This window comes from Canis lupus, chromosome 14, assembly GCF_011100685.1.
Source record: "Canis lupus familiaris isolate Mischka breed German Shepherd chromosome 14, alternate assembly UU_Cfam_GSD_1.0, whole genome shotgun sequence".
Classification (NCBI taxonomy): domain Eukaryota; kingdom Metazoa; phylum Chordata; class Mammalia; order Carnivora; family Canidae; genus Canis; species Canis lupus.
Window position 1 is genome coordinate 38,897,654 of NC_049235.1, and position 288,358 is coordinate 39,186,011.

Genomic DNA, 288,358 nt, shown 5'->3' on the forward strand with positions numbered 1-288,358 from the left:
CTATCAGAGCTGTGTACTTATGGCAAGAGGAGATTTCTGTGTCCACTTCACCAGTGTCCCCGCGCCCTCGCCAGTTTCCCTGCAGGGCCAGGAGGTGGGCACTATCTATTTTAGCTTCTTACTGATTTTCATAGGCCACCCTCACTACTTCTCTGCCAGGAGAGGACCCTTTCAAATCCATCTTAATCCATTAGAGATGAAGGCTCCTTCCCCTAGGAGAACTTTTTAACTGTGCCTTTTACTTCCTGTTCTTGCCCTTTTTAGTAAAGCTAAGCTGGAGGGCAAAGATCTCAAGGATGGTCCTAGCTCCAGGAGATCCCTGCAGGAAGCCGCACAACAGGGAGGCTTCACTGCTATTCTGGGCTCTGGAAATGGAATAGTGGGTTGCATCGCTTCCCCTCTGCTGCTCTGCAGGGCGCATGTAAAATCTCTGCAAACAGTCCCAGTGTGCTTATAAAACCTCAGGTCACTGACAATTGTAGTGCTCATTTGCTGTGGCCAATTTAGCACTAATAAGCTGAAACTGGGCTTCAGGGATTTGTTTCCATGGCATGTAAACTCCCTTTAGAAACACATTCCCCAAAAAAGAGATTGCAACCTAATAGATTTTTTTTTTCCTTTTCCATTTTTGTAAACTGACTTGTAGCCCATTTTGGAAGCATCTCCCCATTAGCTGAATCACTGCTTCCATCTTTGTCAGTGTTTGTATTCCACAAGGGGGCAGCCTGCCTGCTGTCTGACTTGGGGATGAGGGATGGAGAAGCACCAGAGCCCCGTATTCCTCACTGTCTGGGGAGTGTGGGGAGCGACTGTGGCTTGCTGGGCAAATCCAGTTGCTTTCACATCTGCGCAGCAGACCTGGGTGCGTGCACACAGCTCAGGCGGCTGAGGGCAAGCCCCATTCCAGGGTACCCAGGTGGGCCTTCATGCTCTTGTCTCTGGGGCCCTGTGCGGGGCTGCCCCTCGGAGAAGCCCAGCTGAGGCACACCCTGCCTCACAGATGGCTGACAGCCTCCCCCCAACTCCACCCTGCTGGGAACGAGCCCTCTTGGAAGCCATGGATCATTCCCATGGCCTTAAGTCAGAAGAAACCACTCCATTTGTGACTTGATTCCCAGTGATTTGGAGGCAGGCAACAGGCCCACAAAGCATCACACTCACTTCTCCCTCATGGTAGGAGAGCTGCTCAACCATCAGGCCTCACAGCTTCTATACATTTGGAACAAACAGAAAAGGGCTTCTCTTTCTACAAGCGTGAGTGAACCTCTCTTCCAAAAGACAGCCCATGCGGGTTTATGAGACCTTCTAGACTTATCTGGCTGCCAGCTTGAAGTTCCTCTGCAAACACTGACATGTCACATTTACCCAGAATAAGCGGTCCTGGCGTTCCTTCCAACCTCCTTCAGGCCCGGGGACGCTGAAGGAAAAGCACCCTAGTTCCAACTAAAGCAACATTTTACCAGAAATCTGGCAGGCTCATGGCCTCCCCGTCCCCATGGGCTGATTATGGAGCGCAGTCGCCTAATTGTTTGTGATCTGCCGAACCCCGTTAGGAGTTTGCTCGTACTTTGGAAGTTCTGCCAAAACTTCTCTCTAGTTCTGGGCAGAGACACCCAGAGACACCTTTGGGGCCAACTTTCTTTCATTACCTTCAGCTAAAATGCAAGCTGTCCTGAGAGAGAGCGGGGAGTGACTGGGGGAGCGGGGAGGGCCAGGCTGGGGAGGCCAAGGGATAAGTTCCAGCTGAGAGCCAGCTCCACTTTCTCAGCTTCTCTGTTAGAAAATCCCCACTTTGCAGTCTGTACTTCATTATCTAGGAAAGGTGGCTGACAGGCTCAGGGTTCAGGCGAGGCACTCAGACACCAGAAGCCATGAGGACAGTGGCCACTCATCCAGGCGCCATAGTGGTGATGGTGCCGCTGCTAAGGCATCTATTCTTCCTGGGTGGTGCTGTTCCTCTGGGATGGGAGGCTGCTATGAGATTGACAACTGCAATTTTCTTCCTAGGAGGAAGGTTCATTGAGTGTAGTGTGTGTGTGTGTGTGTGTGTGTGTGTTTGTGTGTGTGTGGTGTAGAGGTGTGCGAAAAGGAGAGAGAGAGAAAAAGAAGAGAGAGAAGAGAAAGTGTGTGTGTGATGTAGGGGTGTGTGAGAGAGACAGAGAAAAAGAGAAGAGAGAGAGAGAGAGAGAGATTGGTGATAATGTTGGTGTGTGAGCTGCCATGATTCTTAACCGAACCATTTCCCAGCCCCCTAAGTTTGATGCGAACTATATAGACTACACTGGAATCAAATTATTGGCGGTGGACTAACGCTGCCAGGTGTTTGGCCTCTGTCTGGTCTGAGCTTCAGGCCCCCTCTCATTGCTCACAGTCCTTATCCTCCCTCATTGGACAAACCCCCACCATGCCCAAGGCACAAGCTGCCTCTTCCTACTCTAATGAATGATAGCATGTACCGTATCCATTTATGCCCATCAAGGGCATAGCTCACATCCTGGCTGCTGCTGAAAGGGAATTGGCAAATAAAACAAACACCTGGTGGCCAGATCTCCCTTGCTGTGGTGTTCTCTCTCTGACCCAGCTGGGAGGCGGGTACTAGGTGGTTGCTGGGTGAGTGGAGAGATCCCTGCACTGAGAGGAAGGCCAAGTCCGCCCCAGGAGGTCAGGCTCTCTCCCTCTGATTCCCAGTTGCTAGACTATCTTCACAAGCAGTGTGGTCTCCTGTAAGGGAGAAAGAAATCCTTCTGAGGAAGAAATTGGGAGGACTGTATGTCATTAATTCCTTGGCCACTGGCTAGCAGTGTCAGCCAGGTAAATTATTTTCCACATTTTTGTTTCATTTTTCTCCAGTTTCTGCTCTATTCCATCCCCGCTCATCTGTGAAAATGGCAGCAAACACTTCCTTATGAGAATGTGGTGAAAATGGATTATGTGGTTGGTGCATTTGGAATTCTGCAAAGGAAATGGGCTGCAAATCCAGATCTCATCACAGGGAGACCAGAGAGACAGGTAAATTCTGCTGCTGAGAGGTGACGAATTTGCTGGTTAGTCATGAAATGCTCATGAGATGAGGCTTGGCTTCATTAGGGGCCCTGGTTTTGGATGTTTTTGTATTTAAAGGGGGCCATTGGCCAAATGGCAAGAGCTAGCATGGCGAAGGGTTGGCAGCATGGCACATGGATATATTAAAGAATTTGGGGGATTTATTCTACAGAAGATGAGAGTGAGGCAGGGACCAGTGTTTGAGCTTTTGAAAGACTGCCACTTAGAAGACAGATTATAGTTGTTCTGAGTAATCCTCAGCAGGTAGAAGCTAAAAGGAGCCAAAATTTGAAACTACCTAAAGGAAGATATTTCTAACCATTAGAATTGCCCGATTGTCCAATACAATTCAAATGAATATGATCAACTGAACGCTGATCATACAAAAATGAATAAAACCTTGAGGACTATGCTTCCTAACTCAGTGATTTCCTGTGTTAAGTCCAAACCTCCCAATGATTATATTTAAATCACCACCTATCGAACAAGTAATCTCCATCTCTGCTCCTCGAGCAAATTTGTTGGGTTACCCTTCAGGCAATGTGACCGTTCTCAACACTGTTCCTATTCATTCCTCTATACTTCACCAGGAATGCCTTGCCCTTTTTGGGTATGACTTTTAGAATCTGTTTTAAAACCTTGCTTTAACCCCAGTGATCTTTTTACTTGCTCAATTTCAGCTACCTCCGTAGCCACTCTGTTCAGAGCTGCCACATCATTGATTTGATTGGTCGGCTCTATTTATTTGGAGTGCCACAGTGGAGAGGACATCTCCTGCCTGTCCCCACCTCTACACAGAGAGGGCCATCCATGAGCTGTGGCCTGTGGCTCATTCTGTAGAAACCCTGACATCCAGCTGATACAGAATCGTCAGCCTCCTAGCCATCAAAGCCATCACAAGATTTTTAGTGTTTCAAAGATTTCACTGAGGGAGGTTGCAACATGAATGCTGGATTTCACCAATTTTGATGAGTACCTAAGACCATAGCCCATTCAGATATTGGACTTAAGCCCACTTAGAATGTAGGCCAAATGAGCTGATAAATACGTATAATAAATTTAATGCATAAATAATAATCAATAAGCGATTGATGTTCTGCTTTGATCTGTTTTGATCACTCATTCAACAAATATGTACAGAATTCCTGTCACGTTTAAAGACCCGGGGCAGATTAAAAACATCATAAGACATGGCACATGCCCTGAAGAAGGGTTTGTGATATGGGCACTCCTGGAATTACTTTGGAGGTGCCATACCATAATGGATATGAAAGCTTTTTTTTTTTTTAAACTGTGAAGCATTTATAAGATGTGTCTCTTATTTATCAGTAGGAAACCCAAACCACAAAGTGTGGCATTTGTACCATTTCTGTGTTTCATTTTAAGGGGCCTTAAGTCTACTCACACAGAATTATTGTTAGTACTGCGACCACATTGGGCTTGTTGAGGGACTGAGGCTTCCTGGTTTCCTTTCCTAATATCTCCAGACCACAGAAGCATTGAAACGCACCTGAGTCTCTCTGAGACCATCACTTCTCTCGCATTAGTCACCCTTCGCTGCTTAAGCAGATGCAGGTGCAGCTCTCTCTCTGCCTGCTGTGATCATCGGTGTAGGCTCTTTCTTCTACGTCACTGAAAACGTGATGTCATTACCGGGTCCCTCTTCTACACACCGCATCCTTCTATTTCTCTAGCCAGAGGGTGTTCAGCTGGGCCTCTGCACATCGAATTTAAGTGAAGAAAACTCTGTAAACAGAACGTTGATCAAATTGCTGCAGTGTAGCTCTTAATGAACAATACGGAATAATGACATGAACACCACGCATTCCCATAAAATGTAAACACTATTTTAATGCTACCATTGCAGCCCTTCACTTTAAGACATCAGGCCCGGGGTCAGGGAGGATTCAGTCTGTCATTGAGTGACCTCTGCTGGTGATGTTGGGATAAAGTTGCATTTAAACCTTCGGATTTAAAAAGAATGCTAGGGAATTCTGAAATGATGGCCAAAGATGCAGTGGGAGGAACCTCCGCACACCCGTGTTCTCTTCTGGCACACTTGTTTGGCTCTTAGCATGTGTGCTATGGCACCATGAAAATCAACTACTCCTGGCACGACCCTGTGCAGGATTATTGGGACCATCTCAGAGAGGAGGAAAGTGACTGTCTGAGAGGTAAACAGAGGTAAACTCACTGGGTCACACAGCTAGGAAGTAGTAGAAGCAAGACTCCAACTCGGAGCCTCCTGGCACCAGCACAACCTTCCCCTGTGCTGAGAGTCCCCACCTGCCTCCAGGTGCCTTCTCTCCCTGCTCAGAGAGATGCTGGCAGGCTGAATAAGGACGCACCAATAGGTCCTCACACAAGGGGCTGCTTGGGGAAGGAAAGGTTCTACATAGAGAAGAGATGTTACTTTCCTCTTATTATCTCCATAATAAAACAAAACAAAAAATCTGCTCTTGTCTTCCTGGTGCTGTGGCCCAAGGAGCTAAGCCCCCATGTTTGCTAATGTGAACAGTTGTTCTTTATTCATTTTGGTCAGGGATTTTGGTTTCATCTCCATGGTCAATTTGGGTCAAAGTTTTGGCAGATCATCTTAGTTGTACAGCTGCAGGTATGAAACTGCATTTTCATCGCTGTGATGAATAATCATGAAAAGAAGCAAGCCAGCGACTTTTGGGGGGGTGCTGTGATGGTTAGCATCTTGTGCTTGCTGGTCAGGAATTTGCAGCTCTGCAAAAGCAAGTTAAAACGGGGCTGGGGGGGTGGGGAGGAAAAACCACCAGTACTAACACTTCCCTGGTGTGGGATGAATGGGTGGTGGGCAAGGGAGGGGGTGATAGAGTCACAGAAAGGGTGAAACCTAAGTCTCCAAGAAAAGTGGGCCTTCAATAAACAGAGCAAGATGGAATGAAGAGGAAACCCGACACAGGTGGGGGCAGATGGCCTGCTGGGAGGCTGGAAGGAAAGCTAGCAGCTTGAGGTGGCAGGTTAGGTGGAGGTCCGTGGTGCTGGATGGGGAGACTGAGGCCAGACTGCAGCAGGTGGAGAACCTGGCCAGGGGTTTACCTTACTAAGATCCCTATTTTCTCATGATTTTAAGGAAAAGTGGGGAAGCTTTCTTTGTGGGACAGGAGCTGGATCTGACGTTGTCTTGCAGTCTTTGCCAACACTATGCATGTGAATTCAGATGTTTTAAAAGAAGTTAAGTAGCTGTTTTTAATAATGCCTCCCGTTATTCATTGATAGTATGTGCCAGGCACTGTGCTCAGCACTTTATAGGCATTATCTCCTTTTATTCTCCAATTTTTCTGCGAAGCAGATACCCATATTACCCTCATTTTACAGATGAGGAATTTTAACGTCCTGGAATGCACACATGTGCACTAACCATATATATGCCTAAGTTGCAAGTCTACAATGTTGGAGTTCAGCTTTTCTTCATGCCATACCCCTCTGTATTTACGAGGGGTCATTCATTCTTCAGAGGTCTAGGAAAGCATCCTCTCCAATGTGGAGTGAATCTCTCTTTTCTAGGTAGAGACAATAGTACAGGAAAAGGGTTAAATGTTACACTGAGTATTTAGGACAGTATTAGGACACTTAGGTAGACCTAACAGGTTTTTTTTTTTTTTTTCTTTTTCTTTTTCCCTAAGAATGACGTTTGTGTGTAGAGCTCACATCTTTCTGAGGGAAAGGAACTTATAGCTGCCATTCTGAAAGTTTCCAGTTAGTGGCACTACTTCATCAGTGATTCCACACCCTTTCCCAGGGTTTGATGGGCTTGGGTGAAATGCAAGTTCAGAAAAGCATAATATGCACATATTTTCTGATCTATGATTTTATCAGGATCCATGATTTTTCACGACTAGATTTTATGAAGTCATACAGATCAGAATAAATCAAGAACTTAAAAAAATTAAACTGTTTTCAACAACATTCAGCTAATGTTTCAGAACTGCTCTGAAGCAATTGTTACAAATTTAAACCCCACCACAGTTTGGGGTGAATTCTCTCTTATTGGAAATGGAGTGTCATATACAACAAGATTATAATGTTGGAGCATAAGCGACAATACCAAACAAATATTTTATAGAGTAAACGGGGAAAGTTACCCCCCTCAGACCAAGTATAAAATGAACTCTAATCTTTTAAAATCAGATGAAAACTTTACTGATAAAATGAAAGCTTTCTCTTCAGATACATAGCCACAAACTTCAAGAGATTTTTCTTTTTGATTGTAGCCTTATCTTTCCCCCTGAAAGGCCTTTGAAGGGGTATCTTAGTATTCGTCATATTAGTGAAAGGACCTGATTTGGGTCCTCATACATGTTTCCAGGCCAAATGGTTAAATATTTGATGTTTTTGTACCACTGTTTCCTGAGGATCTTGCCTCTCCTTTGTTTTATTAGCAATACCCGGCATACCCATGGCCCCAGAGAAGGGGCATTGCACTGTTTATTCTCTTGGAAGCAGCACTAAAGCATTATTTCCCTCCCCAAACAATGTTTCTAAACATTCTCTCTGATTACACAAAATTTTTCGTCTGTCCAGCTAACCCATATATTTTAAGAGACATTTTCAAACAAGTATGTTCAGGAACTCAAGTGTTCAGGGACAAAATACAGCCCTCTGTGCAGCGTCTAGAAGTTAAGTTGCCTCCTAATAAATATACAGCATGTGTAACTGCGGGCTTGGGAGGTCTGTTCATATTCGTGGGAGTTAACAGCATAAATTCCAAGGGAATTCAGAGAACAGACACTTAGAATAACACAGTAAAGTCGCACTAACTGCAGTATACTCAACACAGCCTGTTTAATGTGGTGTGATTTTTATTAGGTAATGTGTTGCACATTAAGCCAGAAAACAAAAACAACTAAATAAGCAAAACTTGGGATAATCTCTTTGTAAATGTTTAATGGAAACAAAGCTGAGAAAACCACTCATCTGAATTGGATAACAAAGAGATTTTGTGTGGGGGTTTTCCCAGCCGTGCTCTGCAGTCTGATAACTGATAATCAGCAATCAGGTTTCCAGAATTCCTTGTCTACTGCTTTTAACTGACGCTCTTCACAGTCATGATGAGCACAACTCATGCCAGTGGGACACTTGCTCTCTGCCAGAGCCCCCCAGTGTCGCCCTGGGAGCAGTTTGTATTTCTTGGTGAAGGTTATCGTTATTTACCCATGTCATGGGTCAGCAGAAGAAAACCCAATGCCTTAACAGGGTATAGGGCCGTCGGCCTCTGTGACTTGCCAGTCTGGGGTTCTACAGTGGATCTTACTCTAATCAGAAGTTCGGCAGCTGCCAGGCTTTCCATGGAAATGAGGGGTGGCCTTGGTGGGCTACTTGTACTCATTGTCTCGATCAGTAAAAAAATTAAACACAGGGATATGCTTGCCTCATTTGCTTCACCGACTGAGCTGAAAAATCCAAAGTGAGTCTATGAGGAATATATACAAAAATTCTTCTCTTTTTTGTTCTCTCCATATCCCACTCCCCTTCATTAAAAGTGACTGGGTATCCTGAAAAATGCCTTTCATTTCATGGTAAGTAGATAAAACTTTTCCACTGTTAATATTCTGCATCAAAAACCATTATCCCAGTGTCTTTTCTGGAATAAACCCTTGTAAACCTACCTCCCACGGAGAACATAAGATATTGAGATTAAAAAATATAGATAGATGGTTAACTCTACTGCATTTATTAACGAGCTCTCTATTAGATAATGAAGGAGCCTTTAAGAAGTGAGGCTCATACCCACAAAGAAAGGATAATCTTTGTAGGTACTTTAGTATGGTGTATCATTTTGTGTTCTATAATTTTTTTCGTTTAGGGAAATACTTTCTAGTAGTCAGAAATGCACTATTTACTTTTCTAATGTCCAGTTAATGCACATTATCCATAAGTGGGAAAAAAGTAACTATTAATGACACCGCTGTGAGTGGTCAAGGTGGTAGACGTTTTTACTCTTAACTGCACTGAATGGCATTCACTATCAGTGAGGTCATTATTTTGCCCTTTCAAAAGTAATCATAATAACCTGGTATAATTGCTTAAGATGCAATTATACCACACACAAAAATGCTAACGATATATTAACATCTGCAGAGGTATCTCCATGGTCCCAAAGCAGAAAATTCATGAAATCTTAAAATCTCTCAACGTGTTGCCCGCCCTTAAAGAAAGTTTATATCAGATCTCTTAACTGCTGCTGTATTTTTCCCTTACAGCTTTCACTTAAATAACTAGGGGTGGTCATCAGACAATAAATTCTCTCTGATATCCCTTCCAATTTCCTTCAAGATGGAGTGCAGCTTGCCCCTGAGAAATTTAAAACGCTTTTGTTTGTTGTGGCTTAAATTGCCTCCTGCTTTTTTTTTTTTCTGGGTAGTTGCAGCTGATAATAGTAAGAAAAAATGAGACTGCTCTAGAGAATATACCATTTAAAAATATATTTTCACCACCCTTATTCCCTTTCGAAATAATGTTTCTGTTAGTGATTAAATAAGGAGTTTAAGAGTGGGTGTCACAGTGTCTATAAATAAACTTGAGAACATGCATTATAAAGAGCCATATTTTTACGATCTCATCTCCACTAAACAAAACAATATTTTCTGGCACCTGTACACTCAGTGTTTCATGTAGTTCTTATTATGGAATTTCCTTTCTCCTTTTGAGATCGAAGATAATTACTGAATGTGATAGAAACTTTATAGCTATTAAAAATAGAACAGAAAAATGTTACCAGACGGCAAGTTGTTTAAAATAAATATGAAACAGGACTTGAGTCCTATCTCCTCAAACTCTGCCTTGCTTTGCTGGATTCCAAAAAGATGTAGGTTTCTTTCCTCTTGATTCTTAAAAAAAAAAAAAAAAAAAAATTTTTTTTTTGAGAGCTTAGGAAAATGTGAGTAAATCATTGCTTACATTTGAGTTTAGTAGGAAATCTGGCTGTATGTAGTTGTTTTGTTTAAAATGGCTAAATATTAGAATTTTCAGATGGCTTAACCTGTCCTCATCCTTTTCCGACCGACTTGAGCTGTGCTATTAGTGAGATTTGGATTGGTTTAAGTAGAAGGAAGGACATCTAGAAAATAGTGGTGAAGACAATAGTCATGGGCCCCCTCTGACCTTTCTCATTTATTGCGAATTATCAATTTCTATATTACTGGATGAAAAAGATGAGATTGGAAATGAAATCAGGTGTGTGGAGCATCTGTGGGTATTTTGTTCCACTTAAGTTTGCTATGGTCTTCAAAAAATCCTGGTCCCTTATATATTTAGTACTGGGACTGTGATAACGGTAACATGAGTGGACAAATATATCCAATTACACAAAATTGTTTACATGAATTATGTGCAGTTTTCTATATACAAACCCTATCTCAATAAAGCTAAAAAAAAAAATCCTGTTATCTTTTCCCTAAAGTTACCAAAAATGCGCAGATCTTAAAAGAATAAAAAAAGAGTGATAGCATATGGTAAATCTGCAGAAATTTTTGCAGTTTAAATCTGAATCAGATCACCTTTGATCATCTCCAAATTCATCCTTTTGTAGTTCAGAGGTAAGGCCTTTCTTTAAGGTTTCATAATAACATGGCTTTTGTTTTGTTTTGTTTTGTTTTATCAGTGTAAATATAACATCTCTGCCAATGCTTTTGTGTGATCGTTAATAGTCAATTTCAGAATTGCTATAGCAAAAGAGGGTCCAGCTCTGGTCAAGTTTTAAAATGTGCAATGTGTTCCTTTTCACCAGAGTCAATGAGCCTCAGTCTATTAAGTTTCAGATTTGGAAAATACGGGCCAAGCTGTCCTTCACCAAACACAGAAATACTTTTCTGCTTTTCTTAGCTAGCAGTCCTTGAGCATTTACTTCGTGCCAAAAGTTTGCTGAGCAATTTAAATGCAATACATCATGAAATCCTTAACAACTTGGAGTTAGAAATTAATGGTATTCCTGTTTTACAAATAAGGAAGCTGGGGCTCTAGTGCCCAAGTAACGTATTCAGTGTTGCACAGCTAGTAAGGAGTCAGAATTTCAACTCAGATTAAGGGTGACACTTGTGGGGCACTTGGGTGGCTCAGTGGTTGAGCATCTGCCTTCAGCTCAGGGCATGATCTCGGGGTCCCGGGATGGAGTCCCATATTGGGCTCCCCGTAGGGAGCCAGTTTCTCCCTCTGCTTGTGTCTCTGCCTCTCTCTCTGTCTCTCATGAATAAATATATAAAATCTTCAAAAAAAAAAAAAAAAGAGTGACACTTGTGCCATACTCTGTTCAGGTGATTTACCTGCATTCATCTCATTTGATCCTCAGTTGAAATGATCTCCAGAGGTGCTCTTTTATTCCCTTTTCACAGATAAGAAAACCAAGGAGAACTACCTGTGTTGGGCACCAGTGTGTACCCAACAAGCAGGGATGCAGGAGGCAACGCTTGCTTTTCTACACTCAGCAGGCATGTTTAGGGTGGAAGCGTATCTCCATTTGACTTCGTGCTGCCTGTTGCCATGGCCTTGTCCTGAAATGTGACTCTTACCATGGAATAAAGTGATGCAAGAACACTGGAGACTTCCAGGGGCAACTCTATGGCCTCCCCATTCAGGTCTCTACTTCCTACACCTGCTTGTCAAAACCCAGCAGCCCAGCTTGGGGACAGGTTGTGAAGTTTGGAACTCATGGGCAGGGGTATTCTTGAGGACACTGGACCTGACTCTGCCTACCGGTAAAGCTTGCAGGTCACCCACTGGTGGCAGTGCTGGTGCTGCCCATAGGGTTGTGAAAGGGAAAAATGGCCCTGGGAGTTTTGCCAAATGAGGACAGCAGGAGCAGATCCTTGGCAAAAAGAAAGACCTGGGAGTGAGGGGTGGGACGGGGTGGTGGTGGTGGGGGGGGATTGGTTTTTTTGAATAATTACAGTGGCTTTCAAAAAAATGTTAGCAGTTATCTTACCACAACATTTGCTTCATTGAAACTGAGCTGTTTTTCTCTTTTCAAGGAGATATTGAGGGAGCTCTGAACTCTGTGGCTAATGTTAACTTTTTAATGAAAACCCTCGCACACTGTGTCCCAAAGGCAGAGCCCGTGCGGGGCTGTTGTGGAAAGCAAGCTAAACGAACCGCTGCTCAAAATTCCAGGAGGTTAATAGGCAAATCAGCCCAGGAATGGGGAAACCAGCTGCACCCTCCTCTTTCCCTGCACTTCTCACAACTCAAGGCATCTGGGCACCATCTTAGTGCACAAATATCCCATTTTTCAACTTCTGGGGGGTTTTTGGCTAAAGGAGCCATTTGTTTTTTATTATTATTAATGGCATCCTCTTCCTGACAGGCTCCAGACAGCCTTGCCAGTTCAGACCACTGAGGTGGGCTGGGAGGTAGAAATCGTGATCCCATCCCTTTCCTGACTGAAGCCGAAAGGTCACGTCACCCCTTCATCCTGCTTCCTACCGCCAGTCTGCCAACGGGACTGGAGCACTGAAGGGGGTGAAAATCAGAGAGCTTTACTTAACAATTCAAGACCCGAGAAACACCCCAAGGTGATCAAACCCATGGGTTCTCAGACTTTCCCATGGAGTAGCAGCACCAGGCAGTTTTCAAAACACTGATACTGGGTCTGCTGCTCGCTCCTGACCCCCCACTCCCTGAGATTCTGATCCAGTTGGTTTGGGGTGCAGCCTGGTCGTGAGATTGGAAAGAGCTCTCGGAGGGTGGGTGCGGGGGGGGGGACTCTAAGGTGCAGCCACGTCTGAGAACCACTGGTCAGGCCCAAAGTGAATTCTGCAGCTCTGTACGTTGATAGATATTTCCATCTCCTAAACATTACTGATCGCTCTCCACAACCCCGCACCCCAGCCTTCACCAACCCCTACCCCAAAATAAAAAAACCAAAGACAGAACACCATCGGGATGGACTAGGTTAAAGATGTTTTTGTTTCCTTTGACCGCGGGATTTCTCAGAGCTTTGAATATAGTAACTCCCATTCTTAATCCTCAAGAGGGAGTAGGGGAAGGAAGTACTTCCCACATCTACTGGGCTGAATCTGAGTCACATTTTTCAGTCGAAATTTATCCCTTCAAAATTTGTAACTGTTTTACAAGTAAAGAAAAATCAACTAAATAATGATTATGAAATTTATTCATAAATAAATTAGTGAATTAGTGATCCACAGATCCCTGATCCTTGGGAAATGTTGCTTCTAATCTAAGAAATCAACCCTATACTGGGGGATTCACAGGCTCCCTGTGTACGGAGCATATATGACACCCATAGCAGAGGCCACTTTTAACACCTCGTCCTCTATATAACAAAATTACTTTCTGTAATAAACAGGGATAATCAATAATCATTACTTTGTGGTTTCTTTTTTCTTTAGTTGTAAAAACAATGATAAATTTTAGAAGGATAAATTTCAGTTGAAAAAATACGATTCAAATTCAGTGAAATCTGTTACGCTTAAACCAAACTTACCGAACAAAAGTTTTACACTTCACAACGCATACTGTTTCACACATTTTAAACAAATAAAAACTCCAAGTAATCACCTAGAATGACAGAACTGAAGTAATCAAGTTCTGTTTGTTGTCTTCAAACTCACTTGCTATTGTTGTTTATTCCAAACCTCTGTTTAGGAGTTTATAGTATCGTGGAGCTAGAGATACAGACTGAGCTCAGATCATTACAAGTCTAAATCATTACAAATATTACAAATACTCTAAGTGGGGGCACTTGAGTGGCTCAGTGAAAGGTTGAGCATCTGCCTTTGGCTCAGGTCATGATCTTGGGGTCCTGAGATCGAATCCTGTATCGGGCTCCCTGCAGGGAACCTTCTCCCTCTGCTTATGTCTCTGCCTCTCTCTTCTGTGTCTCTCATGAATAAACGTAAAATCTCAAAACAGCAAAAACAAACACTGTAAGTGATGACAAATAGTACACATATTCCAGGAGCAAATGCTAGCATGTTGTTGAATCCATGTGTGTTGGACCCGACTGTATAACTGGGCGTTTTCATATTTAACTTTCATGTAGAATGCAGTGTTTATTAAGAGGTAAGTAATAAAAATGTGCTAATTTGAAGCGTGTGTGTGTGATTTATTTATTTATTTATGTATTCATTCATTAAAATCAATTGCTTAGAACTTAGACCCACAAAACATTTGAGGGGGAGGAGAAGCATTTTATTGCTGACCTTGTCCAGGGTGGATGGAACATGATAACGAAAAAGTGGGCTGACTTTAATCAGTCTTGTTATTGTTTGAAATTCTCTACAGACGATGCACCACCTTAGTCCTTACCCCCAGGGCAGACGACTCACACTGCTTCATCCTTGTACATCACTCTGTCTATTCAAAGTCTCTGAATCTGACAGTGGAAATTAGAACTGAAGCCCCGATCTCCTGATTCCCACATCAGTACCTTTCTGTGTTCAACATGTTGTGAATAATACATTTGTTTCTGAGAAGGTTTCAGGAACATTAGGTTAAACTTCCAAACCACTCCATAATGAACAATAATGGCAGCATGAACTGAAATGTAAGAGTCAGCCAAAATGCCTATTAGTCCATTTGGTCCTGTGTGTATTGAGTTTCAAATCATTTCAGCTCAGAGGTCTGGGTGACATGTGTCCCTTTAGAAAATAGAGATTGCTTTAGCTTTAATAAGAAGAAAATTGTTATTTCATTTTATTAACAAGAAGCTTGTATCATACTGAAAAATTCATTGTCTGTGTTCAGCTTGAATATTGTATTCACTATGTTTCCTAATCTGTGTGATTACTACCTGTGTAATTTGATGTCTGGCATTTGCTATCGGAATTTTTTCAGTCCATTATATTTCTCATCTTTTTTTGTAATGGGGGATAAGATTGGGACATGGAAAATTGCAGCAGACTGCCTAAGGCGAATTGCAACCAGCCGGCAGCTGGATGGAGCAGCAAAAGATGCGAAGTTACGCGGGGGAATCCGAGAAAGGTGGCCTCTAGGTCTATGGTCTGCCGTGACAGCCGTAAATAGGATAGAGAATTGGCCGGTTTTCCAATGTGGTGATTGGCCGTTCCCAAATCATCTCTAATAATCTGGATTGGCCTTAGCCATTCAGTGAAATTATTAGGATAAAATATGTCGGGTGTAAGTGGGTAAATGAGGTGGCTGCTAACAGAACGTTACTTAGACTAACAGAGGTAAAAGTAGGTATTGAGACAAAACCAATAAACTTGCAGCAAATTATTTTTAGATAAATATTAAGCGTACACAGACAAATCACAGAACAACAACAAAAAGGATGCAAACTATCCTTTTCTCTCCATTTTAACTATAAGCAGCCATCTCATTTAACATAATATGGGTCAAGTGGTATATCATAGTGGCAAGAGAATGAGCATTGAAACCAGATATAACTAGCTGTGAATCCTTGGTCTGATCCATACCACAGCAAATTAGAACTTGTGTTTCCTTTATGTAAAAGGGTGACTCTAATCTCTACCTCATAGAGCTATTATTAAATCACATTTTAGTAAGCTGTATATGGTTATGTGTGAAATATATCTGTCTCTCCAGACCATGGATCATAAATGCTCCTTAATAATGGATCGGAATTTTTATATCCTAGAGGCAAGCTGGACATCAGTTCCAGAGCATTTGCTTGGCAGTGCATTGTCTTATCGACATTCAAATAGAAATTTCCAAAAATCTCCTGATCAGTATGGCAATCTGGGCAGGAGTGCACCTCTTGAACCTTCTACACTTAGATTTAGACCTTGCTTTGTCTTTTCCCATCTATGACCTTGGAGATGTTCCTTAATCTTTTGAGCCTTAGATTTCCCCCACACTGCACAGTGAGGAGAATGATCGCACCTACCTTGCAGGTAAGGTATTGCTACAAGGATTAAATGGGTTCATATGTGTGAATTGCTCAGTGAAGTGCCTCATGCATATTTGTTCTCTATCATTTTAATATTATTATGTGACTGTAATGGCAGGATTTTTTATATTGTTTTGTTTTTGTGTATTTGTTTGTTTCTTTTGATGAACTGGTTCATCCCCTCCATCCTCTGTTTAATTTGGCTGCTGGAATCCAAATAGGCCTTGTCATTAATGGCATCGGTAAGGATGCCTGTGTCTTCTGCTCTTCATTTCTCATGTTCTGCTCTTCCCCACACCTTTACTATCCTGTGTACCTTCTTTCCCTGCACATCTAGAATGTTGTTTTTCCATGATATCCAGGATTTCACAACAGATATTGGGAGAAGCAAGGAGTATTACTTTTTCTTCTACATCAAGATCACAATTTCCCACTTGCTGACCCCATGACAACGTGGGGGGCAGAGCCAAGCCTGGTTGCACCCAGGAGACCAGTTCTGGGGCCATCAGGTGAAGAGCTGCTTCTGCTTGACCTTCATTGGGAGACCCTTCCCCATTAGCAGGGGAGCCAGCCCTCTGCATGGGCCTGTGCTCTGATCTCCCACTTCCTCTCCTCCTGAAGAAAAGGGTGGGAGGAGACATGTTCCTGTTCTCTACTTAGGTCCCAACTTCTTTTAGTGAGATTGTGAAGGGTCAGCCACGTGGCCCTTTCACTCATGTGCACTCTCTTCCCCACCAAAGCCATACTCAGTCTGAGGAAGGGACCAAAATGAAGGTTTAGGAGAAGTTGGAGAGGATTTCAAATGGTGCGCTAGCACTTAGCAGCTGCATGACTCTGAGCAGACTCTATGACTCTCTGGGTTTCAGTTTCCATGGCTGTAGAAGGGAGACAATAATGCCACACACTTTCTATAGCTATTTAGGGAATTCAGTGAATAATGTATGCCATGTTTCTTGGTACATTGTCTAGATACACAGAAGGAACTTCCTTCCCTTTCTTTCCATTCTATCTACATTCTGTTTTTCACATGTTCAAGTTTCTGAAATTGGTTTATAATCAATGATCTTATGATCATTAAGACCTTACAATGGAATACAATAAAAACTACCATTTATTGGTGGCCTAGTATTTGTAAATTATAGTTGGCCCTTAAGCAATGCAAGGATTGAGGCATTGACCCCTGGTGCAGTTGAAAATTCACATATAACTTTTGAGTCCCCATAAATCTAATTAGTAATAGCCTACTGTGGACCAGAAGCCTTATTGGAACATAAACAGTGGATTAACACATATTTTGTATGTAATATATATTATATGCTGTATTCTTCCAAAAAGTAAGCTAGAGAAAAGAAAATGTTATTAAGAAAATCATAAGGAAAGGAAAAGATGGGGGCATCTCGGTGGCTCAGTCTGTTAAACATCCGACTCTTGGATTTGACTCAGGTTATGATCTTGTGACCATGAGATGGAGCCCTGCATTGGGCTCTGCACTCAGAGCAGAGTCTGCTTCAGATTCCCTCTCCCTCTCCTTCTCTCTCCGCTCACTTTCTCTCATAAATAAATAAATAAATAAATAAATAAATAAATAAATAAATATTTTTAAAAATAAAATACATTCACAGTAATGTACTGTGTTTATTAAAAAAATTCCATGTGTAAGTGGACCTGTGGACCTGTGCAGTTCAACCATACATTCTACATTTTATCTTATTTAATTATCCCAATAACCACATGATGCAGATATTATTCTGTTTTGTTGATGGAGATGTTGAGGTTCAGAGTGGTCAGCTAGGAAAAGGTAGTGCTACAACGGACTCTAAAGCCAATACTCTTAATGGCCCCCAATCACTCATGTCAGCATCACCAAAAATTGTAAAGCAAGGGAGACTTGTCTTTGCCAAGCCCTTACCTCTTTCACTAAAGCTCACCTGTCTCCCCTAGCAATTCTTTAGTCGAGATCAGCTGAGGTCGAGGGGCATATTGCAGCTGTTCCATATGCTCCATAAACATTCTTCATTTCCTGCTACCCATTCAACTGCATTGACCACATGCCCTGGAATCAACTGAGCTGTCACATATGGTCACTACTAACTTACCTGGTCAGAACTGAAAAAATATAATAATAAGGGCAAATATTTATGTAATACTCTGTGTTTCAAGCTCTGTTGTAAGCACTTGTCATAGAACCCATTCAACCTCTTCACAGCCCGGTGAGCTAGGCACTAATGGCACAGTGTTATAGATGAGGAGGCCGAAGCACAGAAAGGTTAATGACATGTCCTAGTCATACAGCTGGGAAGTAGTGGAGCCAGGACTGGTTCCCCATGATCTGGCTTCAGAATCCGTACTCTGAAACTACTTTCCAGACTGCTTTTCTGTCCCTTCTGAAAAGAGGATTCCTGTAGGCACAATATTTTAACCAAATATATTAATCTAAAGATGTAGTTTTCAGCCATGGGACAGGATGTAGGAAGGGGGATGTTCTCCAGAGCCATCATCTTGTATTTTAAATGGCTTTCTGTAGGAAGGCTTGGCATCCTTTAGACAGTGACATGTCTGTCCTTATCTTTGAGACATCCTGCAAGACTAGGAGCATGCTCAGGGCTAAGACCATGTGTAGGTTATCTTTTTGCCTCTCTGACACCTTACCCAGGGATCCCTCTCTAGCCACGCCCTACTACTTCAGGCTTTCGTGGTTCTCTCCTGGATCACTGCAACCATGTCCTAATTCTTGGTCCTCTCCTCATATTGCATCAACCCCTGCTTGAAAACAGCCTGCATGATGCTTTTCACAAATGCTATTAAATTATGAGGCTAATCATATCACTCTCCTCAAATTCCTCATGGTCTATAAGAGTTTCTCCAGTTGTGTTCCTCTGGACGTTATTGCTATGAGAAATATTAAGGATTTCAATGGAGAAAAAATACCATGGATAGTTTTTATGATGAAATTTGCCAATATTTCTAAAACTATGCAACACATTTGTATAGTTAGTATTATGCAATTACTTACCTTTAAGGAACATACATACCCAAGAATGTGAGGAAGGTCCATGAAAAATCCCATTACAATTACATTCCAGAGATTTGATTTAAGTGTAGGTGCCTTGACAGCATTTGTCTACTCAAAGTTGTATCAGATATGATCTATGTGGTGCTGGTAGATCTTTTACACAACTTGTCTTAAAATTTCAACATATGTTTGTGATTTTATCTAGTGAATGCTATATATGAAAGAGATCTAATAGAACTTTCTGTGATGATAGAAATTTTTTATATCTGCACTGTCCAATATAGTAGCCATTAGCTACCCTTGGCTATTGAGCACCTGAAATGTTCACAATAAAACTGAGGAATTGAATTTTAATTTAATTTAATTTTAACTAATTTAAATTTAAATAACTCTGTGGCTGATGACTGGTGTATTGGACAGCACAGCTATAATATATGAATTTTGTGAATCAACATTTGATCTTTTCTTGAAGCAACTAATTTAGCGAGGTGGCCTTTGTTTGCTGTCTTCTTTAGTCCAGGCTGATGTTCCCTTGGCAAACTAGCTTCATCTCATGTTATTTTCTGCTTTGTTTTAGTCATATTGAAGTTTTTCTTGTTTTTCATACATATTCTGTTCTTTCTTTCTTTGCTACTTTGCTCACTTCCCCATCCTCCCCCCACCCCTTTTGTTCCTACTTATCCTTGAGATTCAGCTCAGGTGTCTAAGTCATCTGCCATCACAGTACTTATTATTATTTTTTTTTTTTGCATATCCCCAACTCTTAGCAGATTGTCTATTTAAACCCAAGGATAGTATTGAAATCTATCCAGGAAAAGTATTTCTCTTGTGGTCCTCTTTACAATGTAGTTTTTGTTGAGCATCTTTCTTAGACGAATAGCGATAAAGTATTAGAAATTAAAACAGTTCTTTTCCTCTGCTATTTCTCCTTAGTGCTTCAGAAGAGAAAAGCTGTGTGGAATACACAATGTGTTAGTTATCTATTGGTGTGTAACAAATTAGCAAATTAAAACAGCAAACCTTTATGATCTCAGTTTCTGTGGGTCAGGAATTTGAGAACAGCTTTGCTGGGTGGTTTTGGCTCACAGTTTCTCATGAGGCTGCAGTCAAGCTATCAGTTGGGGCTGCCATCATCTGATGGTTTGGGGAAAGATCCAGTTCTAAGCTCACTCATGTGGTTGTTGAAAGGCTTCAGCTTCTCACTGACTGTTAACTACAGAACTCAGTTCCTTGCCATGGGGACCTTTCAGTAGGCTACCTGACTGTCCTCATAATGTGCAGGCTGGCTTTACTTAGAGCAAGTGATTCAAGGAAGAGAGAGAATGAGAGAACCAGGATAGAAGCCCTAGTCTTCTGTGTTTCAGAATGACATGCCATCTCTTTGGTCTTTTGCTATTGGCCACACAGACTAACCCTAGTACAATGTGAGAGGGGCTACACAAGGCTATGGATGCCAAGAGGTGGGGATCTTGGAGACTGACTACTATCCTTCTTAGTTGCACTATTACTGTATGATTCTCATTTAAGGGTCACTGGCTATTATTTTATATTATTTATATTATTATTATTATTATTATTATTATTATTATATTATTCCAATAATAATGCTGGAATTAATGAGTGAGAATGCTCCCCAATGTTTCTTGAGGTGTCAGGCCCTCAGGAACCAAACCTGTCACAGAGGCTTCTTGAGTGTGGACACAGATGAGAAACTCTCAGGCAGAGGTAGAGCTGCCCTCAGAACCCCCATATTTGTCATGAGATGACACTTCCCAGGCAGTATAACCTCTCACTGGTTCCCGTTGGCCAAAGTCATTACTCTAGCTTTCTCATCTATTAAATGGGTATGCTAATATTTCCCTAGTTACCTAACAGGGCTAGTCTGGACCCAAGGGGAGAATTTACTGGAAGTGCCTTGTTACTTGCTCAGTGTTTGACATGTTTGGTGAAACTGTGGTGGGCCTAATGCACTAATTCTGAAGACCACCCCGTGGTCCCCCTCCTCATCACACCTGCTTTCCCACCATCATGTTCCTCTCCACAGGGCCACACGTTGCTTCTACTTTAACAAATCCAACCAGACCAGCTGTTTTCTTTTGGTATTTTTTTATTGCAGCTAAAATTCCAAGGGCTGCAGGGGGAAAGCTGCTGAAAACACCACAGGCCCCGGGCCTCACTTCAAAGCAGCTTTCATCATTCTTCACACACTGTTTTCAGGACCCTCGTCTGTTCTCTCCCAGGAACCAGATTCTCCTGGAGATTTTCCTCAGTGATATCACTATTTACAGAACTCTGGCCCTGGACATCATGTTTATATCTGATTTGTACATGTCCACATGGCCCATAAAGTTTATAAGGGGGTTAGAGAGCTTTTCCTTGTTCATAAATCTTTCTCTGTGGCCTCCCTCTAGGAGTGGGAAAGAGGAGGTAGGAATGAGAGAAGAAGGGGGCATGAGACTGAGAGAGAAAATGACTAGAAGCATTAAGCTCTCCTCTTTGGTCTTCCCATCATTTCCCTTCCTTAGAATCAGTTGGATAGTAGAACAGAGATGGTGCATGTGAGGAACTGAAAGCTGGCTGCCATGGGTAGACCAAGTACATGTTCCACATCTCCCTTTCATCATCTGTGAAGCGGAGATAATAACAGGCCTACTCATGAGGTGGTTCTGTGGATTCAACAGGGTGAGGGACATAAAGTGTTTAGCATGGGCCATAGGCAATAGCAAAAATGCAGTACATTTTAACTGAAAAAAGTGACAAGGGTCTTCAGTGCAACCCATGTACTGCTTTGTCCGTAGGCCCCAGGCATCACACACTGATAACCTAGCTGACTCTTGAGTTGTTCTCACCCTAAAAACCTGGCTGCTCAGGTATTCTTCCTGCAGTGGGCAATCTGACACCCCCAAGTCCCCAATAAATGTTGCTATGGAAACGACACTTTTCAGACACACTTTGTGCATTTTTGAGGCTAAGATTTGTTTTATTTCAAAGTAGATATATTATTGGGTACAACTCCATGGGTGGCTATGTGAACATTTATGAATTTTAGGAGAAAGCATTTCAGAAATTAGAAATGAACATTTCATACATACTTTCCCCCACTCCAACCCCGCTTGGAGCAGGAAATGTCTGCAGGCCAGTGAAGGTACACTGGAAGAATAATAGATCAATAATAATTCACCACTGGCCACACGAATTCCCTGGGCAGTTTCAACCAATTGGGGTTCAGGAAAGTCATTATAGGATGTGTCTACCCAGGCAAGGCAAAGGAAAAAAAATGTGAAATTATTTTTTGAATTGCCTCCATCAAAATAGGGGACTTGAACCAAAAGAAGTTTGATTCCTGAATTATTTACAATTGTCTTGACGATGTTCTCATCTCTGAAATCTAAATGCTACCTCCCCGACCCCCTAACTGCCGTTGGCTTTTATGATGTAGCAAGAGTGATCTTATGAAAATGTAAATCCTAGTAGCCAGTCCTATTTATAAACCTCAGTGGCCTCTCATTGCTCTTAGGTTAAAAACAGATCAGCCAAATGTAGTCTTCTTGACCTGATCTGACAGGGCCATGCCCACCTCTCCAGGCCCACTGCACAGCTCACCTGAGCTCCTTCCCAATTCCCAGCTTCACATGCTCTTCATTTCCTCTGTCTGCCTTCTCTCAGTCTGCAAAATTTTCTCCTTCCTCCCTTTCTCTACTTAACTCCTACTCACTGTTCAGAGCTTCTTCTAAAGACCACTTATTAAAAAAAATAACAAAATAAAATAAAGACCACTTATTACAAGAAGCCTCCCTGACATTCCTTAAGGCCCCCTAGACCACCTGGAGATTTTCCAAGTGGATTTTCCATGATCTGTTGTGTATTTATTTGTATGACATCTGTCCCTCCTATTGGAATGCAGTTTGCTGAGAACAGGGGCTTTATCTGCCTTTTTCACCCTCTCATCGCCTTGAACAGTGGGTGTCCTGAGCCAACTAGAGAAGCACTTGTTCCCCGTATCAGTGGATATCCACCCATTTCTCCATTTTGCAAGGCCTTGATAAGCAGAATGTGGTCTGCATCAAAACACTGTTAGATGCAGAAAGTCCCTAGATTGCCTAGAGTAATTGAATCAGAGCATTTTGGCAATTGAAAGGAAGTTGGATTTTATTAGTTCAACCTTTATATTATAGGTGAAGAAGCTAATGAGCAAGCAAGGCTAAGATCACACAACTATCTACCTGCAAAGTTGAGACTAGGATATAGTCCTAAAAATCTTTATCATGTGTAAGTTCCATTAAGCTACTGAATCCCCCCAAAAGCCAAATAAATGCATAGTTCAGACATAGCTGTAATGGTGAATTGTCTGTGTTGCCCTCTACCCACCCCCCCCATCACTTGGCCAGCTCCTGTCCCTCCCTGAGAAGACACAATGAAGGCTTGTGAAGCCTTCATTACATTATCACTCTCCCCCTGTTCTGATACCACCGAGGGCCCTTCCTTTGAACTCCGTGTTGCCATGGCAACTGCTCCTTCATGAACATCAACATCACTGCCTACAATTGCCTATGCTGAGGTGGATGGCTGCCAAGCAAATCATAGGCAATTTTTTTGAGTCAAGAGGGCCGAAAGCCTCAGATCAAGTTCAAATTATTTGGAGGATGTGTGTGTCAGGGACACTTAGCATCAGTTCTGATGGGAAGGCAGATAAAAGCTTGATTTAGTATGAGGGTAGGGGAGGCACAGGGCAGCTCAGCCTCAGAGCTTGAAGAGCTCTTCCAGAAGCTCTTTGATGTGAAGGAGATGTTGGAAGTTGCGTAATTCTTGCAGGCGGTCCAGACACAAAGGCTGTTCAAACAATGCAGAGGGGCCAACTATGCTGAGCGCGCTTGTTTTGTCCTTCCTTTCTCCCCTGCTCTCCTCCCCTTCACGCTTCCCAACAACCAGGATCCAATATGTCCCAAGGAGAGAGACATTAGTGTCACAGAAGTAAATTTACAAGGCTGTTGGACTTGGGGTGTAATAGTAGCTGTGAGGAATTCTGTATATTAAGAGAGGTGGTCACCACAGTTATAGCGACTAGTCAGGGGTAGCCTAAGGCGAGTTCTGATTGCTTGGGACGGAGATCTCCCATCTCACAAGAGAGAAACAAATGCCTTACAAATTGGTCACATCCCATTTAGCTCATATTAATTTACATCACCAACCCCCAGGGCTAGCAGGCAATATTTTTCTTCCTTTTGTTTCTCCTCCCCATCCCCCAAGTGACTTCCTCTTTTCTTTTCTCTTTCATCCAATAGTGTCGGCCTGGCTGTTTCTAGTTTGCTCCGATTTTATTTTCCTATTTAACTGTTGCGCTTGCCAACCCCCAGATCTTTCGCACTATAAAACCCGTGCTACACATGCCCCCTCGCAGCCTGCTTTCCATCAGCTTTGCCGAAATCAAGTTGCTGGATCAGTCCCGTGTGTTAGCAGGATAATAACTTTCCTTAGCAGGACAAAATGGTGCAGAGAGAATGTTGCCTTTTCTGCTTCAAAGGCTTGAGAGATTCCTTTAACCACAAAAATGAGAATAGAACGTAATGGATATACAAGAGTCCCATGATGGCAATCTCCCTGCTGGAAATGTTCATGAATTACCTGTAATTTACCTCAAAATGTACCATATGTTGGACTGCAAGATGCACTTTTCCTTTTTTTACTTAAATGGACTGCTATTTAGAACACTCTTTTTTCCCCTTGACATGGGAATAGATGTTGGGAATAGGTTGGGGGGAAGTACCCCACAGAAGTTTCACAAATTAAAGTAGGCACATGTTATCATCTGAGTGCTTTGTACAAGGGAAAGAAAATGGAATTAGGTGCATTTCCCCCTTAATACACCATCAGCCCCATAGGGCCAGGGTGAGATTAAAGACACTTTTGGAGGGGAGAAGGCAATGAAGCACCAATTCACCAGTTCCCTTCAAGCGTTTCATGCAAAGGGACAGAAATGACAGACCCGTCCATGGCTTGATTTATGTAGTCAGGAGACCTGAGGAGCAGCTCTGCCAAGATACAGGGAGGCCCCACTTTCCAATTGCATCGGATGCCCCTGCTTTTTGCTGTGTCCCGGGCAGATTTGCCATGTGCTCTCTCTTCCATGTTCACAGTGATGGCTTATTAATATATATTTCTCAGAGTGTCAGAACTTTTGCTTCTTCAAATTGTTTGAACACCCTCAGAATCTTGGTTTCTTTTCCCTGTGAAGCTAAACAGATGTAGAGGGGAAAGAGCCAACAATGGCAAACCTTATTTTCCACCCAGAGCTGTGGCCTTGTCACTAGCCCCGCCACATCTGCGTTTTTGAAGGGAAATGTCATAATATTGCTAATCAATAGGAAGAGTGACAGGCCCATTTGTCAAAAACAAGCCAGCACTGCAGCTGTTGTCCTCCTCAGTATCTTTCTCTTGGGCTTTGCAGAGGGAAGCCCAGGGACGGGCCGGCCGTATGTCTGGCACAGCCCCCTCCTTTCCTGGGGGACAATAGGGAGCCACTGGGGGAAAACAGTAGGCCATCCTGATGCTCTGTACAAGTTGGGCAGAGTACAATGGCAAGGGCTGGAGAAGAAACGTGGAGTTTCTAACAGTGACGTGCAAAAGCAACCAGACACCCTGCAAGGGGAGAGGATCTGCTGGATCAGGAAGTCTATTGACCCTTAATCCAGGGAGTGCAGCTGTTCATGTGTTTTTTTGGAGCTGCAGATGTTTCTTGCTGGTCTGCTGGTCAGAGGGAGGAGCAGGTCATCTCAAAGGAGTGAGATGGAGGCAGGGGTGGCCTTAGGACTCAAACTTCATGACAAATTTCATCTTTGCTGTGGACGGAAGTGTAACCAGAGGGTGGAAAATGGTGGCAGGGCAGGCTGTAATCTCTGCCCCACCACACACTAGCTGTCCTGAGCTAATATAAACTTGGATGGGCAGGACTTGCCACAGCAATCAGTTCGGTCATGCGTGGGGTCTGGGTGTGTGCTGAGGTGACAGGACTGAAGTGGCCTTTCCCACCCCACCAAAATAATTTTTAAATTAGGAAATTAATCTTAATCAAGTCTTGTATCACTAGCCTTAGTTGGCTCAGATTATTGTTATGGCTTTTCATGCTTGGGGAGGTCCCCAAGACCAGTAATTTAGTTCTATTGGTACAAGGGAGCAAATGCTGATGTTAACACGGGAGACCTAAGAAACGTTTATAGCATTTCTTGCCAACTTGCACCTCGCCTCCTTGCTTCTTCTTGCCCTTTAAGGAGAGGTAATACCCTAGAAAATGTGTCTTTTTCATAAAGTCATCCCAGTTTGGGGCATTAGTAAGCAAAAAACATCCAATTTATTTTTTTTAATTTTTATTTATTTATGATAGGCACACAGTGAGAGAGAGAGAGAGAGAGAGGCAGAGACACAGGCAGAGGGAGAAGCAGGCTCCATGCACCGGGAGCCGACGTGGGATTCGATCCCAGATCTCCAGGATCGCGCCCTGGGCCAAAGGCAGGTGCCAAACCGCTGCGCCACCCAGGGATCCCAACATCCAGTTTAAAGATAAAAGTAGTATTGCCCTTCTCTTCTCTGGTATATATCATTCAGAAAAAGGTGAAAGCAAAAAGAGTATCAGGGAGGAGTATCTTGCTAATTAATAGTCCAACCCTGAAATCAGTGAATGAATATCCATGTGTTTATAAGATCTCAAGCCCAAATGCTGTTGGAAAAACTTGCTTGATTAAAAAAAAAAAAAAAAAGACAGGATTTAAAATTCTGTAACACATTGTTATAGACTGAATTGTGTCCTACCCCCCAAATTCATGTGTTTGAAGTCTTAACCCCCAATGTGACTATATCTGAAGATAAGATTTTTCAGAGGTAAAGTTAAATGAGGTCATAATGGCAGGGACCCTCATCTGATAGGACGTTGGCCTTATGAAAAGAGGTAAGGATCTCTCTCCCTCTCCCTCCCAGGCCCCTTTCTGTCTCCTGAGAATATAGCAAGAAGGCAGCCATCTGCAATGCAGAGAGAGCTCTCACCAGAAACTGAATTGGCTGGCATCTTAATATGAACTTCTAGCCTCCAGAACTGTGAGAAATAAATTTCTGTTGTTTAATCCACCCAGTCTATGGTATTTTATTATGGCAGTCTGAGCTGATTAATTAACAAACATTCTCCTCCAAAGTAAAGAACCCTTATAATAACATTCCAGGCATGGAAAGCTTGCAAGTGGAGACACAAGTATAGGATAATAAGATTGATTTTTAAAAAACATATGAAAATATCCATACAATTGAATGCAATTCTCTATACAGTAGTTTACTTGGAAGACCCCGTGATGCTGCCTTTGATGGAAATACTTTTGGGGAGTTTCTTTAAGAATTCAGAATCAGCAGCACAGTCTTGAATATCTTCAGTAGCGACATGTTCTTGCTTTTAAAGGTGATGGAATTTCATTTTTAAATTTATAGGTCATTCAGAACGAGTCAGGGAATCAGGCTGACAATCAGAAGTAGGTTATCATGGTTAAGTCAACAACAGGGTGTGCATGTGCACTAATAAGGCTTACACCTGTCTTGGATGATCATTCTGAAAGGGTAGCCTGAACCATGATTGGTCAGGGGAGCACTGTAGAGCAGAAGGTTGACTTCTAGGGGAACGAATCCATGCTTGTGAGTGCCTTGCTCTGGTATCTCAGGTGCTTTCAAGTTTATTTCATTGCATTTGGTCTTTACAACATCTTTGGGGGCAGATATTTTCATCCATGGAAAGGCAGCCCTGATTTTATTGGGTAAACTCTGGTAAATTTGTTCAAACAAAACAAAACCCTTGTTGATATTGATAAAATGGCAACCACACACAGGCTCTGGAGAAAGTGAATTGTTGAGTCTCAGATCAACCATTTACAGGCTTATGGGTTGTGTGATCTTGGATCAGTCACATAAGCTCTATGGCTCCTTTCCCTCATTTGTAAAATGGTGTGTGGTGGTGGAGTGCTAAGTTAAATTTGATGAAATAATGCACATAAAACACCCAGAACACTGTTGATATATGGCAGGCATTCTGTTCATGTTAGTTCCCTACTCTGTTGCCTTCATATTTAGAGAGGAGAGCTGATGTCCAGAGGCAAGGCTTACACAGTAAATAATCACAATGTCAGCTTGACAATAACCTAGAGTAAAACAGAAGGTGCTTCTATCCTACTTGTGAGATATCAAAGGGAAGGACCCTATAGTTTGTACAAATGGCATTGAATGACTTTCCTTTCTCCATGTGATAGTTCTGTCCCCATTTATTTAAAGCCACCATTTGGAAGCTTTTCCTTTTATCCTATCACTATGTTCCCACTCCTTCCCTTGCTTCCTATTAGGGAAGACAATATCGACATGGCCTTGCTTTGGATCTCTGCACTTGGAGAAGAGTTTTCAGCCTAAAGACTTCTTTCCTACTGTGCAGAGCTGACTACATTGTTCTTCAAAGGAACATGTCCACGATTATGAGGTAAAGAGCGATAGGAAATAGAGTGCTGACCAAAGCAGAATGTATGCTAAGAGACAGTCTAATTTTTCTTTTGGCACTTGCTTTCTTCTTTGGATTTTTGTCTTCACACACTTGTCCCAAGTCTTATTTTCTTCTGGATTATCAAAAATAGTATATCAGTCTAACATAATTGAAGGCACCTTTTGGGTTGTCCATTCATATGTCTGGGCTCTGGCACCTAGAGCTTCTAGTAAGTGACGGTGGAGGACATAATGGCATATTGAGATCTTTGTGTGATAGAGAAGAGTGGACATTCTGAAAATAGTTCTCTTCTAGAACCTGAAGGAATATTCTCAAGTGATAGCCTATGCAATTCATACTCTCCCCTGTAGAATTCTTACCCACAAGCAAGCCCTACTGCTATATCAAGGCAATCACTGGGGAATCGTTTAAGAAGTTTTCTATGATGTGAAATCTTTCAGATTGGGAAATGAACTAAAGTTACCAACTTTTTTTCACTCACACCATCCTCTCCAAACAACTGGTGAATATTGTATTGTCAAGCACTAGGTCAATCGATATAAAGAAGATCTAGCTTAAGGAAAGAAAGGTGAGGATCCAATGTGCCACATACTCTCTAATGAGGAAAAAAATATCTGGGGGTTAAAGTGATGTGGAAGGTAGTGACATGGTACACTGTGCATGTATACACCACATTTAAACCTTGGAGTCACACAAAAATGTGAACCTCAGCACTACTGTAAGACACATCAAGACTGAGCCTCAGTCTCTCTGTGCAATAAAATAACACCTACCTATTGACCAGGACCCAGGCTGTCTCCATCAGGAAGCTGGGATGTATGCACTACTATTTTGTAATAATCCTCTATTTCCATGACGCCTGCATGGCTCCGTTGGTTGAGCATCTGCTTCTTGATTTTGCCTCAGGTCATGATCTCAGGGTCTTGAGATCAAGCCTGGCCTCAGGCTCCTCACTCAGCAGGGAATCTGCTTGAGATTCTCTCACTCTCTCCCTCTGTCCCACATACCTCTCCAAAATAAATCAATCCATATTTTAAAAAAATTATTAAAATAATCATCCATTTCCCCTTAGCATGACCAATAAAATGTGGGAGACTGATGAGGCTTTGTTAGAGTAGTAGATGCCAATTTGCAGAGTCCGAAAGAGAACCTGTCATATTTATAGACCTACTTTTACAAAATTCTTTAGAAAACCAAGTTTTAAAAGAAGTGTGTATAAACCTGCAGAACTAACAAGTTGTAAGATTTTATAAGGAGCTGCTATTATTTGGAAACACGTAGTTTGCTTAAGAAATTGATGGAAAGGGATCTGTACTTGTTTTATTCTTAAGTGGAAAAATTCCCTAAAGTGCGTTTACTAGCAGACTTTTAAAGAATTAAGTTGAACTGGAGAAAATGAGCTGGGAAGTGAGACGAATGTGGGGTTAGCCATAGGGTATGCTCTGGTCTTCCTCATCAGAAAGACCAGGTTTGATACTGTTCAATTGCTTACTGGGGTTCTCTATTCATATATTCACATTTGCTGCACCCAAAGGGAAGTAAACAGTGGCCCTGAGGTCAGCAAGAGGGCTAGAGAGCTTGTTAAAAGGATGTCCACTTCCCCTTAGCCCATGTTTGTTCTTGGGCTAAGTGATCTTCCAAATGTTGGATCCCACAGCTGTTCACTCTGCCCACTGCCACAGGTGGATGCCCACCACCCAGATGTCTGACAGCCTAACTGGACACCATATTCTCCCCCGGCTATGGGAGTGTAGAAATGGTTGGATGAGGAGGTGAAAAATAAATCATCCACCCTGATTCATCCAAATATGCCTGTCCTTTTTTTAGCTGTCAAAAGATTGTGCCAATGGTGTCCAAACTGTGCATTTTCATAAACTGGGGATCTTTTAAAAGTCCCAATGCCATGTTCAATGCCCAGGCCACACCACATACCAATTAAGTCAGATGTCTGGGGATGGAAGCCAGGCATCAGTGTCTTTTAAAAAGCCGTGGGTGGGGCAGCCCCGGTGGCTCAGCGGTTTAGCACCGCCTTCAGCCCAGGGTGTGATCCTGGAGACCCGGGATCAGGTCCCACGTCACGCTCCCTGCATGGAGCCTGCTTCTCCCTCTGCCTGTGTCTCTGTCTCTGTCTCTCTGTCTCTCTCTCATGAATAAATAAATAAAATCTTAAAAAAAAAAAAGCCCTGGTTGGTTCTAATGTGCAGCAAAGTTTGGGAAGCATTGCACTAGGTTTTACACCCAAGATATTATCTCAAGAGGCTCATGAATGTATTTCAAGCACCCGACACATGGTAGGTATTTAATAAAAGAGAGCTCCCTTTTCTATTAGTAAAAAAGTTTGATGATGATGATGATGATAATAATAATAATAGTAAGCCCTTATGCATGTAGGGCACCTTATGGTCTACTCTTATGTACATTGTTTGTTCTAGCTCTCACCATTCTGCCATGAGATGAACATGAGTACATGGACACTTACCTTTTCCATCTTAAAGATAAGAAAACAAAGGCTTAAAAATGGGAAGGGACCTTCCCAGGCACAGCCTGGCCTAGAGCTGGGTCTTCTGACACCTGGTCCAGTGTTCTTCCCACAATGTAACACTGCCTCTTTGCTCAATGAGCCTCCGCCAGGTAGGGGAAGACCCATCCATGCACATAAATGCATTGAGAATGCACAGTGGGTAAAGCAATCTTCTTTTCCTCCTTCCTGGACATAGCCCATGAACCAGACAAGCAGGCACAACATGAGAAGCTGGGTAGATTAGAGAATAGACCAGACCCCCCAGGGCCTACCCCTGCTCTGTCCATTTGCTACAAGTGAGTGGAAGTACAAGTTGAGTCCACTATGCCTGGCTGCTGGGGGTAGGTAGGTCTAAAGGGCAATGCTCCTGCGTTCTGCCCAGATCTACTCGGGGTGCTTCACAGTTAAGTCTGTCCCTGACCCTGAAAGACAGGTGTTTCTTCTCCTCCATTGTGGAAGGGCAACTGCAGGAGTTGAGGAAGGGACTAGAAGCACTAGTTCTCATATTATTTGCTCCCTTATAGGATGAAATGGGATCAAGTAAGCATAATGATGGGAGATAGGGTTCTCTGTGGAGAAGGTGGAATATGAATCATACCATATAAATGATATTGGAAGTTGGAGTCGTGAGGGTGAAGCTGTGAAGAGAGAGTGTTGCGCTCTGAGGGAGGTTGCATGAGGGCATAAGAGCCAACTTAGGTCTGAAGAAGAAGCAGCAGGAACCAAACAGATGAAGTCTTTGGTGGAATATCTTCTGGTTCCCTGATCCAGAGTGTGCGCAGTGGTTTTAGAATCTAGAGATTGGGTTGAATAAATATGATATGGCTAAGAGATTACTGGCTAATCAGGCTCAGTTAAAAATGCCTTCTTCGGGGGCAGTAATGGTAGTCCAGGATCGCAAGGATGTGTGACAGGTGCAAGCTGGCTGAACCAGCCCTTTTGAGATACGCTACTGTTTATTTGCTTCTGAAATGCTGGTGAGAATGAATACTAAAACTTTGAGGGAAAGCTTTCATCAAAAAACCATGGGAACAATGTCGGCTTGAGACAGCAAACCCTGGGCTTCAAGCTCAGCCTTGACACTTACTATGTGTGTGATCTCAGACATATGACATTGACATGTTCCCTATACAGCACAATTTCCCCCAGTAACATGTGGACAGTAGCACCCATTTTAAAATGTTGTTCTGAGGTTTAAGTGAGATAATGCATGCATATGAGGAGTCCAGCTCCTTATGTAGAGTGCATGCTTAATAACTGCAGTCATGTTCGTTATTGTTTTTACTATTATTACTAAGACTCTGGGATTCATCCTGATGTGGAAATGTCTCTCAGTGATTTTTCAGGGTCAGAGTACCTGGCACAGGGGGATCCCCGGGTGGCTCAGCAGTTTAGCACCTGCCTTCAGAGTACCTGGCACAGAGTTGGACTCAATAAATATTTGTTGAGTTGAAATGATTAAAAATTTTTAGAAAGCCTGCTTTATAACCATTCACCTTGCCATTTGTCCATTGATCTTTCCAGTTAGGAAGGGTAACTGGAGGGGATTATCATGGAGGAAGTTTAAGCTTCATGAAACAAAGGTCAAGAGGTTATTATTCCTGAGTCTTGATGCCATCTTTCATAGAGATGGAAATAAAATGCCGAGCTATAAAATGCTGGAAAAACTGCAGTCAATTGGCATTTATGGGCCTCAGTCCTTCTACTGTGCTACCATGTGACCTTGAACAAGCTCTGAACCTCTTTGGATCTCAGTTTTTCCATTTATAAAATGAAGATGAGGGACACCTGGGTGGCTCAGCGGTTGAGGATCTGCTTTTGGCTCAGGGCGTGATTCCGGGATCTGGGATTGAGTCCCACATCGGGATCCCTGCATGGAGCCTACTTCTCCCTCTGCCTGTGTCTCTGCCTCTCTTTCTCTCTCTTTCTGTGTCACTCATGAATAAATAAATAAATAAAATCTTAAAAAAATAAAATGAAGGTGAACTTCCCTTTTTACTTATGATTTTTTTTTTAAAGAAAGTGTAAGAGCAGCGTAGGAGGACGGGCAGAGGGAGAGGAAGAGAGAGAGAATCTTAAGCAGACTCCACACCCACGGCAGAGCGCAACTCAGGACTCCATCTTACAACCCTGAGATTATGACCTGAGCCAAAATCAAGTCAGATGCTTACCGATTGAGCCAACCAGGCATCCCTTTACTTATAAATTTATGTAATCCCTGCTTCTTTATTTAAACACAATGAGGAATTTTACCATTTTTCTTTAGATTCTATCTCCCTCAAAACAATATTGAATAGATCAGAGGGGTGTTTTTAGTACTCCTACATCCCTAGGACCTTGAATAGTATCAGGCATCCAGTAGCTGCTCAATGAATACTTACTGAATAAATGAATGAACAAATATCTGCATATAAACACAGGTTAATAATGTTGTGATATAGTTCTCAGGAATAGTTACAGACCTAGCCTTCTAAAATTTCCTATTTTTGAGAGACTCACACTAAGGTAAGATGCACAGAGAAGGCAGATATGGATAATAAAGCCTGAGCTCTGCTTCACCTTTTTTCTACATTGTGATGTGCGCTGCAACAAGGGATGTCTTCTAGATAAAGTTCATCTAAACCAGTGCAATTTATATTTTAGATGGGGCGATTTTTGCATTGTGCGCAAGTGTCCCATGTGATGTAAGATATTTACTGCCCAGTAAACGTCAGCACAAACCCCAGTCATTTGCGTCAACCAAAAATTCTCCCCCAAACACAAATATTTCTGGACACCCCCTAGGAGCAGTGCACACCCTCCCATGGAGAACCATTGATCTTTCCTCTGACTGGTTTAGTCTATGGATGGAAATTGCTGCATGTCCTCTCATCTTTACTGCAGGAATTTATAATTTAGTGATAAGTTAGCCTTAGTATTAACTCTGGTCCTTCCTTGTTGGAATGACTAGCCGCATAAAAATCATGGTCTTATGGAATGATCTGTCCTTTCTTCAATGTGAGGAGGAAAACATTACTGGAAACATCGTTGCCCTTACCCTCCCATCTCCCAGAACGGTAATGATCAAATCCAAAGTGATGAGCTTGTGCAGAAGCTACAGGAGTGTTGTAGAATTGCTGTGATTATCCATTTGATATCAACTTTGAAGCCTGAACTACCTGCGTTATGAAAACTCCATTGATGCAACATTACTGGTAAATTCTAAGCTCAGATATTCCTAATGTTGTACAGATTTTACTTCTAAGTTGAATGGACCTCCCATTGCATCTTTTGCCATCCCAGTGGGACCTGAATATTAGGCACTAATGCTTCATCCCTAGTCCTGCTGATTTTCCATGTGGATGGAGTTTCACTAGTGTAACACTTCCAGCCAGCTCTGTAGGAGAGGTCTAGAGTGGACCAGTTGTCTCTGTGAATGTGGGATAATTATACTTAATCCTGGGTAATTGTGTTTAGTTCAGCATTGGGAAGCCAAATTGCCACAGGTATGGGCTACATATTCTCCAACTTCTGCATTATCAGCAGTTACAGTGATGTTTTTGTCTCTTTGTCTTTTACTCTTTTGTCTTATTTTCACTTGGCTCAGAATTTGGAAGAAGAAGGATCTTTAGACCCCAACACCAGATACGAAATTTTGTACTTTAGAGATCGCATCCATAAACACTCTGATTTACAAAACTTTAGGATTCTAAAGAATTCTACGTAACCCTGGCATTGTATTGGTTAGAGGTTCAGCTCCATGTTAGTGGCTTAACAAGGGTAGTTGGTATGGTAGCAATGCTCAATAATGTCTGTAGAGGTTCTGGTTCCTCCATCTTCTTACTCTGTTTTTCTCAGCAGATTACTCTCAGGTACATGGTCCAGAATGGCTTGCCACCAAGTTTGCTGTCCCAGAATGCCTGAAGAAGGAAGAAGGGAAAAGGGTGAGTTTGTCTTTCCCTTTGAGAGAGCAGTGTAGAACTTGTCCACTCATATCTCATTGAACAGAACTTAGTTATCTGGCCATACTAACTGAAAGGAAGTCTAAGAAATGTATCTTTTATTCTTGGAGACTATGCACTTAAGATAAAATTGAATCACCGTGGGAAAGGAGAATGGATATTGAGAGCTAGATGGCTCTGTGGCTGCCTCTGCCACAGAATCTTTGTCTTGAACTTCCAGATCAAACCTTGAATTCCCCGTCAATCTAGAGAGCCCTCTCCTCTTCCCAGAATCAATGGGATGTTGTTGTTTACTTTCCAGGGGGTACTCAAGAGACTTTTGCTGGAAACTCCTTTGCTTATCTTTAAGTGATTGGGTTCTCCAGGGCTCTTAAAATACCTTCACTTTTTAATTATCTTTCCCTGGATGGTCTCATCCTCTTTCATGATTTTGATTTTCGTCTGTAAGTTGATGGCCCACATTTCACTCTTCTTTCTTGCTGCATCTCTCTTACTTAGGTTTCTTTTTGGTTTAGATAAAGGTTTTTCAACAGATCATGGAATAGGGTCAGGTAGATGAGGAGCCTAGGAAGCAAAATTAAGGAGACACCCACCCTCAGGTCATGCAAGTGGCTATCTCCATGGCCATAGTCTTAATACCCATTCTCATTAGCTTTCCCTCCCATTACTGAAATAGTCTCCTACTTCATCCTTGTTTTCAGATTTTTGCCTAGTACAATTTACCCCCATGCAGCTACCAGGGTGCTCTTGCTAAAACTCAGATTTGATCATGTCTCTTCCAAACTTTAAAAAAAGTCCCTCCACACTAATCCCCCCTTATGGCTATTGATGACTTATAGAATCAAGTTTAAAATCCTTGGCTTGGCATAAAAGACCCTTCTTCACACTCTCTCCCATCATAAACAGTCATACTATTCTACTTTCTCTCACCAATGTTCATTCACTTCTAGGTCATTTGCCTTGATTTTTATTGTTTCTTTTTACCAGGAAGGCACTCTTCTCTTTCTCTATCTGGAAAACACCTATACATCCTTTAATGATTCTCTTTGAATGACACTTCTCCAGTGAAGCCTTCTTTGATCTTTCCAAGCAGAATGGCTATTCCCATAGGCCCTTGTGCATATCCCTATTATGACCTTTATGACATTGTGTTCTACTTATTTCTTTTATATGTTTCTTCCAGGAGACTTTGAGTTCCCAGAAATAAAGCATGTCTTATTTAACTCTGTGTTGCCTATTCTTAGCACAGTGCTATGTAGGAGTGACCGATGAATGCTTACTGATGGAATGGATAGATAAATGAATAACTCACTGCTTATGGAATCTATAGAATGCATTCCAAGAGGACTGGTTGAATGGATTTTTGCATCTAAAGTTTACTCATGCCCATGTTACAGTTGCCCTGATATAAATGTGATCTAGTAGATTTGGCTAGTAGTGAATTTTGATTTGAATTCAGGTCCGAGGACTTCCTCTGCTCATCAGCTTCTGCATCCTGTTTTTGTTTTTGGTGGGATGACTTGTAAGTATTATGCGGATGCTAAAATCTTTCCTGAATCCCCAGTGCTTCTTACCAAGTAGTACAAACCATTTTGCAAGGCTCACACTAGAGAAGAAAAGTAAACTTTTAAGCCAGCTTCCAGCACAGAAAAACAGACAGTCCTGGTAAAGGCTTTGAAACATGAATTGCTGACCTGCCTGCACGGAGGAATCAGATATTTAGAGCTAACAGAAGAAATGATTCATGGCACGACTTCAGTGAGAACACAGTGCTTGGAACTTCCATTTGACCACATGCACATGCAGTAAGACATAGGAACCATTAATCTGTCTTCACACCTCTTTCTCACCCCGAATGAAAATTGTTTTGCCTAGCAAAAGAGGTGGCTTGGCCAAGGGGAGACACATTGGATTATGTTTCCTGAAGAATCTATGTTGTTATAGTGAAAAGACAGCAATAACTTGCCAGGGATTCCAGGGGAGATCATAAGACCCCTCGAGTCCCACCATTCTGCTACTTTTAGTCATGGGAGTAGTGTGATGAAATTTAATAGGTGGTAGAGGGGCTCAGGTTACTCATATGTGGGACTAGTAGGGTTTTCTCTCAAAATAGGGAAATCTGCAATTTTTACACTGTCACAGAACAAATGGATCCATGACTGATGTTATACAATTTATGTAGCTGATTTCACATAATTTTCCCAGTCAGTTCACATTTATGACAGTTAAAAAGCTTTTCTCCTACTCTGAGATTTATGAGGTGGGATGGAATTTGCCCACCCACAGTCCCCAATGCTATGTTTCTACTCCCAAAGACAATTTCCTCTACTTGACCCATTTTACTGAGGAGGAAACTGAGGCTGCCAATAGTTCAGTGTCTTCATCCAAGGTCACGTAGCTGGCATGTAGCACAGTAAAAACCAAAGCCAAGTTCCACAAGCATGTTTATTCCAATAGTTAGGATTCTGCATGAAAAGTGATATGATGCCCGATTCTCCTTTTTAAATTTTTTTTTCAAAAGAAATGAGAATGTCTCCATTGCATAGTAGCCATTCTGTCACTATTGTCTATTGCCCATTTTGCATGGTAGTTGCCCACCATGGAGAGAGTTAGGGAAGCTCTGTTCATTTTCTGCAGATTGGTGGTAAACCCTTATTTCCATTCTCCAACTATCAGCACACTGGATTTTACTTGGTGGGCTGGATATCGTCCTAGCTAAGGTCAGAAAGCTTTTGATTTATCATCTGAAAAATGAAACAGCTAAAAAAAACCTATAAATTGTCTCAAATTCTGACCAGTAATAACCTGAATGTCCACCCAAGCCTATTTCACACTGAACCCAATGAGTTCTTTTCTCCCGTTCTCTAACATGGCTCTCTCAAAAGATCACATGCTGAGGTGTCTTAAGTCACATTCTCAAGAGGTAAAAGCTGAGGTGCTGATTCTTGAGCAACAGTTTCATTGAGGGACTTGCTCACAGATGAAATATGTAAGAGAATGAGGGAGGTGGTGTAAGGTAGAAACAAGCATGACAAAGATTGCAAAGTGGGCTCTTCCAGTTGTCTCACCTCAGCCTGACCCCATGGGAGGCCCCAGAGTACGAATGGTCATTCCATTTTGAGGAAACCAGGCTGGGCTTCCAAATGAATGGATCAGTCAGTTTTGGGGTTGTGATTCCTCCTAGGAAGGGGTGGTGTAGAATGTCCCAGGCGTCTCTAACTATGCTGTCCAGCTGGCTGCTGGCAAATGGCTGTAGCAGGGGAGGGTGCAGCTGTGAGTTGTTAGCGACCAATTTGTACAGCAGCTGGGGGATGGGTGCATCAGGAGAGGGATGTGGGCAGGGTACCAAGAGAATATACCAAACATTGCTGTTCTTTCAAGGCCCTAAAGAAGAAAATTATAATTGCCCATCACCGTGCAAAACAAGAGGTCAGCTTCATTCAAGATAAAGCATAATTCATGGTTTTGTTTATTCTGTGATGGCATAAAAGTCACAAACCAGACACAAAAAAAACAAAGAAAACATCAAAACACCACCAATGGAGAAATATGTTGGAACCATGTCTCAATGGGAAAATAACTGTCTTATAGAACCTTGACGTTTGGGTAAAAATGGAAAATTCACTGTGAAATTCCCTCAATTCCAGAGTTCTCCTGGCTTTCTATTCCCTGTGATTCCTTTCGGCAGTGATCACAGTGACCCTGCTTTTGACTTAAATCCTGAACAAGAGCAACCTGGGACTCAGGACCTGAGCAAAGAAAGCAATCTTTGGGGAACAACTGGTTAATCTGTTCACTCTCTTGCCTCAATGGCATTATAAGGAAGGTGGCTTTGGCTCCTTGTCAAAATATGACATAAAGGAAAAACTTCTGCCCCAGAGTCCCCAAAGATGAAGAGAACCTAAGGTAGAACGTTTATGATACGTTGAGAACTGTACTAGCTGTCTTGTTCACATGGATTCATTTCATCTTCAAATAACTATTTAAAGATGAAAACCATAGAGATGAGCAGTATTTAAGAGGAGCAAGATTTATTTAAGAGCACTTCAATTTACTTATTATTTATTTAAATATTTCTTTAGGTGAGCAATAATATTGAAACAATATTTATTGACGTTCAACAATGTCAATACATACCAGTGCTCAGATCAAGCAGCAATTTTATAGTGTTTTTCTTACCTCCAATTCTTCTTTGGATATATAGTGAATGTTCTAAAAAAAAAAAAAAAGACTTGTAATGTAGGGAATAATACGATTTACTCGACAGGTTTGTCAGGACAACTATAATTGGTAATATTACAAATGTGATAAACTTTTGACTCTGTTAGATTTATCTACTCAAAGAAACCTCGACTTTATCCTGAGCCCCTACTCCTGCTGGTGTTAGGGGAGGAGATGGGGATGAGGAAGAAATACCACACCAATTCAAGGTTATTCAGTACCTTTTGGTTTAAGGCCATCATTTTCAGGTCAGTATTCAGCCAATATGAGTATCAGCTGCCCACTGGGGCCTTCTTCCCCTCTCGAGGGCCCTCTTTCTTAAGGCTTCTCATAGTCTACACATGATGCTAGGGTCTAGGTGTCAATGACTCTGTTCTGGAAAAGGGTGAGGGCTTCTTCGATAATGAGGCATCCTTAAAATTCCAAATAAAATTCAATTACATTTTTCTTGTCTATACAGTTGATGTATATAAAAAATATTCCTTAGGAGAATGGGAAAGCAAAAAAGCCCCCTAATTTAGTTAGTGTGGCTTTTCTTTGACCCAATTCTCTTACATGTTGGATGAATTTCTTTTGCAAATTGAATAATTTTCACAAGTCAATTACATACATTCCCTCAGCCCGTCTGAGTGTAATGAAATAGCTTAATAGAATAAAACAATAACCCCAAGATGATGATGTTGGCCATTATTAAGTATAACAATAGGAATTAATTATGACAGCAGAAGGGATAATTGATGATTTGGAAAATGGATTCTAAAGCTCTTTTCTACTGTGACTTCAGAGACATTTCAAGAGCTACTTGACTTTCTGAATGCTTTGAACAGGATTATTAATAACATGTTTTTTTTCCTTAATTCTTTACATTTGGTTAGTTTGTTACAAAACACTGTCATGTACAGAATCTTGTTTCTAATTTAACCAACACTTAGATAGAGCTTGCTATGTGCCAGGCCCCATTCTGAGCACGTCACACATATTAACTCACATGATCCCCCATACTGACTCTGCTCCGTGACTCTGGTTGCTCTTTGACAAGCTGAGGAAACTGAAGTTTAGAGAGAACGGGAGCTCATGCGAAGTCCTCCAGCTGTGAGGTGATGAAGTGTGGATTTGGATCCAAACTGCTTCTTGAGTCCTTGTTCTTCACCACAACAGTATCCTATCTACCTCTCAGTCTTATAACCAACCTACAAAGTTTGGTTCCATTTTCCTATAGATAAAATATTCCCTAAAATAGAAATGAAGTTATTTGCCAAGAAAGCAGAGCTAGTTAGTAAATGTGAGAGCTGGAATTCAAACCCTTGCCTCTACCCCCCAAATCAGTACACATCTTGAGGTGCCTTTTGAAGCAAATTTCTTGTACTCCAAGTGTTATGTACTATTTCTAGAACATGGGAACATTGTGTAAAAAATAATATTATGTTTCCTTTTTGGAAAAAAATTGGGCAGAAAATTTGGAGGGCCACTGAAAACATGTGTAATTCTTTTAAATTAGAAATACTGTTAATTTAGGAATATAGACTCAGAATGTTTGAGCTAGGGGACCAAATTGTCTCCTAGAAATTCTTATATTTACAGGGGATGAAATTCTCTGGGGGAATTTGTAGTAATGCAAGTTGTCAGGCTCTGACCCAGGGATTCTCAGTCAGGAAATCTGAAGTCTTAGGAATTGGAATTTTAACAGACATGACCAGGTGATTAATACAATTTTTTAAATGAGGGATGGAGATACAGAAGAGTGAACTCACCTGCTCTGATTTACTGAGATGCTAGGTAAATCAAGACTCTAAGGTCAATGTGCACTAAGTGTATTTTGGTTTGTTCTTAAGATGACATATATTATTTATGAAATTCAAAGATAATTTATTTTCATAAGATCACAAATTCACTGATGCAATTTATTCTTAAGTGAGTTAAAGTTTTCTTATAAATGAGGATAAAAGCTACTGAATTTTGCTAAATGTTATTGAGGTTTTGCAACTTAATGAAGTGCCAACCCTTACTCTCCACCCGCAAGTCTAGTTTGATTATATCAACTCTAATGCATGAAATAATGCATGAAATCAAATATAAGCAAAATTACTTTAGAAAGACAAAATGGCTACCTAGAGATATATAGAGAGATAGACAATAGCCAAATCAATGGCAGTAGCCCCATGTCATAGAGATTATATCAACAGAAGGATGGTGTCTGCATGGAATATAAGAAATGAGAATTAGAGATACAAAAAGGCTGGAAACATTCAGAACTGTATGGTTAACAGGAAGCCCTGACTCTACTCCATTTAAGGTGACCCCCTTCCTGGTATGTCTGCCCAACCAATAGCCCCATTCTCTAAGCCCTCCCCACCCACGATGGTTGGTTCTATATTTGTGGCATACCACTTTGCCCTCCTAGATCAAAATTGTTTGGTGGGGTAGGCACTTGACACAGAACTGGTGCAACCAGATTCTCCATCATAGAAACTTGTAATGGGGATTCAAAGACTCATTAGTCTCTTCTAGTTGTTTTGTAAACTCAGGAGTTTCTGGAGCCAATGTGGAGAAAAAGGTGCCTTAAAGATAAACTTAGGAGAACATGAAATACAGCCTCTGTAATCTGTGGGCCTTGGACACTGGCTTCTGAGTCACACCTGAGAAATCTAAGGCACATGAGATTAGCTGAAGAGGTATATGGTAGCAGAATTAAGGAGTGTGGTTTGGGAAATAATAGCCCTCCCAGAATTCTTGGGAGTAAAGGATGCAAGAGTGTTGCCCAGACAAGAAGTAGACCATGGACAAGTGAGAGCCAGCATGGGGTTGTCTTATGTCCAGTCCCAAAGGGCTACCTTGAGGTATGAATAGAAAATGGAACTAGATTGCTAGCAGCTATGTCAGTTTGCTAGGGCTGCTGTAACCAAGTACCACAAACTGGATGGCTTAAGACAACAGAAGATTATTCTCTCACAGTTCTGGAAGTTAGAAGTCTGAAATCCAGGTGTCAGTAGGATCATGCTTCCTCTGAAGCCTGTAGGGAAGGATCCTTGTTTGCCTTTTCCATAACTCTACTCTCTGCCTCCATTGTCACGTGGTCATTTTCCCAGTGTGCTTCTGTGTCCAAAGTTCTCTCTTCTTATAAGAACACCATTTATACTGAATTAAGGGTCCATCAAACTCCAGTATGACCTCACCGTCACTTACCTAATTACATCTGCAGTGATTTTATTTCCAAGTAGGGTCACATTCTGAGGTTAGGAATTCAGTTTATCTTTTTTGGGAAAACACAAGTCAACCCATAAGAGATACTGAGATGCTGAGTTAGGACTCTTAAGCAACAGGCATAAGAGAGACTCTTGCCTATGTATCTTTTGTTAAGGGAACAGAATGCAGACATACTACTTCTTCTCTCCCCAACTCCATTGCCCTTAATGGTGGGGTGCTGTTATCCCCATCAATAAAAACAACAAACAGGCACCAAATAATGTTGCAGTAACATTCCAGGAAGAGTATGCCTGCTTCCCTTATCTCTCCTCCCTTTCCCTACTCCAACACTGGAGGGTCAAACCTGCTGCTAGAAGGAGAGAAACTCATGGAGAGGAAATTGAGAAAATTTGACCCAATCTGCTTTGGACATCAGGCTTCAAGCCTGTGAGTGAGTGGAGGCTGGGGGAGGGGAGAAGTGTCAGAGTGTTGGTTATTATATGTCATTGGACATCTTCATTACTGAACTGAGACTGTGTTTTTCCATTTGAACTGACTGTAGGACTTTTTTTTTTTAATTTATTACTTATAAATGGCCAGAGAAGTCATTTGGCCTTTCTGAGTCTTCATCCAGGAGCAAAGGAAGAATCAGACCCATGGAATTCAGGCTTAAAGCGACAGAGAAAGACGAAAATAAAGATACTTGATGCTTACATCTCATGAGCTATGCTTGCTTAGCATAATAGTTCCACATGGTTCTCATTTCAGTAAATACCTTTACATTCTGGCATATATTTCAGCCTTCCATGAACATGGTTAATATTTATCTTTGCTTTATTAACTGATTTATATTTGATACACTGGCAAAAATCTGGTTTTATTTTGCGTTTTTGTTTTTTTTGTTGTTATGGTCTGCAAAACTAAATAACTAGTAACTCACCCAATATAACAGGATCTATATTTAGGTGGCCTGCCAATAGGTCTTGCCCTTCTGTCTTTTTGCCTCTTCAAGTTCCAACACTAAGTAGGTAAATGTTCATTCACTTGGTCATTCCTCCAGCATGTATTGAACACCTGCTTTGGTCTATGTACCATTTCAAGCTTCTGAGAGAGGGTGGAGAGCAGAACAGACATTGTCCCTGGCGTCATAAATGGAATATTCTAGTGGAGGGAGAAACTGACAGATCAAAAACTATAGCCAGAGAGAGAACATGTCAGGTGGCAATATGGGAGCATATTAAAACAAAAGAATTATGATTTTGGAGTCAATGTCCTTTATCAAGTGAAGCAGATTAGAATACTGTCTATATAGTTGAAAATACTCAAAGACAAAAAAATAAAAAACACCAGACTTATTAAGTGTAGTATCTCCCACATAGAATCAGATGTTCTCAGTTTCTGAGCTACCATTTTTAGAAATAAATGCCTGATTTTTAACATCTTCCTGGATTTCTGAAATGCAACTATAGGCCCAGATGAAGTCTGACTTTTGTATATTGGTTACTATCTATCTTATTCTTTCTCTGGTTTCTTATTTTTATTTCAAAAGTAATAGATGTACATTAAAGAGAACCCGAGGAACGCAGAAAAGTAAAAGAGGAAATAAAAATCGCCTCTAATCTCACCTTTATATCTTTCTTGATTTCTGATATTTCCAAATTCGTACTCTCCTTCAGGGGAAAAAAAAAGAAGAAATTGAAAATGGATTGGAATCAAAATTAGCAGAGGCTGTGCCTATGCAGAATTTTTATTGTTATGTAGCAGGAGATACAGGCACTAGAGCATTCTGGTTGTTTCTGGACTTTGGATGTTTTACATTAATGCTCTGTGTGAAAATACGCTGTTGTATTCTTTTGTATTTTTTTTTAAGATTTTATTTATTTATTGGAGAGAGAGAGAGAGCACAAGCATGAGCAGGGGGAGAGGGAGGGGAAGAGCCAGAGGGACTAGCAGATTCTCCTGCTGAGCAGGGAGCCTGATGGAGGGCTCTATCCCAGGACCCTGGGATCAAGACCTGAGTCAAAGCCAGACTCTCAAACCAATTGAGCTGCCCAGGTGCCCCTGTGTTCTTCGGTATTTTGAATCATCACATCCTAATAGAACTGGAAGGATCACTGAATCTAAGAGTTTTTCATCCCCAAACAACAGTGCAAATCATTAAAGATCTAAATCATCACGTGGACTTCAAGAACAAAGGGAATGGGGAGGAGAGTGTCAAATCATAATTATTACTGTTCAGAACAGAGAGGATATGAGGAAGTCAAAAATTCAAACTGGCAGTTTGGAAATAGTTTATAATCTGGGAACCTGAGGCTGAAGACTCGAGGGGCTGGCTGCGAGTTCCAGGCTGGCTACGACCAGGAAGATGGAATGCCAGCTGCTTCAGCTTCCGATGCCTAATGACGTGCTTTGTGCTGATTACTAACTTCTAACTTCAGTACTTCATTTAAATTTTTTGTTTTCCATAGAAACAGTAACCTTTTCCAGTTCATCTTAATAAGACTTTGGAGGGCCAAAGTCCAGTCAACTCAGATGTAGTGACTTATGGGAAGTTTCATGTAGATTCACTATTGTATAGTTTCAAGAAATAATTTTGGGGCAGTAGAATCGATTATCAATATGTGATAAACATTGATCTCAACATGGGAAAATGACTTCCCGTCTGCATTTCCCTTCTCAGTATTCTCATGTGCACATTTTGTGCACGCACAAACATGCACACACATTCCTTGAGCTCTCCTTTCCTTTCCTGTTTCCTAGAAAAACATTTTAAAAGCTGAAAAAATATTTTGGTGCTTTTGGAACAATTTTCCATTTGAAATAGCTCAGCAAAAGGCCTGCTACACCTGACAGACCTTTGGAACACACTTTACTTAAATTCCAGATTTTTTAAAAAAGGTCTTACTACAAAGAAAGTGGCAAAGGCCTACGTTGATGTTAGGAGCCTGAAGACAGAATTGAGAATCTGATCTGAAAATAGCCCAGAATCAAAGCAATTGAAGCTGTTAATAAGACTAAAGATAATAATGCAATGTATAGGAATCAGACAAAAATGATTTTAAAAGGAGTTTCAGTCTTATTGTATTGAATTGTCCTCCTGTGACTGCAGCTGCTCTTATTAGGTATGAAATAAAATATGTTTTTTTTAAAAAAGCTCTTGATATTCCTTATCTTCTCAGCAGTTTAATGAAAATTGAAAAGACGACACAGACTCTCAGGTGAGTTCAGCTGTATCTCTTCCCTTTCTCTTCCCCACTCCATTCTTGGCCAGTCCAGGACATTATTAGGATATTTTATTCGATTTTCTTTCTTCACAAGCAATGCATTATGTAACTATCAAGTGATGTTTAGGAATCAATTCCTGATCTCTCCTGGAGGTCAGTCAATGACACCATCTAAATTGTCATCTCATTTCTGTCTTTAAAGAGAATCCATCTATTTCCTTTGAGCACACAGAGATTTCAGACGCAGGTAAGATACTAAACCATTCATGAACAAGATGACATTTTTTCTCATCAAGACTGTCAGACTTTGCTTTTATGGGAAGATGGACTTAGTTATTAAAAGTGTCTCTTTCATTTAAAGTTCCAGTTAATATGCTATTAACTCATCTCACCTCTTCATTGCGAGTCTTCTTCATGTCTCTCAGTTACTTTTATTTTGGGAGTAGAGGGTATGAATGGAGTAGTAAGGAAGTAGGGGATGTAGATATGGAGAAACAGGCTTAAAATCAGTATTCTGATGTTCAAATCAGGGGAAGCTGTAAATTGCTGTATATTGCTACTGCATAAGATAGGAGGTAGATATGCTAGGAGTGCCCCAAGCAGATTTATAGGATAGAGGTAATATCCTAAAAGTTAATAGGATAAGAGTAAAACTGTAGTGGCAAAACTTTGAAATTGTGGCTCAATGATCGACGGAATACTTTAAAAGTAAAAAGTTTGAAATACTAACATATCTACCGTTAGTGCTCACAATCAAAGTGTCTTTTTTTCACGTGCACAGTCGGTTACATAAAGTTTTATTTCTCCTGAAGATCCCAAATCTTTCAGAGCCAGACTTAAGTGTTATTTTCAGAAGGTTTGGCAAAAACTTCAACAGCCGTTGCATCTTGCTGAATGCTTGTGTTTCCAATCAGCTGGGGGCCATTTTTAGGTTTCCAAATTAATAATTTGAAAAAGATGCAATGACTATACATAATGAATTTATCTTGTCTGCAGAAATGATTCAAAACAGCAGTTGCTACACACAAGTTGGTCTCATTAAGCGAGATTTTGATGCAAGAGCACAGGTACTGGTGTCAGCGCTGCTGTTGGGTAACTACTTAACTGTGGAAATAATGGCAGAGCAGAAGGTGTGAGAGAGCATTAACACTGATCGTTATTCTGCTGGGGGTTTAAGCGTCTCCACTAGATTTTCCCTTTCTTTTCCATTTGGAGCAATGTACTGCACTTAAGCAAAATTCCTCCGGGGTTGCAAGAAATGTAATTGCATTTTTTTTAAGGAAGGAATTTGCTTTAAAGAACATTCTAAGGTATTTATGAAGATCTCTGTAGCCACCCTTATCTTACTCTATTGTCAGTTCCATCTCTTTGTTAAAATATCCTGATGAATGGTTTTGATATGCAAATAACAAAAAGGCAAAAAAATAAAATAAAATAAAATAAAATAAAAACCAACAGAACAGCCACACTCCCACCAAATAAACAAAACCTTGTAAAATATCTGGGAAGAAATAAATTTCTTTGGTGAACCTTTTCTTGATTTTAGTTAAATGTAATATTCTCTTCACCAAGTCACTGTATTAGATACCAGGCAATAACTTGATGATATGAGAAAATATACAGCAAGGCATATCCACAGGGGTTATGGAAAGAAGATCTGAAGGTCTCACTAAGACCCACATCAAGCCAGGGAGGAATTCCTGATTCTTCATGCACATTTCAGAACAGCTAGAAGCTCTGGATTTTCAGTGCCCAGAGTTATAACTGACTCTATAGACACAACCCTTGTCCTGTTTAAGTGGACAATCCAAGGGAAAGCCATTCTTGTTTTCAGGCTGATCCCACATAGGCTGTATCCTGCCACTCTCCCTTTGACCTGGTCTTTGGACACTGAAATGCAAAGGTAGCAACACCAGGCCTTCAAATCAAAAAGGCGCGGTGGCATGTAGCGGGGAGGAGTCTCCAGAAAAATTTCCCTGCTAGAAACTGCCTCATGAAATGTTGACCAGTGCTGGATGTGGTCTTGACCCTTTTTAAAATGTTTTCCTTTTATGTGATAAAATATGCATAACATAGTATTTACCATTTTGACCGTTTTTCAGTGTTGAGTTCGGTGGCATTAAGTATATTCACATGATTGCACGACTTCCACTACCATCCATCTCCAGAACTTTTTCACCTTCCCCCAACTGAAATCCCCAAATCTATTAAACACTAACTTCCCAGTGCTCCCTGCCCCTGGCAACCACCCTCCTGTCCCTATGATACTTGACTCATCTTGCCAGTGCTGCTAACTCTTAAGTATTCCTTGACTTCAGGAACTTTTTGTTGTTTATTTTAAAAACCCATCAGAGAAAATGCACAGCAGCTGGGGAAGGCAAAACCTCCAGGGATCCATTTGAAAGAATGATTATGCCAATAATAAAGCTTGTAAAAGGAGCTATCATCCCCGAATGAGGCTCACCTAGGCTATGCCAAACTTAAAGCAACGTTTCTGCTTTGAAATGGCCGGTGATAGCACATTTAGGCTGCAAACGGGGGAGGAATTCAATCACCTGCACCCAGAAAGCCAGCACAAGGAAATAGATGTCTCTCGGATATGGCACCCGGTTGTTACCAAGAGAGGAAGCATTTGTTCTGGAGTCGTTGTGGCTCAAGTACCACGGGGCCTACTGGTTCATTTATCTTGGTTTATCTAATTACCAGACCAAGGTGAAGATTTGGAATGGTTTAAAACCTAGCAATGAATCCTTCATGGGCCTTGAACTGGATGCGGTCCCAGTTCCATGAATGAAATGTAATGTTTTTCTCCATTCCGTCCTCTCCAGTCCTCCCTAGTGCCCCCACCTCCAGTAGATAAACAAAATCAGGATTAACAGCCAACTGGGAAAAGTCTGATTCCCAGAAAAATGCTATTTTCTTTGTGGCAGAAAAGGGCCATTTTACCTGAATTATCTCAATAATTATTTCAACTCACCATTTCCCTAAGCCTATGTGGCTACAACCCAAAGTAAAATTGTACTTCTGGTCCCAGGATGTCATTCTGGAAAGTTTTGCTTATAATGTATATATTTTAAAATTTTAACAAGTGTGCAGAGTTTACACAAGGAACAGAAATAAGCACATAGGGACATAGGTTTCCTGCAAAGAAAAAAGAAAAGCCTAATTCTCAGAACAATTAATTTATCAGCCCCATTGAAACATGCAGTAAACCATTTGTAGATGCTCTTCAGGGGGACTTTTCAATGACTCAGAGGGCATGAGTTCCCAAGTACATGCCAACCAAAGACAGGACATCGGTTTCTGTTCCCATATGCAGTACTGGGAAACTTCCATTAGGGTTCTAGGGAGATTTCTTTCTTTCTTTTTTTTTTTTTTTTTTTTTGGAGATTTCTTTTAGGACACGAGAATAGCTGAAGATATGGTTTCTTTTTACATATGGATATTGCTAAGCACTCAGGAGCTATTAATGGAAAAAATACATCATAAAAATGAAAGACTTTGGTAGGTTTGATGTCATGTATTAAATCATCGTCTCAGCAGAGTACATTTCTCTAATAGATTGGCTGGGAATGAGACAATAGATTGATATGTTTTGATATGGGGAAGGAGTCATCCAGGTCACAGGAATGTCCCCCAGGAGGGCAGAGTCTTTGGGGGTCTGCAGTAGGGAGCATTGTTGAAAGTCGGGGTGGGGATTTAAAGTGATGAAGGGATATGGTGAGGTTTCAAGGGAAGCTATGCCCTTCTCCTCTCCTCCAACTCCAGGGCTGTGTGGCTTTGGCAAATCTTTACAAGATGCTGCTTGGACTAGTCCAGCAGGACTAATTCTGCAAGGCCACAGGAAATGGATATGCCCAGAGAACTGTGGGCATGCAGAAATCACCATGCAGAAAGGTGATTAGTTGGAAGAAAACCTGGGAACATGGGGTAGGCTGTCACTCTGAGGCCTGGTTGCCTTGGGCCCCAATTTCTCCAGCTCTGAGATGGGGTTCACAAGCAATGAGGAGAGTTCCTAAGTTTCCTTAGGAAGGATGTGAGAGAGGAGCGCCTCTCTCGTTTTGCTCTATATTGATGCTTTGTGAAGAGAGGGGTCAATGTGTATAAGTCGTGGTTCATTAGGTTGGTTTGATACCAGCCAATTGGAACAGTGGCTTCTATTGAGAGAGAACATGTCCAGGCCATGTGTGGCTGCCTTCTGGTTTGCCTCACAGTATCCCATCCAGTAGGCCTCTGCTAAAGGACCTGAGGTTTCACCCTCCTGACAACCCATGCTACATGAGTGATAGAGCTAATATGGGAAAAGGTTTGTTTAGACCACTGTCCTCCAAAATGTGTGCTTGGAAGCCTTGAGACTTATCAGATCCTTGCTTTAGGCCATCTACATATGATATAAAAGCTGGATTGCTAATTGACCTGTGTGTAAGGAAAAGGAGTGTGTGGGTTAAAAGCACAAACATGAATATGAGATAGACTTGGGTTCAATCTTTGCTTCTACTGCCTACTCAGTGTACGACTTTGAGCAGATTATTAAATGTCTCTGTGTCAAAAAAGAAAAAATGTCTGTGTCTCAGACTCCTTATCTCTAAAATAAGAATATTGTTATACTTGTGTCAGGAGATCGTTGTGAGAATTAAATGAGATAAATATGTAAAGCACTTGATACAATGCTTGGACTAGGACCTGGGAAGGCGGATATTCTTATTACCCTTATTTTATAAGAAGAAAATTGAAGCTCTGAGAAGACAATTTTTCCCAAAGAGCTACCAGGTTAAGTGTTATTATCCTCTTACCAACAGAAAGCTTTAGTTACTGTCTCATGATCACAATCTCTGGCCTTCAAAACTAGGTGTGTTAGAATGGAACTACTGAGGGCAACATCCTAAATCTTCTCTGACCTTTATGAAAATATCCACAAGCAGCATGATCCATAGGGTCCTTCTCCTCCTCTACTTTTCCACAAAGAGCGATTGTGGAAACTGAGTCCAGGCCTCCTTGCTCACAGGGCAGGACACAAGGAAGAGAAGAGAATATGGAAAATTTCAAGATACAGGCCTGATACTCAAGAATAACAGAGCCCATTGGAGCCTGTTTTTTTACATGGGCTTATTTATTAAACAAGAAATATTTATTCTGGAGAATAAATGATTAGACAAGCATCAATTCCATCTGATAAATAGATCATGCCTCACTCCTATTTGAAACTTCAGACAATCATCTGGTTTCTTTTTCTATTCAAACAAGGCAAGTGATTTTTGTAATTTTTTTCTATTGAATCGACCCTTTCTTTTTCTTGTATAACTGAATCAACCAATTGTTTCAACATCTTGAATAACAAGCCAATGTCTGAATCTCCACATGGCCTTTGTATTGACTGTCATGATACAAGTCCAACTAATGAAACATTTGCTTAGGTTGGACTTCTTCACTGAATTAGATCTTCCCACTCTCACCTCCCTCATCTCCTCTCACCCCTACATTGAGTTGACCATTTCTTTCACTAAACCTACTAAATCAGCAGGTTGCCATGAATACAATCTTTTCCCCCCATACTCCTCAGTAGTCACATAACCTCATCTCAATATCTCAGGTATCCTACTATCAAAATTCAAAAATTGAATTCTGTTCTTTACTTTCTATTTCAAGATAATCCTGGGAAATTAATGGGATATGTAATGCAATTGAAAAACTATAAATTCACTTCCTTAAATATGCTTCCAATATTAATTTATAATAGATATTTGTATAACAATTTAACAGTGGCACTCAATGCTTATTTGTTCTATTGATTTTCTTCTGCCACAAATGCACTGAAGTGCGAAGTATTACATACAACTTGCAGCTTGTTTTTGCAGTCTGTGCGGGAGAGAATCATAGATAGAGCTATTTAGTCTTGGGATTGGAAAAGATCTAAAAGGTGATATTGATGAGATATGAGTATTAAAATCCTGTCAATTTTCTGAAGAGGAGACCAGATAAAGGGAAAGCATTTGATTTCTAAATAAACCCATCTCCCAATACTTAGCACAGTAAAGAGAAACATATATGTTTATTAATTATAAATGCCACACAAAAGAATCTTTGGTATATGATATTAGCTGTATACACATAACATTACAATAGGGCCCCATTTGCAAAATGGTTCGGTGTACTGAACACTGTCATTTATTTCCTCACTGTGGTTAGTATGTGTACATTTTATATTTCAGAAATAGAATTCAGGGAAACTGTCCTTTCTCTATATTGTATTCACCAGTAATATTCTCATCAAAACTGCAACTTACCAAGAAGTTGTCAGAAAACATAACCAATCACCTTTCATCTTGAACACACTCCTTCAGACCTGCCCCTAAACTGCTCCTCAGAGAGCTCTGCTAGGCACAGGGTGCCTTCTTGTCTCCCACGGTGCTCACACACGAACTTTAGCACCACTGCAAAATATTTCCTGGTGTAAGTACATCATAATAAAGAGTAGTTTGAAGTGGAAATAAAACAACAACAGAGAATGGAGTCTATAGTTTAACCTTTTTCCTGTGAGATGTTTAAACATCTTTTTTCCCCCAAACATTAAAGACTTCAAAAATACAGTTTCAGGGGCGCCTGGGTGCCTCAGTGGTTGAGCTTCTGCCTTTGGCTCAGGTCGTGATCCTAGGGTCTGGGATTGAGTCCCACTTTGGGCTCCCCCATAGGGAACCTGCTTCTCCCTCTGCCTATGTCTCTGCCTCTCTCTGTGTGTCTCTCATGAATAAATAAATAAAATCTTAAAAAAAAAGTAGTTTCAAGTACTTATCCAACATGTAATGCATGGAGTCGAAGTCTGTCTTTCCTGCCCACCCTCTGCCATCCCTGCCCTGGTTCTTGCCTCAGGAGGAACCCCTTTTCTCTTTCCTATGCTCTATCCTTGTCAGGTTACTATCTTGCCAACTCTTTATTTTTGTTTTATAAGCCACTATCAGTTAAGCCTTTCTCAGAGTTCATTCAAATGCCAATATTTTAAGGAAAATCAAGAGTTTTCCTATTATTACATTAATATATTTTTTCATTATAAAAATTTCAAAGCCAGAATATAGAAAGAAAATAAAAAATAATTTATTATCCTATACCCCAGACATAACAGCTGCTCATATTTGGTGTGGATCATTCTACTTTCCAATCTATATCCTTAGCATTTTTATGCATTTTCCTGTTGTACAAAATTGGAGTTATCCTACATGTATTATATAAAGACATTTTCTCAAAACATTGCATATTTTTCCACCACAAAGACTCTAAACCTTCCCTATGCCTAAGAATCACCTGGAGAAGCTGTTTAACTGCCTCTTTTCTGCAGAGAGACCCTGACCCAATAAGTCTGGAATAGGATCCAGGAGTCTGTGATTTTAACAGGCACCCCTAGCTGATTTTGATACTGTTCTTTCTCAAACTATACTTTAAAAAAATATGGTTCCACAGCATATTTTTTTATGGCCACATGGTATTCCATTGTATAGATGTATATAAATTTCATAATTCATATTATATTAAAAATTCTCATTTCAGGTGTTGCACAGTGAAGTAGAAATAGAGTGATAGGAGGGAAAGAAGGCTCTGAGGTCCCCAAAAACTTAAACTGATTTTATATGTAGGTTTAACATACTCATGATATCACTTTATTCAAACTACTACCCTGGATAAATCCCAGAAATGAGCAGGTTCTCTCAGAAGTAATTTTTTGGGTGAATTCAGTTGGGGGAAATTACTTTTGAAAAATTTTGTGGAGATTAAAACTTTTTACAGAATCCAAGTGTAACTCAAATATATTTATACCAAAAAAAATTCAAGAAAATTCCATTGTTCTAAGTCCTTCTTACCTCTTTCCCTACCTAGTTCCTCATTTATGACTGACTCTTTGTACTTTCATCTGTAATAATTCCTCTTTGGATTTCTCCTTATGTATATGTCATTCCTAATGTCTGTCCAGAACTTCCTTATTCTTGATATCTCACTGTCTTATAAACTCCCCACCATTCCTCTCTACCATCATCTTTCTGTGGGTGGATGCCATCTATAACTTTTCAAGGGGTATTAAAAAACTTGACAACATAGTAAATGGGTGCTTTACCTAATGTCTGGTTGGGATAAGGGAGGATGAGATAACACCAGGAGGACCAGGAATCTGGTTTTCATGGTGGATTAAGCAGCTGACCTTTTGTTAACTTTGAAGGCCACCCATATTTCAAGTCAGCAGCCGCAGAACTCTTGAGAACATTGCCTTCCAAGGGGACTCAACTGACTGGCTTAACCTCTGCCCCTAGTGGAGTTCATTGTTTACCATCTGTCTGTTATCACAGGCCTTACACAGACAGACACCGTAGGCTTAAGGATGACCCATAGCAGCTGGCAAGGCTAATGGGGGCAGCAGGTATCTGTGAGCACTGTCTATAGATGACATATTGCTAGGTTTAATCTTTGTTTTAAGCCCTTCAATTTTAAACAAATGAATTTGAGGAAAACTGTTTATCTTCTTTTAATGTGTACAAAAAAATTCTTCAAACATAGGTATATTGGCCAAAGAAAAGACTAGAGAATACCCATGAGTCCAGACATGATGATGATGATGATGATGATGATGATAATGATGATGATAATGCTGATGATGATGCTGATGCTGATGACTATAGGAAGTTCCAAAGGGTTGAGATGTTTAGCCAGTTTATAGGAGAGGCTCCAACTGTCTCAAGAAGAGGCTCAGAGAATCTCAGTAAATTAGCCCTCTGAGTGGCCTGTTTCAAACATCTTTACTTTTCTGACAATGAAAGCTAATGTGCACCAGCCTTTTCTATATGACTCCACCATCTCTAGCCCATTTGTATGAGCATATTGGACCATTTGCCCTGATGCCAGACAAGGTGGCAAAGAAAGAACCAGCTATCCCAGGCATTTTGCACATGACCGCATAGCCCTGAGAGGAGGTTACATATCAGAGTGGCTTAAGGAACCTACCCAAGGTAAGACAGAGAAGGCATAACCAGAATTTGAACCCAGATCTTATCTAGCTCCCAAATCTCTCATTTTTCCATTCTCTTCTTTTGAGTCTTTCCTTTCTACACAGACAGTGTGAAATTAATAGTTTGTAACTGCTCACCACACGTTATCTTCTTTTTATAACAACAGCCTGGGTTATGTTTAGGGATTTACCTTTTCTTACTAAACACAAGCTGATGGAACTATTGATTATGATGATTTGCCCTTTCTAGGCTAATTAGATACTTCCTTCCAGAATTCAAGTTGCTTGGTGAGCAAAGCATTAAAAAGAATGGGACACAACTCATCCCCCTGCATTCCAGTTGTTGCTGTCCAGACCAATTCTCTGAATTCCCTAACATCCCTCCAATAAATACCACATTTGCTTTTGTCAGCCTGAGTCGGTTTCTGTTGCTTGCAAACTGGGAGTATAAACTGAAACTTACTTCCAACTCTGAATATGTTAAAGTAGCATGTTTTCAAAACTCATCTGATCTTGGGATTCATCTAGACAGTTATAAATAATCTAATTTGGCATTCTCAGGTTCTACCTTAGGCCCATCAAATCAGCATTTCCAAGAGTGAGGCCTAAGAAAACTGCTTTTTTACTAAGCTCCCCAAGTGATCTATTTTTTTTCTAGATAAATAAATTTAATTTTTGACACACTTCTCCCTGATTTTTGCATTCTCATCCATCCCCTGAATGGATCCCCTTCCCTATACTCTGCCTCTCCGATGGACCTGCCTCTCCATTTCTTACTTTTCCCATTCACTCTATTTTTGAGATCTATTTATATCAAGGTGCTGCATAGAATTTTATGATTTGCATATATTGCATTTTGTTTATTCATTCCTCTATTGATAGGGATCTATTTCCAATATTCCATTTTTTTCCCAGTACAAACAATATTATACTAGAGATCCTCCTTGGGTACTCCTATGACAGTATCCCAATGATACATATACCAAGGGTGGAAATGCTAGATTATAGGCGTATACACATACTTATCTAAATTACTCCAAACCATTTTTCAGTAAATTGCACAATTTACTAAACAGGCATGAAGTTTACTGTTTCTTCCACAACTCCAATGGTGCTTCATATTATCCAACATCATTTTTTATTTTCCCAATCTAGTACATATTAATGAGATCTTATTATTTTAATTTTATTTTCTCTGTTTATTGAGTATTTGTTTACATGCTTATTGGTTATCTAGGCTTACCTGCTATGCCTACTTACATTCTTTGAACATTTCTTCTCTGTTTTCTTTTGTAGCAGACAAAAGTATATTTTCCAAAAATGGTGATAGCAATAGTTTCCATTCCATATTCACTTCCAGAACTTGGCATTTTCCAACAAGGGGTCTACTTCCCCTTCCTTGAATCTAAGTGGGACTTTATATCTACCTTGATTAATAGAATTTGGTGAAAAATTACTGCATGTGTTTAGAGGTTAGGTCATACAAAGCAATCTAACCTTCTCCCCGCTTCTCTCTTATCTTTCTTTCTCTTTTCTTTTTCTCTTCTTGTCCTAGAAACCCAGCCAGCATATTGTGAGGAAGCCAGACCACATGACAACACAGTGTTAGATGTTTCTACCTACATCTCTAGCTAAGAATTCAGCTGCTAGCTCTCATCAATTGCGGCAAATATGAATGACTGGGCTTTAGGATAGGGGTTGGCAAACATTTTCTCAAAGAGCTAAATAGCACATATTTAAGCCATGCTTAGTTCATGGGATGTAGAAAAAGAGGATTTGCCCTATGAGGCTATATAGTTTGCCTCCTCTTACATGGTTCCTGTACCCTAAACTTCAAGATGTTACAGCTAAAAGTGAGTGGAGCAGAGATAAACTGTTGCCATTCAGCCCTACCCAAGGTGCAAATCTATGAACAAAATAAATGTGTTATTTGAAGCCATTGAATTTGGAGGTAACATGTTTTGCAGCCATGGTAACTAGGTAGCCTAGGGCTTTTTCTTGCTGATTTTAAGGAGTTCTTTATTGGCTATGGATATTAAGCATTTGTGAGTTTTACATATTGTTAATGTCTTCAATTTGTTAATTTTTTTTATCTGTGATGATCTTCCTTAAAGTAGAAATCTTCACTTTTAGGTTATCAAGATATCAAATACTAGCTGTATAATATTGGGAATATTGTTTTAGCTTTTTTACCTATTAAATTTACTTAATCTCTTCTTGTGCTGTTCATATCTATTTTGGTATCAGAGTTATATTAACCTTAAAAAATTCATTGAATATATAATCTTTCTTTCTCTCCTCTTCCCAGTATGTCTCTTGTTTTATCTGTTCTTTGAAAATTTGGGAAGCCTCTCCAAGAAAAAATGCTTTGGGAAGCGTTATATGGGATAGGGAGATAATTACTATTTCAGCCTTTGTAAATGATATCAGTTTGTTCAACTTTTCTGTTTCTTTAGGGTCACTTTTAGCATTTTATATTTTTCTTGAAAATTTGCATTTGCATCTGGGTTGTAAAATTTACTGGAGTGTGGTTGTTCATAATAATCTGCTTGTAAGATTTTTTAAATCTCTGCTTTACCTGAGGTTGTCTCTTTCTCATCCCATATTTTGTTACTTGGGTCTTTCCCTTTTCACATCATCAATTTTACAGTAAGTTTTGGTAGACATACTAGTGTTTTCAAAGACTGAATATTTATTTTTTAAAATTTAAATTTTGTTAGTTTGCTAATTTCATCAATTCTACCATTACCTTTATTTCCTTCTTTATGCTTATTCAGTTGCTTCTTTAGCTTTCTTTATTTGAACAATTACTGGTTTAGTTTATTTCTTTCTTTTTTTTATATTTTTAAAATTTAAATTCAATTTGCCAACATATAATATAACACCGAGGGCTTATCCATCAAGCACCTTCCTCATTGCCCATCGCCCAGTTACTCCATCCCCCATCCTCCCCTTCCACAACCCTTTGTTTATTTCCCAGAGTTAGGAGTCTCCAATGGTTTTTCTCCCTCTCTAATTTTTTCCCACTCAATTCCCATCCTTTTCCTTATAATCTCTTTCACTATTTCTTATATTCCACGTATGAGTGAAAGTCGAAGGATGTTGTGATTCCTTCCACAGAGCTGGTTTATTTTCATTTCTTTTTGTTTATGATAAGTGTATTCAGATTAATAATTTCCCTTTAAGTATCACTTTACCTGATTCCCACAAATATTAGTATATAGTGACTTCATTTATTTTAATTCTAAGTGTTTTACACTTTTTCTTGTAAATGATACTTAACTGGTTAGTGTTTACAGGCAACATCATCTGCATCTCCATAGGACAAAACTTGTATGTTTAAGGGCAAAAGCCACAGAGTCTGGTTGGCCTTATCTGGGTATGCCCTTCCTGTGTCTAGAAACTCTCTTAACTCAGTAACTTCAGGTAATTGTAGGGCTCATCTCATTTGTTTTTGTTTTTGTTTTTTTCTATCAAAAATCATTGTCCTTCATTGCCTTCTTTCCAGGATCTTAAAAACAGTTGGTTTTATATATTTTATTTTGTTGTTGTTCCTATTGGTGTGTGTATTGTTTTTTGGTTTAGGCAGGAGGGTAAATCTGGTTCCTGTATTACATTTTATTTGAAAGCGAAAGCCTATTTTTTCTTTTTTTTTTTTAAGTTTTATTTATTTAAGTAATCTCTACACCCCATGTGAGGCTTGAAATCACCACCCCAAGATCAAAAGTCACATGCTCTACCTACTGACCCAGCAAGAATGCCCCTGCTTCTTTCAATCTGAATACTGTATAGTGTTCCTTTGTGTGACTCTTCCATAGGCTGGCCATCCTCTCTCCCATTGATGGGCTTTTGGGCTTGCATCCAAGTTTCACTACCGTTAGTAGTACTGCTTTGAGGCATTCCTGTATGTCCTTCTTGGTGTGTCTGTGAACATCTCTCCTGAGTTATAGATTTCACAGAACCCATAGACATGGTGCCCTGGTTTGGGGTGTGTGAGTTTAGGACCATCAAATTGGCCAATGAGTATTCTGCAGGAAACTTCTCATTTTCTCCTCTGGGGCTGCTTCTTCAGCCAGGGCCACATCCCACAGGTAGGGATTTGATTAACCATCTTACTGAGACTAATTGTCCTGATAGTTGAGGTACCTTCCATCAGCCCAGCCTGGAGGAGTCTTGTCCCTCCTCTCTGGCCTCACAGGGCATGTAAGGAGCCTTCTCCAATGTCAGTGGGATTGCTTTTCTGTTGCTGAGACAGAATGGGGATGGCTCATAAAGCAGTTTTACCACACACAGAGCCTTCACTCTAGCCCTTGTTCTTCCTCTGGCTCTTCCAGACATGGAAGGTAGGGGTGGGCTGGGGATCTTTGGGATCAGAAATTTGGTATCAGATTTTAAGTCTGGCACCCCAAGTTGAAATCTGACACAGGGGCAATAGACTAACCTTGTATGGGTTCACTATTTCTAAATGTTAGAGAACAAATAATAACAACAACCATTTAATTTTGGCTTTCATCTTCCTGTTCATATCTTTCTTGTTTACTTAAGCACGTAGCCTGCTGACAGCTGGCAAGCTCACAGACAGAATTAGAAGACAGACTAGCTCTGATTGCCCTGGGGTTACTTCCTTAATGAAGTCCTATAAGGAATTCCTAGCTGTCCCTAGCTGGCCTTTGCTGGAAAGCAGTTATAAAGCCTTCACATTAGCTAACGTTCAGTGTCAGCTTTGCTCTCCCCCAGCAAACCCCAGTGTACCCCCTTTCCCCACAACCACTTGAAGTATAGAGATGAAAAGCCTGAGTTCCACTACTTGCCAGTGGCATGCCTCTCAGCCATCTTCAAACTTTTCCCCATCTGTAAAATGGGTATAGTGATCATTCCTATCTCACAGTAATTTTTGGAAAGATTAAATGAGAAGCTATCTCCTATTAGCACTTAGTAGAGGAGTGGAATGTTTTAAGTGCTCAGTAATGATTAGCTCAGTGATTCTCAGCCGAAGTTGATTTTGCTCACAGGGGCATATGACAATTTTTAAAGATATTTTAAGTTCTCATACTTTAGGGAAGCAGTGCTGCTAGCATCTACTGGTTAGAGTTCAGGTATGCTACTAAATGCCCTACAATGCACAGGGCAGTACTCTCAACAAACAAGCAGATTATCCTATCTAAATATCAATAGTCCTATGATTGAGAAACACTAGGCTAGCTTCAAGTATATTATTATTTCTGTGGACATATCTCTTTAGTCTGGATTACCTTTATGGAGAGTAGACCACTAGAAATGGAAGAGATGTGAGAAATTATCAAATCTTATCAGAGTATGTTATCTAAACAAGTGGATGATCATGGAAGTGGGATCAACTTGTATACCTCTTGATCAAAATTTCCTTATTTTACCCTATAATATGTATTCAGCTTACTATCTATAAGAGTCTAGAACACTATATATAGAACACTATATATATATATATATATATATATATATATATATATAAGCTTTATTCCTTTGATCTTACAAGGTAAACTACTGAGTCCTGAGGTTTCCCCTTTTTTAATGGATAGTGTTTATGTAATTTTTTCACTTATAAAAGTAGTGCTATGAAAAAAAAAGTAGTGCTATGCAAACTTGTTACTTAAAGAATTGCAATTCACCATTCTTCTTAACTCTGCTGAGCCTAATTTCATTCAAAGTTAGACCAGATTCCATAAGCTCAGCTTGGTGAGGATGCCAACCCATTGAAAGCTTTTAATCAAGTCAATTCATATTTATTGAGCACCATCTATTGACCCTAACCATGCTAAGTGTGGAGAGATAGTAATGGATATAGTGAATACATGGCCCCAGGCTGGTGGGGGAGATGGATTGTACAACTAATTGTCAGTGTGATAAGTGTTATGAGAAGGGACAGATAATGTGGAGATTAAATGGAGTCCTAGAGGTGCAGGAATACTTGCTGAGGAAATGACATTTAAACTTGTCACATGAAGGACATGCCAAGTAAGAGCCTATGGAGACTGGAGTTGAGGAAAGGCAAATTGAAAGACACATATTAAGGGTTGTACTTGTTCTAAGTGTTCTCAATTTGGAGTTGGCCCCATGGTTGTATTGTTTACACCACTTAAGAGAAAACCCACTCGTATGCACGTCCAGCTCTGCCCAAGTTTATTTATTTTTTTTTTTATGTTTTTTTTTTTTAATTGGTGTTCAATTTACTAACATACAGAATAATACCCAGTGCCCGTCACCCATTCACTCCCACCCCCCGCCCTCCTCCCCTTCTTCATGATTAGCTCTTCCTTAAAAAGCAGAATTTTACAATCTAGCAAAATAAGAAGTAATTATGCACCCTTCTCCTGCCTTTCAAAGTCCTCAAATGTTAAATGTCTTATATCTTCCTTCTAATGGGTTTCTTGTTTTGCTTATTTTGTTCAGCATAAATCAGAGCTAACACAATCCCATTTTTAATAGCTCTCTTTCAAAGTCTGTTGATATGCCAGTTGGTATGAATTGTCCTAAATGTCCTCCCTCATGGGCAAAACTCATCTGTCAAGATCTACAAAATGATATTTCTTGCTTCTGGGAGACATCTCTGTGAAGCTGCCAAGGAGAACTCTGCTAAAGCTGCATGCTAATACACCAATGCTCTGTAATCTCATATTTCAGAATTTTTGGAAAAACACAGGTACTGCAGACTCACAATTAATAATGAAAAGCAGTTCTTTCCAGTTTGACCTAGAGGTGAGCTTTGCTATGAGTGCAGGGTTATCAAATTCAACAAATAAATATATAAGGCAAATTATTTTTTAGTATAAATATAGTCTATACATGGGATATACATACATACACTAAAAAACCATTATTTATCTGTAAACCATTATGAAGTGTTAGAAAAGTGTTCATTCATATTCACCTTTGGGTCATTGGTCAAATGTCATTTTCTCTGTGATCACTCCCTGACCACCCTATTTAAAACTGAGTGACTCCCAATCTCTCTTTCTTGCCTTTGTTCCCTCCATAATACATCAGATTATATGTATTTCATTTATTGATTGTCTTATCCTCTAGAATGTAAGCTCCTTGAAGGCATGATTTTTTTTTTTAATTTTAGTTACTACAATATCTTCAGCACCTAGAACAGGCCCTGACATGGTAGGTACATAGTAAGTAGATGTTGAAATCATCCATCCATCCATCCATCCATCCATTCATTCATTCACTCATTCATTCATTTGTAAACTATTGTGGTTAGTAACATAGATTCTAGAAACCCATTGACTTGAGCTTGAATTCTGGCTCTACATTCTATCTGTTGTGATGTCAGATAAGTCATATTATTTTCTGTGCCTCAGAGGTTTCCTCCTCTGTAAAGTAGATTTTAGAATAGCACCCCTTGGATGGATATGCTTAAAAAAAAAGATGATGTCTGTAAAATCCCAGCATAGTGCCTAGAACATTGTAAGATTTAATAAATGAAATTTATTGCCATTTAACAAATATTTGTTGAGCATCCTTTTTATTTTACAGAATTATCTGTGTGTTGGGAGAACCACAGTAAGCAGTGCGTGGTCTTTGCCCTTGAAGAAGTGAGAACTTAGTGAGAAAATATAGAGACATACAGTTGTAATAGATTATAATAAATGCTGCAGGAGTGGTAGCAAAATGATCTATGAGAGAATTAGGAGGGCACCTGACCCAAGGTTGGCAGAATGGAGAGAATCAAAAAAGGTTTCATGGAAGAATTGGTATCTCTCTTAAAATAATATTTGTAGTTAACCAGAAGAAGATGAGACAAGGATGGGTAGATAGAGAAAATATTCCAAGAAGAGGGATCTGTAGGTATCAGAGTCCAAAAGCAAGAGCGAGCATATGACTTACATGTTGGGGAAGAACAAGTAGATCAATGTAGCTGGATCATGGAAAGAAGAATGAAGAAGGGGAGAGACAAGAAATTAGCTTGGGGACCAACAGACCAGATCATGAAAGGTCTTAGAAAACTTGTCAAGGAGTTTAGGCTCTAACCTGGGGAAAGGAGCACCTTTGAGGCCAAGATTTACAATTTAAGAATCCATCTATCTATAATATGACAATTCGAGGGATTAAAGATAAAAGGGAAGACAGTAAGGAGATTTTGAGTAGTCATCCAAAACAGGGTAGCCCAGGTGGCTCAGTGGTTTAGTGCCGCCTTCAGCCCAGGACGTGATCCTGGAGTCCCGGGATCGAGTCCCATGTCAGGCTCCCTGCATGGAGCCTGCTTCTCCCTCTGCCTGTGTCTCTGCCTGTCTCTGTGTGTCTCTCGTGAATAACTAAATAAAATGTTTAAAAAAAAAAACAGATGGGGGCCTGGAAGTTTCATAGGGGTGGGAAGAAGTGACTTAGATGATAATTAGAGGGGTAGAATAGAGAATTGGAGGATTGATTGTCTCACTGGATCTCGACATAACTTTGTAAAGGACCCCTGTTTTCTATGGATATTTTTTCTTATAATGCCATTGCCTTATTTTTGTATCAGTGGAATGCTGGCCTCATGGAATAAGTTGAGAAATATTCCATCATCTTGAATTTACTGGAGGAGTCTGTATGGAATTGTTATTATTTCTACCTTAAATGTTTTGTGGATTTCCAATGAAATCATCTGACCCTGGAGTTCTCTTTGTGAAGATGATTTTGACTACAAACTTAATTTCTTTAATAAATATGGATCATTCATTCAGTTTATATAGTTTTTTTTCTTGAGTGAGCTTTGATATTTTGTGTCTCTCAAAGAATTTGTCCATTTTAGCTAAGCTGTCAAGTTTATATGTGTAATGTTGTTAGTTATATTCCCTTGTTTTCTTTTTAGTATCTGTAGAGCCTGTGATATTGCCACCTTTCTCGTTCTTGATATCGGTAATTTATCAGTCTAGCTAGAATTTAAACAGCTTTATTGATCTTCTCAAAGAACCAGGTTTTTTTCATTGATTTTCTTTATTATTCTTAATTGATTTCCGCTTTGACCCTAATTATTTCCTTTGTTTTGGTTACTTTGACTTAATTTGCTCTTCTTTGTTTAGTTTCTTTCTTTCTTTCTTTCTTTTTTTTTTTTTAATTTATGATAGTCACACACAGAGAGAGAGAGAGAGGCAGAGACACAGGCAGAGGGAGAAGCAGGCTCCATGCACCGGGAGCCCGACGTGGGATTCGATCCCCCGTCTCCAGGATCGCGCCCTGGGCCAAAGGCAGGCGCTAAACCGCTGCGCCACCCAGGGATCCCCTTTATTTAGTCTCTTAAAGTAGAAACTCAGGTAATTGATTTGAAACCTCTCTTCTTTGCTACTTTGGCATGTATTATACATTTTCCTGTAAGTGCTGCTTCAACTGCTTCCCACATTCTGATATGTTGTGTTTTCATTTTCATTCAATTGAAAAAATACTTTGTAAATTCCATTTTGATTGATTTTATGACTCATGGGTTGCTTAAGAGGTGTTACTTGATTTACAAATTTTTAGAGATTTTCCAGATATCTTTGTTACAATTTCTTTTTTCTTTTTTTAATATTTACTTATTTATTTGAGAGAGAGAGAGGGAGAGAGCGTGCGTGCGCACACACATGAGTGGGGGGTGGGGCAAAGGGAGAGGGAGAGAGAATCCTGTTTTATGGCTCATATTATGGGGTATCTTGGTAAATGTTATGTGTGCACTTAAAATGAACGTATTCTGCTGTTGTTGGGTGGAGTGTTCTGTATAGGTTAGTTCATGTTGGTTGACAATGTTGTTCTAATCTTTTATTTACTTGCTAATTTTGTCTAGTTGTTTTATCTATTATTGAGAGAGGGTATTGACATCTCCTACTATTATTGTTGAATTGTTTATTTCTTCCAATGTTTACTTCCTGTATTTTCAAGTTTTGGTAATAGGTGAATATATGTATAAATTGTTTTATATTTTAAGTGAATTGACCCTTTTATCATATAAAATGTCTCTCTTTGTTTCTAGCAATTTTTTGTCTTATATTCTGTTTTTTCTGATACTAGTAAAGCCATTCTGGCCACTGCATTGAAATACCTGAAATACAGTTACTATGACTTTTAATACCCTTATCTACTATTTCTAAAATCATTGTTGGTTCTCTGTAAGTTTCTATTAATTGATTATCCTCTTCATTATGGATAGAGTTTTTCTCCTTTTTGCATACCTGTAATTTTTTATTAGATATCATATATTATAAACTTTACTTTTTTAGGTAGAGGATATTTTTGTATTCTTACAATTTCTTGAGCAGTTCTGGAATGCAGTTAAGTTACCCAAAAACAACTTGATCCTTTTGGATCTTGCTTTTATGATTTATTGAGCAAATCTAGAGCAATACTCAGTCTAGGTCTAATTATCCCCCATTACTGAGGCAAGATGATCCTGAATGCTTGACCACGTGCCCCTTGAATTGTTGGTATTTAACTCTGATTGGTGGGAGCAGGCACTACTCCCAACTTTGTGTGAGATGTGGGCACTATTTCCTCTTACCCTTTTGGATAGTTCTTCCCCCACCCTCAGATATTTTCCCCACATGAATACACTCACTTTTACTGTGTTGAATGCTCAAAGGAGACTCTGCATATGTCTAGGATTTTTTCCTATGCAGCTCTCTCATTTCCAGTATTTTGTCTCACCAGCAATTCTTGCTTAGAGTCTCAGCATTATCTCTTCAACTCAGGTAGTCCCTTGGATTCTCTTTGGGTTACATATTTCCTGTGCCATCATCTAGAGGCTTTTTCAATGGCAATGACAGGACTCACATATTTTTCCCCATCTCTCAGAGAAGACTGATATTTGTTGCCTGATGTCCACTGCCTTAAAAACCACTGTTACATGTGCTTTGTCTTTTTTTGGAAGAGAGAGGGTTTCAGGAAGGGGATAAATCTGAACCCTGTTACTCCATCTTGGCCAAAAGTAGAACTCCCTTATATCTTATTTTGAATCTCAAGAATTACTGTATTTTACTCATAAATACTTTAGTATATATCTGTAAATGAGGAGAATACTTTTAAAAATATACAACCACTATATCATTGTCACATCTTTTAAAAATTGATAATAATTTGTTAATATACATTGTTCAATTAGCTCACAAATGGCACTTTACTTTAACCATTTTTATGCTTGAATCAAGATCTAAACAAGGCCCACACCTTGTACCTCTTACCAATAGGTTACCCTTACATCTCCCACCCAAATCTCACACTCTCTCTGTGTTTATTTTTTGAAGGACCCAGTCTCTGCCTAGCAGAATTTCTAGCACTTGTGATTTTGCTCACTACACCCCCATATTTCTCTGTCCTTTGTATTTCCTACAAATTATTAATGGATCTAGAAGCTTGATCAGGTCCAAGATTCATGTCACTTTTTAATGTGCTTTATTAGCTCTTTATATTTGAACTATTTATGATTACATTCCTGAGAAGACTGCAGGTAAGGACTATTGTAAGTTCTACTACCCTTCCTGGGGCTCCTCAGTGCATACCTCTGTGAATCTACTTTTTTACTTACTACATCTAACCTCAGATCATTCAGTCATGTCTAAAAAGAACAATTGGATTTGGCATAAAGATTAATATGGGAAAAGATAACCCAGGAAATTTTAAAATATACTGAAAACAAAATTCTAAGTGGAGTTCCCTAGAAAGGACATAGCAAAGGAAAACTGGAGATGGCTGAGTTGAAGCTGGCCTGTGAATTTCATTTTAGATTTTATTGTCCTAATTTATACATCCATAAAAATGAAATAGGTCATTACCAAGTGCTTAATTTTCAATGTAAGTCATAAAAATATGTACACATATAATACAGCCTAAGGTAGAGTTGGGACTTTCATTCCAGTCTCAGGTGATCTGATACCCATAGGATAAGACTGGTGAAAAATACTGTTATGTTTTATTCCTTCCTTCCTTCCTTCCTATATTTACTTACCCATCACTTCATATAATTAGCCAATAACTTAGCCACACATCCATTCATGAGTGAAGGTGGTGGACACAGGCCACCACTGATGCATGGAAAGAGGGCCTTCTCCTTGTCTTGAGGAAGATGGGTGAAAAGCATACACTATCAAATGTTATAAAAGAGGATTATAAAAAATTAGTGTGGGAGTCCAAAGAATGAAGTGACTTATCTACCATGCAAACTCATGAAAGATTATCTTTTTCCCTGCTTTCCAAATTTTACTACTAAGAGCATGTATAACTTTTGATTATCTCATAAAAAAGAAAAAAAACTTAAATCTGTTTGCTGCAGATGCTCTTTATTTTCTAGTTCTAACATTTCTAAGATTCTGAGTTCTGAGATCTCAGAGATAGATTCTGTTGGTATGACATTGGTATGACAATGTTGTTAGCTCAGGGTTATAAATATTTACAGAAATGATTGTGATTCAGTGTAATTAAGAGGTGGGAAAACAAGGGAAAGCTCATAAAGGGCAGGGATGAAATGTGAAGACCTCATGGGCCATACTCAATACCCTATCCAGGAGACATTAAATCCAAGAACACAAATATAAGATTCATCATCTGTGTGTATCCCTGAGATCAAAGACTATAGATGACATTTACTGAGCACTTACTATGTACTGTTTTAAATATTTCATTTATTAAATCCTTACAAAACCCTTTGGGGTGGTTTTTATTATTAGCTCCATTGAGTAGGTGGGGAAACTGAGGCACATGGAAGGTAAATGAGTCAGAGCTAGTATTGACAGAGATAGGATTTGAACCAGGAACATGTGATACAGGTGTCACTCCCTTATGTATATATGGAGGATGACAAGTCCCAAGAACTTCAGGTGATGGGCTGGAAAGCTGCTAGTGTAGTTCCAGTCTGGGTCTGAAGGTCTGAGAACCAGAAGAACTGATGATGTAAGTTCCTATCTAAGAGCTGATAGGCTTGAGACCCAAGAAGAACTGATGTTTTAGTTTGAGTCTGAAGGCAGGAAAAAAAAAATGATGTCCCAGCTGCAGGCAGTCAGACATGGAGAATTCCCTCTTATTCAATCTTTTTTGTTCTCCTCGGGCTTTCGGCTGATTAGATGAGGCCCACTCATATAAGAGAGGGCAATCTGCTCTCCTCAGTCTACTAATTCAAATCTCATCCAGAAATACCCTCACAAACACACCCAGAATAATGTTTCACCAAATATAAGGGTATCTTGTGGCCATCAAGTTGACACACAAAATTAAGCATCACAGTTGGAAATAGAATCCTCCACCATCACTGATATCCAACCACGTCCCTCTGTAATCATTAACCTAAAGTCACACCTTCTACATAATTTATAACTCTGGATTTATTGTAGCAGCAAAGGGGGTATAATTTATGGACCCTAGAACCCCACCAGCCACTTCTCAGCTTTCAGTGGGCCTACATCCTCCAGGTGAGCTGATATTGGTCCTTACCAAAGAAGTCACTATAGAAATTACAACATTACATTATAGATTTTATAATTAGCCTTGATACTGTGATTTCAAAAGTCACAGGAGTCATGATTACATAATTGGTAAGGTGGTAGTAATATATTTCCTCCCAAATTTAATCACATGAAAGAGATATAAGAGTTTTAACCTGTGGAAGATATACGCATTATTTTTGTGTGTGTGTGTGTGTGACCATGATTAGGCTTTCAACTAGCATTTTAGTTTCAAAGCATAAACTGGCCTATGCTGTTCCAAAATCCAAAAGGATAAGGAGAAGGAGAAGGAAGCTCTGCATACTTGAAATAAACTCACTAAGTGACATCCGGCTGCCACTTAAATTGTCAAAGTCCAAATGATGCAACCACAATGCAAATAAATTACAAAACTATAACTCAGGCAAAGACAGAGGATTTTATAAAGTAGTGACAAAAAACTGCACCTTTGAAAGGCCCTTGGCAAAAAAGAGTCTGTAAAGGGTTTCTTTAAAGTTAACAATTTTTAAAAAGAATTTATTTATTCATTCATGAGAGACACAGAGAGAGGCAGAAACACAGGCAGAGAGAGAAGCAGGCTCCATGCAGGGAGCCCAATGCAGGATTCGATCCTGGGACTCCAGGACCACATCCCAGGCCAAAGGCAGATGCTCAACTACTGAGCCACCCAGTAGTCCCTAAAGTTAACAATTTTAGAAGAGAATGGGATAGTAGCCCCAAAAGAGAATGGTTTGACGTCAAATGATTAAGAGAGACCTTTGAGAGAATTGACATCCCCAAATATCTCTGCAAGAATGACCTGTTAATGATCACACTGAGAAAAAAGAATATAACTCAATGAGCCATATGGAAAAATTATATCTCTCCCTCAAAAAAAAAAAAAAGAGATGACAATTGACAAATTCTTCATCTGTTCTCAAAACTTATAGTTAAAATTGTAAGATTAAATTTGATGAATACAATAAACTTACATTTTGTAGTATTTAGTTTTATTTTGAAGACAGGATCACAATCAAACCTTGAAGTTTAGATCCAGTTTAACTGGGAATTCTTTTCCTTCACCATCTAATCTTTGGATAACAAAATTCTATCAGGTGGGCCAAAATGGACACGACATTTCAATGTGCATCCCTATGTTAGGGTGGCCGCAGTGGTAACTTACTGGAAGTCAAGTGTCTGCTCGCATCTTCTAGGTCTAATAGGTAGTGATGTCTTTTTTCTCTAAATTCTTGGGAATCCTGCTTTCCACTTGGTTTATCTTACCTTGTATATTCTTATCTTATATATTCCCTGATGTATTATGGACTTTCCTCAAAAGGTCATATTCTTTGGTTGTCCATTCCTAGTTAAGAATAAATCAGAAGAAAGGTGCCAAGAGTTCTGTGTGTAGGATGATGAACTGCTAGGTTTCTTGTGCTGGGACTCCTCCCTTCTAGTCTGGAGGGCCTTGGGGCTCACCTGTAACTCTAAATCTTTCCAAAGTGCATATACAAGTGGCAGTCCTTCCATTCTTCTGAGAAAACAAACCCAAATCTGCAGTAAAAACACTGTGTGGTTTTATTTGTCTTCTAACCTTGCCTTCTCAGACTATTACTTCCTTCTTACTGAGTTCTATGGCTTCCAAGCAATAAAAAAGCTGACCCAAAGAGCTCTGTTTCAGGCTCTGCTTCTAAGTGGCTGTGTGACCCCAGATGGGTAATTTAACTGGCCTGGACCTCAGGTTCCTTACCTGTAAAGTGTGTAGACTGGCCTAGATTTCTAATATCCTCTTCAACTCTAGAAGTCTATGATTCTGAATGAAATTCCTAAGGCATTGATAGGAGAGATTTTCCATTATAAGGTCCCCACTCCAGACACTTCAAAGTGTCATTTATTGCATGACCACCCCCTGGCATGCCTCTTCCACCCTCCTATGCTTCATTGTGAAACTGGAAGTTCCCCCCCACCTCGACCACTGTGTCCTCTTCTTCCTATTTTCCTACTCAGTGCTTTCCATTAGCTCATTCTCTGATTCTTGAAAATGATTCCATCATGCCAAACAAATTCCAAGTTTAAGCCCTCTCAAAGTCTTTTTTAAGCTTCTTACCAAAGATATAGATCTTTAGCTTCTCAGAATTCCCATGGAATTTTGTTCATAAACTTTCATTGAACCCAATAATACTTTATATTTCAAATATGGTTATTGTGAACAAAGTGCATTTCCACTTCTATATTCTAATGTCTTAGAAGGCAAGAATGTTGCTAATTTACTTTGGTGTGCCTTCTTTTTCTCCCAACCCCTAGTGTAGGGTCTAGTTTGAAGCTTAATCATGGTCCATTGAAAGAATAAATGAAGTAAGTGTGCAAATCAATAAAGAAAAAAGTGAGTCAATGCCTTTGGAAAATCATCTATAAGAGTTTGGTAAAAAAGAAAAACAAAATTAAGTCGTTACATACAGATAGAGCACAGGGAACAGGTTCGAAAAAAACCAAGAAGGTCAAAGGGGGTTTGGATTCCAGAATTTCTCTTCCTCTACTTCTCAGAGATACAAAAAGAAAATGTTAGGACCCACACTCGTGGCCAGATTGAGACCAGGTGCCAGGTCTAGGTCGGCTTGCAGTGGGTTAAAGCGACATTCAGTTTTGTCGGGAAGTCAACAAAACTATGGAGCAGGTCACGCTGAACTCTTAAGCCATTAATTCCCTTTGCTCTCTCCCTTTCATCTTCATGGGCTTAATTGTAAATTATTCCTCATTGCTGTGGGCTCTGTTTTCTTTTCTCGAGTTTGCTCCAGTGATTAGAGCCACAAACAAAAAGTACAAATGCTAAATATCTCCCTGTGAAGTTAAAAATAAGAAAGTCCAAGACGTCTCATTTAAAATAAACAAGCGTTCCTGAAAGCCACCTGGTTATTGCTGTGGTTACTGCTGGTTGGTAGTAATTTTATAAATTGCATCTCTGGGCAAATAGAGCAATAGGTTAAAAATGGCAGTAAATTAACTTCCAAGAGTTTTAATTAATAGGAGAAAAATAAAGAGCGAGATAAATACCTGGATCATTTCTATGACCTGGTGATTCAAAATAGGTATGACTCGTGTTTGGGATGGTTTGATTCCCCTTGGAAGTTTTGGAACATGTAAGTGGCAGCAGGGCAAACCTGAGGCTGAGGTCAAAATTATTATTATTATTTTTTTTTTAGTGCTTGGATGCATATAAGGCAGAGATAGCAAACAATTTTCAGAAGAGAAATCGCACAGCATTTGGCTTGGCGATCAGTGGTTCTATATAATAGCAACATCACTCACTCATAACTTTGTTTCAGTGGCTGATATTAAGAAAAATTGTTGCTTGCAATATGATGCACAAGGCTGTCAAGATCACACATACATGGCCTTTGGTGTGAAAATTATTTCGCTTTTATGGCATCAATTCAGTAGTGCAAAGTTCATAAGTTTGTATTAGGAATATGAGGGCCGCATTACATCACAAGAAGAAAGCAAAACCCTGTTACTGAGAAAATTTAGGTCCATCTTCTGAAATCGATGTCTAGGTCCAGCTCATGAGTCAATGGGAATTTTTTAGAAATCAGTGTCAGATATAGCTCATGTTTTGAAAAGGTGAGAACTTCAAAGAGGATTGATTCAATATTTCTGCTAAAGGTGATTGCCCAAGCCTCTAAAATGACAGGGACCCCTAATTGCATCCATGTAGAAAAGCTGAATGCTCTTTTGAGAAAATAATCTTGGACGAGACTGGGTAAACTGTGAGGTCCAAGATGGAGAGGCTTATCTCAGGGAGAGAGCTAGGTTATTGCTTAGAAGAAAAAAAAATAAAAAAGAATGATAGTAGCATCATCAACCTAATACAATAAGTACTACTTTGAGGAGAAGTTTGAAAATAAACCAATAAAGACAAAACTGAAGCCAATCATTTCCTTATGAGAGAAAAACAAGTAGCACTAAATCCCAACACCAGTATCAGGAAAGCCATTGGGGAGAAGGTTTCTGTGTGGATGTAGTTTTGGGGTTCAGCAAGAAATCAGGAGCAGCAAGCAGATAAGTGGTGACAATTTCTTGGCATTTTGCCTCTTGATCATGTGCTGGGAAATAGCTATTTCTTTAAAAGGATCCAGCTAGAGAAGAGCTACATCCAACTCTCCACGCTCCGCCTCTCAAAGCAGAGAATGGGGAATTTTTTGTTAGATGTCCTAGGTTTCTCTTCATTTTCTTCATTGTTGAGTTGAAGAAGCCAAGGGAGTGGAATAGCTAGTCTTTTCATGGTGTAGCTGCAATTAATAAGAGCTGAATTAAAAAAAAATTCTAGATAGAAAACATACCATGCAATATTGGTTTCCGTAGTAGAATTCAGTGATTAATCACAAGTGCTCATCACAAGTGCCCTCTTAATTTATTTTTTGTTAATATTTTATTTAAATTCAACTTGCCAACATATAACACCCAGTGTTCATCTCATCAAATGCCCTCCTAAGTGCCCTCTTTAATATCAATCACCTATCTACCCCATCTCCACCCATCTCCCTCCGTCAATCCTGTTGGTTTCTATTGTTTGGAGTCTATAAGAGCTGAATTTTGAAACATACAATGAGAAATGGTGGAATCTGCAAAGAAATTGCTCTGGGTGGGGAGGGAAACCTCTCCAGTGTATCAGGCATTCTGGTCCCCAAAGCAAGATGAATCCAGAGTTGGTTTGGTTTGTTATTCTCTTTCACTTCAGAGCCAAACAACCAAGAGAGAGCTAGACCTCTCACCCTCCCATCACAATCAGCTCCTTGTCTTTCTCTTCAAGGACATAAAGCACAGCATGTGCAGACTGGACTGGGTGTGCATTTTTTTTGACCTTCCCAGTTGAGTCCTCCTGGGGCACATGGCACATCTCTCCACCTCATCTCCCTTCTCCCCAAAGTGGGAAAGATGAAAGGGACAGTGAAGACAGACTTGAAGCCTTTGTCAGCTTGGGGCCTTGTCTACTGCTTGATGGGGGCCAGCCTACTTGTTACTTGGAATCTGTCTTCAAAGTGCTGCAGGACAACGTCTCATAAAGACAAGGTTCAGCTCTGGAGGCAAAAGCTGAAATTGAATAGCTGCCTTACAGTACACACACGGAGTCCAGGAGTGCCATGGTTAGCAACTGCAACAGGTAGGCATCATTTTGATAAGAGGATCCTGAAGGCAATATAGGAATCAAGAATCTTTCTAATACTCTCAAGATGATTTCTATATGTATCTGCAGCATGTCCCCACATTCTCTTTTGAGGAATCAAAGTGTTCCAAAGTTTCATTGTCAGGCTCCTTTTATATCAACTTGAAAATGATTGAAAGATACCTGTGTGCACCAGGAAACCTGAAGTCAGTGCTATTTTTATTGTGGAAACCATGAAATTTATCCCATAGGGACATTAAGTGCAGAAGGATCTGAGAAACTTCTATTAACCCACTTTCCTTCTTCCTAACAAGAGACCCCTGAGTATAAACAAAATATCATGAATGCGGTAGAAAATGCAATTGAAATAGCAAGAGACTTCGCTCTAAGAAAACAGACCTCTTTGGTTTAATGACTGGGCAAGAGTTTTCAAGGCAGCCTCTTTTGGGTAAAGACCAGACACTTGCTTCTTGCGTCTATTCTGTGGCATCCCATTTTTAAAAAACAGAAGCACTTTTGTTTCTTGGCAGGTAGGAAAACATAGTGTATAGCTGTTATTGTTTTCATTTATGCTGCATTCCATTAACCCAACTGTTTTTTTTTTTTTTGGAAATATTAGCAGCCCATACGCGAAAGGGCTATAAGGAATCTGTAACCAGAGAAAACAAGAACATTCAGAGCTAGTCTTGTAATAGTTTTATGCAGAGTAAGGAGTGGAGAAGGATAAGCAAAGATAGAACAGAGTCTTTGATTCCAAAGAGGATATTGAGTACAACAGCCTCACTCTCCATTACATGGTCACCCATTAAACAGACTGAAGCTGACTATCCCTATTTCCCTTGTAATGCCATCAAGAGAAAATTGTACGTTCACACCTCCACTTTTCCCTACATTTTCACCTTTACCTGCCCTTCACCAACACTCACATGCTTATCTCTTAGACTAAAAGAATGGTGGCTCTACCAAACTGAGAAGCATATTGGAAATAAATTCATACAGCAGAGTATGAGATTGAGAACAAGCAACTGGCTAGGGGAAATGGACAGCCTAGACCCTCCATTCATTGTCGCAGCTCTTTCTCTGTGAGTCAGAGGTACTTGGTCTTCTTGTTTGGGGTATTTCTTTAAACTGCTGCCAAATTCACCATGCCATTTCCACAGAGATTCTAACTAATTTGTATTTCAGACTCAGAAGGGAATGCTTACCTTCCTGGGCTACCAAGGGAAAGCTGAAAGAAAGGGGGTGGTGATATACGTAGGGAGGGAACCAGAGAGCTGACTGGCCTGGTCCTTTGGGTTCTCTGCCTGCTTTCCTGTGCCATGTGCAATCACTGAAACCTGATTTTCATTTGATTGAGGCCTTTGATTTGATAAAGTCATTCACCCAGAAATGAGTTTCAACTCACACTGCTGTCTGTGATGTCATCTTGTCAATGGGTATGCAAGATCCTTAGAAGGCTTTGGGATGTAGCAGTTCTTGCTGGCATCATCTGTTCTTTGCAGAGGCATTTCTGTTACACTTTCATTTCTCAGGGAGAGCATGGTGAATATTAATAAGAAGGAGAGTAATAAGAAGGTAAAAGTAATTGCCCAATAGCCCTCAGAAATGGCAGGGTTCCATGGAAATAGGCATTCTCATCTCATATCCCAGCAGCCACAGCAAGTCTGGCACATGCCTGGAGACCACATGAGCTATATTTCCTCAAAAGGTAAAGATCCTTTGGGATGCAGGAGCATGAGTCCCCAGGTAAAAATGTAATGTCAGGATTGATGGTAGCATGGCCCCTGCTGGGAATACCAGTGAGACAGGTGCAGCCTCTGTTCCCAGTCCACTGCCCATGTTCAGTTCACATTCTAGAAATTAAGACATTTCCATTTCTCTCTGTATGTGTCACTTCCTAAGCCAAGAATAAGTATCTTTTTTTGTTTGTTTGTTTGTTTGTTTGTTTTCAAGAATAAGTATCTTATCTTGATTTCCAAAGTACACGTTCACTCCATAGCAACAAGAGAGGTCTGGGCTGGAACTCACCTCCCACTCTGTCACCGGTCTAACCTTCATATCACAGGACACACCTCTCTGTTGGCACCGATTCACTAAGATGGGCTTGGCATCCCAGTCAGTTAGTCCACAAGGGTGAATGGTCCTTTCACCTCATACAAATAACAAAATAATAAATAATAAAAGAGCACCAAGATGCCACATGTGCAAATTCCTATCCAGAGACTTCTGTCAAGGTCTGAGAACAGGTGTCGGGGAATTTCCTGAGGAACTTGGAGTCCTGGAGCCAGGTTGGATCAGCCTTGCTAGAGCAGAAAGGAAAGCCTTCCTTGCAGAGTGAATGGTGTACATTAATACACGAGATTGCTGGTGAGGTTGGTGAATGCAATGAGTGGGAATCAAGATTCACTTGAAAGTTAGTATGATCTAGTGATTCAAGAGGTTAAGAACACAGGCTGTGGCATCAAAACATGTTCTGCATGCCACTATTAGGGCAGTACTTTGATCTTGGGCCAGTTACTTAACTGCTCCAAGATCTATTTTCTTCAACTGTAAAATATGGTTACTAAGCATACTACCTCATGGGGTCAGAAAGCATATTACCTATGAATGTGAAATTTTCAGGTAGTGCCTGGCACAGGGAAGTTCTAAGTGAAAGTTAGCTGTTAATATCAGGACTTAGTATTTTCCAGTGTCTGTCTGGCCTGAGGGTGTTTTCCAGTGGATGGAAGCCAGCCCACCCCACAAAGCCTGTGATCCTTTGGGATGCAGGAACTTTATGAGTTCCTGGAGGACCTGGCTAGGTAGGAGGAAACTAGAATACTGTGTGAGGGTAAATGTTGGAGGCTTCTCGATAGCAGTCCTATGTAATGTGTAAAAAGAGAGTCAATTTCTAAGCAAGGGTTCAACAACACGCTTACAGGGATCTGCTAGGTTCTCAGAAATTAAATTATTTGTAAAGTTTTAAAAGTTGGTTGATTCCATATAAGAGCTTTTTTGGAGGGAAGGAATTACACTGATAAGGCAAGATTATTCACTTTTGTTGTAGGCTTCTTGCAAAAAAAAAAAAAAAATTTTGGGACGCTTGGGTGGCTCAGCAGTTGAGCATCTGCCTTTCTGCCTTCGGCCCAGGGCATGATCTCAGAGTCTCGGGATCGAGTCCCACATCGGGATCCTTGCATGGAGCCTGCTTCTCCCTCTGCCTATGTCTCTGCCTCTCTCTTCCTCTGTATCTCATGAATAAATACATTTTAAAAATTAAAAATAAAAAAATAAAATAAATAAGCAAAAAAAAAAAATACCAAAAAGAAAGTGCATGACCATATTGCATTCATCATTTGAAAAGCTTTAATATGTAAATATCTTAGAGCTAATGAGGAATTTGGCTTATACATGGCTTCTGAATGATGCTGAATTATCTCACACTATCTGTTCTTTTGGGTTTATATTGATACAACTTTATTGTTTAATTTTGTTAAGAACTTCTAATTTATACATATATGTATTTGTTTTCTTCTATATGTCTGGAATAGTCCTGAAAGGATACACAAGAAACCATTAACAGTTGTAACTTCTGGCAAGAGACACAGGGAGCTTGGGGCAGAAGGGAGGTTTTTTTCTTCTTATACAACTTTGTACTATTTTCATTTTTTTTCTATGCGTGAGATTCAGTTTTCCAGTAAAAGAGAATTTATAGAAAGAACTGCATGAGAGACCAGATCACAGGAAAGCAGGAAGGACTGTTGGAATCATGAGGCCCAAATCCTGCTACTCCTTGTTGCTTATGGGTTACAGATGTTGGAACCTATGCTTAGAAATGGAGAGACTTCATCCCTCTTTATTTCCAGGCTCAGGTAGCCTCTGGGTCAGCAGATGTCAACTGCCTTTGGAAACATGAGCCAACAGGTGTGCAAAACACAGAAGCCATGGTGGGAAGGCCCCTGCCCCAGCACATGGGGCTTGTTCCTTTAGCATTTAAGATTCTCTCTGGTCCTACCATTTGCCAGTCAAGCTGTCGGGTCAGAGAAATGTGGATGAGAGATATGTCACTGCCCCCATGGCTGCTAAGGAAATTCCAAGTTACACAAGGTTTGTTGGGAATGTGGACTTGTTTAACCTTAGGCAAGATGGCTGGGACGGGGATTCAAGCTGAATCTGCATCCTAAGAACATAGAGTCTTCTCTCAAGCACGCTACAGAGGTAGGGCCAAGGATGTGGAAGCAGTTTGTAAGCCAAGATCACCACACAAATGCAAGGGCTTGCTCTTATTATAAAGGCTTGGGGGAAGGCAACGGGAGAGGATCTGGCCCCTATAAAAGATTTCCCCATGAACATCAAAGAATCAACAAGGGGGGTGGTGGGAGGAAGACAAAGGTAGAGCTTGGAATGTTGGCTCTTCCTCAAAGGCACTTCCTATGCATTCTCTTTGCTGAGAATCAAATCCAGAGACTCCAATGATAATGATTCTCATTTTTATTACCATTTTATTGTTTGGGGTTGGCTCAGCATTTCTTCCCCCACCCCCAAAGGCATTTGAGTGAAGATGAAAAGTGCCAAGTTAATATCTTGATAGAGCCAAGCCCTCTTTCTATAATCAGAGTCTTGGTGGACAGATGTGATGCCAGCTTGCTGTTGTAGCTCTGCCTCCATATGTCTTTGTAGCAAGGATAAAGGCATCCTGATCTTGTGGGGCCTGGCATTTCTTAGTGGAGGGACAGTGGAAAGAAATTTTTCAGTGTTTCTGTCCGCCTAATTCTGGCTGTGCTCAAAATACGTGAGGAGAAATTCCCAGAGCAGACAGGTAGTAGAGATTTTCACTAAACACACTGGAATGAACAATACTGTGCCTGATAAGGTTCATTCCTTGGATACTGGCTGAGTGTTGATGGAGAGAGTCATCTATGGCTGTGACACAAGATGTCACCACTTGATGACTGTAAACCCAAACCTGATGCTGCTTGACTAGAGGGAGGTACCATGAAAAATGGGAAAAGCAAATTAAGCAGAGAGCATTAAAAAAGAAACTTACATGTTAAAAAATATAGGCACTTAATGATCAAGGGATTCCTATTTGGTGACTACTACTACTAATAATAATGGTAAGTTACCAACAATAATAGTTGCTACAACATTTTGCAGAACAAAGGGGAGAAGCCAACATTTACTGAATGAACAGAGGCATCATTCTGTGACCTATGGGTCATATGCGGCTCAACTGCCTGAGAATTTAGCAAAAATCTTCTATGTATTTGTAAGGCCTGCAAAATATCTGAGAAATTTGACCCAATTATGGAAAAAAGTAAACTCACTTGCAGCAGATTGAGTGTTTTCTAGTACAGAGAGGAAAGAAAGTTTTCAGTAGAATTAGTGAAATTGAAGGAAAAGTTTGCATACCATCTTCCACTTCTTCATTCATTAATACAACCACTGCTGTAAAGTTTGCAAGCCAGGATAATTCTTTTTTTTTTCAATCTTTTTTTTTAAATTTTTATTTATTTATGATAGTCACAGAGAGAGAGAGGCAGAGACACAGGCAGAGGGAGAAGCAGGCTGCATGCACCGGGAGCCCGATGTGGGATTCGATCCCGGGTCTCCAGGATTGCGCCCTGGGCCAAAGGCAGGCGCCAAACCGCTGCGCCACCCAGGGATCCCCAAGCCAGGATAATTCTATGTTAAAGTAAAGAATGTGATCCAGATTACTAATCTTCTCCCATTTGACCCTTAATCATGGCTAATTTATGGGATATTTGTCAGAAGTAAAAGCCAAGACAGTACCACAAATTTTTTTTAAACCTCTGTATGGTGAGATGGTAGAAATTTGTTGAAAAGTTTTATTTATTTGATACTCCAGACCATGAAAGTTTCAAGAATTAAAGGGTTCTGAGACAATTGACTTGTTTACCTCCAAATTTATAAGATTACTTTTTCTTGCTGAGATGGCACAGCCTCCAGTGCTTTGACCTTGGAAGTGAAGGAAAATTAAAAGAAGTCTGAACACCTCACCTTCCTTTTATCTATCAGCCAAGTCAAATGAATGTTCGGAGAGAGCAGTTAACAACTGAGACCTAAATTCATTTCCTTACATCCTCAGCTAAGAATATCAAATAATTAGAAAGCTATTTTGTTGTTGCTCCTTATTTGCTTTTGTTAAACAAGTCACAGTTTCAGAAGAGATTCACAAATTTATGTGGCTTTGGGATTGTATTTAAATTTCTATGTCTCCTCTTGGAAACACCTCAGATTTGTCTGAATTATGAGAGTGGCAAAGTTTCAAGGAGTACGATTAAGCTAGAAATTCCCACAAAAAAGGACACGGTATCCTTGGAATTCCAGATATCAATCTATAAATGCCAGTACTACCACTCAGTGTTTGACCACATGTTCCATGTGTGGGCACTATTTGGGCTCTCTTAGCTCTGGGCAAGACTATTCTCTCATTGAGCTATGGATAGTTATGTAAATCTAGAATAAAAATTGAAATACTTTGTGCCTTGACATATGACCACGTTTTGGAGACTAGCTCCACCTGTTAAATACTAAATGTGGCACACGTTGTGGGTTGCCTATTACTGGGAAAGAGAGAGAGAGAGAGAGAGAGAGAGAAGAGGAAAGAGAATTGGATAAAGGAAAGAAGGAAGGAGAGGAAGGAAGGAAGGCATTTGGTTTTATGTTCTTGTCTTTATACTGTTTTAAAGTACTGTACCATAAAGTACTATAAAGTACTTTATACTGTTTCACTTAGTTCTTTATCATATTCATATGTATCACTTATTCAACCAGTATTTATTGAAAGTCTTCCAAATGAAGGCTTACATGGGTGTCATGGATGGGTAGCTGGGGAGTGGAACAGCAGAGAACAAAGATGAATCAAATATCTTGCCTTCAAAATGCTTGTTACCTAAAAAAAGGAGTTTATCAGTCAGCTTTTGATATGTTATGCTATTGTAACAAACAATTCCCCAACCAATGGCTTACAAAGGCGGTTTATTATTCATGCTCATATCACCTACAGATCAGCTGGTGTTTGCTTCATTCTGGGACAGGCTGAAGGAGCAGCCTCTATCCAGAGTATGGCATTTACATGTCAGGTGGAAAAGGAGAAAGAACAGAGAAGGAAAAAGGCACAGGATGGCCATTAAAGGCTATTTTCCCATCTCATTGGCCAGAGCAAGTCACATGGTAAAGTGTGATGCAAATGTGAATGTACTTCCACATAGAGGCATTCACTGCAAGTCATACAACCACAGGCTGGAACGTCTGCTCCTCTGGCAGGGCAGGCAGCAAATAATTGGGAACAACGATGCCATCTACCACGGGGAGATAAATACAAACACACGCAATGCACATATAGGATACATACACTATAGACAAACATCATATGGTAGAGAGTGGTAGGACTTTCAAGTGTAGGGGCATTCCTCAGCTCTGCCACAGAGAAACAAGCTACTTGACTCTGGAGAAGGCTCTTAACCTCTCTGAGCCTCGGTTTTGTCACCTAAGAAATTAGGATAATAGTACTTAACTCATAACTTTGTGGGAAGGATTAAAAAATTCTATTCAAGTTAGATAGCAGAGACCTTGTACAATAATTATCATTAAATTCTTTTCTCCTCCTGCGTCTTTGTATCCTCTTCTTTCACCTCATCGTTCTTGTTATTCCATTTCAGAACAACAGGGCATGCTTTGTGGGTAATGGCTTTGAATCTGAGGCTCAAAATATGGGTGTGTTTGAACAGGCAATAGGGGGATTTACTCTACTATTCAGTTTTCCATCTTTAACATGGGGATGATAATAGTAATTGCCTCTTATGGTTAGTAGGAGGGTTAAATGAGTTAATATAGAGAAACTGATGAGAACAGCACATGGCATATTGCACATATGGTAAGTGCTTTTTAGCTACAAATACACATATGAAGGGGCTGAGAGTGTTCAGGCTGACAAGACAAAAACAGCAAAAGCCAGGGCAGAGGAAAGCTTGAGGGACTCACAGGGAACAGGGTCTAGATATACTTGCTTGCGGCCCAGTATGGGTATGAAGTCAGGGGTGATAGAAGATGAGGCTGAGGAGGCACACGGGTGCCTGAGCATTTGGACTTCATTCCATTGGCAGTAGGGACATAGTTTGGGCTGTTTCAGGACAATCACTAGTGTCAGTGTGTAAGACAGGTAGAAGTAGCATACACAGGCACCTGGAAGGCCTGGAAGGAAAATGCTGGCAATCCTGGTGATGTTCAAAGACAGCTACCCTAAGGCAGAGATAGAAAGCGCGGAGAGGAAGGGCTTCAGCGTGAGGGAGCATGGCAGTGAGGCCAGCAGACCTGGGACCTGACTGGGTTGGTTGGGACTGGGTGGGCGAGCAGAATGGCATGGGGGTGGGGGAACGGAAGTGACAAAAATAAGGCTGATATTTCAAGTCCTGTTGAATAAAAAAGAGTTATTTTGTAGACAGGAGTTAAAGACAATGAATCTAGTTTGCAATATTATATTACTTGAAAGTAGATCCTTGAAGGATTCTTTGGGGTTAATAAACATCCCTTAACAAGCAACTTGGAAGTGAGTGTTAAGATGCGGCCTGTCATTTACTGATAATGTGAATATTGTCACTCAGATATCCTTCGAAGCTTGAAACAGGATCAGCTGTACTGAAGACTTTAGCCAGGAGGCTGAGAAAGGAGCTAGGTAGTGGGACAGGTGTGTGTGTGTGTGTGTGTGTGTGTGTGTGTGTGTGTGTGTGTGTGTGTGGAGGGGAGGGGAACTGTTTGGAAGTGGGACACTGGGGAGAACAGAGCAAGGCCAATGATAAAGACACAAAAGGGGAAGAGGGACTATGCCATCTTCCTGAAATATCAGCCTTTTATGTTTCCAAATGAGATGCAGATTTCTACAAAACAATGGATAATATGGCAAGAATTTTTGATAAAAAGAATCCATATTCCTAATCCTAGAAAAAAACATTAGGGCATATAATTTAATTTTTGCAGTGGTAAAATTATAGATTAAAATTCTGTTTCCCTTCATTTCCTGACTTTTTCTGCCTTGAGCATGTATTAGTTTTATAGTATAAACATTAAATAATAAATTCTATGAACAGGGGGAAAGAAACTATCCCTGCCATAAAGAACTTGAAATCTGCCCCCCGCCCCGCTTCCACAATTTATGCTATTGTTTTGTGACACTTGAAACATATATTCTAATAAAAACAGATGTGCAAACAATCTTTTGGCAAGCAACAGATTCAAAGATTGGGGACTGCCTGTAGCTGATTACATTGCCAGTGTGTCAGAACTAGGGTTTTAAGTTCAAAATGCTTGCTAACAGAAATCATTACAATACACAGGCTAGGTTGGAGGGAAATACCAGCCTAAAATTTGGATACATTTAAAAGAAAATGTTTCAATGTGTTTATATTCAAACTCAGCCTCAAAGAGGTAACCTTTCAACTTAAGAGTCATTTTGGACAACTGTTCTTGAAATTGTCTTGTATATAAAACCCAATTGGTCGTGACTATTGAAAAATACATTACTTTTTTCTTGTAGCCAGAATATGCAGCAAATGAGAGCTCTCTAAGTGATTTGGCAAAAAATTAATCTTCAGACTGCTTTAATATGGGAACTGAACTGTTTTGATTTTCCTCCTGTCTTTGATTCCTGAGAAAGGTAGACTGCAGATATTTCCTTCAAAGAGGGTTTGGAGATTAAGCCCTCCCTGCTTCTAGAAAATAAGGTTTTGGTGTTTGTTTGCTGAAGAGTCAAGGGAATTGGGTGTATAGGACACAGTGGAAGGCCTTGTAAATATGGTGGGTAGATAGGGGCTTCTCCTCAGTCAGAAAAATATTCCCTAGGGTCACAGAAAGATGTCAGTGGGTCTGGTGCAGTGAGGAAGAGGGCCCTTCTTTCTGGCAGTGTTGTGGGGAGGTGGCAGGTCTCCAAAAGGAATGGTTTGGGAAACAGGATCATAGGTCTAGGCGTTTCACAAGTATGGCTCTGAAGGAACCAAGCCAAAGGAGCCAGTGGTCTTCCTAGGGACAACCAGAATGGCCTTATTATAACCATCCCCTACTTTCCCCCTTGCCTCCAAGCCTTGACCCTGCTTATGACAATAGAAGCTAGAAATACCCCTGATGTGGAAAGAAAGCCCCATCTTCAATATTTCCTGGCAGGATAAAGACTGGGCATTGAAATTAGGTAACATCATAGTTAATATGATATTTCTTGCACATCTAACTTTGAGGACTGAGGGTGAGAAAAACAAGGACACTGTTGAATAAAGGAATGTCCAATGATTTCCTCTTTGGAATGTGCACAAGGGATTATAAAGCTATAAAAGAACACAAGTGTGATGTACCTGCTGAGACCCCATTCTGGACTTTCTCGGCTGCCAGGAGGGTTGGCCACTGAAGACACAACCGTGATCATTTCTGGGCATTGCCTTCTGCCAGAGGAAGCTGTGTTGCCCTCTTCACAGGGGCAGCCAGGGTCTAACAACTGACTGATGCAAGGATACAAAGACCCAGCCCTTGGCCTTGGAACTGTGACAACTCTGCAAGGCCATCTCAGTTCCAAAGATCCCAGTGGGATCAGTCAGCCAAGGCCTTCTGTTGCAAGTGCTTTCATTTCAACCTCTCCCTCAGCCCCATCCTGCTACCTGATATATGGTCTTCTTAAGTCTGCTCCCCAGTGAATTTCCTGCATGCAGATCTCTGCCTCAGAGTCTGAAGGCGTCTCTAGGAAACCTGACCTAGGACAATAAACTACCCTAAACCTTTCCCATCCAATAACCCTGACCAACGATAGACATATTTTGCATCATTTTTTGGTAATTATTTAAGGAAGTCGATTTTGGTATGACTTTCTTTTTAGTGAGAGGGATTCTTAGATTGTCTTAATAATGAAGAATGAGGACAAAAGTAAAAACATAAAAAAAAAAAAAGGTAAAAACTGTGAGGTCATCGAACTTTCTTTTCTTAGGGACACAAGCCAGAATTGCATTCTAGATGCTCATTTTTAATAAGCCAATGGCCAAACAAATGTCAAACACCAAAGAAATGTACTATACAAATGAATTAATAAAATGTTGACATAATATTTTTAAATCTCCCAGTAGATCAAAAGGGATCATGTTTTCATCAGGTGTTCTTTGAGGTCACTGTGGAATTCTCTCCCATTACTCCAGGCCTATGTGAGGCTAGTCACATAGCTTCTACTGAATCCAGTAGGGGGAAAAGCAGGAAACTACAAAAAGAGAGGAGGTAGTAAGCAATTACTTATTTGCGATTCTGTATGGTGATAATTCAGTTCTTGATTTCCCCGTTTTTAAGTGATGAGTGTGGATTGACAGATTTCTAAATTCAGGAATAAAATCTTTGAAGTGTAAGAAGTAGACATTTGATTGAAATTTCCCAAATTTTAATTCTACTTCCTGTAACCCTTCCCATTTCTCCTTGAGGAAGTAAGCCAGGAATGTATAGCCTACTTGAAATAAACATGAGAATATTCATTTTTATTATAGTCAACCTTGTTTGGACATGTGCAATTTCCAAAGGCAAATGCCAACAAAAATTCATTTTCAATGGCTTGACCTAACCACCAGTCTAAAGAAGGAAGAACAAGTTGGTCCAGTTTTCATTCTATGGTTCACCTTTTTAAAGTATTTCCTTACGTAGAGTAACTGACTCTATAGCCTGAGACCATACTTCCTATTCTATCAGCAGCTATATTCACCCCCTACAAATGATGAAGGAAATACCATTTTACCATCACTAGCTGATTTGCATCCAATATTCCCAATCACTCTTTCCTTATTCCACATTATATTGTTGCAATTATTTCTCTTTTCGCTCTATGCCTCATGGTCAGCCATTTATAGGAAAACAGTGATCTGTGAAATGGGGTGGAATGTTGTAGAACTGAAGAATCAGGAGTCCTAGGTTCTTATACCGATTTGTGTTGCATCACTTCACTTGCTCTCAGCTTTGTTTTCTTATCTGTAAAGCAAAAGTATGACATTGCTCTCTTTCCTGGCACTGACATTTATGGGTTTAATATACTTTGGAAAAGAACCATTCTATGGCTTATATGTAGCTAAATTCTCAAGAACATATAATGGGGAGAGGGTGATTTTTTTTAGAACTACATGATGATGATGATGATGATGATTATGTTGGGAGGTCCCCAGACTACCCCCCGCCCAGGTTCCATGATTCACTTGGAAGATTCACAAGACTCAGCATGTAGTTATATTCACAGATACGATTTATTACAGTTAAAAGAAAGGAAGGAAAAAGGCACATGGGTAATGTCCAGAGAAATTTGGCAGAAGCTTCCAAGGCTCTCTTGCAGGGGAGTCATGTGGGATGCACTTAATTCCCCCAGCAACGAATTATGACAACTAATGTACAATGCTGTCAATCTGGGAAGACTCTGTTAGAGACTCAATACCCAGGGTTTTTACTGGGCTTGGTCAATAGGCAGCCTCTGCCTGGCCTATACCCAAATTCTACCCTCCAAGAGGGAAAGCAGGTATTTAACATAAACTGTACGGTTTGTTCAAATAGTTTAAACGTCATAAGCCACTTATTTAATGGTGGTGGGAACTGCTATGGACTTGAATACATCCCTCCCAAATTTCTATGTTGAAATCTAACATCCAATGTGATGGCATTTGGAGGAGAGTACTTTGGGAAGTGCTTAGATGATGAGGGTGGAACCCTCATGAATGGGATTAGTGCCTTATGAATGTGACCCAAGAAAGCTCCCTTGCCCCTTTGGCCATGTGACTGTACAATGAGAAGATGGCTATGCAGGAAGCAGTTTCTCACCAGACACCCAGTGATCCTGGACTTCCAGCCTCCAGAACTGTGAGAAGTAAATATCTGTCTATAGGCCACTCAGTCTCTGGCCTTTTATTACAGTATTTAAAATACACAAGGACCCTCCTGGAATCTAAGTTCCCAAGGGCCAACCCTGCAAGCAGGTTTATCACAAGGATAGCAACGAGACCTGCTGTATTGACTCTTCTCTCTCCACAGTTACATAGTATGTTGGTTTCTGAAATCACTCTTGGATATAGACACTTGTATATCCTGAGTTAAGTAAAAACCAGTATTAAGTAAAATAATGTTTCCAAATAAGGGTTTTTTTTTTCCATTGGAATACTGACATGTTTATTTTTTTAAAAACTTGGAAAATTAAAAAAGATGAAGAAAGAAAACATTACCTATATAGTAGCAATTCCTAAACATAATTAGATAATTATCTTCCAAATATTTTGGACACGATTATCATAATGCTTATTTAAATTATGGTTTGCTCTTTTCATTAGAAAAGAGAAAAAATTTCATATTATTTCAGAGCATTTTGCAGACATCAATCTGGAATGACTGTATTCCATTGTATCATAATTTACATAATCAATACCCTTTTTGTCATTTGTCTATATCATAAGTAACTCTGTGGTGAATTTCTTTGTGTGCAAGACCATTTCTGTATTTAGAATTATTCCTTAGGATGCATTCTCAGAACTGGATTTATTAAGTCAAAGGTTATGAATTTTTAAAAGACTTGCTATCTCTGGCCAAATGGCTCTTTGGGAGTTGTAACATTTGGGCATCTGCTAATGAAGTATTTCTCTCAAATGAAATGGTGCTTTCATGTGTTTTTCTCCCAATGCATATCTGTGGTATTTTTTCCTTTTCACTTTTTCTCCCCATTGACCTCCTATATTATCTAATTATCTTACCACTGGGGAACTTCTTTGGGCAAAGGCACAGCATTCATAAATGTCCTCTTTTTAAAAAAGCATTAAAAGGGATTGCCTGGAATTCCCGTCATGCATTATCACAGACTAATTCATTTGTTTTCTGAGCAGATAGAAAACAACTTCCCCAGGTTTTCCTGGGAGGCAGAGAGGAGGTGAGAGAGGAGAAGGGGAAAGTCTGGAGTCCTGGGAGATCATCTGTAGGGTGGTTGGATGGTGTACAAGATGGTACAGTAGGCCCTGGGCAAATGAGAGAGTAAAAGTTGGATTCTGAAATACAAAATTTGAAAATCTATCCAGAGATCCAGCATAAGCTTTATGATGTCTTGCTCAAGAATGGATCTGACCAGGGAGGTGGTGCAGTTCACAGAAAGTGGGCTTGGAGTTGGACAGCTGAAACTGGAGCTCTTGCGCCATTGCCTGCCAAATGTGAGCCCTCAGCATGGTATTTCATCGTTGGCCCTCGGTGTCCTCGCTGGTACAAGAGACTGTAGAACACACCCAGCCTACCTGATAAGGCTACTGGCCTCAGGTTCAAATTTGGTAATGAATGTTGAGGAAATTACTGTGCAGAGTGCCTGGTGCATGGGGGTATATTGAATCAATGATTATTGAAACCGAGGGGGAATGATGGGTGAGAAAGTCCTTTGTGAGCTTGCAGGGTGGTGAAAAAGCATAAGACTCTTCACCCCTTCCTCAGCTTGGTTGTAAGCATAAGGCAATAGTAACCATTGAAAATGGTGGTTTTTAAGTTATAGCAAATGCCATACTGTTTTCTGTTGCTAGGAGCCAAACCAAGAATTCTTCTGCTGGCAATAATCTAGTTTCATTGTGGTCAGAATATTTTCAGTTGGGAGAAAATCCTACAGCACCTTACTATTTGCAATGTTGTTGTTTATCAAAATCACATATACTCAAATGAACAAAACTCTCCTGATAAATTAACAATAATTAAGTTCATTAAGATAGTGTGTTTGTTCCCTGGTAGTGTGCATATGTGTGTTTCAGCTTTCACACAATTGCAAAAGTTACAAAATTTAGAAAACACAGAAAAGTATAAAGCATCAAAACTCCATCTCCCAAAGGCAACCACCATGAATAATTACCATTACTCCCTTCCAGCATTTTCTAAAAAATATTTTTATTTATTAATTCATGAGACACACACACAGAGAGAGAGAGAGAGAGGCAGACACAGGCAGAGGCAGAGAGAGAAGCAGGCCCCATGCAGGGAGCCTGATGTGGGACTCGATCCCAGGACTCCAGGATCACGCCCTGAGCTGAAGGCAGATGCTCAGCCGCTGAGCTACCCAGGCATCCCCCTTCCAGCATTTTTTAAATTCAGTTTTGAAATCATCAGTTTGTTCTCTAGGCAACATAGTAAAATAGAAATAGTGTTTTATTTTGGATTCATGCAGAGCTTGTTAAAATCTGGCCTCTGCCACCTGCTACCTATGCCATCTTAGGAAAGTCACTTAGTTTCTCTGAGGCTCATTCTCCTCATCCATAAAATGGAGATAGTGATACTTGCTTTCCAAGTCAGGGTTCATCAAAAATGTGTATAAAGAATTAAAATGCACAATGTACATAGATCAATTCATAAAACCTGTAGCACACACAAAGCTATAGACCATACCCAGAAAATAAGCTATAGTTCAAATTATTTGTAAGTAATGTAGCAAATAATTTTTATATGTAATAGATACCCATGCTTATATATATCAGCTAACACATGTGCACAGAGGGATGCTTTCTAAGCAATGATAATTCTATCATAAGTATTCAATAAAACAGTAAGGTCTGGCAGAGCTATCTCCATGCTGAACTGCTGGAGGTCAGAGGCTCAGCTGTCTGCATGTAAGAAGGAGGTGGTGTGACTATGAAAGACATCACCTTGGCAGTACTCAGGGCATATTGGAAACATAAATTTTACTTGTAAATTTATTCCCTTCCTTCCAAGAGAATTAAACGATATGGACTCTTCAATACAATTTAAAACAAGATACAGAGGGATAAAATCAAATGGAAGCATTCCTCTGACTTTACAGCATTCATTGAGCACCTACTATGTGCTAGGATAACTCTCTGGGTACTAGAGGAACAGGTAAATGAGACTGCTCTCTCCTCAGGGAGCTCCCAGGTTAGGAAATGTTTTCTCAATGTGTAACCTGAACATGCCTTGTAGAGAATCAGCTAGAGTGCTTCTGAAAAATAAAAAAAGGAAGATTGTTCATCCCTTGCCTGGGAGCCCTTCCTCATCAGAATGCTGAGGGTCTCCACAATTCACCACCTCTCTGGTCAATGGACAAGCACCATGGGGAGACAGACTTAGCTACAGCTCGTTCTGAAGAGATGTTCCAGTGTAATTACGGCTTCAGCCGTACATTACGGGGGTGTTAAGAATGCAGACTTTGGAAACCAACAGACCTGGACTGTTTTGCTGACTGGCTGGGAGTTTGGTGCAGCCTTCCAATCTCTGGGAGTCCCTATTCTATCAGTGGGTCTACCTGAGTGGTGTTGCGTTATGAGACATGACATCCTATGAGAACATGCTTATGCACAACCTCATTCATAGGATGTGCTGGAAAAGTGGTGGCCGTTGTCATCATCCACCATGAAGGCAAGTGCAGTCGCACCAAAATCTGATTCCTACTTTGCCACCAGTTAGATCCTTAGATCCCAGAGCCACAACACAGACATTTCTGGGGCCAAGGTCATTTGAGGCTCTGGCCAAAACCCTGCCCCTGGAGCCTGGCCATTAACCCACAACCACTAAGAGCTGAGTTCACAGAGACCTGGCTGGGAAGAAAGAGGTCTTGCTCTCTCTCCTTCCCTCCTTTGCCTCTTCCCCTCTCAGTTCTCCCTCCCATCCTGTTCATTGGAAATGATGCTCCGCACCCCCACCCCAGGACACTGCAGGCGCAGAAACCTGTTACCAGCTTTGTTCAGATCCTGGAATGGCAGATGGATGCAGCCTGCAGCCTCTTCCTGCCTCCAAGATGTCTTCATCTGTCCTCCCAGGACCCCGGCAAAATGCTTTTGGCAAAAGCAGGCGAAAAGCATAAAAATTAAGTATAAGGTGCTGCATTCCTAGGGGCTTTTATGGGTTTGGATGTGTAATGAGGGTTTAACAGCAGTCAAGAGGCAGGTAATTAGGAACCATCGCCTCTGATCACCCCTGTACACAGCCCCAGATAGCTCCTCAACACCTCCCGAAACCTTGTTTGCTTTCTCGGAGGCAGGAATCCCACAAGGTCTGCACATTGCCAGCTGTCCCGCTAACGAACTGCCAGCGTGCTCCTGAATGGGAGCGCTCCGCCTGGCCAGGCTCCCCAGCAGCCCTCGCTGTCTTCCCCAGCCTGATTGCCTTTATCTGGCTGGTGCAGGAGCCGCTCCTAATCACGCTGCTGCTGGCCTCCGAGGGTCAGACACGGGACCATCGCTACCCAAACAAACGAGGAGGATGTCACCTTTGGGGGAGACTGATAAGCAGTTGGCAGGCTGGCCACGGGGAAGGGAAGGCGCCAGCAGCCAGCAATCTGCAAAGGCCGTAAATATGTTACGCTCTCAGCGGGGAGACGGGCGATATAGGCACCAAGAGGCCTTTGTTTAATGAGCTGTCAGAAAGCAGGCATGAAATTATGTTTGAAAACATGTGCAAGCTGCAGAGACAGAGCGGGGGCCTATAAATGGCCCTCTTCCTTCGTGCTGGATGTTTCGAGCATCTTATCAGTCTGAGAACTGTCATAGGATGAAAGCTATCATTAGCAAACTAATGGTGTTTGAAAGCTACAAATTTTTCTCTCTCTTCTCCATTTTTGACTTAAATGGATTATAGAAAAAAAAGTCTTAATGGTTTTTTTTTTCTTTCTTTCTTTCCTTGGGATTTTGGTAAACATGCAAATTGGAAGAGAACCAAAAACAAACCACACACACACACAAAATATCTCTGGAAGAATGAACGAAACGGTTTTACTTGGAGTTTCTGCTCAGAACAACCAGCTTATGTGCTTCCCAATTCTGTTGAGACTCTGTTCGGAGAACTCTAATGTACCTCCAGCCAGCATTTTATTTCAATCAGACTCGTAAAAGAAAGCATAAATATAAAATAAATGGCTCTCCTCTACTCTGAGTATTAGAATTAGTGGGTAGGTATAATATCACTTCCACCATATAAGCTATCAAATAGTAGAGGATAATTTTCCAAAGACTTGAAATTATTCTTGTGGGTCACATGGCCATGAAGTTTATTTCTATTAAGGGTGACACTTAAAGACTTTAAAAAATCTGCCAAAACTGAGAGGCATCACTGATTCAGAGCATATTTGGGGCCCAGTTCTTAAATTCTGAAATGATGTATGTGGCTTGGTTGCCATATATGGATCTTTTCCTCTCAATGCACAGCAGACCTGCATTTTCTGCCTGCAGTCAAACCAGGCAGCCAGAAATGACTTGCACAAAACCCCTTTCCCCTTAAGATGTTAACCAAGGCCCCTTCAGGAGAGGTGGCCAAATTAGCAGGGACTAGTCTCCTGGGACCATATTGTCCACAGACTGGAGAGTGGCAAACTGTTGTCCTCTAGCTTTGAGAAGAAGAGGAAAGCAAGGTCTTGAGTTGGAAATCATAAAGTTAGATTGAAAAGGTCAAAAGGGAGTAAGGTTAGAGAAACAAACTAAAAAAAATAGAAAAAGAAAGAAAGAAAGAAGAAAGAAACAGGGATCAAAGCAATACTTTTTGAGGCACATTAAACAATAACTACCATTCACATGATAATTTGTCTTCCTGTTCCTTATGCCTATCCCCAACTTGACTTGCTGATGAGAGATCAAAGAGTAATGGACCTGAAGTTTAGTGCAAGTAAAAGGTGGCAAGGGACTCAGCTCCTGACGGCCCAGAGCCTTTACTCCCACCCACTCAGAATCATCCTTGAAAGCATTCTCTAGTCCCTCTCTCTTGAGCATCCACAAAGACTCTGAGCACAGAGCCTGATGTGCACAACATACTCAATCTGAGGTCCCATGCAGGAGGGAGAGCTTCAGCCCAGAGGAGATGAGAAAATCAAGAAAAAAACAAAATGAGGAAGAGGACAGATATGCCCAGGATATGTTCTTTGTCCAGAATGGGGACTGTGAACAAAGGAAACCATCAACAAAATGAAAAGGAAGCCTATGGGATGGAAGAAGATATTTGCAAATGATATATCCAATAAGGACTTAGTATCCAACATATGTAAAGAACTTCTATAACTGAAAACCAAAACCAAAACCAAAAACAAAAACAAAATAATCTGATGAAAAATGAGCAGAGGACCTAAAGAGACATTTCTCCAAAGAAGATAACCAGATGACAAAAAGACACATTAAAGGTGCTCATCATCATTCATCATCAGGGAAATGCAAATAAAAACCAGGATATCTCCTCACCTCTGTCAGAATGGGTAGAATCAAAAAGACAAGATGAGTGAGTGTTGGTGAGGACGTGGAGAAAAAGGAACACTCGTGTGCTTTTGGTGGGAATGCAAACTGGTGTGGCCACTCTGGAAAAGAGTAAGCAGGTTCTTCAAAATTTTAAAAATAGAACTACCCTATGATCCAGCAAACCTACTTCTATTTACTCAAAGAAAATGAAAACATTAATTTGAAAAGATACATACACCCCTGTGTTTATTGCAGCATTATTAACAATAGCCAAACTGTGGAAACAACCCCAAGTATCCATCCATAGATGAATGACTAAAAAAGATGGGAGGTACACACACACACACACACACACACACACACACACACACACACTGGAATATCACTCAGCCATAAAAAGAATGAGATCTTGCCATTTGCCACAACATGGATGGATCTAGAGCTTATAATGCTAAGTGAAATAAGTCAGTCAGAGACAGATAAATACCATATGACTGCACTCATTTGTGAAATTTGAAAAACAAACAAATAAGGGAAAAAAGGACACAAACAGATTTTTAACTCTAGAGAACAAACTGGTCGTTGCCCGAATGGAGGTGGGTGGGGAAATTGGTGAAATAGGTGAAGGGTATTAAGAAGACACTTATGGCAATGAGCGCAGAGTAGTGTATAGAATTGTTGAATCACTGTATTATATACCTAAAACTAATGTATTAGTTACACTAGAATTAAAAAAATAATAATAATAAAATAGAAAATAAGATGACTAAGGAAAAAAAAATCACTTATGAAGCTCTTCCCCAAACTTGAAAATAAAGGGGACAGAGAACTAAATATACATTTTCCTTTCCTCCTCCTCCCCCTCCTCCTCGTCCTCCTCGTCGTCGTCGTCCTCCTCCTCCTCCTCCTCCTCCTCCTCCTTCTTCTTCTTCTTCTTCTTCTTCTTCTTCTTCTTCTTCTTCTTCTTCTTCTTCTTCTTTTTTGGAGGGCGGGGAGAGAGAGAGAGAAAGAGAGAGAGAATCTTAAGCAAGCTTCACATGGAGCCTAAGTGGGGCTCAAACTCACAACCTTGAGATCATGACCTGAGCTGAAATCAAGAGTTGGACCCTTCACCAACTGAGACACTCAGGTGCTCTTGAATAAACATTTTTCCCAAAAAGACATACAAATGGCTACAGGTACATTAAAAGATACTCAATGTCACTAAATAGGGAAATGTTAATCAAAAGTACAATGAGATATCACTTAACATTTGTTTGAATGGCTGTCATGAAAAAGACAAGAGATAACAGTTGGGACTGATATGGAGAAACCCTGTACACTGGGGGTGGGAATGTAAACTGGTATAGCCACTATGGAAAACAATATGAAGGCATCTTGGGAAATTAAAAATAGAACTACCATATGATCCAGCAATCCCATTTCTAAGTATATATCCAAAGGAAATAAAAACAGGGTATTGATGAGATACCTGCACTACCACATTCGTTGCAGCACTAATCACAATAGATAAAATATAGAAACAACCTAAGTGTCCCTCAGTGGGTGAATGGATACAGAAAACTTGGTACATATATATAGTAAAATTGTTTAGCCATGAGAAAGAAGGAAATCCTGCCATTTGTGGCAACATGGTTAGATTTTGAGGGTGTAATGCTAAGTGAAATAAGCCAGACAAATACTGCATGGTTATTACCTATATGTGGCATCTACTGAAAAGTCAAACTCATAGAAGCAGAGTAGAAAAGTGGTTGCCAGGGCTAGGGGATGGGGGAAAGAGCGAGAGATTGATAGAAGGGTGCAATCTTTCAGCTATAAGACAAATAACTTCTGAGAAACTTGATGTAAAGCGTGAAGACTATAGTTGATGACACTGTATTGCATAATTGAATGTTATCAGTTTCTTGAGTGTCTTTCCAAAGTTTTGTTTTGTTTTTTAGTGCATATGTAAGCAAGTGTTTAGGACTTTCATGTGTCCATCTTTTTTGACATTTAAATCTCTAATTGTCAATGGGAATTTATTCTGGTGTGAGAAACAAGATATAGATTGACCTTAATTATTTTTCTAGAATAAAATCCAGTCATTCAAACATTATTTATTATGTAATCTGTCTCCTAATGATTTCAAGTGCTACCTTAATCATAAGTACCTATAGGTGCATACGTATCCTATATGTATGTATTTTAAATTTCTATGTGTATTTTAGACCATTTTGTTACATTAATTTTCTATTTGTATGTCAATACCATGCTCTTCTTTATTATTATCTATCTAGTTATTATAGCCTTATACTATGTTTTAATGTCTGATAGTGAGGTACTGTTTTTTTTTCTCAGAAACATTTTCATAATTATTCTAGATATTATTGTTTGTTCATTTTTCACATAAACTATGGAATCAGCTTATCTTGTCAAAAACTATTCTAATACTTTTATTGTAATAGATTTATGAATCAACTTAAGAAAATTAATATATTAATGATATTGAGCCTCCTGTTGCCTTCCTACTAGTTAAAATCTTCTGTCTCACTCAGGATTATTTTAAAGTGTCATTCATGAGTATCTTCTAAAGTTTGTTTTTAAATATCTTTCTTACACTTGTTACTACTGGACATGAGATCTTTTATTACATCTTGTATCTGTTGCTTGTTTTTAAAAAGTCTTTTAAAATTTCTGTATGTTAACTCTGTACCTAGCCATTTTACTGATTTCTTTTATTGTTTATAATAGATTTTCAATGGATATATTTAATTTTTACAGATGTGTAATCCTATAATGGTAACTATAGTTTTACTTTCTTTTTTATTATATCTCTAATTTCTTTCTCTCACGTCATTGTATAGGTTAGTAGCCCTAGAATAATCTTACATAACAGTAGCAAAATTGAGATGCTTGTATTGAATTTATTAAGAATGAAATTTGAATGAATACTTAATTTTATAAAATCAGATTTTTAAAACCTCTATGAGATTAATTATATTATTTTCCTCCTGGAATCTATTAATATGGTGAATAAGGAAATAGACACCTAAAAATTGAACCCTCTTTGCATTTCTAGAATAAATCCCACTTGATCATCGTGATAGAGAATTTGCAGATAGTCTTTTCATTATCTTAATTTTCAGAATATTTAATAATTTTAATTTGGCTTTCTACCTTCACCCAGATTACTTTTTTTTCCCACCCAGATTACTTAAGAAAGAATTATTAGTATGCCAGGAGTAGGAAATTTTTTTTACTGTTAAATTCCAGTTTTATAGCATTGTGACTAGAGACTATTGTTTGCACTATTTTTTTTTAAAGATTTTATATTTAGTTTGAGAGAAAGAGCAAGTGAGAGAGAGAATGAGTTGGGAGAGAGGCAGAGGGAGAAACAGGCTCCCCGCTGAACAGGGAGCCCAATGCGGGCTCGATCCTAGGACTGTGGGATCATGACTTGAACTGAAGGCAGATGATTAACCAACTGAGCCACCTGTATGCTCCAGTTTGCACTATTTCTAATTTTTGGAACTGATCAGCATTGCCTTCCCTTATAGATAACTATCTCACAAACTCATAGCCCCTTAAATTTCTTACACCTTTTCTTCTCTCTTCACTCTTAGCTGATGACCTTGCTTCCCATGTCACTGGAGCACAAAATGGAAATATTTGAAAAATAAGTTCCACCAACTGCCACAACAATATCTTCCTACCTACCAGGGTCTGGACTGTATACACTGTTGCCCCTCCCCTTCATTTCTAACTCAAAGGCTTCATTTTAGCAACTGTCTCAGCTTTTTCCTATATCAACAGTTTCCCCCCTCTCCTCCCACCTCCCACCAGTGCACAACCATACTGTTATCTCTTTCATCTTAAAGACAAAATGCAAACTAAATTATCCTGTGTTTTTCTCCTCCAGGCACTGCCCTCTTTCTTTGCCTGCTTCCTCCCACCTTCCAGCAAAACTCCTTGAAAGGCATCCAGTGTCAGTGCTTCCTTTTCCTGTCCTCTTCTCATTTAAGCCAATTCAGTTGGATTTGACCTCTGTCACCCCACCAAACCTGTAGATATGGGAGAGCTTGGTTCTTGTCTCAAAGAGTCAAAGAATGATCTTGTGGACAAAGGAGAGTGAGTAAAAGGGATAGAAGTTTATTAAGCAAAGATACAGAGAAAGCTTTCACAAGTGAGAGAGGTCCCAAGAGGGTTGCCACTGAGGGCTTGTAGAGTTGGTCTTTTATTGAGAGCCTAATCGGGGAACCCAAATCCTTTTAACATTATCTACTAATATCACCATTGAGTAAGGACTGGTGATAGCATCTTAAATGCCTTAGTTCTTTGGGGTCTGGTTATTCTTTCTTGGTCACAGATGACTGTCATAAAAAAGACAACCTCTCCGCCCACACCTAGGGCAAGATGGTCTGGTTTGTTCCCTTATTTCTGGTTTCCTTACACCTCAGCATTTTTGGGATTTTTGTGAGCCTGCTTCCATGGCTCCCTACCTAGGCCTGCCTAGCCCCATTTGTCCCTAAAACTCACTGTCCTTGCCAATGACCTCTAGGTTGCTAAATCCAAATCTTGGTCCCCAATGAACTTGACTCTCAATAACACTAGCGTAATTACTCCAGCTTCATGCATGTGATTTCTTCACTTGTTCTCCAAGACGATACACACTTCACCTTCCTTCAACTCCACTGGCTATTCCTTCTCAGTCTCCTGTAATAGTGCTTTTACCCCTTCACCTCATAGCATTGACATGTCCCTGGCTTGGTCCATGCATCTCTTAATCTCTTCCCCTCTCTCTATACTCACTCCCTGGCTGATTCTCTTCCAGTTCCATGATTTTAGATAGCATCTATTGTCAAATGATTCTGAAATGTATGCCTTCAGCTATAACCATTCCCTTAAGTATTAATTCATATACCTAACTCTCAATTCTGTATCTCCACTTGGATGTTGAATGGTTGTCTCAAATGTATCCTGCTCCAAACTGAAATCCTGATCTTCTACATCCCCGGAACTAGCTTTACCCACAGCCTTCACCATTGAGGTTAATGGCATCTCTGCCCTGGTGTCTGACAGGCCGTCAGTAATTAGAAAACATGAATTTCTATGCCTAGATGAGTGTTTACTGGAGCTATAGCAAAGGTTGTCTTATTGTCAGGAAAGGGTGGGGACTGTATCTCCATATTATAATTCTCTAAAGCATGAGCTAACTTTCACATATAGGGTCATTAAATCACCTTTTTTCAAATTCTGCTATAATACTTTGACCTGCAAAAGACCTCATCTTTGTACATTTGGGGACTATTCTCTTTCCTAATTAAAGTCAGATGGTTGGCTTGTGGTTGTTTTTTTTTTTTTTTTTTCTTTCCTGAGCTGCCTTTTAACAGCTGTAGTGTATTGCCAATGAGTTATCAGTGGACAGATATGAGATTCCTTTATGATGTTAAATGACATATTACAGCATTTTTTCCACAAACTACAAAAGCTGAACATCATGGACACTATTAAATCTTATGCAAGAACTCTCCTTTCTAAAAAATACATGTTGATTTCTAAAATATAGCTGTACAATGTTTTTTTGGCTATTTTCCTAACATATGCTCTATTTCATGAGAAATATTTTTATAGAATTGGATGATCTTTTTTTGTCTCAAATTTTTAGACAACAAACAACAGCAGCAAAAAATCTGACCTTAAATGCTGGAATGGAGGAACCATAACTAATTAGTTTAAAACTAAGGCCTACTAATATAATTATTGATAGGCAAGAGTCATCAACAGATGCCTTGACTGCTGGATAATATGTTGCATAGTCTCAAATTATTGTCATATAGATAACTTATGAATTACAATGGAGAGAACAGAAGGATATCACCTAACTAAGAGGTCCAAATTAACATCATTGCTGACAAGAAAGACTGTCAGTGCCTCCTGATATGGTGGGGAGGTACATAACATCATTTATTTAGTATTCTTACCAAAATGTTTAACTTGAATATAATCATGAGAAACAAAAACAAAATCCAGCAACAATGATTCTGCGGTTATATAGGAAAAAGTCCTTGCTCTTAGAAGATGCATTTAGGGTTGAAGTATCATAAGTGCAACTCACTTTCTTTTTGTAAAAAAAGATTTTATTTATTTATTTGAGAGAGAGATCAGGCAGGCAGAGGGGCAGAGGGAGAGAGAAGAGGGACAGGGGCAGAGAGAAGCCGACTCTCCACTGGGCAAAGAGCCAGATGTGGGGCTCAATGTGAGGCTCAATCCCAGGACCCCAGGATCATGACCTGAGCCAAAGGCAGACACTTAACTGAATGAGCCACCCAGGCGCCCCAAGTGTAACTCATTTTCAAATGGCTCAATAATGACAGAGACAGAGAGAGCAAGAAAGAGAGAGAGAAAGACAGAGAGAGAGAGAGAGAGAGAGAGAGAAAATGTGGCAAAATGTTGAGAGTTGTAGAATCTAAATGACGGGTATACAGGTGTTCCTTGTACTGGTCTTTGAAAAGTTCTATAGTTTCGAAATTTTTCAAAATAAAAAAGTTGGGAGTAAAAGTCATAAGTTAGTGGTTCTATAAAGTGAAGATATCAGTTGTTACAGTCCTATATCTCTGTAACCTGGACTCAAGGCAGTATCCCATTGAGATTTATTTAAAGTGACAGAAGATATGTCTATGTGAAAGCTTCTGCAACTCAATTTTTTTTTTCCAAGATGGTAGACTAAACCACTATTAAGTCTGAAGATGTTATTTGCAGTAAGGTAACAATAAACATACTCACTATCTACCTAGTCACTGAAAATAGTAGGTTCTCTGCTCCTCCTTCCTCCTGTCCTCCATCCACTAGTGACCACCAGGAAGACTCCATGTCTTCTGTACAGAACACCTTCTTTCCCTTCTCTTTCACACAACTCTCTCTTCCTTGTTCAGGGATCAGTTCAGGGGTCATATCCTCTGTGAGGTCTGGCATGGTAGGTGACTCCATCTACTGGCTCCCACTGCATTTTGTTTTTCACAAAGCACGTCTTCTAAGGAGCTATGCTGGGCTCTGGCTGAATGTTTCTGTTTGTCTTTCCACTGGATTGTACCTCAAAAATCTCTGGATCTCCTGTGCCTTGCACAGCCACAGACACATAGATGGTGTTTAATAAATGCTTGTAGGAATGAATGAGGCAACAAGTGAAGACATGATTAGCTAACTGTGAACTAAAATGGAAAATCTCATTTTGACCAAGAGACAGCTCCTACAGTTAATTATACTGATTCAAATTGTCCATTTAATCTGTTATAATTTTTTTTTTAAATTTTTATTTATTTGTGATAGTCACAGAGAGAGAGAGAGAATGAGGCAGAGACACAGGCAGAGGGAGAAGCAGGCTCCATGCACCGGGAGCCCGACGTGGGATTTGATCCCGGGTCTCCAGGATCGCGCCCTGGGCCAAAGGCAGGCGCCAAACCGCTGCGCCACCCAGGGATCCCCCTGTTATAATTTTTTAAAGCCTTTTAAGGGAATCAAGACATGGCTAATTCAGTGCACTGTGAGAATGTAAAAGGAAAGCTATTTTGAATACTAGACTGTATGGAAATAAGTCTGTTACAGTGAAAAATATTCTAGTAAGTGATGGCTTGTGAGGGAATATAGGCCTTAGAGAAAGTAGGGGTGTCTGGCATGTTGGAGTTTGGAAGAAGAAAGACTGAAGAAATCTAAGAGCAGGAATGGAGGTAGTTACGGGTATCCTTTTCCAGACCAAGTCTTTGAGGTCCTTGCCCTGTGGCTGAGCAGGAGGGTGTGTGTCATAATATGTCTTGGAGTAGTCACTAGTAACAACTGGCCGTACACTATCCTTAACCACATGGGAGTGACAGGAAGCAGGATTCAAGTACTGCCACCCACGCTAGTTTAGTGTCTTAATGTATCTGGTGAAAACTCAGTTCTGTGGTGAAAAATAAAAATTCCAGAAACCTTTGTTAGCATCTTATGCAGCAGCATGTAAGGGCAGCAAAAATGGAGGGTTTTTTTTTTACAATAATATACAGGAGCAATCGGGAATGAAAACTATAACATTAAATGTCATTTACAATATGAATGGATTTTAGGATGAAGGGAGATGGGGAGTTATTATCTAATGGGTACAGAGTTTCAGTTTGGGATGATAAAAAGTTCTAGAGATGGATGGTGGTGATGGTTGCACAACAGCATGAATACACTTAATGCCACTGAACTGTACATTTAAAAATGGTTAAAATGGTAAATTTCATGTTATGTAATGTTTTACCACAATTTTTAAAAATGAAGAAGTATCTTCAGTTAATGTAAGAGGTTTGTAGCTTTGCCAAATTACAGATCTTTGAAAAGCCATTTGGGAAGCTCAGAGGGACCCTGCCACTCACCAGCCAAATTCCAATGCATTCACTTGTCCCTGGGCTTCAATGCATTTTGGGCCAGACTGGTGTATGACGTGCTGAAAGACATGGCTGTAGGCTCATATTTTAAACTTTCAGCTATGTGGAGATCTGAGGACCGCAGATACATGAGAAGATACCATGTCTCTTTGCAAGGGGTCTGATTTTACTAGCTCAAGCTGCCTGGTGTGTGACAGGCAGGATGCCTTCCACCTCCTTTTCCTCTTATCTCTCCTATCATGTTGATATAACCTCCTGTGAAGCATCCCCAGTAGATTTGAGATCCAGGAACGAGGAGTGTGCTGGGTACATGATGTCTCACACATCATGAGTGTGATTTTGTCAAATGTTGAATAAATGTGTATGTGCTTTATAGAGTTTTGCTTTAGGGCTAAAAATGTAAATCTGACTTCAGCTTCTCTTCCTGTGTGTAAGGATTTGTCAATATGTCATCTTTACTTGTAGCATAGGTATTGTGATGAAAGAAGTCTAATAAAAGTTATTGAAAAATATAGTGTGCACTTCTATCTAGCTCATTTAGAAAGAGTCTCTCCTCCTCTCCTTTGGATTTACCCAACTTTCTTCTCTGGTTCATAATGGTTTGTTTGCACTCTGAATGTTCTTGGAGAAGGGAATCCTGCCCCTTTAAGATGTGCCCCCTGGGGTTACACTCTGATCATGCACATTAAAGACCTCCAGTCATAGGCTGACATTGGGGCTTAATCACTCCTTTGCCATATTACAGAATGGATGCAAAGGGAGACATAATGATGCAGGTGTCCATTTTTGTTGGAAGAATATGTGACACGCTCTCCCATTACAGTCTAGTCTTGTAGACATAATGCAGTGGCTCCTCTCAACAAGAGCTCTCCAAGGTAGCATGACTTGCCCAGGTCTCTCTGAAGCTGTTCCGGTGCTATATGCTGCTTGAGGCTTGCTGCCTTACGTAATGGGCCCAAATTTGGTTCTGTAATTAGACAGCAGATACTCTTAGGAGTCGAGAGATCCTTCTTCCTCGGAATCCTTTCGTATTTCTCAGCCTTCTCTATGAGGATCTCATCATTCTATGACATAGAAAAGGAAGTTTAATACAAATAACATCTAAAGTACACTTTCCAGACTTCTATCAACCACAAAGAACAAAGGGGACAGAATGCTGAGAGCCATTAACATACCAAGAACACCCCCTCCACACTGTAAGAACTGGTCACACATGTCACTTAGTACTCCAAACACACTTCACAGAGTTTTTCATTTCGTTCTCCGAAGTCGCCTATTTACATGGATGGCAATAAATAACATTGTAAAGGAAATGCAATGTCAACTGGAGGGGTTAAAAATTACTTGAAAATAAAAGACAGAATGCCTGATTTATTAGGAATTAGCAGCTACTTTAATCTGAATTCCATGAATGAACTAAAATGTATCCATCTGTTTTGTCTCTCCTTTTTTTCCTTCCTTTGGCAGGAGTAAAAAGTAGGAGGAGCTTGACATTTTAAAAAAATAGAATATTTAGTTTCTACAGGACATTTGGAAAGGATATATAATGTTGTACAGTATAGTAATTCAGCTGTTGGGTGTTAATGCTATATAACATTAACATACATAATGTAGTAGGACTACATTTATAACTTCAAGAGAATTTTCTCTATACATGAACACAAATCCTATTACTAGAATCCTAATAATAGATCCTAATAGTAGGACCCCAGGTTCATATCCAATGATCATCATATTAAATAAGCTTCATATTAACTGAGTTTAGCTCAATAACCATTTGAAAATTGATAATGAAAGAAACGGAACCTAGAACCTAGAACCTTCATTCTACTCTCTTCTCTGCCTCTCCTTCTGTGATCTTAGACAAGAAGACTAAATTTCCTTTAAAATATAGTGACCAAAAATGCCAATACAGACCTTCCATCTTTAATGTTAATGCTTACACCTGCACATGGGCTGAAATTATACAGCAGCAACTCTCTTTTAGTTGACCTGAGTGTTAGAAAAAGAATAAAATAATTGATGAGTTTACTCAAAGGTTCTTTTTTAAAAAGAACTTATAGGGAAAATGTGAAAAGCTTGATTTGGCATCTTTTTGCCCAACTTTTAAAATAATAGCAGTACTAGGGGTGCCTGGGTGGCTCAATCCATTAAGCATCGGAGTCAGGATTTTGACTCCGACCACAATTTCAGAGTTGCAGGATTTATCCCTATATCAGCCTCCCTACTGGAGGTGGAGTCTGCTTGTGATTCTCTCTCCCTCTTTCTCTCTGTCCTTCCTACCCCCACCCTCACGCACTCGCTTGCTCTCAAATAAATAAATAAATAAATATTAGCAATATTTATGATACAGATTAGCATTTATTAAGTACTGGTACTCCGAATGCTAATGCTTTGCTGGTACTCCAAATGCTAATGCTTCGCATATACCATTTCATTGATCCTTACAACATATTCATGAGGGGAATATTATCCCCCTTATTATATAATATATATGTATGTAATATATCATATATCATATATATGATATAGCTATAATCTCCCTTATTAGATGAAGAAAATGTAGAGAAATATTAAAATGTGAACAGTAATCTGGAAAATATAAGTAAAAATTTAATTCTTAAACTAACAATTTATTATGCATATATTTCCATCTGTCATTCCTTCCCATTTAATATTATTTTTATAGTAATAAGAAAGGAAACTAAAGTGATATTTTGTGTGCTTCAAGTAGAAAAAAAGAGAGCAGTGGTTGAACCCATTTGGATTCCATTCTGTTACAGCCAATCCTTTACAGAAATGGTGTTATAATATAAATGAATGTACACTTGTACTAGAGGGAAACATATATAGTCTTTAAAGTTATTCAATTTATATTGCTACTCAATTGTGAAAGTGTTGGTGACTGTAGCATGTATATAAATATGACACTAGTGACAGCTATAAAGATAAACCTTTTATGTTGTAACTTCTCAATTTAAGCACACAAGACTAAATTTGGGGAATAAATCAGGATAACGGGTAGCTACATTTATATGAAAATGAATAAATGTCTTATACTATCAGTTTATTAACCTATAATGAGTAGATACTTCATCACCACTTTGTAGATTTTTTGAAATACCTTGGCACAGTTGTCTTATAGATAATGCAGACTCATCTGGTTGCTAAGAAATTAATTTTATTACCTGAGAAATTGATTGTCTCAGTACTCAATAGTAGATTGGACTGAAAGAATGCGTGGCTGACCCAACACATTAGCCAGCTATGTGACAGACTGAGTGGGAGTATGTTCAGTTATATTCTTCCTTTATCTGGGGGCGATAAGAAGGGATGAAGATAATATATAGGCAGGGAGGAAGATTAAAGGCAGTAAGAGCCCTCAGGGCACAGTGATGAGAAGCCTCCAGGAGCAAGTTCCCAGGATCCTGCCACATAATAGATTATGGGAATGCTTCTTATCTTGCAGGAAAAGGAGTTGCCCAAAGGCAGTGCCTCACATGGCATATTGTGGGCATTATACTACCATTTCTGCAGTATGATATGAGAGTTGACACAAAATCCTTTGGCCTCACATTTGCTACTGTGACATCCACTATTGCTTGATGGTCCCGTTATTTGGGGTTTGCCCAGAGATGAAGTCTTTAATGTCAGGAAGCTCTAAAGTGCAAATATGGAGATTTGGAAGCAAGAGGATTCTTCAAAGAATGACCCAAGACGTTCTCTGGCTTGTTGCCATGCAACAAGCTAGCTGAGACAGTGAAACCCCTTCCCTCCAGCTGGAGAGGCTGTTTCCCAACTATCAAACAACAAGAGGGACCAAGATCTCTAAAATCTAATATCTAAGTATAGCTGGCACCTGAGCCTAAAGCTTCCTGTGTAAAGATTCTCTCGTATTCACCCTAGTAAAAGGAAAAACAAGAATGGGTGGCCTCTCTTCTGGAGCACAGCCCCTCATGCACCCAGCCCACCTCTCTGCAGAATGCTGAGACAATAAAGACCTCCTGCATCATTGGGTCTTCTGCCCACACATTCCAGATAGGTTTTCTTCTTTCCTAGGAAGCAAGGTGCCTAAAGCCAAATTTGTGCTCCTCATTCCTGCCCCAATCAAATTTACAGGATTTCATGACATATATATGTTTCTTCCTACTTGTAGTCTCCCTTGTATCCTTTCCCTTTTTATCTAATGACCTATAATACACACACACACACACACACACACACACATTTTGGAATGTGATGGGACAAAAATTAACAAAATACAAGTTTCATTTTCATAAATATGTAAGAAAGAAGAGTCTCTCGTTATATATCCAGGGGAAGGAAAAAACCCATTTCAACCTTCAGCCTTCTAGGTACATCCAGTTAGATTAGATCCTAGTGCACACAGAGAGAGAAGGGCTGCTGTGCTGGGTTCCCAGAGAATCCGAAGGACAGAGCATTCTGAGGAAGAGCCTGGTGCTCTTGAGCAACATGTGAACAGGAGCCACATTGTGTTCCTTCTTACATTCCCATACACAGTGGTCCCAGCACATAGTAGGTACCCAATAAAAATTTGAAAAGCCTTCTTTAGAAGAAGCCTTTGCTGTGAAATGCAAAGGAATGCAGGGTGGGAAGAAGCCTGGCTTCCCCTGGAGTCTCTCCCTTACCATCCCAGTCACACTGAGCAAGTACACCTTGTCACCTGTGCACAAAAGCAGGCCGGCCTTCCAGGCAATGACTGGAAGAGTCATTGTAAGAGTGCAAGCTATTGACCAAACAATGGTCCATATCTCCTTCAGCCATCTGAAGACCCATGAGGGTGATTAACTGGAACCAACTGACTATAACTGAATTGTTTTCCCTGTTAAATTTGCAAGTAGCTCTCACCTCTTGGCATTGAACACTATAGCTAAAAGGCCTCTTTCAGAAGACATCCTGTCTGGGTTTCTGAAACTCTGAGCGAAGGCTCAGAAAATGAGCCTTGCCTTTTTGCCAGCTAACTTCCAGTACACTCAGTCTCAGCTCACTGACGTCGGCAGAATTCAGCTACAGAAGTGCAGTCAGAGGTCACTACAAATCAACCATCTCTGCACAGAGACCTTCCAAGCCGGCTGTTCCTGGCATCCATCCACATCTACCCAAAAGGATCTGTGGACAGCGTGAATGACATCTCCTGCTGCCCTTTAAAATGCTTTGGTACTGGAGCTCTCCGCATCCCCATCTTAAGCCACTCAGGTACACATGAGTCAGTCAGCAGTTCCAATTAGAGGATCAGAAAAGGAATGTGTAAGACGTCTCCCAGATGGCTTGAGCATGGGAAGTGAATGGTGTGGATCTCACTAATAGATTTTCCCTGATCTCTGGCTGAGAGGCCAGACAAGCACAAAGTGCCCATTAAAGGGCAAGTGGGCCTTACAATTCCCTGCCTTTTCATCAAGACAACTTGGCTACATATCAGCTCTGGAGCCACTCTGGTTGCTGAGCTCTCAGCTTTTATTTTTATCACCAACAAACAAGGCCCATAGTGAGCCAGTGAAATTATCTTTAGCCCTTGATCAGAATTGTGCTGTCCTCCCCCCTCCATGACACACACCCCCCCGCCCCAGCCATTCTCCACTTTGCAAGGATTTTTTTGTGAGGCGATGCCCAGAGAAGATTTGAGCATTGGTGCCAATTAGCACTGACCTTCAACCTCGGAATGCAGAGGAGCCATGCTGTGGGTAAAGGGAAAAGTGGTTTATCAGAGTGGAAAACATGTTTCGCAGCCCAAGTGGTGTCTCTTCTGGGCATTTAGTACTCACATAGTGGAAATTTTAATCCTAGGATGAAAGAGTAGAGGGAAGAAACCCCAATGGTGACTCCAGCCCTCTCCCTAATTTATTCACTAGGATCATGTTTCTTCAACCCTTTTTGGGGTAGCTGAGGCAAAAAGGAAAAGGATATTGGTAACTATATTAACTAGCTGTTCTGAGTAGCAAACCCTCTAAAACACTGTAGTTTAACCAACAACGATTAATCATCTCTTCCAAGCCTAAGGGTTGGGTAAGTGGTTCTACAGATGTTCAGGGCTTGGCCCACCTCAGCTAGAACTTGTTCATGTTTCTGCAGCTACCTGACAGGATGACTGGGGGTCACTGATCTAGAATGGTTTCCATAGGAATTACTCTGCTATCTCCCATTTGCCTCTTATATTGCAGAAGGCCAACCCATCCTCATCCTCATGGTAGAGGCAGGGTTCCAGCAGGGAACTGAGGGCTAGGCTTGGAACTGCAGGCCAGCACCTCCAACACATTCAATTGGCCAAAGCAAGCCAAGCCATGTTCAATAGGTGGGGAAATAGATTTCACCTCTTGCTGCCATAGTTCACATGGCAAAGGGCATAGGTACAGAGATGGGTGGTGAGCTGGGGCCATCAGTGGAACCCATCTGCCATGATGGGAGAAAGCAGTGAAAGAAATAATTTGGGAAAAAGAAAGAATAGGTTAAAGGTGTCTAAAAGATTAGGCAAGCACCTAACCCTGACTGTTCTTCTCTCTCTTCTGCCATGCCTTCTCTTGAGCCTTCTCCTCAAGCTTTGGAAGGCTTAATGCATGTTCATCTAGGAAAAATTTGACTAAGTCTGACAGCCTGGGTTATATCACCCACCTCCTCTCTGAGGAATGTTGTCAGCTTCCCTCAGGCACTAGACATACATCTCAGCAGGCAGCTTCGAGGCCACGAGGAATCAAGATGGTTCCCAGGGCAAGGAGAGATGTGTGAGCTCCAGAGGATACTCACCCACTTTTACAGAGAAGGAGGAGAATCTTAGTATCACCCGAGAAGATTGGGCCCCTACCTGTCCTGTAGCATGATTGCCCACCTCCTCTTATGTGGCCCCTCCACCTGGTGTGACGAATGATCTTCAGTTCCCAAAATGTGAGATGGAAACAGCTCCCCATCTTTGCATGCACACTCCTCCTTCTGTCTGGAACAGCCCTCCCCACCCATACAATTCCACTTTACCCTCCAAGTGTCAGTGTGAAGGTCACACCTTCAGGTGCCTTGAGTAGGTGCCTCTCTTCTGTGATTCCAAAACCTACCCCAACCAGAGCACTCATCACTCTATCATAATTGTTTACTTTTCTTTCTTGTGATTCTGTCATTTCCCTTAGAGCTGCCCTCAAAAAATAAAAATAGAAAATAAATTAAAAAGTCTTTCGTCTTTATATTCCCAGGGTGAACCAAGTCCTTAGTCTCCATATTTCTGGAGCTTATTTCAGAGCCCAGCACAGAGAAGTGCTTAATAAACCAAACCCAGCCTCACTTTCTCCTTGGGGAACACTATATAGCTCTTATTTATGGAGCAAGGGCGGGCTTGTTTACTTTCCCAGTACCTCTGGACCAGAGCAGTCTTTTCTTATTCCAGTTTGTTTAGTTGACTTGGGCAGGTTATAACTACTTTGCCTAAAATCAACTAGCTTGCAAGTAACAGAGCAAGACCCGAAATCCCTGTCTTCCAAGTCTTAGCCCAGTCCTCCTTCTCTTCAACCACAGGTTTAAGATGGATTTATTAAACTTTTAATGCCCTTCCTTGGTCCCAGCAAAGAATTTATTCAACAGATTAAGCACCAGCCATATGTCAGGTACTATTCAATTTAAGAATATAGTGATGCATGAGACAGATCAAGTTGAGAGTTAGATGATAAAGAGTAATTATTTATTTATTTACAAAAGAAACACTTAGCCGTTGCTATTTGCACTATTTTATATGCTCTTCATTTATAGACATAGAAACTGAGCACAGACAGGTGAAAAAATTTAGGCAAGGACACATAACTAGGAAGTGGTCAAGTTGGAATATGAATCCAGTCTGGTTCCCAAGTCTGTGTTCATAACCACTCTCCCACAGGCTGCTGGTATAAAATGTTCTATAATGTTCTATAATGATAAATGTTCTAAAATAAAGTAAATAAGTAAAGCAAGATAGGAGGCAAAGGGGATCGAGGACACTGCTTTATACATGGTAGCCGGCCAGGAGTAGCCCATCTGGACAGGTGACACTGGATTAGAGGGAAAAGAAAGGGTGAGCCTTGGAGGGGAAGAGCATAGCAGGAAGAGGGAAAAGCAAGTGCAAAAGCGCTGAGAAAAGAAAGTGCTTGGTGAGTGCAAGGAATAGCAGAAGGCCGATGTGAACTGGGAGAAGAGTGATGGCAAATGTATTTAGAGCGGCAATCAGGGGCAAAATGAGAGAGGTTGCTCTTTCTGGCTATAAGAGAGTTTGGATTTTATTTTAGTACGATTCGTGGAAGCTTATAGAATTACATATGATAACAAGAGTAAAAACAAAATCAAACGAGATTTAAAAATCGTGCAACACCAAGGGTAAAATTAGATATAAAATGCAGATCTTACCTGTTGCTAGTGAACGTAGGTAATTTATTTTACTACCAGTATCAGACTACAATTTGAGCTTGAGTTTCCTTGTGGTCATTGCAAAAAAGGGAAATATGGACAGTTGCTTCATAGTATCAAAAGATAAAAAAAAAGATAGATGTTTAGAAGTGCACTTTTTCCAAGTACGGAATTCTCTGGCTGGCTGAGCAAATGAGTTGGAATCCTGAACTGATTGATAGGAAAGGTAATGCATTTTGTAGAGGTATTTTGTAATTACAGTAAGATGTACAAAATTTTACTGGTTTTCCCATGGTGGAAACATTGAAACAAAACATGAAAATCTTCCTGTGTCTCTCTATATACAGTAATTCAGTCCACACAGTTTGCAAAGAACATATTTTGAGGCTTAGAACATGTCTATAGTGATAAAATATTTGATTCAAGAAATGGTTGATGCCACGGTTTAGGCCAATCCAAGGGTAGGAGGTGAGAGGCAGTATAGTCCGTCTTCTCACACTGTCGTTATGATAGTTGACAAAAAGAAGTAGACCACATAATGGCCCTCTAGAGGCCAGGCCAGGGCAAGGTGTTTCTCATTTCTGGCACACAAGAAGAGAAAGTAATTTGCTCTTTTATTGTATTCTCTTGACAATCATCACTGCAAACTAATTTTTTTCCTGCTTACGAAAAAATGGAGAAAACAGGCAGATTGGTTAATGGAGCCATGAGGGGGATGTTTCTCCACTAACCTGTGTGCTCATTAATACTCATAATACCTCCTGTGTTTTGAGCACTTATTCCATTCAGACTAGTTCCAGTTTTTTCCATGCATTCCTAAGTAAAGCTCTTTACCTTCTGGAGGCAGACACTCCATAGGATTTAATGTGATGAGGAACCTCATAAGCCTTTGGTTGTGTGCTTTAATTAAGTCTCAAAGTTTTGACGGCATAATAGAATATTTGAAAGCTGTGTAAGTTTTTCAGGCTATTCGGAAACTGCATGATATTGTAACACCAGAGTTCTGATGGGCCCTCGTGACTAAAGAAAGGCCAGGGCTGAAGATGGAGAACCTGGGATGGTGCACAGAAGTGACCACTGATGATCACTCCGAGGAAGAGAAAGAGAAAACGACCACAGGGCCATGAACAGACCCACACTCTTGATCCAATCCCTTCAGTTCCCTTTTGACCCTTTTCATTGCTTGAATCTCTGGTTCTCCCTTCATGCAGTCTTGCTCTTCTCATGGAGGAGGCAGACTGACCAAAACACCATTGGGTTTGTTGTTAGAAAGTCATGGAGCCTTTCCTGAGAGCAATTGCAGGAGCAGGAGGGGTGGGAACAGAACTCAAGAGGAGCAAGTGGTAAGGAGGTGGGGAGCGTGGAGAACTCCCCAAGAAAGTGGCACAAATGGGAGGAAGAGACCTTGCATGGTGGTTTAGAGATGTAGTGGGGCCAGAAGCTCATCTTTCTCCAAGATAGAGGAGACCAGCTGTGCATGGACTAAACGGAGAGCTCCAGAGGAGAAACAAAGAAGGCCTGAGTCTAGAAGAAATGGGGAGCAGTCAGCCTTGAATTAGCCTCAGAAGAGAAACAAGGTACTTCAGAGACAGATTTGACAGAAGGGGACCCAAGAGCTATTATTTTGTGGAGGAAGGGACTCCTGCAGTGCAAGTAGCCTCATTCTTCTCTCATAAAACAGGATTGTGTGTGTGAAGGGGGAGGTCACCTGCCCAGAATGAGGGAGGAAAGATAGGATGAGGGCTGGGGGGAAATGGGGCAAAGCCAAGACAACTTCTGTCACATAAACACAGAGCTCTTAGGGAGAGTTCTCAGCCCAAATGTCCGGAGGTAGCTTGGGTAGTGTTGAAAAATTGAGAATAAAACTCAACCTTGGTTCGGTATATAAGCAAGCAGGTGTCCTCTGCTCAGGGCTCAGATATGAAGGGGGTGAGGGGGAAGGGAAGTCCTTAGCAGATTTGGAAAAAAAAAATTCAACAATCATTAATTCCAGTCAAAAGCAAAACACACAAACAAAAAATACATTTCTAAACCTTCTAGCTATTCAAGTACATGATGCAATTCTCTCCAAATAATTGACTTTCTCTTCCATAAATATTTCTCACTCTATGCCTCCTTTCTATTGCCCAGTATTTATTAAGTACCATTGAACCATGGGCTGTGTGAGAGATTATATCTAATGACCTTCCTACATGTGCAGGGCACTTTCCTATTCAATTTCTTATTTGATCCTCATGAAACCCCTTAAAGGACAATAAGAAGGGCAGTTATGGCCATCTCCATTCTATGGCTGAGGAAGGAGGCTAACGATGGTCTGAAGAAAGTGACTTCTAACCACGCAGTTTGCTGTGTGCCTTCCCCAGGCCTGAACTTCCCCTTCATAACTCTATCACAGATGTAATTACTTATTTGTATAGTTATTTACCTGAAGTTTGTCTTCTCTGCTAGATTGTAGATCCTTGAGGGCAGACTGCGGGTGTCATTCACTGTCATCTTCCTGGTGAGTCCTGTTAGTCACGGAATCCTCAATGTCTAGACATGTGATTGGTAGATTTGCTGATGGAGGTGCCAATGCAATCTCTTGAACGAATCCATTTCTTTTTTTTTTTTTTTTAAGATTATTTATTTATTTATTTGTGAGAGACAGAGAGAGAGAGAGAGAGAGAGAGAGAGAGAGAGGCAGAGGCACAGGCAGAGGGAGAAGCAGGCCCCAGGCAGGAAGCCTGAGGTGAGCCATTTCTTTAACAAATTTACAACTTAAAGGCACTTGCAAAATTGTATAAATTCAGATTCTTGGATTTTTAACATTTCTCCCTAATATTTTTTAAACTTACTTTAACAAAAATCTGACATGTTCCAACATCTATGTAGTAGATAGTCAACAATTCTTGTTGTGGTGGAAGAGAAGTTCTGTATGTGAAAGAGTCAGGACCTGAGCCTAGGTGTTCTGACTTCGGGTTCACATTTGTTCTACCCTTCCCTGATTCCCCAGTATAACTAGAACAGTCTCTGGAACATAGTAGACAACCAATAGCTAGCCATTGAATGAACCAATGAACTAATTAATACCACTTGCTGTGGGATTGATGCCTGTGCCATGTAATTGTTTGCTGGTTTGTTGTGTTTGGATGTCTACCAATGACACCTGTGATATTTAAAGCTCATTATCATATAGCCAAGAATGATTTTGTTTATAATCGAAAAATAAGAACAACAAGAAATGGACAAAGATAATAATAAAAATGGAGCCAGAGAGCTGATAAATCTTTCCTCACTGGGGACATCATTAACTGAAGGAGAAGACTTTTGTTATCTTTGTTTCCCTTTTTGACATTAGAGAAATAAGAAAATAAATGTCTTTTTAACATTTACATAGCGTCCAATGGATTATTATGCAGCTGAAAAAAAATCGCTAAACTTTTGGGGCTTGCCACACTTTCTCCAGTTAGCCTAACTTTGCCCTACTCACTCCCTGGCTTCCATTTCCTAATCTGCAGCATGGGGATGCTGGTATTTGCATTACTTGCCTCTCTAGATCAAATGAAATGGATGTTTACTAGAAGCTGTGTGTTACCTGATGAGGTAGTACTAAAAAATTCTGTTGTTGTGTCAAAGAATCATAGGAAATCTATATACTATATACACTATTTTGGTCTAACACATATACCTGATATTCACTGACAAAACTCTACTCTAGGACATAGGCCTCTTTTTCAGTGTGGATTTGCTGATAGGGTTTTCCTATGGTCTTTCTTACTCAAATCCATTTCTTTTCTTTCCTTTTTTTTTTTTTTAAAGATTATTTATTCATTTGAAAGGAGAGAGAGAGACAGAGCAGAAGCGTGTGAGCATGAGCGGTGGAGGGAGGCAAAGGGGGAGGGAGAAGCAAACTCCCTACCAAGCAGGGAGCCTAACTCGGGGCTCAATCACAGGACCCTGAGATCATGACCTGAGCTGAAGGCAGATTCTTAACTGACTGAGCTGCCCAGGCGCCCCTCAAATCCATTCCTTGAAGGAAGTTATGACTTAAAGACCCTTGTAAAATTATATGAATTAATATTCCTGAATTTTTAAAATATTTTCACCGATATTTTATAGGGATCTTACCCAAACTTAATTTGATAGCACAATTATTTTTAGCAACTCACTGTATGAAATATTTCCAAATCGCTCAGCTCTATTTTTATAGAAACAACTTTCTGCCTTTTTACATTCATAGCTCATCTGCTTTAAATAAATTAAATTAGTAAAAGTACTAATATAAATTTATCAATTACAACTGCTAAAAATAAATCTAGAAATAACTGCAGCTCTGTAAGTATGCCACACAACTGGTAGGAACAGAGGCTCATGGGTATATCAGAGCAGTAGCTTTTAAACTATATGAATGTGCATCCAGAGGGAGAAAGGCATTTGCTATTGCAGCCCAGTATGTATACACAAACACACGCACGGACACACTCATAGAAATACAAACACACACATGCCCCTCAAACAAAAACTTCAGAAAACACAGCTTACCCTTACAACGTATCATCCACTTTGATGTTTTTTCCAAAAATTTTACTCCTGTTTTGTTTTTAAATTCTGGATGGAAACTACTGAATCATTTTGATGACACGCTCATGGAGCTCAGCCTGGAGTTTGCAAAGACCTGTACTAGGGAGTCAGTTTCTAGTCAGGAGCTTTGGATATGCTGTGGTTCTTAGCCAGCGTGTCTGATGGGGGGAACGGAGAGGGTCAGTGGGCCTGGCAAGTGGATCCAGTGGAGATTAGTTAGGACAGTTTCTAGTGTCCATGGAAACGCTTTGCAATTGTATAGGAGTTCTGCAGTGTAAGGGTTGAAGGCAGGCTTGGATTTCCCCTTGATTGAAGTCCCCTGGTAATTGTTCTTAATCCTTGTGCCAGATCCCGTGGTGGTCCCAGATAATGGGGTAGGAGATAGATTTCCTCTGCCCCTCTTTTTTTTTTAAGATTTTATTTATTCATGAGAGAGAGAGAGAGAATCAGAGATACAGGCAGAGGGAGAAGCAGGCTCCATACAGGGAACTGGAGGTGGGACTCGATCCCGGGTCTCCAGGATCACGCCCTGGGCTGAAGGTGGTGCTAAACCGCTGAGCCACCTGGGCTGCCCCTCTCAGGGTAGTAGAAGTCAATCCAAATAGACACGGTGGGCTGAGGGGGGCGGGGAGGAGTTGGTGGAGAGGCCCAGGACAGCACAGGAAACAGGCCGCCAGTGTTTGATCTGTGGTGACCGGGCACTCTCCTCCTCCTGCCCACAGCAGTTCAGCAGAATCAGCTGAGATGACTGTTTATCACATGCTGAGAGGACTGTCAGTTTGGCCAGGGCCACCAACAGACCATTCACCTTTAAACCTGAAAAGTCATCAACACTGCTGGAAATGATCATTTCAGGAAAGCATGAAAGGCCCCTCTGGGGTCTGAGATGAGACCTGAAATGGAAATACTAGAAAAGACAAGATGACCCCACCTAAACCAGACTAGAGTTGTCCGACTTCCAGGCTGTCAGAGGAGCTCTTAAGGGTTATCAACTTTGGGGTGCTATACAAACATAAGCATTTTTCACTCCCAGTTTCATTGTTTGTCACTCTGAAAAGGTATGTCCATCTCAACAAGGTTTTGGACACTTGACAGAATGTGGAAACCCATCAGCTGAGGCCCCCGTGCCCTTTGATATCCAGGTATGATGGGTTGGGAACTCCATTCCACACTCCATGGCCAGTCAAGGATTTCCTTTTACATTTCTATGAATTCTAAAGAGTTAGGGGACAATTATTTTGGATTTGAGGGCTTCTTCACCTAATTATTCAGTTATGTGCATCCATATATGTGACCATGTTGACCTAGATGTACAACCGAGCCATTCCTTAATCCATAACAATCTGCCCTCACAGGCTAATTTGTGAGCAGCAGACACATCAAAAGTCTTGAGGAGGCCAAAGTGGGGTTTCACTGGAGCAGGTAACTGTGTCCAACTAATTATTAGGTAGCCTTCTTCTAATCATTTTGCTCTCTTTCACAGACCCTTGTCTTCCACCCCCCCACCCCCCCACCAAGCATTTTTTCAGGACTTCTTTATTCCATATACTGCCTACAGCCTCACATTATCTTGCAAGCCTCCGTGCCTTTCCACACTCAGGAAACCTACCTATTTTTCTCTCCCTCTATTAATCAGAGCAGTTCCATTCTTTTTGACCCTTATCGCCCAACTCAGCTCTGGTTCTCACCTTGGCAAATCCAAATCACACCCAATATTCAATGGGGGAAGAAAAATAGGGTAATTGTGATAAAAATATTTCATTTAGGAAAGGAAAAAAACAACAACATACAGTGGCCACTATTTAAAACTGCTGATATTTCATGCTGGATAAGAATAGCCCATCCTGGTTGCCCTGCTGGTGGACTGAGCTGTAGAATCAGTCAGTTTGGCTGCCCCCAGTTCTGCTCTCTGGAAGGCTGTCTCCTTATACTGTACACCATGTGAGAGGATCTTAGAGAAGAGCTTTCCTTCCAGAGGCTGCAATCATTCCTGTGGCAGCCCACCTTCTGTGTGTGTGGCTTTGGGACCTCTCATCTTAGGGTCTGAGCAATTAGAAGCATTTGAATGCCAGCCTCATGTTTCTTTGGCAACTCAAGTTGCTTCAAGCCATTATCCTAGCTAATAATAATCAGAGCATCTAAAATGATTACTGATGTTCAGGTGCTCTTCTGAGCTCTTTACATATATTTCTTTTTAAAGGTTTATTTATATAAGAGAGAGAGAGAGAGTGCATGGGCAGGGGAGAGGGGCAAAGGGAGAGGGAAAGAGTCTTAAGTAGTAGCTCTACTGCTGAGCATGGAGCCCCACAAGAGGCTTGGTCTTATGACCCTGAATCACAATCAGCACCCAAACCAAGACTCCTATGCTCAACTGACGTACCACTCAAGCACCCCTTAAAGCTTGAGCTTTGATGGGAATATGGTTTAAATCCCAAGGTATAGTAGGCACATCGACCATGAACGACTAAGTTGCACTACATTAACCAACATCTCTAAAATCTCTGTGGCTGATAACTGCTAAGGCTTATTTTGTCCTCGTTTCATGCCCCTTGGTGGTCAGCAGGAGGGGTTCCACACATCATCCATGCTCAGGAATCCAGACTGATAGAGAAGCCAGCACCTTGAACATTGTTGGTTGCCATTGGTTGCCATGTGAGGGCGAGAAGTGTTCTGGAGAATCTTGCACCAGCAGTAAGTGCTCAACACTACTCAAAATTTGGTTGGAATATGTAGGTCACATGGCTCCACCCAATCACAGGGGCCATAAAATTTAATTCTAACGTGTGCCTGGAAGGCAAAGAGCTGCAAATTTTGGATGAGTTACCAATGCCTAAGAGACTAAACTTTATCACCACATTTCAGGGATTACCAATTTTCCAGCCAGGAAAATGGGAAGCCTTAGCATTCCATCTTCTATCCTGACTTAATCAGTTCCATATTTTAGGTTTAATCCCTTGTAATTCCCCGCCTCTAGGTGTCAATATCTGCAACATTCAGCATTATTTTGGTTGCAAATAACAGAAAAGTACTGTAAGTTGGCTTTTGAAAAAATATGGGATTTTTTTTGTTTACACTATTAAGAAATGTAAAGCTGTGTTACACTTTGGACATATCAGGAGCCAGCAATTCAAATGATATCTCTAGGATGCTGTCTTTCTCCATTTTTTTTCAGCTTTGCATTTCTTTATGTTGGTTTCATTCTCAAGAAGGATTTTTTTATAGGGTGGCAAAAATAGATAATCACAGCCCTAGGCTCACATCCTGTTAGTTTAGGAGATGGAGAGTGTGCATTGATTTTCCAGTAGCAATACCAGGAGTCACTGGTCCACCTTAGGCACATATACATCACCTATCTGTGGCCAAGGAAATATGGTGCTCTGATTGGCATTTTTTGGATTGGTATTTTTTAGTCTCATGCCCAATCTCAAGGCTAGAAGGAGGTGAGTTCCACCAGGACCTAACAGGCCAAGAACAGAGGAAGAACAGTTGCTGCGAAAAAAAGAGAAATGTATGATAGGTAAAAATAATAGATATTCACTATAATCATTTGCCATTTTCATCCCCATTTTCTGGTTGAAGAAACTGAGGCTTGCTACAATTAGATGTTATTTGCATCCCTATTTTATGGTTGAGGATATTGAGACTTCACAAGATTAAGTAGTAAGCCTTAGATCATGCAGTAGTAGGCTTGAAATTCAAACTTGTCTAATTACAAATGACATTTGATTATTTGCTATACTCAGTTGCCTGCTATGCATTCCTATTACTAATCTAATAACAGAAATGTATGACAAAAATATAGCATGAGCTTTTGAATGTTTAAGGAAAAAAAATTAGATCTACAGTATTTCTTAATATTATTTAGAAAATGTTGATGAAAAACAGGACTATAAAATATGTTAGGAATCCCCAAGCTATCTAAATCTTTCTACAAATAGAAAAAAAATGATTTTTTTTAAGTTCATGATCTCCTTTAGAAAAATTAAATGGTGAAAATTAGTTAATTGATAAATACAAATTCCTTTTTAGAAAGGACACAGATTTAATATAAAATAATTGCCTCTTTATGACTGATTTATCTTAAGCCTGACTGCATTTAAATTATATCTTGCCCTTATTCAGACCTTATCTAGGGAAATAAATGAACCTTTCATTCTGGAAGGAGATAGAATGGAGAATGCCCCATGAGGAGACAAAGAAGAAATAGTCTGAGTTCTTAAAAGATGGATTGAGATCCTTTTCTCTCCTCCTGGTTGGTGAGGAAGACATACATATCCCACTGCAATAAATCGTGAGTCACTTATAAAGCAGTCCCTTGTAATATAGATCTATTAGGAATGCCTCCCCCCATCCCCCAAAGCCCACCACTGCTGTCTTGTCCATTCTGAGCCTCCTCTGGAAGGCTGATGAGCAGTTATCTCCCCCAGGGCCCATGGAGACGCCATTGTGGTAGCTGTCTGTAGAGACAGGGTGCAGCTTGCTCGTCTCCTAAGACTTCATTCTCATGCTGAGTATTTTCCTTTGAAGTAAAATATGTGACATTCTAGACTTTGGACCCTTCTCCCCAGGAAAATGAAAGGAAACACTGAGACAATCACTCAAATCCTTCAAGGGCCAAATAGCTCCAACTGAGGCAGAAAGGATGGGGAAGGATGGGGGGAGGTGTAGAATATATCAGTTATTGTAGCTCTTTGCCTAAACAGTCTAGTTACAGGATAATTGCTGATGCACCACTTTGTATGTGTTGACCCAAACAAGTTTATATTTTCAATTAGATGGGCTCACTTATCCGATTACATCATACAGAATAGAGGCTAGACATGCAGCATTATCAAATTTGGGGACCACTTGGGCTAACTCTCCTTCCTTCCCTTTGTGATAATCTGAGTGTCTACAAATATGCTGTTTGGGTTAGGTCTCAGAAGGGCATTAGATCGCACACCTAAGGCTAAGCAAGTAGTTGTAACCAATATGGCATTCACTGGTGACCTTGATGAGAGCCTTTTCCACAGGGTGGTGGGGGGGAAACCCTGGTTGGAGTGGATTCAAAAGAGAATGAGAAGAGCTGAAATGAACACTTAGAATAAAGATATTTCTTTCAAGGCCTTTGCTATAACTGGGAGCAGAGAAATCTCACCACAGCTAGAGGGTAATATGACATGAAAAGAGTGTTCTTTGCTTTGTTTTATAGTAAATGGGATTATGGTAGGACTGTATGCTGATGGAAACATTCCAGTATATAAAGAGAAGCTGATCTTTGAGTAAAAAGAGGAGATTGCTGGGCTGCATCCTTAAGTAGAAAGAAGGAATAAGACCTGGTGCACAAGTGAAGAGATTGATCTTTGACAGTTTGCTCATCCTAAGCAGAGGGCACATAGACCCATATAGATGCAGGGAGAAGGAAGGACATGGCGATAGTAACTAGTGAATGTTCTCTTCATATTACTTCAATTTATTAATGAAATAGAAAATAAGGTATTTGGCTGAAGAGGGGAGTATGGGGAGAGGGACATTGGAATTTGAGGAGGAAGGAAAAAATATGAAATAGTCATCAGATTGAATGTCAGAATGAATTACCTAGATGAATAACCCAAAGAAGTCTATTTCTGGGTTGTTAAGTGATAAACTTAAACATGACCCCACAGATTCAGGCTGTCAGTGCAGACTTTGAATTCTGATTGGAATTGTCATGTGGTGATGAAATAATGCCTGATGCGCAGTGAGGGGAGGTCAACAGGTGGTAGATTTAACCTTACAGTCTTTCAAATATTAGTCTATAAAACAAAAATATTCTCAATTAAATAAAATAAAGACAGTCTCCCTAGACAAAGACCTGATATAGTACTCTTTGGGAGATGCATTAAAAAAACATTTTAAGGGCTTGAGGAAAAATCATTGCAAGTTGAGAAGCCAAAAGATAATGCAGCTTCCAAAGGAAGAAACATAATCAATTCAGAACGTTGTGTAAATGCCAGGAGACAAAGCCCATCAAGAATGTTTTTATAGTATAATTTTGGAAGTGTAGAAGGCATTAATATTTAAAGCAACATTTATAAATAAACTTTTAAACAGAGTTTTTTTGACCTGACTTGCACACTCCCCTAGGATGGCATTCAGGTGGTATATACTTCCTAAAATTGTACACCAAATGTTGTGTGTATATGAGTACATGCGTATTTCTGGAAGGGAGCACATTACTGTCACCAAATTCTCAAAATAGATTCTGATTCCAAAAGAATGACTTCCTTAAAGAAAAAAAAAAAGGAATGATCTACATCAGAAAACTTGCAATATAGGCATAATACTTTACCTCAGAAAATTTCTGAAATGAAGATTAAGAACAATTTGGAATGGTAGGAAATATGATGGGCGAGGAATCAAGAGTTTGGATTCTAGACTTGGACCTAATGAGCTATCTAATTAATAGACAAATTTCCTCATTGCTAAGAACACCAGCTTCCTCCTCCACAAGAGAATGGAGCTAGAATACAATACACTATTGCTAAGCTCTCTTCCAGCTATAACATGGTATGATTCCACAGACACATGCCACACTGCATGATTTTTGTTAACAAAAATGAAGACTGTCGTTATCTAAAATAAAGACTCTGGAAGGGCTTTGTGGCTCTTCCTGGATCCTCTTTTTCTTCTCCCACTGAGTCAAAATGACTATCTACTAACTAAAGAGAAATAACAAGGTAATATCAAGAGGATACTTTGGCTGAGATGGTAGTACTAAGTGACAGTTAAGACACACTCTCAGATGCTGACCAAGAGTGAATTTCTAGCTACTTACATCTGACATAACAAAATGACAGGGTGAGGGGGTATTTTCCCATGATTAAGGAAAGGTGAAGAGGCTGTGAATAAGAGTGTTTCCACATGAGAAACACTTGAGTTCCTCCTAATCTTAAGGCTTCTCCACAGAGTATATATTATAGCAATTCTAACAAAGCACTGGATCTGATGATGGGGTATGGGTCACTGTCAACCGTCCACTGGGTCATATGTTCCTACCATATTTTTTTTTAAGATTTATTTTTTTTATTCGAGAGAAAGAGAGAAAGAGAGAGAGAGAGGCAGAGACACAGGCAGAGAGAGAAGCAGGCTTCATGCAGGGAGCCCGATGCAGGACTTGATCCTAGGTCTCCAGGATCACACCCTGGGCTGAAGGAGGCGCTAAACCTCTGAGCCACCCGGGCTGCCCTGTTCCTACCATCTTAAAGCACACCTCAGTTGCTATGGAAGCCAGCCTCAAAGGTGGCCCCAATGATTCTTGCCTCCACATATTCATACCTTTTATGTAAGCTCCTCCCATAATGCATCAGAGTCTGATTGTGTGACCAATAGAATATAGCAGAAGTGAGGCTATATGACTTTCAAGGCTATTTCATAAAGGCATTGCAGTTTTTTGCTTTGGTCTTTTGGATGACTCCCACTGAAGGAAGCCACCTGCCAACTCAGGCAGCTCTATGGACGCACTCAGGTGGGGAAGAAGCAAGATCTCCTGCCAACAGCCAGCACCAGTTTACTAGTGATGTGAATGAGCCATTATTGAAGCAGATTCTCCAGCCCCAGTCAAGCCTTCAAATGACTGCAGCCCCAAATGACATCTTCACAATGTCATGTATCTCATCAGAAATTCTAAGCCAAACCCTCCCAGCTAAACTGCTACCAAATTCCTGATCCTGAGAAACCATGTGTGTAATAAGTGTTTATTATATGTTCAAACCAGTAATTTTAGGGGTAATTTGTTACACAGCTATAGATAACTAGTATGCTTGCTTTACTTTTCTTAGAGTCTACAGTAAATAATACATATGATGAACAGAGAAATGGAAACAAGCAAGTTTATTGCAGAGAAATTGGTTGGTATCATAAATGACAATTCCTATAGCTCAAGCTATAGTCCCGTGTTTTCCTCTGTTTCTGAATGAACAATGCTACTGCAGACCATTCAGGCACTTCCCAAAATGAGTAGTGAGGATAATATTTCTGACACATTTAACTAATTTATTAAGCTCCTGATAATCTGTAACTCTTAGTTGCCCCAACACCTACTCCCACCCCAATTAAAACAAAAGAATTAAGCACTTCATGGAAAAAGTAGAATCACTAAAGAACAGGGAGTTCATTGCTCAACTTGGAATTTTCAAAACACTTTTTTTAAGTTTATAGTCACATGATAATCTGAAGGCATGTGCTGAAATGGTATGTTGTTGCAGACAACAGAAATTGAATCTAACTAAGCAAAAAATCAATTTATAGGAGGGATATTTGGGAGCTGATAATATCCAGAGGCAGACTGAGGAACAGATTCAGAAATCAGGGCAAGAATGAGAGTTAGTCAGGAGCTTTGCATCATTCTATGACCTAGGGGCCCAGAGTCTGCAAGAAAAAATTGAGTATCTGATATCTCAGCTCTCATAAAACTCACACCATGGAAGAACCTTGAGTCTGGTTGCAGGGAGCACCTGGTCAAGAAAGGAGAAGGAGACTCTGATGTTAAGCAGCAAGGCAAAAAAAAAAATGTCAATAGATACCTATCCCTTTTATTTTTGTAGGAGCCAGACTTTGTTGTGAGAAGGAGCAAAGAATGTTCTAACTCCCAAAGCTGGTTCTTTACATATCAGGGGCCAAGCCTGGTGGTATCTGATCAAGTTTGCTTGTCTAAATCATGGACTGTGGAAGGAGGATCATACATGTCAGGTAAGGAGAAAAAAGTGGCTCATATGGATGAAGGAGTTGGAGAGGGGCAGCCTTTGAGAACAGAAGACCACCAGGAGGCCAGATTGGTGTCCTCCCTTCTCTGTTTCTGTACCTGGAGGACTTCAGCAGAGAGCACTAAGGTAGATTTAAGGTTCTTTAGAGTAGAAAGCTATATTCTTTCTTTTCCTCCAGAATAGATCCCCCGAGCTGGATCCTCAGTAGGAACCACCAGCAGGCCTCAGGGAATCAGGAGAGGTGGGAGATGAGGAAACCATCAGGCTGTGAGGAGCACGTAGTCACAGGTAGATACACCAGCCTCAGTCATCAAGTGACAGATTCATTCAGTCCAAGAGAATATCTCATTGCCAGGAGGATGCATGGGCTTTCCCTGCAACTATCCAAGATGACCCCTTATATGAGAGGAGGTAGGGAAAGCCCTTAAGAGGAGGGTATGTATTCCCAAAGAGGTTATTATTATCAGTAGAGAATGATGTAGCTTGTATTGAGAAGACTATTTCCACCATCAGCAGGATTGGAGCCTCATAAGCAAATATATCTCTCCATTGAAGGCACCCCCGTGTCACAACTCTCGGTCTTATCTCTGCGATGCTCTGAGCTTCTGCTTATTTGCCACAACCTATCCTAGCTCTCAATGCTCCAGATCTTTCCAGTGGGAGCTGGAGGAGGAAGGGACTGTAAGGGGTTCTTTGAAAGTTACTGCAGTGAGTGGCCAGGTGTGATGTGTGACTGCCCTCAATCATGACTTCATCTAAAACCATAGCCAAAGAGTAACCAAACAGCATATGTGGCTGAGTCTTCACAATTGCCACTGGGTCCTTTGCACCAACCTTCTGAGCCAAGACTCAAGCTCTGCTGTTCATAGCCTGGATAACCCTTGGCAAGGCCCCTCACAGTCTTGGCTTCAGCTTCCTCATTTTTAAAATAGGATGGAAGTGATAATGGTGGGGGATGGGTGGAGGATTTTGTTTCTTTTCATTCGTTTGTTTTGCTTGCTTCGTTTTTTGATCTGAGCATGAGGAAATAGGGGAGAGGATGGGACCAGATTCAATTTCCTCAAATGATTTTTCAGCCATGAGATTCTGAGGCTTTACGTTACAGCATTTTCACATGGGAATGCTTCCAGAGACCACTGCATAATCTATAATTCAACTAATTTGTAAACATAACCTGAAAAATGTTCTGCAAATAGACCAAAGGCAAGAAAGCAACCCCTTAAACTCTAGCAGCTGATGGTCTTCACCAGTAGACAAATGAGGACACGCTTTGTTTCTAAGCACAGTTAATAAAAACTGTTACCTATAGAAATGAGCATGGATTTCTTCCTAAAAACTGGGCCCCCAGTAGCTGGTCTAATGTAATCTCATAGACCAGAAAGGCCAACAAATTGAACCCTAATTGAGTTCTCCAGTGGGTGGCCCACCCTGTCAGCTGCACCCTACAATCTAGCAGCTGTAACAATGGCCAGCCAAGCTCAGCACTCAGGTCACAGCCCATTGCAAACAAGCTCAAAGACTGTCTAAATCTTCTAAAGAAATAAAGATGAATGAAAATCAGCTGATGTTCAAACTAAAAAAAAAAATCAAAATATGGAGGTAGGAAGGAGAAGGAGCAAAATAAAATATTTTATCATTTGTGACTAAACACAATCATGTAGGAAAATATTTTTGCTATATCAATGACTAGACTTAGTAGTATGGTGTCTGTTTTAACTTTTTTTTTTTTTTTTGCCAGTTCTCCCAAAGGTAGTTTTATTTTGCTGAAAAGGCAAAGAAAGGGGTTAGAAAAATTAGCATTAATTAAACTTTATTTCCCTTGGCCATGGGCCACACAGTTCAAATAAAGTGCAGCCTCTAGCTGAGTTCCCTCACAAGCAAAATTCAGAATGCATGGTTTAATTCGCATATATTTTTGTTTTTCTGACAAGAAAACAGAGAAGAGAGGGAATAAGGATAGAAAAACTGAGAAGATAAACAGGAAGTATGTCTTCTGTTGGCTTCCTTTAATTTTCTGCTTTTAGAGGAAATTAATGGGAGAAGTTGGGCAGAGCAAGATGCAAAATTATGTTTCAACCATATAAAAACATATGCAAGCATATAAATAATTGGTACAATACATATCATGAACAAAAGCTCCATTCTTCCAGTGTAGGTCAAAGCCTTCCTGTTATCTTTGACCCCTGCTTCACACATGCCCCTAGACTGCTCTCAAAATGGATCCAGATCCAACCACTTCTTACCACTTCACCACTACCCAACCAATCCAAGCCACTATCGTCTCTTCTTTAGGATATCTAAATAGCCTCCTAAACTGGTGTTTCTGTTGCTTTCCAAGAATTTGTTCCCTACTAATTCTGATCTAGCTCCCTGCTACCTCCATGGCTTCACCTACTATTCTCCCCTTCACTCCTGATCCAGCCATGAGCTAGTCCTGAAGCATGCTAAGCATTCTCTCGCCTCAAGCCCTTGACAGTTCATGCTCCCTGTGCCCAGAACATTCCTTCCCTGTATTTGCTTTGTGACTTATTCCCCTATTCTTTCATTGCCCTATTGAAGACCTCAAGATACCAGAGAAGACTTTCCAGCCAGAACACTCTGCATAAAATGGCAAATCTCTGCCTAGAACTCCATAGCTCCTGTGCCCAGTTTTATTTATTTTTGTCCACAGCACATACCACCACCCAGCATACCTTTATTTACTTATTTATTATAAAAAATCTCTCCCATGAGAATTTACACTGCCTCTGTATTTATTGCTGTATCCCCAATGCCTATGATGGTGCCTGGCATATAGTTGACAGTCAATAAATGTTAATTCAATAAAAGTTGAATAAACAGATGAGAGAATGGATAAATAAATAAAATAAATATATAGGAAAGAAAGTGAGGGAAGATATGGGAGAGTGCCAAGAAAAAGAGAATACATGACCTTCAAGTACATCTCTCTAATGTAATGGTATGGGTAACCATTGCATACTTTTCTCAATTTTCCTAAATGTATAAAATACAGACATATTACTTCTGTAATAAAACTGACTAATATTTATCTTAAAACAGCTTTGTCAAATTTAAAATGTAGTTAAGATTTAAGAACAGAAAACAGGTTAGAGTTCTTCTAAATTAATGTTTCACTGTTTTAGGCAAATGGACAAGTCAAAGAGTAGGAAGCGTTCTTGAGTTGAAGGCCCAATCTGTCTAAATGGCACCATCCAAGGAGCTGTCCAAGCCAGACACACGTGCTCCTTGCCACCTCACTCTGTGTCACTGTCACCAGGGCCAGCCATCCTCTAGAGCCACCTTTCCCGCTTTCCATTCCCACCACCATCATCACCACAAACATCCAGGAGTCATTTTCACTCCTCACTCACATCCATTTTCTCTCCTCACATCCCACTTTAAAGGTCAATCAGATCCTCTCAATTTCTCTTCCTGCATTTTTCCTTCCTCTATCTCTTCTTGTCCATCCACACTGTCATTGCCTTAGGGCAGTTTGGATTCAACACCCTACACCTCATTCCTCCTCCTCAGGCAGCCTCCCCAGCACACCCCTGCTGGAGGGGCTTTTCTAAAACATAAACTTAATCACCTCATTCTCCATACATCTAAAATCCCCCAGCACACAGAGCCCCTTCTGGACCTGTCTGTCCCTCTAGCCTTCCTCCTGGGGGGCCCATTGCCCTTCATTCTAGCTCAACCAACTCCAACACTAATAGCTTTCCAAACTTCTGGGCTGTCTCCTACTTCCATGCCCTAAGCATGCCCATCTGTGTTCTTGGAATGTCAATCCTTGGCCTATTTAATGGGCACCTTCTCTTCAAAACTTACCTCTCCTGCCACCTTCCCTGGAGAGTTCTTACTGGCCCTCATTGATCTAGATGCTATTCCTCTGGGTTCTCAGAGAAATGTGTGCTCTGTTGTAGTCAATGATTTACTCACTGGGATCTTACATTAGACTGTTAACCTCCTAAGGGAAGAGCCCAGGTCTTTAACTGAATATTCACTTTGACATTTGACTCAGCATTTCACATTTATTAGTAGAAATTTAATAAATAATTGCAAGTGGAAAGGGACAGGGGAAAGAGGGAAGTCAGCTAGGTAATTAGATTAAGACTATACATATGTTGGGAGAAAAGTACATAAAATCTTAAGATCATGTACACTAAGCCTCCTTCTGTGAATGTTTGCAAACCTGGGAGCTGAGATATTTGAGGCAAATAGTATATGATTATTAACAATGGACAGGCCATGTGGATTTCGGTCTCAGAGGAGCCATTTAGAAGCACATTACTTAACCAATTTGAAGCTCAGTTTCCTTATCTAGTAAATGAGAAGAATATTGTTTCCCTGATAAAACTGGTATGAGGTTAAATAGGATAATTCACGTAAAGGGCTCAGCACAGTGCCTGGAAGCAGTAAATGTTCAATAAATGTCATTAGTGATAACGATGATGATAATCATTAGGAAACAAGACACCAAAGGTTTTTAACAGAACAGTAAGAAGAGGCTCAATAATAAAACTATCCAATGTATCAAACTGGAATTGCAATCAATGGTATTTCAAAGGCCAGCCCCAAATCAAAAGCATCATATGAGGGCTTGGAGGTGCCAACCAGCTGCTCTTTACAATATACAAGCCAGCAGCACAAGAAAAGACAGCAGGCTGTTCAAATTTCTCATGATTTAACAGCAGTCTCAGTGGTTCCACAGGATGGCAATGTACATCACATGAAATAAATGGTTTGGAATCAAATAAGATCATGAGATTTTGTAAACCAAGCCCAGCAATGGCATTTTCCATAAGACTTCTCTGAGCATCTTTGAGAAGAGGATAGCAGGATTCACCCAATGTTTTTAGTCCTAATGTCCTGTTTTACAGATCACCTCCTGAGATTTTAAAAAATGCCCCCATTTAAGGAAGTCCAAGGGTCTAGCATTTACCATCCCAGTTCAACTGGGAAAAAGGAAGAGAAGGAAGGCAGAGAAAAAACAAACAAACAAAAAAGAACATATGAATATACAGCCTCCAGATAATAGTATGAGTGAATATTTTACACTTGTCTCAGTTTTCCTAAATGTATAAAATAAAAGAATGTCAATTCTGTTAAAAGAACAGATAACATTTGTCTTTAAATAATTTTGTCAAATTTAAGACTCAGAATAATATTTGAGAGCAAAAAATGAATCAAGAAGCTTTCTCTTAAGACAATGTTTACAATTTCAGGAGGAGAAATCTCCTATGTCTTGTGAACTAACAGAAAAACAGAAGGGCCTCATTAATGAATGCAGAGTCCCAGACTTCCCAACATAGTAGACTCAGAAGCTGAGAGGCGCTCACTCAGAGACCCCACAGAATCACATAAGCCCATCAGAACCCTCCCCTTGGCTGTGGGCATCTGCTTGTACCTGGGGAGGGGAAGGCTGGGTCTCAGCAGGTGCCTCCCGGGGCAGAGCCTCAGCAGAGAACTGGGTTGGTACTGACACTCCAGCACACCTTGACCCTTTCCCCACCTCAACTCACACAGCCTCCAGGAGGGCAACATTCCAAGGGCCTGGGGTCAGGCCATTCCAGGGCCTTGAGTTCACACTGGCCCAGCAAAAGCCAAGCCAGCTTCTCACTTCTATCACTGTTGTGGGGCCTAAGCTCTTTCTCTTGTGTTCATTTGCTTTCAAGTATATCTGGTAACTCTGGAAGTTTCTCCCTTTCATTCCAAATTGGTTTCCTGTCATTTTTATGAGAAGGAATTTATTGGTGCTTTAAAAAAAATATAAAAATGTCTTTGTGCCTAAATCTTTCCTTAACAGGCGTCTTTACAATGTTTGTTCTCTATCCTGGTTTTCTTTTCTTTTCTTTTCTTTTTTCTTTTCTTTCTTTTTTTTTTTTTTTTTTTTTTTTTTTTTTTTCTGAATTCAGTGCTCCTGGGCCCAACTAAATGGAAGCAGATCTGGTAAAGGCTGAGTGCAGGTGGGGTGGGGGCAGCCAGGCCTGGGGTGGCTGTGCCAAGACCTACTACCCCTTGCTAAGGTCTATTACTCATTCAGCCACTCTGCAAGACTCTTCCCCCCCGGGGCAACCCATTCCCCCTGCCCCTCTGAATAATATACACACCACGCAGGGAGCCATGACTTACACAAATTGCCTTGAGCACCTTCAGCCTGCTGTTGGGCTCCTAAGAATGCAGATGTCCTAGAGAGGCAGGGGGCTCACAAGGTCAGTGGTCGTCTGGAACCAAGGCTGCCCGCCCACCTCCTAGGTCAGGAACCTGCACTTAGTGCTAAGCAAGAGGTCTCCTCTGGGTCACGGCAAGTTGTAGCTCTAACACTTGTGCTGGGGCCAGAGGAAGGGGTGTTTTAGGGGAGTGCCTGCCAGTAAGCAATCCTGGGTCCACCCCTCACCTCCTTCAGGTAGACCTGGCAACTATTTATTTATTTATTTATTTATTTATTTATTTATTTATTTATGATGTTATAGAGACAGAGCATGAGCTGGAGGTAGAGAGAGGAAAAGCGAGAAGCAGACTCCCTGCTGAGCAGGGAGCCTGAAGCTGGGCTGGATCCTAGAGCCCCAAGATCATGACCTGAGCCGAAGGCAGACAGACACTGAACTGACTGAGCCACCCAGGGGCCCCTCATGCAACAATTTAAAAGAGGAGGACTTGGGGTATAGTCTGCTCCCTGATCCCACCCAGACATCACACACTCATATTTACTGAAGGCTCCTGGGAAGAAATGCATAAGGTAGGCTTAAAATTATCCTGACAGACATAGAGAAAATGCCTCCCATAGGACTAAGTGGAAAAGACTGGTTTGCAAGATTGTACATAGCACAATTTCGACTGTAAAAAAAAAAAAAAGATACCTCTCCAATATGCATGTGAAAGATAGGAATGGATGAAACACAATGGCTTCCTGGCTTCCTCTTTAGTGGGGTTATAGGTGGTATTTCTTTTTCCCTTCACACATCTGTGCATCTTCTAATTTTTCTGACAATGAGCATTCTCACTTTTAGCAACAGAAATGTCACTAAGCCATTTGTAAATCTGTTAAACACCTCTTAACAGAGTGATGATTATGAGTAAGACAGGTATGTGTGTGTGGTTATATACATATACACACCTTGCACATATACAAATAAATGTGAATGAATGTGTCTGCCCATGTGTGCCTGTGACTCTGTGTATGTAGATATGAGATACCATGTTATAACAGACATATAACATAGACATATCATGATTAACTTCAAAGACAATTGACCTACTAGGAAACCCACAGAAATATGTCAGACCCAGGAGGTCAATAGCAATTAAGACAAAGAGACACTCATTAGCTGTAATAGGGTTTGTCTTCCATTTTCTGTGGTCAAGCAACTGTTGCAAAATAATCCATTTATTTTTTGTGAAGATGGCCACCTGGGCAGGGTAAAATGGGGAAGGCCCTGCCTGGAGCAGACGCTGTGTGCCACTGTGGTGACAGACACCTTAAGTGATATTTCTGCTCAGGGGCAGCTTCTCTCTCTTCCTTCTCCTAAGTGAGAAACTGCACTTTACAGGAATGGAACAGGGCAGGGTAGGATGTTTTCTCTTGAGGCAGGGCAAGCCTAGGCCAGTTACAAAAGACCTTGTGTGCTCTGCTGGCCTGGCTGCCCTCCCCTGCCTATTCTGCTGTTCATCGACCACTGCTCCCTCTGACAGTAGGCCTCATGCTGTGTGGCCCCCGACGGTCCTCCATGGGGAAGAGCTTTTGGAATGCCTCAGCCGGCACTCATCCTCCACACCTGAGAGTTTTCAGGATTGGCACCTCAGTGCATGTGCTGCTCTCACATTGATGGCTTTGTGTAGAGTAGCACAGAGCCTGTAAGAGATGAAGGGCTTCAGGGTGCATGGGTGGTTCAGTCAGTTGAGCACTCAACTCTCGATTTCGGCTCAGATCATGATCTCAAGGTCATAAGATCAAGCCCTGCATCAGGCTCTGTGCTCAGAGGGGAGTCTGCTTGAGATTCTCTCTCTCCCTCTCACCCTTCCCCTACTCTCGCCCCCTCTCTCTCTCAAATAGATAAATAAATAAATAAATCTTTTAAAAAGAGAGTGAGAGGGCAGCCCCTGTGGCATGGCGGTTTAGCGCCGCCTGCAGTCCAGGGCGTGATCCTGGAGACCCAGGATCGAGTCCCATGTCAGGCTCCCTGCATGGAGCCTGCTTCTACCTCTGCCTGTGTCTCTGCCTCTCTCTCGCGCTCTGTATCTCTCATGAGTAAATAAAATCTTTAAAAAAAATAAAAATAAAAAAATAAAAAGAGAGAGAGAGAGAGATGAAGGGTTTCATTATGTATGACCTAATCCTCAAAGACAAGAGAAGTTGGGTCCCAGAGGGAAAGGGAAAATCTAGATATGTCAATTTTCTGTCTGGAGTTTCTATATCCCTTTGGAGTTCTTAAAATTTGATGCCATCTTTGGTATTATCCATTAGGGAATCATACTTTCCCTTAAATCACATGTTAAACAATCATTCTAAATATTTTATTTAGAGAGCTTTTGCTAATTTTCCAGTTAGGCTTTTTTCTTGTAGGATAATGTTGGTGTATATGTGTGTGTTTTTGTATGGTTAAGGAAAAGAATTGTTCAATCCAATAACTCATTAGCAGAATGGAAGCCTCTAGCAGGTGCTGGATGATATCAGGAAGACTTTTAGCCCATCTGTCTGTTCAATCATTTGTTTTGTTTATTCAGAACATGTGATTTAAAGGTTAGTTGTAGGGATCCCTGGGTGGCTTAGCAGTTTAGTGCCTGCTTTCGGCCCAGGGCGTGATCCTGGAGTCCTGGGATCGAGTCCCGCATCGGGCTCCCTGCATGGAGGCTGCTTCTCCCTCTGCCTGTGTCTCTGCCTCTCTCTCTCTCTCTCTCTCTCTCTCTCTCTCTCTCTCTGGGACTATCATAAATAAATAAAAATTTAAAAAAATTAAAAAAAAATAAGTACTAGACCTTCTGGCCAAAATTTAAATCAGAGCAGACCCAATGAAAAGTCTTAGTCTTTGTCAGGACTTTAGGTAATAAGAGAGAGTAACCCAATTTCATCTGGTTTACAGCAGAGTCCACCAGTTCCCATAACTGGGGAGTCCAGGGTTATGGGATTTAAAAAGTCTGGTTCTGCTAGATCCAGGGGCTTGGGTAACATATAAGGTCAGTTGTTTTCCTCTCCTTCCCTCCCTCCCTCCCTCCCTCCCTCCCTCTCTCTCTCTCTTTTTTCCTGTGGCTCTTTCTCTGCAGATGGAAACTTAAAAACCATATCCTTATAGCTATTATTCCAAATGGAAGAGGCATATATGCACTCTCTCAGCATCTATGCAGAAAATCTCAAGAAAAATGACCATCTCAAACCCAATCACTGGTTTGGGAAGAGAGGACGTGGACTGGCCCATCAGGATCAAATGTCCCCTCTGCATTTGGGGGCACATGGAGTGTCAGTTGGGTGGGGTGCTGTGCAGTGGGACACAACTCTGATACTTGTAGATCTATCAGGATTCTGTGGGATAGGGGAAGCATGGTTCCCTAAAGGAAAAAGTGAGGTGTGCTTACCTGAAAGAGGCAAAGGAATACCAGATGGACAAATGATTTCTCAAGGCATCACTGTAAAGTGTGCCTGAAAAGGAATTGATCCTATTTGAAATATTTTTAGGAAACTAAAAATGAGAACAGGGAAAAAAAACTAAGATTATTGAACAACATTAAATAGAATATTATTAAGGACATATATTGACTCAAGAGAGTTTGCTTCAAAAAATACCTTCACAGTGAAATGCTAGGGATGGTGATATCTTGATTAAAATGTTTGTTTTCATAAAACAGGATCCAAACAGCCTCAGAGTCAAAACAGCTTTTCCTGGAACTGAGGTATTTTTTCCCCCGAAGAAGTCCAAATTTAATTAAGATGGGATAAACAGCATCTGGACATTCCTGATCTTATATCTTGACATAATTTAGCCTCAGAAGCAGTCATGTTTTCTTAGAAGATGGTCCTTCCTTTCCTTCTGGTGGGCTTTGTTCTTGAGTCGGGGAGAGGGCAGGGGTTGCTAGAATTTGTCCCGCACCAGTCACCATCAGGCATCTTCTCCACTTGAGGGGGATCTGCTGGAAGCAGAGAGAAATCCAGTACTTCAGGAAGCTTTTCAAAAGGCTCTTCAAAGTCACAGGGCTCTGAAGGGGAGCGTCTGTCACCAACTGACTCTGGCTGTCCTGCTTTACACAGTTTTATGACTTCTAGTCTATTTCCATCAGTTATCCTGTTTTATGGCTGCAAATAAGATAAATTGCCTTCTTTCCCTCTCTCTTCTCTCTCTCTCTCCTGGTCTCTCCCTCCATTAGGGTCACAGATTAGAGGACTCACTGCTCATCTGTAAACCAGAATAGATCATTCCACAGGCCTCTCAGACCTCTTGTAACCTCACCCAGTAACCATTTCTGCAGGCAGAAGGTGGGACCCCAGAGCCCGTCTCAGAGGGCAGGAGACTTAGCCGGTGCCAATATCAAAATGGATTTAGCAAAGCTGGCTCCATCAGAGATCTGATCATGCCTCTGTGACAAGACCGCTCCCCCTTCCCGTCCTGTGAGGGCAATCTCCCCTCAGGCTTAAAGTCCTCAGCTGTGTGACTTGGGCAAGTCACTTCACCTGTTGGGGACCACCTATAACAGGGGCAGGCTTGACTAGGTGAATTCGGTGGCTCTGAAGGTTCTGACGCCCTGACTCTATATCCCACCACCATGATTTAGGGGACTTCTGAACCATCATAACTGTATCTGGTGTCTCCCAGATAAAGGCCAGCCCTAACCTCACCAAGCCAGAGGGGATGTCTGCAATAATAGGAACAAAAGCAAGGACAGACAGGGGGACAGGCTTCAGCTATATTCAGATTAAAATTGCTAAGGTTAAGTCGGTAGCATCTTTAATAATGTGGCCATTTCTTTCTCCTTCTCCCCTCCGGGATTAAAGCTTGTGTGCTGACTGTTGAAAAATCAGTCATTAATGGCCAGGAAATGACTTCCCCATCCATCAGAACACTGCTCAGCCATGTTTCAGCTTTTCCCCCCTTTCCCTGTGTAATTATTCTCATCCACCACTGATTACAGTTTATAATAGCCATAATTCTCTCCGAATCAATCATTACTTTACTTTACCACGGGGTTACTGGTAGAAGCATGAGGGAATGCAGTACCCCCGGCTGGATTTTATTTTTTGGAAATTGCCTGCTTTCGTCTGGATCTCATTTAATCATCTGGATGTTCAAAGAAAAGCTAAGATTTTAATTCAAAGGCATTTTTTTTTCTACTTGACCTTAACTCTTCTTCTTCTTCTTCTTCTTCTTTTTTTTTTTTTTTCTTTTTTAAGAGGAAATGATGGCTGGTTAAATAAGGCTGATTGTACAAAATCTACCAGGGTTGTTTTTTGGAGTGATTGGTAGGTGACACAGTGGGGATTCTTGTTAGGAATTCATGTGCTTCTTTGGCACTTCACCTACCTGAGTGCTATTCAGGCTATCCATCCTGCATGATTTCCCGGAAGGTTCAAGAATTGTCTTTTCTGTTCATGGACTAATTGGAGCCAACATTCCTATTGGGGGAAAACAAAGTTTTTTTCTTATACATTCTAGGAAGTATGAAAATCGGTCATTTACACCTTAGTGAGAATTTAAGACAGTTCAGCTTTATCCAGTGTCTACCAGACTTACTATGTTCAGTATACTGAGCTAGTGCTTTGGTAAGTTAAAAAAAAATGAATATGATCTAGTCCTTGCACCCTGGAGCTCACATGGTGGCTAGACGTGGTAGGAAGCTAGACATATAAATAATCATTTCAGCATTCATCGCATGTACCTTGGATTGTTGGGGTACAAAGTGCAGCAGGAGAATGAGAAAAAGAGGCTACTTCTACATTAAGGATTTTAGAATTCCTAGAGGAGTGTGATTTGAGCTGAACCTTGGCGGAGGGCAAGGACATGAACAAGTAGTCATTCCAAGAGAGGACAGCAGAAATTAATCACGAAGACCTGGTAGGGGAGGAGGAGGAGGAGATGTAGGCCTGACAGGAAAGGCCTGGAAGGGTAGTCGGACCTGGGGCCGGGGGGCGGGGGGTGGGGGGCGTTGCCCAGGGGCTGGCTGGAGCATCAGGTAACCCCCAAGAAAGCTTTGGAGAACTATCCAGGCTTCTCTCAAAGAGGTCTAGAAATATTTGCTGAGGTAGTATTAGCAAGCACAAGAAGATAGGACAAGACATCACATATTTCGAGATATATTATTAGAAATGTGACCTCATGGCTAGTGAAATTTGGGACCTGCTGGTTAAAATAATGAAAGGAGTAATTTTACAATATTGGACCCTCACAAAAAAAAAAAAAAAAACTCTCTCAAGCTAGCCAACAAAACCATGTTGAAGTTGAAGCTCTAACAGAAGACGTTTTACTTAGAAATTTTTTAAATATTAGCATAGTACTTTGGAAGTGCTGAATCAGCATCAATAGCAAATGTTCCCAAAGTTATTTGCATGAAGGAAGGGTTGTATCCATGGTAGGAATGGGGACATCACCTTTACCCTGGCAGCCCTCCTTACTAGCACACGGTTGGTATATTGGGGAGACCCATCACCTCTCAAAGAGCCCCTTTTACCTTCATTTGCCATATTTGCTATATGTAGGAGACACGACATAATTTATGCAGCAAAAGTCCAGGGGTCTACAGTCTGGGGGAAAATGTTCCAGGTAGCTGCTAATCTGGAAGTTATTTTCTTTCCCTAAACCACCAGGGTGGTCCATATCAGTGGTTTCCAGCTTTCTGATTTCATGAGCCAGTAAAATTATTTTTTAAAAATTGGGTGGTAATAGGGGGAAACATGGGTTTGCCTATTTATTCTTTTGCCAAGTCAGGGCATAAAATATAACCACTTTCAGCTCCTCTCACTATTGTTTCACACACACTAAAGCACATCTTGATACCAAAAACATAAGTAAACCATAACCTCAGCAGAGAGGACAGTCCTTTCATTTGAAAGCTTTATTGAAGACAACTTTCTCCCTTGTCCTTACTTTTCTCATTTTGCAACAGAATGCTCAAAGATGCATTTTTCGAGGACATAGAGACCCAGAGAAGTTTTCTGATCGACATGAGCCCTCTCTCCTGCCGCTAGAAGACAGCTCAGGGAGACGATTCTGGGGGGATCACTTCACCAGACACATGTGGGAAGAAAGGAAAATGAAGGCCTCATTTTCTGGCATTGTCCAAATTGATCCCGAAACAAATCGGGACTGCAGTGTCAACTCACCATGTGATGTCTGTGAGCAGCAGGAGACAGAGGCGAGGCTGAGAAGTCTGTCTTCTTAGTTAATCTATCAGGCCCGTTATGGAGGGAAGCCCATTCTGCTAGGCTTTTTGTGGACAAGGGCTTGTTGCGCATAGGAGGCCAGCCGAGTCCCCAAGATTAGGACAAGAATGTGTTCAAAGGGTGGAACAGAACCTGGCCAAAAGCATCTCCTTTTAAAGTCACTCTTGGCTAAGGTTTTCTTTAATTCCCAGCATGAAGCCAGAGGGAAAGAAAGGATTGATGGTTAGTAATAGTTATTACTGATTCCGACGATGTGCCTACTGCATACTAGGGATGTACTTATGCTGAACACCGACTCTGCTCAATGCAGAAACCTTTACTGCTACGCCACTTTATTTAATTCTTGACACATGTTTATGAAGTAGGTGTTCAACTCAACTTCTTTTTAGATGGAGAAAACAAGACTAAGAGAGGTTAGGTTCTTGATGACACAGAGGTGGGAGCAGCGCTCATGTTTGCCTGACCTGAAAGCTCACTGTGGCCGCTGTGCTGAGACCCTCCCTGCAGGATTTGTGCTTGATTTGTGCCCTACACACATGAATGGGTTGCAGTTTTACATTTAACACACTGATTAGAGTGTATTCCCTCATGTGGCTTTTCTTTTCCTTTCTTTTTTTTTTTTTTAAGATTTTATTTATTTATTTCAGAGAGAGAGAGAGAGATTGAGAGAGAGAGAGAAAGCATGAGTGGAGTAATGGGGGTAGGGGTGAGGGGCAGAGGGAGAAGCAGACTCCTGCTGAGCAGGGAGCCCAATGTGGGGCTCCATCCCAGGACCCCGGGATCTTGACTTGAGCCGAAGGCAGATGCTTAACCGACTGAGCCACCAGGTGCCCCTCATATGGCTTTTCTAAGTCTCAGTGAATCCTTTGTTATTTTTATATATGTCTCCAGACACTGTTAAGGGATAAGCCTGAGTAAATTAGATACAGATGGGGGTCTGGCATCAACAAGGCTGTCTAGGTAAGCAAGCAGGGGGCCTCCCCATACCCATCTGACTAGATGGGTGTCCTTACTCAGGACAGGACAGCTACTGATGTCAAGGGTTTGCAGAAAGCTTCACCGGTCCCATAGGCTCTAATCTCTGCCTGCCACATCTACCGGGTTGGATGCAAATTCCCAGGAACATGAATCACCTGCTCTTCTCTGGGATTTTGCTCCATCTTGGGCCCCAAATGCTTCATAGCCTCAGTGCCAGAAAGAAGCCCTGAGAGAGACGAAAGCTTGCATATTAATTCCAGTGGCGACAACATAATGAGAATTTCATTCACTTACTTTGAATTCCCTAGTGTCCCCCATCCGCCCCTTGGTTCATTAACTCTCCCTACCTTGCCCGGCTGCTGAATCTCAAGAGAACAAATGCGCTCTCCGTTCTTCCAGCAGTTTGCTTGGTCCTCTTCTCCCTGCATTTCCCCCAGGACTTCGCATACACATCTGCTGCTGCCCTTCACAGAGGTCTTTATCCAGCACAGAGTGTGCATCCTTCCTCTCCAGGAGAGGACAGCCTCCTTAGTGTGAGGGTTACTCCTAGGTTCTGCAATCCTATCAGGCTCTGCTGGGCTTCCCTTCTCTTATATCGGTTCAGCCCCTGGTTCTCAACCCCCACCCCAACATGACAAACATACTCATTTATTTCAGAGAAGGACCTCACTCAGTTGTGGTCAAAATATGATAAAATGCTTTTCCGTAATCTGAGTCTACAATTCCAGACAAAGATTTGGGAGTATGAGAATTTGTGCAGGGAAAGGGAGGGGGGTTGTGGTTTGGGGAGAAGGGGTAAGCTAGAATTTACAATCCATCCAACACAGGTTAGAGTCAAAGCTGACAGTTTCATTCTCAATTTAATGAAGAAGCAAACATGTTTTCACATTAGAAAAATCTCATTTAATCTCTGTTAACCGCTTCTGCCAGAGGGTATCTCTGAAATACCTGTCCAGGTGTGTGTGTGTGTATGTGTGTGTGCACGTGCATGTGTTAGCTGGCCCCATAAACTAGGAAATGTAGAGGAAGGCACTGTTCCTCCCCATCCTGTAGATCTGTCTGGCTGCTCTAAGGTGGCTGCAGGGCTGAGTATACTCTTCAGGCTTTTTGAGGGGCTGGGGCTGACGTCATGGGCACCACACTCGAAAGGACTTTGTACTTGGTAATGCTCTGCTGTTGCTGTCTTAAAATTCTTAGCAATTTTTAACAAGGGATCTGCATTTCTGTTTAGCACTGGGCCCTGTATATTATGCAGCTGATCTTACGGAGAAGTATATCATAGAAGAACAGCTAAAAACACCAAATATAAATTAGTTGTGTGATCTTGGGTCAGTCACTTCACCCCCTCTGAGCCTTAGCTGGGCTCAAATTTAATGGTCTTCAATGCCAGCTATAGGTCCAAATCACCAGAGGAGCTTTGGAGAAATATCAGTACACTAGAATCCATTTGGAAAGGGGACGGGCATCAGAATTGTTTAGAAGTTTCATTTGAAGTGTAGCAGGTGATTCTGATGCAAAATTATTTTACAAGCCTGGATAAATTAAGCTGTGTTTTCTTTGATCATGTATTCCTTTTCCTTGGCACCTGTTCAAATTCCCTCGACTGCTGTATTCCACCCCATAATATAATCATGCTTGTTTTAATTTAAAACTAACATTTTAAATTTGTTATTATCTAGTAAAAGGACACTCCAGGAAGATGCACTGTATTTGATTTGTGTATAACTCATGGCTTTGCTCCTCAGATGTGTGTGTAGCCCACTTTGAGAGGCCCAGGACTAGAATGACGGAGGTCTCAATGACATTTATTTCTCCAATATTCCTGGTGCCTATGACCTGGCTCCCATAGATATTTCCACAGATGGCTGTATTCATGTGAGAAATGAATTCCTTAGATGTCTGTGTTCTGCCAGGCTAACATCACCAACCCTGAGCCTTCAAGGAAGTTCAATGTCTATACTAAAGGTTAAGGTCAAAATAGGGAATGATTGGTGTAGGCTCAAGGAAGAAACCTGAATCCTCAGCTGCTCTGACAAGTTAACAAAAGAATCTCACTCTAAGTCACATTGGGAAACAGCAATACCGTTGAATAGCTGATACCAAGTTAGATCTCTCAGAGCTACCCCGGGATTACTGCAGACAAAAACATAGCAAACAGAAGTTGTTCTCTTTCATTCTCTTCAGAATCCTTCAAGGTGACCAATATACTCAAAGTGTATTCACCCAGCCAAATCAGGCCTGCCCACTAGGTGGTTAGTACATTATATGCCCCAGACCATCTTTCTTCTCTCATAGAGCTGCCCATGGAATAGGATTTGATAAACTAATTCTCGCTAAAGTGTCAATGACTGATGCCATCTCCTTAGTTCTTCCCAAGTGTAGTATATTGTAACAGGGCTGTATTTACTTAATCCAAATGAATATGGCTTTAAGGTAGAATTTTAGGCATGAATGGCAAGCAAGGAGAGGTATAGTTAGACCTAGAACAGGCTTCCTGGACTCCTCAAATAACATAGCTCCTCTGGCTGCTGGCCATATGTTTGTCATTTAAGCAACAAATAATGCTATCAGCAAGCAAGTCTTTGAACATATGAAAGCATGTATTTAAAAAATCAACCAACCAAATAAATGAAAAACTCAAGGATGTCATTTGAATTCCTACTCAAATTGCTCAAAGATGGAAAGATGAATTAAGGGTGCTTCAGTAAAACCTGGCGGATAAGCAAGGAGTTTAACTTTAAAGCTGTGAAAATGAGTGGAGAAGAAAAGGGTGAATGGCAGTTAAGAAGGATCTAAGCATAAAAGGCAAATCTCTGGTGTACCCCAAACACTTTGGATCCAAGAAACCAGCTAAGGGAGGTAAGTGAAAGATTTAGTAGAGAAACAAGCCAAGGAACCCCGAGGAAAGGGAGTAGGTGCTGACATGCAGGGCACACTCTCTCCACCAGACCCTGGGTCCTGATGCACACGGACATTCACCCAAAGGGAGCTCTTTTTTCTCATATGTCCATTTGGAGGGAATGGTGCTTTCTGATTGGTCTGTCATAAGAACACTCTCCTAATTTTCACGAAAATTTCTTATAGGCCAGCACAACCCTGGAACCAGTCCCACTTAATCTGTGGTCTGTACGCAGAAAAATTTAAAAGCAACAACAGCCAAAGGAAGCAGAATGTCACAAAAATTAAGACCTAGACCCAACAAAGTAGGCATTAAAAAAAAAAAAAAAAAAAAAGCAAGCAAGGAAAGTAATTGAAATTGGTAAAAGAAACACATTTAACGAGTCTCTGAAATGTTTCACCAGGTTAACCCCTGCCTGGAAAAGACTAAAAACAACTGACCTATCTCCCCCTTCCTGCCAGGACTGACCTATAATTTGGGAACAATGTAAAAGGAATCCCAGTGCGGGGCTCAAGGCGATGCCTCTTGAAATCTACAAGCCAAAGAAGTTGCCCTTTTTTATTTTGCTAATTTAATGTGAAAGTGAGATAGGCTCCTTTGCAATCTTGACAGCTAGCTTTCTGGGAAGGTGTCTAATATTGGACATAAAATGGAGACATGAATCGATGAGACTCATTAATATTCATAGACAGCAGATTAAGGTTGGTGGGAAAAATTATTTATGAAACTGGGGTATTGTCTTCCTCTCACCAAAAGGATTTTGTTTGGAGAGGATTGCATCGGGTGACAGGGCTATGACAGATTAGGTATGAATTTGCAGATTTCTTGGTTTATCTCCCAACGAAAAGAATCTGAAGCATTTGCAAGCAAAGAATGTGCTGGACTGAGAGCAGTAAATGCTTCAGCACCGCGCACCGGTAGGTGTAATGAGGTTCAGACACCGCGGGCGTGATGGAAAGCACTTGGAAGGGAATGAAAGAATGGATTGAGAGTGTGGTTATGTAACAAAGGAACAGGCTGAAAGCAAAACAGGGCTCAGCTGATGGCAAGAAAGGTGGGGGGGTGGGATGAAACATAGCTCGTTCCTTTTTTATTATGCATGTGGGGGAAGGGCAATAGCACAAACCTGAATAATATAATATGTAATTTACAATCTTTTCTCACATTAAATATGTATTTGTTGTGCTGCATAAGGAGCCTTTGTGTTATTTCTGACTGTAGTTAGTATGTGCTGTTTTATAATCTAATAAAGACAAGAGTGAAAGTCAATGAGTTAGGAAGGTGTCTCAGATCCTCAAAGAAACTCTGTTAACAGTACTCTATGCTTACACAGTTTGAGGATTTATTGCCAGTCCCTTATCTCTGTGAGCCCTTTCCTCCTTTATCTTTCTGATCCTTTACAGGCTTGTGGAAATAAGCTGTAGACATCTGCTGAAATTTTAAAGTGACAGGTGAAATTTCTTTTTTTCCAGAATTAAGCATCAAGAGTGGCAGAGTGAGAACCTTAGGATAAGACCTTGAATTGTTCCCTAGGGCGTACAACATGCCATGGATTTTTAAAAAGGAGTTTTCTGTTGATTATGCTTCAAAAAATTTAGTCCTCTATGCATGGGCCTAGCCCATCACAGTTTGGTGGTTGCTGTAGTGTCGTAAACATAATTGGAGAAGAACGAGTGGTAGTCCATTATAGATTGTTACCTACGAGGCTTAAATTAAGTTAGATCTCCAGATCAATTTTTAAAAAAATGTTTTTTTGGTGGATACAAAGAAATGAAATTTAAAAATGTGTTCCCAGGAATTTGATAGGCCAATCTTTGAGGACAAGAGACCTGGAGCCAATCTAAGCAGGGCTTTATGCAAAACAACACAGGAGAGGCTACAAGGAGGAAGAAAAATGGGGGGTTTGAAAGCTGGAAGAATTCTTAGCCATGGTCTGCTCTAATCTCTTCATTTTGAATGTGTAGAAACTAAGACTGATAAAGAATTCAGTCAAATGGATAAGCAATGTGTGGTACATCCATACGATGGAATATTATGCAGTCATAAAAAGGAATGAAGCCCTGGCACATGCTACACCACAGACAAATCCCCCAAAATATTACGCGGAGCAAAAGGAGCCTGACATAAAAGGTCACATACTTTATGGCTCCATTTATAGGCCACACTCAGACCAGATAAACCCATAGATACAGAAAGCAGATTGGTGGTTGCCAGCGGCTGGAGGGAGGGAAGTGGAGGGTGACTCCTAATAGGATGGGGCTCCTTTTAGGGGTGATGAAAATGTTCTGGAATTATGTGGTGGTAGTGATTGCATAACCTTGTCAATATGTTGAAAATCCATTGAGTTGTACACTTTAATATGGTGAATTTTATGTTATATGAATTTTATCTCAATTTTTTTTTCAATTGAGAAAAAAAGGCAAAAAGAGACAAAGAGGAGGAGGCTTTACAAAAATGTTTAGCAAAGATTGGAGCCCAGGCCTCCTCATCTGAAGGGAGGGTCCTTCCTATTCACAGACCCTCTTGTAGAGTCATGTTTTCAGTGTCTAAAAGGACATATAGAAAACAACAAAGAAAACAAATTGTATCAAAATGAAGTTATTAAAATATTCTTCAAAAAAACCCAAATATGTGATCTAGTACCGCATGCACTGCTAGATCGGCACATTGAAGAACACTAACCAGCACCTGGTCTGAGACCTATTGTCATTTCCAAGTCAGGATGAACGTATGTGATGTTACACAACGTCTGCAACAACTGCAATGGCATATGAAATCTGTGATTTCCATTAATGACAAAATCACAGATACTAATGCTGGTTTCTTGCTGACACAATTAAGGAAACGCTAAATTTCGGTTAGAAGGTAGTGAAAATAGAAATACATGTATTTTTTCACATCTGAGATCACAGACCCTCAAATTATATACATGGGACATGTGGGGGTTCATAGACCCGGTTAAGAATCCCTATATCGCACCACTTTGGATGGTATCCAGGAAAAAGTGCAAAGGATTCAGAATATTTAATAAGCCATTGTCGTTTAAGTATGAAATTAAGGAGGGTGGTTTCCAATCTCAGCCACTGGCGAATAGCAAAAGTAACATCTAAGGAGACTTCTTGTCATTCTTTGAAGAGCGCATAATAAACTACCCGATTTAGGAGGCAGATAAGTCCCCTAAATGCAAATAGGTTTCATTGTGTTCGTGTCAACTATCAGGTTGTAGGGAATGCTAGTGTGCTGTCTGCAGAACAATCTTGAGGTTCTGTTTCCTGTGGGGGTGTTGGTTAAGTTCTGCGACAGATTAGCGTGATTATTGATGTCTGCTCCAGAGCCCAGAAAGAGGAGTGGGTGACCCCCTGATCCTATTAACTCCCAACCCTAAATGCTGAGCACTTTGTCCTAGACCTGCAAGCCTATCTCTTAATGCAATCTGTGCCACCAGGAGCCTTGATTTAGCAATTCAGTCCTCAGCAATTCTACACCAAATGTGTGATGTTAACACAGAAGGTAAATTAGCCATGCAGACATTCGGTGTGGTTTTTCTTTTTAAAAACAAATCCCTTTGTTTATTAGCGTGACAATATGCTACTGATGAAATGAAGCTTATTAAGAAGCTATCATTTGGAGAACGATATTAACATGCAGAAGTACTTCAGAAAACAGGATACTTCTTGTTTAAAATACTGTTAAGCTCTGCTTTTTCATTTAGTCCAGCCCTGCAGGTCCTCTCAGAACTAATCAACACTCACAGTGAAGCTTCCAGGCACCACCAACAGCCAAGGTTGTGATCTACATTATAGCCAAGAGGCCAAGTAGCTTCCCCAGCTCTGTGGCTTCCTGCCCCAGGTGCCAGGGAGTCACGACTTACCATGAAGTGGGTTTCTGGGTATCTGACCAACAGGTGCCTGCCCTCTAATCTTGGGTCTTGGTCCACTGCCTTTGGTCCTGTTCCTTTAGTTAGTGAAGGCAAGAGTGACGCAACCCAGGCCTGCAAGGGAACCTGGCTCCTGCAGCTTGGTTCTCTGAGTCGTTCTCCCCGGTACACCACACAGATGAGGTGAACGTGATGTGTACCTTCTATATGCGTGTATACGTATAAACATGTGATGTGTTTGACCTGTATGTAATATTTATCGTGTGTGTGTGTGTGTGTGTGTGTGTGTGTGTGTACACATCTCCATTGTCCTTCTCCCTTTGGAATTGCTTTTCCCTCACTGTTGAGGATGAGAAGGAAAAGAGTATCCAGTGAGCTGGTGGGTAGTCATCTCAATTCCTGACCCTTAGCTTTAAGTCACTTTGACTGGACAACTGACTGTGGTCTTCTCGCTTCTACTTAACCATTCTTCAGAGACTCGATTCCCCCAAATAACGTTATTCGCACTGATTTGACTCCTGGTGCTTCCAAAGCCTGAAATGGTAGTGTGTTTTGAGATTGCCAAGAAGCTCTCATCCATCCATTTCATCTCCCTCACTTGTGAGTCTGAGGTTCCTTTGATTTTTGGCACTCTACCAGCTTCACGAAAAGTGAGAACACCTCCTAGGATGCAGTAAGAGAGAAGAGACACAGCCTCCCGTCCTTTCTTGCTCATCCAGGGCAGACTTCACGGACTGAACACAACACCCCTTCCCGCGAACCTCGATCTGGCCTCAGAATCCTTCCAAACACAATGGAACGCCATGGAAGTCAACAGTGGAAGTCAACACGTAAGGAGGAAACCTACTCACCAACCTGACACAGAGTCCACGTCAATGAATGTGAAGGCGTGAGGTTTGCATGACTGATAACTAGCTCATCATGCACTGAAAGGCGGTGCCCCCAGCAAACACTTTAAAGTCAATGTGTGTGCTCCCTAAGCAAGCAAGTCCGATACCCCCCGCTTAAGAGCTTCTGTTAAACCACAACAAAATATTCAGCTTGTCCATTACTATGTGTGGGAGGGCCTGATGGAGAGGACTGCTGGGGAGTGAGATGTGTTGGTGCCCTGTGTGTTGGGAAGTGCACTGTTCCGCTGGCATGCCAAGCAGGCCCTGGCACAGGACAGCCCCTGTGTCTCATTCAGGGCCCTGCCTCCCAGGCCCTGGGTTTGCCCACCCCAGCCCCATGAGCCTAGGAGTGCCAGCTCTTCCATTTCCCCTAGACCTCCCCTGCCTTCTCTGAGCATCAGAGAGCCTTCTGTGAACCGAAATCCCTCCCATCTCCCCGCTGTCTTGGGAGCAGTTACAGTTTTCTAGCACGCCAGGCATTGTTTTAATCATTAGCGGTGAATGATGTTTCTTTATTACAAAATCCCCCTTCCCTCCACTTTGCTTCTCCCTTCAGAACATTCCTGACCATCCTGTCGCCCATTGGAAGGGGTGTCTTTGCTCAATAAAGATAATCCCCTTGTTGAGCAGAGGTGCTCATTTATACTTTTGTACCCAATAACCCTCTGTCATAGATGACTCTCTCGGAGCCAAGCTCTTCTCTCCAGTTCAAAACCATGCCACAGGACAGTCTCCACCCCTGCACCATAAACCTCTTGATTGTCTGATACTTCAGGTAGCAAAGGATCAGCCCCTACTGCTGAGAGCAAGTCAGGCAGTGGGGTCAGTGCCATAAACTAATGGCCTAACTTAGCCTTGCAGCCTTGTCTTCTGCACAAAAATCTTCTCCCTTTAAGTGGTAGGCTTCTCGGGACAGGGATGAAAATAAGGAATTCATCCTCTTCCTATCAGCTTTCACCCAGGCAAAGAGGGACTCTAAATGGGAATCTGAGTCTTGGCTTCAATCTTCTGGAACACAGTTTAGGCTGGGGCCTCTTGAGCCTCCTAGCTGGTAAGCCTGACTTGGGAATCTGAGAATCCATCCGTGGGGTGCAAGAAGTACAATGGTGTGCAAAGGGTGGGGTGCCACCCCCCACGCCCCGTCCCTGCCAGTCCAGAGAGCTCAAAACAATTAGCCAAAGGGATCAACTGTCTGTTTCCCAGACATGGCTTCTGGTAAAAGCTGCAGCAAAGTACAAAGGTGCCAGGCAGCTAAGAAAAACATGGATAATCCCAAATATTCACATTTCCTCAATTTCAAAGTTTTCATAGTGTCTTTCCCACGGCTGTTATTTCAATAAGAGAGGACCAGGCCATGGAAAGGGCCCTGGCTTTGGAATGAGAAGACCAGGGTTGAACGCTGGCTCCTGCACTTGCTGGTGGTGTGACCTTGACCAAGTCCTGGCCAGAGCAATCCCGTGGAACCAAAGTGCCCCACTAAAAACAGGGAACCATTAGAATGTCTTGTTCTCTGCAGTGTTACGAGGTTCCAATAGCACGATGTAGACTTGAAAGCCAATTTTGTGCTGCAATTGGCATTAGAAAAACAAGGACTTTTTCCTTTTTCTCCATCATTCAACAGCCTATGATCCTCCCGGGAGCCTCTCCCTCCAGCTCTCCTGCCTTGCTGTATCGAGCATTTGTTGGGGCCACCCAAGGCCCGGTTAGTGGGGTGCTCAGTGGGGCGGATGAGGGGTGAATTCATGATGCCTCCATCTCTCCCATGCAGATGGGTAAGGCAGCTGAAATTAATGACATTCCGAGCCACTGCAGTGCTCATCTGCTTAACAATCCAATTTCTAGGACATTTTAGAAGTTGTTAGCTGACTGCCAAAAATGAGGATCATTAAAAATAGATTCACAGCTGTTCAGGAAGCCAGAGATATAATTTTACCTTCATTATGCCTTATTGCAGATGTTATTGATTTAATCTCATTGCATTTTACTGTGTAATATCAATTCACACTGTCTTTGACTTGGAAATTAGGAACTGTATTTATTCTTCTTATTCTCATAGCATAGATATGCTGAGCCTGACAGCCACAATGACACGGGGTTCCAAGGTGGTGGCACCATTTGGGCAAGGCCTAATTGTAGGGATGCAGAGCTAATTCAGTGTATTTGCCTGAGAGAAAAATAATCTAAAGATGGGGTCACTGTGACTTTTAAGTGTGGGCCTACCCACACAAATAATGTAAATAAATGAATAAGAACACTTGGTTTGGCTTGCATGTCACTGAAAAAGTTGGTTCAATTAATCTTTCACTTTTCTGGGAATTCTTTTATCCTGAAAATTTCACATTGAAAATTGCTAGAGTGGAATTTAATCTGAAATGAATTAGTTTACATTAGGATATTGTTTCCCAAGAGGTGATTCTCAGAACATTTGTCTTGAGATACTCTATGACTTTTTTAAAAAAGGTCCAGGGTCACCTGGGAGGTTCAATCGGTTAAGTTACCTTCGGCTCAGGTCATGATCCTGAGGTCCTAGGGATCAAACCCCAAGTCTGGCTCCCTGCTCAGCAGGGAGTCGGCTTCTCCCTCTCCCTCTGCCCCTCCCCTTGTTCATGCTCTCAAATAAATTAATTAATTAAAGTCTTTAAAATAAAATATAAAATAAAAATTTTAAAAAGGTCCAGTGCTCACTTCAGGAGCACATAAACTCAAAGTGCAATGATTCAGAGATTAGCATGGGCCCCTGCCCAAGGATGACATGCAAATTCATAAAGTGTTCCATATTTTTATATAAATAAACAAATAAAATGGGTCCTAAACCCAAAAAGTCTGAGAAAGCCTGCATGTAAGTTTTTCTTTTAAGGAGTTATAATATATGGTGGCATATTAAGGGCTCCAAGCACGAAAGAAATTTGCTTACTTTGTTTAATCCAGCATTTTCTAAACTAAAGTGATGCAGAATCATTTGTTCTCCCCATCCGTTAACGTCTCTGAGTGTTAGTGTGCTGAGGAATATTGTTTGGGAATCACTGCGTTAGGATAGTACTGGAAGAAGGAAGGCCAGCTCACTGCTAGGAAGTGCAACACTGTTGTTGATCGCCTGCATGGACGCCACCTTGAACCTAAATGAGCCATCCCTGATTTACAAAGGTTTGGTTCGTGAACTTTTTTACCTGAGTGTCTGCTGCTCCATCTCTCTCTCTTTCCCCATTCCACTGTCTCAGCCTCCAGCCTCAGGTTCCATCCCATTCACTCCTAATTTCCAGCCTCCCTACCACCCCAGGAGAACTTGCCAAGCTCACCACCACTCACAGGTGCAGAGGGGTTCAGGAAGACCCATCCCTACTCTATTTTTACTAGATTCATCCATTTCCCCAATTAAGTAGCTCTACACAAGTGAGAAAATTTGTTTGTAACGGTGTGCTCCAAAACCTATATGACATCAAGTATAAAATGATTCAAAGTTTGTCCTATTTTTTGTGACATTAATGTTTCGTGGCCTTTAGCAACTCATTTAGCCACTCTCTCTTGATGAGCCATTGGCACGGCAAGCCTAAGGACGCCCAAGAGTCTCTGTCTATATTTATAAGGGCTTAGAAAAGAGCCCCATCTTGCCAACAATGGCATTTGAAAGGGGTTCCATATGCACCATTTGGTTTGATGAGCTCACGCTGGAGGTTTTACCAACTGCAGTGGACATCGTCAAGGAGGGTGTGGCTCAAGGAGTTTTACTCCATTTCTACCTGCTACCTTGCAGACCTAATATGTTTACGTCTATGTCATTTTCTTTTATTTCATAGCAGATATTAATTACCCCTTTGATCATGATGTCCAGCATTTGCTACTAGGTGGCAGACGATGTTAAGCAACTTCATTACCATCTCTCTCTAGCCCTTCCCTGCCCTTCCGTATTGCAACTTCGCTGATTTCCCCCTCCCCAGCCAGTCCCCAGTGATGACTTAATATCACTTCTCAGGATGACGACCGTGGGCAAAAGTTTGGGCAGGGTTTAGGCCCAAACCAGGGTTCAGAGCGCAGACCTGATCTTATTTGATACTTATTCCCAATAATTACTGACTCTCCAATAACAGACAACCTATGCCTCATCCCTAGATAGTGAGCCACCCAGTGCCTGCCCTTTTACTTCTCCACATTATCCACCATGATGACTCGCACTGACTTCCTGATTACTGATTTAGCCTCTCTCAGCCAGGAAGATGGAGCCAGGGTTGGATTCAGTCTCTCCTAGACAGATTCATCACGCTGAACCTATTCTGTCCAGAGGCTGTGATTCTACAGAGCAGTCAGCTTACTCCTCCGTGGACCGACTCCATTCTCACAACAATTTCAGTCTAGTAACATAGATTGAAAAGCTAGCTGGGCCTCATAACTGTACACATTGTTGTGTCACAGAAAATTCTCCAGATTTGTTTTTTTAAGCAACATAGCTTATGCACACAGGTTCAAGAGCGGTGTTTGGGGCAGACAGGTGATGCAACTATGTTTACAAACTCATAAGGTCATACGCGTTCCAACTTGAAAGACATCTTGGAGGACATTTAGAGGAACATCCTTATTTTCGTAGTTAGGAATTTGAACTCCAACGACGGGTACAACTCAGATACACAACTAATTAAATTATGCCAGAGAATTCCTTTTTACTCTAAACTCAAATGGGAGAATTCATTTTCAATTCCTTTACGGATACCAATTTTTCTTTCCAGTATTTGAGTTATGTGACATTTTAGTAGTTCTGATGTGATACAGAATTACGTCCCTTTTAAAAATCAAAGTGAAATCTCCAACAAAACTCCAAAGGATCTGAGACAAGGACAGACCACAAAGGAAAACTCAATTTGGACTCGTACGTGAATGTCCTGAAAATTAATGCAAGAGCAAAATGTAACTAAGCTGTGCGCTGCATGGAAAATGCGGTGATGAATAACTAGTTTTACTTCCCCTCGCATCCTTATATATTATATAAGCATATGCTTATATATGACAGGCACAGACATATTTAGAAAGTAATAGAAAAAGTAAAATGTTTCTTTTTGTGTCTTAAGCTACTCCACTGACTACTACCAAACAAAGGAATAAAAAAAAAAAAAGAAATTAAAAACAGACATAAGGAAAACTAGCTGAGCGGCGCCACCTAGTGTCGATAATCTGAAAAAGCAGCTGCCCTTTCCTGCGCCCTCCTGTGGTAAAATTTTCCATTCCTCGGAGGCGGGAAAGCTAATTTTATAAACATTGCTTTCTTTTCTCTGCTCTGGATGAGAGATGGAAAGAGATAGCATCTCCACACATTTTTCTTAGCAAAGTATACCTTCATTCACTATATTTAAGGCAAAAAAAAAACACCCTCCAGAGATCCAATTTCCCGTTGATAATACAATAGTCTTCCTTTACAGATGATTTCAAGTGAACTGTACCCATTACAATTAACCTTTAATATCTGAATAATCTGAAAAGATGTAAGCCTTTCCGTTCCCATGACATTCTGTTCAACATGAAATTCTAGGAACGCCATCCCTGTATCAACATTTTAGTAATGCTCCAAAGCCAAAACAAACTTTAATCTAAAAATAAAACCAGTTTGGAGGTGACTGTGAGAGAATATGAGCCAGAAGTAAGATTCGTCTTCCTCTGTGCCTCAGTTTACCCATCTGCAACGTGGAAATCGTTCTGATTCCAGTCTACCTACCTTCCTTAGGGGTGGGGAGAGTTGCCCTTGATGGGATTACCTGAGATTGTCCATGGATGCTGTGGAAGGGTAGAGGTATAAGATTTAGACAAAACTGAGACACCTTGTTATTTTTATCGAGAGGTGAAAATGTTGGTGTTGATCTCTAATGGCACTGCTTGGGTGAAGGAAAGTACAGTGAACGAGAGAACTAGATGAACTGTACTGCTCGCATGATTTATCCTTGGATAAGTCATTTAAGTCTGGACTCTGTTCTCCGTCGGGCGTGTTTTGGCTCTAATATCCTACAGTTAGATAATGCGATTGCAATCTCCCTGCCGCTGTCCCAGCACACACCCACGTTACCTCTTATCTGGACTATTGCAATATCTTCCTAACACATCTCTCCCAGCTCCAACCCATCCGGCCAAGTAATCAAGGAAGACAGGTATTTCTAGCATAAATCTTCCTAAAGTGTAAGTCCAATCATCCCATTCCCCTGCCTAAAGGCCTGAAATGGCTCCCCCATGGCATTTTGCAGGGCAACCAGCCTTTATCAGCATTTACTCTGTGCCAGACAGTGTAATTGGTGCTTTCTGTGCCTTGTGTCATTACATCCGTGCAATGACACTTTAGATTGGCAGGACATATCCCGTTTTCACGGGGGAGGAAGCTGAAGCTCCTAGCTGTTTGGGGAACTGATTCAACTCCCAGTGAAAGAGTGAAAAGCCTGGGATGCAAATCCAGGTCTCTGGTTCCAAAATTCGTGACCATGGTGAGCAGTTAAGGTGTAGACTTGGGAACCAGAAATGCTTGGATTGGAATCCAGGCTCAGCCAAACATGGTTACACATTGTTTGACCTTTGGAAATTTCCTAACCTCCCCATGCCTCAGTTTCCTTACCTGTGAAATGGAGCTTCATAAGTGTTTTGTGTTATGATTACCGCATTTTCTCACTGAACCAGGTATGAAGTTCCTCTCTTACCATTCGAGGTTGTTTTAAACTTGGTTCCAACTGGCTTTCCTGTTATTTCTCCTACTACTTTCCTAAGACTCCATTGCTGAATTGTTCTGATCCCTCCCCAAACACACCCTCACCCCCCATACTTGCAAGTGTATTGCCTTTCCTGGTCTCTGCTTTTGCTGCTGCTGGTGACCCTTCTTTTCAGAAAGTCTGTTTCCTCCTCTCTACCGACCCCTAGTGGTCACCACGCAATGGGATTAAGGCAAGCATGTAATAAATGTTAGGGTATTAATATCAGTATCATGGTAATTGATGGTACTATTAATAATATCCTTCAAGCCCAATTCCAAAGCCACCTCTCTTGCATGAAACCTTTTCCAATCCTCATGTGAGATGTTATCCCCTTCTGAGCCACCTGATTGTTGCCTACCTACCATTTAGCACACTCTCAGGCTATGCTGACCAATGCAGTCGCTGGCGGCCACATGTGGCTATTGCCCTTGAGATGAGGCTGGTGCAAACTGAGATCTGCTATATGTGTAAGATATATCCATATCCAGAGACTCCATATAAATAAAAAGAAGTATTAAAAAGTTTCATCAGTATTTTCATTTGTAACATCTTAATTTTTGATTACATGTTGAAATGATAATATTGAACATAGGTTAAATAAAGTGTATTATCAGAATTAACTCACCTGATTCTTTTTATTTTTAATTAAAATTGCACGTATGATTTCCATTATATTGCTATCAAAGAGCACTAGTCTAAGGTACAGTTATTTTTAATAACTGTTCTGATTAGAAAATGTAGTTCAGGGATCCCTGGGTGGCGCAGCGGTTTGGCGCCTGCCTTTGGCCCAGGGCGCGATCCTGGAGACCCGGAATCAAATCCCACGTCGGGCTCCCGGTGCATGGAGCCTGCTTCTCCCTCTGCCTGTGTCTCTGCCTCTCTCTCTCTGTGTGTGTGTGTGACTATCATAAATAAATAAAAAATTAAAAAAAAAAAAAGAAAATGTAGTTCATGGTCATGGTATAAAGTTGAGAAAATATAGAAAAGCACAGGGTAGAAAATGTGGTGTATCCCACCACTCTGGAAGAAACACTAATGTAAAAAAACCCCACTAATGTAAATGAGCTAGGATTTTTATTTATAAATATATTTTTTTGGTAAAATATATTTTTTGACACAGCCAGGATTTTAACCGAAATGTTTTGTTGCCTGCCTTTTCCATTTGCCATACTGTAAATCTCTTCTACTTCATTAAATCTTCTTCAACAGCTTCATTTTTAATGGCTGCATAAGTATCCTGTTTATGGATATACCATACTCCATTAAGTCAATCTGTGAACATGCCAGAGATCTGCTAGATGCTCACCAATCCTGTTTCCTCTTCTTGAGCACAGTGGAAGGTTATGTTTCTCAGCATCCCTTGCAGTTCATTGTGCCATGTGACTAGGTCTGGTCAATAAAATGTGGTCAGGACGATGTAAGCCATGTCCAGCCCATAACAAATCCAGGCATGCCTCTTTGCTCTTTCTCTCTTCATTCATCTATTGGGTGAATGCAGGGGTCTAGAGGAGGACTTTGAGGTTCTGAAAGATAGTAGAACTACAAGGTGGAAGGAGCCAAGATCCCTAAATCACTACATGAAAAGCTACCAAACAACCATCTCCAACTGTATCATGAGTGAAAAGTAAACTTGACTGTGTTAAGCCCCTCAGATTTGATATTGTTTGTTAGAACAAGCTGGTGTTAATTTCCTTAACACCTAATATTGGGCAATTGGATTACTTCTCATTTTTGCTATTATAATCTGCAGCGTTAGGATAAATTCCTAGAAATAGAATTGCAGAGTCAAAAGATATGTACATTTGTACAGCTCTTGGAAACTATTGGCAAAATGAATAAATAAATAAAACCTTTAAAAAAATTATCTTCAGACTTCTTGTATTCCTTACCAGACAGAAGCCATTTGATACATTTCATTTTGATTGCTTCTAAGTATCTAGTAGTTAATGTCTATGTGTTAAATATTAAGCAAATGTGCATATGCTCAAAGTATATATGAAAAACAAGTACTTTCAAATAATAACTCCAAAGTATAGTTTTCAGAAATTGCATGAATTGTATAGATGCCTTTAAGAAATACAAATTATAGGGTACCTGAGTGGCTCAGTGGTTGAGCTCCCCACAGGGAGCCTGCTTCTCCCTCTGCCTATGTCTCTGCCTCTCTCTGTGTGTCCCTCATAAATAATTAAATAAATAAAATCTTAAAAAAAAAAAGAAAAGGAACAATACAAATTATAGAAAAATGGCAGCAAGTAACATCAATATGCTTGGCTGGGAACTTCTTTTAAAAAGAAGGTGTGGTCATTTGTAATTGTCATGGTGGAGCTATGAATAGAGTCAGCCAGTTTTGGTGTATACCTTTTTTCACCATGGGTTGCTGATATGCAGTTGGCCACTTGCAATTTGTTTTGCATGCATCTTTTTGTTGTATGAATTTTACAGATGAATCTCATTGCATATATCTGTGCTAGGCATTTTTCATGTATCACAAATGGCGATTTATTTGTAACTACATTTAGTCTTCTGAAAGACATAAATATAAGATTCGAGAGTGGTGAATTGAGACTAAATAGTTTTTAAGATTCTTTCCAAATCTAAAATTCCACGAGAGGTTCTGCAAAGAGGTGAATATAATTATCTGGTGCATGGACTCTGAAATAAATCAGAGACCAGTCTGGAGGCCAAAATTTAGTCTATCAGAAGTTTAGTTTTCTAGAAGCCCAAGCAGTGACAATAGCCTATCTTTCTTCCAACCACAAACCAATATTGTTTCTTCATGTTAAAATCATTGAAATAACTCCAACCACTCATTACCCAACAATGCAATTTTATGTCCAAAGTTCTTTCAGAGGAATACTGTTTCACTTTGAGTGGAGTTGAAGTTTTCAAGTCCTCAGGATGCTGAGAACAGCAAAAACCCAGATTTTAGTCTTCCTGTAATGAAGTAATTTGCATGCTATTCTAGTAAACACTTCTGAGTATAATGAAAAAGCATGGTACTTTCTAAATAAATGGGGCCTCATGGCCCTTGATCTTATTTCTGTAAATTTTTTTAATGGTTGAAACACAATGACCACAGAGGAATGAGAAAAAAATCCTATCACATTCTTTCTTGAAGGAAATTGGAGTTATAGACAAACTGATTCCAGAACACCCCAAGATAACAAACCAGCTGCAAGGTTAAAAATATTATCTTTCTATTTGATGCTAACAAAATTGTTGGGTTTGTTTTCTGTAGCTGAATTGACCTGACTGCCTAGCTATTTAGTGTCACAAAACCACTCCTCCTTGTGGAGGATGAGGAAGGAAATAGTATCTTGTAACACAGTGTTACGTCTCTTGCACGGGTCAGAAAGAGATGGGCTGTGGGGGAAAAAGCTGCTGGCATAAGCATTTTTTTGTGTCATTTGGACTTTTTCTGTTCGTCTGTGGTTATACGGTGTCCCTTAAACTATAAAACCATTCTCTTCTCAGACTGGCCCAATGACAGGGTTCTAGGTGATATGTGACATCGACCAACTTTCTTTGCAAACTTCCTCTTTCATACTCAGTTAAGACCAAAGTTTAAAAGGGTCCCTCCGAAGGACAAGACCCCATTGGGCCAAAGATCACTGGAGCTGAAGTGTGACACATGAGTAAAATGATGTACAAAGAACAGTTATCTTATCCTCTGCTTCGACTACCTTCCACTTCTCTGTCTCTCCTCCCAGAGTAGAAGTTCTATGAACATAGGGATCTCATTCTCTGGTGCAACGTGCCCAGCATATAGAGGATGCCCACAAATATATTTTCGAAAGGTAGAGAGGTAATAGAAGAGAGCCATGAAACTCTTACTGGGGAAAATTTTTAAGAAAGAACAAAATTGCCAGATGTCCTAACACCTGGGTGGTCAGTATTCACTGACTACTTACAATATGCTAGATGCAGCACCCAAAATAAAAACAATAGTAGAAGCAGTAAGATTCCAATAATTTTCTTGTCCGAAAACAAGTTCCTAGCTTACATCAACTTATACCTGAGAAACTGATCTCAACAAAGGGCATGAAAATACTCACTGGCATTAAAGTAAAGCATGTGCCTTTCATTACGAGCATGCTCTCTGCTGTTTTGCATGAGTTACTTCCCCCATCTCTAAGTCAATTTATGGCATGAGAACAGTTACCCAAAATCCTAGCAAAAGACACACTCCAAATTTTCTTTGCCATTTAGTATTCATTTTAAATAATATAGGAGCATTGAAACTTTTTAAATAAGGAAAGCATTTAAGGGATCCATTTGACATCATGTTAATCATCAAGAGGATGGCTAAGCCTGGCTCGACTGGATGACTGCGGGGACAAAGAGTCTAAGGAAAGTAGAATTCTCTTTTTATTTCAAAGAGTTTTATCCATGAAAAATCACTTGGCCTTTTTTATGGCTCATGTCGCGGGTGATTCCTCCTCATTCACGGATGGGCAAGTGCCCAGCACCAGGCCCTTTGTAGGTCTTCAGTAGATTCAGCATTTATTAAGTTTAACAATATCCTCCACCTCTAGGTTGACCAGCTATCCCCCATGTGCTCTCCCTACCCTTGAAACTGAGGTTTATTGCCCTTCTAGGCTCCTTTCTTTGTCCTGGTCACCTTCACTTTGGCTTTAGCTATATGCGGTACTCAGGAAAATGACTGCCCTAATCATAATCTTTAAGATCTCTACAGAAAGTGTCTATAACTGGAATTTCCTCATTACTTTAATGTCCTTCTAGTCATAGCTTCATGGGCCTATTATGTGTAAATTAGAAACACATTATTCCACCAGCAAAGCTTTTCTTTCAAATGCATAGAATTTTATAACCTGTCACAATCTATTAAATTCTGAATTGTTTGTACTGAAACTGACTTTTTTCTGTAAGAAGATGTCAAAGGATCTTAATTTCAGCTAATTCTGGCAACCAAAACGAGTCTCCTCTACTTAATAGCTGGCAGTGGTCTCTGCAGTAAAATGCTTCCAGGAACAATTGGAAATTACTAAGATAATAGTGTGTTTCTTTAGATTAGTATCACCTCTGAAATGTGAAGCTTTTGCCAATTCAAAGCTCCTTTGCTGTCTTTCTAAAACTGAATTTCCTGAAAAGTTCTTAAATATTAAGAAGAGTTGATATAAGTAGACAGGAAGACAGCAAACAGGAAAGCTAATGGACAGACTGTGAGTGACCTGTAGAGAGTTCTAGAATTTCATATGGGCTACTTCCAAATAAGGGAAAACTTGGCAGGCATGAGTTTGGAATTCTCTTTAGTTTGTCGCTCTTTTCAGAGCCTGATACTACTTTTATTACTATTGCTTTATGGCTTCATGGCCATTGACTGGAGTATTTCCAGAGATGATATGTTTTTGGGTGGGAAAAGCATCATTTCCTTCACAACCAGCTCATTAACAGCGATGTAAACTCAGCACTGGAGTGAAGACTGTGCCTGTAGTCATCTGATCTCTGACTTTGGTTGTAAACTCAAATAGCTAATACCAAGGAGCTACTGTGGAGCGAACCAAAGAGAACTCTGTGCTTCATACGTGATGAGGAGTAACTATTAATAATAGCGAACATTAATTAAATGCCAGGCATGACAATAAGTGTTTCATGGACGTTGCTTATGTGATCTGCAAAACATAAAAAAATACAAAGCCTCTGAGGCAGATTGTACTTATTCCCATTTCACAGAGGGCAACCTTAAGGCTAAAGAAGGAGAGTTAAGTTTTGAAGTCAGGTCACCCTTTAAAGTTTTGTTTTTAGAAAAGGTCATCAATTTCTCCAGTATGAAATGACCTGGATCACAAAAATGTTCCGGATACTGAAGCTTTCTTGTTGGGACTGATAGGTCTTCTTGCATTTATGTGGCCACAGAGCATTTATTTTCCATTAAGTAGAGCTGGTGTGTGTCTGAAGATATTCCTAAAGCAGGACTGGAATTGTATTCAAAACAGACATGCTAGAGACAGATTCTCAAGGCATCCCAAATGACTGGTCAATTCAGTCAATTTAGGACTGAACAGTTCAAACTGATGAGTTGTCTTAGCATTGTGCCAACAAAGTTTCAGCAAAGAATCAGTCAATTTTTGTGAACCCATCATTCCGGCTGCTTGGGCCTGTGTATACAAACTAATTGTTGGGTGTTTTTCACTTTTATCTCCTTTGTTTGTTGCATTATATGATTTCCTTGTTTAATTTTCCTATTTCTGTTTGATAAATCCTATCTGAACAACTCTGAGCTTCTCATTAGAACCATTTTAGCAATTACGCTCATGGCAATGCCAAATATGGGTGTACTTAATTTAAGTATTAATAGTGAAAATAATGACATTTCACCCAAAATAATAGCATGTGTTTGCCATGTTTCATGGGTTATAATCCTTTTATCTGGTTTTCTCTGAATGTGGCTTGCAGTAAAATTCATTCTCAGTAATAAAATCCCCCAAATGAAATTCTCTATTTTATACTACTATTTATAGACATTTGGGCAACACATCCTTTAGAAGAGATGTAATTTGAATGCATTGCACTTGAACAGAGCTGTCTTTTAGTCAGGTAACCTTTGGGTTGCAATGAACAAAAATTCACTCAATCTAGAAGAAAAACAAAACTCACTTTTGCGAGAAAGTGAAAGATTTGCCAATTGGTCAGAAAGTCAACTAATAAGAACATCCTTTCATAAAGTTCTAGCTCATCAAATTTCATTTTTTCATTTGCCCATTCATCTACTCATTCATTCCCTTAAGATCCACTGAGCATCAACAATGAACCAGGTACAGTGGACACACGGACCGGGGCTCCATGATCCTGGCTCTTGGGGAGTCTTGTCATCCTTCCTTCTGAGCATTTATGTGCATGTGCTATTGGATAGTTGCTGGAAACTGGTGCAAAAGATAGGAATGGGGTGAGGAGAAGCTGTAAAATTGAAAAGCTCACTCACTCTTGCATCTATTAAGGATTAATGATGGAAATCTAAATTGTGTGTTTGGTTAAGATGAGAATATATTTCTGTGAAGGCACTACTCATTGACTTTAGGGCAAATACATTTCAAAGCTTAAAAAAACTGAGCTCAGGGGGATCTCTGGGTGGCTCAGTGGTTTGGCACCTGCCTTTGGCCCAGGGCTCGATCCTGGAGTCCCGCGATCGAGTCCCACGTCGGTCTCCCAGCATAGAGCCTGCTTCTCCCTCCTCCTGTGTCTCTGTGCCTCTCTCTCTCTCTGTCTGTCTATCATAAATAAATAAATAAATAAATAAATAAATAAATAAATAAATCTTTAAAAAAAAACTGAGCTCAGTAGTCATTGAAACGAACCTACCCATTTTCTTGGAATGATACATAAGGCTCTAATGGAGGAAATCTCCTAACCCAGCTGCTATTGTTAGCTCTTTCCCCTGTCCAACTGTGTGGCATCCTCACAACCACCCCAAGGGCTGGTAAAAGTCCAGATTTGTGGGCTCCATCTCCAGAATTTCTGATTCCTGAGGTGTGGGAGGGAGCTTGAGAATTTGCATTTGTAGCAACTTCCCAGGTGATGCTGGTGCTGCTGGTCCAGGGACCACATTTTGAGAAGCATTGTTGTAAATAAATGTTACTCAAAATGCCAACTGCAGAGGTGAGCGTGAACTATTCATTGCCAGTCTATGACAACATGAGTACAGAAACTGAAAGGAAGCAGTGGGAATCTTTCATAATTTGACATTGCAGTGACATCCAAGTGCATGATCAGTGGGCATATCTCATTGAATAGGGTATAGAGGAGCTCAGGGCTGTCAAATTTACATTGTGAGTCACATGTGTACAAGCTACATGCGAGATATGCACACGGAGCCCACATTTTATTCTGCAATAGACTGAAAATAAAAACACAGGCTGCTCACCATACGTGGTTTGAGAAGCCCCACTCTCTAAACCATCATGCCATACTGACTCATTTTTTAAAAAGTGGTTAACACATAAATAAGTCCGGGTCATTCCTTCTCACATAGTGTAGGGCAGGTGGGAGGAGGCCTGGTGCCCTCTGTCTGTGGAGGCCCAAAGGAAACAAACAAGGCTGTACAGATGGGCCCTGGGTGTGACACCACACATCAGTGGAGGGGGTCAACCCAGCAGCCAAGCAGATCAAGCTTTTTTGAGGCTGAAGACCTGGAAAAAGAAACTAACCAGTCAGAATTTAGGATGTCCAACCCTCTACAAGGCTCAAACCATGTAAGCAGGAAGGATGGATGCTTCCAGGTGAGATGGAATGGGTCCTTCAATTGCAGGCAGCCTAGAGGACTTGAGACCCAGCACAGGCAATTCTTTATTGTCACAGAGTCCCCTGATACCAGGTCTGGGAAATTGACTTCATGCCTGGGCTTAGAAGCTTGGGCATGACTAAGTCTGCAGGTGGAGACCAAGAGCAATCCCCATCATGGGTCCACCCTAAAGAAAAGGAAAAAGCAAAAAATCATTGCTTTATCTCAACTACTTGGGCTGACATTTTCTTTTACCTCTTCAAACATTTTTATTAATATTTCCAACGATCTGATTTTTGTCAGGATTCAGCTGTTCTTGGCCTTAAATTCTAGGATCCTCTTGGGCTGGCTAGGAGGAAACCTATGTAATGGGGCCTCCATGATTTCAAAACTTGATGAATGTGTCTCAAATTGACTTTGCTAACTGTCTTTTCAAATAGATCTCCTGATAGCTCTACGATGTTACTAGCGATGATTTATTTTTTAATATTTTGCACTTCAAGGTCTGATAAATTCGATGTTCTTTCTAAGCCCTTGTACAAATTAGATTGCAGTTAGATGAAGTTTGCATTTTTCCATGTTAAATACATCAGGGCCTGAGAAGCAGGCACTGCAGCTGGCTATTTGCTTTCGTAGTCCTCACTGGAGTCTGCCCTTCTCTACAACCCTTCTTGGAGTCACCCCAAGAAGAGGTTTTCATTACCTTGTATCTAGAAATAGCCATCAGCTTTGTTTGAGTGGCTTCCAGTCACTCATTTGAAAGAGTGACCTTACCGCACCAGCTACCTCCCAGGGCCTTGGCCCTGGGGCAGGAAAGCTAACTACCCCAGAAATCCTGCAGACTGGCTGAGACACAGTGAGATTACCAGGCTGCTGATAAAGATGTGAGTTTCAAGATGCAGAAAGGAATTTAACACACAGAGTATACACCGGTCATGGGTCAGACCTGGGTTTGATTCTTGCCGTATCATTTAGAATGCTTTTGACTGCAAGTAACAGAAAAACCAAGTCAAACTGGTGTAAGAGCAAAAGAACTTTAGTGGCTCATATTGGTCCAGAGACAGAGCAGGCTTCCCAGTTGATTGTTCCTGGGGCTCAAGGACATCAGCGGCTCTTCTATCCTAGTGTTTCAGCTTCATTCTCAGACTGATTCCCTAATTCCCCTCAAGGCTGCAAAATTGGCTGCAGGTTGCGATCAGGCTTCCTCGCTGGGGGCCAGCAGGAGAAAAGGGAGACCTGTTCTCACAACCAGAGAAGGAAAAAGTCAGTCGCTTCAATGTGATTGGCTAGGGGACATGCCCTGAGCCCATTAGCTAAGGCCCGGTTTACCTGAGCCAATCACTGTGCAAAAATGATAGGACTGCAAAAGTTGGCTTAAACCAATCAGAGTCACTCATTGGAGTTAGGGGTGGAGCTGATGGCTCAAAAACCAAAAGTATGTTACACCTCAGAGGAGGAAGGAATGGCCGGAAGGGGGCAACTGCCATGTTTGAGATGCTGGCCCTGCTGCTATCATCCACTTGATCTCCTCATTAACCTCTCTGAGCCTCTGTTTCCTCATCTATAGATTGAAGATAACTTTGATAGCCACCTCCTTGGTTGAGGTGGAGATTAGGAAGGAGATAAGAATAAAAAGGAGCTTTGCACTGTGCCCTGGACATGGTGAGTGCCCAGTGAAAATTATGAGGGAGAAGGTCAGAGGACCTAGGTACTCATTGTATGTGCACATTGCATGCTTTCTGGAGCTGGCTTCCAACAGCTCTCCCCCCTTAGTGGATGAGAGTGAAATGCTGTAAATGAGCGACAAACGCTGTTCATTGAGAACACTTATGCTGATTTATCTGGATATTATTTAGGTGAAAAAAAAAGCCCTCAAACTAGGCAGTTCTAATACATGCAGAGAGTATCGCTTAGTGAGTTTAAGCATAATAGTAAAAATAATATTAAGACAAAGATGAAATGAAGAAAAAGGAGAAAATGAAGACAGAAGGGAAGTAGCTAGTTTATCAAGCACTGTTGGATGTTGTCCTAGGCACTCTACACGAGTCCTGAGCCCTTGACGTTGGTTTTATTATGTCTATCTATACAGGAAAAATGGAAATTTCCCTAAGCTAAGGAGTTTGCCTGAAGAGAGTAGCCATTAAGCGACAAAACCTGGATGTGCACCCAAATTACTATGACTCCAAAGTTCATTTCATGTCTGTATTTCAAAACTTTGCAAAGGAGGGTGCCCTCATTCATTCATTCCCTCACTCGGGCTCCCAGCAGCTGGCCCCAGAGCCCCTGACATGACTGGTGTTGGGGAAAAGACAGATGGATAGGACCCAGCGGTGCCTCCAAGAACCAGACAGTGTCCACGTCCTGGGACTCCTGGCTTATTCGAGGAATTCCCAGGGCAAGATTGTCTGGAGCAGGGTTTTGCTCTTTCTCAGTCAAATGAGAACTGCTGAATCACTAATGATGATGGAGGCACAGCGTGCTCCAAGGCTTACAAGACACAGGGGGCTGCCCTCTCCCCCCAGCTCCCTCTGCCATCTGCTCTCCTCAGTGAGAGTTGAATCTTGAGCTATCCCAGGGCGAAGGAGGTCTGACCATCAGAGGTCACCTTTACTCTCCATAAGGCTGCACCAAAGGAAGAATTGTTTCAGAGGAAAATGGCTGTGACCAGTCAAATTCCTCTTTATTCAGAATCTGGACTAGATGAAGAGAATGGGTCTTGGGAGTTGATATTGTTGATTCTGTTCAATTCACCCAACTGAGTTGGGATGGCCTGTGTGCTAGGGATGCAAATGAGCATCACAGTGCCTCTGGCCTATTAGACTAGAACAGTCTGGTATGGCTCAGCCTGGCTGAGCAAGTTGTTAAAGTTTCAGCAAGTGAGTCCCAACGGATCAACACGTGCTGTCCTGACTGCCCATCCACCTGCCCTGCAGTATCTGTCTTCTACCTTTTCCCCGACTCCTCCTTAAGGACCTCCTTCCCGCTCAGCAACCCCAACTTCCCCATGATCCCCAAACTTCCCCTGCCCCAGTCCCACAGGGGCCCTATGTTTTGATTTGTCTGCATCTGAGCATATCAGTTGTTGAATATTTTGAGGGTCATCTCTGAACAAAGGCACATACCATGTGCTTCCTGCGAGTCGAGGGGTGGGGAAGAAAAGTTGAACCAACCGAAGGGAGAATGCTCCTGGGGAGAACATGCGTGGGCCTTTGATCTCTGGCCACACTTCAGTCACGCTCCCCAGAACTTTCCCCATGTCTCTGCGCTTTACCCCCACCCTGCAGTCATCCTGTTTTGAGTTCCCAGGCAGCCACTTATTGCTGAGTCCGCCCAAAGGAGCAGATATGAGTCAGAAATACAGGGCTCCCACGAACGGAGGTCGGCCTCCTGGGAATCAGCTTCAGGGTCCTCTGAACTTTTATTTTGGTTTTTGTAAGAACACAGAACTCAACAACCAGATGGCTGGATCCTTTGATCTGATGATTGGAAGTCTATCCATTAGGATGCTTCTGGATAATAGTAAAAAGAAGAAAGAAAGAAAAGAAAAGAAAGAAAGAAAGAAAGAAAGAAAGAAAGAAAGAAAGAAAGAAAGAAAGAAGGGAGGGAGGGAGGGAGGGAGGGAGGGAGGAAGGAAGGAAGGAAGGAAGGAAGGAAGGAAGGAAGGAAAGAAAGAAAGAAAGAAAGAAAGAAAGAAAGAAAGAAAGAAAGAAAGAAAGAAAGAAAGAAAGAAAATCAAACTGGCTCAAACAAAAGGAAAAATTCACTATGGATCCCAGGCATGGTTCTATCTCAGTGTCTGAGTCGTCACAGTGACCTTGGGGTCTGGTTCTGCTGTCTTCAGTTGGCTTCAGCCTCAGTGGGCCCTTTTCATGGTTGCAAGATGGTGGGCAGCAAACCACATCAGGAAACGGTGGTATGTTCTGGTGTTTCTGCCTTTAGAAGAAAGGGTATCTTTCTCACAGGCCTTCAATTGGCCCATCCTTCTGTCTCATCGTCAGAAATGGGTCACGTGATCACTCCTGTTCAATGGCCCACGAAGCGATGCAGCCACCGTTGCTGGCCTTTTCAACCAAGATCCCCAAGTCCTTTGCCAGCAATCAGAAATATTTGCTACTAGAACCTACTGGAAAGAGAAAGGTGGAATTGGAGAAGATGATGTTGGTCAGTGAGGTTGGGAACACGGGAGTATGTCACTAGAAATCAGTTAAAAGGCAAAGGGTTTTGGAGTAAAGAAACCTGGTTTGGGATGCTAGTATTACTTAGGCCATTGTTTCAGTTGTTAATTACTATGTAGCAACCGCCCCCAAACCTGGTGGCTTAAAACAACAATCATTTATTACTTCTCACTGGTCAGTGGATCAGCTTGGTGGTTCTGCTAATCTGGACCAGGCTTATCTGGGCTCATCTGGATTCTTTCAAGCATCTTCAGGCAGCTGGCTGGTGTAGATCAGTCTCAGCTGGGATGGCTCACCTCTGTTCCACGTGGCCCCTCATCCTCTCGCAGGCTTGTCTGGGCTGGTTCGCTGGGCTGCTCACCTGAGTTCCAAGAGAAAGAGTGGAAATGTTGGAGATCCAGGCTCAGCACTGGGACACTATCAGCAAAGCCTCGTTCTGATGCCCAAAGGCAAGCCATGAAACCAGTCAAAAGCTGCAAAGCCACATTGCAGAATGTGTGCTGAGCGTGGAGCGTGGGAAAAGTGAAGGATGGTGATCGCCCTGGCGATCAATCCACCACCGTGACCTTTGCAAGACATTTCTTTTCCCTGTACCACCATTTCATCGCCTCTAAAAATGACACTAATAATAGTATCATCCTCAATGTCTTATTTAAGGATTAAGTGAGAAAATGCATGTCAAGTGCTTAACACAGTGGTGAGCACATAGTAAGCATTAAATGAGTACTAGCTTTTATTACACTTGTAGTGAGGATTGGAACTAGTCTTATTATCATTATTATTATCGTGGTTTTAATGATTATTATGATTTTGAGTATCTGACTGCTGGGTTATGTCTCCCCCTAGGGCACCAGCCTAGTGAACTGATTTCCAAAAAGCCCAGACTTTATGGAAATCCTCGCCGACTCCCGAGAAGCCTGCTAATCAAGGGAGGGTGATTTCCGAGAGCTCCCCATCTGCCTTCCTCCCTCTGTTTGGTGAGTGCTGTTCTGTCTGGGTTTTTGCTGTGCTGGCTGCTTGGAGCTCCCTGAGCTCTATGGCTCAGTTGGACCCCCCCAAGGAATGGTGGTGAGCTGCTATTTCAACAGAAACCACTAGTTTGTGGAGGAAGGGAGCAGGCCTCCCTCCCGGGAAGGCTGATTTTCTCTCCTTTCTGTTCCATCTGTGCCTAGTGCCGAACCCTCTAGAGGTGATGATGTAGTTCATGGTGCGCAGCGTGGGCTGGGAGGGAAGGAGAAATCCACCAGCCTCGTCTCACACTTACTCCAACCCAAGCCTCCAAGAATTAAAACCAGTTGGCAACATCCTGGAAAGGAAGATTTGTCTCTTAAATCTAGAGAAGGGAGAAGTTTTTTGTTTCATGTCTCTGAGGAGTTTTTGTGTGTGTGTGGTTTTTTTTATGGTGGTTTTGTTCACAATGGAAAAAAACCCAAACCAAAAACTTCCCCACGATGGTCCTGGTGTTTATACCCCATGCAGACTCTGAAAGCACCAAGGAGGAAAGGCACACAAGCTCGTTTCGCGAGGCAGCCTGCTAATTTCATTTGCCACCACGGTGTTCCCATCTGCTAAGGGACCGGCCCAGACAATTTTCCATGGATAATTCACAGTCCTTTGTAATTTCAGCTCAAGCAGAATCAACAGCTTGACCGAAATGCCATGGCGAGGATTCAAAGGGTGGCTACTCCCACGTTCTGTCCTTGCTTCACACCAGCGTTGGCCTGTCCCCGTGCACACCTCTCGGTCCCACTCCCGGGGTCTCTCCTTCTCTCTCCCTACCTTGTTTCACAGCCTGCCCAGTGTTTCCTGGTCTTTCTCCTGGAGCAAGTGCTGTATTTATGCCCCACAAATGCCCTGCTGATGAGGCCATCGTCGGATCATCGGGGCTCTGCTAGCTAATTGGGGCCCCCACACCCACTTCATCAGGCTGTGGCTAAGAGGGATGCTCAGTTTGCATTATTTATGTCTTTCCTCCATGTTCCAGTGATGTGCTTTTGCACAACATATGTAAAATTTAAAATTCTGCTGACATTGGGAATTCATTTGGTTTGAGATGCTCAAAAGGAGGGGCAGGAGGAGACCTGGTTTGTGTAAATTCACAAGCTATCAGACAGCTTCAGTTCCCCCCGCCCCTCCGAGAATCAGAAGATGGCTTCTCACGAGAATTCTTTGGATTACACTTGACTGTCAGGTGAGCTCTTTTGCTTAGAGACCTTTAGTTCCATTTAGGCTGTCGGTCTTCTGCCTTCAAATGGGCAGAGTGAGGGATTGAGGCCCATTTCGAAGCTCAGATGCAAACCTGTCCCTGTGTTACAACTACACCCAGAGAATATCAGAGCCAGGAGGCCTGAGAGCATCTCATTTAATCTCTTCATTTTGTAGAGGAAGCAGTTGAGGAGGAGAAATGGGGAGAGGCTCACCAAGCAGGGAACCATGGTATATCATGTGATTCGGTCCTTAAATTCCTTCCAGTAACATCGTTATAATGGAACAGGCACTCCTCTAGGCACTTGTCTCATTTAATCCCCCTTAAGACTCAGACACTAGGACTTGTTGCTATCCTTCTCATTTCATAGAGGAGGACACTGAGAGGTTAAGTAGTTTGTTCAAGATCACACAGTACTAAGCAGCAGAGCTAGGACTCAAAGCCAGGGAGCCTAGCTCAAGAGTCCCTCATCTAACCACAGTGCTCCTCGGTCCTAAGGCCTCTCTGAGCTGCCCTGTTGATTATAGAAGGCTGCCCAAACCCCTCACTTTGCAACATAAGGCCTGCTAGGATCCTTCCCCTTCTGACTTTCTCAGCTTCATTTCTGATGAGAAAGTAGCCCAGTGTTGGGAAAGGCAGTCTTGTGCATGCTGTCTTTCAACCCCTGCTCGGCCACGGAGGAATGGGCCTTGGCCTGGAACATTTCCTCACCAAGACATGGGGAGCCCACACAGCCTCTAGGGGATAGCTTTCCCTGTTACAGACTCATTGCGTACTCCTTTGTACTGCTTAAGCACACACGTCAACCCCTCAGACACACCCCCCAGCGATCTGCATTTCAGATCCCAGGGGAAGGTCATTTTGTGGCAGCAGGAAATGAGGAGTGCAGTCACATTGCCCCTGTGGGCTGCAGGGTGGCTTCGTGGGCCATGGAGGACCGGACACATTGCAAGGGGCTGGATCTTCTGCACACTCAACAGAATACTCTTCATTACACCAACTTGGGCTTTCTGACGTCTCGGCTGAGCACTGTCCTAGCCCATTTTCTGATGTCATAATCACCTCTTAGGGCTCTGGTGATGGATGACAGAGCAACTGACTCCCCAGTGGCCCAGGGATCCCCAGGATGCAGGAGGAAGGACCCAAAGAAAGGGCCAGCTACTCCACCCGGGGTCAGATGGTTCTCAGGCTAAGGGCACCTGACTCAGCTTCACCTTAACCTGACTTTCCTACAATATTGGAACAAGGGCTCCATCAGATAGCCACACTAGTTGAGTATCAGGAGCCAGATATCATGGGTATTTTGAGTTTATTACTGAATAGCAAACCACTTTTTATGACTTATATTAACACACATTGCAGCATTAGTAAGAGGCAATAGTGATTTTACTAAGGAAACTCTTATAAGGAACTTAAGGGATAGTCCTTAAGTTCTATTATACAACATATATTTCATTTGTAGGATTCTGACACACTTATACATCATGTTATGAGGATGTATTTAGAAACTATAAGTGATAACTATGTTCTCTAAGCCAGTTGTTTCTAAATGTCACTTCATAACGAAGCTTTCATGGACCCACAAAAATAAGGGCAAGAATATAATGTGTGTGTATAGTGTGTGTGTGTGTGTGCTTATAAATTTGTGAATGCCCTTTCTTGGGAAGCAACGTCACTTACTCAAGATTTTAGGCTCTTGTTCTTTTAAAATTATCAAGGGCAAGAGGAAAGGGAAAGAAATGTTCTTTCTTCTGTGAAATTGCAGTGTTTGTTATATTGGGAAAGTCTTGAGATACTATATTTCAATTTGTTCATTTTTTAATATTTTATTAGTTTCTTGGTTTATTTACCTTATTGAATTAATCCAAAAGCTAAGCAACATCTGTGTCACCTCACCGAGAAGATGATCCATGCCCTAAACTCTCCAGTCCAGAGTATCTGCTCGCAGCTAGTGGGGCTCAACCCTGTTAGAAGTACAGAAGGGTCCTCTCTGTCTCTGGCAACCTCCTCTTCAGAGCCCTGCCTCCACCCAGGCTCTCATGATGGGCCCATCCTGCTGTCGTCTCATGACAAGTGTCTTGTAGCCCAAATTACCCTCCACTTTTCTACTCTTCTGGCCCTGGGTCTCACCTCCTAGCTGGAGGGAAGGTATGCATAGCTCTGAGACTTCACTGCATTATTTTTCTTAGGGCTTTGGCATTATCACACACGGCACTTATTGCTCCAAAGGGTAATTTCCTATTGTGGAATTTCAGGCAATGTGGCCAAGTGTGGTGAAGAGCTCCAAGCAGCACTGGAGAGCTAGTCTTGAGCATTTCAAAAAAAATTTTTTTGAGCATTTCAAATTAGACCCCTTGGGGCCCCTCCTGAATGTCTGCCCTTGACTAAACCCGGCTGCTAGAAACACTAGAGCTCCAGGAGACTCAGCCCTTCTCATGAAGTCAGACATTGAAATCTTTTCAAATGCCTGTGGAAGAGATGTGTTGAAGGAATAATGATCATCTACTGCATTGAACCACCAATTCCCTGTCTCCTTTTATCTCTCTCGCTCCTTGTAGACCCCCATCTCCCTTTCCACGTTTCCTTCTTTATCTTCTCTTGCTACAGAATATTTTATCCAAATAGTTGAAAAATGTGTGTAGTTTGTATATCCATACACTGATATTCTCTGTAGGTTCTATGATCTCTTGTGCAATTTGGGGATGGTTTTTGGAATTCTTATAAGGAAGAACTAGCAGGAGATCAAAGACTCTCAGCTAAGAACACAAAAAAGCCTTATTAAAATAGAACTCTTTAAATTTTTCTCTTGAAAGGGCCCAAAGAAGAGGAAGTATGTGTGGTGGAAGGGATATGAAGGAAAGAACCAAGCAATATGGTTTACAGAACCCACAGAGTATCTATCAAGTTATGGTCCAGGAAATGTTTTTGTTCTGTTTAAAGTGTTCAGTTATATAATCTGAGAGAATGAATGCTTGTCTTGGGAGATGTGTGCATTTAGGACAACAGACATGTCAAGCTGTTAAGGAGATTCTAGTAGATGAGCCCATGCCCACCCCAGATATGTTTTACATGTCACCCCATCCCACAGTATGACCTTTCTATGGATTTGGGATGGCAATGCCACCATTCACTGTATACAAAAGGTCTCCTTCTACTTCATTACTTCTCAGACTTGGGGAAATCTACAGCTGGAAATAGACTAGTGTTCCTATCTCCATCCCTGCTTCTGTAGTTGGTCAGGAAGCCCTGCTTGGCAATCACAGCTGCTTTCTTCCATCACCCTGCCCATGGTCCCCCTACTCTCTGCCAGAAGCTCAACTGGATAGTTTCTTCATCCATGGGATGACCAAACCTTCCACATATGATCTGTGTGCTTCACAGCCTTACCCTCAATGGGTTGCCTCCATTTTCCGTTGCCAGGGATCATTGGTTTGAATCGTACTTGACATTATTATCTTCCATCTTTCTGATATTAAGATGTGTGCTTACCCGCCTTTGTAGCTTGGATAGAAAGGCAGATACAGACGGAAATTTAAAACCTTCAGAAAAAAAAATAAAACCTTAAGAAAGGCACACAAATGAAATATCATTGTCTAAAATAAAACATTGTTTTTATCCTATTGCCACATATGGACCTTATTTGAATTCTGATTAAACCAAAAACCTCTTCCGTCTCATTAAGAGATGAATATTCAGTAACTTTTACTTTTTGTATTTAATAATTTAAAGGAAAGTTTATAAGAATAGACTGTTATTTGTTAAACAGCAGTGGTAGAATCTTTTTTTAAATATAGCATTATAGACAGAATGAATAAAAATATCCACTTCAAATCACATACATATTTTTGTTACAAGAAAGTAAAACAGTGTTCGATAACAAGACTTTTAAGCATAAAAATACATTCTATTAGGATGAAATCATGGAGGGTGAGTAGAAAATAAATGAACAATGAAAACTGAGGAAAATAAAGAAATAAAAAATTTCAGGAATTTCTTTCCATATTTTTTTAAAAAAATAATGAGCTGGGTATCATCTGCTCTGGTTCTTAGATTTTGTGGATACATTTAAAAGAATAATTACGCCTGAGTGGTACAGTCAGTTAAGCATCTGACTCTTATTTCAACTCAGATCATAATCTCAGGGTCCCAGGATCAAGTCTCATGTCGGGCTCTGAGCTCAGCGGGAGTCTGCTTGGGACTCTCTCTCTCCCTCTGCCCCTCCCCTCCACACGCTTCCTCTCTCTAAATAAATAAATAAAGACTTTTTTTTTTTAAGGATAATGTAACAGTTTTGTTTTTTAATGTCAATACTTAAAACATGCCAGAAGTTATGTCCCCTGTAACTGTTCCAATTTGGGACAAAACCATTCAGATGCCAACCTAACAGTGTGACAAAGGTACACAAGTTTCAAAAATCTTTCAGAGGAGACACAAGCACAAGAGTTTGAGAAGCCCTGTTAAATCCACCGCCCTGCATGCTTTTTAAACAGGAGCTCCTTTTCCTACACAGCCCTTATCTATAATCTTCAGAAGGTACTGCAGGAAGCCACCCTTAACATAGTGGCCCAGGCCTCTGCCTCCTGCCCTGCGGTGGCAGGTATGCGCTTCTCAAGAACATCTGTTCATTCTTTCACTTAATCAATGTTACTTGAGTGGGTACTTGGTTCAAAAACCTGTGCCGGGCCCTCGGGAAATAACCTCTGGAATGACATTCAATGTTAAATATTTGGGAAGGCAGGTCATTTTTCCAAAAATTGAATTCTACTCTTAATTAAAATGGCTTCTTGGTTCTCTTGCCGGGACCCTGAAAAGGGGAACAAAAAGCCAATTTATAAGGAGGTCCATGTCAGAAAATACCTCCTTATTACTTAACTGGTGAGGAAAAAAACCATATGCACAAACTCAAGTAAGACAAGCTACGGGTAATATCAATATTCCAGATCTGTCGCTCAGTGCCCCCGGACTTTGCAAATGCCCTGAAGATTATGTGTATATGGAGTTCTGATCCGGAGATGATTTACCTGCCGCAGTCTGACCAGCTCTGTTGAACAGAGTCGGCTGTATTTTTGGGGGCTTAGAAGATGACATGAATATTGCCCATATTTATCACGGAGAGGAGACACAGAGTTGCAAGCTGCGTTTCTGAGATGGGAGGGCTCAGTCTTGTTTGTGTGCTGTTCTCCGACATACATGTTAAAGCTTCTTGCAAAGAGATATTTTTACTCTCTGTCATGTACTTAAATCCACCTGCCTTCCTTAACCTACACACACTAATTTGCACACTAGTGCACACTTCAGTGTGCTTCTTGCATGCGACTCTTTCTTTTTTGATTGTTTCAAGAAAAAAAAAAATCCCTGGGGATGAAAACTCATCATTCCTTCTTGAACAACATGCGAAGCCTAACTCCTCTGGGGGGTAGATTTGTGGGATGCAGTCTGCAATCTAGTTTTTTGCCTCTTTGTGTTTTATTTTGTTTTGTTTTCAGCAGTCAAAGAGCCTGTCCTTTCACAGTGACTACTTAAAGTATCAAAAAGAGATCGGGTCCAGTGGTCTTAGAAGCTGACTCTAGGCATCAGACAACCTGAGGATTTCTGTTTGTTCCCTTTATTTACTCACTCGTGCAACAAATATTTATTGACTATCTATAATATTCAGAGCCCTGGGCAAGCAGTAGGCAGAAGTATCTGTATTCCATAGATTCAAAGCCATGCATTTTTCAACATCTTATTGTCTCTGAATTTGGGCTGTTGCCATGGCAATGCTTTTTTCTCAGTGTCACCCAAAGCAACTCCATGTGCTATGACCAGTGGCCTCTTAGATTTCCTTTTCTTTTTTTTTTATTTAAATTCAATTAGCCAATATACAGTACATTATTAGTTTCAGATAGAGTTTTCAATAATTCATCAGTTGTGGGACACCTAGGTGGCTCAGTGGATAAGCATTTGTCTTCGGCTCCTAGAGTCCCAGGATCGAGTCCCATATCGGGCTCCCTGCATGAAGCCTGCTTCTCCCTCTGCCTATGTCTCTGCCTCTGTCTCTCTGTGTCTCTCATGAATAAATAAATAAAATCTTTTAAAAAATAATTCATCAGTTGCATATAATACCCAGTGCTTACCACATCACACAGTTACCCCATCCCCCTACCCACCTCCCCTTCAGCAACCCTCAGTTTGTTTCCCAGAGTTAAGAGTCTCTTATGGTTTGTCTCCCTGTCTAATTTCTTCCCATTTGACTTTCCCTCCCTTTCCCTATGATCCTCTACACTGTTATATTCCATGTATAAGTGAAACCATACAGTAATTGTCTTTCTCCAATTGACTTATTTCACTCAACATAACACTCTACAGTTCCATCCACGTTGATGTAAATGGTAGGTGTTCATCTTTTATGATGACTAACATTCCATTATATATGTATGTATACATGGTACATCTTCTTTATCCATTCATCTGTTGAAGGACATCATGGCTCCTTCCATAGTTTGGCTACTATGGACACTGCTGCTATGAACATTGGGGTGCAGGTGCCCCTTTGGATCACTACATCTGTGTCTTTGGGGTAAACACCAAGTAGTGCAATTGCTGGGTCATAGGGTAGCTCTGTTTTCAACTTCTTGAGGAACCTCCATACTATTTAGGCCTCTTAAATTTGGTAGGTACTACTTGTCCATGTCTTCGCTTTCAGAGAAAGGGGGATATTCAAAATAAGATAAAACTCCAAAATTGTGAGAGTTTCCACCTACCAACCGAAGAAGAAGAAGAAGAAGGAGAAGAAGGAGAACGAGGAGGAGGAGGAGGAGGAGGAGGAGGAGGAGAACAAAAAGTAGTACTAGTAGTAGTCTTGGAGCTTGTGTGATTTGAAGATGATCTGTGTGTTTCATTTACTCACACTCTCCCTGGCCTTAGAAATAGATCATAACTGAGCGTGGATTATCTGTTGTTATCCTGTGGTTCTTAAATTCACAAATGACTTTTTTATTGCCGTAGAGTGAGCATGCGTGTCTCTGTTAGTGCTCTCCACCAGGAAACTTATTTGGAACTTGACTTTTGATCCATTGTTGAAGCCATAATTTGAGGAGATTGTTTCTATAATATTTGGCAGAAATTAGTTAGAAGTATTATTATTTTTTTTAGTTAGAATTATTTTTAATGAAGCAAAAAAATGATTTTTGTTACTTTTTTAAGGTTTTATTTATTTATTCATGAGAGACACAGAGAGAGAGGCAGAGACATAGGCAGAGGAGGAAGCAGGCTCCCTGCAGGGAGCCTGATGCAGAACTTGATCCCAGGACCCTGGGATCACACCCTGAGCCCAAGGCAGATGCTCAACTACTGAGCCACCCAGGCATCCCTTTTTCATTTAAGCATTTACGGAGTCTTTGGCAAGGGCCTGACACCACAAAGCACTGTTAGGGGACAGAAACAAACGGGGTATCACTTTTGCCTTCCCAGGACTTAGTCTAAAGGAAAAGGCAAATTGGTAAACTATGAATGGTCACATAAGATAGGATGAAATGAGTCCTGTAACCAAGCCCCACGGATGCCTACATGAGACCTGTATCATTCCACAGCATTACATTGACATTTAAACATAACAAAACAGAGGTTGTTCCATTTTCTCTGAAATGCGGCTCCATCAGAAAAGAAGACCCCAGGGGGAGCTCAGGACAATGTCCCAAGGCAACCCTTCCTCGGTTGATACAGAGACAATTCCCTTCCATGGGAGAGGCGAGGTGGGGGGGGTGGTATGAGGGGGTGTGGAGAATGGCAAGGACTGCTTATTTTAGAAACTTCATAGTCAGCCAAATTTTCTGTGCCTCCTAGAACTGCTGTCACTGCTTTCTATCCCATGATAGGTCATCTCAGTGATGAGTTGATGTCCTTCCTCTCATCCCAAGAACCATGTCCCCTTCCTTTTCAGCTCAGGCTCAGCTTCATCCCTTGTTGGGAGTCTCCCTCCCAACACTCTTGATTGCTTTCAGAATCATTCACTTTTGATCTCCTCATACAACACCATCTTCCCCTTCCTTGAACTACAAGCTCCTCCAGGCAGGAACCGAGACGGTGTGGCACAAAGCAGACCCTACAAATAAATGTGTCTGTATCCAGGTGGAAAGAAAGGAAGTGAAAGAAGGGTAGACAACCTTTCTTCTTGCATATGTGGGTTTATTAACGTGAGGAAAGTTTGGGATGGCCACAAGCAGGAAATGGTACCTTAGACAGAGGAGAAAGTTCCCCTCTGGGCTTCCCGTCCTAAGAGTATCTGGAAGCAGTGCATCTCAACCTAATCTTTTGCCCCAGCACATGTGACCATTGATTTTCACACAAATGACAAATGGTTGGGGACCTGGTCAACTTACCTGGAATCCCCAGAGGGTTGACTTTCGAGTCACTTTTCTCTCTGTCCCAGTGTGCAAGTCATTAAAGGTGAAGTTATGGAAAAGATAATATTGAATCCACTCTCACTGATGGGGGGAAAGGCCAGTCACTTGCGAATTTTGCTGTTTTTTTGTTAGTAACGAATTTCTTGAGACAACTGGTTTGTAGACTCCCAGCACCACTGGCAGCCCCCTACACAGCACACTTTCTACTGCTCTTACCTTCCACTCCCTGTCCCCCACCCCAAGCCAGACACAGAAATTAGAACCCAAAGCAGCAGGAGCATCCAAAATGGTATCCAGCTTTCTTCTTTTAACTCATAAAATACCGATAAACCTGTCAACAAAAGGTTCAGATTTATTGATATTACCTGTTTAAAAAGGAGATCACCCATTCTAAATATGTTCATCTTATTGAAAAACAAGACACACAAAACCCTTTATTTCTAATATGCTCAGGTTTAGGCTGCCTGATTTGTACACCATCTGATCCTTTAATAATTCTGGGGAAATGAACTGGCTCATAGCCCTTCACCAGTGATGTGGAGATGCTCACGTTACAGTCTCATTTTCCCACCCTTTCCAGCCACAGGCTCCCTTACCCACATACCACAGAGTGGTGGTCACTAGATACATCAGATTGCCAGAGTTAGCGAGTGAAAGTATACAAGACCTGGCTAACTTCAAGTTTCTTTTTTTTTTATTTTTTATTTTTCTTAACTTCAAGTTTCAATTAAACAACAAATACCTTGTTAGGATGTGTATGCCTTATGCAATTTTGGGACTCACGCATACAAAAAATTATTTGTTGCTTATCTGAAATCTGAATTGACTTGAGCATTTGTATTTTATCTGGCAATCTTATCACCAGACACCATTGCTTGGGATTCACCATGCACCTTTATAGCCACCATTTCTTCTGAGTAAAGGGATTTGAAGTAGTTAAGTACCTGTAATGGTAGCACCTCAAGCATTGGGCAGTTTATCAAAGGAGAAAGATGTGGGGACTTCCTAGCATCTCAGAAATCCCATATGAGCACAGATCCAACTTGCCTGTGACAAAGAAGCCAGCCATAGTAATAAAGGAGAAGAGAGGTGGTGGGCAAGGATCAAAGGAGGGGAAGAGCATCATTCGGTGAGCACAGCAGACACAATGAACCGGGATACCCTGGTATCATACCAGAAGACTCAACTCTTCCTTCCTGAGTCTCCAGGGAAGTAGAGAACATGACCCAGTTCAGTGCTTTGGAAACCATAATATTCAGACAGAAGAACCCAACTGATTTTCAGCTTTCTTCCTTTTGCATCTTGGCTCAGGACTTCGATACAAGTTCTCATAAAGGCTTGGCACGTATCTATAGGTAGGAAATGGTTAGAGATACCTTGATAAGCTCAAAGAAACAGTTAAATCTGAGTGTGGATCATTTAATCATAGTATCTGGAATATATAAACATGGCACATATTATCTCCACCCCCCCCTCCCTTTTTGTGGCCTCAAAATTTGATCCAAGTCTGGGAGTTAAAAAGTCCCATTTTGTGTAATCAGGTTCTGGTTGAACATGATTGCTGAATTATTTTAAATTGAAGACACATGTCTGGAGGCTGAGCTGTATGTATTATTTCAGGATGGTGTCCATTAGGTCTTATCCACAGGGGCTATCTTCAACTTTTGCCACATTCAATGCATTCTTTATACATCAGTATTTGCAAAATGGTGAATCATATACAAGGGAAAATTGGAGGGAATATGGTACTCGTTAAAGGGTGATTTTTTGAAATTATCTTGAATGCATTATTCAGACCCGTTTCCAGTCTCCCCCGCTAAGGGTCCCAGTGCTGGTTGGAAATTTTCTGCGGGAGGAAAAAAAAGAATATTTTAAAGACAATAACAACGCATAAATAAACAAAACCATGCAGTTGTGCAAGACCCTTTTGCAAGGCTACATCTTTGGAAACTTTACAACTGAATCAACATTTACTTTAACTCCTTGTCAGCCCCAAACACTTGAAGTATCTTAATTGCAGACCTAAATCGTTGCCGCTGCCATGGGCTTCTCCCTTTGAATATATGTGTCCCTGAACCGAGGGTTTTCAGACTTGACTTCACAAGGGCAGACAGTTGATTTTGTAAATTGTTGCATCATGTCAAGAGCTCCTGAAGGACTGGAGGGTCTCTGGTTCACCGTGAGTTGTTGAGGGGCCAAGGGAAACCCTAAGGCTAAACAGTCCCGTGGCCGATTGCACCAAACATCATTCCCCCCCAGAGATGTCCTCCATGCCAGCAGCTGGGCCATCTGCTGGGTGGTGGTTGGTTTTAGCTGATTTAGTGAGGTATTTCCGCAGCAGAGGACTCACTCATTCAAAGTGTACAGTCAATGATGAGTACATTTACAGAGTTGCGCAACCATCACCACAACCTAATTTTAGAACAATTCCATCATCCCAGAAGAAACCTTGTGTCCATTTGCAGTAGATCCTCATTCCCACGGCCAGTCTTTAGCAATCAGTAAGCTCCTTTCTGTTTCTACAGATTTGCCTTTTCTGGATATTTCGTAAAAAAAGGAACCATCTAAATATGTGTGGGTTTTTGTTTTTTTTTGCTCTGGCTTCTCTCACTCGGCATAACTTTTTGAGGCTCATCCATGTTGTAGTATGTATCAGTACTTCATTTTTATTGCCAAAAAAATATTCCATCATATAGATATACCAGATCTTTGTTCACCCAGTCATCAGTTGGCAGACATTTCTTTGGGTTGCTTCTACTTTCAGGTCACTATGAAAAATGCAACTGTGAATGTCTATGTAAAAAAGGGTATTTTAAAATGAATTTGAGGGATGCCTGAGTGGCTCAGCGGTTGAGCATCTGCCTTCGGCTCAGGTCATGATCCTGGTGTCCGGGATCAAGTCTCACATTGAGCTCCCTGCGGGGAGCCTGCTTCTCCCTCTGCCTAGGTCTCTGCCTCTCTCTCTGTGTGTCTCTCATGAATAATACATAAAATCTTAAAAAAAAAAACATAAAATGCATTTGAAACAAATAAAATAAAATGGATTTGAATGATTGTTAGTGTCATCCACAGTAAACTATAAATTGGATTTACTCTATGCTTTTGTTCAAGTGGCCTGTCAGAACATTCCAGAATCAAGTAGGCTCCTGAGTACTTTAAGACATTTTTTTATCAGAGTGAAAACCTTAGTGATTTCAGGACATGAAGTAGTTAAGAAAAAGGGAGGATGTTTAGAAATTTTGGGACTAAAAGCCACCTTTAGGATGGCCTCAGCTCCTTCTGTGCCAGGCATGACCAGGCTTTTGAAGAGCTCAGATCCACAAATACCAGTCGCACAGCCCTTCCTTCTGGCAGCTTCAGCACATGCTGCCTGATTCTGAACGTCCTGCTGCCTTAAATAATGTGGAGGCTACTCAGGGAGAAGTGAAGTTGGAAGTGGCAGGGAGGTGAACAGGTCATAACACGGGAACAGAGTTGTCAGGCTTTGTTTATTTTCATGCCTTCTAAGACTTCAGCAACTGATAGGAGACGCTGGCAATCCTGTCATCGAGGAATGAGCATTGTACACAATGGGGAAGCAGCTATATCGAAAAGTGCCCTTGCACGTTGCTCCCAAATCACCCATGTAGAGCCGTGAAAGACCCATGTCATGCGAAATCCCTTCCCAAGAGTCATCATGAGAGCAAGCATATAAAAAGCCAAATGGTTTCTAGAATGTGGTACTGATCAAAGTCAAGCCCAGCATTCTTGTCCTGGCAAGTCACTAACCTTCTCTGTGGCCTTGGCCAGGTCACTAACCTCTCCTGGCCCTGGTTTTCTCATTGCAAAGTGAACAAGTTGACATCCTGATTCTTGCCCATGGTTTTTTTTCTATTCAATATACTGTTTCTCTGGCGACTTTGAAAATTTAGACTTTTGGAACCCACATTTAAAAAGCGAAACCAGTATTATCATCCTGTTAGCAATCAACTTACTGATGTCAAGAGACACGATCTGGAACACCAACTGGTGAATAATTAGCATTTGGAACACAATTTTTTTGAATGCCACACAGCGTCCCAGTGGCACTCCAATACTATTTGCAGATAGGAAAATTGTTGTTGATTTTTCAACATATTCTCTTGCAAGTCGTTTAGCTTCTTTTGTGTCAGAGTTGGGAATTAAACCAACATTTTAGGGCTTCCAGACCTTTATTGTATCAATTAATCCGGATTGCCTGGAAGCAAAGAAAATAATCATTCAAAGGCCTGTGTAAAATAATCCACCATTAGAAAAAAAACTCTGACTCACTGGCCCCCAAAAATGCACTTTTCCCTCTTGTTTTTGTTTTTCAGTTTAGGTTCTTATTGGGGTGGTGAGATCCTGCTGGAGAAAGGGGTTGGAGGGGGTTACATTTGACAATAGGTGGTAAGACTCTATTCTCCCAAGAAGAAAGAATGCTCCCCGCTGAGAAGAATGCCAGCCAATCTTTTACCCCTTCTTCCTTGGTTGTCTATGTCCCTCTCTCACCCAGGAAGCAATGTGACATCTGCCCAGCCCCTCAGACACACAGCCAGCTGTAGAAGGTTGACACTGCTTTCATTAGGACTTTCAAGTACATCTCTTAATGGGAGGCAGCAGGCTCTGTCCACCCCTTCATGGCAAGGATCGGCAATGGGGCCTGGAGGGTCTCCCGTCCTTTCAACTCCTCCATACACAGCATTCCAGAGCCCTGGCATTCTGATTATTCTTCAAAGCCAGTGACCAGCCCAGTAGTGAAAGAAATCTGGGGACAGATGGTATGAAATTGAAATCACATCATCACTAGCCTCTCCCAAATGCTGGCCTGTTACTTTGGCGAAGCTCCACAAAGCTCTGTGGCACTCATGCTGATCTGATGGAGGCCTGTGTCTTGAATGTGGATGCCTGAACATCAGGGCTGATAGAGAGGGGGCACATTAAAGAGGAAATTGCATTAATGTCGTGTGGTCCCTCCATGGAAATCAGAACCACATGTGCATTTGAAGAAGTCCACATGCCACCAGACAAATGAAGAGGTCTCTTTCCACTTACAGACCCATCTGTTGTAGAAGAACAATCCCATATCACTGAGAAAGCCATTCTGTGTTGGAAAGGGAGCCCAGTCCTTGAGATAAAGATGACTATAAAGGTTTGTTTTGTTTTTGTTTCCTGACTTTCATCTTTGAATTTAGCTGAAAGGTAAACTCATAAGGCCATCTAAGGCCACATGCACCGCTCCTTGAGGAGATCCCAACCTTCTCGTTTGATTGCTGTGGTTGGAATAGCAAATCATCAGGGGAGTGGAACAAAGTGAGAGGAAGAGGAAGGGCCCCTGGGGACGCTGGAGATTCACAGAGAAGCCTTCCTGGTGCTGGTCCCACTCCTTGCAATCGCTAAACTTTCATAAATGCCCCCAACAGTGTATGGAAGCTATCAGGATGCTTTGGTTGGTAGCGGCTCCTAGCCTGATGGTATTAGTTTATTTTTATGGTGAAGAAATACACTTCCTCCTCTCTTAAATATTGCAAAAACAGTATGAATATTGTATAAGACTATAAACGTAAAAGATTTTAAACGGCATATTACATTTCTTCGAGTTCTTACTCAAAAAAGCAAATGTAATTATTAAAGAGATTAATATCTTTTTCTACCCTGTTGTCATCCCAAAAGGAGGGAGAAAAGCAGGGAATTTGAGGTTTGATGGTTTGTATTTAAAAATCCCTGCCTCTCCACCTATTTCTTAGATGATTAAAAAGAGTCTGAATTTTAGCATCCTTATTTATAAAAATCAGCATAGTGACAATAATAATAATTATTATTATGGCAACTTTAATGATTATTATGAAAATGAAATGCTTTCTAAATGGTAAAGTCCTAATTGAAAGTTACTTACTATTATCCCTAAAAGGATAAAAACTCAGTAAATTCACCGAAGCATCTGGAAAAGTTTTGTCTTTCGTACAGGCTTGTCATTAGTGTGAGATGCAGAGAAAAACTCTGAAAATACCAAGATGAGAAGTGAGCTAGTTTGAACAACTTCCTTGTCTGCAGCTCTCCTTCCGATCATGTCTCCAGGACTTCCTCGCTCCTTGAGCATACTTCTGTATGCTTCATAAACGGGACAATATTGCTGTCAAAGCACTCAAAGTCATGTCAGAGAAAATCCTCCCACCATCTTGCATCTCTTCCAACACCCTTTCCTTGGAGATCAGACGCATTTTCCTGGCAAGATGTTCATTATTCAGATGTTGCTTTGCAATTTCCTTCAACTTCTGCTCTCCTGCAGGTTAGTTCGGGATACAGGGAAAACTTTGAAGAATGAGAAATCAGAGTCAATTGTGGACAAACTTCTGGAATAGTACCCGCAAAAATAGGCTTTGACAATATCATCTTCGTCATGGTTGATTGTAAGTGATTCATCACTTTATCACTCCTTTGTTATTGTAAAAAAAAAAAAAATACTGGAGTCCTGAGTTTCTAAATTAATAAAACCCCTCATCGACGACACACTCTTCCTTTAATAACTTATTCCAGACACAGACCCATTGAATGAACATGCACTGATCATATGCTTAAATGGATCACAGTACAGCATGGAATTATCCATGCCTCTGTAAGTCGGGAGTACGTTGAGGTTTTCTTTGGTTAATTCATGGGGAGAAAGTAGGAAGGATGGGACAGGGGACAAGCAGTTATGATGCTAAACAGAAAAGGGATCTGAGTTTGGACAAAAGGAGCCTGAGATGGCATGCTATTTAAAGGACTCTAGCTTTCTAAGGTTACATGCTGCCAAAAATCCGTATGAAAATTACAGTCTTTGGATCGAATTGGGCATCATATGGATAAAATAATGAGATACTCTTAAAATCTTTCATTTTCATCTGGATATTATAGAGACAAGCAGTTGTTTCTGCAACCCTGCAAGCTAAGCATTTTGAAGCTTTTCTGAAGGGGGCTGGTCAGGGAAACTTTTGAAATTTTGATAAAGATCCCTCTTCTAAGACAAAAACAAATACCAAACTTCGCTCGACAGAGGCCACAGGCATTTCATGAATTGCCTGGATTTCGTATTGCAGTTACCCGAGGCACCTCTGTACCTCCTGAATTTACTCCCTTCTTAGCTACTTTTCACATAAATTATGGACATGATAACAATGGAGGCTCTCCTGACGAAAAAAGCCACGTGTCATAAAGAAGCCTGTGATATTATTTATGTAAGCAACAGTATTGATGATTACTAAGGTCATATGCGATAAATAGTAACTTTTTGTTTCCAAAGCTTTTTCAGCCCCGAATACACAGCAGATGACAAACACATCACCCTTTCGTTACCTTCTAAATATTATCAGTTTAATACAAAATAAATCTATTTTCTGGAAATGATTCCCCAATTCTTTGCTGTCCAGAAATTCTTTACGTCTATCCATCTGTTTATTTAACTGCCAGTCACCACTGTAACAAACTCCTTCAGAGAGAAGAAACAGGTAAAATCAGCTTGGGAGAAAAATCCTAGTTAGAGAAATCCCAGATAAAGAAAAGAGCTAACACATATAGTAACTCCTTTCTGTAACAAATGATTCTGGACTAAATCTCTTCCATAACAAACAAATTGTCCATCCAAATGAAACCTGAGTTTTATTTTTAAAGTATAGTGTTCTATTATTTTTGAATAATGATAGGAGGTGCAATGTGCCAGCATTTCTTCCCCATTTTATTGAGAATTAAGATATATCAAAACTCTTTTATAACATACATCAAAAGCACATAAAGATCTTTTAAATTTGATGAAAGGTTCTCAAATAAATCAACTTTTTGAAAGACATTATCTTATTCTGAAGCAAATAGTTGCATAAATTCATACTCTTTCTTATTAACAATTTTTAAAAGTATTTCTTAGAATAAAAAATTGAAAGCCTCTCCCAGCCAATTTAAATGTCGAAAATTAATTTCAAACAACCAAAAATTATATATATAAAAAAAGGCATTCTTTGGTTTTCATTTTCACCAAGCAAATTATGGTGTTGAAAATACCCGGGTCAAGGAATTTCCTCATGCCACAAAGCCTCTTGTGTTATTTACCAAAGAACCAAAAAAGAAAATAATTACATATGGGCAGGTTATATAGGTGAGAATATTGTTTAATTGTTTAAATGGAGTCTCCAAGGTGGCTGCTTTATATAAGAAAAGAGCCCACAAACATAAATTTTATAAGTGGACTGCTCTGCGTTTGTAGAGGGAATGTTTCCCTTTCAGAATTACAGATACATAAAAATCATGCGTCTCCGCTGGTGAAACCAGTAAACGTTCATGTGTTCTGTAAAAACTTAAATGCTAGAGGCCAATACTCACAAAATTTAATGATCTTTCTGCTAATAAAAGCCAACTTCTTAAAAAAAAATAAAGGTAAGGAGAAGAAACAAAACATATACATTCCAAGTGCAGTATTTCCAAATTTCGTAGAAAGGGGTGTGTGAAATCACCTATTTTATGTTTTTAGTTTGTTTATGTTTATTAAAATCAATTCTATTCATAGAAATCAATGGATGTGTGAAATAAATACTGATGTGTCTGGGTCATCTTGTCAGGCCTTGCTTTGAAGGTAACCAGCTCTTGTTGAAAAAAAAAATGACAATCAGGTAAAATAAGAATGAGGCTGGTTTTATAAAGCAAAACAAATAAAGAAAAGAGGTGGGGAGGACAAAACCTCATAACAACCCACTTTCTTTTATATATGTTTTGCCATTAAATTCAGGGATTTTATGCCCTGGGTGCATGATGTTTATCATGGACCCCTTACCGATGTGTTGTATGTTAAGTTTCTCTTTCATTATTTGGAACTCAGCATGTCTCTCTTAAAATCAAATATTCCACTGGGTGGGAGGATTCCCTGGCTGGCCCACGTAATTCAGAATAACCCACATTGTAGCTTGCTCTATGTCGAGTAGTGTTCACATGGCTATCAGGTGAAACACTTCCTATAGAAAAACTCATTCTCCATCTCATCACCGGGTATCAGTCCTACTACCATGGGGACCACAGGAGTGGCTGGGAATGAGAGGGGAAAGAGAGACACGGTGGTTAATCCTGATGACCATGGATGCCTCAGTTCTCTAGGATTATTTAAAAAGATAAAATCGTGACTCTTCTAAGAATATAAAAAGAACTTGTGTCAAAGTTTTTTTTTTTAACTCATTAGTTAATGAGGGGACATAAGATGTTTTGCCATGGGGTCAAAATTCAAGGAATCTCACATATATGGGCAATAAGGCATACTGAGATAAGTGTACATAGAATGGCAAAAGGGTCTATCCATACAGACAGCAATGATCAACTATTCCACTAGACACGAGTAATTTGCACATCTATAGATAAGAGTCATTTTCATTATTGTTAGTTTTCTACAACTTGCAGAATTATAAAAAAGCTGGAAAACAAGGAAAAACAGAGATAAATGCATGGATGCATCAGAAAGGACAGTCAGTAACTTCTCTTTCATCTGCCACAAAGTGTTTCATGATTTTTCCTGACGCTGTGTGTAACAACGGAGTCCTTCCAGGTCAGTCATATCCCTGATACTGTGAATTGGGGGGAAAAAATGCTGAATTCCAGAGAGCAATTCCCCCTCACCGTCTACTAATAAAGTCCATAGCAGGGCTGCCCAATAGAAATATAGTGCAAGCCACAAATGCAGCCGCATATGTCATTTTAAATTTGCTGGTAGCCACTAAAGGGAAGGGCCACCCAACGTCACATTTAAAAAAGAAAAAGAACCAGTTACAATTAACTTTAGTTAAAATATTTACTAAATGTATGCAATCATATCATTTCAACATGTAACATATAAAAGAATTAATAAGGTAATCTGTATTCTTTTTTTTTCCTTGCGATTACAAACTTTCAAAAGCCAGTGTATATTTTACACTTACAGCCCATCTTAATTCCAAGTAGCCACATTTCAAATGCTTTACTAGCCACATGTGGCCAGTGGCGACCAGAGAGGGCGGGTCTGTATAAATAAAAAATTCATGAGCTAGCTAGTTTTGCATTTTTCAAAATAGTAATTAAAACATTTAGGTCTATGTCGGCCCTTTCTGTCTCCATACCATTATTTTTAAGATAGTCAGGTTCTCTGATTGCCTCATTTTGGAATGAGGCATGATCGATGCCCAGGGAAACTCTAATTTGAAGCGGTTGCCTAGTGTGGCCCTGCGAATTTTCTCATTAGCAGCCTGCACTGTTGTCTTTTCCCGGGGAGACCATACTCACCCCTGTGATGTGAGAGCGAGAGAGCGATGAGCACATGGGGACACAGCGATAACTGTAATAATAAACATAATATTGCTTTGCCTGTCACCTGAGTATGACAGCGCCTGTCAAAAAAATTAACTTTTTTATTTTCATCTCCCCCTTGTGAGGTGAAGAGAGGAGGGACATTTCTCATAATCCCTCTTTCACTGAAGAAAGACAAGACACACTTTGCTCCTGTGCAAGAGTGTAGCTAAGGTGTATCCCCACATCACATCTTGTATATTGTAGAGAGACCTCCACTGGGCACAGACAGATCCCATTCAGAGTTCTCCCTCTCGAAGGCACCTCAGCACCTCATGGGCACCACAGCATCCTTGAGGCGGCTGCAGGACGGTGTCAGGGCCAGGTGGCTGGGAGCAAGAGGGAAATGGAAGGGGGGGGGCCTGCTTCTCTGTGGAGCCAGAGCAGGGATGGTGTGGGGAACCTCCCTCTTTAAACCGACATGTTCCAAATCTCTATATTTACTGACTGCTTTTTACTGGGGCTCCCCCCCCCCCATGGATTTCTGAGAAAAGAATGAAAGTCCCAGGGTCAGACAACCCACTGGGATCCCTCATAAAAAACTTTATTTCAGATCGTTCTGGAGTAACATTGGAATTCTTCCTTTCCTAGCATAGTCTAGTGTTTTATAGAATCTGAGCCAGGAGACTAAGCCACGGGGCTGTGTGTGTGTGTGTGAGAGAGAGAGAGAGAGAGAGAGAAAGGCAGAGACAGAGTCAGAGACAGAGATAGACCAAAGGAGAGACTGAGAGAGAGAGAAAAGCCAAAGGCGACTGTCCTGAAACCCCAGACTTTTTCCCCTTCCCCATTTTCTTAGGATCCAAGGAACTAAAATCAGTGCCCAGTGGCCTATGGATTGCCTTTCAATCCCTCCCCCTCGGCCCATACCCTTTCTTGAACTTTCAGAAGAGCATGCAAGTCCTTCTGCCCCCCAACCGTCCAGTGAAGCATTTGGACTCTGGTGGCTGCCATTTGCAATCGTCACCTCCCACCCACGAGAGTGGCACCTTTGCCACCCGGGTGACAGTCATCCCATTCAACCACCAGTGTCCGTCTGTATTTAACATTAGCTGCTTAATAGTAACCTATTGAAGCTCTAGCCCTATAATGTTGGAGTAAGGAGGGGCATCGTTCAGAAGGGACGACATGTGCTGAATTCAAGAAGGGGGCTATTGCCTTCCTACTATAAACAGAAATGATTATAAAACCAGAACCCAGAAAGGTCTCCTCACCCTTCATTCTGGCGTGAGGGGGTTTCGTTTCTCTGCAAGGCCTTCTTTGAGTGCTGGCTTCTCCAGGTTTTCGCCGCATTCCAGGGAGGGAGATAGAAACCAAAGCAAACAAAGTGCCCCCAAAGGACCCTCTCCTCCCTCCAGAAAGCTTCTATTTTTAATTCTCTGCAGCTTTTAAAACAGTTGAATGGGGAGGTTTCAACAGTCTGTGGTGGAAGAGAATTCCTGCTTTCTCTAAGGACGCCCACTTTAGATAATCCCAGCTGGCCATGGGACCCAAGGGCCCGGGCTGGGCCAACGGGTTTTCTTGGCAGTTCCTTTTCAGCACACTCTGTCATCACAAAGTAACTTGTAACAACTGTGTTTTCGTCTCCACAAAGAAGTAGAAAGCGTGTTTGGAGCTGCTTGCTAACTGCATGCAAAGCCTATCTACTTTCCCCTGAGCTCTGATGCTACAAACACCTTTCACCAGTCTAGTGCCTGGTACTTCATGTGGGCACTTGACTTTCAACTGAGGATCCATAGGCTCTTTGTGGGATTTCTCATCTGCCCCACATCTAGGCCGCAAGGTGTGTGGCAAAAGGCAAGCCCATCTTTGCCATGTGGGGAAACATGGCAGACACATGGGACATGGCAAGTGGTTTCCCCCAAGCATGGACAGAGGGATGTTAGCAGCAAAAGTTAACATTCCTTGCAAGGCTCTGTCTGGTTCAGGGCCTCAGGGCCACGCATTACAGGGTGCCATCCACTAGGATCCGATGAGCACTGTTGTCCAGCCGCTGGGATACCCAGTCAGCAGACGTTTCTTGCACCCCGATTCCCAACAGTCTGTGCTATGGCCACACTGGTCCAAGGTGGGAGCAGCACTGGGCAGCCCTGAGCATGGGGACCAGGGGAAGAGCAGAATTTCTTGGGCTGTCCTTCTGTTAGCCCAGGCTGCCTCGCTTCAGCTGTCTCTATCTGCAGGGCGCCCTTTCAAAAAGACATATTTAAGGCAATTGGCCATAGAAAGTACTAGACCCAAATAACCTCTCAGGGTTCCTAAGGACAGGCCTTGCAGGGTGGAAGGAAGCGCCAAATTAGCTGCGGGTGTGAAGGTGATGAGAAGGGCTTCAGCCGAGTGGAGAGTTAGACAGCCCGGATTTCAAAGTTCTCTCTGCCTCCTAATGTTACAGCCATTAAACCAAGAATTTAAATCCTCTGCCAAAATGCTCTTTCCTAATACAGATTTCTTACTTGGCAAAATACTGCTTATAAATGTCTCCTCCTCTTCACTCCAGCTTTCAGAGCTCAACTAAAGCCCATTTTATATTAAATAAGGAACAAAGCAGTAGAGACCGAGAGAACTAATGTGCCTGGCCCATCCCCTGCCCGTTGTTTCATCTCAGCTCTGAATCCAGTGAAGCCCTATTAGTAATTCAGCCATGAACTTGCTGCATAAACTGGGGGAGATCTGGAGCATATGTTTTCAATTCATTTACACTTGACTCCTCAAAACAGGCTGCCTTTTTTAAAAGAGCTATTTGATGTTTAAGGAATTATTTCCACCTTTTAAAATAAACCTTCCAGAGTCTTTCTCCGTCCACAACGGGAAGCTGAAAGGATGCTAAAAGAATAGGGACTCAAGCACAGTAAGGTTCAGGGACGGTTCAAGACTCAGAGCCATGAATTTAGAGAGGGTTCAAAAGTTGGCAAAGTGAACCCTCTCATCCCTGCCCACAAATAATAAATAACAATCACAACAAGGAAGAGGAGAAAGGGGAAAGCCACTGGAAAGCCATAAGTTATCCTGTCTTCAGCCTTACAGCTCTCTCCAATAAAGCAGGAGTTCTTCAGAGGACTTCAGTTGTGCTGCCTGCAGGGAGCTGCGCCTGTGTCTTCTGTCGTAAATTACCTTGCCCGGGATAAGCTTTCCTCCAGGTCCAACAGACAAGCAGCTCTGCAAGACCCATCACCCAGCTCGGGGCTTCTTAAATTATCCTTCATCTGGTTGTGACATCTGAAAAGCTAGAGGGAGAACGATCACCCCCAATCTGACCTTCCCATACCGCTAGGGCTTTCTTTCTTATAAAGGACTCCACCACAAGAAATAGACACAGCAGCATCCTATTTGCAAACAGAAATAGAGCTTTCCATCCACACGATGTTTTCAAACTTGTCCACGCTAAACTAAGGATTTTTTTTTTTTTCTTTTTCATTGAGCTGTGACCCTCGGTCCTTTTCCCAACTGACATAGCCATCCCGACGCTTCAAATCATGAAGCAAGGAAGTGAGGCAGGGCTGGAGGGAGATTTCAGTTTCCCTTCATTTGCACTTTGCAGTCAACAACCTGGCTGCAGCTTCCCAGCTGTATTCAGATGACTGTGCGCAGACAGCCATGTGCCCACAAACATGTGAGGACCTAGACTTTTTGAGTAAATGGCAGCAGCGCCTTGAAATGTGATCAAGCCTTGGGAACAGGTACCAGGCCAAGAGAAATAACTCTTATCCATAAACAGTTCCATAGTAAATCAAAAAGCCTTTTCTTCCATATGTCACCTGACATGTTTAATTTGTCTGCTTTGACAGGACTGTGGCAAGCAGAGCTGACCGTTGGTGAAATTAGAACGGGCCTTTGTGAAGAAGGGCAGGCCATCAGGCGTGGAAGGGCACGGTGAAGGGTGGGCATCTTAGAAAAGCTAGTGGGCTCGCCCCGTGTGATGGAGCCTGAAAGAAGGGAACAAAGATTTCAGGCATTACAGGTTTGAAACACATTCAGCCAATGGGCAGACACAGTAACGGTCCTATCATTCAAGAAATTACTTTTTTCTCTCCCGTGCTTCTGCCTAAAATTCTACCTTTATCATAAAAGCTAGGAGATAACATAGATCCATTCATTTTCATTTCAGCTTTTTACCTCTGGAACACAAGATTTACACCAGAGACGCAAAAATGTACTCTTCCCAATGTCTGCACCTCTTGAACAAGGGGGAGCCAGTGGATTTGTTAGTATCAGGTTAGCTAACATTGGATCTGGTCATACAATTTGTTGTGAAAGGACAACAAAAGGAAGAGCTCTTTATCTGGAGAAGGAACACACCTTGAACTGGCCAACAAAATGGCCTGTGAATACCTACACTTTATTTATTTAGGAAGAAGGGATCCTGGGGACCAGCTATGAAGCCAGACGCTCCCTTCCCTAAACTAGCCAGGACACCCTCATCGCCATGGTATCAAAGAAGACATTATCTTCATTTCTGAATCTCTGTGGAAAGCAGACCATTTAATCCTTCCCTGCGAAGTAGGAATCATCTATGCTCAGCTTTGCAGATGAGTAAATAGAGACCTGGACAGAGATCAAGTCATTACCCCAAAGCAACCTAGTGCCAAGAACTGCATTCAACTTGCCATCGGTGATATACATATACCTTAACTCTTTATTTTTGCCCATTTCCTCCTTTCTATTTTAATATCAGGGAAGTATGATCCACATCCATAAAAGTGCATAAATAGTCAGTTCCACAATCCAGCATCTGGATCAAGAAACAGATCATTTCTGACTCCCAAGCCTCCCTGGTGCCCTCCTTCATTACTTGCCCCCGTCAACAATTATACTCCATTTCCCGGTTCGTACCAGGGGTGCAGGGTGGGGGATACCATATTTGGTTATGAGCACGTGCTTTGGAAGCAGCCCGCCTGGGCTGGAATCCTGCCATAGCTTTGACAAGTTGCTTCACTTCTCTGTCTCAGTTTTCTCAACTTTAAAATGGGGTTGTTCACAGAACCGCCTCACAAGGTCATGGTGAAGATTAAATGCTAGTACCTCCAAAGAGCTGAGATCAAGGTAAATAGAAAAGCTCGGGGCAAACTTTGAGGACGTACCAGCTACTATTATTGCTGCAACATTTGCTCCCTCCTCTCAGAGACTGTCCATGGGAGACTGAGAATATCCGATATCAGGACAAGGGAGAGGAAGACAGATTCCAAGCAAGCATGTGCTGAATGTCAACAGAAGAAATAAACCCATCTCTAGGTTGGGGAGAGGATTAGAGCCGAACAGGGTGAGGACGAGCTAAACTAGACAGCTTTCCAGTTGCCCAGATTCAAGTTGTCTGAGTAAAACTATTATTTGAAACAATATGCTGTGTATCTGTGCAAATGCACACACCAAAGAGAAACAGGTACACATGTTGTTTTAGATCATCCATGAGCTTTCTGTGACTCTCACAGTCTAGATTTCAATGGATACTTTTAAATTTCCCGCAGCAGAAAGAAATGGGCATGGCATTTCAACCCAATTCACAGTGTAATTCCTGACATAACTTTTTAAGTGAAATAGATTCAGGCATTTTTCCATGGCACATTTTTTCTTTTTCTTTTTCTTTTTTTTTTTTTTTCGCCACTTGCAATTATTTTTACCCATTAAAGTTAGAACTTCTCAAACTTCTCTGCAGTGTAAATCAAAAGTAAATAGATTGTTTGAAGCATAGGTTCTGAGAAACCAGAAGCCTCAGGAAAACAAAAACACAAGATTGAGAACTTGCCATGCAAATTTCCTTTCTTTTTTTTTTTTTTTCCCAGCCCAAAGGGAGGCATTTACTGCAACATCTACAGATTTAATGAAATACTTAACCAAGTTATCAAAGTTAAAAAAGAAAAGATAGAGAATGGTACAAACATATGTCAAGTAATACTAAAAATGACAAGCATATAATAGCAATTTGAATGAGTTGACTACAATAAAGCATTAGCACAGTTTAGGTTTCCAACAAATGTGACAAAGATTGAGGCCTGATACATTGATTTGTGCAGTGAAGACCAAGTTCAGGAAAACTCAAAATAAATTAGGAAAGAATCATGCCTGATTCCTCTCCATCCCTGATCCACCCCTGCATCCTCACCCTCCCTCTCTTGCCTCTGGTTTTCCTTTTCATATTTGATTGTGAGATAAGCAGACCAGAGATAACTACTAAACTCTAACACTGTGCACTTTCCAGTTCTGATAGATCTTTTCAAGATCTTACAGACAATGTTACTTACAGAGCTTTTCAACAGCGTGGCCATGTGGCCGGCCAGGCCCTCTGTCGAAAAGGAACAGAACGCTTCCTTGTGGGTGGCTGACTGGAGCTGGAACAGTACATGATGTTCAAGATAAGAAAACGGAAGTTCCGAGCACTGAGCTTGTGTGGTTTAACCAAATGAGGTAAAAGAAGAAATGGAAGGACAGTGAGAAGCTGCCTTATATGCAGCTTCATGTCAGAGCCGGTGCGGGGATTTGGAGTCGGGCAGCAGCTCTCCCAGTCAGGGTGGGATGGCCTCATCCCTGCTCCTTTGCGCTGCAAAGATAAAAATATGAGATGAAGCAGCTTTGTTACCTTTTAGGGATATTGTAAATACCAAAGAGATCATTGTAAAGTGAGTTTTAATGCCCTTGAACTTGCTTGGGAAGATAAAGTAAATTGAATTTATAAATTCTAGTCCAGCTGCTGAAGACTGTGTCCACCCATTTCCAAAACCGGGGATTACTGGTTGATCCCTTAGATTCCTCCAAAGCTTTCAGCAATTGCACTCACTCTGAGCAGGATGCTGGCCACCATCACGGCCACTGCAATTGGCCTCCAGACTCTGACCCGAGCTGACCCAAAGGTGGACCGCATGACCAACTTGCCATCCAGAAGAAGCCCATATTACCACCACCTTCTTCTGAACCTTGGGTTCCTCATCTGTAAAATGAGGATGATAAATAAGATTATTGGTTCCTGCTGCATGGGGGTATTTCTGCTCCACCTGCTGTAACCTACAGGCAAGCAGGGTAATAGACCTGGCCATAGCTAGCTCTGTGACCCTTAGCAGGTCGCTTCACTCTCTGGCTGTCCATGTCCTCATCTGTAAAACAGGAAGAAGGTGAATTCAATGGCATATGAGTCTTGTTTTAACTTGGCTTCTCTCATTTTGACACATTTTTTGGTCTCTCTCTTGTTCGTGGACTTCTGACAGGAGCTAGTGATGTCCCTGGCTTCATCCTCAGCTCTTCTCCATGGATACAACTTAGATTCTCCCCTTATAGGTCAAGAGGCTCACATCAACTCAGGTCCCACCAGTCTGGCTAGAGCTCACCTCGGCCTGATCATCCCTCATCAGGGGAAGGGGAGGTGGGGGTATGAACTGACCCCCATCAGGAAGCCATTGCTAAATAAACAAAATTGGCTTCTTTCTCCTCAGCCCCTAGACTCTCCTCCTTGACTCACCCCTTATGCTATCTTCTGGGATGGTGCTTTTTGTTTTTTTCAGGTATTCTTCTCAGTAAAACATTTTTTAGCACAAACACCAATACAGATTAGATTTATACAGTATATATATCTAATGCCCTGCTGCTACGTTTTGTGCATTCTGAAAACACAAAAGCAGTTCCCAAGAGTCCAAGAGCAGGTCCCCCGGCCTGAATGAGCCCCTGTTCTCAGCACAAGAGCATCACCCAAAGTCAGGTCAGCTCTGGGCAAGTGATCTGTGTCATCAAGCAGGGCCCATGCTCAGTAGGGTCCCTTGCTTGGTTAAATCAGGTATGTCACCAACTTGAAATTCTTAAAATTTTCATCCTTAAACTCATGAGGTCCAATGGGGCAAAGGGGCATGCATGTGAACAGAGGAGATATGCACAACATAGGTGTCCCTCATCCCTTGCTCCCCTATTCACATATAGCTTTGGCAATGCCTCTCGGGCACAGCATTCTGGCGGCCCCAGCATGTGTTGGAGTTTAACGAGACTCAAACTGAGTACAAGGTAAGCGTGTTATGGAAGCCATCTGCTTCCAGAGTGTGATAGAATGTGCACGTTTCAAGACGTGAAATAAAAACAATTGAGTTAGTTTTGTGAAGTGTTTCCACTGTTCTGGTAAGAATTAAATTCATATGCATGTACGCAGTACGAAAAACAAATTGCATAATTTCAGTGATTTTGCAGACAAGTTAAGTGCTCTTCCATCCCCATTTAAAATTGGCACTCCACGATATAAAGATGAATGGTATAATTCATGCTAATAATTTAAAATTTTAATTTTTGTTTACTTAAAATGACCATCCGACAGCAAATAAAAAAGACCATGGCAAGTTAAGAAAAGACCGTGACAAGTTAAGAAAAGAAACTTTTTTCTATTTTGTGCCTCTAATGCCCTTTCTTTTGTGCTCTTTGAACAAGAAGACTCACCATCTTAAGCTGCAACCAACTTTGCCTCCAGTCCCCTGCCCCATGTCCAAATGTCCAACCTATCTTCATCTAGGGTGAGTTCACCCTACTTCCCTCTCTCACTGGAAGAAGGAGAAGATTCCGCTTCTGTTTTACCCCAGGAAGAGATCTGTCTTTCCAAGACCATGGTTAATACATTCAGTTGTTTCATGCTTCATATTTCATTCATTCAACAAATATTTGTGTGTTTATACAGTTAAAATAATGACCTGTCAAGTATCTTCCCAAGAGAGTAAGTACTTCATCCACCCTGTTTCTGACACAGCAGAGAATTCCTGCTGAAATGGAAAGATCTCAGTTCAGAAGAATACTGCTAGGAAACTTGGGGACTGAGCCTAGGTGAGCCACCCCTCAACGTTCTTCACCCACATTCAGGAGCTAATGATTTCCAGAGGTGGCCACTGCAAGGAATTCACAGGAACACGGGTCACTGTGTCAAGGATCATGTCAAGAAGAGAAGGTCACCAGTTCCAAATATTTCAGAGGTGAAAAGGTCATTCTTATAAATACCGTATCCTTCACATTCAGCACACCACGGTACATGCTTTGTCACAGTTTGGTGGGCCACCAGGTGTCACCGACAGAGCCTCCACCCAAAAGAAATCTTAGTCTTCACCAACCAGATGTCACTCTTATATCTTGGTCAAAGGCTTCTTCCAGGAGCAGGCATGGGTCAGGCTTTTGTGTTGGAATTGACTAAGTAAGTGGTTCATAAGGGGTAGCTCGGAGATCTCTGGAGATTCTGGAGACCTTTCAGTGGTTCATCCAGTTAAAACTATTTTCATAATAATACTGGAATGTTATTTGCCTTTTTTCACTCCCATTCTCTCATGAATTTATAGTGTCTTTTTCTGGAAGCCATATAAGATGAAGATTCCATTGCTCTGATAGCTAATGAATGGAATGGATATTCTTGTATTTCAAAGATGTCTCCATTCTAATTTCCAATACAGTTAATGTTTGTAAGTGTCAGCTCCCTTCGATCAACAATAATTTGGAGTCCCGAGACCAGAATGTTTGAGAAGTGCTGGACCAAGTGAAGTAGGTATTCCATTTCTCCAAAGTTGGATCTATTCTCTCCTTCCTAAGATAATTCTTTCTCACAGATCCAGCAGTTCCAGTGATCCTTATGACTCACTAAGGAGATTGCCATGTCAATGATCAATGGGCAGGTGAGTATAATTCAGCCTCAGTCAGTTTGACAAGCAGAATACTAAAGGTGGACACCTACGGGACTCTGCAAACTGACTCTTCATATGACATAAGCCACACACTATGTTTTTTGTAAGCAGGGGGATTTAAAATGTTCTTGCACAAAGAACAGTCCAGTATATATTGATTTTTAAAGTATGTTTAAAGGATATAACTACGTTTCCCCAAACCAGTTAGTTAATTAATTAATTAATTAATTAATTAATTGACAAGTTAGATAAATTGCATCCCACAAAGCATATCCCTGGAAAAGGAAATTTCTACTACTCCTAAAATGTCTTCAGTACACACACACACACACACACACACACACACACACACACACGAAACCTGTCATGGACACATATGGTATTTAATGTATACCTGTTACAGAGCAACCAATGCTTTTACCTTTTCATGAACTGTGAGTCATTCTGCCCCAGAGAGGGCTTTCTGAGCGTCATAAATATTGATCATACTCCCTAAATTCTAACAGGCAGTTTCCTCAAATATGACTGATACTTCTCAACTTCACTCTTTATTCTCCGTATTCAGTCACAGTGTTGACCACCATGGAGGAAAAAGACATTCCACGTAGACAGAGACTCCGGACAACTGGAGCTTAGTCACTTCAAATTCCAAGTCTGTCTGTGTGTCTTTCTTTCTTTCTTCATCCCTCCTCCCTCACTCTCTCTGGTCCATTCATTCATTCATTCATTCATTACCATTTCTGACCATGAGCCAGGAATTGTGCTGGGCCCTGAGCGCATAATAACAAATAAAGCAAAATGTGTGCCCCAAAAAGCTCACAGTCTTCTGGATGTTGAATAGAATTTGTCCCAAAATTTATCTCAATGGTCTTTAAAGTGATGTATGTGAAGAAAATATTAGAACTTCTCATTTGTTATTGTGTCTGTTTTGAGGTATAAATAATATATTAGGTTAGCATCACATGCATAAACTATAAAATATATGACTACTGAAAGTGAGTACCCCCCAAATTTTTACTGACAGGGTGTTGCAGTTAAGAAAGTTTAGAGACACAGATTGAACATGCTTTGCTAGGCCTCCTTTTTTAAAAGAAGGAGTCAGCTTATTGTCATCATGGACACTTTCTTGGCTGTTGAGTTAATCATAAAATTAGTATATGCTCTTAGCTGGTTGGTCTGTGAGGGCATTAAGAGACGATATACTAGATCGTCTCTTTTGCAGAGGCAGCGAGACCCAAAGCAGCGATTGACTTGTCTGAACCATAACCCAATTTGGTGAAGGAGTTAGCAGTGTTTTTGAAAGTGTGATTCTGAGTCACCATCACAGTGGGAGAGGCCTCGTGGAAATGCAAAATTCTGGCCTGAGGATCTGGACTTTTTTAATCCAAACCCTCCAGGGCCAGGGCCCTGGCTCTGGGCTCTGTGTTTACAACAAGCTCCCCAGGAGATCCCCGAGCACTCTGGGGGCTTCGGTGGGGGGAATGTGGAGACCAGGCCACGGTTCCTGTGCTCCCGGCACCAGGCTCTCTCTCTCAGGCAGGTTGTCATGGCTTTTAGAGCAGAAACTGTGGTGTTCAGTAACAGATGTGCTGTGCTGTTTGACCTGATATAAATGGCTGTGGAGTGCTGATTTTGCTAATTCTGGGACTGTTTCTCAGGGGCTTGTTTTTATCTCTTCCTTTGATGTCAGGCTGTTTGCCATCATTTCTTACTGCCTTTAGTGTGATCACTGCTAATCTCTCTTCCCTTCTTCCTCGTCCCCCTTCTACTTTTCTGCTTTTAATTTGTGGTGGGCTGGGAGTCTACATAAATGGGCTTGTTAGGAGTGTGTGTTAATTAAGAGTCAATTAGACATAGTTAAAGTGCATTGCTTTGTGACTGGTGTTTCCGGGGCTTCAAGCCTGCTTTGCTTCCTTCCTGCTTCTCAACAGAGTTCCAGAAGGCAGAGGTTGAGAGACGCCTGACCTCTGGGTAAGTAGGGCACTAGGATATTTACTTTCTTGTCACATTTCACTGCTGTCAAAGCTCAGAGAGTCTGGCCAGCCCCCAGAGGAGCCAGTGTGCTTAATGATTCAGGACACCTGGGTCTGACCCACTCCTCCTACGTTTCTCTGGGCTCGGGGTGATTTACAGGAAGAAGGGATGGGATCCAGGACGGAGGAGGAAGGGTGTACCCTCCGGAGTGGACCAGGAAGTAGGTATCAGCTCCTCTGAGAAACACACTAATTTCCAGTTCAAGAAGGGTCTAGGTCTGTCCCCCCTTAACAGCTGCTGGGGAATGTCAGCCGTGATACCCACAAGGGTAAATCTCTCTGGGGGTGATGGGGGGTAGAGGGCCATCTCTAGCTTAGAAGGCATAATAAATATATTCAACACTAAAGTTCTTCCCATGTGAAAATCCCACTATATTTCTTAAGACTGTCAATGGATAAAAGTATCTTTCAGGCCTAAAATTTGTCAGTGATGCTGTTGTTGAATGATGTAAAGACAAGAAGGTGGTAAAATTCTCATCTTCATCTTGTATCAGGAGATGAAAATCAGTTGTCCTCACGATGCCCCAGGATCCTTCACTCTTCCTTCATTATACATAAATATACAATATTTTGAGCAGAGACAACTCTTCTGGCTTTCCAAAGTTAAAAAAAAAATGAGAAAAATAAAAACAAAATGGGAAACCAAAGTCAATGTTATTTCACTTCATGGGGTTCTGTGCTTCTGATGAGCTAATTTCTTGTTTTTCCCAGAAAAAGTAATATCTTTAGCTAATATCCCAGGTTGAGACATGCATGACTGAAGCTTAAATGTGTGTTTATTTAAAAAAAAAAAAAGGATTTGAAAAGAGGCAAAAAGCAAAAGGTACTTGTATGCAGGGAAGGATCATCCCGATCCATTTTCAGTGCTTAATTACAAATCTGCTCTGACTAATTTCCTTATTGTGCCCACAGCTGCTGTTCTTTTGTCACCAGTTTATTTTTCTTTGAAAATCTGAAAGGCATCAAGGCTCGCCCGAAAGTCATCAGGAGCAGAACTGGTGTCCCAGATGCCTCATTACTGGTCTCGTTTACAAGCCTGTTTGGTTGTTTATGTCTTGCATTCAAATCATTTATTTTGTTCAAACCCTCTTTTGCTTTGGAAATGATTTTAGAACACCGGACTGCTTTATCACTCAACCGTTTGCCTTGCTGGGTAACAGGAACATCATGGTTTAATCAACATCGCAATTTCCCAGTAATCTCTGGGCAGGCCTTATTTGGTAAATATCAAAAAGTGTAGAGCTCCAAGGGCTCTTTCACAATGACCCCGGGGTCTGAGTGCCTTTGTTGGAAAGCAAAAACTGTTGTTCATATGAAATCATTGTGATTTTGGAAGATGTTCATCTGTAAACCTAAATGTCACGTGGGGTGGTTTAGAACTTGCAAGGGCTTTCCTCTCACAGCCAAGAAGATTGGCTGCTAAAACTAGCCAAGGCACTTGTGGAGCTGGGGTACCGTGGATATTAGGGGAATGCATTATATTGCGAGCAGCATGGCTGAGAGCTTACGTGCTGGTTCTGGAAGAGTCAGAGAGACCTAAGTTCAAATCCTAGCTTGGGCAAGTTTTCTTAACCTCTGATGCCTTAGTGATCCCAAATGTAAAAGGAAAATGAGCAGCATCTAACTGCTAGAGTTGTAATGAGAATTACATCAGTTAATGCTTGGAAAACCCTAGGCAAGAAGGTCAGTCGTGCAGTCAATTCAATAAATGCGAATTATTACTATTACTATTATTTGTTTCTTGGGAAAGCAAACAAATTGTTTGGCCAAATATTTGTCTCATTTTTTATTCATATCATATTGTGAGACACAATCTAAGCTGATGTGAAGTGAAAAATTTTATTAACTGCTTTAGATGGGTGATTATATAATTTATGATCCAAGCCGGGACACTTGAGAGTGAAAATGTGCACTCTTAGTAATTATACCAGGACGATAGGCATAAATTAGGACCATCACAGGCAAACCACAACACATGGACTCCTTGCCATAGAAACCTCAAGCCAAACATTATTAGAACTGGAAATAACCTTTTATACTTTCTGGTTCAACGCTCCAGTTTTACAGATGAGGAAAATGAAGTCCAGAGCAGTGATGTAACTTACCCAAGGTCACACAGCTAATGATGGAAACCTGAGTCTGAAATGTTAGTCCTCTCATTTTAAGTTCAGTGCCTGCCCCACAATACAGTCCTGTTTGCAAATATCTTTAGCAAGACTGGCCACTATTTTTTTCCTGATTTCTTCTACTGAAAGGGTCCCAAGCCAACCTGCTCTCTTTTCCTCCATTTTACACGGAACAGATCACAACCTGGACAGAACAATCCTCTTGTCATTCTTTTAACTGACATCCCCCGTGCTGTTGTTCAAAGTCATTTTCCCATTCTATTTATTTAGTCATGGGTTGGATGAGAAAGAGCACAACTGTTCCCTCCCTTCTTTCTATTAAGAAGTTCTTTTAGGTCGCTCCTGATTACTCTTTGTTCCCTTTTCCTTTGGGATCAGTGAGTTAACAATTAGATCTTTACCAGGATACCAGGATTTTTCTAACACATATCGCCAGGACACATTTGTCTCTAAGCGCCCCGGAAATCATGCATGTGAACATACATCTTTAATCCCTATTAATTATACCATATGTATAATGTTTACATGTCATAGATCTCGGTGGCTTTCACATGAGGTGATTTTGTTAGGTTATAGAGACGAGGCAAATACTCCATATGCAGGATTTGACTTTAAAGACACAAGGGAGCCAGCTGATCAGAAATCACACGTGTCAGGCCCTGCTAAAGGTGCCTCACCAGCCCCTCTCTTTAATGAAGACCACATTTTATAACCATGCCCCCATGCAAATGCAAATTTATGTAGATTGTTTATTTAGACCCGTGCTTTTGTACATCAATCTCCATGTACACCCGCCTCTCTTTTTTGCTTTGAAAGAGATAATGTGGTTATTCCAGTCATATCTCTCTTGGTTTTATGGGCTGGCGTGCCCATAAAGATGACAAGAGGAGCATTTCACGGGGAGCAGAAGTCTGTTCTGTGTCCAGCCAGGGAAGCACAAGGCTCAGGCAATGAGGCGGGTCAGGTGCCTCCTGGATGTGTGGTTCGCTGAGGACAAGGGCACCCCCTGGACTGTCACACGGCTGCTGGGGTCCGCTGTGGTCTCTGGGGGAGTTTCCACCAAGTAGCCTTCCCCAGCCTTCTGAGGCAGCGGGCCTCTCCCTGCTTGCGGTGTTTCACACCTGGATTTACCCCTACAGGTACCATCCGCAGGGATCTTTTCATATCTCTGATTAAAAGCCCATTTTTGGAAGAAAGAACTAGGACATGCAGATGGTGGATTGTATTTATTCAGAACCTGGTCAAAATTGAGTGAGCTCTCCAAACTATCAGGGCCAAGAGGACAGTGTAATGATTTCATTTTAGGACGAACATGAGTCACGGTTAAGGTCACTAGACCGCCATCAAATACATTTGAGGTCGAGCCCTCTCTGCATCACAGTGTGACCTTGGGCAAGTTACTTAAACGCTCTCTGCCTCAGTTTCCCCATCTGTAAGCTGGGAATGGTTAGAGGCTCGGCTTCGTGCAGTGCTATGAAGATTAAATGCTGCGAGGCACACAAGTCCCTTGGCGTAATGATTGGCACGTTGGAAGAACAAAAGAAACGGAGGCAACAAATTTATTTCTCATACAGTGCAGTGACTCAAAGGTGGCTGAAGTGTTTTGTTTTAAAAAATAGACCCCAAAGCTCAGGCAACAGAGAAGTTCAGAGTGTGCGGTCTCTCCCCTGCATGGAGACCTCAGACCCGTTCCCCGGCCCCGATCATCCACATCCACCCACAGAGGGATGGAAGGCCACATTTGGAGCCATGGCTCATGGTGGGCTTGGGAGACACAGAAAGTACAGGTGGCAACCCCTCTGCGTAGCCCCGGAGGCCCGACCAAGCCCCAAGCACATGTTCAGGCTCATTGTCCATTTCTCCCATATGTGGTTCCCATGACATTCTGTTCTCTCTGTTCTCTTTATCTGGACCTTTCCTTCCTATCTTTGTTTAAAACCCAGGCCATTGAAATGGCTTCTCCATGAAGGCCTTGCTTAGCACCTTTTTTTGGAGGTTAGTATTGCAAATAGGTAATAATAAAAAGCATCTCCTTTGAACTCCCCAGCTAGAAGGGGCCCATCCTCCTTCCATCCCTTCTGCAGAGCACCGACTATGACAGGTGCCCGAAGACAGGGACGGGGTGCCTTGTAGGGTAGCTACCTGTCTTCTTGTCCTGTTCTCCTCAGAAGACCAGAAACCCTACGGAGGCACGGAAGCTTGTAGATGATGTGCGAGGGATGAGGACAATGGTTTGGGGAACTGGACCACGGGCATAAGAGGAGGCAGAGACAAATGATGCTGCACATGTGTGACTCCACATAGCCAGTCAAAGGGCACAAAGGAGGATAGAACATCCTCAAAAATCCCCGGATGATCAGGATCACGCTGACTCGACCTACCGGCCAGGCTTGCCTCCAGTTTGTTATACTGACCCTTTCTGTACTTAAGGTGTTGTAACGTATCTTGTAACACATCTTGTAAAGGGTTGCCTGAGGGTTCATCAGAGACCACAGCCTCAGAACAAAGGGGAAAAGGGTCCCCTCCCAGGGCCACCAGGTATCTCTCCCTAGTGAGGCCACCAGACAGGGTGCCTGAGCCCATGCATCGAACATTCACTTTGATTCTCAGCCATAGAGAAATCGCAGCCCTGGGTCCCCAATACCTCTGGTTTTCAAGCACCCAGCCCAAAGCAGAGACAGGGCCTCCATGCCTCCAGGCTCTGCCCTCCATCCCACAGCCAGAGGGGTCGGGGCGGGCTCAGGTTTCACGGCCAGCACGGAGGCCCTGCAGGTAAATTCCAGCCTGTCCATTTGATGTGAAATCTTCCAGCTTGACCAAGAGTCACTGACCTCGAGAGCGGCAGTTTAACCTCCATTATTTGGTTTATATTGGTAATATTTACATTGGGAACTTGATTAAAGCTGACCTCTTGGTGAAAACGGAATCCAATACGTATTTGAAACCCTCCTGCTTTCTCCACCCAGTGTCAGGTGCCATCTGTTTCACTTCTCCCCTAATTGGTAGACTGGCCTCTACTCTGCCGGCATCCCCCTCCCTTGCTAACTTGTGCAATGCCTTCCGTTCATTTCTGTGTCTTCACCCCCCACCCGGGTGTCCACCAGGCGAGGGGCCGCTGCTTGGCTGAGTTTGAGGACAGCTAGTCTGTCATAAATATAAGGTCTTATTTATCACAAGGTACAGAAAAGACATTGAATACCACCCCCACCCCCGGTCTTTCTGTGCTAAGGAAACGTTCACCCCATGCAGCAATTCAGATATCCCCGCTCCCACCTTGACAAGGACAACTGAGCTCCCAGGGGAAGGAATGCAGTAATCATAGGTTTGGGGTAAGGCTCCTCTTCCTACATGAAAATTTTATCGGTATTGCTTTTCAGATCAATATGTCTGTAAAATTGAAAGGGAGGCTACTGATAAAATGTTTGTTCGCTGACACGTCCAGGAATTCCACCGTCGCTCAACTGGCTCAGTTCAGCAAGTATTCATCGATTGCCCCCCTTTGAACGCAAGACCACCTGCAAGCAGATATGCCTGCAAGGGATGTTAAATCTAAGGGACAGCTGTGCGTCAGGGGTGGAGACAGGGGTAGGAATCAGACATGAAAACACAGAAGTTAAATAATGTAAGACTGGGAAGTGAACACTCCGATGGCCTATGCGTCAAGAACCCAGTTTTGCCACAAGCTAGCTCAGGTGTCTTTTTGTAAGTCATACAACCTCCTGGACCTCAAGGACTTTCTCCGTAAGGAGAAGCATTGACCTAGAAGGTAAATTTCAGCTTGATAAATTCATGACTCCAACAATGTAAGACAGCAACATAAGAGTATCAGAAGATTGAATGTGAGGAAATTGCACAGGCGAAGTCTATTAGAAGGAAAGTGCTGGTGCTGGAAGTGGGTCATAGAATAGAGCCTGAGTTGCCTGGGAACACTGGTCCTACAGCCCTGGGCCTATGGTTCCTGCTGTAACTTTGCGGTATGAGGCACAGATGGTGCATAGATCCTGATGGTTTGGAGATCAGAGGTCCAACTTTCAACAGGGAGTGTTTTCCTGTATCTCAGGCATATGATATCATGTCATTCTTACCATAGCCCTGTGAAACTGGCCTTATTGTTCCCATTTCACAGATGAAGATGGATGCTCAGAGGGTTAATCTCTGGTCATACGGAGAGTAGAAGCAGGATGTGAACCTAGCTTTATCCATCTCAAAGCCCACACCCTTCACCTGAGCCACAGTACCAGCTGTCAGCGCTCCCCACTGAGTCAGCTCAACATTATGCCGGCGTGTGCTGAGTAAAGGAGATGACCATGGCCTCACTCACCCTGAACACCACCCCCCAAGGAAAACAACAGGCACACACGGCTCACTGAGGGGCATCTGGTCTATTCTCCTGTAAAATGAAAGAGCCCAAGCTTCTCCAGAAGGTAGGAACAAAGCCAAATGCTCGGAAAGAAATAAAAACAATGCACATAACAATGAGTTAAAAGACTAGATCAAAAGAAAGGCAGGCCAGCAGCTGAAAAATGTTTGGGGAGCTGAAGCTTTTTCTTTGAATCCAGGAGAGTGTTGGGGGCACCTTACAGGATACAAAGAGGCAAGGCGATCTGGCATTAGTAGTCATTCTCAGTTTGGGCTAAACAGGCCAAAGCCTTTTGGAGGCAGAGACTCCTCTGTAAGTCAGCCTGACCACACATTCTCTGGCAAACTCCTCCCTTGGTAGGGCACCCCCGGTAGAGTTCCCAGAGCCCTGCTGTGCTGAACCTTTGGAAACTAGACTGTAAGTGTGGAACCAAGATGGCACGCACTTAGAGGTGGGCTTCGGGCACTAGAAAGCCAGTTCCACATGTCACAGAAGAGCATATCAAATTATTGGAAATAATGTGATAAATTGAAAAAAATTTTTTCAAGATAGGGCTTTTTGTATCTAGCCAAAGAATTTCCTTCCCTTTATCTAAACAATCAGAGGATTTGGTTCTCTCAAACCCCAACCTTCTCTGTCTGTGAAGGTTATTATTGGCTTGGTTAAACAAAGTACTTGTTTATAATAGATATAATAGATGACAGAGTCATTTTGAAATTACACAGTTGGTGTAATAAAACCAGTTAAAACCTTATTTAAAAAATGTCACAGTTGGTCAAATGTATTAATGGCATATGGTTTAGTTTTCTTTCTTTTTTTTCCCCCAGAACAATATGTGCATTCTCATTTCACAGAGTAGAGGATTAATGGAGCAAGATAAACTTTCTCCTGGCTTTTCTTCTAGACAATCTACACTTTCATTAACTGACTCTAGCTTTATTTATCCCCTTTCTATGTCTTGTCTTCCCCATCTTGTCTCTCTCTTCCCACAGTACCCAACTATGGAATTCCTAAAATTCTGGGTAATGTAAGAGATAAATATTATATCATGTAGAGCATGTTTTAGACGGAAAAGTTAATGCAGAAATTACACACTACATAAACAGAATGCCCACCACTGGCAGGCACGATTATTTTCTCCTGTTGGTATTACCAACTGTAATAATAAAGTTAAAAATGTGCCTCAAAACATAATATTTCAGCTGCATGTAATTGTCATACCAGCAAAGAACATAATTGCATTATTTGTCTCCTCTCAAATCTCTCACTCATCGCTATACCTTTCCTAAGATTTCCATTTTGAGGTTCACTTGGTTATTTCTAGAGAGAATGCACTGACTGAAGTTTTGGGGTCAGGATTCACCAGCCAAGTTGTACCTGGTCGAGTGGGTCATCACCAGAGCTATGCCTGAGCTTTGCCTGGAGCTGGGAGATGCCATCTCTAATCTACAACCCTGCCATGAATTTGTTTTTTGTCATAAATGAAGCATGGGGCTGTGCTTTAATTTTCCTCACTGCCCTCTGTCAAGTAATAACCATAAATATTGTCCCGAATCATTAAGTCACAACCTGAAACGTGATCTTGCCCAGCTCCCGATCAGACGGCCATCTGGAAGATGAAAGAAGTCTATTTGGGTTTCGGAATGATCCAGACTCTAATTTGTAGTAACAGTCTTAACAGGCTGTTTCAGAGACATTAACCAGCAACTTGTCTCAGGTTCTCAAGGAAGGTCCATTATCCACAGTTGGAGGTATGTGCTTCCAGCAGAACCGTGAACTGTAACTGTTGGAAAACTACCCAGGCTTGCTGGCTTTCAATCAAATGCCACACTCTTCCACGGACACTAGATTTCTACCCAAGGGCAAGAATATATGTATAGAACAAATGCATACTAATATATCTTCAAATATTCTCTATGTCACAAAGAAAGCAAACATTACAAGAGAGGAAAACAAATTGCAGTTTCTACAAGCAAACAAAAATGCACCATGATAGATATATAATTTTTCCTATTACCCTGAGGTTACTTTTGCAGGGAAAAATAAATCCTTCTCTTATTTTGCTGTAGAAATAATCATGTAAACACAAAGAGAAAGTCATTCTCTAAAATCTGTGAAACATGCTTAAACATGAGTACACCACTGGTCAAAGGACCTATTAGCCAAGCAATTACTTTAAATATCTGCTTTTCTTGACAATTAAAGAAGGAAGCAAATCAACAGGAGATGCCTTTCCATTTCCACTTGACTTTGGATTGGAAGACCGTGTTTCTTCTCCAAGCTATACATAACATCATCTTCATGAAGGGAGTGTGTTGAATTTAAATTTTGAGCATTACAAATACACTTAGAATTAAAATGAAGATATTTATTTATAAATGCATGAAATGAGTGGTATTTTAGGCAATGAGCATGTCAGTGGTGACTCTCAGCAGAACCAAACCAATGCTAATGGCCACAAGAGCATTACGTGTTCAGGAAAGAAAATTTTGCACCAGTTTTCAACAACCTTGTCCCTTTGCCTCAAAATCTGCTTCAGTACCTCTCACTTTCAGTAATTAAATATATGTATTACTGTATGCTAGCTACACTGGAATTAAATTAAAAACTTAATAAAAATAAAAATATATATTAACTATAAAAACAACTACCATATGGTCTCACTCATATGTGGAATATAAGAAATAGTGAAAGGGACCATAAGGGAAGTGGAGGAAACTGAGTCTGGAAAAATTAGAGAGGAAGACAAACCATGAGAGACTCCTGACTCTGGGAAACAAAGGGTTGGGGAAGGGGAGGAGGGTGGGGGGATGGGGTAACTGGGTGACAGGCACTAAGGAGTGCACGTGATGGGATGAGCACTGGGTGTTATACTATGTAAGGCAAATGAATTTAAATTAAAAAATGAATGAATAAATAAATGGCATGAAAAAGATGGAGGAAAAGAAATTTAAGTGCATCTCATGGCCTTATTTAATCTTGGTTTGAAGAAACCAATTGTAAAAAAAAGAAAAAGTCCATAATTTGAGGCCATCAAGGAATCTGAACACTGGCTGAGTATTAGATAAGATTTAAAATAATTACTAATCTTGTTAGATGTAATGGTATTGTGATAATGTTTTTCCTAAGTCCTTATCTTTTAGAGATACATACTTAAGTATGAAATGACATCTCTAAGTTTGGCTTTAAAATACTCTAGAAAAAGATTAATAGTTATTGAAGAGGGGTGGTAGATAGGAATGGCTCATTACCCCTTCTTTCTTTCTACTTATATGTGTGCCCGCAATTTTTTATAATAAAATATTTTTAAGAAAAAAAAATTAAAAAAATATTTTTAAGTGTATTGGTTAGCAGTCTAGAGCAGTGGTTCCCACCCAAGGATGATTTTGCTCCCCTGCTCCTCCTTGGATTCATTTGGTAAAGTCTGGAGGTATTTTTGGTTGTCACAGCTGGGAGGTAAAGTAGTACTGACATCTAATGGGTAGAGGCCAAGGTTACTGCTAGACACCCTACAATGAAGAGGACAGTAAACAACCTCCACAATAAAGAATTACCCAGCCCCAAATGTCAGTAGTGCCAAGACTGAGAAACTCTGGCCTAGGTTATGTCCTATCAATACGCAGTTGATAAATATATAAAATATATCCTCTGTTTTTATAGAGTTTATAGTCTTCCAAGGAGAACAGAACAAAAAGACAGGTAGCTATCTTACAAGGCACCCCATCCCTGTCTTCAGGCACCTGTCATAGTCGGTGCTCTGCAGAAGGGTTGGAAGGAGGATGGGCCCCTTCTAGCTGGGGAGTTCAAAGGAGATGCTTTTTATTATTACCTATTTGCAACACTAACCTCCAAAAAAAGGTGCTAAGCAAGGCCTTCATGGAGAAGCCATTTCAATGGGCTGGGTTTTAGACAAAGATAGGAAGCAAAGGTGTTCCAGATAAAGAGAACAGAGTGTAGTGGGAACCACAAATGGACAAATGGGAGAAATGGACGATGAGCCTGAACATGTGGTTGGGGCTTGGTCGGGCCTCCGGGGCTACGCAGAGGGGTTGGCACCTGTACTTTCTGTGTCTCCCAAGCCCACCCTGAGCCATGGCTCCAAATGTGGCCTTCATCCCTCTGCACATGGACGTGGATGATGGGGGCCGGGGGAACGGGCCTGAGGTCTCCGTGCGGGGGAGAGACCAGAAGCAGCAGAATGATTTGAGTGTACACAAGTGGAGACACAGATTCCCGTCCATGGAGGGCCTACTAAGTGTCAAGCCCTGCTCTAGACACACTGCGTGCAGCATCTCTTTAACTTATATAACACGAGAGAGAGAGAGAGAAAGAGAGAGAGAGAGAGAGAGAGGTGGTATTAGCCCCATCATATGGATGAAGGGGCACCAACGTGGTGAGATGTGTGGCTTTCCCTAAGGTCCCAAGGCTCCTAAGTGGCTTAGGTGAGATTCAGAGCCAGAATTTCTGATTCTCAAACCACACAGTGAGTCTCACCTTCTCCACACTCTCTGCACCCGACAGTAGCACCCACCGTGGCAGTGAGCAGGGTGCTCCCGGCTGGAAGCAGGCTGCTGGTGGGCTGTGGAGGTGGGCGGTCCTGGGGAGAGCCTACACAGGCCGGCCGAGGCAGGTGGGCCTGGAGGGCAGTCACCACTGTTTGAAGTCAGACTCCCTGAACAAGTGGGCAGCTGGTTCTTAACTGAAGGGGGAGGGGGAGTGCACATAGCTGGGAGGGGGTGGGGGCCTGCATCCTCAGCAGCCCTGATGCTGCATCTTCAGCATCTCTGGCCCAGCAGCGCCTTGGCCGTGGGGCTTTGAGAAGCTTATGGTACTTGAGCATTTGGCCCAGGGGAGTTATCAGAAGGTAGAGAAGGAGCAGGAAGGCTGCCAACTGCATGTCAGGGTTCCCAAGTGGAGCCCAGGCTAAGGAGCCGTTTGGGTGGTCCCGAATTGGTACCTTCCCAAAACAAGCAGGGGCCGCCTACATCCCGGCTGCCTCCCGCTGCGGCCCTAATCCCCACCCCCGGCTGCTGCCTGGGCTTCCAGAGCTCGTTAGTGCAAGGAGAGGAAGCTGTCCCGTCTGGGCAGAGTGGGTCAGGAGAGCAGGTGGGTGGGACGAGAGAAGCTGGAAGCCACCCACTCTGAGGGACTCAACAGAGCTGGCTGCGGGCAGGGGAGGGACCCTGGAGCGGGCTGAGGGGCTCAAGGGTGCTGGCTCACCCACCATGTACATGCAGCAAATCACAAAATGCCTCACAGACAGAACAGATGTCAGTGCTATGACGTGGACTTAGGGTCAGCTAGACCTGGGTTCAAACCCCAAGGCAATTACTGGGGTGAAGAGTTCTAATTTCAGAGACATTATGTGTCATGGGCAGCTGGCCTGCTATGCAGAGCCGACAACAGAGAACCCCTACTCACGTAAGGGGTTGGTGTTCAGACCCTCAGACCCCTCAGGATAGGGCAACAGCGTCGTCGTTCTTATATTCCTTAGCTACCAGCCTTCCCCCCATCCCGGCTGCCCATCTTGAATGGAACCTTTCTCGATGCATAGTTGTCGGACATTGCTTGGGCAGCCCAGTGAACCAGACTCGGCGTTGTGTGTCTAACCCTTCCCTGACCTCAGCACCGGGAGGCTCTGGGGGACACTGAGCAAGCCCACAATGCCCAGATTTTTGCCTCTTCAGACTTTTGCAGTCTTAGAAAGCACAGCGAGACTCTCCAGGGGGAATTGACCTCGTGGATTGTTTGTTATCCCTGCTTCCTGGGGGGCCAGCTCCAGCAGGCTCGCAGATGGCACCTCTTAGGATTACTCTCAGGCAATTGAACCCTGGATAAGGTGTAGAAGTCTGGAAAGAAAGGCCATAATGATCTGAAAATGCCTTCTTTTCATCCTGCTGAAGGTTTGGCTTAGGTTTGGGTCAAAGGTCAGGCCAATGTTGAAGTCCCTCCACTCCTGGGTCGCCCCAAGCTGAGAAGGCGGCCCTGCGCGTCTGCTTTGATGCAGCCATTGCTGGTCTCCTTGTCATCACCCCATCCTGCCCCTTTGGAGGCTGTGCTGTGCTGTTTTGCTTCTCCTGATGTTAACTGAGGCCTACGGTCACTGGCCCATTGTGGACCACCGCCCACCACATCTGTCTTTCTGTCCAGTACCCTTGTGTCCACCTTCCCAGCTCTCGGCTTGTCTGTGCCCTCAGCAGGTTTAGCTGAGCCTTGGTTCTGAGAACAATGCCTAGCACGGCCTTTCTGGGCTTTCTTTCCTCCCTCCCTCAACAGAGGTAATAATGGAGAAAGTGTTGAGGAGCTGGCTGGCACAACTGTAACATGGGGCAGCCTTCATCTGGACCAGAAGGATGGAATTAGAACCACAGCCTGCTCTGCCTACAGGAGCTCCCCATAAACATGATTCAATTCTCCAAGGTGGTTGGGAGCCGTAAGGCCCTGGAGTGAGAAGAACCACTGGGAAGGGATTTAAGTGCCTCGTGATGAATTCTAATGCTCCTGTGTGGAGTCTTTTGTCCACACGCTATACATAACAATTTATTCCAAAGACACAGCTACCAACCGCCTTCTTGGCTTGCTCATGGCTCCTGGATATTCCTTCAAACCCAACACTCAACTGACCTCAGGCTAAGCATAGTGTAGTAGGTAAGAGCAGGACTCTGGAACCAGACAGGGTGGATCTGAACCCTGCCTCTGCTGCCCAGTAGCTGTGTGGCCTCAGGCAAGTTACTCAACCTCTCTGTGCCCCCATTTCCACATCCGTATTATGAAGATGATTGTAGAACATGAGCCATTAGGTTATTATAAGAATAAAATGAGTTAACCTCTGAAGAATGCTTGTATCAGCACCTGGCATACAGTAAGTGTTAGTAAAATAAAATAAATAGGGCAGCCCTAGTGGCGTAGCAGTTTAGCGCCTCCTGCAGCCTGGGGTATGATCCTGGATAACCGGGATCGAGTCCTGCATTGGGATCCCTGCATGGAGCCTGCTTCTCCCTCTGCCTGTCTCTCTCTCTCTCTCTCTCTCTCTCTCTCTCTCTCAATCTGTGTCTCTATGAATAAATAAATGAAATCTTTAAAAAAAATAAAATAAATATTCAAGGATCCAATGTCAAGTTTTCCACAGAATATATGGGTAGGTCCTAGGCAGATGCTGTCAACACTCTAGATGGTGGGGTTGAAATTCACCTCGAATATAGTGGCAAAAACAAACAAACAAAAGCCACGTGATAGCCCCAGCACCTGGAGACACCTGTGTGACACCTGTGTGCTTTGGTTACTGTAAAATAGAACAAATAGAAACCTCTACATAGAATTTCGGGTGCAGAAGGGGACGGGGAATTAAATAAAATATTTCAAATACCATAATAACATTTTCAGGAGAGTACATGGAAAAACATTCAATACATGTTTATTTGTAATTATTAATATTATTTTTACTATAGCTGAGACGGGCCAAGGAAGGAAAGGAATTGTTCTCAGTTACCTGCCCTCCAGGAGAGATTGGCTTTATCTGGTGTCATTTTTGGTTGTCGTAGTTGGGGGTTTGCTACTGGTATCTAGTGGGTAAAGTCCAGGGAAGCTGCTCAACAATGTACACTTCAGCAGCACTGACAACAAAGGATTATGCCCCCCAAACGTCCAACAGCGTCGATATTGACTATTGCCATCTAGCTAGTGCTGCGGGGCACCGCAGCCTGGACTGCTGGGGGTCCCCTTTAGAAGCAGAAATACCTCCCGCCAGACTTTCCACCAGTTGCACAGGGAAAAGGAGGATAATAACTAGGTTCACTGAATTAACTTTAGGCTTTGCAAATGGCAGAACCGGGAAGCCCAGGAAAGCAATACCGACCCCACAACCAAGCTCCTGGAACAGCTGCTTTGCTGAATCCTCTCTGATGTTTGTAGGCTTGTAAGATGTGGGTTCCAGCTCCCGTGGCCCTCTCTCTTTGGCAGGCCAAACTCTCTCCCGGCTGCTGTCTTCATCACTGTGAAGGACGACACCCCCCTCCTACAGTGGCCCAAGCCTGAAACCTGGACATCATCCTCAAGGCCTTCCTCTCCTTTCTTCCCTGGATCCAGTCTGTCCTGTCGATTCGGCGTCCCGGATGTCATTCATCCCAGCCACCTCTTTCCCTTCTCACCATCAGTGCCTCAGGCTCGCTTCCACTGTCTCTCACCCACATGACGCTAAGACTACCAGTCTTCCTACCAGTCCCCCTGCCCCCAGCCCCTTCCAACTCCAATCCACCCCCACCTTACTCCAGGGAACATCTTTCCAGAACATAAATCATGTCACTCTACCTAAAATCCTCTCCACAAGTCATTGCCTCTATCACAGAGCACACGATGCAAAGCCCCTTCATGATCTAGCCCCGGCCTGCTTCTCCAAACTGAGCTGGTACCCCCCACGCGGCCACTTTTTGCATTTCCCTAAACATACCACAACCGGTCAAGCCTCTCAGCCTTCCCACATGCTGTTCTTGTCATTGCCTACAACACTATTTCCAGCCTCTTCTGTGGCAGGACTCCAAGAGTCCTTGGAAGACTCGGTTCAAGCCTCACTTCCTCTAGGAAAGACTTCCTCAGATTCTCCCCAAAGGGCTGCGTTTGGGGCTTTCCTGTCCACTTTCACAATATGCACACTCTTCTCATCCCATCTTATGGTCCTGGGTTTTCCTGGTTTTCTTCCACTAGACCATCAGCTCCTTGAGATCAGCTGCTGTAACCACTTCTATTTACCAGCACCTAGGACACTGCCTTGCTCATAGTAAATGTTAATGGGATAAATAACTACTGGGACTACGATCAAAATATGATTGATGAATCAATGTGGATATCCTCAGTATACAAAGTATCTGCTTTCTTCCTTCCTTAGTTCACTTTTCAACCAACTATTATGTACCAATCACTATACAAGTCTCCGGGAATCTAGAGATAAATAAGACTTAGTCTCCTCTTTGCAAAGCTTGTAGTCTGGCTGAGGACAGAGATCCACTAATTAATCCCCTCCTGCCTCCCACCCTTAATAAGTAGCACCACCTTTCACTTTGTTGCTCAAATAAAAAAAATAGAATTCTTTATTCTTTCATTTCTTTACTCGCTCACCTCCCTCAACCCAACGGAAAGTTCCTTTACGTTTACCTCTAAATCGTAATATCCTTCATCTTGATCTTCATTTCTACCAGTATAATCCAAGCCAGCATCTTTCTCTCTGACTTACTGGTCTCCTTGCTTCCACTCTTGCTTGCCCTTTACAATCCATTCTTCCTGTTAAATGAAAACTTGTCCTTCATATTCTTAAACCCAGTTGATCTCCATCACACTCACCATGACTACCAGGATCATTGCTCTCAATACTTACTCTTTCCCTTCATAGAATTTTACATCCAAATCCTTACTGTGGCATCGTGTTGGGAAGGATATATTTCCCTGCCCCTTAACCTTGAAACTGGTCGTGTAACTCCTTTGGCCAATGGGATGTTAGCAGACACTTTGCAAACAGAGGCTAGAAATACGTTTGGGAAGTTTGGCATGCCCCTGTCTTCCTACAGCCCACCGGAGATACTATGCCCTGGGAACTCCCAGTCTAAGGAAAATGTGTGTGGAGACATGAGAGCAAATATGAACCCAACCTGAAGCCACCTACCCACACACCTGCAAACAGAGTTGGTTCCATGGTGCTACATGACTACAGTAGCCAACTCGCAATTTCAATATTTTTGTCTTAATACTGAATCCTTTCCTACTGTAAAAATATTTCTTCCAAGTTTGATTTCTATTATCAGGATCACCCTGAAAATACACATTTTTCTGTTGGAAGATTTAGGACTTCCTACAGAAATTCAAGCATTTACAAATGAAATTTAAAGTACTCTTACAGGGGCAACTGGGTGGCTCAGTGGTTGAGCGTCTGCTTGCCTTCGGCTCAGGTCATGATCCCAGAGTCCTGGGATCGAGTCCTGCATCAAGCTCCCCACAGGGTGCCTGCCTCTTTCTCTGCCTGTGTCTCTGCCTCTCCTGTGTCTCTCATGAACAAATAAAATCTTTAAAAAATAATAATAAAATACTCTTACAGATTTGACTTAAATATGTGGAGTAGGAAAACTTCTGCTTGCATACTGATTTACTTAATAATAGCATGGTGATGGTTATGAACTTGAATATTATCAAAACTTGGCAGAATTCAATTCTATTAATAAATTGCTACAATAGCTTGTCTAGCCGTACAGGGCCCCTTGCTTAAAAGGGCCCCATGCTGGCACTAATTGCTCTCCTATTACTGTTTTGAAATTATTGATTTTTTCAATAGGACTTTACATTTTCATTTTGTTCTAGGACCCCAAATTATATAGCTGGTATCCCCAAAAATGAATACTTATTATAAATTACTGAGTTTTGCGTGGTTTTATCTATATGTTCTTCCTAGTATCTATCAACTTCTAAAATGATGCTCACTTATTTTCTTGTTACTGCTGTCTCCTTCACACAGAGTAGAAACTCCACAGCAGCAAGCACTTTGTTTGTCTTGTGTGTCTTTATAGGTTCAGGGCCTGGTGCATCATGGTCTCTCAATAAACACTTGTCAAATAAATAAGTGAACAATTTTACTAGCTTCTAAAATCAGGCAAAGAGCTGTGAGAGCTTCATGGACAAAACCATTGGTTCTCCCATAGGAAGAAGGTTTACAGAAGAAGTAAGGCTCAAGCTGTTCATTTCCCTCCCTCACCCTTTGGTATCTTTTGCCTATTCAGAATGCCCAGTACCTTAGTGAAATCCTCCAGAAATCATCTTCTAGAAATCCAGTTGAAGGAAAAGGTAAGAAAGGCTTCTTTTCTTGGGGCACCCAAGGGTAAGTTCATTAGCTCAAGGTGTGGGGGAGCACAGACTGTTCACTGTCCCCCTGATTCATTTCTTTTCTTTGAATAATGCCCAGAATTTTATCTGGGCACTGGCCACTCAGCTTGTGTCTCCCTTGCAGCTATCTGTGCCATGTGACTCGTTCCAGTCAGTAAGATAGAAGCAGAAATAAATTGTACAACAACATCCACTTTACAGAGTTGCTTTAAGAATCCAATGAGCTGACTTTGCATGTGGAGGATGTAAAACAATATCTGACTCAGAGTGAGCACTCAATGAATGTTGGTCACAGTCATCATTACTGTTCGAATTTTTAGTTTTGTCCTCGTGCCAGGGTTAATTATGAATCTTCCACTGTTCTTACAACCATGTTGTATCATGAGTTTCTCATGATTGATTCAAGGTTGTTTCTTATTGTCATTCAGCAGAGTTCATTACCTTGGAAGAGATACTGCAATGGACTAACTAACCAGGGGCCTCCCCGTCGCATTCCAGTTCCCATGGGCAAATGTATTCCTGAGTCTTGGGAAAATGCATCCAGCTCAGATCTGATGTTAATGCTCTATGCTCTGTATGAGGCTTTACCGAGCACGGGCATTTCCCAGAGCATTTAGAGTCTTATTAGAAATGGCCAGAAGCATGCACTACTTTTTAGCGATAACTAGTTCCCTATTTGCAATATTTGCAAATCACTCCGTTGTAAAGCTGGGATCAGTTGTCAGAGAAGACAGAAAGAGACTGAACAAAAAATATTTCTCCTGGAGAGAAACTGATTTTAAGGTTGTATTGTGTATCCGCTACCCTTTCTTGCATCTTTCATGCATGGCCAAATGGTACAGGATTAGGACTTTGAGCATATGACGTTGAAGATAGATAAGCTGGATTTAAGCCCCAGCTCCATCTCTCCAAGTGGGTGACCTTGGGCAAGTCACAGGTCATCAAGTGTTTAAGTATGGAGTAATAACGCCCACCTCACGCGATTGTGGTTGACTTAAGAAATAAATGAGATGATAAATGCGAAGTATTTACCACAGCATCTGGAGCACAGTGGGCTATCTTGGTTGTTGCTGTGGCATAGTCCAGAACTAATTGGGCCCAAGTCATCTCTGCCACATAACTTTCAACAGAGCTTCCCGATGACAGATCTGGTTTCGCAAGTCACCCACAATCAACAGACCCAGTGGGCAAATCATTCCCGTTCTCCCAGAGGGATTTCAATTTCCTATTGTCCTGCTCAATTAAAGAATTCATAACTGCCTCCTGCCCGTAGTGTTCAGCATTTTAAACCATGCTCCGTAAATAGAACACATTCCATCTTCTTTTAGCCGCACCCCTCCCAGCCAGGGCCATCTTTTCCTAGAACATTCCCATCCATTTCATTGCATTTTCCCATTTAGAGGCTGGTTCATGGCCTTGGGAATCACATCCCCCAACGGTTTCTCACCGTAGGTGACTCTCTGGGAACAGGCCGCACGGAGGGCCTGACATATCTCCTGAGCTGAGATGTACGCTCAACACACTTGAAGTGGGGAGGAGTTCCCTTTGAGCCGCACAGGCGATAGCCAGGGTTCATGAGAAAGTGCTTGAATACGGGCACACTCGGGGGATTGCTCAACTTAGGAAGGGCAGGAGCAGAGCTCGTGAGAACAGGGGATGAGTTCAAGCCCCAGGCCCCACCACACGTTCAGATATTCACACCCTTCCTTGCATTTTTCTCCCAGAGAGCAGCAAAGAGCAGCATGAACTACAGCAGTGCATTGAGCCCAGGCTGGACTGAAAAAGCAAACAAAACAACTCTCTCATGGCCCCATGCTAGAGAGCTCACCTCTTGGCCAGTATAAAATATCTGTGATAATATAATTCGGGAATAAGTCATCTCATTCTCTACTAGTCTTTGCTATTGAATCAATAAAAGTTTCCCATTTTAGATATATACACCACTTTCCTGAAAATAATGCTCAGAGTATTTTAAAAATAAGAATATTCGTCAATCGCATATAACCCACCATGCAAAGAAAGCAGGAGGGATCAGGCTATCACTTGGACAGAATATAGTTGCTAGGACGTGGGTCTCAGTGGGTCTCTCAGTGTTCTTCGAGTGCAATAATGAAGGCATTAAATTACCAGGTCAGAGGCCCCAATTCACAAAGAAATAATATCAGTTTATTATTTCTAATCTTATTAAGTTAGAAAATAGTCTTGAGATGTAATGTCATCCCAGAATGGCTAAAGTATTGATTATGTGAAGCTGCATTCATGGATAATTCAAGGAGCCTGATTTCATTTAATTTCAGTAATTTTTAAAGCATTCCAACAAATTTTCTATAAAGCAAATAATCCTAAATTATTCCCATAAATAATGTAGATATATGGTCAGATTTGCTTAGTATTTACCAGTTACACACTTTGCATTGTGAGTTAGAGAAAAAGGATTATTTTTAATCCTATTTTCCCAATCCCCAGTGTCTTCCTCAAGGCAAATGGGCCTTTAAAAAAATGTATTGCAATTTTAAAAGATAAATATGGACATTATCAATATAGGACTTATGACAATCCACTGATGCTTGTCATTTTCTTGTAATTCTATTATGTCTAAAGCTGAAACCTCAATACTCTCTGATTTGAGATTATGACAGCAAGGAGAAGCATATAGCCAGGTATCACAGTGTTGCCCTACAGCAGCCGGACTTGCAGAGAACCCTTGACCTTGTCAGAGCCTCATTTTTCTCTGCCCACTGGCAAAGCTCTACCTGGAGGTAGAACCAAAAAGAAGCCTATCTCCCCAGCAGCAAACCACATTCTCCCTACACATTCCAGGAAAGCGGTCCCATGGCCCCAGAATCTGGTGGGTAGGAAAGCCCAGCTACTAGTGCCAGCAGCTTGATCCAGCATTTAATGAACACCTACTATGTTCCAAGACCCAGGCTAGGCCCTGAAGGATAAAGATTAGCCAAGCTCATATTTTCTATTTCAAGAAGTCCCCAACTTGATGTATGTTTGGATAGGAGAGGCTCAGGAAAATGATGTCTGGGAGGGGCTAAGGGCCTTTTCTCCCTGAGTGGAGATTACCAGGGGTAGCAAACTACCACCTTCTTTTGTCATCGCCACACACAGTGTCCTTTTTCTCCTGAGCATGAGCAGCTAGTTACCACCCACTAGGTACCAGTTACTGCTCTAGGTATTAGAAATATGGCCATTAGGGAGATCCAGATTGTGCTCTCCAGGGGCTTACCATTTGGTGGGGAGTCAATGAAAATGAAAATAATACTACATGATATACTCTGTAAGAGTCAATACTTGTGGAAGACCATCTGGGGAAGATGACACTGAAGCAGTCTCTAAACACAATAATCCCATGTAAAAGGGGAGGCGGAAGTGGGGTAGGGAATTTTGGACAGAGAGGAAAAGCACATGCAAAGGCCCAGAGGTGAGAGAGAGCAACATGATGGAACTTCCCAGTGGTATGTCAGGAATACATGGTGCAAGGAGGAGAGCGAACACGAGTCCAGCTCCTAAAGGCCTAACATCTTGGATGCTGTGCTATGAGACTGGTATCATGGTTGAGTTGCTCAGCATCAACTTCAGCTCTGACCCTTCCACCAGTGTACCCTCCTTGGCCTGTGTCCCACATAGAATCTAGTGGACAGTTTCTCCTCTGTTTCTCATTCACATCCCTCCAGGTTGTTAATTAGACTTTTCCTATCTCTCTCCCCAAGATGTTGTGAGCAAGAAAGCAAAGTGCCTTCACACACAATTAATGAGCCCGGAGTCACTGATCCAAACCTGAGACTCACGTCCTCAAGAATGTTTCCTCTCAGGATATTTATTAGCCCAGAAGACATGTGTGGGCAGAGCATGTTATTTAGTGACCTGTAATGCCTGAATAATGATCACAATAAATCAGACCTCATTATTATGTGCGGGAGAGCCGGACGGCCCAACTGGCTAGGTAATGAGGTCTAATTTAATGCCCTTGTATTATTCTCCACATGTTTGCTGGGAAATCAGGGGTGGGGGCTCATTCCCATAGGTCCAGATGCCCTGGATGTGCAGCAGTTGCACAGGGAGGCTTGTGGCCCAAGCATATGTTAGGAGTCAGGAAAAGAGTGATCAACGATGCTCTGTCCCTCTGAGTGGGTTACGGCGAAGGTCTGGTCCCCTCACACACGCTGAAACAGGAAGAGCCAATAGCCAGAACTAATTATAACAAAGAGCAGCACCCAGGATCTATTTCTTAGGAGTAAAAGGCAGGCTACCAGGGCAGGAAACACCAGCACAGACCGAGAAATCCAAATCTCCCTGAAAAGAAATATAACTGTCAGAGGGCTACCTTCATAAGCCAGGCCTCTTAGACCAGTCTATAATAGAGTCTGCTCAGAGCATCCGAGCCAGGGGAGGTGATTCTTGATCCAGCCTCCTTTGAACGTGACCAGCCCTCACTTCTTTCTTGCTGTGAGGGGCCTTTTGCAACAGTAATCCATTATTGCGCTTTTTAATTCTTCATGCGCAGCCTTTTCTCATTGATTACCTAACATCATTAGTTTGGGCTCAGCCCATCTGAAAGTCAATGGAATGATCAATTTTAACCATATGATGAACAAAAATTTGCTCTTAAAGCATCCAGAGACTGAAATCATTTATCTTTTGCCCACCAAACTGTAAATCTTTTCCTGCTATTGGTTTCTTGTTGGGTAGCAGACATAAAGAAGGAGCCAGCCAGAGACCTTTGCGAAGGTGGCCTTCTCGAGATCCCCGTGGGGCTATCATCTGCGAGACCTCCGACATCCAATGGCAGTTACAAAGTGTCATATCCGTGTGCAGCCTCAGGTGCCAGACGGGCAGCCAGCTCAGTGCTCTGTTCGCTGGAGCTCTGGCTGCTCTCTTCGCCCGCTCCCAGTCCTCTCGTTGGTGGAACCTAGTTACACCCAGAAAACAGCCTGCAACCCACAAGTCTGGGGATCGTGGTGGGCAGCTCAGTCCCCACATAAAAAGCAATGTTTAGGGGTGCCCTTGTGGCACAGTTGATAGGGTGTCAGACTCTTGGTGTCAGCTCAGGTCATGACCTCAGGGTGGTGAGATTGAGCCCCAAGTGGGGCTCCAAGCTTAGCAGGAAGTCTCCTGGAGATTCTCTCTCTCTCTCTCCCTCTCCCCCTCCTCTCTCTCTTTCTCTCTCTCTCTCTCTCAAATAAATAAATCTTTTTTAAAGCAACGTTTAGTCAAGTCCTCCTTGTCCTCCATGACAGCAAAATAACTGAGTTCTCTTGCATTCTTTCTGAACAACTCAATATTTCTATGGGAAATAACACCAGAGGAAAGGTGTTCTCCATGTTAACTTTGAACTTGAATAGGATTCTTAAATCTGCCTCTATTCTGGGATCTCTGAGCTCATAATGCATCAGGAAGTCTTTTTAATAATATAAATCTGATGCAGAATGAATCATCTGAATATAGGAGGGCAACTGCTGAGAGAGACTCATTGTGTTTAAAGCTCCCAGAATAATTTTAAAAGATTATTTTTATCCCCTTCAAAAATCTGCTCTGTTGCAGGTCATCTAGCTGAATATGAAACATTTGTGGAACATTAAATGAATCTCCGGAAAGGGGCTGAGTGTGTGCTTGGCGACTGACACAGAGACTTGCTTGATTAGAAGCCAAAACAGTGAGATGGAGGGTGGGGCCTAGTGGAATAGAATCTATCTGGGCTTCAGTGTCACAATGAGAAGAAAACTGAACCATAATCGAATTATCCTCAAAAATCACTCAGCGTGGTGTTCTCAGAAAGTGGACATACCCACGGCTCAGTAAGGCTGACCCGGCTAGATTTTCTCTGGCCCTGAAATAGATGACTGTGTCTTTACTTGAGCTGGATTTGGGATTAGTTGGCATAAAAAATTCATGCCCATAAACACTAGAATGACACAGAGTATCAAAAGAGGCCGATGCCCAGAGGAGACAGGAAGGCCAAAGTCACCTTCGAGGACCAGCAAAGTTACGCCTCCTGCCCCGCGTACACGGTAGCATGGTTGTTCTTGAAACTTAGCCATCATCAGAATGGCCAGAAGCTGGCTGAAGGACCAATGGACTGATGGACCCGCTTCCAGGGTTTCTGATTCAGTAGGTCTGAGGTGGGCCTGAGAGCTGGTGTTCCTAGCGATGCTGGGGCTGAGTCAGCAAACACACTTTGAGGACCATCACTTTAGGGCAGACCTTGTCTTGTGGACTGGTGGGGAGAACCCTCTGTACCAACCCCTTCCCTGGGCAGCTGTTCACGGTGCTTTCCTGGTACATTTGCAACTACACGTCTGTTTTCTCCAGTTCCCAAGCAGTCAACCATCTCTGGCCAGACTTACTGCCAGCTCCGCTTCCTCTTATCATTGGTCTATTTTCACAGGCTGAGGACGAACGTGGGATGGCCTTCATAAACATCAAAAGACCTCAGTCTTTAATTCCTTGCTGATACTAGCCTGTAGGTTCCTCCATCGATTTACGAACAGTGTCTACATTTGCTGGATCACACAATATTTTCATAAAGGCAACAGTCTTCCTTTGTCCCTCTGGGCTGAGTCAGATCTTCTCACATGCACACTTTTTGTTGGCTTTTATCTATTAAAACGTACCCCCAGGAAAAGAAGCCACACCAGAGCAAATGACACATGTAGCGCAATGCACTCAACGCAGAGCCTTTTTTTAATATGGCACGCCAGTGATTTACTGGCTTACGGCAGGATTCAGGATGTGCAAGAGATGTACATATTAATCAAGTATATATATGTATATATATACATAAATGTTACATATATAACACATATATTTTATATATATGTATGTGTAATATTTCAGAGACAAATAGTGTTAAAACTCATCAGACATTCACAGATTAGACTTCAATTCACTCTAAGAGTGCATAGGTAAAATCACATAAATTTTGTCTGATGTGTTCCATAGAATGTGTTTTTACTGTGTTTTACTCTAAGGAAAATAGAGACCACATGGTTTAGAGAAAGAAGAAAGGCAGCCACCTCCCATCTCGTTCTCTCCTTGGCTCCAGAAGGGTGACATAGATAAAGTTCTGTCCCAGGCAGTGCGAGCCAATTTACACAGTGGAAAGAAAAAGAGACAGAACGAGCTTACCTAACCTATGGCCTCATCAGCACCGGAAGATCCTCTTTCCCAGAGTCCAGAACTCTCAAACTAGGAAAAAATTCAGAGTTGATTTTTGTCTTTTGCCCAGAATCATTTAAGAAATTTTGGTTTAAAAAAGGAGGGGGGGCAGCCCGGGTGGCTCAGTGGTTTAGCGCCTGTCTTCAGCCCAGGGCGTGATCCTGGGGATCCCGGATTGAGACCCATGTCGGGCTCCCTGCATAGAGCCTGCATCTCCCTCTGCCTGTGTCTGATTCTCATGAGTAAATAAATAAAATCTTTAAAAAAAAAAAAAAAGAAGAAAGAGATTCTGGTTAAGAATAGTTTTGTGCCTAGCTGTTTGATTTTTGTTTTTAAATAGCATGTATATATTCACTTCTTATATATCTCTAATCTTATGAGATTTAACGAACAGTTATAGTGTCTTTAAAATAAAGGCTTGTTTTCTTGATACTTTAAAGTGGAAATTTTGTGGGGCATCTGGGTGGCTCAGTCAGTTAAGTGTCCGTTTTTGGCTCAGGTCGTGATCCCAGGGTCCTGGGATCGAGCCCTGAATGGCGCTCCCTATTCAGTGGAGAGTCTGCTTCTCCCTCTTCCCTGTGCCCCTGCTCATGCTCTCTCTCTCTCTCTCATTCACTTTCTCTCAAATAAATAAATAAATAAATAAATAAATAAATAAATAAAATCTTAAAAAAAAGAAGAAAATGGAGATTGTGTGTGTGTGTGTCTGTCTGTCTGTCTTTGAGTGTTTCAGATCTGAGGCTGGGAATAGGGAGGGCTTCATGCCATCCAAAACAGATGCCACCACATACTCAGTGACTACTTCTACAGATACTGTCTCCCAGGAGCACAAATCCTCTGGAAAAGCATTCTTGCAAATCCAAGCCCAACTTTGAGTGGCAAAGTGATACACCTAATAGAGGATCCAATTACCCAGGAAAGACTTGAGGAGGGTTCTACACTCCTAACATTGGGGTGACTCGAGTTGTTCCTTCTCCCATACCCATAATCTCCTCCCTTCAAATTCAGGAAACTGGTGAGAGTTTTTGTGAAAGCAGAACTTTCTCCCTACTTTTCTAGGAATACTGTAGCCTGGGTACTGCAACATCCCTTTTCTCTGTATATTTTTCTTCCTCCGATTCTGTAATTAAAATGTCCAGCATATAAATACTTTCCATTGTTTCCAGCTTTGCATGGGTAAAGGTTGTAATTCTGGGATATAGACTTAATTACTTACTCTATGTAGGACTCTGTGTTGGTTATAAGCTTTTCCAAGAATTTCAACGGTCTTAAGTTCTGACATTTCCCGAGTGACCATCCACAAGCATGCTTGGCTCCGGACTGCCGGGACAGATGTCAATATCTCCAAGAAGCAGGGATTTAGTGTTTGGGCTCTGACTGAGCCACACTAACTATTATTCTGCTCCTCTAGACATTGATCTATACTAAATCTTGTGGAGGACCCGTGGTGTTTCTTCTCCCTTCTCCGTCCTTTAGAAGCACCATCCTGCCTCTCCTACAGGTTATCCCTAGACCTTATTTCTTTATCGGCTTCTTCAGAAAGCTCCAACTAATGTCTGTGTTTTGTTTTGTTTTTCCCAAAGTAATGCTAACTGCTATGTTAGAAGAACCCAGAAATCTCAACGGTTTAACAAACTGATTTCTCACTCATGTCACAGCTCATGTCATGTGAGACTGCTCCTCACTGGTCCCGTCCATCAGACTATTTAGGGGGGCTTTCCATGTTGGGGGGCTCAGCATCTTCATTAGGCAACTCCCAACGTTGTCCCAGAACTCACTTCCACCCTAACCAGCTGAATGGGGCAACAAGCATGGGTAACCTCCCATGGGAGGTTAAACAGGCTCAGCCTGGAGGTGGGGCAAATCACTGTGGCTCACATTGCTCTGGCCTGAGCCCCAGTATGCAGCTACCCAATTGCAAAGGAGGCTAGAAATGCAGTTATCAGCATGAGTCTGGGAGGAAGAGGAAGCAGGTTTGGGAGATTCCTCGGCAGCCTCTGCTACCATGGCTTTTAGAGTCTTTGGACAGTCTCTCCCTGATGGAAGACAGAGATAGGAAAGAGCCATGGCTGACCTGCTGTCTGCAGCCTCTCTCATTCCTGGCTTTCAGATTTTTTAGTAAGGGGAGTCCCAGGCCTACCCATGGGGAGAGTCTTCTAAGAGAAGAAAGGAAAGATGAAAGTATGACAAAATAACTACCAAGAAATCACAGCTCCTTTTGGAATAGGAAGCACAAGGTTCCTATTAACCTGTGTGCATACATTTGAAACAATTAAGCAGATACGATAGGAAGTTAGGTGTTGGCTGTGAGAAGCTCAGAGAAGTAACTGGTAGCCTGCAATGTTCTAGCACCTCGTTGGTACACAACTGGGGTGGGCCTTTTGCTAGGAAACTGTTAAGTCACCCGCTTATTATGCTTTCTTTCCCTGGTCTACAGTGCCCAAGGGAGGTTCATGTGAGGAGCTTGATTTTGCTGTGCTAGATAAAGCAATTTTTTGTGTCATCCCATTTGTTAGTGACTGTGAGACATCAGCACCATGCCTAGGATGGGCCCAGGTGGCACCTGCCCACTTGCACAGGGAGTGCAAACAACAAAACTTGTAAAGAACTGTAAGAAAGACTCTTTAGTAGTAATGGCTCTGGCTCTGGGTGATGCAAGGATCCTAGTGGGTTAATAGTCACCGAGGTCCTGGGAGTCATTTGATCTTTACCGTAAACCCTAGAAAGAGCTCTTTCCCTGCTGTTCCTATTTTTAGCATAACTTTCTCTTGTTTGGTTTTATGGACACTAAAGGCTAGAACCCCTTAACACTGAGAAAGATTTTTCAGATTTGATTTGGTCATCATTCAGCCAGATTTGTCAATCCAAACCAGATTTGAGAATCCCACCCAGGGAAAGATTCTGGAAGCTGGGAGAATGCACAAATGCAATCACCTCTTCCTCCCAAGTCACCACACAAAGGCCAAGGGAATGGAGATGTGTCCAGGAAAAGACTGTGTTTTCTCTTTTGGATCCAGTTTCCTTTCTTAAGAGGCCCCTGCGAAAGACCATCATATGTGGGTTCACTCCTTATCTCTAAACATAGAATTAACTGGATCCCAGAAGAGACTGGAGATCTGAAGGAGTGCCTCTCTCCTGGGACTGTGGGTCCACAGCCTTCAGTCTACCTCAGATATGGTCCGCTGCTCAGGTGAGAGACCTCACTAGAGGCCAACAGTCCCCCCAGGAACAAAGCATTCGCACCATTTCATGTGGTTCTTTGGATTAGAATGCCTGGTGCCATTCAAACCCTTGCAAAGATTCTCTATGACATTATTACAGCACTTGGTACAATTCAGCTGCTCCAGACCCATTTGCAGATTCGTGAGTCTTCTTGATTTGCTCTTTTCTTTTGTTCCCTGGCCTCCCATCTCATGTTCCTTTCAGGAATTATTATCTTCACAGTCAATGGGCAGCTACAGGAAATAAAAGAAGCTGTCTCCTTCTTTCAGTGACTAGAGAGGGGCCTCCTCCAGATCTTCCTTAATTTTTTCCCCAGACAGATATTTTATTCCAAGTTGATCACAAAGGTTTTAGTTTGTATGAACACCCAAATGCCAATAAAGCAGCATTAAGAAGAGTGTTGTCATCAGTGATGAGTAAGAGGGCAATTAGGGAATTTCGAGAAGCTCTACAATATGGTAGAGCTCAAGGGTGGGGGATGGGCAGGGTTTCAACAAAGTGATGAAGAGTGGAGTTGAGTGAGTAGAACTGGGGCCACCTGAAGGGCACCTGCCCTCTCTGAAGGGGCCACCCCTCTGCGGCTTCTGTTGATGGCTGCCAGCCCCAGTGTGGGCCCAGGATGCCAGATCTACCAAGTTGCAAGACAAAGTGGAAATAAATATTTCCATATGAATTATCTTAATCCTGCAATGATGAAAACCAATTTATACTTCTAAAAATCCTTAGCTGGCTCAATCAAACACATCTGATGGTGGATGCTCATGGGACCTCTGGTGTGCAACCTCTACAAGTCTACCCTTCCATAAACAATGGAGAACCAGCTATTGTTGATATGTCTCTTTTGTACATTGGTACAGTTCCAGGTCATGGGATGTCCATGTGCAAAATAAAACAACTCACATTCAGAACTTACCATTAGGTAGTGGAGAGCATTTGACTGTAGAACTTATCACACAAAAACATATGATTTAACAAAATAGACTCAATCTTCTCACAGTGAAAAGTGAGAGTACAGGCTTTTGTGTGCTTCACCTCCTCTAAAAACAAAATATGATCTTTTCTCAGCATTTTAAATCACTCACTACTACTCGATATAATTTTCACTGAAAAAAGATCTTCATTGCCATGAAGCAGTATGAATGTACTTCATGCCACTAAACCGTACACCTAAAAATGTTTAAAATGGTAATTTTACATTATGTGCATTTTACCACAATTTAAAATAGTGGGGGTAGGGGGAGTGGATTATATCCAAGATTTTGGTCTTGGGATGCCAGGCCACAAACATGACTAATCAGCAGCCTTGGGCAGGGGTGGAGTATTCCACTCAATTAGACCTCAAAAAAGATCTGTTGATTGATTGGAAAAGGGCAAATTGCTTAAATACTACCTCAGGAGGGAAGGGAGAGAGGATTTGAATAAAGGTGCTGAAAACCTGAAAGCAAGCCAAAGTCCTATAAACAGTCTAGAGAATTGAGCAGAGCAGACAGGCCTGTCTGGTTTATGAAGGCACAGCACCTATCCGTGACCAGTTCCCATGAAAGAGGAATAAGACTTTCAACTGGAAAAATCAGTAGACATGCGAGAGCTATATGCCCATTTGGCTAAAGCTGGTTTGGCTGGGCCAGACCAGCATATAAAGGTTGGACTTTGGGGATGGATTATTTCAAACATCAAAGCCTAAACTACTGCTCACATCTTCTCATTGGAAAAAGACTTAACCTCCATCGTACCACTACCCTCCTAGGTCAATAACCATTAATACAAGTAATTGGCCCAAATTCATAGTCAGCGGACATGGTCATTGGATATCAGCTGATTTCATTGCCACATATTTTTTATATCTACTTCATTAAAGATTTTAATGAATCCAGTTCTTAATAGGCCACATCTCTTCCTAAAGCAATGGAACTGAAAAAAAAAAATGTTAAATACTACCAGAGAAGTCAATGATTTTTAATCATCTAAAATTCATCATAAAATTGTTTTATATCTCAGGGAAATGTAAAATCAGGTAAACACAGAACAATCCAATTCTCCTTGCCCTCATGAAATCTGCCTCTGTATTCATTTTTACTTAATTCTCAATGGAAAAAATGTTCTCCCATGGGAGAAGGCTTGTTTGCTGTCCCTCATAACCACTGCAGTAGAGCTTGAGAGTCTGGGAAAGTCGGCGTTCCTGGTTCTGTGCATTGAGATCTTGAATCTTCTTAAGGTCAAAGAGAATTCTACTACTCCTTCTATTGTTCTTCTTGCTTGAGGTCATTACCTAAGTGCTTCTCTTTAGTTACAAAGCCTAGCGTGGGGGCACCTGGGTGGCTCGGTGGTTGAACATCTGCCTTTGGCTCAGATTGTGATCCTGGGGTCCTAGGATGGAGTCCCACCCAAGCCTGTTTCTCCCTCTGCCTACGTCTCTGCCTTTCTCTGTGTATCTCTCATGAATAAATACATAAAATCTTTTAAAAAAATAAAATTTCCAAGTGGGCTTTCCAGATATGTAATTAGTAATAGTGATAACATTTTTTTTAAGTTTGCAATGGGGTAGAAAATACAGAATAATTACAACCATGTAAAAAACCAACATCCCCTTTTTAAAAATAAGTGCATAGAAAAAAGTATGAGAAATACACTAAAATATTTATAGCAATCTTCCTTAGTCATGGAAGATTTGCGATCTTTTTGCTATAGCAAATCAAAATAAAATGCTATTTAACTTCATAGAGAGCTTTTTCCCCTATTATTATGAAACCAAAAAATGAAAATTAATTAAGAGCAGTTACGGTTTTATTGGGTTCTACTTCCCTATCCTGAGCATCAATTTTTTTATAATAAGATGTATTTTATAATTGACATATTTTAAATTCATGAAGTAGGGCACGTTTGTCACCTGGTGTCAATCATCTATAGGGGAGAAGGCAGACAGGATATTACCAAGTGACTGTCCCCCTGGTCCCTGGTGCTCCAAGTCAAGGGGGACACGGATGCCAGCCACCAGAGTCTCTGAAGGGAATGAATGTGTTAAGAATAGTCCCCTCCACCAATTTTAGGAGCCGAGTCCCTGACTTACACAGGGGATGGGGAGTTGTGGTAGGTAGGGGTGGTGGGCAGTTTACCACATCACATTTTCACATTTTCATCTATCATAATTTTAGATCTTTATATTTCTGGAGTTGGTGATTGATAGCCTCCAAACACATAAACACTCTCCACCTGTACAAAATGCACCAGGGACTTTGCTCTCATAAAGACAGGATCAAGGAGGGAGTGAATCAAATTCTAAAACCCTCTCCTTAGCAGAAGTAAGTCCCAGGATCGGCTGTGGCTACAGAGGGTGACAGTTTCTAGATGCTGTTACTTTGCAGCAAATTGAAGTTTTGTAGTCTTATCTATTACCAGAAAAGCCCTCTAAAACACACACACACACACACACACACACACACACACAAACAAAAAAAAACATAGCCAGTGGGGGAGAAAGCAGGAGCCCCATCGTCTCATTTTTAACTAGGACCAGCTGAAAAACGAAGGCAAGCACCACACAAACCATCTTATGTCTGCCAATTCATTTCCTGGCCCCAAAAGAAAAAAAAAAAAAAAAAAAAAAACCAAACCCTCGTGTTTCCTCTCAAGCAGGCCAAACATGGCAAAGCACCAGGGGAATTCTGAATGGAATCAATTGCACTTGTTACTAACTGAGTTTTCTTTTATTCTTATATTACCAAGGGCTGGATACTCAGCTGCAAGCAATTATAATGAAGAGTTACTGAGTAATGGTTTCCAGATTGCTCCATGATGGGGCATTAATTGAAAGGGACAATTTAAGAGCTTAGGCCATGTAAATGCATTTCTTATTCTGTCAGATTGAGAAATTTCTGGATGGAAAGGGCTGAAATGCTCAGAACTGATAAAGACTTAATAATGCCCATTTAAACCAGCATTTTCAAAATGAGTTTCATGTTTTTAAGAGAATAGAAAATGGTGAACTGTGGGCTTGTTCATTCAATCAGGAAAATATTCTAAATAGCACATTTGCATGCCACACTCATAGGCATATACATTATATAAGATGTTACATGATTAATCTGTCGTTGCGGTGCAAAGCCAGTTCAGCTTTCAAGTAAACTTTTCTACTTTGAGTTGCATGCGATTATAATTCATGTTAAGCTCTGTGCATGTGTGTACACTTTAAAATTTTAAACAGTATTTAAAGACACATAAGTGGGTTTTATATATGTGCACATGATCTGAACATTTAAAACAGCATTTAAACAGATTTGCATGCATATGAAAATAGACCTCCACCCAAAAGTTAATCACCAAGTCCATATCAGAGAGTTTCTTTTAAGGTGAACTTTTATTAACCTGAACCGCATTAAACAGAAACATTTTCAAAGAGGTTCTTGGACATGTCACAGCAAGGACGGGAGAGAAGAGAATAAGCGAGTTAAAGCCAGACGAGGAAAAAACAAAAAACAAAAAACAAAAAACAAAATGCTCCACTGCTCTAAAATAATAGTACTGGCTTGTGAGGTCTAATCTCAGACTTCTGCATTAGTACTGGTTTTATTTTTGAAAAGGAAGGAAGGAAAAAAGGAGGAAAGAAGGGAGAGAAAGGAAGGAATAGATAAAAAATAGGTGATAGGTAGCTAATGGACAGATAGATGATAGATTAGATTGATCAATAGATAAATCAATAGATAGGTAGATGGATGGATGGATGGGTAATAAGTGATCTAGAGGTAGATAGATTGATAGAAACAGAAGCAGATACATTTCAGGACCTAAATTCAAAGTTGGGGTTAGAAAGAAGGGCCATGTCTGCTACCTCGTTCTCATTCTGTTTTCTACATCTGAACTGCCATCTGAGAATTGACCTTTCACCCTTCCCTCTACCTTAAGCCTCTCTCTTTCCCCTGTCTGGCTTTGTGCAGGGGAGTAGCAGTGCTTATGGTGAGCTTTCCCTGGAGCCTTGACACAAACCATGACTTGGAAGCCAAAATAGGCAGGAGAGAGAAGTCATCACCATGGGTAAATTGAGAGCATCCAATCAAAAAGAATGAGAAGGTCAAGCCTCATTATTATTGTTATTATTGTTGCATTGCCCATTTTCATTCATCCATTCAACAGGCTATGATGTATGTGCCCCCCCCCTTCGCCCCCATCTATCACTTCAAACGCTGGCGATGCAAAAAAACCCAGATGAAGACGTCTTACCCGTTCACAGGCTTACCATGGCTGATGGGTCCATTGATAGACTACTGCCTGGCTCAAAATCTTCTTTCTTACTGGATTAGTCAGTCATTTATAGAATAAAAGCCCTGGATTCATATGAGACTCTTCACTTTGGACTGTTGTTTATTTGATGACAGTCAACAATGAAAAAGTCTCGTGGTCTCTTTTGCTCCTTCTAAAGTCAAGGCCAAGCCTCAACAGAATGCCTCAGATGGCAGTCCTTGCACTAACACACCCGAAGTGAAAAACCACTTGAACAGTGGATCTTCAGTTTGGTTCAGGAGTCGAGAACTTTTGGAAGCAATAATCTAAATAATTTTTCAAATGGAACTGTCAAGGATACAAGGTGAGATAGAGGAAAGCATATCTTTTTTTTTTTTTGCCATGAAATAAAACAGGGTACCATGCATTTGCATGGCAATCGTTAGCAAACAGCATTGTCTAGAACAGTTTCCTTTTGTCCAAAAAACACCTCCACTCTGTATCTGTCCTTTATTTTGCTCTCCTTTCTTCCTCCTAAGTTTTTCAGTCATGGAGAAATCTGAAATTTTCATTGTGAGTTTCAAAATCCCATTTACTAATTTCTAAGCTCTGAAGAGAAAAGGTCTCTTTGTAGACATTGTGAATTTAAAAATAAAGAAACTGAAGAGGAAGATGTGGACAGTCTACCTCAATAACTCTTGTGAGTTCTCATGTTGAGGTCTGCACTGATAAATTATCCTAAATCACATCGTAATTTTGCCTAAGAAAGGCAAGCATCATGGGACCTGTTTAAAATATAAAAGTGATCTAGATAGATAGATAGATAGATAGATAGATAGATAGATAGATAGATAGACATGGGAGCATCTTCATGCAGCCAGTCAGGGGGGTGCTGCAACTCCTGGTAGCAGCCAAGCACCCCAAAAGACCCAGGAGATTCCAGGTCAGGTGGCTCCCTTAGTGGCATATGTGGAAGAGACTGATGTGGGGAAATCATTCATTTAAAGTGCAGTTTAATAAGTCCTTATTCTCAGTACTCCACATAACTGGGGGAAAAAAAGAGTCAGGACACACTCTCTTTAGATAACATCGTTCATGCTAAAAAAAAAAAAATCAATCAATTAATTAATTTTACAAAAGGTCTAGCCAGCACATGCTGGTCTTGCCTGCTTTTTGAAAGCTTGTAAGTTTGCACTATACCACTTTGCTTTTACCCAAGACCTCCATTAGTACCTGTTTTTGCTAACCAAAAGAAATCCGAAGAGGATTTTCACTTTTATACTTAAAAAAATGTGAAAAGCAAAAATAGCACTCGGTGTTGGTTTGCAGGGGGCCATTACCCTGCAGCGTGCACCCCCAGCGAGCGGCGAGAGCGGCCGGCCAGGTTCCTTCCCCGACTCCGCTCAACATCTCAGCATCTCAGCATCTCAGCATCTCAGCATCAGGCTGCCGCAGCTCTGAACTGTCTATGAGCATCTCTGCTTTATCTCCATTTATTGTGTGTATCCATTGGCAAGATGTGTCCTAAGGTGTCAGAGAAGCCTCTCTACGAGAGGTTATATTTGGGTCTGGGAATGCTCAAAGACTTTTCCACATAAATTACTGGCACTTGCTTCTTTGCAAGAAGCCCCTGTTGCCCCTGCAACAGAGAGGGGTGATATCACCACCACCAAGGTGAAACGTTGAAGAAAATGCCCCTGAAATGCAGGGTTGGGGAGGGAGTAGAGGCAGAAACTCTTTAAGGAAAATCTCGGAGAAAAAAAAAATAAGCTTCTGTTTTAAGGAGAAACTTTAAACTGTCCGAATTTCGGCTTAGGAAAGGTTTCATAGGAACGCTCTGCTGTCAGGTAGTGAGGGGAAGCTGCACTTGCATAACAACCACACAGGTGCCCATGGCCAGTCCCCAAAAGAGCCATCATCCATAACCTTGGATCCTGAGCGTATACTTAGTTTCAACAGCTTACAAAAAAAATTTAATAGTGAATTTGTAGGTGTGCGGTGAAAGGTTTGGAAGTTGATTCGGAGGGGTTGATTTTTTTTTTTCTAAACTGCTTCAAAGTTGCTAAAACGTGGATAGTATGCTCCACAGTCTTGATTTCCTGCATGACCAGAAAGCCAGAGTCGGCACGTTCATCCTTACACTAAGCAGCTTTGCTTGAATTGGTACCTGGGAACACTAGGATAATTCCTGTGTTTACATACTCCTTTCAAGCGGGGCAGGAGCAACATTTGAGAGGGATTAGCAATCAAAAATTGAGAATCTACCATCACCACACAAACTTGCCTTTTCATTTTGGACAGATCATAAAACACGTAACACGGGCCAGACCCTCGTCCAGCAAACGTTCGAATCCTAATTTTTAAAAATAGCTTTTATATGCGATCGCTCTCTTTTCAATAAAACAAAGATTTGTTTATAGCTGCAATTTAATTAAGAACCTTTACGAAGAGGAAGATCTGGAAACCAGGGATCTTATTTTTTTTCCTCTCTCTTTTTTTTTTTTTTTCCACCAGAGTTGTTTGTTTATTGGTTTAATTTTCCCTGAAGTAAAAATACACTTTGAAATGTAACATGTCATTATGTAATTTGTAGTAACAAAGTGCAGGCCCTTGCACACGACAGCAAACAGGACTGCTCCGGCTCACAGACGGCCCCCACATCCATCCCCCACCCTCATCTGATTAACAGCCTGTGTAAACATTCAGCCAACCAGAACACTGGCCAGTGCAAAATTTGGTCAGCCATAAAACTGCCAGCCAAACACAGACATGGGGGGTTTGTGCAGAAATCTTAATTTGGGGGAAATGATCAAAACTAAGACGACATGGCCCCAAAGGAGATAGGGAAGGGCTGACCTTTATTTTCATTAATCCTTCCCTCTCCCTGCAACAGAGAGGGGTGATATCACCACCACCAAGGTGAAACGTTGAAGAAAATGCCCCTGAAATGTAGGGTTGGGGAGGGAATAGAGGCAGAAACTCAACCTCTTTAAGGAAAATCTCAGAGAAAAAAAATAAGCTTCTGTTTTAAGGAGAAACTTTAAACTGTCTGAATTGTTTGAAAAGGTCCTATTTTGACATATCCTGGATGGATTCCCTCCATCAGCATGCTTTCTATTGGTGCAGGGAGAACTAATATGTGTTCTGATTGTGTAGAAATTAATGGAATTGATACACAAAGGGGTGTTTGTGAGCTTTTTTTTTTCTTTCCCACAAATCTCACTGCTCTTGGCAAAAGACCCCTCACATAATGGAAAATTCAAAATGTTCATAGTAAAAAAAAATAAGAAACTTATTTAGATTTTTGTTTTAAAGACTACTCTTTAGCAAGATGGCTAACATTTTTTCTGGCTTAGGGCAGTATTTCATAGCTCATTTTGGAGGCCACCTGACACCTAATTTTTAACAAAATTGAGTCTTTTTTTTTTAAATTCACGTTTAAAAAAAATACACTGGTGGTAATGGCAGTGACAAAGGCAGATTGCATTAGTCTGGTTCCTTCTCCTGAATGGCTCCGGGGTTACTGATTATTATAGGGAACCGACCCTCATTGAAATTCCCTACAATTCTCACCTTTGCTCTAGTCATGCTCTTTCATTTTAAATTTCTATTTTGCTTAAAAAACAAGTATGATCAGCCATTTTATGATGCTCTCTAGGATTGTCTGCATTTTCTTTGATTTATCTGATCATGCTCATAAGTGTTTACATTTGCCTTTCACAAGAGTCTCCAAGTTTCATTCTGGGTGGTTTTATGATAAAGAAATTGATATAACTAAACATAATGTAAGCTCCAAATAGAAAAAGAAAATATATTAACATGGTGAGCCTTTTTTTTTTTTTTTCCCAGACACTGGGTGAAGCACTTCCCAAATCATTTAATTACTCACAAAACCCTCAGTTGGGCAGGAGTATTATCACCTCTTTACAGATTTGGAAACTGAGATACAAAGGGTCTGAGTCATTTGCCCCCAGCCAGAGAGCCACAGAGCTGGAGTAGTGGCCCTGGCAGCCTAATGCAAGAGCCGGTCTAGTTCCCCTCCTCGATGTGACACCATTGCCTTGGTGGGGCAGCAGCTCTGTCTCAGAGCCTGGGACTCGCTGCAAAGAGGCAGATGGGTGGGGAGCCCTTCACAGCGCTTTCCTGGGCTAAGTAAATGAGGTGGCCTGGGGGAACTGAAGGGCCACAAGATTCAGAGTTTAAAAAACCATGATTCCTTTACAAGCTCAGCCACAGATGAATTGTACCTTGGAAATGTTTCCTCACCTCTCTAAGTCTCTGTTTCCTCATCTGTGGAGAGGAGAAAATTTTGTGCAATTTACACGAAGTAGCATTTTGTGATGCTTCACAGAAGGCTGTTGGCTCTTGATGTCTCCCTTCCACCCTCATCAGCTTACATCACCTTGCAAGAGGCTTTCATCTCTAACTCCACTAAAACAACTTCCAAAATTCCACTCCTGGCGTATAGCTTGCTGGCAAGAGTTTTTCATCCTAAGGAAAAAAGTTTCAACAGAAAATGTTTTGTTACCTTTTTGTTAAACTCATTGCCTCATACTGAGTTGCTTGCGCTCAGGGGAACAAGTTGGGTCTTCTACTCCAAGTGAGTTAAGAGGAGGCAGTTCTGCCTTCAACTCCCTAAACCAGCAAGATAATTTCTAACATTCAAGATTCAGGGATGTTCAGTTCAAATGAATGTGGTCACGGTGTGTGGGCAACAGTTTTGTCAACAGGTGAAAGAAGAGCAGAGATGTTAAAGAAACCTCCTCTTTGATGGTGCATTCACCAACTTGTGGTTGTTGGACCTTCTCTGTCCCAGCCTGCCTTCCATGAGTTCCTTCGTTGTTGGAGTCAGGGGCAAGTTCAGACAAACTACGATGCAAAAGACTTCTGATGGTTCCATGAAACATGCTTCCAATTCTGTGAGCTATTTAACTTTAATCTGTCTTGAAGACCACTAGAGATTTCCACCTTCTTGGGATGGCAGAAAGCTTGAGGCTCTTCTAAATGACCTTTACAATCTTACACATCTCTCTGAAAACATTTCAGTTTTCCCCACTTCATCTCCCGCCCTCACCTCCAGCCACCGCATGAGCGCTTGCGCAGAGTAGAACCTTAAATGCTTCCGATGATAAATTAGTTGTCAATACACAGACAAGTCACTTTTTCCGAAGCCTCCTGGACTAGAAGCACATTCTACTTCCTCTCAAAGACCCCAGAGCTACCTGCACATTACCATGCACTGAAGAAAAATGTTATTCACATATTCAAGCTGCATTAATCTGTTGAAAGGAGGATAGATTCTTAAATGGAGTTTTAAACAATCCTCCCCTCCGAGATCATCTGTGCTCACAGCCCAGTATTTGTACAAGATGAAATGATTTACAAAATCGGGCCTGGAAAAATTAGAGGGCAACTCCAAAAGGCAAGAGCGTGTTGCAGTAGATCATTCATCCTGCCAAGGAAACTTTTGTAGTCTTCAAAAGGCTATGAGACACTGCTCTCTATCCAGGGCAAAGGACTCATCAAAAAGGCGGGAGGTATTTTGGCTACGCAGCCAGCATGGAGAGCCGGAGGTTTTGGCAGGGCACTTCCACCCTAAAAGCAGACAGAGTCCTGGAAGGATGCTCACATAAACAAAGCAGGGAGACAGCTTCAGCTCTGCAGTGAGGCTCACCCTTTCCCAGATCAAAGCCTGTGCCAGAGAGACAGCTCTGTGGAACACAGTGTCCTTTCTGGAACATCCAACTCCGGGGGAGAGACTTGAACCCGAGCCACCATCTTGCCACCTGTAGCCAATGACTTAGTGTGCAAAGGCTCTCCCAGGGTGGGGGGACTGCAGCTGCTCAAACAGCAGAAAATCAATGGAAAGATAAGACAACACAAGGGAGGGAAGTTTCCACCTCAAACTATCACAAGCTCAGATCAGCTAGTTTGTGGAAAAAATTGTATCCAGCCAACCCTGTCTATGGAGTATAGAAAGGGGATGAAAATTGGTACAGGGTCGTGGTTAAGAACACAAGTTCCAGGAGTGCCTAGGTGGCTCAGTCGGCTGAGCGTCCAACTCTTGGTTTCAGCTCAGGTCATGGTCTCAGGGTCCTGGGATGAGCCCTGGGTTGGGCTCCATGCTCAGCAGAGAGTCTGCTTATCCCTCTCCCTCTGCTCCTCCACCTGTGCTCTCTCTCTCTCTCTCTCTCATAAATAAATAAAATCTACAAAAAAGAAGAAGAACAACAACAACAACGACAACAACAACAACACGAGTTCCAAAACCAAGTTGCTTGCCTTTGGCACTCTGTTCTGGCACTTGCTAGGTGTGTAAACTCCAGCCGATGACTGGACTTCCCTATGCCTTAGTTTTCTCACCTGCAAAATGGACCTGATAGCACCTGCTCCACAGGGTGGTTGACCCATAAGAAAGCTCTAAAAAGGTTGCAATTATTATTCGAAGTAACACAGTCCTGATTCTATACAGGTTCTGCTACTTAGTAGTTTTGTGAACTTGGAGGAACAACACAATTTGGGGGCAACTTACTCATCTGTAAAATAGATTTTAATACAACGCTGGCGGTGTTGCCACAGGATTTGATTTTTATATGGCATACAGTAGATATTCAGTAAATGGAACTTCTGATTATTATTATTTTTCCTGTTTTTCAAAGGAGGGAGCTCACAGGATTCGTTAGACTGGAAGACATACGCCAGTAAAACTTAGAACCCTCTTATGCTCCTAAAGCTTTATCCATATGCAAATGAGATACGTCCCTGGGGATGCCTGGGTCCTAGGTGTTTTAATACACAACTAATTTTATTTTAAGAGAGAAAAAAGAACCTGGAAGTGTTCCCGAATTTAACATCTGCACGCGGAGGGGATGACGAAATGCATTAGTCCTGAAGAATAACGTTCTCCCATCTTCTCGGAAAACATCTGGGGTATTAGCCTCCCCTGCGCTCATCCCCCTCCCCACCTCCCACCACAAAGCTGGCTCTCTGCTGACAGTTTATCAGAGATAAATGGAAACACCTGGGAGCCAGATAAGGCCAACTGAGTGTGATCAGCTGAGGAGCCCTTGGGGACGCATGCCACTCAGTATTTCTTTCTCCACACCAGGCAGGGTGGGAGCACGATCTGGCCTGTGACGGATGGCGAGGCTCACTTTCACATCCATCCTTTCCTTCATTCGTTCCAACCTCAAGAGGCCAGCCTGCCCGGCTTCCCGCCTGACCTAGGTCAACATTGAAACCACCAGGTAAGTCAGATGTTCATTGATCCTGCTCTTCATCATTTCCGCAAGAAGACTTTCAGGAACTAACTCTGTGTTTTGTTCAGATCTTTGATCACCTTTGCCTTTGTCAAACCAAGCCCTCTCTGGTTAAAACCCTCTTATCCCTACAGAGATGTGCAGCTTCCAATAGGCTCTTGTGCCCTGTGGTCATTCAAACAAATATTTTTGTGGCCATTTCCACCTTCCCAAACTGGAACAATTCTTAAATTTCTTTTCTTCCCATGTCTCTACATTATGCTAGACTAAACAGTCCCTGTCTCCTTTAACCTTTCTTCAGAGGTCCTACTTGCTCCCTTTCAATTAGCTGATTCCTTTTCTCTCAACTCATTCCAGCTTCTGCACATCATTTAGAGGCTGAAACTTGACACAGAACTCTAATACTTGACAACAGATCCAGCTGCTATTCAAATGAGATTATTCCAGTGTGTTTTAGCACAGCTACTACCTGGATATATGATCCCTAAGCAAGTTACATAACATTTCTGGGCCTTGATTTCTTTAGTTGTGAAATTGTTTCAGTCATAAAGAGCAAGGACTGTGAACATGGCATTAGGAAGACAAACCAGCAGCCAACAGAGACTTTCTAAAAGAACTGAATAAAGAAAGACACATAGGGGTTAACTAGATAAAAAAAGGAAAAGAGAAGAAAGCAATCCTAGAGGCAACTATATGTGCAAAGGTCCTGGGGCCTGAACTCCTTTGAACCACGATGATCAGATCCCAGAACACAGGGAAACAGGTCACAGAATGAGGAAATGAAAGTAAAGGAGATAAATGCCAGATGACATAGGGCCTTGTTAGCTAAGATAAGGATTTTAGTCTCTCTCCTCAAGGCACAAAGATGAGACACTTATAAAGAGCACATTTTGTACAATTTCCAAGGAAAGTAGCTACAGAAGGGATTGGACACAGGGAAGACATGGTGCGTGTCTCCAGAGAAGACTCTGGAGGCAATCTAGGAGTGAAAGTGTGAGAAATTGTACTGTGGTGGCAGCATGAAGACAAAGAGGCATGGACAGATTTGGAAATGAGGATCAACAACCCTTACTGATGCAGTGAATATGGCAAAGAGGGAGAAGGAGGTGTGAAGGATGGCTGCCAAGTGTTTGTGTGCTCATCTTCGGATGGCGGTGCTGTGTATTGAGAGCAGGAATGTGGGAGGAGAGATACAGGTTGCAGGGAGAAGGTTTGAGTTCAATTTTTGGCCATGTGGAGTTTGAAGTGCTGTGAGATGGCCAAGTCAAGATGTTGAATAGGCAAATGGATTTATGGCTGGGGGCTCTGGGGAGAGGCTAGGCTGGAGATATAGATTTAAGAGTCATCAGCATATAGATAATAATTAAAACCATAAGCATGGACAAGCTCACAGACAGAGGGTGTAGGATGGGAAGAACAGGGCAGTGGATCAAGCTTTGAAATTTTCCAATATTTAACAGTCAGTAAAATGGACGATGAGCCAGGAAAAAGACCAAGGAGAATCCCAGAGGTCGGAGAAAATTAGGAGGGTGTTAGGTCATGGAACCCAAAAAAGAGGGTGTTTTGAGAAGAAGGGAATGTCAACAGCAAGGCTGTTACATCTCCTTGTCTTTAATGACCTAATCCAGGTGACATTCCCATCAAACTTTCATGTGTGTGCACAGTGCTGAGTTTTTCCAACTTGAAATTTTGCCATTTTCCCTATGCATACTGTGGCTTATTGTTGGGTGTTGTGACCAAACTTTCTATCCAACGGAATTAGTATAGAACACAGGTTACATCTCATTTATCCAGAAGCTTCTGCTATCCAGAGTGTGGTCAAGAATTAGGGAGGGAAAAAACCCCGAAAAACTTAACGATCATTATGAAATTCTCACCACGAATATTTGTGCATTTACGAAGAGGAGCTCTTGTTTAGCTTTCACTTAGAACCTTTATCTTGTAAGTTCTGAAAAAGTTGATATTTGGTTTCTCAGTGCACAGTGAAATGGAAAGAACTTTGCAGCGAGGGGCTGGGGGGAGGCATGGCTCACAGAGGCATGCAAAAATTGTGATAGTACAGTCCAGTCAGCGGTCCTTAGGAAGTAGGTTAAAGTGTACAAAAGGCAAGCAAGAGAACAAGACATTATAGCACTCCGAGTTCATGTAGTGAGGCATGGATACATCCTACTCCTCAGTAATCCTAGGGAAAACATCACACTATAATGTCTCATAATAACAGAGTAATCTGATACATTTTAAATACATGTTTGTGACATCAAAATATAATTTTTTTTTCAAAATGGAAATTTAAAAAGCCTATCATGTGGTTTTCCATATTCCTTCGTCCCTTGTATTTGCTATAAACTGATCATTAGAGCGGGTGGCTCAATGGGATTCCAGTTAAATTTTTTGGTAAGCATTCATCATAGGAGGTGATGTGAATCTCAGGTTATTCTGAGATGTTAGGATTGGTCCAGGGGGTCAGGTCAACTGTAACATCCATTTTGAAGTTCTTGTTGACCTCTCACCTAACGGTTTTACAATTATCATTGCCTGGATTTATTATTTCAGTTGGAGTCAAAAGGCCTGGAGTGTGGCAAGCTCTACAACACCAATCACCTTATTTCTTCAACAAACAAATTGCAAAGAGAAAAGGAGCGAGGGGAAGCCACAGATTAAAAGAGTCACAACCACCAAATGCGGTATGAAGGCATTGTTCTGCTTATTAGTAAATAAACATTTATGAGTTTATGGGGACATTTGGACACTGATTGGAAATGTGATCCTATTAAGGAACTGCTATTTTTAGATGTGATGACAACGCTGTAATGATGTATTTTTAAAAGCTGCTGTTTATCGGGATAGTACTGAAGTACCTATTGATGCCATGATATGATGTCTGGTATTAGCTTCAGAATAATCCAGGGAGTGAGGCGACGGGCCCTGGAGGTGCCGGGCAGGGGGCCTGTAGAGGAATAAATGAGCAGCCCTGAGAGTGGTTGAAACTGGATGTTGGGAACCTGAGTGTTCACGTGCCCTGTTCTCTGCCTTCTATATATGCTTGAAATGTTCCTTTTAAAAAGCTGAAAAATAGGGGGAAAAAAGTCATTTCTTTTTCACGCTGTTATTCTGGAAGAAAAGATTTCTACAATGTTTCCTTCAGCAGGGCAGACGGATAATTTGGAGCATCTGAAGAGACGTGCCTGGGGCCACGGGGGCGCCACTGTGGGTACCTCATTACTGAAACACCAAAGCGAAGCCAGCGGCGGGGAAGAAAGCACTGCACATCCCACACGGTGACGGGCTAGAAAGCTTCACTGTCTCACTCAGAAACTATTCCTAATCGAAGACACTCCCAGACTTCAGTTCTGACAGCAAAACCCCGTGGCCCTTGGCGGTCTGACTCAGCAGGCTGGCTGATGGGAGGGCTCTGGGCCTCAGTGGCCCAAGTTTGAAGTCCGATTCTCTTCCCTTTCTCCCTCCTCTGCTCCAGAGAAGTCACCATTTGTTGGCTGACTCAGTGGTAGCTTCAGGGGAAGCTGGTGGCTGGGGGGGACCAGTTCAGGGACTAGTCAGGATCCATCTGAGGCTTGTATACCCCCCTTACCTGTATTTACACTTTTACAGTTGCCTGAGTTCAAGAAGACCATCACCTACTGAAATCCTACTCATCTTTTAAGAACTATTTTAAATGCCATCAAACTCCCAGATCTTTTCCCAGCCTGCTCATCAAAGCTGAGCTCTTTCCCAGCCCACCCTTCCTCTAAAACCCCCAACTTCTTTTTTTTTAAGATTTTATTTATTTATTCACAAGAAAGAGAGAGAGAGAGAGAGGCAGAGACACAGGCAGAGGGAGAAGCAGGCTCCATGCAGGGAGCCCGACGTGGGACTCGATCCCGGGTCTCCAGGATCAGGCCCTGGGCTGAAGGTGGCGCTAAACCGCTGAGCCACCCGGGCTGCCCTGATCCCTCCAGCTTCTTGCTTGTAGGCCTTATATAGTATGTTTGAGTATCCAGAGCCCTGGCTAGGTGGTCAAACTCTCGATGGCTGGACTGTGTCTCCTCCACCTGTGTACCCACTGTCCCCGAGTCACCCCCTGTCCCCAGCCACTCTCTGCTGGTTTAGAGTGGCTGTGGAATAGATGAGCTCACCCAAGGCCTTGCAACCGCCTTCCACCACCCAGCCTCCTTCCTGCTACCTCTCCTTTTCCTTCCGCCCCCCTCCCCACAGCACCTCTCTCTATTTCCCTCAGTTGAGAAGTGAGAGCATGGAGCATCGGAAAAGAGGAGGATCGATTTCACACCCGGGCCTCAGGCCATCTGGGCCCATTGCCGGTGCCAGGCCATTTGTCTGGTGGGTGCAGAAGTGGGGGAGAAATCTCGGCCCTACCGCCTCACGCGCCCATCACCGCTTTCTGGATCAGCAAACCCCTCTCTCAGTCAATAGGACCTTTGTGAGCCAAACAACAGATGCCACAGGGCCTCGAAGGCAAATAAATATGGTTATTCAACGTTCTATCGCACTGTGTATAATTCAGGAAATTCAATTATGGTTTCCCCGGCAACAGTAACACAACTCAGGCCGGGCGCACAGGCCTTGTGTTCTGGTGCACAAGGGGTTGACCCCGACCCCTTCACACATCGGAGACAACGCAATCTGGGCAGACTTACAATTATTATTGGAAACCTCCGTGGGTCCTCCCGAAGCCTGCTCTTCCTAATTTAAAGCTGTTTTTCAGCATTGGTTATAAAGACTTAAAAAGAAAAAAAAAAAAAAGCACTCACACAATCTCAGATATATTTAAGTGTGGGATGATTAAGCGACACGGGTACAAGTTCAGAATCTGGAGACGGTTGAGGCATGGAAAAGCAGAGCAGGACCTCTTTGGGCTGAGGATTGTCAGGATCAGACCTGCCTACTTCCCAGAGCTGGGGTTTCGGCCTGCGGTCTATGATGTCCCTAGACACCAATGCCATCGTGGCTGGGAGAGTCTGGCACCAGCCCGGCTGCAGTAGACAGCTGGTCTACTGTCTTAAGTGGCTACAGAAGCTTAGGCAAGGTACTTGCCTTTTCTGTGCCACAGCCTCCCCACCCACGAAATGGGATGATGGTGTTAGTAGACTACAGGGTTATTCAGTTGGTGTGGCTTTGGAGCAGAGAGTATTATTGGACCACTTGGTAGGATTTACTCATGACAACACTTAGCCATTTTTCATGACCCCACTTGTAATTCTGTGCCTGAGCCAAGATCAGAATTGGGACATGTTACATATGCACTACCTTGAGTTGGTTCTTTTTTTATTTTCTTAGCAAACCATATTTCTTTTTCCACTCCTCACTCCTCCATGAACTTTAATTAAGCGTTCTCCCATCTAGAGAGCAAGGCGAGGGTTAGGTTTTGTTTTTGAAAAGACTCGCAAGCTTGTATGGCAGCAGGTTTTTCCACAGTTTGACAGCTGCAGTTCAGCTCGATGCCGCTGATTTATAAGACACTGAGCTCATTGGCTTGATCCTCTGTTCTCCCCCAGCCGTTTCTCAATCGAGTTGCACTGGCTGGAAACATCTGAGAAAGAAATTTACTGAGAGATGCACAAACAGCCTATTCACATTTCATAATTTTCAGGAGCTTTCCCCAGAGGACTCAGTGGTAGCCTGTTAACGCAGGCACGACCCCTGGCCAGTGTCCCTACATCCCGTCACCCCACTCACTGGTGCAGACAATACCCGGGTCCCCTCCAAACTCGACTTCTTTGACTCTAATGCTAAGTGATGGAGCTAACACAGCACATGCTGTTCTCAAATCTTGCCCGGCCTCGCCTGTGACAGCAGGATTAGACAGGGAAATATGGACGGAAGGCACCCAATGGATTTAGTGATTTAATTGTCTGAGCACTTAAAAATTCAGGATTAATGCCACTTTAAGTGTGGCTGCTCCTTTCTCATTAACAGGAATCTGTTTAAAATAATTCACTTGAATAAAGACTTAATGGAGGCTCAGAAGAATGTCTTTGTATGACTCATCTACCTCCTCTTTCCCCTCTAGCCAGCCCCTCTCCCCAGATCAATTTGGTCTTAACATACAGAACCTCTAATCTGAAATCAGCATTTCCCACGAAGCTCTCCATTTGTGCTTGAAGTAATTTGCAATGGCCACTTTCTGCATCTTGTTCTCAGACGTGTCTTGGTCAATTAGTGCAATGTCACAGCCATGTGTAGTTATTCTAACTCCAGCTGTGAGCTGTTAATAATAAACTTACCCACAGGACAATCATGCCATATGGTTGATGGTCAATCAAGACTAAAATATGCATTAGGAAAAAAAAAATGCTCCTGTCAACAGTGAGGGGGTGTAGGTCATCGGTTAAGGATGTTGGCTCGTCAGAACCGAGTTTGGGTTAATGGTGTATGCCCGACATCCTTACCTTGCTCCTACCCTATGATATTTGTCCTGAGACACAAAGGCATGATAGCTGAAATGACACAGCTGGAATCAGAAGACAAGTAGACAAAACATGGTGAGATGTATAATATAGGTTTGGGAATAGGGATTTGTTGAGGAGAAACATAGCTCAGATTCTCTACTAGGAAAAGGAGACAGAGCTGCATTTTGATCGTGGGAAATGATTTGTATGCTACAAGACAAATTCTATTTAATGGGGGTTGTGAGGCAAATAAAAACAAACTGATTTGTGGCAAACGAGTGAAAGAGGAGCAATAACCCACTTGGGTGATTCCAATTAACCTCCTCCACAGGACTGAAAGGCTTAAGGGTATGTGGCTTTGGTTTTGAATTGTGGGTTTGGGGCAGGGTGTGAGGAGGGGGGATGTGTGGCAAATAGTTTAACCTTGACTTGTGCTCCTAGCCATAGCTACCCCAGTAGAAAAGCAAATGGCAAGGCCAATAGAGCATATACTTGTTTCAATGGCAGAACTAATACTTATACAGGTCTACATCTGTTTCACCAGAAATGGCCAAGAACCAGGGTAGAATGGTGTTCCCTAAGTAAATAGCCACTCCAAATGCTTCATTCAGTTGTGCTTTTTAGACTGTGTGCTTGTATGTTCACGTGACAAGTTCTTAATATAAGATCTATCATGAATATCTCTTGATAATGCATGAGGGGCCAGACCCTGAACAGCATCCAATCTCTGCACTACAGCAGTTTCTAGTCAATATTTCTTTTTTAAAAAAATTTTTTTCTAGTCAATATTTCTAAACTGGATACCCAGGTTCAATCAGGTCATCGACTCCTTGGAATTTAAACAATTCCCCGCCAACTCTTAGCAAAGAACCTCCTTTTCCCTCTCCTACTTTCTTTTATCTTTTTTTTTTCTCCTCTGGTCTAAGAGTGAAACGATTGCATTCCCACAGAGGCTTCTTTTCTATAAAAAGGAGGAAGTATTTTTCCCCACTAAAAAGACATTTTCATTGCCATTCGAAGGGTAATCTTGAAATAAAAATCTTATTAAAAGCCAGGAGTCCTATTTTCTTGCTGTGGAGCCTGACTTGATTGCTTGATAATTAGAAGCGCCCTGCTAATGATTGAGCTAGGGGGTCGTCTTCAGTGAGGGAGGGCCTCCTAAAGGGCCCCCTCACTTGTGATTACACTTTTGTCTTTGAGAAGGCAAACTATTCACTTCTCCTCCCTGGAGGGGAGTCTAGGGAAGACGCCCCGTCAGGGGACAAGCACACATACACGTGCACACACGCACACGCATGCACACACTTGTTTAGACCAATTAGTTGATCGCTAAGGGGTCACTGACTTTTCTATCATTCCGAAGCTATTTCACTAACTCAGCATTTCTCAACTAGGATCGCTTTCGCCCTCAGCAGAAGTTCAGGAACATCCGAAGATGTTTTTGGTTGTTAGGACTTAGAGAGAAGGATGCCTCTAGCATCCAGTGGATGCTGCTGAAGATCCCACAGAGCACATGGCATGCCCCTCCCCCCAGTCATCTAGCCCAAAATGTCAATAATGCCAACGTTGAGAAATACTGCACTATCTTGATTAACTCAATTTGAGCCGATAGGTAGATCTATGGATTTAGATTCAGAATGAAAGCAATGAGGCAAAGGGCTGCTGAGTTCCTCATTCATCATCCTCACTTCACCCACCAAAGGACTGTGGCTGATTCACCCCAACTCCACCTACGCGAGTTTTCTCTGTGATGTTGGAAACCAGGGCTCAGCCAACTATAGCCTAATGGGCTGCTACCTGTTACCATATACCCAATGATCTTCAACTGTTTTTTACATTTTTAAGTGGTTGATAAAAAATAAAAAGAACATTTTGTCACATGTGAAAATTATATGAAATCTACATTTCAATCCAGCACAGTTATCTTCATTTTTTTACATATTGTCCATGGCTCCTTTTACAACCAGGAGACAGAGTAGTTGCCACAGATTGTATGGCCCCCAAAGCCTAAAATATTTCCTATCTGGCCCTTCCCAGAAAAGGTTTGCTGACCCATACTATAAAACCTAAGACCAGTTATGTGATCTGCACAGCAGACTCGATGATTCCTTGGAGGTAACAGATCCCATGAGTGACTGGGTTATGTGCATAATAACATTGCATTATTTCTGCAGATAATACTCTCAGATCTCATCAGATCGGTAGGAGGCACCTCAATATGAGTTGTTTTCCTAATCTTCCCACTCCATTATAATTTTCATCATTGTGGTTTTCATCTCCTTCTGCTTCCCCAGCTTTAGCCTGGATCTGGGGCAGGAAAGTAGCAGTAGAAGGGAGGAAGGCCTGGATTATCCTCCTTTTGAAAGGGATCCCTAGCCTTGAGTAATAGAGAAAATTGCATTGAACACTAACCATGAACTTTCAAATATCCCCCCAAGATGATTGTACCCTTATTCTTTCAGAATTTCTCTTTGGGGCCCAAGAAAAATGTCTTTCTGCAGCCCCAGCAAAAATGGAGTTTAGGGACATTGGCACATACGACATAGACAAAAAGAGATTAGCTGGAACAGGATTCTACGAACGCAGGGGCTGTTGCTGTTTCACCTCACCAATTTAATACCAAAAGGAATGCAATTCAAAAATCCTGCCCCTAGTCCTGTGTGTGCCACAGGGGTTAAGCACCATGGCCCACCACCCATCCACCCACCTACACACACATTCTAGTTCAGAGACATGACATGGACACACATGGGAGAGAATCCAGAGGAGCAGAAATCAGTTCTAGATTTGGAGGTGATGATGACAGTGACGAGAAGGAAGGCTAGGAGGGGGCATCACATTTACTGAGGTGTCAGGAAGTATTCTGGCCCCTTTCCATAGATCCACACAGCAATTTGCAGTGTTGATAGACCCATTTTATAGATGGGAAAACTGAACTGCAAGAAGTGACTTATCTAAGGACAGAGAGCTAATAAAGCCGTGGAACGAGGATTCAAACCACATCCATCTGACTGTTCCTTTCTGTGGTGAGGGAATGCTTCACTGAAGAGGCAGGATGTGAAGGAGACTGGAAGGGTGAGGAAGATTCAGATTGTCAAACCTGAGGGGAAAAGATTCTAAATAGGATAAAGAGGTGGAAATAAAGAAACAGATGCCGGGATAGGTTATAGTAGGGATGTTCCGAGCTGGAATAGAGGGATCTTGGAGGTTTACAGAGTTTATATAGGGCAGATACTGCTGGAAAGTGACTGGACCCCAACGCTGCCAGATGCAATCACTTTGAGGAATACATCTTGCAAAGACTTGACTTTTGATATTGAATCCATGTGAAAGGAACGTACCATAATAAAAAGGTTACTGTTAGAATAGCTTTATTCATAACAGCCAAAACTTGCAAGCAAGCGACCGAGATGTCCCTCAATAGGTAAGTGGGTACACTGGTACATCCAGACAATGGAATATCATTCAACACTAAAGAGAAATGAGCTATCAAGACACCAAAGGACATGGAGGATCCTTAAATGCATATTGCTAAGTAAAAGAAGCCAATCTGAAAGGCTACATGCGTATGCTTCCAACTACGTGGCAGTTTGGAAAAGGCAAAACTACAGCAACAGAAAAAGTTTAGTGGTTGCAGGGGTTTGGGGAAGAGGGAGGGAGAGATGAATAGGTGGAGCTCAAGGGAGCTTTAAGGCAGTGAAACAACTCTGTATGATATTATAATAGTGGAGACATGTCAGTACACATCTGTCAAAATCCGCAGAATATATGACACAAAGAGTGATCCCTGATACGAACTATGGACTTTAGTTAACATTAACAGATCAACACTGACTCATCACTTGTAATGAATGCTCCACACTAATGCAAAATGGTATTTTAAAAATAGGGGACATTGGGGGTGGGTGGAAGAGGGAGCCTATGGGAACTCTCTGTACCTTTTCCTCAACCTCTTTCTGTAAACCGTAAAACTACTCAAAAAATAAATAAATAAAAGATTATTGGACTGGACCTGGATTCTAAACCTTGTTCTGCTAACCAGCTCTTAGAGCAAATCGTAGCCTCTCTGGGTCTTCCAGGTCAACAGCTCACTACATGGCATCATCATGACATTCCACGACTCTGACATAACATACATGGACCCATTCTCCTTTGTTGAAGAGTAGACGACAGACCCAGTGTATTTGGGCCTCGGGGCCAGAAATGTCAGCCCTGAGAGGGTTTGGACGTTTGCAGCAGGGGATGGAGACCCATGCCATCACTTCCCTCTTTCTTGTGCATGAGGTCATTCGCATTCGAGGGCTCCAAGTACCAATGTGCTTGCGGTGGTGGCTGTTATTTATTTAGAACAGTTACTGATTCTCAACTTCTTCAAACATTAACACAGCGTGTTTTTCAGCACAGAGCATTTTGCAGCGTGATAGAAACTGGCACCCACAAAATGTGTTGACTTTAGAGGAGTAGATGTGAGAATTAAAACGTCTTCCTTCTACACTCAGTTTCTGAGCTTATGTGCTGAGCTGCCTGACAGAAAGTTGGCCTCAACCTGCCCCCCAGCTGCCATGTAAATGACAGGGTGACTGGCTGGACAGATGTGCTAATATTTACAGGCAGAACCAGCTTCCATGTCACTGAATCTCCATTCACCTCGTTTTATGGTTTCTTCCCTGCCCGCCTCATAGAGTTGCCTAGAGGAAGGGGGGTGTCTGAGCTCGTATCCCAACCCCTCAAAAGTCACAATTACACTGAGCAGGTTTCAGCAGGTCAGGTACACACAATCCCGTCAGAATATTGCTCGCGAAGAAGGGAAATGTAAATGCCACGTAAGACAGTGAATTTCACTCATATAAAAACATGTGTTGGAAATACACATCATTTTTAGATGGCACTCAGTTTTTTTTCTACCCGCAAATGCACTCTTAACAGTTTGGGAAGGGGAAAAAATAGCATCACCAACTTTTACTTGTATGTAAACTCTGTACATACAAGGTTTAAACAGATGTGTGTGTTTATAACTCCAAAGATGCACATATGTAAAACATTCCGCAGGATATTTATTTGCACAGTTGATTTGACTGAAAGACCCCGTATTTACATCTTTTAATTGTGTTATGTGGGACAGTGCTACATACATTGTTTATGTATGTGACATTTATGATCGAAAACCAAGTGGCTCGTGGAAGTTACTTCTTCATGGGTTTGCAAAATATTCCAGACCTAAAAATTAATTGCTCCCAAAAAAGGTGTGCGTGGGGGTAGGGTACCGAATGTCAGTTGGTTCCAAAATACTTAATGACTGTAAAAAGTAAAGATTAAGAAATTAAAAAAAAAAAAAAAAAAAAACCCTACTCCAGACAAATCACAAAACTTGAGACTACTTTTCCCATTCAGGCAAAGAAAGAAGCTCTCTGTTTCTCTTGATGTTAATGTGTGATATTTGAAAGAGGGAGCAGCACGGGGTAGGGATGGGGAGGTGGGCAGACCTCTCTGGAGCCCACGTCCAACACTTCTCAACGAGGATTCCAGAAGGCCCAGCCTGTAAATGCCTATATTGTCTTCCTTCTCTGCAGCCGCAGCCAGCTGAACATTTTGCTTGGTCTCTCCACAAAGGTTTTCTTCTTGCATCCAAGCTCCCAGGTTTTAAAACCCACTCCATTTGGAAAAATCCTAAAATCTGAAAGGATGTGGGCTGAAGTGTTGAAGTGCTTAGCCACACATGGAATACACAACTCAGAGAAATGAAGTGGCACATTTATCAAGTCTCAACGTGAGATTCTCAAGTTTGGCGGCCAGTAGAGATTTATTCGAGTGGCACCGGCCAGAGGTTTACTGAACATCTTCACCCTCCTGACATGTGTGCGTTGTTTTATCTCCCTGCTCAAGTATGTAGGTTTCTCTACTCTTTGGCACGGATTATTAACGCCACTGACAATTCTGCTATTGCCCCCGTCTCTTTATCAATAACTCAGGCTTATGAATCCAATAAATATCCGCCTAGACTTAAATTGTACATTGGTGGATTCTCTCATCTTTCCCTCTTAGTTTTCCACAGCATTGGGGCACATTATCACACCGCGTGAGATGTGCTCGTACGTAGAATAGTACCCCTAGGGGAGTGCTGGTAGCATTTCTTAGGTCACACCAAGTCACTCTGAAAATACACACTGTGGTACTCGTCTTCACATATGGAAAGTAGAGGTTCTCATAGAACTTGCAGTCTCTCTCTATTTTAAATTCCAATGGACATGGAAACAACCAAGCTAAGGAATTTTTGCTTCCACTCTGTGCAGCTGTACACAGAGTGGCTGGTTAGTTTGCAGGGCAGAGGGAAGGGGGAGTTAGTGTTATTTTGTCTCTACCCCAACTTGATCTTAGGCATACTGGTTCCAGTAAAATCAGGTTAAAATCATCACTGAAGGCAGCTTGAAGGAGGTTTAAGATAACTGGGAAGGTGTGCATGCACAGGAACTTCAGGCCTCTGCTAGCACCCACTGGTGGACCCACCACCTGCTCCTCAGTCACAGCCCGGAACATGCACCCCAGCTCCAGCCTGGACCATGACAGAGACATCCATTATCACAAAGGCATGGTGGGGTGCTCTCAACCTCTAGAAAAACCAGTGGCCAAGCCCTGATTTCTCTGGTAGGGTCAAAGTACACAATGGGAACCCCAAATGGTGAGGGAGAAGGGGCGTCTGGAAGATTGTATCAAATGAGCGAATTTCAGTAATGGTGGAAAGGAGGAATCAGAAGTAAGAGAGCGTTGGTGAAAGGGTAGGGGTACACACTGCAAGATAAAAATGGTATCTTCTTGCCCTCCTTCTTGTCCCCCCTCCTCCGTCCCTCCGCCTGGTGAAGGTGGGATTTGCAAAGAAATAGACTTATCTCCATATGACAGGTAATGTGCAAGAGCCCACGTAGAGGAAAGAGGAAATGGGGGAGGCCAACCCCACTCGCCTGTCACATACAAACATCACCACCACCATCATCAGCCATTACTCTGGAAGTTTGTTTTCCCTACACCTTTTAGGGAAAAGGGGAAAGTTTTAAATCTGGGGGAAAGATAGTTCTCCATATTTCTGGAGGACTAAATCTCAGCTTGCAAGCAGTGTTTGTGACGAGCCCTTTGTCTAGAACAGCTAAGGCTTACGGAAGGACACGTCTGATGTACTCGGGCTATCTCAAGCTGCCATTCTCTACGGTCGGCCTCGGGGTTCCACAGGGAGTGCTCCCACTCCTACAGGGTGGAACGCACAGCACATCTTTGTTTCAGTCGTAATAGGTCTTCTCTCTCTCTCTCTCTTTCTCTCTCTCTCTGCCATCCTGGAAGGAGGATCAGTCAGTTCTTTCCACACCTGTCCTACTTGAGAGTTTCCACTTTCATACTCAGGCCCTTGTTGTCTCATGCAGGTTGCGAATAACTTCCCTCTTTTTTCACTTGAGCTTGAGCATCTTCTGCCCTCGTTGATGCGCTACCCAATCTACCCCTGTAGCATCATCACCAGAGACAGCACCAGGAGATTCTCCTGCAGAGTCTCTTGTCCTGCCTGACTCTGTCCACAGGCCAGTACCTCAGGACCTGGAGATGCACAGTGTGTGGCAGTGTGTGGGGGGGATGTCACATGCCCTATTTTACCTGCAAAGTTTCACAATACTCTATCTCCATGCTGAAGTTCCTGAGACTTCTCACCCAAAGAGGCCTGCTTCATGTCTGTAAGTATAAATTTATTTCATAATATTTTTTAAAGATTTTCATTTATTTATTTGAGAGAGAGAGAGAGCACAAGCAGGGTGGCAGGAGGCAGAAGGAGAGGGAGAAGCAGGCACCCCGTTGAGCAGGGAGCCCAATCTGGGGCTCCATCCCAGGACCTCAGGAACATGACCTACACTGAAGGCAGACACTTAACAGACTGAGCCACCCAAGCGCCCCATAAGTATTAACTTATTTTAGAACCCCGTCTTTTGAGTCATGCCTTCTACCATTTTGCAGAAGCGTTGTTCTGAGGAGCATGTGCCAGGAAATGTCGCCAGTCCACATGGTGGTACCCGCATTGTGGGGTCAACCAGGGTCCAAGTGCTTGTATGTTCTGTGCCTTGGGAAACGAGCTTCCTTTCCAACCTATCAGCCATGTCTTCAACACAGAAGTGTACAGCACTTCCTGCTAATGCCTGAGATGCAAGATCTGGGGTAACCAGCCTGGGATCCCAACCCTAACTATTCAGAGAACTTCAAGAGATTCCTCTTGTCTGCCTTCAAAGGACAAAGACTGATGATTGTCCTATAAATTTTTTTCTCCTCTTGTTCTTTGATAAAAGAACTTCTAAATTTTGGCTGGACATGGATGGATTCTGAGTAAAACTATAGTTCGCAGCCTCCCTTGTGGATAGGTGTACAATGGCAGGAAATGATGTGTGCAGCATCTAGGAACTGTGCTTGAAGGAAGGGGGCATGTTCTTTTCCTTTTTCTGTTCTCTGCTCCTAGTAGGATGTGATGGCAGGAGCTTGAGCAGCCATCTTGAGTCACATGGTATAAGCCACATGCTCAACAAGACAGAAGGTCCTTGACATGGTAGAGTGAAATATCAGCTCCAGATTGACACATCTGTGTTTCCTTTTTATGAATAATAATATAATTTTTACTATTAAGCCACTGTTATTTTGAAGTTTTGGCCACCTCAGCAGAATCTATTCCTAACTCATTTGGCTCCTCTCTTTAGCTAAACCCTCAGATCTCTCCAAGGTAAACTAAAAGCCCACATTATTTTCTAGAACAACCTCTCAGAAAGTCATCTTGACTGGGAACAAGTTAGCATCTGGTGACCCCACTGGACTGTCTCTCGTGATGACCATCTGCCTCCTTTATCTGGACCCTCTCTTACCCAAAGAGAGCAGGAGGTGGGAGCTGCCTGAACAATCATCCACACCCCCGTGATGAGCCTGGGTGGTCTAGTCTGAGTGCCCATATGTTTTCTCACTCTTTGCCCCAGATAACCATTCCCTGAGTTGCCAGACTTTTGGTATTATGTGTTCATTTGGCTCTATTCCCATTTGCTATTAGTGTCCTCCCCACATGAACCATCCAATTTGTTCATTAGTATATGTGCACCATCTATTCTGACGGGCTGCAGTCTGATGTGGTTCTGATTCAACATCACACAACCTGGAAATTAACAGAGATGCTCCAATCCACTACTGTCACCCTGCTCGTCTACTCCGTGTTTAAATCTGCAGTACCAAGGCTAGTAATTCAAAGGAAGGCAAAACTTGAGCTGTGTCACCCACAGATACTCGCTGAGCTGGGTGACCCTAGGTCATTGGTCGTTGGCTAGAATGTGGTTCACAGGGAGGAACTAATGAATGAAATACACATGCAACCCATGTGTACATCACCACACATAACCCGTTGTGATGAATCTTTCTCCCTCTCTGTTTATAAGATACATGAATAATAGAAGTACATTAATTATATTTCATAAAGGTAAAACTCTGCATATGTACAAGTGTTTGATTGTAAACCCTTTATTTATACCTTTATCCTAGCAGTTATCAGTGCCTGAAATTAGAGTCTGAGGCATATGCTTCTCTTCTGCTTCTCACTGCAGATGTTTGTGGCACGTCTGCATTCCCCCAGTACTTAGCTTAGGGCAGCAGTTAAGGAAGAGCAAATGCTTTGGAGTCAGACAGCCTTGATTTTGAATCTTGAATCACTGTGGACTCTGAACAAAATACTTAATCTTACCAAAGCTCAATTTCCCTACTCAAAAAATAGGGATTATAATACATACCTCCTAGACTGTGGTGAGGTTTAAATTAAATAGTACACAAAGCTGTCAGCAAATGGAACCTGTAATTAAATCTCAGGGGCACAGGTATCAAGTGTTCAAGAAATAGTTGATCAAATGGAGTTTTCGAGAAGCAAAACTCCATCTCCCTAATCTAGAGATTTATCTGTACATCACCAGGTCCCCTCTCTAAGACATTCAGGGATTTATTATTTATTCTGTCCAAAAGTATTAAGCTTACCCTATGTATCAGGCAGTGAAAGAGAACCGAGGGATGCTGAGATAAGTGTGACACAGCCCTTGTCATCGAGGTGCTTACAATCTAGTAGGGGACAGACAGGCAAACCGATAAGTCCCACATGGTTATAAATCCTATGCTAGAAGCGCTATAGAATTTAGTGAGTGCCCGAGGAAGGGAGGTAGCTCTAGTTGGGTGGTCATGATATAAAGAGAGCAAAGTCACAAAAGGCTTTGAGGCAGAAGAGATTTCTAAATTGGGCCTTGAAAAGTAAGTCAGTATTTGTCAGCCAGACCACCCTCAGCACAAGCAACCATGGGAGCAGAGGCAATGGGGAGAAGTGCATCAGGTTGGCTTAGGGGGAGACGACAGATAATTGTCCCTGGCTGAGGGACAGTGGAGGACCAAAGACCAGGGTGCAGGATGGAGTTGGAAATGGAGCATGGCCAGCTGGGAAGTTTAGTCCTTATACTACAAATGGTTAGGAGCTCACTCAACAAATGTGTCACCACCCAAAAGAGATGGGCCAAGTTACTCAGAGAAGGGCCTGGAACACCTATAGCAACCAGGTTTCCCAATGTCTGGAGACAGTGGAGCAGTTGTGTTCACCCATCCAAGTCGTAAGGCCCTTGTCTCCTACATCCTCTGGCGTTCCCCCCAATATCCTCCCGCACACCAGGCCCTCCCCACCCTCAGCAAATAGCTTCCACCTGCTGTTTCTGCTTCCTCACAAGTCCGTTCTCTGCTAGATGATGGTTCATTATCTAATTTTTTTAAATCCCAGATATCCAAATCAATCAATCAATACAATAAAAATAAAAATAAAAAATAAAATCTCAGATAACAGTACATATCAGTTTCTTCTTCATTCCAAGCTATATAGTTGCATTTAAACTAGGACTTTGTAGGTAATACTTTAAATCAAATGGATAAAAACCCTAATGATAGAGTGTCAAGCACTCTGACACTTTTGTGAAGAGAAGAGTTTGCACAAGAAAGTGACATTTTGCCACCAATTGTGGGTGTAGAGTCAATTGCTTTCTTAGAGTATATTGCCAACAAAAAGGTTTTCAGAAAAAAATAATTGAGGGGCACCTGATTGGCTCAATGGTTGAGTGTCTGCCTTTGGCTCAGGTTGTGATCCTGGGATCCTGGGATGGAGTCCCACATCAGGCTCCCCACAGGGAGCCAGGGGACCTGCTTCTCCCTCTGCCTATGTCTCTGCCTCTCTCTGTGTGTGTCTCTCATGAATAAATAAATAAAATCTTGTTTAAAAAGAAAAAATAATAATTGGCTTGTACAAAGGCTGAGAAAAATTATAAGCACAGTGACATACACTTTTGACCCTATCCCTGTGACTGGCACGTGGCAGCTGAGTCACAAATGAGGAAAGGGAAGTAGGCGAGGAGGAAGGAAGGGAAGAAGGGAAGGAAGAAGAGTGAATCCCTAATCTTTTTTTATAGGGCTCCTGGCATGGATGCTGGTGGCTAAAAACAGACACTTTTCCAACTCCTGAGGGGGACAGAACAAGGTACATAGATATCAACTTTATTGCCACGAACAGTGTTACCCTAAATTTTGAAATATCTGAGTGTACGAAAGGCTCACGTTGCATGCTTTTTATTGGATGCATAGATCTATGTTTATAGAAAGTTCTAATGGTTGCCAAGACAGATTGCAAAAGCGATTCCATATTTTCAGAGATGCTGATATGTCCTGCTGTGTTCTCATAAAGTTTTCAATACCGGCTGTAAGGCAGATTATGATACTAATGTCTCCCTTGGGATCCAGCCATCGCAGCTCTTTGGTAAACGTCCTAGAGTTCGGGTGAACGCACCAAAGAGCTGTCACTCGGGGACACGAGCGCAGCATGAAGACTTCAGGAGCAGAGGCAGGCTCTTGGGAAACGTTTCTTCGGGCTCTGGCTTCCCGGCCGCTCACCATGTGTTCTCTCCCCAGCTCTGAGGTTGGTGTGGTTGCGACCCCTTCCTCACAGGTGCACCGTGATTTTGGAAAGACAACGACAAAGTCATGGGAATGATGGTGTCACTGTTAAGGGGGCCTTCAGCCGGTAATACTCTAATAAGAAATGATGCTTAAACCCTTTAAACCGAATTTTTTTTTAGGGAAGCACCTCCAAGTGCTTGAAAGGGAAGCATCACGGTTTGAGGGGCAGATATGAAAAATAAAAGACTCCCCCTCTTACATCACAATGACGGGGATCCGACCCGACCCAAGGCCCCGGTGAGCGCAGCGCAGCGCCCCCGCCGAGATGTAACAGGAACCGGCACCTGCTGGTCCCAGGGAACTGTACCTGCTGGTCCTCAGGGAACTGGCACCTGCTGGTCCTCAGGGAACTGGCACCTGCTCGACCTCAAGAAACGTATTACAATTACCTTTCGGCTGCAAATTATTGTTCCCTTCTGTCCTCTGCCTCCTCCAAGAGGTCCAGGTGGCCCATGACTTCTAAAGATGCTCTGTGAAGGTGCACAACCTCTTCCGAGATAATAGGAAACAAATTGTAACTATTCGGGGAAGATGGTTTTGCACCGATCTGTTAGGCAAGGCTGCCGTGCGTGTCGGTGAGAGCGTGGGGTGATGGAAACGCTCACACATTTCTGGCGCAAGTGCAAAGACGGATGGCCTTGCTGGAAAACAGCTTGGTGGTATTTACCCAAAGTTTAAGGAAATGTACAGCTTGATTCAGCAGCTGCTCCACTTCTAGAAAGTTATGGCCTTTTGCAAGTACTTCGCTCATAGGTGAAATGGGGTCTGTTAGCTGCCCTTAGGGAAGCACTGTTAAAACAGCAAGAGAGTCAAAGCATCCTAAGTGTCTGCCGCTAGGGGAGGTGCCAAGTGGTATGCCCACAAGGGGGAAAGAAAAAGCTGTAATGACCAAGGAGGTGCCATATGAGCTCAGATGGAATCAGAGGCAGACACACGTGTAGGTGGACCAAACAGGGCATAGAGAGAGTGTGCAGTACATACGTGGTGTGGTGGGTCCGGAGCAGGTGTATCAGGGCAGCCGTCCTGCAACGCCGTCCCTGGCCCTCCCCTGAATCTGCCCAGGACACGAGTGCACTCAGTGGCCAACCATCTAGTTCACAGAGCTCATCCCCTTAGAAACCCAGCTCTGTCTTGGATTCCCTGAAAAGCCAGCCTGTCTGTTGGTGTTTGTGACGATGAAATGTCCCCAGTGGATACTTCAGATCCACACATGGCTCTCCATCACCCTTTAGCCCACCGGAGAACCCCCAACCCATGTGAATGGCTGCTGTCAATGTCCTGGCACCTGCTGCTCTGTCCAGCCACCTTTAAGCTTCCAGAAGCAAGGCACAGTCTAAGCAAACCATGTCAGGGCTGGTGTGGGTTGCGGAAGTACCCAGGCTCTGGGACTTGGAGTCTGGCCATGTCTGAAAATCTGAAGTTGTGGGTTTGGGTGTTTGTTGGCAGGAGGAAAAGAGCCAGCAGGGAGGAAGGTTTGTGCCCTGGGTTCCAGCCAGAGGAACCAAGGAAGACTCTGGGGTGAGACCCTGAGCCATGTCTCCCCATTTCTCCCTGAGCGCAAAGTGGCTCCAGCACAGGGAGAGCTGAAGGAGGCCTGCTAGCTTCTAAAATCTATGGAAGCTCCAGTAATAAGTGTCCAGAACAATCAGAGGGGTAGAACTTAGAGTCCCCAGGAATCAGCATTCTCAAGTGCCTTGGTGGGAAACAGACACCAAAAAAGGACCCCGAGGGCTGTGTGTAAAACCGTAGGAAACATACCGGCTCATAAAATCAGGACACTTGGACAGGAGGGCACAGGTGCCCCTGCTATGCAGCCTGAAGCAAAGGTTCACCAGCAGGAGAAGCCTAAGGAATTTTGGGTTACCAAAGCAGACAGATTGCCTGCTTCAACTTGCAGGAATCAGGATTACTGAAAACAGGACGGAAAGTCTTTTATCCTTCAAGAGGACGGTTCCCAAGAAGTGGTGCAGAGCATGCTGTGGTTCATGCCTTCCTTCCCCACCAAGTCCAGTCTTGCCAAAGAGGAGGTTTGCTGGGACCAGGGAGATGCCGGCCCTCCCCAGTGTCAGCTGCTCCTAAAAACGTTTTCTTGTCTTGGCTACAGACACCTATCAGGATGTACCCAGAGCCTCTGTCTACTATGCCAACAGAATATAATACCTGACAAGAGGAAATAAATCTGATTATCCAAAGCAGAAGCCAAAACCAGAAGGGTGGTTGCAGGTTCCAGCGGTGAATAAATCCAAGGCTGTTCTTTTGCAACAGACAGCCTGGATGTTTAAGAGGAAGTGAGAAGTCACTCAAGACCACTTCTCTAGCCTCCAAACTGGTCTCTCTGATCATCTCTTCTCTGCCCCAGGCAGTAGGGTTACCTTTCCCAAAAGCCCACTTTGATTGTTAATAAAATAAAGTGGTTCTTCAGGCATCATATATGATCCAAGACTCTTAGCTTGGCTTTTACAATTGTCTGAGTTGAAGCAGTATTTCCAGGACTACCTCCAGCTAAACTCAATAAACTCAAGGCCAGCAGGTTGACTCATCTGTTCTCCAAAGAAAAAAAAGAAAAAAGAAAAAAAAAAAAAACTTCCTTTCCACCTTTGTGCTTGCTGCTTGGCACCCACCCCACATCCATCACCATTTATTACCATCTTTCAAGATCCAACTCAACACCACCTCCTCCAGGAAGACCTCCTAATTCTCCCAGCCTTCAGTGCTCTCTCTGTCTTCGGAACTTCTGCAGGCCCCATTGTCTCTGCTCCTTGTGGGATTCTTCTCATGTGGCCTTGTACTGCAACTGCTTTCTAAATGGGCTGTACTCTCTTCAGGAGTTAGTGGTTTTGGGGATTTTCTGCACCAAGAATTTCCTGATATCTCTCAGTACTTAGCATTACCTTTCACATGTAATATTGACTCACGGCATTTAGATTAGAAGAGGCCTGCTATGGACTGAATTGCATCTCTACCCCCCACAAAAATTCATATGTTGAAGCCCTACCCCCCAATGTGATGGTATTTGGAGGTGAGGCTTTGGGGAAATAATTATGTTCAGATGAGATGGTGAGAATAGGGTTCTCATGATTGGATGAGTGCCCTTACAAGAAAAGAGACAGTTTTTGTTTGCTTGTTTGTTATCCAGTTGGCCAAGTTTTGTCTTTTGTTTGGACAGTTTCAGCCTTTTGCATTTAAAGAAATTGGTGTAAGAAAGAACTTGTGCCATTTTGTTATTTGTTTTCTACCTTCTTAAAGTCTCTCATTTTCTCCATTACTGCTTTGTTTTTGTGTTCAGTTGATTTTTTTAGTGAACCCGATTCGCTTCTCATTTTTTTTTTTGCATGTGTTTGTGGAATGCTTTATTTATAGTTATCACAGGAGTTACAATTAGCAGCCTAAATTCCTAACAATCTAGTTTGAATTGATACCAACTTCACTTCGGTAGGATGCAAAACCTCTGCTCCTATAAAGCCCTGTTCTCATTTTATGTCACTGATGTCACAAATTACCTTTTTATATATTGTGTGCCCCATAACATAGGTACGTATCATTATTTGAACCCATTTATCTCTTAATTCATGTAGGAGATAAAAAAAATAGAGTTAGGAAACCAAACAGAAACAAAAACAAAACTCTATCTTCAAACTCCTCTCTCTCTCTCTCTCTCTTTCTCCCTCCTGTGTGTGGACACAAGAGAGAAGCCAGCCATCTGCAAGCCAGGAAGAGAGCTCTGATCAGACCCTGCCATGCTGGCACCCTGGTCTCAGACTGTGCCTTCCAGAACCGTAAGAAAAGAAGTTCCTGTTGTTTAAGCCACACAGCCTGTGCTACTTCGCTAGGGCAGCCTGAGCTGGCTAAGACAGGGCTCTAAGTGGTCCTCTGAGCTGGCCTTCTTATTTTACACAGTGATCCAAAGGGATACAGAGCCGAGCAGGGGTCAAAACACAGCCAGGCCCCCAGCCCCCAGCTCTAGCAAGTATAACAAGCTTGCCAAATATCACAGAATGAAAGAAAAGGCCCAGAGCAATAAGTATATTTTTCTTAAACATGTCTGTACCTTTAAACTCTTTTTATCATAGCTTTGAAATAACAAACCGAAGGTCCAAGGGGAACCTCCTGCAAGGTCTGAAATTGAGAATTTGGCTTAGGAGGCTGCCAGGGATGAGGAGAGAAAGAGAGAGGCCTACCTATTTGGTTATAATAATATTATAATTACAGAGTGTGAGTTATGCAAAGGAGAACAGACGGCAGGATTCACCACCTCAAGAGATTTCTTGTACCTGCACAAACTGAAGCATTTCAGAGCTTGGCTTTCTGTTACTCGCACTACATTCCACTCTTAGAGTGTTTTACAGCTCACAAAGGGCTTCCTCTTACGTAGTCTCCTGCAGCCTAGGCCACAACCAGCACAGGAATTAGCATCTCTGTGGAGCCAATTACCTCCTCAAGCCTTAATTTCCATAAGTGACCTGAGCAAAGTCACACAGCTGCTGAGGGTTGGAGCTGAGACCGGAATATTGTGTGTGTGTGTGTGTGTGTGTGTGTGTGAGAGAGAGAGAGAGAGAGAGAGTTGGGGTGGGCTTGACCCCACTTCACTACACACTCCAGGACTGCATTCTAAGAAGCCCACGAACATTCTCCATTCACTGGTAGCTGAAATAAAACTGAACTTTTAATGACAGACCCAAGTTTCAGCCCCAGCTCTGTCCCCAATTCATGACTGACCTGGGTGAATTACTTCGTCTCTCTAGTTGCCAGTTTCTTCAACCATGAAAGAAGTGTGTTGAATAGCTTTGTCTTTGATTCCCTTTCAATGCAGACAATCTGTGATTTTCAGAACTAAATAGGGTTAGATAAAAGAGTGGGCCAACTCGTTTCCACAAGATGCTGATCCCTGGACCAGGTCCCCAGGAGGAAGACATTATTCATGAGGCATCCTCCCCACACTCTTCATATGGAGGAGGGGGGGTGGGGACAAGACCTGCATCTGGTCTGAAAGCAAAGGAGCTGAAGCCTGTCCCATCGCTCTAGTTAAAAGATTCTGCGTTAGCCCTGCACACCAAAGTGGTCAACGTGGTTTGGAGGTAAATCAAAACCAAGTATGCAAGCGATCAAAAGCTTTACTCCACGGAGACCTACAAAAGGCACATTTCCCAGACACTCTTCCCTATGGAATGTAAGATCTTCTGATATCTTGTCTAATTTAGACCCCAAACTCTAGTAAGTTTAGGCCAGAAACAGTCCTGGATTTAATAAATACCCAAATCATAGTAAATCAGAAAGCAATGTTTACAGCACTGAAAATCTCTTTATTATGGCAGCATCTATAGGTCTTAACTGTATTTTTACTAATAAAATACAAACAGTGCAAGAGTTTAGTGTATCATTCCACGAGTTTTTCATCTTCAACACAGACTATTTTTAATCACATTCAAAAAAATGTTGTTAAAGGCTCCATGTCTTTGGGGAAACAGAACATCCATCAAGAGAGAATTTAAAGCATGTTTTCAACAAGTAAGAAATAAAGTCATGGTCAAGAAAAGATGAGATTCAAAAAAAAATAACCTATACTAGGGCATACTAGCACTGGCTTTCGAATCCCACATTATGGGATTCTTATATTCTGTATTAACTCATATTTGCACATATTATAGAAATTTCAAGGAATCTCAACCAATAGATTTCTTCTGATCAGCAGATGTACAAAAAGAGGATAACCAGCTTTGCGCAGTGGCAGTATCGTGGCCAATGAGGTTTATCCGAGGTGCGATTATTGCTAATTGAAAAAGAGGGTAGCTGGAAAACATATTCATCAGAGGAAATACAATTTGCAACTAAGACAGAGCTTTCCAAATTTCTGCATTAGAGTGCCGCCTTCACGATTTTGTGCAGTTCCATTGTACTCACTCCAATATTATTTACTTAATACTTAACTTTAAGTTCATACTAAACCATGAAATCTGTGAAATGCCAAGTTCCGCACGTAAGTTATTTCTTCTCAAACACATTAAGCTATATCATAGCCATTAAAAATATTCAATTGATAGCCCCTTAAAATTCTAGATTATTCACTTGGACCAGGAGTTGATCCTGTAACTTTCAAAGTTTGTTGGCTGCCATTGGGTTTCGTCATTCATCGCCTTATGAAGTATTCAGTTAATATAGACACAAAATAATTAAGACACAAAACGCATATCATCCAGCTCCTGCCATGATAGTCATCATAGGGAAATAGGGATGGGAAGACAAACAGCAGAGTTAGAATTACAGCAAGCTGCTGCTGGCATAATAGAGACGTGTATAAGGCACCAGGAGAGCAGAAGAGAAAGCGCTCAATTCTGCTTCCTGGAGGAGGTGGCATCTGAGCTGGGGCACTTGTTAGCTGTGGAATGTTGAGAAATTACTCCAGCTCTCTGAACCATTCAGAGTGATAAGCAGTCGATGATCTCAGGTATCTAGAAGAGTGGCTCTCAAATTTATTGGTCTCAGGGCCCCTTTATGCTCTGAAAAATTGCTGAGCAGCCCAAAGAGCTAGTGATTTGTATCTATCAGTCCTGATTGTATTAGAATTTAAAGCTGAGAATTTTTAAGTTTTTGTTGTTCATTAAAAGAACAATGATAAGTGCACATTAACATAAATAGCATTTTTATTATCTTCCAAGACAAACAAAAAAGTCTACTAAGTGAAATAAGCCAGTTACACCAAGACAAATGCTGTGTGATTTCATTTATATGAGGCTCCTAGAGTAGTCACATTCACAGAGGCCGAAAGGAGGAGGGTATTGTGGGGTGCGGAGGGGGGGGCGGGGAGCGGCAAATGGGGAGTCATTATTTAATGGGTATAGAGTTTTAGTCACTCAGGATGAAAAGAGTTATACAGATTGCACAACAATGGGAATGCACTTAACACTTAACAGCACTGAACTATACACTTAAACATGGTTATGATGGTAAATTTTATGTTGTGTGTATTTTACCACAATTAAAAGTTTTTAAAAATTAAGTTGAGGGGGGATCCCTGGGTGGCACAGCGGTTTGGCGCCTGCCTTTGGCCCAGGGCGTGATCCTGGAGACCCAGGATCGAATCCCACGTCGGGCTCCGGGTGGATGGAACCTGCTTCTCCCTCTGCCTGTGTCTCTACCTCTCTCTCTCTCTCTCTGTGTGTGACTATCATAAATTAAACAACAACAACAAAAAAAACATTTAAAAAAATTAAGTTGAGGGACGCCGGGGTGGCTCAGTGGTTTAGCGCCACCTTCAGCTGAGGGTGTGATCCTGGAGACCCCGGATCGAGTCCCACACTGGGCTCCCTGCCTGAGTCTCTGCCTCTCTCGCTGTGTCTCTCACGAATAAGTAAATAAAATCTTTTTAAAAAATTAAGTTGAGTAATAGGAATAGTATGGTTTTACAGTTTTGTAGACCTAACGTTTCATTTTGTCTAACTTAGCACAGCTGGCTTCTCTTACCTGCTTCTGCATTCATCCTGTTGCAATATGTTGTTTTGGTTGAAGTATATGAAGAATATCCACCATTATGATTATGTGATTAAAAGGGAAGACATTAATAAAAAAAATTAAAAAAAAAAAAAAAGGGATCCCTGGGTGGCGCAGCGGTTTGGCGCCTGCCTTTGGCCCGGGGCGCGATCCTGGAGACCCGGGATCGAATCCCACGTCGGGCTCCCAGTGCATGGAGACTGCTTCTCCCTCTGCCTGTGTCTCTGCCTCTCTCTCTCTCTCTCTCTCTCTGTGACTATCATAAATAAATTTAAAAAAATTTTTTAAAAAAAGGAAGACATTTTGATAACTTTATTAGATAATTGTGCATCTTTTCCTTTGATACTACCCCAAAACTCAACAAGTGGTCATTTCTTAAAGGTTAGTTATAATGTGGAATCGGGAACTACTCAAATTAACTTTAATACTTGGTTATATTAAAATCCATTTTCTACCTTGCGCCTCACATAACTTTTTGACCCATGCATGATTTCTTCACATAGACTACTGGTTGTTGGGGGGGGATGTTAGTTCACTCTTCTAGATGTTGTCACATTTCATTTTACAATATCTAAAAAGTTACATGTGTTACTATCACCTCTGATGTCATCAGAAAAGTTTTTAAGTATTCTGAATTTATCAAGCTCATGGTGCTGAATACAAGTTTTCCAAAATTCCAATTTTCTCTTGAAAGCTTACGTTTGTTATTTATTGGCCATACATACTATCAAGTGACTTCCTTGGCATAATAAATGTATTTTGTTTGTTCTCATAAAAAGATCTACTAAATCTGCCATGTCTAAATATCCACAGGGTGTGTGTTATTCTTGCAGGTGAAAATGGAACTCCAAGAAAGAAGTGACTATTCAGCTCCAGCTCAAAATATGTCACATGAGCTTTTCCTCAAGAAGATTGTACCTCAGTGTGCAGAAGCTCTCCTGTCCCATATTGTCACACAGAATTATAAAAAGATGTATACTTAAAGGTCAGGTTTTAATAAAATGAATAACTTTTACACCTTCATCAGGGGTGTTCCTAAATAAAACTGGCTTTCTTTCCCTTCTGTAAGTAAGTACATGGTGGTGAAACACACAATGACCACTGGCACAATTTGATGTCTGGCCTTGATTTATGCTAAGGAGCCAGCAGATTTACCCGTCATTGCTTTTGCACCTTCCGTGTAAATGCCAGCACAGTGAAAAAGGCATGAAACATCTTTCTCTTAGTATGAAACACTTTGATCTTGTGAATTCCCCGGAAGCAGTCTATGGGCCATGCCTTGAAAGCCTCTGATCTAGAGGTCTTTTCTTTTTTAATCTTCATATTTAGGTATTATACCAGAAATGTTCCTGCTCCTAAGTATAAATTAAGATTGAGAAAACAAATAAAGACCAAATGAAGTATTGTAATGCTTGAATTTTTTTCTGAATGGGGTTCTGGACCTAAGACACCCTAGCATGGTACCTTCAATACTAAAGAGAAAATTCAAGCGGGTGCTATATTAGGCAGAACAAGAAAACAAAAATTATCCAAGCAGGTTACTCTGAGAGACATCTCTAAGGGGGTTTATGGTTTCTAAATGTTTATTTTCTCTTTTAAAAAAATGATATTTTTCTTCCAAAAAACCTGAAGGAAGGAAACCCCCTCATTGTTATCCATATTATTTTTCTATTTAAATTCAAAATATTATTCCTTAATTGGGGAAACAGTCATGGCTTTCACAAGCAGTGACAAGAGAAACTTTTCTTAAAACAGAACGATTTTTTCAACCTCAAAATATATACAAACTGCTGGATTTCAAGGAACAAAATTATTGGAAGTTCACTACATTTGTCGTATTTCAGGCTAAGTGTGTAAATAATAAAGGTCTAACTCAAAAAAAAAAAACAAGGCTGATAATTCCATGGTGACCAGCCAGACTCCCATTCCCATCATTTATTCATATGTTGATAGACTTCCCCAGGAAGCCTGGGAAAATAACAGAAGTAACTCAACTTTACCCAAGAGAAAAGGCTTCATTTTTCCTTGGCAGATTCATTCCTAATCACATAGCAGGGAACCATTATTAACATCTGGATATTCAAAAAGAGCCACTGAATTATTATAAAAATGTTTCAAATCATCAGCCTAAAACTCAAATGATCTACAATGTGCATGATGCTTTTTTTTCCCCCTTTAGTCAAGAAGATAAATGGAGAAATTCTTTATATTTCAACTTCCATTACACATTTGTTTTTAATCTGGGGGAAATTCATGTCTGCCTACTGTACCTCCATATCAAAGACTGATATGTCAACATTAGCTTCTGCTCCTCTCACCATGAATTTCTTTTAAGAATACAATATTTTTAGGAGTGAGATTACTGCAAAAATCAGTCGGTCCCAAACAGTTATAAGTCAGATACTAATACTGAGTTCAATTCTTCTTTAGTGTAGTTATGTGCTGTTAGATTGAACCACAATTAGGCATATCAGATGTTTTTATGTTTAACTAAAACATAAAACAGTTTTCCTCCTTTAAACAGTTTCTAAAAATTAATTGTCATGACTTGTCATAGACACACACACACACACACACACACACACATTATAATATTCTTTGCAAAACCTTCAGATCTCAACCTGGGGAGCTACTAATCCTGTAGTCAGTAGCCCTAGATAAACATAAGATACTCGTCTATTTAAAACTCTCTGGTGGCTTCCCATTCCTCTCAGATCACTATATAAAGTCCCACTGTGGCCCACAAAGTTCTGCTTCAGCTTCATCAAAAGAGAGTCAGCCAAGGTGGAAAAAAAAAGTGTTTTGGGAACCCCCCAGCAAGGACAAGGAACAGGTTAAAATCTGTGCAAGCAACCTCTAGTCAGGCAAGGCCTATTCCAGACCTTTTGCCCTAGTAGTGGGTACTGACTTTCCACCACTCTGCTCTCCCTGTCTGCATGACAAGCCTCTTCATCACCCACCCCAACCCCTGCCCCGGCCTCCTTTTCCACCAATTGCCCATCCCTAGCCTCCCTGAGCTAGGCTCTGCCCCAATTGGTCTTCATGTCTGTTTTTCCCAACCAAATCCTACTCAACTGTCAAAAAGTCTCAGGAAAAGAGTCAGTAAAGAAATCTTGCCAAGTTCTGCCTCATACAGACTCACAGGCCCTGTAGCCTTCCTCTGCAGGCCTCCTCACACTGACCACACAGCAGATAAGTAGCCGTTGAGGTCGTCTGTTTTTACAGGTCTGTCTCCCCACTAAGCCTCATAAAAGCAGAGACAGGGTCTGTTTGGCTAGCATAACTCCCCAAAGCCTACAAAAGAAAATATACATATATGCCCTCTGAAAGCATTCCTTCCTTGTGGGGCAAATTTCTTAATAAGAAGAAACTTCCCCTAAACCAAACTTGACATTGGGGTGAAAGCCAGTGAAGTGAATTCAAGGGGGCTTCTGAGGGGGAAATCTTGACAATCTGCTGGAGGTGAGGGAGAGAATGGGAGGAGGCTGAGGATTTTTAGGTAGGTCCCTCCCCTGACAGTTGTGTGGCCTGGTTCAACACAACAGACCGAGGCCCCAAAACCACCCATCTAATTATTTATAAGCTTAAAATCAATGGCTAATGAACAGTCAAGTGTAATACTTCCTATCCTCCTATCTTGAAAAATACACCTTCAAAGTAAACTGAAAGTCTGAGTAATGAAACATAGTGAAATATAGAGATTTTAACCAAGTTGGGTTTTCTGCACTCAGATTACCTACATTTAAAAATGCTTCAGTAGGAAATAATTATTTTCTTCGTTGTCTAAATACACACAACACACATAGAGTTTATATTTATTCATTAGGAAAGAATGGTGCCCGTTGTTTTGAAAAAAACAAAATAACTGGTTTCCAGGATGCTCAGAATCCAAGTCTATTGAACTATGAAACCAACATGTATACAAACAATATATGTACATGTTGTCCATGAAGAAATTGCTGTTCTCATTTAATTATTTTCCCCTTTTATACCTTTCCCCCAAAACAAGTCCTGCACCTTCTCCCCCTTGGGCAGTTTTCAACTCTGTCTTCCATCCTTGGAGTCTCCGTAGAGTGAAGGGTCTTCGAGTCTCAGAATCTATTAACTATGTCCTGCCTTATGATTACAATGATGTTTTGCAGATTGTCATGGAATAGGGCAGTTCTAAAAGTGACAAAGGACAGATACAACTAACACCAGTTGACCTTACTTTACAGAGTGAATGTGATCTAAGAGCATCGAGCTCCCAATGGCTTCCACTCCCCTTTGTTGTCCATTGTCTGTGAAGAGGTTGTCCACCTTCATTTCGGAGAGTGACTTCAATGAGGGCCTTTCATTTTACTCTTTGTCCTCCATTCTGTCAAATATTCACCATAATATTCATTCAAATGTCCCATAAAGAACTTTAATAGATGGTGTATAACTAAATATAAATAAAGGATCCGTGAATCCCTCTGAAAAGTGAAACAACCTGTCAACCTGAATGCAAATCTTACGCTGTACCTGTTTTGTCCAATTTTGATGGTCCCACATGGGATATAACCATACCACACCCCAGAACAAGGCTTATCCACACTTCTCTTTGCTGACCTGCTACTCCACTTACTACTTTTTTTGTGTGAAGACAAAAAACACACCAGAAATGAACTTGAAAGAATCAGAAATCCCAATTGTTGAACTGAGAACAATGATTAAGGCATCATAAGTAATTGCTTTGAATGCCAAGATGTCTCTGTAAGGGCTACCCATCCCAACAGGGCACCTGTTGCTTCTTTTCCTTCATAATTTCCCTCCTCTTTAAATTTTTCTAAAGTGACTTCTCAGGCTGGAACCTGCCACATCACCAGTAAGAGAAGGGAGGAGGAGAAAATTCCAAGGTGAAATGTATTAAACACAGACTTATTTTTCACCTTCTCCTTTTGGCTCCGCCTCCAGCAGGACTAATGATTCCAGGAAGTGAGAGCAATTAAATTTCACTTGGTGTAAAGTTGAAGAAATTGTCCCACGTGAAAAGAATGTTTCTTTGCCACATTCCATCAGTGGCAATAAACAGGCAGATTTCACTGGTTTTGATATAGTAGTGCGAGCTTTCACAAGGCTCAGGTTGATTTCATTTTAAAAAGTTGAATTTATGGGACAGAGGACTGGAAGGTTTGTACTGACATGTTTAAAACCCTCTTTTAAAAAGTGGCATATTGCATCGTTCCATTTAAGTGTTCACACCGCAGACTGAAACATAATCTGTTTACTGACAAAACAACTTTTTATTGCCCTGTGAATAATTTCCCATTGAAAAAGAAAACAATGTACAGTATTTTAGTGCTTTGTGAAACATCTGGAAATTTTTCTTCAGTTGCTAAAGCTATTAGGAATTTGCATCCACGTTCAAACTACTGATTTTTTAATTTAATGCAGAACAACTTCAAATATACTATTGAACAAACCTATAAGCAACAGCTTCCAGAAGCCCACCAAGGGCAGTCAGAGACAAAGCAACAAACTCATCACAAGGCAAATCTGGTTTCACCATGAGCCCGTTAGGGACGTTTTGCTTCTTTGTCCTCACTTTCCTGCACACCGTGTAAAGTGGATTGTATTAGGGTGACAGGCGATGCCAGATGCTCTAACAAATAAGCCCCAGTCTCAGTGGTTTGACATGGCGCAAGTGTTCTTCCTGCTCACCCAATAGTCCAACATGGTGTACCAAGCAGGCTGGCAGCTTTTACGTGGAAATGCAGGGACTTTATTTCCATCTCTGACTCTGCACCTTCCACAGGGAGCCTCGCAGCAAAGAGACAGAGCATGGACACAGGAGTGGTGCCCATTAGGCCTGCTCACATTCCATGGGCTAGAATTCAGTCGTGTGACCAAATTCATCACAAATGAGGCAGGAACCATACTCCCAGTCCCAGCAAGGAAAGAAAGGGGTTTGGCCAAGAGCCAGAGTCTGTAGATCACAGTCAGCAGGTTACCAAATTTTAAAAATTTCCCCCAAATTCTAACATGGTCAGTGCTCAGTATCCACGTATCCAACCCCTATGGTGGGCACTGTGTCACTCCCTCTACTAAGGGTCCTGGCAGTTTGCTGAAGGGACTGATGAGGCAGCAAAGCCACTGGGCTTCAGATGCTTTTTCCTGGTCTCAGCTCCAAAGCCTGTACCTTTATTTGTGAAAGTTGTGAAATGGGACTAACTAGTTATGGAGAAAAGGGCAGCACATTGACCAACCAGCTCTGGAAGTAAGTGCAAGCGTCAGTGTCAAAAATCCTCTTTGCATTCTATTCTGTTTTACTCTTCTCCCAAGGCTGTTATTTCTCCACAAGAGACCTTCTCTGCAAATTGAAGACTTAAGTGCTATTTACCAAAAAAAAGAAAAAAAAAAAAAGGCTTTCCACAATTGTTTACTTGCCTGTGTGTAGGTGCAACACTCAGACCTAAAGAGGATGCAGTCCTAGAAGCCAGGTTCCCTCAAGAACGTGCCCACCTAGAAAAGATAAATTAAAATAGGGTGCCAGAGTGGCTCAGTCGGTTAGGCGACTGCTTTTAGCTCAGGTCATGGTCTTGGGGTCCTGGGATCAAGCCCTGCATTGGGATCCCTCCTCAGTGGGAAGCCTGCTTTTCCCTCTCCCTCTCCCTCTGTGCTCTTCCTCTGCCTCAAATGAAAAATTATATCTTAAAAAAAAGATAAATTAAAATATAAATAACCGAAAGTTGTTTATAGATTTTTCCTTCCCCACTCTGTGTCTCCTCCTACACAGTCGAGGTGAGCAGCTCTTCTCTATGATGCCATCAGATACAATCCTACTTGATCGCCTTATAATTGAATATTTACCTGCCAGCCTCCTCCATTACCCTATAAACTCCCTGGAGTAAGGAACCTTCTATATGGTGCTCATCCCTCACACATACCACGGTCTCTGACTCCCAATAGGTGCTTTTTAAATGTGCCTGAAATGGGATCGAGTTGAATGTAAGTTAGAAAAAGATACGTTCCATAAGACAGTCAAAGAATCAAAGAGCTACTAGTGTTCAAAAGAGAGAACCATGCATCTGGCTCAAAGGGAGGGGGGGCAGGGACGGGGGGGACAATTTCCTGAAGCATTTGAAGTGGACTTTAAAGGAAGGGTAGAGTTTCAACAAGCAGAATTTCAGCAATGGCACTGCAGAGGAACAGCATACCTAAATGCTCAGAGGTGGAAAAGCAAAGAGGAGTCTGAGGAACAGCTAGTATTCCGGTTTATTGTGCGCGTAAAGTGTGTGAAGGGAGAGATAAGAGGCAGGAATGCAATGTGATTGTTCTAGAAAAGGCTGCGATTCTCAGGCTGGCACATTTCAATTTAATCCTGTGGCCAAGAGAGAGCTGGGGGAGGTCTGGGTACTAGGAGGATCAATCTGTCAAGAGGGGAAGGGATGGAGGATATGGACGAGAGGCAGAAGGAAGCACCTCTTGCAATAAGCTGCAGGTGAACAGGACCAGAGCCCTAGGTGAGGCAATGGACAGGAAGGACGGGGCAGGTGGAACTTGAGGGTTTGAGGCATGGGCAGAGGAAGGGCCCAGAGCTCTTAAAAATAGGCCAGATTCTAAGGAACGATGACGAGGCAGGAGTGCTGGGGGGATGACAATGCGACGCTGCCTCAAGAGGAACTTGAAGGGGGAATACTGATTTGGTGATTGAAGGGAAGGTGAAAAAATGGGTTTGAAATATTTTGAGCTTGAAGCACTTGGGAGAGACAGGGCAGGGTTTTGGGAAGGCAGGACAACCAAATGGAGCTAAGGAGGAGCTGGCAATGGAAAACTGTGAGGGCCAGGTGGGCCAGGTGGTAAGGGGGTGCCACTTGGCCCACACCTTGGATTCATGAAATTTCTCAAACTGAGTCTCAATGTTGCCTTTAAATGAGTTTATAGGTGGATGTGTTGGAATTTGTGTGGGTGTTGGAAATTTGATAAGTATACATTTGCAAACTACACCACAATCTTGTGACCCTATTGGGATGTCTATTCACTGTCCTAATATACACAGAGACTTTTAAAAAATATAAATGTCAAAAAAAATAAAATAAAATAGAAATGTCTTTTAAGGGATCCCCAGGTGGCGCAGCGGTTTGGCGCCTGCCTTTGGCCCGGGGCGTGATCCTGGAGACCCGGGATCGAATCCCATATCGGGCTCCCGGTGCATGGAGCCTGCTTCTCCCTCTGCCTGTGTCTCTGCCTCTCTGTCTGTCTCTGTGTGACTATCATGAATAAATAAATAAAATATTAAAAAAAAAAAAGAAATGTCTTTTAATAGCTCTGGTAAGGCATCCCCTCAAAACCTGCATTTATCTCTAACCTCTGAACTATAATTGCTGTATCCCTCCCCACTTCCCACTACCTGAGGGATGGCATTGGGGTAGGACCACAGTAGCCAACCTGGCCTCTGCCAAGCAGAAGGCAGCTCGATAAATAAGTATTTGGGGAGGGATGGCAAGGAAGAGAGAAGTCATTTATTTTGAATTAATAACTATAGACCTCAAAGTGGAAGAAGATTATATATAGAAAGAATTAAAGTATCGTTCTTTCAAAACGGGCAGCAAAACCATCTTGTAGCATTAATAATCTTCTCTAACATACAGCAGATCTTAAATGTGAGCCAGGTGCCATCTTTGGTAGGAAACTTCCTGACAGTACCATGGAAGTTCTGTCCAACTCCGTATGAGGGGTAAGGGTGAAGACATAGGAAGATCAGGGAAATTCTGCTCCAGTTGAATTCCATTTCTGAGCACATACAGTCATCTCCTGAGAAACCCTCTGACTGCCTTTTCTATTCCTTGCTCCCTCTGACTCCTGAATGAGTGTGGATGGAGAGAGAGAGAGAGAGAAAGAGAAAGAGAGAGAGAGACAAGATCAAGATGTGGAAAATTTCAGCAGATTTGAAAGACAAAGGATGAAAGATGAAAGATTCTGGGGTTTTTTTCCTTCCCTATTAAACCCCGGGCAGACTGCTTCAAGAAGAAAGAACAGCACATTGCCCAATTATTATAAGAATATACTTCTGATACACCTGTTTTACTTCCCAAAGCTGACTTTGATGACCTTAATTTTACCTACGCTCTGGTATAAATTTTCCCTGAGATCTTTATCTTGTCCTGACACCAATTAGCACATGAGTTTCAGCAGAAGAATCCACGGCAATTTAATACACACCTTCGAAGAGAAGGAAAGACTAATCGAAATGAAGACTGTCTCAAAACCAATTGAACAGGTGTGCATTTCCATAATGGCTGCACAATTCAGCCATGTATTGGTGTTTGCTCCTTTTGCTTGTGAACGGAATTAGTAATCTTCACATGCCCTGTCCCGGTGATTGAAATAAATTACTTTGTTAAATTGCGAAGCAGGTTGACCCATCTGTTGGCCCATGAATGTTCAGATTCTCAGAGGGTTTATTATTCCAAATAATGACTGCCATATGCAGTGGTAAACAGTTCCTTTAAAACTGACTAAAGGATTTGGTGCGACTTTTGAAGGCAATTTATAAAGCTGTTCGTGTTCCCCTAAAGGATCTGCCCTTCAACTAACTTCCAGAAAGGTTGTCTTGATAGGTTAAATCCTAGCCGAGACACCTCATTCTCTTTGGAGAGGACAGAGGAAGGCAAGAGCAGAAACATATGTTCTGTGAACACCTACTACGTGTCAGGCGTGGGCACACCTGTGAGCAGGGCTCCCAGAGCCTCACCTGGGCCCTGTGCAGTGGATAGAGGTGCCAGAAACAGCGGGGGTGGGGGGGCCACAGGTTAAGTGGCCCATCCAAAGACCTGCTGAGTTATGAACGGGGACTCGAACCCAGTCCACTCTGTTCCAAGACACGTTGCGCTATTTCCATCAGGCCTGAGAATCTGATGGAGACTGTTTACCCTGAGAAGTGCAATGTGAATTCTGTGCATTCACAATTTAGACAATTTAGGGAGAAAACATAGACATAGATTTATTTCTTCTTTTCTGATTCTGCAAACAGCCCCATTCTGACAGTGCTTGTCCCCGTGTCTCTGAAATATGAGCCCTCCTCTTGTCTTCCTCCTCTCTTTTAAGGGGAAAGGAGCAGGGCTCTCAACTCCCATTGGCAAAGAATAGAATAGGAACAAAGACAAAAATCTGGGGGTCCTCTTCTCGTATATGGCTTTCCTTGCTTTAGACCATCCTCATTTTCAGATCCCCAGGGAGAGTGCGTGTTCTGCTCACACAAGGTCCACACACTGCTCTGACCACGGACCAGCCATGATTCGTTCATGATGTTAGTGGTGACTCACTGGCTAGATTACAGATGTTAAACTGCTGATGGATGGCCCAAAGCCAGCACATGGTCGGCTCTTCTGGTATTCGACTGCAGTATTAATCATGTGTGGAAAGGTACTTTTTTCCCCTCTGTGAAAAATGAAATGGCTAATATACAGTATGGAATGAGTGCCCCGAAACAATTCCTTTCTTAACGGGGAAAAGAATAAAGCTATTAAAAGAATAAACTCTCATATGTGACATGATGACAGTGGGATTTTTTCTGACGAGCTAAATGAATAAGTTCACTCTCTTTTGATTTATGCCAGTGCAAAGAGTCTCTCAAAGCTTCAAAAGGCAGAGAGTGCATTTGGAGATGCCAATGGGTCTCCACTCTCTTTGTTTAAAGAGAATAAGAAGCTAAGACTGAGCCAAAAGGAGACAGGCAGAGACCTGTAGAGGTGAGCCACTAAGTGCTCAGCAACCGAGGGGAGGAGCGCCCGTGTTGGGGAGGAGGGAACAGAAGAACCTTTGGTGGAGGAGGCTTGCCCTCATTTCAGCAAACCCTGAGACATCTTTGCAACAGCCAAAGCAGGGCCCTGCCTCTGTGGTTGGTCTCGTCCTAGACCCCAGGGGAGCACACCCATTCCTTTGCTGTCAGCCTGAATCTTGAGCAGGGAGCTAGAAATTAGGATTGTTCTTCACCCCTGCCAAAGATGGAACCGTAGGAAAAAACAAAGTCCACATTAACAACCTTAGGAAAGGCTTCATGTACTAAAAACTAATTCCTGACAGAGGAATATATCTGACATCACAAAAGATTGCCCAGATAATGTCTATTAGAATATTACTCAGCCATTAGAAACGACAAATACCCACCATTTGCTATGACGTGGATGGACCTGGAGGGTATTATGCTGAGTGAAGTAAGTCAATCGGAAAAGGACAAACATTATATGGTCTCATTCATTTGGGGAATATAAAAATTAGTGAAAGGGAATAAAGGGAAAAGAGAGAAAATGAGTGAAAATATCAGTGAGGGTGACAAAACATGAGACGCCTAACTCTGGGAAATAAACAAGGTGTAGTGGAAGGGGAGGGGGGCGGGGGGTTGGGGTGACTGGGTGATGGACACTGAGGGGGGCACTTGGCGGGATGAGCAGTGGGTGTTATGCTATATGTTGGCAAACTGAACTCCAATTAAAAATTTTTTTAAAAAAGAGATAATGTCCATTAAATTAAAAAAAATTGTTTGAATGATGTATTTTTATTTAAATCAAGAGCAATGTGATCAGAAAAGCATAAAACATCAGACAAACCCAAATTTGGAAAAACCCAAATTCGAAAATAGTCTCTGAGATAACCAGCCAGTGCTCTTCAAAGGTCATGAAAGACTGAGGAATTATCACAAGTTAGAGGAGAGTAAGAGGAGATGATAAATAGCAAATGCAACATGAGAATGTAGATCGGACCCGGGATACAATGAAGATGAAGAACGTTCGTGGAACAACAAAGAAATTTAGAGATTAATTACTAGCAGCTAACAGTTAATCTGGAGATTAACATTTGGAGAAATTAACTTTATCAGATGTGCTCATTGCTGAGGGATGTCCCTGCTTTCAGTGGACAGGGCAGTACGTATATGACCCACGTGTATATACCTGCATGTATTTACTTCTGTGTATTTGACGGTATACATGTGAAAATAAATGTGAGTTTATGTTGATTATTCTGATTCCAATCTAGCACCACTGGGTTCATTCCAGCATTACCTCCTTGCTTCTCTAGAACTCCATCCACAGTGAACACTGAGCTCTGTTTATAAGTTTTCATCGCTGCTACATAGGAATATAATTGACTTTACATATTGACTTTGTGTCCTACAACCTTGCTAAACTCACTTTATAGTTCAAGGAGCATTTTTATAGATTCTTTAGGCTTTTCTACATAGATAATCATGTTGTCTAAAAATAGAGACCAATTTATTTCTTTTCCAATATATACGCCTTTTCTTCTTTTGCTTCTCAATTACATGAAATAAGATTGGTAAAAGGGCAGAACTTGCCTTGTTCCCAATCTTTGGGGAAAAGATTTGAGTCTCTCACCACCAAGTATGAGAGCTATATATTGTTGTTATTATTATTAGCAGTAGATTTTTCATAGATGCCCTTTATCCATTGGAGAACTTTCTTTTATTTTTAATTTGTTGAGTGAGAGTTTTTATCTTGGATGATTGCTGAATTTGTCAAATGTTTGTTCTCTAACAAAAAGATCAAATAGCTTTTCTTCTTTAGTCTGTTAATACGGAAAACCATATTCATTGATTTTGAGTGTTCAACCAGCCTTGCATTCCTAGAATGCATCACTTCTCCCGATGCACTGCCCTTTCTATACTTTGTTACAGCAATTTGTTAATATTTTGCGGAGGATTTTTGCATCCACATTCATGAGTGATATTAGTCGGTGGTTTCTTTTTCTTATGTCTCTGGTTTGGGCACTAGTAAAGGTAGGATATGAAGATGGAGAAGCCAATGGTGGAGAAACGGCATCTATGTCTCTACATAGAATTGGTGTGTAAACAAAATTCTGTCCTTTCCTGGAGACCAACAGGCTTGGAGATGGCTGACTCTGGCAAGTCTATAGACTTCTTCTCCCTGTTTTACAATTAGAACAAATTTGGCCACAATCCTGTTGGATCAGCTACTGCATAATATTGACAATGATGTCAACTGCACTCTCCTGAGACTTACTAATTAAATTTCAAAGTTTAATCAAAAGAAAACTCACATGTTTCCTATTAATATGCTGATTTGTTTGGAAGTTGGGTGAATTATAGCTATACTTTCAGAATAAGCTTGGGATGAGTACACCAGATACACAATGAGTTTGAGGTCTAGGATCCTAGAATAGAAAAAAATCAGAAACTGTGGCCTAAATGTAGGGTGTGTTAATAAATATGTGCTGGATGAATATGTACCTCTGTAAAGCTTGTTATATGCTTGAAATGCTTTTCAAGTCTTGTACTACTCACATTTTCAACAATTGTCCTGTTTGGAAAAATAAAACATGAATTTTTCTTAAATAGTGTCATTCTCTTTGACTTTCTACCCACTCGTGTCCTAGAGGAAAACTCACCCAAAGAGTTTCTGGTTCATTGTACTCATCCAATGTTTGTCCAATGTCCAAAGTGATACTTCAACCACATTTATCTTGAGAGCCAGCACACCACTATTGGCCAAGGGCAAATGAGGTTAAGCCTGCACTACCTATTCTCAGCTTCAAAGTTAGAACAAGGAGGTTTCGGTCCATGAGTACAGTTCTTTCCCAAGACCATCCAGCAATGGCAATTTCATCTGCAAATTTTATGTCATGAGCCTAAAATATCTGCATGTGAATAACAGCCATGGTGCTTATTTCCTTCATGCCAGCACAATGCTGCCCCATCTGTCTTCTCCGCACAACCAGCCCATGTGACTGCCACCAGTAACCATCACTCTTCCTTTCTTTAATGAGAAAACTGCATCTCAGGGGGCTCAGGTGGTTAAGGGGTCTGACTCTTGGTTTCAGCTCAGGTCATAATCTCAGGGTCATGAGATCAGGCTCTGTGTCTGGCTGGGTACTCAGCGGGGAGTCTGCTTGAGATGCTGTCTCCCTTTCCCTCTGCCCCTCCACCAGTCACACTGGCACATGCTCAATCTCTCTCTCTCTCTCTCTCTCTCTCTCTCTCAAATAAATAAATAAATCTTTTTTTAAAAAACTACATCTCTGATCTGCAAGTGGTAGGCACCTGAAATAACAGTTCCCCAAATGATGCCTCAAATCTAGCCTCAACAGAGTTTTTATCATTATGATCAACCATGAGCCCAAATCATAATTGCAATTTTGCTGGTGGTCAGAAAGGGGACTACTCGTGTGTGTGTGTGTGTGTGTGTGTGTGTGTGTGTTCAATTGAACCCAGAGAAAAACTTTAAGAGCATTTCATACCTTTTTAGAATTGTTTGTTGAAACCTCTAATCAAATCAGACATTGAAAAGTCTTTTCCAAGAGTCTTCAGCTATAAAATCCACAAGCTCAAATACTTTAACTTATTCACTATTTGTCTCAGGCACCTAAAATATTGCTTAACAGAGCAGGCCCACAGTAAGTATTTATCGGGGAAATAGATGTTTGGAGGTACAATAACCTGCTTACCTCACCAGTACCATGTATGATGTTGCAGTAAATAGATTCTCCCCTACGTATCCATTTTCTATCAGTTCTAAGGTCATAGCCTAAAGTGGGAACTGTTTCTCCAGACTTTAGGACTATGTGACAGCTGCAGAAGACACCCAGCAATGAGTTTGCAGGATAATGTCTGAACCACAGTTGATGCTCAATAAAAATGTGTTGAACTAATTATTGAGGAAGAAGGGTGACACTGACTTAAACACACCCTTTGTCAGACATTCTACTTGTGGTTTTTTTTTGAAAGATTTTATTTATTTATTTATTTTAGAGAGAAAGAGTGAGTATCCAGCATGAGAGAGAGCACGAGCAGGGGAGAAGAGTGGAAGGAGAGGGAGAAGCTGGCTCTCTGCTGAGCAGGGGAGCCCAATGTGGGGCTTGCTCCAGAACCAAGCACTTTCATCCTATTTACTTATCTCATAGAAGTGTCTATAGCAGCTACTCTAACATTTCCCATTTGACAGAGAAAAAAGGTAAAGTTTGGAGAGGTTAAGCAACGTGCCTAGAGTTGTACAGTTTTATGTGGCAGAGCTGAGATTGAAGCAGGACAGGCTGGTCCGAGAACCCACAGCCTGCATCACCCCATAATACTTGTGACTTGCCAACCCATTCCTTCTTCAAGGATTTTGCTCTTCCCTTCCCCTGGGTCTTTGCATAGCTGCCTCCTTATCATTGAAGCCTCTGCCCACTATCACTTCCTCAGGGAGACCTTCCCTGACCATTTCCCGCCACTCATTCTCTCTCCCAGGATTTTATTAGATTCTCCTCTTGGCATGAACCACCACCCGTTATTCTCCTGTTTATGATTTTGTTATTATCAAATCCCTCAACCAGAACTTGAGCTTCGTGAGGACAGGGGTCTGTTTCAGTCCCGTTGGCCACTGTGACCCACAGCCTGGCACGTGAAGGCACTCCCCAGATACTTACTGAATTCCTGAATGACTGCTACAGGCTGGATAACTGGTGGTGTGTTCGAGCAGATGGCACTTGTGAGGCCAACCTTTAGAAAAGCACCTGGTGTATGAGTGGTGTGTGTCTCCAAACCCAGTGAGTTCAATTCCCGTATCACTGCCTTTTTGCCATTTCAAACAGGAAAACCGGTGTATACGTGGGCCAATTGAGCATATTTTTCCATGTCAAGAGGAAGGCTCAACAAATTAATGTTTGTAGTGGGCGTTATAACCTCTTCAACAAAGATGCTCTGCTGAATACAAATAATTTCCAGCCTTTTCAGATTGGAGCCATACATACTCAGCTTCTACAAGACCAAAATGTCAGTTGTTTCTGGGTTTAAAGAATGTGTCTCCACAGACAGCCCTAAGCTTTATACATCACACAGGATAAAATCCAAAGGAAAAAAATTTATTACAGAAAACTCTCTGGCCTGGGTCCAACATTTGATGGAGAATATTAACAATATTGCTTGGACTTAAGTCTCTCAGTTTCCCCCCCGGACACATGTCTGAATGAGCTTGATGTATGTGACGTGCGTCTTGTTTTCGACCCTTGTAAGTGAGCTTATTGTCAGCATAATTGTTTCACAGATCTCCAGCCAGCCCGAGACCTCACACGATGCTGCCATGTTTGTTTCTTCAGAAAGTTTGGCGGTTCAAATGACATCACCTTCCTTTCCCCCCTCTCCAGCTCTGCGTTTTCTGGACCAGTCCCTTGCGACTGTTCTGATTTCATTCACTTTTAGGTGCTCTTCTCCCTGTCTAGAATCCCTCTCCTCCTGCCTGTGTCTTATCCTTAATTCTTTTTAAAGGCTTGACTCTATTGTCCCATCTCCCCTAGCCTGCCATAATCTCTCAAGTTCACTCCTACTTTCCAGCTTAAGCCAAGCTCCCCTCTTCTAAATTCTAAAAGAAATTTATGGAGACTTTTGATTTAATTGCTTATAATTGTCTACTGGCCTTCGAGCTCCTGGCATGCCTACTTTATTCATTCTGCATCCCCAGCACGTTACTGTGACCTGAGCAGGGTAGCACCTAATAATGATTGGGAACGGTATTTAACTGAATGTATACTGGATCTCGCATTCCCCCTTCCATTTTGTGGTAAACTGACTCAGAGGGGAAAAGTCATTTTCTTCCACTCACTCTTTAAAAAATTGATTTCACTCATAATATGGGAAGGCCAGATTTTCAGTTCCTGGTATCACTCTCCAGGTGACAAGATTTACAGTCACCCAAACTGATGGTGAGTGGAGATAGTGGTCCTGGGAGCAAAGAACACACTAGGATCGAGAACATGAAGGCATTCCTCAGACAGAGGCAACACTGCACATGAACCAAAAAAGGACCAAGATGGGTAAGGGTCAAAGAAGCCTTCTTCTAATCAAAAACTTATACCCCTATGTGTAAGTTTCCATTTAAAATACCATAGCTATGTCCAAGATATAGAGGACATAACACCACGTTCTTGGTGTGGTGTAATTACACAGTAACAAAGCCAGTTTTCATTTGTGGCTTATGGAATGAAGTGCATGCACACATGACCGCATACCAAATGTGGTCTATTATCTCACATTATCATACCTACAGGGAAAATTGATGTGCTTTCTCCTCGGTGTGCTTCTACTATTGTAGGAAACAGTTCAAGAACTGTCCATCTTCAGGCCCATCTAAAAGATTCTACAGTAAAGTTAATTTGGCCAGAGTTTGCATCTGGGACAATGTTTAAGCCTTATGTGATCAGACCCATCACATAAGCGGCTGATCTCAAGGACCAGTCATCTCCTAGAGTATCCAAGGAACCCCCAGGGTGGGCTTTCTATCCCACGACTTCATCCTTCTCTCAAATATCAAATATCTACACGTAGGTTATAGACTAGAGGCAATGTGAGACTTAGAACCTACAAATGGCTCACCTAATCCAGTTTACCTGTTGATCCTCAAGATCCTTCAAAAGGGTTCACAACCTCCTGCCCTAAATGTAGATTTCGGCTTCCAACTAGCTAGCACACTGAGCAACAGGAATTCCTTTCTGGAAACCTCAAAATGGATAATGATGTGGTATTAAAGAAAAAGTGACTTCCTCCCCTGCCCTATGGTTTGATACTTAACCTGGACAATATCTTTTACCATAGTTAGTCTCAATGATGCAATCTCCTCATTAGACAGCATCAATCCCAAAATACAAATAATGTTCAAAAGCTATTGGCAGAGGCTCCTTAAACTGAAAATAAATATGGCACCAATGATTCAAGAAGAAAATTTAGTGGGAGACCATTTCTGCCACTCAAAAAGTAGAATATGAACTATAAGGATGGAGATGCCAAAACAAAACTTGTGAGAACTTAGCAGACTGGGGTGGAGATGGAGAGAAGCTCAAGGACTTAAAAATTGGCTCCACTTTGGAGTGGGCAGATCAAAGCAGGCAGGGGGGGTAGGAAACAGCCTCCTTTTTTAAGTCCTACCAAGTGCTTTTCTCTATGGGACTCACCAAATTGGATTTTTTATTTTTTTAAGAGAGAAAGAGCATAAGCGGGGTGATCAGCAGAGGCAGAAGTAGAAGCAGGCTCACCAATAAGCAGAAAGCCAGGTGTGGGGTTTGATCCTAGGACCCTGAAATCATGACCTGAGCTGAAGGCAGATGCTTAACCAACTGAGCCACTTTGGTGCCACTGCATTGGATTTTTTAAATTCTTAGTGTTAAGGTCATTAACATCTTAGCAATCAAAATATTGTGGCAATCAGTATAATTTAACAGTACAAGATACCCAGGGCTGTGATCTCAAGGATCAACTGATGGGTAGCAGACAACAGGTGTGATTGCCTCTATGCTCTGGGCTACACAGATGCTGATATAACTGTCACTGGGTCTTTTTAGGGAATAAATAAAATAATGAAGAGGAATTATAAAAGCTGTAAAGTGTTCTTCCAATATAAAGGATTCAACTACTAGTAGTACTCCAGTTGTTGTAACTGGTTAAATGAAACATACTGTTATATCAAATATGATGTTGTGAGGATTTACTTGATTACTCAGTGAATCTTGTCTTCTTTCACCCTGGGCTAAGTGCCTTTGGAAGTGCTGGAGATGCAGTGGTGAGCAAGATGTACGAGATCCCAGCTGTCAAGACGCCTCTGTTCCAGGGTGAGGGATGGGAGAGACAAACATAAACACACCCATAAATGAATATGATGGTATCACCTAGTGGCAAGTGTTGCACTGAAGACAAGATAGGATGATACAATCTAGAGTGAGGAGATGGAGAGAGACAGGTGGGACAAACTAGGAGTTAGAGCTTCTGGTCAGAGAGAGCTCTACTGAGGAGGTGACATTGTAAAGGAGACTTACATGATGAAGAGTCAGTCATGAAAAGATTTTTTTTCTTTTTTTCTTTTTTTTTTTTTTTCATTTGGATGTGTCTGGAGTCTTGGAAGCTTGACTACCCTATGTTCTCCTACAAATGGACCTAAATAAGCCAAATCACCCAAAAGTCATGAAAAGATTTAAGTCAGCTTTCCTGGCAGAGGGGATGGTGGGTACAAAGGCAGAACCGAGTTATGGAAACAAAAGAAAGTCAGTAGGACTGAAGAATAGTGACCAAAGGAGAGAGTGTAGAGTCAGGCAGAGGCCAGATCACATAGGACCCTGTGGCATGTTTGGTGGGTCTTCCTTCCCTCTGCCCTTTCTCTTTCCCTTCTTTCCTTTCTTCCTTGGTTGTGTACCCAGTGGCTAAACCCCTTTCTTATGTTTTAGGATTTTTTGGAGTTTCTCAGCTGCTGGATCTTTATGAGAGGCATAACACATTTTGCTATAAACTTGAAAACAGGAAAGACTTGCTCTCGCAGCCTCCCTTGCAGCTAGGTGCTGGCACAGGATCTACATTCAGTCAATCAAATGCACAAGCCCCAGTCTTTAAACCGGAAACTATTGCTACAAAGAAGCATGAATTCTGGAGAATCCACCTAGAGTTCAGGTGATGCAGCAACACATTAGAATAGGCTTCCAGGGGGGAACAGAGGCCAGAGTTTTAGAGTAGAGTCCAGCATCTCATGAGGGGAAGGGTGGTCATAACACAGTGGTCTGGAATGTTCAACCACGGTGGGAGCAGTGTGCTCACTAAACGCCTGGTGGTGAGATGTTGGCTGTGGTCTAACTCCATTTGACCTTCCTTGCTCCTGATTGCTTTCTGAGCCTCTCCTGCAGCCTCCCTAGAGGTTCTATGCTTCCCACTCTCATATCTTTTCAATAACTTTCTTTGCTGTAGGAATCACCCACAGTTTACTGCCTTTTCTTGCATCAGAACTTGGACCAACACAACATGGTCAGAACTTGGAGTTTTATTTTAAGGACAATAGGAAGTCACTGGAGGATTTTAAGCAGAAAAGCAGCACAGAATGTTTAAGAAGAATTCCTGTTTAATCGTAGAAATACATTGTAATTCTCCTAAATGACTGCTTTGTTCTGGGTTCTTGGACATCCTTATTTGGGTAATTGATCTTTTTCTTTTTTAGGTATTGTCTGTTAGAAAACGTAGAGTTCAGGTCAGGGCCAGTTCACAGAGGAGGTATCTTACTCTGCTATATATTCTGAACCTTTATTCTTGATTCCACATTGCCGCTTGCTTTCCTTTATCCTTTTTATCCCTCTTTTTAAGGTTTTACTATTTGTCTACTTTGCTTCAAATTCTTTCTGGAAAAAGCTTTTACAGTAGGCACCTAATACAGGAGCCGTAAGCCACATCTGGTTATTTTAATTTTAATTCACCCAAATTCAGTTAAGTTACCCTATGACCCAGCAATCCTGTGCCTTAGTATTTGAAAATGTGTGTCCACACAAAAACCTAAACATGGATGTTTATAACAGCTTTACTTATATAATGGCTAATATTTGGAAGCAACCGAGATGTCCTTGAATGAGTGCATGGATAAATAAACTGTGGTATATCCAGGAAGTGGAATATTATTCAGTGCTAAAAAGAAATGAACTACCAAGCCATGAAAAAAGATAGAAGAAACTGAAATGGATATTACAAAATGAAAGAAGCCAATCTGAAAATGCTACATATTATATGCTAGAAAAGGGAAGACTATGGAGCCAGAAAAGATGTCAGTGGCTTCCAGAAGTTGGGAGTGGGAGGTAGGAGGCGAGATGCATAGACAGAGGAGAGAGGATTTTTAAGACAGTGAAAATACTTTGGATGATACTATAGTGATGGATACATTTGTCATTGTACATTCGTCCAAACCCATAGAATGTGCAACACCAAGAGTGAAGCCTGGGGTACCTAACCGGCTCCGTCGGTAGAGTATGCAACCCTTTTTTTTTTTTTTTTTATGATAGTCACACGAGAGAGAGAGCGAGAGAGAGAGAGAGAGGCAGAGACATAGGCAGAGGGAGAAGCAGGCTCCATGCACCGGGAGCCCGACGTGGGACGTGGGATTCGATCCCGGGTCTCCAGGATCGCGCCCTGGGCCAAAGGCAGGCGCCAAACCGCTGGGCCACCCAGGGATCCCGAGCATGCAACTCTTGATCTCAGGGTCGTGAGTTCAAGCCCCACGTTGTGGTGGAGACTACTTTTTTAAAAAATGACTGAACCCTAATATAAACTATGGACTTTGGTGATAATGTAGGTTTATCAACTGTAAGAAATGTTCTGCTCTGATGGAGGTTGATGCCAATGGGGGAGGCTTTGCATGAGTCAGGGCAGGGGGGATGTAAGAACTCTCCGTGACTGCCTCTCAATTTTGCTGTGGACCTAAAACTTCTCTAAAAAGAAGTAAGTTGGGCATCCCAGGTGGCTCAGCGGTTTAGCACCACTCTCAGCCCAGGGCATGATCCTGGAGATCCAGGATCGAGTCCCACGTCGGGCTCCCTGCATGGAACCTGCTTCTCCCTCTGCCTGTGTCTCGGCCTCTGTGTGTGTGTGTGTGTGTGTGTGTGTGTGTGTGTGTGTGTGTCTCATGAATAAATAAACAAAATCTTTAAAAAAAAAAAAAGAAGTAAGTTCTTTAAAAATTAATTAATTTAAAAATTCAGTTCCTCAGTCACATTAGCCATATTCCAAGAGCTCAATAACCATGTGTGGCTACCTTTCAGAACAGATATGAAACATTTCCATCATCACAGAATTATAGTACATACAGTATACTATAATATTATTTAATATAATGAATATCGTTTTTCTCCTGTTGCCCCAGAGAATTTGACTATCGAATGTTTATCTGCACGTAGGGACAGGTAATGGCCAGGGTTCGAGAATACTGCATATAGCACAAATCACATAACGGGAGCTGAAACAGAAGGCCTATCATCTCAGACATTACTAGCAACTCTTCCCACACCTCAGTAGGAAGGACTTTTGCACGGTGATGTTGCACAGAAGAAATCCTCAAGATGCCATCTCCGAAGAGCCAGCCCTGAGACCCCTGTCCTAAGCTTGTCTGGACATTGCATGAGAGGAAATAAGAAACCATCTTTTTGGTCTGCATGGAACCATGTCTTTTCTGAGGACAAGCCAACACAAAAATTCTAGTGACCCCTAAATTCAACCAGAGGTTCCAGTTTGATAACTGAGCACAAGCAAGAGGTTATGGTTTTACCGTGCCATCTCTTGGAAAGAAAGCTGAGGTTTCTACACCAAGATGGAAAAAGAAACACATTCTTTCCCGGCAGTTGATCACGTTTTCTTTATTAAGCAAAATGCACACAAGGTGTTGTTTTCCCCGTTGCTTCAAGGTCAGCAAGGCTGGGAACTGATGAGCTAGAAGAGGCGGTGTCTCCCAGACACAGAAGGACAGGCAGGAGGGAACATTTTTCAACGGCCGACTTTCTTCCACCAGTGGGCTTTGAGCAAGAGAAAGGAGCTCTTGGGACAACTATCAACACAGTAGCAGCCTGGTGGTTTTCTTCCCCTCCTCTGGGGAGCTATTTTCTTTGCAAAACTACTGTAATTTTAATGGGCTGCCATTTGCTCATTAAAGTCATCTGGGGATTTAGTCAGCATACGGACCACAAAATAGAACTCTGTATAATGTTTAGGATTTTGTCGTTTAATAAAACATTTTATAAGCTCAGCGTGTACCTATTAACTAATAACTGCCCTTCTCAGGGCCCAGCAGCCTGCCCTGTGGTCTCCAATGCACTGGCTGCTCGAGGTGAGTTATGGAGATATCTTTCCCAAGTTCCCATTCATCTTTATTATGATACTCAACCAGCAGATGATGAGTACTCAGTCACTGTAAAATTCTATCCCTGGGAATTTGACCAGGCTTGGCTTCTTATCATTCAAAATCTTTTTTGAGGGCTGTCTCCTTTGGAAAAGGGAGGCCCCGCGCTTCTAATCCTATGGAGGGATTTATTATCTGCTGGGGAGCAAGAGTGTGGTGGTGGGGGGGCATGATTATCACTGAAGAGTGCTTCCTAAACGCTGGTCCTTGAGCTGAGTCCATCAGAGTCTCCCAGGATAGATGATAACAGTGAGCATCCCTAGGCCCCAGTCCAGAGCCACTGAATTATCCCCAAGTGCAAGGCCCAGGATTGCTGGAAAACCACTGCCCCCGTTTTTTTCTGATACGCGGCCAGAGTTTAGAGGCACATGGAGAACAGAATATTTAACTCACCAGACTGAAAGGCATACACTGTGTCCCCATAGTAGAGTAGTTTGCTTTAAGCAGGGAGAAACCAAAGTCAAAGCACAAACTCCTTTGCATCCCCAGCCTCACAACCCATTTAATAAGTGTTTATCCCAAGGGTCTTCGAGGATGTTGAAGAGGCAACATAATCTGTCACCACGCTTAGAGATCTCATAAAGGCCCTACATCCTGACAGGCTGTTTTCTTGAATTTTATTACAGTCTTTGAGCACCTTTGCATCATTTTACCTTCAGTTCCAGCCGCTGAGGGAGAGGGAGCTTACATAGCCCCAGTTTCCAAGAGAAAGCATGACTCCACCCTGCGAAGAGCAGTAGGAGCAAAGGGGGTACTGAGCCCCTAGTACTGGGAAGCACAAGGGCAGAAGTGGGTTGAGCATGAGGGTGCAGGGGCCAAGGACCAAACCAGGGGTGGGGGAGTGTTCTTTCTCTCCCACTCTAACTAACTTGATTGTGTTCCAATGACATGTTTCTCATGGCTTTGTCTACCATCTTTTTTCATAAAGAAACAAATCTGGAGGCACCTGGGTGGCTCAGTGGTTGGGTGTCTGCCTTCGGCTCAGGGCGTGATCCCGGGGTCCTGAGATCAAGTCTCACATCGGGCTCCCCGCAGGAAGCCTGCCTCTCCCTCTGCCTATGTCTCTGCCTCCCTCTGTGTGTTTTTCATGAATAAATAAATAAACAAAATCTTTAAAAAGAAACAAATCTGTTACCCTTGTGTGTTAAATGAGAAGAGTGTAGAAAATCAAGGTTTCTTGGCCAAGTTGAGAGATTTTAGTGAAAAGGGAATAATTAGATGCATCAGTGGATAAGATGAAATTTAACAAGAGGGTTAAACAAGACTCTTTTAAGATTGTGCTCAGAAGAAGCAACAATTCCTCTCACCACTACCCTTAGTTTGGCTTGGGATTGGGGTCTGGGGCTGGGGTAGACATGCCTCCACAGGTTCCCAAGGGAAGAAATCAGGGACATGAATTGTGACCCATGTAGCCTGGCTCCACCTGTCCCACGGCAGCCACACTGTCAACTGACACTTGGGACTCACTGCTCAGGCACAGTGCTCATCGATTTTCTGCAAAGATTGTTACATTTGTTCTTCACAAATGCCTTATAAGTTAGGTATTATCATCCCCATCCGAGAGATGAGGAAAGGGAGGCTTAGGGGAGTTAAATAATTTGCCCAAGTTATAGCCCCAATATTTTAGTCAAGCTACGCTTCTAGATTCAAACAATACCATCTGGAGCACTGCAAGCTGTCAAGTGTTCTTTCCTCTTGAGGGAGATAGCCAAGAAAAAAGGGGAAAAACGTGATCCACAGCAAAAATATTCATCTCCCATTAACCAAAACCCCTCCAACGAAAATCAAGCCAGTTTTGGTGAACAGAAAAAAATAAGATATTGTTTAGAACATGAGTTGCTTTAGCCCAGTAGATTTGTAGAGGAGTCTCGCCGTCCTTCTGTGGCCCACTCCATCTCCCCCAACCTCCCCCTTCCTCTCGACAAAAACAAAATCAGAAGAAAGACGAAGAAATAAAAATATATTTACTTTCCCTCAAGCGACAAACTTTTTCCTAGAACTTGTCATCTCTGAAAGCTAAGCCCTCCCAGGGAGCATCTGAGATCTTGGACCCCTTCACAAAGGATTGATGATCCCGGCCCCAGCCCCCTGCATTCCTCAGACAGCTTTTCTGCAGGGAGTCCCACCCACACTGGAGCTTTCTCTCAACTTCTCCCTCCTGGATCCTGCACCTCAGAGAACATCGACATTTCAGCTGGAATTTCTAAGAAGCTAGCTATGATCTAGCAGCACATCAAAGAGGCTGACATTTGCCCCGCAGAGACCCTCCATGCCCTTTCCAAAAAAGCATGCACCCACTTTCTATGATGATTAGGATTGATACTTAGTGAGCAGTGACAATGCACCCTGAACAATGAGAAACACAAAAGCTCCTTTACCTTCCACCCAGCGCCCAGTGTCCTGCAGATAAAATAAGAACAGCTGCTGTTCGCTGCGCCCTGACCACAGCCCGCATCCTGTGTTAACCAACTGGCAGCTAATCTTTGAGACAATTGCAATGGGTAGGAAGACACAGATATCCCCATTTTACAGATGGGAAAACTGACACTCAGAAAATTACCAGGCTGGTAAATGGATGGGCTGAGAGCAGCAGGCTCCGAAGCCCAAGCTCTTAACCAGTGTACCATAAGTCCTCCTACAGCCTGGTGCCCAATCTTGGCTGGGACAGAGGAATCTAGGATGCATGTTTCCTTTTCAAGTTACCTCCCATCTTGTTTTTGTTGAACTAATAAGTACTTTTTAAGGAGAGTCAACAAGATGGGAAAAACCTGTGACTCAAGAGTCTACTGAGAGTGTGACTTGCAATCATTTCTCCCATAGCCTTGTCCTTTGGGCAGGCTTTGCAAACAAGCTAGAAAAGGAGAGAGACAAGGCAGAGACAGGCAGGAGAAACCAACAGAGATGCAGATCTCTCTCACAAATAGTCATAACTATTCCCATAAAGAACAATGAAATCACTGAACAGCCTGCAAGGTGGGCTGTTATCGTCTCTGCAAATGCCTTCCTTCCGACAAAACATTCCCAGGTCTGAGTCAAGACGAGGAGACATCACAAGGAGGCTTATAAGGCTGCATTTGTTTACTTTATTTTTTTTATAAATTTATTTTTTATAGATGTTCAATTTCATTTGTTTACTTTAAATGGTTATTCTTTCTTCTGAGATTGTTCTCTTCTTTTTTTTTTTTTTTGGCACTATAAAATCCTTTCTTCTAAGAAGTGATGATAATAAAAAAATGCTTATTTTCTTTTTCTTTTTCCTTTTTTCAAATTGTATTTATATGACCAAATAAAGAGTTGGCCACCTTGTGTCAGTTAAAAAAAAATAAATAACGACTACTTTCTAAAAAATTTTACTCATTCAAGTAAGTCTTGGGGTAACTTTCTGAATTTTTAACTTTCCTGATCAGTATGGATTGTTTTATAAAAACTAATAAAAATATTTTGATAGAAATAAACCACAAACTTCTGGGGAACCATATAGACATATCTATCCTCCTTAGTTTAACTTTATTTTTTAATTTTTTCTTAACCCATCCATCTGTGATTCTTTGTATTACTTATCATCATTGTTAGAAGAGTATAGAAAATCAAGGTTTCTT

At 41.9% G+C, this 288,358-nt stretch overlaps 7 long non-coding RNA genes, 1 other non-coding gene and 1 pseudogene across 8 annotated transcripts; 6 read left to right on the forward strand and 3 right to left on the reverse strand.

The window, feature by feature from the left end:
- The first annotated feature begins 2,854 nt into the window (after positions 1-2,854).
- Positions 2,855-180,857, forward strand: LOC106559715. Its single transcript, XR_005369563.1, has 3 exons — positions 2,855-3,009; positions 164,264-164,394; positions 180,294-180,857. It is a non-coding gene; the product is annotated as an uncharacterized LOC106559715 (long non-coding RNA).
- LOC111098684 lies at positions 99,727-104,551 on the reverse strand. Its single transcript, XR_005369561.1, has 4 exons — positions 104,203-104,551; positions 102,545-102,619; positions 101,803-101,900; positions 99,727-101,691 (listed from the first exon to the last, which is right to left on the reverse strand). It is a non-coding gene; the product is annotated as an uncharacterized LOC111098684 (long non-coding RNA).
- LOC119867701 lies at positions 146,968-147,072 on the forward strand. The gene has a single exon (XR_005369858.1). It is a non-coding gene; the product is annotated as a U6 spliceosomal RNA (small nuclear RNA).
- Positions 174,342-190,843, reverse strand: LOC119866719. Its single transcript, XR_005369560.1, has 4 exons — positions 190,567-190,843; positions 188,086-188,253; positions 177,982-178,223; positions 174,342-175,853 (listed from the first exon to the last, which is right to left on the reverse strand). It is a non-coding gene; the product is annotated as an uncharacterized LOC119866719 (long non-coding RNA).
- LOC111098802 lies at positions 181,701-188,079 on the reverse strand. Its single transcript, XR_005369562.1, has 3 exons — positions 185,548-188,079; positions 184,274-184,325; positions 181,701-183,582 (listed from the first exon to the last, which is right to left on the reverse strand). It is a non-coding gene; the product is annotated as an uncharacterized LOC111098802 (long non-coding RNA).
- Positions 190,844-195,498: 4,655 nt separating the features above from the next.
- LOC111098803 lies at positions 195,499-197,710 on the forward strand. The gene is made up of 2 exons (XR_005369564.1): positions 195,499-195,921; positions 196,896-197,710. It is a non-coding gene; the product is annotated as an uncharacterized LOC111098803 (long non-coding RNA).
- Positions 197,711-235,867: 38,157 nt separating this feature from the next.
- On the forward strand, positions 235,868-240,687 carry LOC111098686. Its single transcript, XR_005369207.1, has 3 exons — positions 235,868-236,176; positions 238,742-238,872; positions 239,337-240,687. It is a non-coding gene; the product is annotated as an uncharacterized LOC111098686 (long non-coding RNA).
- Positions 240,688-256,232: 15,545 nt separating this feature from the next.
- Positions 256,233-263,088, forward strand: LOC111098804. The gene is made up of 3 exons (XR_005369565.1): positions 256,233-257,638; positions 258,305-258,395; positions 262,938-263,088. It is a non-coding gene; the product is annotated as an uncharacterized LOC111098804 (long non-coding RNA).
- Positions 260,330-260,486, forward strand: LOC119867670 (annotated as a pseudogene).
- Positions 263,089-288,358: the final 25,270 nt, after the last annotated feature.